At 44.1% G+C, this 256,571-nt stretch overlaps 2 protein-coding genes across 2 annotated transcripts; one reads left to right on the forward strand and one right to left on the reverse strand.

The window, feature by feature from the left end:
• Positions 710 to 107,021, forward strand: SERINC5 (serine incorporator 5). Its single transcript, XM_018053667.1, has 12 exons — positions 710 to 909; positions 51,548 to 51,709; positions 75,201 to 75,379; positions 75,856 to 75,938; positions 77,408 to 77,501; positions 84,865 to 85,076; positions 86,617 to 86,712; positions 89,999 to 90,125; positions 96,342 to 96,408; positions 99,479 to 99,518; positions 100,170 to 100,314; positions 102,549 to 107,021. Exons 1-12 carry the CDS (start codon positions 883 to 885, stop codon positions 102,694 to 102,696), a joined length of 1,380 nt encoding a protein of 459 aa, XP_017909156.1. The 5' UTR covers positions 710 to 882; the 3' UTR covers positions 102,697 to 107,021.
• Positions 166,289 to 220,115, reverse strand: THBS4 (thrombospondin 4). The gene is made up of 22 exons (XM_018053668.1): positions 219,864 to 220,115; positions 210,200 to 210,403; positions 193,899 to 194,146; positions 191,522 to 191,630; positions 191,055 to 191,137; positions 190,639 to 190,690; positions 190,213 to 190,415; positions 188,452 to 188,589; positions 186,144 to 186,212; positions 183,481 to 183,633; positions 180,078 to 180,182; positions 179,393 to 179,500; positions 178,913 to 179,072; positions 177,373 to 177,491; positions 176,438 to 176,490; positions 173,637 to 173,830; positions 172,607 to 172,785; positions 171,053 to 171,101; positions 170,759 to 170,955; positions 169,987 to 170,159; positions 167,075 to 167,214; positions 166,289 to 166,512 (listed from the first exon to the last, which is right to left on the reverse strand). The coding sequence occupies exons 1-22, from the start codon at positions 219,949 to 219,951 to the stop codon at positions 166,451 to 166,453; spliced, it is 2,886 nt and encodes a 961-aa protein (XP_017909157.1). The 5' UTR covers positions 219,952 to 220,115; the 3' UTR covers positions 166,289 to 166,450.

Genomic DNA, 256,571 nt, shown 5'->3' on the forward strand with positions numbered 1-256,571 from the left:
CGGCTCCCCTTGTGTCTCCTACATTGGCAGGTGAACTCTACCTCTGAACCACCTGGGAAGCCAGAGAGGAGGGATGCAAACCAATCCCTGGGCGCGGATGCGGTCTCCTATGGGTGGCGGGGGAGAGACTGGAAAACAGGGAAGCACAGAAAGGGTCCTCCCTGGATCCCTTAAGGTGCCAATGGTAACGTGCCAAGACAGCTAAGTGACCAGGGATTCGTAGCTTGGGCAGAGGGAATCTTACCAAAGTTTGAGAAATTTTATTGGGAGATGAAGAAGATAAAGGGACTTCTGAAACAGGCATCCCGTGCATACCCCAGTTCGGGGCGAGGCCGAGCACAGACTAGCACCCGGCCATCCCTATCGCGCCGGTTCAGTGCAGGGCACTCGGAATCATTCACAAAAGGCTTTATTGGAGTCAGCAACCAGCTCTTCCACCGGAGCCGCGGATTGGGGGCGCTGCTCCCTTCAGGGCCGGGGACCGAGAGTGCCGGGCCAGCCTGTCGGCGGTCGGACTTGGCAGTCCAGCGCAGCACCGGGAAGTGATGACCACTGCCTGCTGCTTGACGCCAGCGGAAGTGCGAGCCGGGGGAGATGGAGTTCGGAGGCGGTGCCCCGGGAAGGGGCGGGAACAGGGAGGGGCCGAGGGCGGTGGCGGCCTGACGGGGCGGGGCCTGGCCCGAGGGGCGGGGCCTGAACGGAGGGGCGGGGTTTGCGGAGGTTGTTTTCACCCAGGCCTAGGTCCCCCAAGCTCAGCTGGGGCTGCGCGGCGTGGAGGTGTGAGCGGTCTGCGGACGGACGCTTGCGGCCGGAGCTAGCCAGGAGCGCCGGAGCGAAGCTGCAAGCGGGCGAGCGCGCGGGTGGTGGTGGTCGGCCGCCGCTATGTCAGCGCGGTGCTGTGCGGGCCAGGTGAGAAGAGGGAGACAGATCGGTGGAAACCTGGCCAGTAGCCCGAGGCACCGCGGGCTTCCCTGGGTGTGCCCCCGCCTCGGCCGCCGAAAGTGGGGCGGGTGACCCCGCGCCGCCTGGGTGAGTGCCCCGGGCCGGAGCCCGGCGCTCAGCCGTCAGGGAAACCCTTTGCTTCGGCGGGCGGACCAGAGGCACACGGGGGGCAGCCCGAGAGGTGACCCCGAGGTCTTCTCGTTGGGCGTTAGGTAGGAACTTGGCTTAGGGCGGGGCAGGCAGGGTTCGGGCGGAAGGTGCCGACTGTTTCTGGAGCGTGTCGCCTACTCTCCAGGGCACGAGTGTGTGGAGCCGAGCTCCGTAGGCCACCGGGCTCTGCCAGCCCCGTGAATCCAGGAGAAGACGTGAGTTTGGGCAACCACTCCTCTACCATGCCCTGAACGAAACTCGGCTCGTTTGGCTCAGGCGTATTGCGCTTGACATCTCCCAGGGCTCCAGAACTCTGGCTCTGTTCATTCGAGAACAGAGAAGCCTGCTTTCCAAACCGCAGGGCTCAGGTCTCGGCGCAGGGAAGTCAGCCCTGCTTGTTGAATTTCCCGACCCAACCCTGGCTGGGCACGAACGCGCCGCCTGGGTAGGAACCTCGAGCGTTCTCATCCCCCTTTCAGCTATGAACTTGCCCGAGCTTGTTTGTAACTCTCGCCTATTAAACTCCCGAGATCTTAAAACACCTGTCCCCGCTTGGGATCGACGTCTCCTACGGGTTGGCAGTACGTCAGGGCAGAATTGGTAGTAGGTGTTAACCTTTAGCGCTGCTTTCATGCCTTCTTGCAGAGTTAGAAGGGAAGAAGTAGGTAAAATCTGCCAGGCGTTGCGCTCCCACCTTCTCAGACATGTTGATTATCGACATTTCTTTACAGAGTTTTAATAGTTCGTTTTTTCCAGTGAGTCTAGCCCCGCTGTCCCTGCTTGCTGGTACATTCAGCCTTGCGATAATCAGGCCAGCCCGTAAGGGATGTAGGGGCTAAACTGTGGGTTTCTGTATAGCCACGGATTAGACTGGTAGATAATCCGACCTCTTTGCAGTGGCCCTGTGAGAAGTTATCGCTTGGGTTTTTGAGGTCTAATACTGTCCTTGGCATGCATTCAAGCTAGTCTTTTCAGAGATGAGGAAATTGAGGTTTTTAACTTGAGGTGGAATGACTTGCCCTCAGTCAGGCGAAGTGACAAGAGGGCACTGGAGACCAAAGTGGACCTCAGAAGGCGGCTTTCAGAATATTCCACATCTTAAGAAGGCTTTGCAGATAGTTCATTGTGGTTGTTTTGAGGGAGTTGCATTTTGAGATGACCCCTCATTATACAGTGATTAGGTTACGATATTTCGAGGCACCTGTCCCCAGTCGCTTGAAAGCCCCTCGAGGCTTTCTGTGGCTCCTAGTGGGTAATTTAGAGCTCGGAAAATTATTGCCAGTACTCAAGTGGGTCTTGTAAAAGAATTATTGGTATGGTTGATCTTTTGGCAGGGTTTTGTGACTTGTTTCTAAAATCCCCTTCTCAGGACTTTGGAAAGAACCAAATACTGGCTGTTCATCACAGGGAAGTTAACTTCTTCTTTCTTGGGACTGCTTGAGGCTTCACTGTGGTGGGTCTCAACGCTGGGAGGCGGGTGATGACTCTATGATTTCATATGAATGAAACTGTCAAGTTTACATTAAAAAAAACACAGCACCGTCAGAAAGTATCTAAGTCTGGAAATCCTTACAACTTTTTTGAGCACATGTGCACTGTTTTGACTTACATCACTTCTGACATCAATTTACGGACCCCACCACCCACCACCCCACACCAGTCAGTTCCCCAACTCCCTGGATATTAACTGGATGTACAACAATACAGTTTAATTCTGACATTACCTGGATGTCAGATATCCCCCAGGCTAGGGGCCTAATCCCACAACACCACCCTCCTCCCTGTCTGGCACCCCGCACATTTCAGCATTCAGCTGTTGGCATTAAGTCTTCTGGGCCTCCCATACCCAAGTAGAAGACCAAATAAATATTCCTGATTATATCACAATATCACAGCACCTACTATGTGCTAAGAGCTGGAGATAGGGCAGTGAGCCAGACAGACATCATCTCTGCCCTCAGTGGTTGGTCCTGCTGGGGCGGGGATGGGGTGGCGTTATATAAACATTGGAGCAATGAAACAATAATATACTGTAACCAGTAAACAATACTGATACTGTAAGAGGTCCTGGTGGGCAAAGCGGCCTCTGTAGGGTTGTTGGGGAAGTCTGTCTGAGAAGATGCCCTTGGAATTGAGACTGATGGAGAGGCACCCATGTGAGGGTCTGGGTAGCGAGCCTTCCAGGGTGTTTGAGGAACAGTGAGGTGTTGGAAGAGTCCAGGAGGCTGGAGTGTCTTAGATGAGGTAAAGAGGCAGGTAGGGCCAGGTGGGGTCAGTCACCGATGGATTTGGGTTTTATTTCTCTTACAGGGAAAGGTTGTTGGGGAATTTTGAGCAGGTGAGAACTGTGGCTTGATTTACACTTAGAAGATCATTTGGGGCGCCATGGAGATTTGAGCGTGTCAGGGACTAGTGTGGAGGTGAGAGCAGTCAGAACCGTTCATTCAGTGAATGCTTTTAAACCGCCTCCTCCTGGGTGTGAGCAGTGTTCTAGGCTCCAGCAGTGAACCAGAATCCTTCCTGGTGGAGCTTGAATCCTGGCAATCTGCTGTTGCTGTAGGCCAAGGAGAGAGTGTACTACCTTATTTTAGGGTGTAGTAGTGCTGACGGTGGGATGGTGTTGGCTTCTGGGCATATTTTAGAGGTAGAGCTGGACTTTTGCATGGGTTAGAAGTGGAATGTGGAAATAAGAGATTCTGTCTGTGACCCAGGCAACTGAATAGATGACAGTGCCTCACTGAGGTGAGGAAGAAGGATATTTGGCAAGAAAAACCCATCGTTTTCTTCTGGCTTCGCTACATTTGAAATGCCTATTAGAAGTTAAATAGAGATGGCCAGTTATCAGTTGGATTTTTAAGTTGGGAGAAGTTTGAAGTTGGAGATAGAAACTCGGGGACCTTAACTGAAACAATGTGTAACCCAGAAAATAGCCTGGGCTTTGGACTCAGGTCTGGGTCTGGATTGGGGAAACTGGGACACTGAGGGCTGGTGTGGCTGTGCATATTGTTGACCCTCAGTTTTCCTCAGCTGTTGAATGGGTATGATAATATCTCCCAGGGTTATTGGGAGGATTACATGCAATAATGTCTCTAGTACAGGATTTGGTACAGAGTCAGGGACCCCCCACATCTTGGTGGCTGTTACCCAGTTGTACCTGGACAGTGTCCAGGTCGTTTTATTTTTGCTTTGACTCTGATACACTTAGAGTTTGCTTGGGCTGTTGGCTTCTAGTCTGTTAGCTGCTCAGTCGTGTGACTGACTCTGTGACTCCATGGACGGTAGCCTGCCAGGCTCCTCTTCCATGGAATTCTCTAGGCAAGAATACTGGAGTGGGTAGCCATGCTCTTTTCCAGGGGACCTTCTTGACCCAGGGATCAAACCCATGTCTCCTGCATTGTAGGCAGATTCTTTACCATCTGAGCCACCAGGGAAACCCCGGTGGATGCTAATGGAAGCAGAAATCACAGGAGGATGGTCACTCTATACCTTCTGGGTACCCAGCACTGTGCTAAGGCCTCTAGGCAGTGAACGAAGTGCATCCTTGCTCTCCTGGAACTTAAAGGCTAGTTGGGGCTGGAACTGTGAGGTAGGCTCACTACTGAAAAATGACAGGACGCCCTTTCAGAGGTGAAATATATAATTGGAAAATCTTGATAACCGCTATTAAGGCAGTTTGAGAGTAAGGCTTGGCAGGTTTTACTCCAGGCAGGTATAAGCATTAATGATAATAGTAACAATAGCTGGAGCTTATTTCATGTCCACAAGTGTGCTGTTTTTACCTACAGTATATCACTCACACTTCGCAGGAACTCTGTGCGGTCGAGGAACGTTCATTTTGGCTTCCTTTTGCAGGTGAGGCAACTGCAAGAGATAAATTAGCTTGACTGATGTTTACATGGTTGTGGAGCCAGGCCTTCAACACTGCTCCACCTGACTTGAGTCGGATTTTTTAACTGGTAGACTGCTATTCCTTATTATTCTAAATACAAATGAATAAATCAGAAACTGCTGCTCATTGTTGTTGCTCATAATGGCCCTAATAGCTCAGTTGGTAAAGAGCTATAATGCTTCCCTGATAGCTCAGTTGATAAAGAATCCGCCTGCAGTGTGGGAGACCCCAGTTCAATTCCTGGGCTGGGAAGATCTGCTGGAGAAGGGATAGGCTACCCACTCCAGTATTCTTAGGCTTCTGTGTGGTTCAGCTGGTTTCTTTAATCTGTCTGCAGTGTGGGAGACCTGGGTTCGATCCCTGGGTTGGGAAGATCCCCTGGAGAAGGGAAAGGCTACCCACTCCAGTATTCTGGCCTGGAGAATTCCACGGACTCAGAGTCCATGGGGTCTCAAAGAGTCAGACACGACTGAGCGACTTTCACTTTCATAGTGACCCTAAGGCCATGTTAAATACATCATTATGCGACCGTCTTGGTAGTTATTGGCAGTTGTCAGGAGTCTGGCGAGGTTTAGCTTCTTTCTCACGGCGGTCCAGGTTATAGACAGTACGTCTCAGACCACATTCTGCGGCTGGCGCAGATAGTTATCGGCAGGCAGGCACAGAACAGGTACACAGCCTGACCTGTGGCTTCTCGAAGTTGCAGCTCTTTGTCCTTCTTGGTGAACCAACATGCAGTTTGCATGTTCACCTGGAGCAGATAACCTTCTAGAAGGAAGAACTTGCCCAGGACTGCCGAAGCATACGACCTCTTGGATAGATCAAACCCACGGTGCCCCTCTCAGGCAGAAGACTCACTTTGTCTTTACAACCAGTTCATATAAGGGCAGAAATGCCAAGGTATTTCCAACCAGATCATATTACTTGATTCCTGAGATTTTCCCCAACAAAAGTCTGTTTCTAACGTCTTTTATGTTAATTGTCAAAAGTCACCCAGAGACTCCCCATTGTCAAAGATAAATAAAACTGGACATTAGTTAAAGCAATGAAAACAGATTTTATTCAGTAATCACTCATTGACAGAAAGAGCCGAGCTGCATTCTGATGTACAGGTGCCTGGGAAAAGGCAGTGGCAACCCACTCCAGTACTCTTGCCTGGAAAGTCCCATGGGTGGAGGAGCCTGGTGGGCTGCAGTCCATGGGGTCACTAAGAGTCAGACGCGACTGAGCGACTTCCTTTCACTTTTCCCTTTCATGCATTGGAGAAGGAAATGGCAACCCACTCCAGTGTTCTTGCCTGGAGAATCCCAGGGACGGTGGAGCCTGGTGGGCTGCCGTCTATGGGGTCGCACAGAGTCAGACACGACTGAAGTGACTTAGCAGCAGCAGCAGGGAGTTTTAAAGGGAGGAGTGAGTGGGGGCCTAAGCAGAGTTAGGGAAGTGAGACGTGTTTGTTCATATGGGTTGGGGGATGAGGCCAGCAGGGTCTCCTAGCTAGCAAGTTAGATTCTCTTCTTCCACCGAGACTGGGAGATAGGCCCTATCTTTCCAGAGGACTTCATTTTAAAGGAAAGGAGTTTAAGTCCTTGAGAAAGACATTCCACACTTGTTAGGAAATGTGTCTGCCTGTTGCTGTCTGCAGGAGCAGAGGAAGGACTCACGGTTGTATGATGCTGTTAAGAAAGGGAGGTCAGGGCTTATCTTGACTGTATAAATTTCTTTTCCCAGCCCTGAACCTTTCTGCACAAGGACTCAGAAGGCAGCTGTGTCATCCCAGGCAATGCAGCCTTAGGCTGCTAGAAGCCCTGATAAAGTTTGCTCAAGTTCTTCATGCAAGAGTTTGGGCAGAGTTGCTGTGCACCCCACTCCAGTACTCTTGCCTGGAAAATCCCATGAACGGAGGAGCCTGGTGGGCTGCAGTCCATCGGGTCACGAAGAGTCAGACACGACTGAGCGACTTCCCTTTCACTTTTCCCTTTCATGCATTGGAGAAGGAAATGGCAACCCACTCCAGTGTTCTTGCCTGGAGAATCCCAGGGACAGGGGAGCCTGGTGGGCTGCCATCTATGGGGTCGCACAGAGTCGGACACAACTGAAGTGACTTAGCAGCAGCAGCAGCAGCAGCAGCTGTGTATCGAGAGTTCTTGCAGTTTTCACCAATTCTCATCATTCCGCTGGTTAACAAAACCTGGGGTCATGGGAGTTAGAGATAACTGAAGTCCCCACAGGAGGTTCTTAGGGGTGGCCTCTGTTAAGTGTTAACTGGAATTGGTCGATCTTCCTTATCAGGGCATCTTTTCACCTCTAGATTGTAGCTTAAAACAGATAAGCACACACACGCAATCAATCCATGAAGACTTCTTTGAAGAGTAAATTACGTATCAGATAAAAGGTACTGATTTCCCTGAGGTGTCTCTCCTTTTTCTCTGTAAAACCCAAATCTCTCATTTAAGGCCAAGCTCAAGAAGCCTTTTCCTCAGAAATGACCTTTCCCTTTCTTTTCGAGATCCTTCAGAACTTGCACCCAAAACCTGTCTGTACCAGAACATGGTCCATCTGACAAACTGGAGTTGTTCTCTGGTTACTGCGTGGGTACACTTCCTCTCTCCTCCTAGACAGAGCATGTACTGTAGATTAGCTGAACCCCTTGTTGTGTGTTTTTGGTTACACAACTCTTTTTCTCTACAGCTCGTTGTTTACAGTGATTGGAAATGTTAGGTCCACATTATATCACGTGTTGCTTCCACACTTGGAAGGGATCCAAGTGCAAAAGTTCATGCTTTTCACGACTGATGCTCTTTTGAACAGTGAGGGGGTATTTATGAAATACATATCCTCACCCAGAGAGAACTGTATTTGATATTTTGACTCAGATTTAACATACAATTTTACTTTGCGGAGTTGGGATTATGTTGTAGGTACTATGTTTGATTCACCTCTTTGCTGAATTACAGGGTGACCAAGGCAGGTTTTTAAATGTACCAGCCACTCATTTGCAGCCACGCTTGTTATGCTTATACCCAGGAAAGAGTGTAGTAGTCCTCTACCTTCAACTTTGGAAATTTTTCCAGAGGAATTAAGTAAATGTAACTATGTGACAGTCAGCTAATAGGCTTATGTATTAATAGGAGTGTGTGTATGTATGGGTGTTCCAATTCCCAAAAGACTAAAAATAATGAAGAAAATCCCAAATTCACCCTTTTTAGAAGCCATTGACGATATGGTGCAACCATTTTCTTCCTCTTTTTAAAAAAATAGTCTTTGTTGAATTTGTTGTCATATTGCTTCTGTTGTGTATGTTTTGTTTTTTTTGGCCACAGCAAGACATGTGGGAATGTTAGCTCCCTGACTAGGGATCGAACCTGCACTCTTTGAACCTTCCAATGCACCTTCCTGCATTGGAAGGTGAAGTCTTAACCACGGGACCGCCAGGAAAGCCCCCTGGTTCAGCCATTTTTAACATCATCTTTAACTTTGGTCTTTTTCTTTACAGCTGCTTATGCAGATACCATCTGTCTAGATGGTGTTTGGATCCCTGTTTTCTTGCTGTGTGAAAGATTCTGTTTTAGTTGCATTAAGTTTGAGTCCTGTGCTTATCACTAGTGTTGGCAGTTTTTTCTATTTATTTTATAAAATGCAGTCCAGATGCAGTAAAATGGCTATATCGTTGCTCTACCTTACTGACAAAGGTGGTGGTTTGACCAAAGTAAACTGTAAGCTCCAGTACTTTGGCCACCTCATGCGAAGAGTTGACTCATTGGAAAAGACTCTGACGCTGGGAGGGATTGGGGGCAGGAGGAGCAGGGGACGACCCAGGATGAGATGGCTGGATGGCATCACTGACTCGATGGACGTGAGTCTGAGTGAACTCCAGGAGTTGGTGACGGACAGGGACGCCTGGCGTGCTGCGATTCATGGGGTCGCAAAGAGTCGGAGACGACTGAGCGACTGAACTGAACTGAAACAGTTACTAATACAGAAAGAGTGGTTTGGAGATGTCTCTGTGTAGTTAGCCAAGTTCAGGTTGTCGGAAAGAAGTCTGCCACTGACCTTAAACAGTAAAGAGAGTGAAGATCACCATTGTAGGTGGAAAGTCAACATGAAAGTTGCTCATTCCGATTTGTTTTCTTGGGCAGCTTTAGAGCTGACCTGGCGAGCTGACAAATGGCTTAGGGCTGAGGCAAGTCTGAGTGGGCTTACTTTGCTGGGATCAGGCCGATCTGTTGGGAGTAGAAGGCAGCCTCCAAATCATCTCTCTGCTAATGAGGTAAAAGGGAAAAACATCTTGCCCAGTGCTTGCTTCCCACCTCTGTTTTCTCTGTCAATATCACCTCTAGATTTCCCAAAGATATTTAGTATCTGCAAGTGTGTTAAATGTGAGACTCAGAAGCGTTTCAGTTTCCCAGGTGTTTTCATATAAATCAACATGTAGAAACCTTAGAAGGGACAGAGCAATAAGGAAGGCATCGTCTACTTGATTTGAGAGCAGGACAAGTGATACGTGGCCTGTTCATCTATGATAATTTGACATTAAAAAGGAAGTCCTTGTACAATGTGGTACGTCTACAGAGGTAGCCATTGGACACAATTCCATTTTATCCTTTGACTCAGCTGCTTTCTGTGGCTTTAATTATAATGGTAATTATAGATAAAGATCTTGTGTTCTTTCCTTGTCCTAAGTCAAGCAGCATTGTAAGTGAATTGTCCTTGCATATTGCTGTTGTTAGTTGGATTTATGGCTGAGATTGGGCGCTGAGAGCAATCAAGGACTCATCTAAAACACCTTGATTGTCCTTAATTCCAAAGTGAACCTTTGCAACCCTTGTTAAAATGAATGTTAAAACATTTCCAGTGGGGACATCCTCTTATTTTCTAGTCAGTGTTTTAAAGATTTTAGAACATAACCTGGAAGTCAGTGCAGTGTGTGTACAGGAGATTCAAATAGTGGATTGTTTTGATTACACAAAACATCTGTTTGAATTTTGAAGGAAACAAGACTTTACTTTTGGCTTTTCTTGTGTAGTTTGCCTTGTGAAATTAAAGTTGAGCTGATGTTTAAGGAAAGCAGCTGTTATGGAAAAACTTAGGGTAGGTTTTTATCACAGAATAAACTTTGAAACAATTTGTGGGTTTGAAGTAAGGTTACAGTGTATAGTGATTAGACAGCATTTTCCCCCTCATGAAAACTGTCTAGTCAAAACAAAAGTAGGAAAAACGCATACACACAACCCCTTAAATCTTATTTATGCAAAGATAACTAGGAAAGATGGAAAATCAGGCTAATGTTTGTTTAAGTATCATTTTTTATAAACTGGCCAACTGCTCTTTGAAACAAAGCCCATGAGGTCTTTATGGGATTTATTTTCCAGTGCTTTGTATCTCGGTAATTTAACCGAGGGCTGAGTCGCCTGATGTTCTGATCCTTAGTGTGTGTGGCTCACCAAAACTGGGGAAGAGTTCATTCTTTTGTGCCTGTCTCCCTGCTCATAGAACTCCTCCAGTGGCGTTCTCAGAAATAATGGCAGTATTTTGTAACCATAGTAATGAGACTGTTCTCTATAATAAGATACTCTGTTATTATGAATTTTCTCCAGCTTTCATAGCATTATTCCTCAGAATCCTAGGACATTGTTGACTTATTTCATTTTCTATTTTTCCGTTCAAATAAAGGCTAACAACCCCTAAAGCTATATGTCAATTGATAAATGTTCATTGGATACTTAGCATAATGTAAATCAGCGGACTGCCATTCATGCTTAGGAGCAACTGGTGAATTGATGCTGGATGAACTTGAGTATAAAATTCCTTCTGCATACCTGATAGAGATTTATGTACCTCACCTTTTTTCCTTTATGCTTGGGAAAGGAAAGGCAGCAAGCAGGGGGTCCCTTGAGGGAGATGAGCCTACCCAGGGGAGCATGTGGAGAGCTGGGTCCCTGAGAATGGGCTCTGGGGGTTCCATGTAGCCCTGTGGTCACACTCACATGTCTGTGTGTATTCTAAACACTTTTCCTAGAAGAGGATCTTTAGCATTTCTCAGCTTCTCAAAATCATCTTCTGACCAGGAAAACCCCAATATAGCCTGAGCTTGGAAAGACCAGCCCTGAAGAGGCTTGGGTACTTCCTCTTTCCAAATTGCAGGACGCTGAAGCTTATTTACTGTAAGTTTTCCAGTAACCTGCCAAAATTTAACGTAGAGGTGACTCCCATCCCTTTGATTTTTCTCTTCTTCCTTCTCCCTCTACTCTTTTTCCCTTGCCTCTCTTTTTTTTTTTTTGCTGTTGTTTGTGTGTTTAATCTACAGGGATTTTATTCTTAGGAAAATTCTAGGGAGGCATGTCTAGTTCTGGATCCAGGTTAGCCTGTTTGTATGGTGATTGATGAGGTAGACGGTGAAATTGGAAATTTTTGGAAGAGACTTTGAAAGGCATCCCTTTTTAATTCCCCATCTGAAGCTTAGAGATCTTTTAAAAATGCCTCTGCCAAGTTACATCTGGTGTGTTTGAACCTCTCCAGTGTTGGGGGGCTCACTACTGTTCCCAGTTTTTAAGTTTTCTGAGCCTTGCTTTCTTTGTTCATCAAATGGGGGAAATTTGTGTGTGTCAGTATTAAACTCTGTCATCTGTAAACTGGTGATGCGGGTGTGTCAGGGTTCAGTGCAGAAAACTGAGACCACTCTGAGTAATTTAAGCAGAAGAGGATTTAATGCAGGTAAATAGCTGTTTAAGAAATAAACGACCTAGAGGAACAAGCGTCAGGGGCCACCCTTTGAACTCTGGGCTTTAAGAGCACACAACTGCAGCAATAATCCAGGAGCTTGGAAGCCCAGGCTGCTCCATCACCACGACTGCCTCAACACCCACACAGATGGTGGCTTCACAGCAGAGCCCCGTGTCTGTCCACTGCAACCGCCTGTCCTGTACTAGAATCTTGCCTGGTGGCAGGCCTTGCAGCAGGGGGTGGCCCCCTGCCATGTTTTCATCTTCCAAATATTTTGAGTGTTGCCAGTTGTCAGGTCCCAAGCAGCAAAGGAGTCTGAGAAATGTTGCATATTCCAGATTTTTCAATACTGGAAGACCCATAGGAGGAGGAGAGAATGGAGACTGAAGGAGATAACTAACCGTGTGGAGCGTAAGCTGGGAAGAACTGGTGTAATAACCCTACCCTCGTGTGTGTGCGGCACTAATCGCATCATGGCTTGACCAAATGACGGCCGCCAGAGTGTTAAGGGGGTTCATTTAGAGGCAGGAAGATGAAACGTGTCATGTAAACTGGTTTTCCTCCCCTAGTCTCTTTGTTGTCTGCTAATTTTCCCATATAGTCAGCTTGTTAATCCTCCTACCAACGTTTAGTCCCAATCATGCCATCCCTTGCTGATTTTTCAACCCCACTGGGGTTAATGTAATGGATTTTCTAAATATAAGTCTTTGGTAGGATTCTGTTAGTGGTTTCTATCAAGGTAACATATTCCAAATAACATTCCTGATATTAGTAATTTGTGTTCTTTTTTCTTTTTAATGCCTCCAAGAGTTTATCAATTTGATCAGTGCTGTAAAAGAAACCTTTTAAATTGTTTGTTTTCTGTTTCGTTGATTTCTGCTCTTTATTTCCCTCTTTTTACTTACTTTCAGCTTAATCTATTATTATTTATTTTAGGTTATTTTATTGACTATTTTAAGATACTTAGATCCTTATTTTAAATCTCTTTTTCCTCTAAAATGAGTATTGAAAGTCATTTTATGTCCCACACATTTTGATATCATTCAATTCAAAATATTTTCTAATTTCCTCTATGATTTCTACTTTGATCTATGAGTTATTTGGAAGTGTGTTGTTATTTTACAAATATTTGAGAATTTTCCGGAAGTATTTTTGCTATTGATTTCTAGTTTACTCCTGTAGGGGGCTTCCCTGATAGCTCAGTTGGTAAAGAGTCCACCTGCAATGCAAGAGACCCTGGTTTGATCCCTAGGTTGGGAACATCCCCTGGAGAAGGGATAGGCTATACCCACTCCAGTATTTTTGGGCTTCCCTTGTGGCTCAGCTGGTAAAGAACCCACTGGCAATGCGGGAGACCTGGGTTCGATCCCTGGGTTGGGAAGATCCTCTGGAGAAGGGAAAGGCTACCCACTCCAGTATTCTGGCCTGGAGAATTCCATGGACTGTATAGTCCATGGGGTTGCAAAGAGTCGGACACGAGCGACTTTCACTTTCTTACTCTTGTGATCAGTGAACATACTCTGTATATATTTTTCTTTTTAATTTCCCACAGTGTGATACTTCTTGGTGAATGTTCTATGTGCTTTTGAAAAGAACTTTTTTTCTACAGTTATTGGACATAGTGTTCAGGTTGGTTGCTAGTGTTGTGCTCATCATCTTTATCTTACTGATAGAGTGGTCTAATTCTGTCAGTTACTGGGAGCAGGATGTTACATTTTTCAAATATGATTATATTTTTGTCTCTTTCTCCCGTTATGTCAGTTTTTGTTTAATATATTTTGAAACTTTTAGGTATATATACACATTTGGGATTGATATATCTCCTTAATGAATTGATCCTCTTGTAAAATGAGTCTTTTTATCTCTGGTAATGCTGTTTATCTTCAAGTCTTTGATGACCGTACTACCCCCGCTCCCTGTTTATATCACATTGTTTTTTTTCTTTAATTTATTTTTTGGGTCATGCTGCATCTTTGCTGCTGCGTGGGCTCTTCTGTAGCTGTGCCAAGCAGGGGCTTCTCTCTAGTTGCAGGCTTCTCTTTTTTTTTTTTTTTGTAGGCTTCTCTTTGCAGTGGCTTCTCGTGTTGTGGAGCTTGGGCTCTAGGCACGCGGACCTCGGTAGTTGCAGCTCCCGGGCCCTAGCGCACAGGCTCAGTATTGCGGCTCCTGTGCTGAGTTGCTTCCGCATCATGTGGGCTCATCGCAGACCAGGGAGGGAGCCTGTATCCCGCACTGGCAGCTCGATTCTTTACCGCTGAGCTTCTAGGGAGGCCCCAAGCCACCCTTTTAGCTCATTTGTGTTCTGTATTTTAAAATCTGTCTCTTATAAACAGATGTAGTTGGGACTTGAATTTTGATCCAGTCTGACAATCTCTACCTTTTAATTGGGTGTTTATATCATTTACATTTATGTAATTATTCATGCTTGAACTTCAGGCTATATATTGGTGGTCATTTCCGTTTCCGCTTCTTTGTTCTTCGTTACCTTTTTAGGGGGAGGTAGGGTGGATGTTAAATTTTTTTCAGTATTCTATTTTCTTTGTAGCCTTGTTATTTTATTATTTTTTAAAGTGTTTTAGGCTGTACCTTACAGGCATGTGAGATCCCTAGCCATGAGATCAAACCTGTGCCCCACTAGGGTGAAAGTGTGGAGTCCTAACCACTGGACCACTCACCAGAGAATTCCCCTTTATTGCCTTTTCCTTAAAATTCTGCAAAGATTATAATATATAATATTTTAAAGGATAAGAGTGGGTCAATTTGCTAGCCACTAATTCAATTTTTTTAGCAAATGATGAATTAACAGTATTTTCTGCTTTATAAAAATAATATATAGTTATCATAGAAAATTTGGGAAATACAGGAAAGTACAAAGAAGAAAATGAGTATCATTTGTCATCCCACAGAGAACAAACCCTGATAGTTTTTTTTTTTTATTTCATTCTAGTATTAAAAAAAAAAGTAAATTAGACTGGGAGTTCCCTGGCTGTCCCGTGGTTAGGGCTCTGCACTCTCACTGTTGACGGTCTGGTTTCCACCCCTGGTTGGGGAACTAAAAAGATACCACAAGCTGCATGGCTAAAAGCTAACTAACTAAATAAAATAGACAAAATAAATTAGACTAGACTATGCTTTGTGTACTGTCTTATATTCTATTTTCAAACATTATGGGCATTTCCATATATGGTAATAATGAGAAAATTTTACATCACATTTAATTGATCATGTTGACATTTATTTCACTAATTATCCTTTAGTAAATGTTTAGTATATTAAAAAAATATTTTTTGTTTTTAGCCCCATACCTCTTACTTTAGGTTAGAGCCGTGAAAGTAGTCCTTCCATCATACAACATGAATATGCATTCCTAAAAGTCACACTCTGCCAAACAGAGCAGTGCAAACCACAGGTCTTGTGGGGAAGATGGGTTGGAGCACAGCAGTGAATGTTTTGTCGGTGACACATTAAGAATTAAAGGAGCCTAGTAAAAATGATATTACAGTTTTACAAATGTTAAATGTTTCAGAGATATATAAATACTATGAAAATTTGGCACCTGATCTTGAAAAAGACCTGAAAGTTGCTTGTGGAAGCAGGTGTTGGAAAAGTTGCAGGTTGTGAATTGTTGTGAAGTGGTGGACGGAGGGTTATCTGAAGCTGGATCGGAAGTTGTAGCACCAGATGTGCTTTGGAGTGACTCATCACACACGTGGAGCGGGGGAGTGTGCGGCTACGGTTTCTGTGCGGCTCAGTTCAGCTGGGCAGTGTTCTGCCTTTGATGCACATTTCTCACAAACGAAATGCACACATCCTGTTATGCTCACGTTGTTCCTTAACATGGCAGGAAAAGAAAAAGTTTTCCTTGACCCTCTTAGGGTCTCTTGGCTGGATCTGAAAATTAAATTAACAAGGACAGATTATTAGGTGAAAGGCGTACACATTTATTTTATATACAAATTTTATGTGACTTGGGAGCCCTCACAGGGCTTCCCTGACAGCTCAGTTGGTAAAGAATCCGCCTGCAATGCCGGAGACCCCAGTTCAATTCCTGGGTCGGGAAGATCCGATAGAGGAGGGATTAGGCTACCCACTCTGGTATTCTTGGGCTTCTCTTGTGGTTCAGCTGGTAAACAATCCACCTGCAATGCAGGAGACCTGGGTTCGATCCCTGGGTTGGGAAGATCCCCTGGAGAAGGGAAAGGCTACCCACTCCAGTATTCTGGCCTGGAGAATTCCATGGACTGTATAGTCCATGGGGTCACAAAGAGTGGGTCATAACTGAGCGACTTTCACTCGGGAGCCTTCATAAGGAAATGAAGGTCTCAAAAATAGTGAGACCTACTTTTATATTAGATTGAACCAGGAGAGGCAGTTGTGGGAAAATGACTCAACTGTGTGGGGAGGTAAAAGGAAGATAAAAATTATTTTAACAAGGTCTCTTTGTAGAGAATTCTCTCCATCTCAACTTCTTGTCCTTGATAAGAATGTCTTCCTCCTGGTGCAGGGAGGGTGCTTCTCATGTAGGAAGTACATTTCCTCCTTTCAGAAAGAAACACGAAGGTCAGAATGCCCTCCTTGCACCTGCTGTTTCTCGTGAATCTTAGCTCAGAATAATCAGTACGCCAAACTGCTTTCTGGGGGAAGATGCTCTGAACTCCTCCCATATTAATCCTGGTAGAACAAATCTATATTTTCAGGGCAAGTATAGCAGAACCAAGTATAAGATGCATAGCGCAGAAGCCCTGGACGTGGCAGATGTCCTTCAGGAAGGCCGACCAATTCACATGCCTGTTAGCAGCCTGAGGGAGGAGCTGGCCCCCCTGTCTCTCTTTGGACCAACTCCCAGAAAACTGGTGCTGGAAGTGGCTGGAAGGGTCTGCTGCTCCTCCTACCCAATTGTGCTCGGATTTCTTGTGCTATCGTAAGCGGACAACTCTAGAGACGGGAACTTCCTCTCTTCGGAAACAGCTCTGCCTCATTTTAGGGAACTCTGGTTGAATTCCTCTTCCTGCCAGTCTCCCCAGGCTGAAATGACCTGTTGGCCCAGATAATGGAGAGTTGCCATAGTTTTGCAGAATAGAAGAGGCAGCATTGAAGGTGGCGATGGGCTCTGGCTCTTGGGGTGTGGAGGACCACAGTTGGGTATATGCAGCTGCTCCTAGTTATGAAAATCCTCACTGTCCACCCAAACATTAAACTGAAAATTGGGACATGCTGACGAAGGGGAATTGTACCTCTGGGTATGAGAAGTTTCAGTCAGAAGCCAAATTACTGGAACTTCTGGCATACCAAAATCATTTTTAATGGTAATGGGCAGGCAGTTTGAGATTAGAACCATCCTGGGGAGTTTTTGGTTGGCAGCAAGCCAGAGAAAGTCTCACTGCTGACTGTGAGATTCTGATTGGAGTAATGCCCATCCCTCCTTTGGGGGGGTTACCGTTCTCAGACACCTTTCAGACCAGGAGAATCTAGTCACTTATACAGTCACCTTCTAGAACTAGATAAATTCTTAAGGGATTAAAGGAGAGACAGGCCCCAGAGCTCAGATCCTCTTCCAGCTGCACACAGCTCTTCAGCGTGCAGCAGTGCCTGCCGCCGTGGCCTTTGCTCAGCCCCTGTGCCTTGTACACAGTGGACATTTGGTAACTGAGGAGAGAGGGGATGGGTGGGTATTGGGCTTTTTCTGCTGTCTTTGCAGAGCAGTTCAATGAAGAGTGCTTCCCTTGTGGCTCAGCTGGTAAAGAATCTGCAATGCGGGAGACCTGGGTTTGATCCCTTGGTTGGGAGGATCCTCTGGAGAAGGGAAAGGCCACCCACTCCAGTATTCTGACCTGGAGAATTCCATGGACTGTATGGTCCATGGGGTCACAAAGAGTGGAACACGACTGAGCGACTTTCACTTTCCAATGACGAGTTCATGGATGTAGATTTTTAAAATTTTGTTTCTTTAGTATTTATTTTTGGCTGTGCTGGGTCTTTGCTGCTGCATGAGCTTTTCTGTAGCTGTGGCGAGCGGGGGCCACTCTCTAGCTGTGGTGCACCGGACCTCTCATTGCGGTGGCTTCTCTGCTGTGGAGTACAGGCTCTAGGGTGCACGGACGGCTGTAGTTACAGCAGGTGGCTCAGTGGTTGTGGCACACAGGCTTAGTTGCTTTGTGGCATGTGGGATCTCCCTGGACCAAGGCTTGAACCCATGACCTCTGCATTGACAGGTGGCTTTACCACTGAGCCACCAGAGGAGCTCATGGATACAGATTTTAAATATAATCTTATAGCTGAAATTTCACTTTTTTCCCCCCTCTGTATTTTGCTGCAGTAAAATCAGTTTAAACCTTTTGTCCCCTCTCTTCTCTTAAACTCCCAAGCAGCCATTTGAATTTTTTTTTTTTTTTCCATGAAGTCCTGCTCTGTGGATCATGTGCTTTAACAGAAAGCAGTTTTAAGAATGCACTTTCTTACTACTTACTAAACCATATAGTTTGTGAAAGTTGCAGGTTGCTGAGTAAGGGGTATTAGGCTATTTAGATTGAGCTGGTTAACCAACAAGGCTCTCTATGCAAATTGTTATGCTCAGCAGTGGCTTCTGGCTGCAGGCTTTGAAAAGCGTGAAGCACTAAATTATTTCCTTATGATGGGATGGGGGGGGGGGCGGTGAGTGGGGAGGAGAGGGATGTGGGTTGTCATGGGATTGTATTTTCTTGGAAGCCAGAGGTCCAGCAGAGCTAAGGCTCTGGCTTCACTTTCCTGCTGTGGCGTGGCAGAAAGGAAGCAGGTTGCAGAGCACTGGAAGCGGCTGTCGTTTCTCCCATCTGCCCTTCATTGTGAGACCAGCCATACTCCCAGATTCTAGATGCCCCGCTTCTCCTCCTCCCAGCACTGTCCTGCCATTCCCCTTTCCCCATCTTTCTAAGACTGAGGGTGATATAAATGCTTGAGTTACTATAAGCAAAATAGGGAGCTCCTCATCAGAAACAGTTATCAATTCTATAAGGCTGTTATTGGAAGGGTTGAAGAAAAAGCTGTAACTAATTGAGTTGTGGCATTTGGGAGGAATGATCTTAACTAGTGGGTCCCTGGGGCAGTGCTCTTTGTATTTTGGGTTGAAGCAGTTCTTTCTCTTGAGGGAGTCCTGAGCTGGTATTTATTAATAGCATGCTTGGTAACATGTAGCGTCTAAGCTAAGCCAGTCAGATGTCAGTAGCACTCAATAGTCTTTGTAAAAACACTGACGCCACCTTTATTAACAACAACCCACCAGGACAGAAGGGTGGGATGGTGCTGCCCAGATAAGAACTACTCAGTGCTTTGGCCTTTTTCATATAGTTTAAAACTGCAGCATGGACTGGAATCCTACTTCCTAGTGCATACAGAGATGGAAAAGGGGTGCAGCAACGTAGATAATTCGACCATCGCACCACCTTGACCCCCATAATATGTGTTCAAAACTTGACATACAGATGGCAGGTTGTATTTTGGGCATAGTTGACTTTAAATATTGCTCAGAAGTGTCATATTAAGGTTGAGTGTTTAAGCTAGTTAGATGAATTGTATGTGATAGGAGAAGGAAAAGCATGCTTTATGGTGAGAGGGTTCATTTAGACATTTTCCCAGCGTGCATTTAGTTGCTTTTTTGTGTGGATAGTCCAGAGGCTGTACAGTTGAGTAGTTAAGAGCCGATTCTGGTGATTGGCAGCCTGAGTCCAAGGAGATAGGAAACTGAGATTATCAGTTTGGTTCCACAACAGTTGGTAAAGGATGTAATTTATTTTTATCTGCCCCCACCCACAGTTTACATATGTAAATGAGGCTTTTCTTGACTAAAATGTACTGAGGTGAATCGAACTAGGAAAAAAAAGTGTGCCACTCATAAAAGTGGGTGCCAAGATTATAGTTACGCTGTCAAATCAGTCTTTGTCAGAGTGCTGCAGCGGGCTGTGGGTTACTAGGAAGTATTGAAAGGGCTGTTTTGGATACAAGAAAATTGTTAGAGGAATGGGAGCTCCAGTACTAAGAATCAGCCATTTCCCATTTGTGCAGTCTCAAGAAAACTCAGCGTTGAAAGATCCACGAAGCACTTAAAGTAAACTTCACAAAGCATTTGACAGCTGACCAATAATTTAAGAATCACTGGGAACAATTTCAGCTCCAAAGTGCTGGGAATTTGCCCTTGGGGACGCTTTATTCCTGTCTAAATTAACAGGTGTTCAAAAAACCTCATAGTTTTATTTTTATTCTTAAAGTGGAGTTGGAGCGGTGCCCAAGCATTTACTTCTCTGCTGAGCAGAAATAGCCAACCTTTTAAAATTATTTGAGATTTCCCTTCTTTCTTTTTTTGGGGGGATGCTTCCTTTATTGTTGTTTTCAGTCTCTCAGTCGTGTCCGAATCTTTGCAACCCCATGGACTGTAGCCCGCCAGGGCTCCTCTGTCCGTGGGATTTCACAGGCAAGAATGCTGGAGTGGGTTGCCATTTCCTCCTCCAGGAGATCTCCCCAAACCAGCGACTGAACCCACATCTCCTGCACTAGCAGGCGGATTCTTGACCGCTGAGCCACCAGGGAAGCTCAACTACTTTCTGATTTGTCTAAAAAATGAGTATATTAGATTATTTTTATTTAAAGAAATTCCTTATAAAAATTAAAATAGTTTTGAGATGTAGTTCACATACCTCATAGCTGAGTTCACATAGCTCATCCATTTAAAATGTTAAAAATTCAGTGTTTTTTAAGTATATTCACAGAGTTTTACAGCCATCACTACAGTCTAATATGAGGACATTTTTATCACCTCTGTGATCATTGGCAGTTGTTCCCAGTTTCTGCTCAGACCTCTTCAGAGCCCTGACAACCACGAATTCACTTGCTGACTCGATCGATTTACCTATCCTGGATGTTGTATGAGAATGGAACTGTGCACTTCTACATGGCTTTCTGTGACGGGCTTCTTCCACTTGTTTTCAAGAGTCACCTGAGTCGTAGCGCGTGTCCATACTTCGTTGCTTTTTGTGCAGTATGCCACATTGTACTCAGCCATTTTTTCAGCTGATAGCTGTTTAGATTGTTTCCACTTTGTGGCTGTTTCAAATAAATAGTTTTCCAAAGAGGTATTCCCACCAGCAATGTATGTGGGTTCTAATTTATCCATGCCCTCACCAACAGTTTTTCCTCTTTTTAAAAAAAATTTGGATTATATCCATTCTAGTGTGTGAAGTGATATCTTATTTGGTTTTGATTTCCCTAATAGCTGAGGATGTTGGGCATCTTTTCAGGTGCTTATTGTCCCTTCGTATTATTCTTTGGAGAAATGTCAATTCAGATCCATTATGTTGCTCAGTCATGTCTGACTGTTTGCAGCCCCACGGACTGTAGCCCGCCAGGCTCCTCCGTCCATGGAATTTTCCAGACGAGAATAGTGCAATGGGATGCCATTAACTTTGCCAGGGGATCGTCCCAACCCAGTGATCGAACTGGGCTCTTTGCTCATTTCTAAACTTTTTTTCAAATTTAATTTTAAGAGTTCTTTTTATATTCTAGATACCAGCTCTGTAAGACATGTGATTTGCATGTGTTCCCTCTCATTCTGTGAGCTGTCTTTCCAGTTTCTCAATGGTATCACTTGCAGCTTAAAAGGTTATGAAGACTTAGTCTTGTGTTTTCTTCTAAGAGTTTCATAGTTTTAGCTCATACGTGTAGGCCTTTGGTCCATTTTTCAAGTTCATTTTTTTGTGTATAACGAAGAGGCCCAACTTTATTCTTTTGCATTTGGATATCCAGTTCTAGCACCATTTATTGAAAATATTGTTTATTTCCAACCTAAGTGTCCATCAACAGATGAAGGGAAAATAAGATGTACAACAACAATACAGATAGACCTTGAGGCATTATGTGAAGTCAGAAGCAGAAAGGCAACTATTGCAAGGTATCACTTACACTTGGAATCTAAATAAAATGTCATACTCACAAAAACAATAGAAAAGTAGTTGCTAGGGGGTGGGGGGAAAAGCAAATGTTGGTTAAAGGGTACAAACTTTCAGCTCTAAGATAAATAAGACCTGAGGATCTAATATTAATATATAACCTGGTAACTGTAGTTGATAACACTCTTATATAACACTATATATAATTGAAATTTGCTAAGAGAGGAGAACTGAAATGTTCTCATACACAAAAAGATAAATATGTGAGGTGATGGATGTGGTAATTACCTAGATGGGTGGAATCCTTTCAATGTATATCATAATGTGCCCTTGAAATATCTTAACAGTTTCGTCAATTTTATCGCAATAAAGCTGAAAAAAAGAAAAGAGTATCTTTTTCCTTCAGTGAATTAACTCAGCCCACTTGGCAGAAATTAATTAACCATAAATGTTAGGGTTTATTTTTAGGCTCTCAATTCTGTTAAGTTTTTGAAATTGACCGTATGTTGGAGGAATTACTCATCTGGGGTTTGGACACAGTGGGACTGTTGATCGGTGGCCTGGAGGTTGCAGTTTGGGGACTGATGACCAGTCATTCTTAGAGAGTTGACTCATTTCTTTGTCATCATGAGATTAAGTATTTACAGAGGTCTAATTGTAAGTTACACAGGGTTGTAGTAGATGTTGTTGGAGGCATGAGAGATGGTTTTGTTTGTACAAATCACAAAGTATAAATACTGTGGCAGTAGAAACTGAAGTCATCCCTATATCACAGTTAAACTGTGCTCTTGAGTCATGGAGTTGTCTGGACTGACTGAAGTACGCTTCGTTGCTGTATGAAGCACTAGCCAGTTCTTCATGTAATATTGTCATTTATTAAGCAATAGCTTAATTGGAAAACAAATTTTGATTGGATTTTCCAAAACAATCATTGTTTTTAAAAGTGCCAGTTCCTCTTTTTTTCTTTTCCATGTTTAGTTTGGTGAGGCAGTTAAGAGTGCTGACTTTAAATCACACCTGCTTTTAGGGCCTGTCCTCACTCTTAATAAGCTATGAACATGGGCAGCTCATTTCCTTGAGCTAAGCTTCTCATTGCTCTGCTGGGGATGGTAAGAAAAGTGTCTCACGGGTTGGGAGAAGTTGTCCACGTGTGAGAGAGGCCGTCCAAGCACTGGGAAGTGAAAGCTGCAGAAACGGGAGCACTTCCCTTTGTTGTTGTTTGTTGTTAGGTAGTTGTGAAACATGCCCTCCCACCCCTCACCAATCCCGTTGAAGGAAACTGAAATGCAAGGGGAAATAATTTTTTGGTCACATGTGAGGTTTGGGTGATGGGACTGAGGATGCTGAAGCTACAAGTTCCTGGAACAAGTTGAGTTGCCAAGAAGAAGAGAACCCTTATGTTCCTTGTCCCCCTGTCCCTTGTGCAGTGGGAAGAGAGCTGGCAGCCAGGTAAATCTCCCTAAGCATCAGCTCCAGGTTTGAGTTGGAGGAAATGAGATGCCAGCTACTTTGCAATAACTAGGTTCAGATCCCAGCCCTTTAAGCCTCTAAGCTTTCTTTTTGAGGGCAAGAATAATGTCGGTACCTACCACTGTTGTTCTAAGTGTTTTACTACATTTTCTGTCCTAAGAAAAGGTGGCAAGAATACACAGAAGAACTGTACAAAAAAGATCTTCACGACCCAGATAATCACGATGGTGTGATCACTCATCTAGAGGCAGACATCCTGGAATGTGAAGTCAGGTGAGCCTTAGAAAGCATCACTACAAACAAAGCTAGTGGAGGTGATGGAATTCCAGTAGAGCTATTTCAAATCCTGAAAGGTGATGCTGTGAAAGTGCTGCACTCAATATGCCAGCAAGTATGGAAAACTCAGCAGTGGCCACCGGACTGGAAAAGGTCCGTTTTCATTCCAATCCCAAAGAAAGGCAATGCCAAAGAATGCTCAAACTACCGCACAATTGCACTCATCTCACACGCTAGTAAAGTAATGCTCAAAATTCTCCAAGCCAGGCTTCAGCAGTACGTGATCCGTGAATTCCAGATGTTCAAGCTGGTTTTAGAAAAGGCAGAGGAACCAGAGATCAAATTGCCAACATCTGCTGGATCATCGAAAAGCAAGAGTTCCAGAAAAACATCTATTTCTGCTTTATTGACTATGCCAAAACCTTTGACTGTGTGGATCACAATAAACTGTGGACAATTCTGAAAGAGATGGGAATACCAGATCACCTGACCTGCTTCTTGAGAAATCTGTATGCAGCTCAGGAAGCAACAGTTAGAACTGGACATGGAACAACAGACTGGTTCCAAATAGGAAAAGGAGTACGTCAAGGCTGTATATTGTCACCCTGCTTATTTAACTTATATGCAGAGTACATCATGAGAAATGCTGGACTGGAGGAAACACAAGCTGGAATCAAGGTTGCTGGGAGAAATATCAATAACCTCAGATATGCAGATGACGCCACCCTTATGGCAGAAAGTGAAGAGGAACTAAAAAGCCTCTTGATGAAAGTGAAAGAGGAGAGTGAAAAAGTTGGCTTAAAGCTCAACATTCAGAAAACGAAGATCATGGCATCTGGTCCCATCACTTTATGGGAAATAGATGGGGAAACAGTGGAAACAGTGTCAGACTTTATTTTTGGGGGCTCCAAAATCACTGCAGATGGTGATTGCAGCCATGAAATTAAAAGACGCTTACTCCTTGGAAGAAAAGTTATGACCAACCTAGCTAGCATATTCAAAAGCAGAGACATTACTTTGCCGACTAAGGTCCGTCTAGTCAAGGCTATGGTTTTTCCAGTAGTCATGTATGGATGTGAGAGTTGAACTGTGAAGAAGGCTGAGCGCTGAAGAATTGATGCTTTTGAACTGTGGTGCTGGAGAAGACTCTTGAGAGTCCCTTGGACTGCAAGGAGATCCAACCAGTCCATTCTGAAGGAGATCAGCCCTGGGATTTGTTTGGAAGGACTGATGCTAAAGCTGCAGCTCCAGTACTTTGTCCACCTCATGCGAAGAGTTGACTCATTGGAAAAGAGTCTGACACTGGGAGGGATTGGGGGCAGGAGAAGAAGGGGACGACCGAGGATGAGATGGCTGGATGGCATCATGGACTTGATGGATGTGAGTCTGAGTGAACTCTGGGAGTTGGTGATGGACAGGGAGGCCTGGCGTGCTGCGATTCATGGGGTCACAAAGAGTCAGATGCGACTGAACTGAACTGATGGTGTTGGAATTACTATTATCTCTCTTTTGTAGATTAAGTGATGGAGGTGCAGAGATGTTAAGTGACCTTGTATTTGATGGAACATTTAGTACAAGCTAATGTTGAATATTTTTATGTGCCAGGAATGTAGGCTGAGGACCTGGGTCTCATGTACTTACAGATATCATTACCGCTTTGATATGGAGTAATAAGTCTGTTTGCATTATTCCAACAGCCAAGAGATTCCTACCTGCATTAGGGAGCAAGTTTCTAACTTTGTTTACTTTTGCCCTTGCCTAGTGTTGACTTAAACTATGAATATTTAATGTGGTGAGTTCAAATTCTTGTTTGTTTATATTGATCACTTTTCAGTTATTTGATAACTTCAAAGGTTATTCAGAAAACTATTTTGTTTTATGCAGTCTCTGAAGAGATGACCCCTAGTAATTAAATTAGAAACAATTTTTTTTTTTCTATGTGAAGTATTGAGGTGATATTTTGAGGGAAAGAGGGTCTTCTGAACTTAAGAAATTTGCTTTAAATCTAAATCTAATTTTTGTTTTCTATCTTTTGCATCTTGTTGTGTGATTCATTTGGAAGAGTTTTTTTTTTTTTTTTTTTTTTTTTTTTTTTTTTTTTTTAGAAAGAGTGGGAGGTATTCTAATGTCAACAGCAGGAAAAATGTGAATCATGGAAAAGTTTAGAAATGGGCATTTTGTGCAGAATCATTGATTGAGAATGCAGGCAACTTAATTTTTTTTTTTACTTAAAGTAATTGTTGAAAGAAGAAGGCTAATGATAAAAGGTTTGGATGGTAGTTAAGATTTTAGGCTTGCTGCAAGTGCCAAATTCAGTTTCATTCTATTTTACGCTTAGTGTCTGTTTTTAAAACTAGAGTCCAAAATAATCGCTAGAAACTTTTAAACATAATCCCTCTCTGTAGAATATCACTGTATCGTGAGTGCATCTCAGCGCCTCTTGATGCCCGCTCCATCTTACAGATGGTACCATAAAGGTTTGGGTTTGAGTGTTAGGACCTGGCTGGTTGAGTTCACATCTCAGCACATCTAGTTGCAGCCAGGAAGCCATCCAGTGGACTCAGGACATGGTGGCTACTAATGGACTCTTCCCACAGTGCTGCTTCATACCACGTGGACTCCTGCAAGGACAGTGAGCATCACAACTTCCCTTGAACTTGATCTGGTTTTTGTTTGGAGTGTTACTGAGATTTTCAGTCATTTGGACAGCCTTGATGTATGCAAAGCAGACAAGATGGGAGCTAACCATTCTAGCCTCACTCCTTTGAACTGTGTCCTGAAAAACTGGGAAAGATTTGATCCCCAGAGCTTAAAGAAGACACCCCTGATCTTCTTTGTGATACTGCATGGCCACGGCAGTTTAAAATGGCAACAGGAGAATCTATCAAGCATTTCGTAGAGACTGAAAGTCTTTTAACTGCTATATATTGTCCTAAAGAAGTAGCCATTACGCCTTGCAAAGGGCACGGCAGGGACTGGAGTAGAGGAGCCAAGGGTAATCAACTGGCTGGCTGTCAACCAGAAAGGTGGCGCTTTATGAAACCCCTTCACTACAGATGCCTTAGATCTGGACAAGTCCTTGAAACAGGAAAAGTCACAATATACCGAGGAAGAATTAGAAAGATATGAGGAAAGAGAAGTGAAGATTACTGATAAACGATGGTTAGAGTTCAAGGACGTGGACCACAGCCTTGTCTAGCTCAGTGAAACTATGAGCCATGCCATGTAGGACCACTCAAGATGGACAGGTCATGGTGGAGAGGTCTGACAGAATGTGGTCCACTGGAGAAGGGAATGGCAAAACACTTCAGTATTCTTGCCTTGAGAACCCCATGAACAGTATGAAAAGGCAAAAAGATAGGATACTGAAAGATGAACTCCCCGGGGGGTAGGTGCCCAATATGATACTGGAGATCAGTGGAGAACTAACTCCAGAAAGAATGAAGAGTTGGAGCCAAAGCAAAAACAACACCCAGTTGTGGATGTGACTGGTGATGGAAGTAAAGTCCAATGCTGTAAAGAGCAGTATTCATAGGAACCTGGAATGTCAGGTCCATGAATCAAGGCAAATTGGAAGTGGTCAAACAGGAGACAGCAAGAGTGAACATCAACATTTTAGGAATCAGTGAATTAAAATGGACTGGAATGGTTGAATTTAATTCAGATGACCTTTATATCTCCTACTGTGGGCAAGAATCCCTTAGAAGAAATGGAGTAGCCATCATAGTCAAGAAGAGAGTCCGAAATGCAGTACTTGGATGCAATCTCAAAAACGACAGAATGATCTCTCTTCGTTTCAAAGACAAACCATTCAGTATCACAGTAATCCAAGTCTATGCCCCAAACAGTAACACTGAAGAAGCTGAAGTTGAATGGTTCTATGAAGATCTACAAGACCTTCTAGAACTAACACCCCAAAAAGATGCCCTTTTCATTATAGGAGACTGGAATGCAAAAGTAGGAAGTCAAGAAATACATGGAGTAACAGGCAAATTTGGCCTTGGAGTACAGAATGAAGCAGGGCAAAGGCTAATAGAGTTTTGCTAATAGAAAACACTGGTCATAGCAAACACCCTCTTTCAACAACACAAGAGAAGACTCTACACATGAATACCACCAGATGGTCAACATTGAAACCAGATTGAGTATATTCTTTGCAGCCAAAGATGGAGAAGCTCTATACAGTCAGCAAAAACAAGACCAGGAGCTGTGGCTCAGATCATGAATTTACTGTCAAATTCAGACTTAAACTGAAGAAAGTAGGGAAAACCACTAGACCATTGAGGTATGACTGAAATCAAATCCCTTATGATTATACAGTGGAAGTGACAAATAGATTCAAGGAATTAGATCTGATAGAGTACCTGAAGAAGTATGGACTGAGGTTCATGACATTGTATATGAGGCAGTGATCAAGACCATCCCCAAGAAAAAGAAGTGCAAAAAGGCAAAATGGTTGTCTGAGGAGACCTTACAAATAGCTGAGAAAAGAAGAGAAGCTAAAGGCAAAGGAGAAAAGAAAAGATACACCTGTTTGAATGCAGAGTTCCAAAGAATACCTAGGGGAGAAAAGAAAGCCTTCCTCAGTGATCAATGCAAAGAAATAGAGGAAAACAAGAATGGGAAAGACTAAATACCTCTTCGAGAAAATTAGAGATACCAAGGGAACATTTCATGCAAAGATGGGCTCAATAAAGGACAGAAATGGTATGGACCTAACAGAAGCAGGAGATGCTACGAAGCAGTGGCAAGAATACACAGAAAAACTGTACAAAAAAGATCTTCATGACTCAGATAATCATGATGGTGTGATCACTCACCTAGAGCCAGACATCTTGGAATGTGAAGTCTAGTGGGCCTTAGAAACCATTACTACCAACAAAGCTAGTGGAGGTGATGGAATTCCAGTTGAGCTGTTTCGAACCCTGAAAGATGATGCTGTGAAAGTGCTGCACTCAATATGCCTGCAAATTTAGAAAACTCAGCAGTGGCCACAGGACTGGAAAAGGTTTCATTCCAATCCTAAAGAAAGGCAATGCCAAAGAATGCTCAAACTACTGTACAATTGCACTCATCTCACACGCTAGCAAATAATTCTTAAAATTCTCCAAGCCAGGCTTCAACAGTACGTGAACCGTGAACTTCCAGATGTTCAAGCTGGTTTTAGAAAAGGCAGAGGAACCAGAGATCAAATTGCCAACATCCGTTGGATCATCGGAAATGCAAGAGAGTTCCAGAAAAACATCTATTTCTGCTTTATTGACTATGCCAAAGCCTTTGACTGTGTGGATCACAACAAACTGTGGGAAATTCTGAAAGAGATGGGAATACCAGACCACCTGACCTGCCTCCTGAGAAATCTGTATGCAAGTCAGGAAGCAACAGTTAGAACTGGACATGGAACAACAGACTGGTTCCAAATAGGAAAAGGAGTACGTACGTCAAGGCTGTATATTGTCACCCTGCTTATTTAACTTATATGCAGAGTACACCATGAGAAACACTGGGCTGGATGAAGCACAAGCTGGAATCAAGATTGCCGAGAGAAATATCAATAACCTCAGATATGCAGATGACACCACTCTTATGACAGAAAGTAAAGAAGAATTAAAGAGCTTCTTGATGAAAGTGAGGGGAGAGTGAAAAAGTTGGCTTAAAACTCAGCGTTCAAAAAACTAAGATCATGTCATCTGGTCTCATCACTTCATGGCAAATAGATGGGGTAACAATGGAAACAGTGACAGACTTTATTTTGGGGGGGCTCCAAAATCACTGCAGGTGGTGACTACAGCCATGGAATTAAAAGATGCTTGCTCCTTGGAAGAAAAGTTATGACCAACCTAGACAGCATATTAAAAGCAGAGACATTACTTTGCCAACAAAGGTCCGTCTAGTCAAGGCTATGGTTTTTCCAGTAGTCATGTATGGATGTGAGAGTTGGACTATAAAAAAAGCTGAGCACCGAAGAATTGATGCTTTTGACTTGTGGTGTTGGAGGAGACTCTTGAGAGTCCCGTGGAATGCAAGGAGACCCAACCATTCCATCCTAAAGGAAATCAGTCTGGAATACTCATTGGAAGGATTGATGCTAAAACTGAAACTCTAATACTTTGGCCACCTGATGTGAAGAACTGACTCATTGGAAAAGACCCTGATGCTGGTAAAGACTGAAGGTGGCAGAAGGGGATCGCAGAAGATGAGATGGTTGGATGACATCACCAACTCAATGGGCATGGATTGGAGTGGACTCTGGGAGTTGGTGATGGACAGAGAGGCCTGGCTTGCTATAGTCCATGGGATCGCAAAGAGTTGGACATGACTGAGTGATTGAACTAAGTAACTAACTCAGCACCTCCTGATGCATGCTCCATCTTTGACGGTGCCATAACGGTTTGGCTTTGAGTGTTAGGACCTGGCTGGTTGGGTTCACATCTCAGCACCTCTTGATGCCCGCTCCAAATTACAATGCTGCCATAAAAGTTTGAGTTTGAGTGTTAGGACCTGGCTGGTTGAGTTCACATCACAGAACCTTTTCCGTCTTAAAGATGGTACCATAAAGGTTTAGGTTTCACTGTTAGGACCTGGCTGGTTGAGTTCACTTCTCAGGACCTTAGGAAAGTTGCCTCACTTCTGCTGACCTCAGTTTTTTCATTTGTGAAAAAGAAAAAAACTGGAATCAACATTCTTTTTAACTTTTTCTGTCACTCATTCAAAGTCAGAATAGCATCTAAATTTTTTTTCTGATCCTTAATGTAGTACATTTTCATGCCAAAAATTTCAGTAGTATTTTCTCATTTGTGAACAGATAGCAAAAATACCATTGAAAATGGGTAAATCATATCAGCACTAGGATTTGAGGATGAAATGACTCTATGTTAGGAATTTAGGACCTCACCTGGCACCTAGAAAATGCACAATACAATTTTCTATTATATTAAAAAAAAATTCATTACTACTGCTGCCACAACTTACAAGAAAAGTAAACAATGCCAAATGCTTTTCAGAATGAAGAAGTGTGTGCCCTTCCCCCAGGCAAATGTCCACGGTAATGCTTCATTTGAAGAGCTGCCCAAACACCCAGTGCATTTTATCAGCAGCCCCCCTACCCTCTTCTGAACCAGGGCCTCAGGACAAGGTGACAGGGTTTGTCAGGATGCTTTTGTTCAGGGACAGGAGGTCTCGATGGCATTGGATAGGACAAAACTCTCCAACATGTGCAACGCCCCCCCATCCCCAACAGAGACGAAACTTCCTGTTACTGTTCTTAAAATACATCTGCACAAGGAACCAAGGCCACACATGAGGGAGCTCATGAATCATGTTTTTCTATCAAAATATCACAGAAATGAAAATATTCTCATACAAGGCCCTCCTCCCCAACCCCACCCTTCACCTTCATATTTTTAATCCATCAGAGCACTGACTGACAGCAAGTAAGACAGAGGAGAATCTAAGGGTGGTTCTCCTGGGAGGGGGGCATTCTTTTTAATGAAAGAAGTCACTCATGTTGGGGGTGATGTGCCCTCTGCCACAGAATGGTACTTGGATGCTGGAGACCGTGGCTGTACTTTCGTGTAACAAGCCTCTGGTATGGTGCTGAGTGAGGGTCGGTGAGGAAGATGCAGATCTCATGGGCCTCAGATCTTGTGTGCATGAAGGTGCTTTAGAGGCCCTCTTGATTTTATGTCTCTGTATGGAGGCAGGTGGAAGAGGCTTCAAAACAGTGTACTCCAAGTCTTCTGGGGATGAGGTGGTGTGAAAACAGTTTTGGAATTCTGATGGGCTTTGCAGTCAGAGGCTGAGGTTTCCTCATCTATAAAATGAGGATCGTGATACATCATATTGAATCGGGATTCCTGGTGGTTCCATGGTTAGAACTCCGCACTGCCACTGCCGGGAGCGCGGGTTCAATTCCTGCTTGGGGAACTAAGATCCCACGTGCCTTGGTACCCTCTCCCTGCAAAAGGTTAAATCAAAAACTGTCTTGAAAACAGCTTAGTATAGTGCCTTGATATAGAGGAAATGTTTAAGAAATTGTTTGTAGCTATTATTTATAATGAGTACCTGATGCAAAGAACTGACTCCTTAGAAAAGACCCTGATGCTGAGAAAGATTGGAGGCAGAAGGAGAAGGGGACAACAGAGGACGAGATGGTTGGATGGCATCACAGACTCCATGGATATGAGTTTGAGCAAGCTCTGGGAGTTGGTGATGGACAGGGAAGCCTGGCGTGCTGCAGTCTATGGGGTTGCAGAGTTGGACATGAGTGAGTGACTGAACTGGGTAGAATGATCTCCCTGGTTGCTTAAGGCACTCCCAGGTTTCTTTCTTTCTTTTTTTAAAGACACTCCCAGCTTTAATTTCCAGTGTTTTAATGGCAGAATAGCATGCAATTCTTTGCATTCTTAACTTGTGGAACTTGCTGCAAAGTTTGATGCTTTGAAGTAGGGCTGGTGCTTTGTTCTGTCGCTGGAGTTCTATTTGCTCTTCTTAGGTACACCTGCATATGTGCAGACACACAGTGTATGTGTAGGTGCTTGTCACACATGCACACAAACCTGCCCTGTGCTTCCGAGGCACTGTTGAGGTGGCAAAGCTGCTGTCTTTATCTTTCTTCTGTTACAAGTCTCCGGTCCTTGCACCTTCAGGGTTTTGCTGCTCACTGCTCTCATCCTTGTGGAGTGCTGTATTAGAAAGAACAAGAATGAGTTCAAGGCTTTATGTTCATCTCTGTAGTGGGAACAAAGCTACACTCCATGTTTGTCACATAGGATGGTTATCAGGATAAATGGGAGGAAGTTTCTGAAGGTATGATTAAAATGTTACACTGATAATTAAGCCTTGTACATTAAATAGAGATGGAGATGGATGACACCCAACTGAGGCAGAAATCCCAGTTCTTCCACCTACTAGGTATACCTTTGTTCTTTGATCAACTTTCCCATCTATAGTAGAGGTTGATGATAACAGGGTTATGATGAACATTAAATTCTGTAGTGTATATGAAGAATCTAGTGAGGTATTGTTTTAGTTGCTAAGTTGTATCTGACTCTGCGACCCCATGGACTGCAGCACGCCCGGCTTAGGTGTATGTTTTGCTTAATAGGTGCCCAATGAATTGTTTTTGTACACACTTGTCAGTAGCTGTTGCTTATGTTAATTTTATTTTTTATGCTTATCTTATCCTATTTTTTCTAGTTTTCCCCAGTTTCTCCCTTGCCTTCTTTGGGAAAACTGGACATTGGCTAAAATGCCTGACAGTCAAGCCCTTCTTGCTGTCTAGTTGGTGAGTGGGACACATTTTATCATCAAAGGTTAAGTGGATTTCTGTTTGTTCCTGGTGGCTCCTCCTTTTCGTTTTTTTTTTTTTTTTTTTTCCTGCCTTGGAATGCTTCAAGTTATTCTGGAAACTGAAGGGTACCAGGAATTTATTCTGTGAGATGAGTTTTAATTTGATCAGAATACTGACTCTCAAAATTGTCCTTGGGATGAGATACTCTCTGTAGAACGTGGAGTTCCTTACTGAGCACTATGAGAAAGTTAGTGATATGAACTAGATATGATTATGTAGCAGAATTTAAGTATTATATATATCCTATAAAATCCCAAGCATTTATTATTGAAAAAGCAAGCTAAATGTCATCTTCTAATGCCTAGCTTTTTATTAATATTTACGATGTGTTCTTTCTGTTTGCCATCTGTCCATACATAATTGAGAGCATGTGGTGAAGGCTTAAGGAAAAATATATGGAATTAAGAAATGAAAATTGAGAAAATGAGGCCATTTTGGGGGAGTATTTTAAAATGTAGGTTTAATTATCATTTGAGTGTGGTGAAGCCCACAGATCAAGAGATGACTGCCATTGCAAAGGCAGTTTGTTATAGGGGTCCCCATGCCATCCTGGGCCACATGGGGAAGCAGCAGGGTCAGGAGACAGAAGGAGTGAGGGAAAGGCATGGGCAGGAGTCTTTATTGTGGCTTCCTTGGGAAGGCAGGGCAGGGTGAGCACGTTTAGGGTTGGCTGGTTTGGGTAATGTCAATGGGCTCTGGGACATAGAGGAGGTGGTGTCTATGTCTGGTATGTGACGCTGGGATGGTCAGGGCAGAGAAATATTACTTCCTGGAGCCTAAGAGCCAGATAGTAGGGGTGACTCAGAATATGACCCTGGGTTGACTAGTTTACATGTGAGAGGTTTACTTATAGAGGATTTATTTGCTATATCTAGGGATTAGCTAGGGGGCTTCCCTGATAGTTCAGTTGATAAAGAATCCGCCTGCAATGCAGGAGACCTGGCTTTGATCCCTGGGTTGGGAAGATCCCCTGGAGGGGGGAAAGGCTACCCACTCCAGTGTTCTGGCCTGGAGAACAGTGAGATTGGGGCCGTTGTAAATAAAGCGATCCTTGAAACTCATTTTATGGTATTTCTTCCCTTCTGATATTTTTGATTTTGCCAAGGTTGTCTTGTTCTATAACCTATCCCCAAGAGAATGAATTTTATACATAAAATAGCAAAGCAAAGCCTATGTGGAAGGTAGCGAATTAAGTGGGCTTTGTACAGAAGATTTCTACTGTTTTATTCTTCACCTATTAAGATTTTGCATACTTTTCTTTTTTAAATCCATCCTAATGTTGAAAATCTGGAAAAACCGGGACAAGGTAAAGAAGACAAACATGATTTAAAATCACAGCTCTGGTTAATATTTTAGTCTGTTTTCTCTGTCTTTTCCCAGAGACATGTCCATGAGCATTTTCTTGTATTAATTATTTAACGGCATCTTTTTCAGGGACTGTATACTTGTCTGTCACAATCCCCTTGTCATACTGGGACAGTGCTTGATCCCCCTGGAGATGTGTGTTCCCCATCTGCCATTCCTGGAGAGTCCTCCTGAGTGGAAACTGAGGAACTTGCTATGAGGGGAGTGGAACGTCTTCCTTAAACACACGGCCGCGTCTGCCTTCTACTTGTTCCATATCCACGGAACAGGAGGCTCTGCCGCTGCAAAAGAGAAGCCCTCCCTGAATTCCTTGAGCTTGGGCACAACTTTGAAGGAGCCATAGATCACCTGGGGAGCTTATTAAATGCAGGTTCTAATTCTGAGAACTGACAGGCTTCCAGTGATCCCCACCCTGCCGCCCCGCACTAGGTACCATGGAGCTCAGGTACTTACGAATTTGCCAGTCATGTTCTGCTCTGGGCCAATCTGGGGGCCTTCCTGCACTTTCTTTGACTATCCCCTGGTCCAGGCTCTTATCCGTGGCCCTCCGCTCACACCACATCCCCACCAGACCTGCTTTTCTCCTCACTCCAGCAGCTCCCCAGGCCTCCCCCTCCCGTGTCCACCACCAAGTCAAGGTCCAGGGAGGTAAGCTAAGGGCTTTGACTTCATTGCCGCCCGCATCCTCCCAGCTTCTTGCGTGGGTGCTCAGGCCTTGTGCTGGCTGATTCCTCTCTCTTCATAGAGGGTGGGGGCTCCCCGCTTCAGAGACTCCATCCCACAGCCCTAGCATGGCCCCAGCCTGCCAACTCCCAAGCTTGGGCCCTTTGAACCAGGCCTTGGATTTCCCTGGGGGAAGGAAGGAGGGGCCAGACAGATCCAGACTCTTCCCTGGAGCCCTCTTCTCTGTCCACTCCACCCAGTTGGCTTGAGAAATGCTAGGTTTGACTGAACAAATAACAGTAATTAAGGCCTGTTTCCTGAACTGCCCACCCCTTGGGCCTGTTTACCTTGCAACCCAATAATAGTTCATTGAGTGTGTGCGTCTGTCTAGCTCTGTGGTCCCTGTGTTTGATTTTGATGCTGAGGTACTGTTCTTCACGTCTAGGCCTGATAGAAGAGCTCTACCTTTGTGGTTTTAAGCAGCAGAGGGAACACCACCCCCAACATGAGTGACTTCTTTCATTAAAAAGAATGCCCCAGGGAGAATCTCCCTTAGATTCCCCTCTGCCGTACTTGCTGGCACAGTCAGTGCTCTGATGGGTGAAAACTATGAAGGTTGAAGGTTGGGATGGGGGAGGAGGGTCTGTATGAGAATATTTTCATTTCTGTGATATTTTGATAGAAAAACATGATTCGTGAGCTCCCTCATGTGTGGCCTTAGTTCCTTGTGCAGATGTATTTTAAGAACAGTAACAGGAAGTAGGAAGTTTCTCAGGTTGGGGGCACAGTCGTGGGGGGAGTTGCACGTGTCGGAGAGTTCTGTGCTATCTGATGCCATCGAGACCTCCCGTCCCTGAACAAAAGCATCCTGACAAACCCTGTCACTTGTCCTGAGGCCCTGGTTCAGAAGAGGGCTGCTGATAAAATGCACTGGGTGTCTGGGCAGCTCTTCAGATGAAGCAGACAGTTAACTGTGGACATTTGCCTGGGGGGCGGGCACACACATATGTGTTCCTTCCCCTTCAAGCTAGAACGGGGGAGGGAGAGAGAAACTTCAAGGAGAGGAGAGCTGAAAAGAAGGCTTTCTGAAGCTTTGAGGGACTGAAGAATGGAGAAATTAACTGAGAAAGTGTTTTCTCAGCTGTAGGAAAACAGTGCAGCTCTTACTTCAGCTCTGAGAAAAGGCTGTGCCCCCAAGGCCCTTTCATGTGGCCCCCAGGCTTCCCACAGAGAGATGACTGAGGGCAGCCCTGTAGGAGGGTCCCTGTGAGAGCCAGCAGCTCCCATGGGCCTCTCTCTCTTCCCTCCCTGCCTCTGAGGGCCATCTGCTTGCAGTTCTGGGTTTTCCAAACCGGAGGCCATTTTCTGACATTACTGTTTTCAGTTTTTTTATTCAGTTAGGTGAAAACAGGTTTGAAATGTTACCTTTTATCAGGCATTTGGGAATCCTGAAGAACAGAATTATATGAAATCCTGACTGCCGGAAAATCTAGGACAGGAGGCATGTGCAAGTTTGTCCCTGCGCAGAGTCACCTCAGCTAGTCTCATCTTCAGAGATAGCCGGCTTGTCACCGCCACGGGTTGGAGGTGTCTTGGGGAGGGAAAGTGGCCAGCAGTTGACTAGGCATGTGGGTTGTGTGGGGGATGTGGGGAGGGACTTGCTTGCTTTTCAGAAGTGAGAAGTGGGCACATCAGGGGGCCTGGACACTTGGCAGCCATAGCCTGTGGCTTCAAGAGCTTCAGCTTTGTGGCCCCCCCCCAGGGTTGACTCATCATAAGCCATGAAATGCCATCACTGTAACTATGCTGTGATGGAAACCTTTCACATTGTATTAGATACTTAGACACTTACTGCCTTCCTGTTAAGAGTCGACAGACCATCATTTACTCAAGGTGCCATGTTTTAGTAGGTTTGCATGTCTGTGAATTGATTGCACTATGGATTCAGAATTGTGGGACCCATGTCTGAGTTATTAGCTCATCCTGCTTCCAGACTGCTGAGTTGTCTCAACCGATGTGTTTTTTGCTGGTCCACTGATGCCCTTCATTAGATCTGTCCTCAGATTTCCTATCAGGAAATTAAAGAGACTGGACTGGATCAGAGGTGCTGTGACATGTCCCAATTTGAGTAGAATTTTGGGGTTGCTAAGTTTGATATAAATCCCCTAGAGCTTCATGAGGGCAGTGACTGTACTACTAGCTCCTAGAATGGTGCCTGGTCACTAAGAAGCACTTGGTAAATATGTGTTGTATCAATATGTAAGAACATTTGTAGTGTTGCATATCCATGTTTTATGCATTGGAGTTGCACATGGGATTTCATTTGGTGAGAAAGGAGTGCATTGCTAACCCCTTGAAACTGCTGGCTCACCTCAGCTCTGAGGTCATGGCCACTGGAATTGTTGAAACGAGGTCATTTCTGTTCTCCTTCCCAGAGCATATTTGGCTCTATGGCCTCCTTCATTGCACTTGGCAGGGTCTGGGGTTGGGCTGGAGAAAAGTACTTCTTAGAAAGGACTTGGCAGATTCTTCACTGCGGCATAATCTCTATGACACAATCAATCAGGCACATTTTGGGTTTTGTGGTTCATTAACTGCTTATTGATAAGCTGTTATGAAGTAGAACAAGCAGGATTTCCCCCCCACCTCTCCTTTTGATGAGAAGACTTGAAACTGACTTTTAAAAATGGTTTAAATCTAATGAGCACTTTCCTTCCCATCATCCTACACATTTCCATTTTGAATTTCAAGGTTTTGTTTTCGTATACCATTTTCCCCCCTAGAACTTGTTTAACTCGTCTTTCTCAGCCCTGTTCTGCTGCAGGTATTTGTGGCTTCAGTGGGTGCAAATGAATGTTCTGATCGCCTCCTTCATTCCTTAGTGGCAATAAAGAGGGTTTGAGGAAAGTGCGTCCATGCACACGAGACTACTTTTTCCCAAGTTGGTGGGATGCTTTCCTGGGCTCAGATCTCAGGAGTTTTTATTTATAAAAGTATTTTCCTTCAACAGGTACAGTTACCATCCACATTAGAGCAGAAAATGAAAATATTATTGTAAATGAGGTATCATAATTTGCTTGCATCCCCCTCCCATCTTTACTTTTTTCCACGCCTCCCTGATGGACTGAGGAGAAGGGGTGTCTCTGAGGAGGAAGGATGTGACTATGGTGATATAGATGATAAGTACAGGTGGCTTTCTTGGGAAGAGGGTGGTACCCTTTGCCAGGCTCTGTGCTAAGAACTTTCCCTGAACTGATTCATTTAATCCTCAAAATAACCCTGTGAAGGAGGTGCTTTTATACCCATTGAACAATGAGGTAATTGAAACGTGGAGAGGTAAAGAATTGGCCAAGAGCCCATAACCAGGCTTGGGTGTGAACCCAGACACCCTGGCCCCACTGAGAAGGGGGAGGGCAGTTGTCTGAGGCATTTCTGATTATCTCCACTTGTGTGTGTTGGGGGGTGGGGTGGTTGCTCGTGGCATGTAGTACATAAAGGCTGAGGATGCTGCTGCTAAACATCCCATAGCTCAAAGGACGCCTCTCCCCACCCCCCACGAAGAATTATGTGGCCCCCAGTGGTGCTGAGTTTGACGAACTCTTCTCTAGATAATCTGTCTCCCAGGAGAGTTTGTTTTCTATTGAACTGCCAGAAAGCAGAGTTTACCTTTTAACTTAAACTTTATAGATCCTCTTCACCAACCTACTAAAATACATCAAGTGTGATGTTCTTTTTAGAAGATACATAAGCGGGGAGTGGTGTCAGGGAATGACTCCAAGAATCCGACTGCTGTCTGAGAGCAGAGAGCTTGATTGGCATTGCTTCGGTGCTGAAAGTAACACTGACCTTGTGAGAAAGAGACTCCCAGCAGTGGGGACGGTTTTGTCCAGATTAATGGTAACCGGAAAGCCAGTGCTGGCTTGGCAGGGGTTGGTTGATGGCCCGTCTTTGGCTGATTCAGTTTGGGTCCCAGCGGCTGTGGGTGTTCAGTGCTCTTGAAGGAAGGACACTGACCCTTGACAGTTTTCATGGGATACTGTTGAAACCGGCACATTCTAGAACGTTGAAACCTGTGTCAGAAACCCCTGTCCCAAATTCCTTTCTGACATGCCTACAGAGTCCTGTCCCTACAGTTATGGAAGAGACGTGAAGTGAAACCCTTGGAGCTTTAAGGAATTCTCTGAACTCAAAAGAGAAAAACTTAAGAATCTGAAATGAAGGGACGCACAAGAGCCAATTTCAGGTTCAGGCAAATAAACAGCTTCGAGTTCAACTCCTTGAATCCTTAGGAGCCATTAATTTTTCCCATTTCACTTTTATTTGCTTCATAGTCTACCAAGCAGAGGTTTATTTATAGCAGTTGAACTAAAAAAATGTTACAAGGGTTAAAGAAATTTTAAGTTGAGGTAAAAAAGTTTACCATCTTAACCATATTTAAAGATACAGCACAGTAGGAATTTTCTACTTTTATGAGTCAGTTATAGCAATAGCTCTCTCTATCTGTTTTCTACCAATTATATAGCTGAAGTAGATCTCATTTACTCACTGGGTGATTCATTTAGCAAATATTTGAATGTTTACCACCCATAAGGTAGAACAGGAGTGTCATTTTGTTTTCTTCCAAAATAGAAACTTGAAGTGTTTTTCTAATTATAAGATATGTGCCTTTAAAACGTATTTAAAAAAAAAGATATGTACTTATGGCACAGAGTTCAGAAAATACGGAAAAGCATAGTCACTCATCATCCTACAACCCTGTTAACTACTGTTGATGCACTGGTGTATCCTTCTAGATTGCTTTTTGTTGATGTTATGGCAGATCTATGTGTTGTTATAATTTTACTCCAAATGCTATCATACTCTGTGTTTTTGTGTTATTAACTATTTTCAGTTAACGCAGTGTGGATATCTTTCCATGGGCTTCCCAGGTGGCTCAGTGGCAAAAAATCCGCCTGCCAGTGCAGAAGATGCAAGAAACATGGGTTTGATCCCTGGGTTGGGAAGATCCCCTGGTATAGGAAATGTCAACCAACTTCAGTATTCTTTCCTGGGTTGGAAAGAGCTTGGCAGGCTGCAGTCCACAGGGTCACAAAGAATTGGACGTGACTAAGCAACCGTGCACATGTGCGCATGCACACACACACACACACACACACCTTTCCATGATGGCAATTTTTTCTGTATAATCAGTGGGTACATTGGATTCAATAATATGAATGTACCATAATTTCAGTGATCAGTACTCCTTCCAGTACAGAAAGGAGCATCCAAGTTTCCTTTCTTTTAAACAAAATGTTATGTTAGTGTAAGTTCATGTGCCCAACACATAGTGAAGCCAGACAAACCAAAACATCAGAGTTTGGAGCAGAGAAAGGTTCATTGCAGGGCCATTCAAGGAGGCGGGTGGTTTGTGCCCAAACTCCCTGAAGAGTTCCAGCAAAGCATTTTTAAGGTGATCAGCTTGTGCACAGTTCTCTGAATGGCTGATGGTGAGGTGACAGGGTGATGTCATAGGGGTTAACATTGTCAAGCTTTAGGCAGTAGTAGGTCTAGGAGCTAGGTGCTCATGGTCATTGAGTAGTTAGTGTCTTCCACTTGGTGGGAGTTTTCACATCTGTAAGACAACTCAGGAATGTCCATTAGATAGTGTTATCTAGGTACTTCAGAGAGGAGCTGAAGCAGAGGGTTTAGAGGACGGTCCCATGGGGCCTATTGCTGCATTTCCAGGAATTAACATTGCACAGGAGGTATGTAGTATTGATATAGTAACCATTAGTTGAGTGAATAAATCACTTGGTTACTTCCATAGGATTAAGGGTAGGGCTTTAAAAATGGGATGGGGCTTCCCTGGTGGCTCAGAGGTTAAAGCGTTTGCCTGCAATGCGAGAGACCTTGGTTCGATCCCTGGGTTGGGAAGATCCCCTGGAGAAGGAAATGGCAACCCACGCCAGTATTCTTGCCTGGAGAATCCCATGGACAGAGGAGCCTGGTGGCTACAGTCCACGGGGTTGCAAAGAGTCGGACACGACTGAGTGACTTTTTTTTTTTTTTTAATGGGATAGGACTTGGTGGTGAAGTGGGGAGCTTGGTGATGGGAGGGGCTGAGCTGCTTGGGCAGGTCTCTAGTAGAGGTCCTCCAGGTCCAGTGAAGCCAGAGGTTACTTGGAGAGAGGAAGGGCACACAAAGGGAGACGGCTTCTTCAGATACTTGTTGAATGCTTTCTGTCCCCCTGAGGACAGGAGACTGGAACAGCTTCCTGACTTGCCCCTTCCTTCCCACACAGCTGGTTCCCCTTCTGTAGGAACCAAGGTTTCAGGCCAGTGTGGTCTGTGGTACATCCTCTTTGTATACCAACAGTGAGGGGAGCAGGTTTGCAAAGAGCCTACAGATTCAAATCCTGACCCTGCCACTTGCCAGTTCTGTAAGTGGGGGCGATATAACAGCTAGTGATAAAAGTTGTTGTACCTTACAAAGGGCACAGCGTTAGCTCTGGTTAGCTAATATTATTATGGATTAAATAAGCTTTACTAGGTTGCCCTACATTCTGTTCCTATCTATCTATTTCTTTGTGGCAGCACTGATTCTTTTTCATTGCTGTGCTGCAACCATCTTGAGTTGCAGCGAATGGTGGCTGCTTTCTAGCGGTGGTGCGCAAGCTTCTCACTGTGCTGGCCTCTCCTGGCTCTGGGCTCACAGGCTGCGGTAGTCACAGCGCAAGCTTCTCACTGTGGTGGCTTCTTGCTCTGGGCTCACATGCCTGGGTAGTCACAGCACAGGCTTCTCACTGTGGTGGCCTCTCCTGGCTCTGGGCTCACAGGCTCCAGTAGTCACAGTACAGGGGTCAGTCATTGTGATGCATGGGCTTGGTTTCCCAGAGGCATGTGGGAACTTCCCAGACCAGGGGTGGAACCTGTGTCCCCTGCATTGACAGGTCGCTTCTTCACCACTCTACCACCAGGTAAGTCCTGCCCTATATTCTTTTGAGTGGGAGAAATCCAATAAGCCCTAAACAAACCAGCTTATTAACATATACATAGTATGTGTTGAGTTTTCTAAAACACGATCATTGTGTGAATTAGCGACTGCCTGCCACCTGTATTTCTTATGCAGTAAGATACTTCCTTATTGAGCAGAGTAGTTGAGTGTTCTGGCTCTAGCTTTCAAGGCACGTCATTCCCCCGCAAAGCTACCGGGAACAGGCAGCACGTGGCACCGTGTTGGCAAGCGTTGCCGTTTACCACTCCCTCTGCCTCCTGGTTGTAGAGAAGGAAAAGGTCTGTGTGAGCTCAATGGGAAGATGTTTCTGAGCATAGAGTGAGGAGAATGAGCTGCAGAAGGCTGATTGTGGAGACCCAAATTTAAATAAATACTGCTGTTGAGGTAGAATCAGTTCTTCCTTACCTATGCTGACTGCTGGTGATTCACAGAAAGTCCTGAAACCTCAAAGGAGAAGGAAGGCAAGCGGGCTGTGACGGGACATGAGGAGTATACTATGTGTCGCCAAAAGACGTGGGGATCAAAATTAAAAGAGAGCACAATTTACTTTTATAAAATATTCTGAACCTACTTTTATGTCTTGAGCATTTTTCTTCTATTTTCTTGGTGTTACATGCCCCCGGCTTGCACGGGAACACCTGGGTTCTGCTTCCAACAGCTTCAACATCTTCCCTTTTTTAGGAACTTGCTACTGCTGCTCCATCCCCTCACTATTTATTAAGGGACAGTATTATAATTATTGTAGTTAACAAAAATCTCTGTGAAGTCTTTTCCTCAGTTCTGCTGGGCTCCTGCATTTCCAAGTGGAAAAGGACTGAATGAAGGTCCATGTCAGATTTGAAGCGTTCTTTCATTTTGAAGATTGAACTCAGTTTAGATGGCACTAAAGCCAACCAGGCTGTCCAGAGCTCTCGTGGAATAAGTCTGAATAAATGCTGGGAGTCCCTGGTTGTCCAGTGGTTAGGGCTCTGGGCTTCCACTGCAGGGGGACATGGGTTCGATCCCTGATTGGAGAACTAAGATATCTAGCAAGCTGTGAGGTGTGCCAAAAGAGAAAAGCGAATGTTTCCCATGTTGCTGAGGGGCTTACACTCCCCCAAACTAAAGCACTGGAACTAAAAATGTGTCCTGAGTTTGGAGTGATTCTTGTAACAAAAGCGTCGTACGCAGCTTGTTTACCTTCCTAAGTGGAAGGAAGGGAACCCGAGGTAATGAGATGCCTGAGCCATGATGATGAACGTGAGTTTTGGCACTGCCTCGGGAGCTGAACATTGCAGACGTGGTATGGAACGCAGTGCTGCAGGGATGCTCATAGAACCCACGGCTACGCGAGGAGCCTTTGACTGCTCCACTTTTCAATTCTTCTCTTTCTGATTGATCTTTCTGCCTTCGTGCTTTGGGCTTATTAACCCAGTGTGCTTGCCTCTTGCAGGTCATTTTCAACATCTGAGAGTTTATGGATGGGAGAGGTCAGGTCACCTGTTGCAGGGATGACCAGACTCTAGCAGGGGTGCCTCCGTGCCTCTGGCACCTGGTGCTCATTGGTGCTTGCATTTCCCCTGTGGAGTGAGACATTCAGCCTTAGAACCCACCTCAGGACTGCCATTGCCAATGAGTTGAGCATGAGATGAAACCTCTTTACCTATCCTCTGCTAGGCTCCTTCAGTGTGCAGATGAGGAAAACCAAGTCCCAGAGCTGCACAGAGTTAGAGTCCAGGCCCTCTGGTCCTCAGACCTGTACTCTTCCACCAGTGGGCTTAGGCAAGCCTGTTGGAATTGTGAAGACCAGACCTGAGGGAGGGAGAGGGGAACTCTTACAAGATACATGTGTGTTTATTTACATGGATTTTATGATTCTGTGACATCTCTTTGGCTTTCTTCCTTATTTCTTGCTATTTCCAATTTGTGGTGGTGTCAGCAGGGAATTCTAGATAATATAGAAATTGTGCTTTTTAATTTAACAAAAGAAGAGCCTGGAAGTTACTACCAGTCCGAACTCATGTTTCACTTCTGTGATCATTTCCTCATGTCCCTGGCATCAGTCCTTAGAAGAACTCTCAACCTGTTGACTTTAAAAAAAAAAAAGATAAAATTGCACAACGTGAGAGTTGTGAGTCAGGTTCTAGTTAGGGCAAGATGAGGACTGCAGCCCGGGAGAGAGCACCTCAGAGAGCTCTGAGAAACTGCTCGAAAGAGGTAGGGGAGAAGGACAGTATGTATGTGATTTTGGTAAAAGGGGAGTACGTACTATCAAGCATGTTTATTTTTAGGAGGTTTCTACTAGTCTTGTGAAGCTTCTGCTAGTCACAAGAAACAGTCATCACCATGAAGGATTATAGTGCTTCTGTGGACATGAGGACATGTAAGAATTCGGCTCATAAAATCAGCTCCTGAGAATATGCAACTCTCTGAAGACCTGTCCTGCCAGTTTTCCCAGCTCAAAGATGCCTCGCTTCTGCTCTCCACCCTGAACTCCTTCAAGGGGGTGTTGAGGTCAGCCGCTGCAGCAGCACAGGACTTAATCCTTGCAGAGGTGAAAGGCAAGCAAGCACCCAGGGCAAGCGACAATTTGTGGTTGACAAGCCCAAGGCCAGTGGGGAGGACAGGGAGGGTGACTGATGTTTATTATTGTGGGGAGTGTGTGTGTGTGTGTGTGTGCGCGCGCGCGCGCGTGCAGGCGTGTGTGTATTCTCTTTAGATAAGAGAGGAAAACTCACACTAAGCGGAAGGCCCAGCTCCAGGTAGCAGCAAGAGGCTGGCTTATCCTTTCATGTGGACTCTGCTCACCCTCCTCTTTGGAAAAAGCACCTTCTATTTAGAAAAGCCTTTACTCTTCATGCTGTGGTTATTTCAAAGGAAGTTAAACATAGGGTGTGAACAGCTCTTTGAAATTTTTTCTTTTTCAGTATATTTGAAGGAGGGGGAGTTCTTCAGAAAGAAAGAAATCACAAGTCAATGCCACGTTGCAAATACTTCTGTATCAATATCTCAAAACACAGTTACTCTTCTTAAATAGTCTATTTTCTTTTTTTTTTAATCACAAGGGCGATACACATACATGGTTAAAAACCCAAACAGGAGAGCAGAACTGTGCGGCATAGCTGTCTTATTTCCCTCCCCACATCGAGGCCCAGCCTCCTAGGCCTACCCTCCGGCTGATTGATGTTAGTGGTCTTTGTATCCGCACACCCCACTTATAGATATGCATTACTATAAAGTATCCGGCTCTACTGACTGTGTTAGTTTACCATCATGACCAAGTACCACAGACCGGGTGGTGTAAGTAAACATCCGACACTTAATTGTTCACAGATCTCAGGGCTAGAAGTCCAGGATCATGGGAGGCTTCTCTCCTTGACTCGCAGATGGCTGACCTCCCCCTGTGGCTTCACATGGTCTTCCTTCTGTGTGTGTCTGTGTCCTAATCTCTTCTTCTTATAAGGACCCCAGTCATACTGGATTAGGGCCCACCCGATGACCTTGTTTAATCTTAACTACCTCTTTCAGGGCCCTCTGTCCAAAGTCACGTGCAGAGATACAGGGGATTAGGACTTCGGCATATGACAGGAGGGATGAGCATAAAGACACAGTTCTGCCCATAACGCTGCCTTCTTCCTTTGTGGAGAGTCCATAATTAATTTATTCAGTCCCTGTGCAGCTGGAGAATAAGACTGTTTTTATGCTTTTAATGAGCAATCTTATACTTAAACCTCTGCCCTTGTGTAATCATACCTGCAGGACGAACTTCTAGAAGAATTGTAAACAGGGTCCTCCCAAAGGATTGTCTTGGGTCCCTCTTGAATGTATACTGATTTCTTGTGGGGAAAGATTGTGTGCAGAAATTCAAGGCCTTCATAATGAGCCCTCTGTGATACCGTGTGGGCGTGAGAGGTTCAGAGTGCAGCATGTGCCGTGTACCCTTGGCCTTGTGGAGAGGGGTTGTGAGCCCTTTCATTTGAGGAGTGTTGCTATTAGGAATTTATCGTATGTTATTCATTTAGCATCTGTTTATTGAGCCATTGATGGGCACTGTTTTGTTCATATGTTGTTTGTTTTTCGATAGATTTATTTTTAAGATATTCGGGGTTCCAGCAAAATGAAGAGGAAGAGACACAGACTTCAAACATAATCCGTGCTTCCTCACCCCACCATCGCTCTCCCATTGTTCACACCCCTTGCTACAGCAGCACATTCACCCCACCAAAGCTCTCCCATTGTTCACACCGCTCGCTACAGCGGCACATTCACCCCACCACAGCTCTCCCATTGTTCACACTGCTTGCTACAGCGGCACAGTCACCCCACCATCACTCTCCCATTGTTCACACCCCTCGCTACAGCGGCACATTCACCCCACCACAGCTCTCCCATTGTTTACACCCCTTGCTACAGCGGCACATTCACCCCACCACAGCTCTCCCACTATTCACCCCCCTACCAGAGTGCTACATTCTTTACACAGCTTTCGCACTATTCACACCCCCAACTAGAGTGGTACCTTCATTACACACACAGCTCTCCCACTACTCACATGCCCCGCCAGAGTGGTACTTCATTACACACACACCGCTCTCCCACTATTCACATCCCCACCAGAATGCTATGTTCATTACACACACAGCTCTTCCATTATTCACACCCCCTGCCATAGTGGTCGGAGAAGGCAATGGCACCCCACTCCAGTACTCTTGCCTGGAAAATCCCATGGATGGAGGAGCCTGGTGGGCTGCAGTCCATGGGGTCGCTAGGAGTCGGACACGACTGAGCGACTTCACTTTCACTTTTCACTTTGATGCACTGGAGAAGGAAATGGCAACCCACTCCAGTGTTCTTGCCTGCAGAATCCCAGGGACGGGGGCGCCTGGTGGGCTGCCGTCTATGGGGTCGCACAGAGTCGGACACGACTGAAGCGACTTAGCAGCAGCCGCAGCAGCCATAGTGGTACGTTCGGTACAACCAGTGATCTGTGTGGACACTTCATTGTCATCTAAAGTCCGCCGTTTACATTAGGGTTCACTCTGGGTGTTGCACATTCTGCCTTTCTTTTTTCTACCTTTTCAGTAGAAAGTTTAAGTCCTTTGGAATCAGGAGTAACAAGACACAGACATTCATCTCCAAGCTGGTGACAGCCCCAGAAGTTAGACTGGCTAGGAATTGATTTCTCCAGTTTTGAAGTTGTAGGTTTGAGGAGTGCCATGTATGCAGGTCAAGAAACAACAGAACTGGACATGGAACAACAGACTGGTTCCAATTGGGAAAGGAGTACGTCAAGGCTGTATATTGTCACCCTGCCTATTTAACTTATATGCAGAGTACATCATGTGAAATGCCAGGCTGGATGAAGCACAAGCTGGAATCAAGAATGCTGGGAGAAATATCAATAACCACAGGTATACAGATGATACCACCCTTAGGCAAAAAGTGAAGAGGAACTAAAGAGCCTCTTGCAGGTTAAAGAGGAGAGTGAAAAAGCTGGCTTAAAATTCAGCATTCAAAAAATGAAGATCATGGCATCTGGTCCCATCACTTCATGGCAATATGATGGGGAAACAATGGAAACAGTGACAGACTTTATTTTCTTGGGCTCCAAGATCACTGCAGATGGTGATTGCAGCCATGAAATTAAAAGACGCTTACTCCTTGGAAGGAAAGTTATGACAAACCTAGACAGTGTATTAAAAAACAAAGACATTACTTTGCCAACAAAGGTCCATCTAGTCAAAGCTATGGTTTTTCCAGTACTCATGTATGGATGTGAGAGTTGGACTATAACGAAAGCTGAGCACCGAAGAATTGATGCTTTTGAACTGTGGTGTTGGAGAAGACTCTTGAGAGTCCCTTGGACTGCAAGGAGATCCAAGCAGTCCATCCTAAAGGAGATCAGTTCTGAATATTCATTGGAAGGACTGATGCTGAAGCTACAATACTTTGGCCACCTGATGCAAAGAATGGACTCATTGGAAAAGACCCTGATGCTGGGAAAGATTGAAGGCAGGGGAGGAAGGGGACAACAGAGGACAAGATGGTTGGATGGCATCACTGACTCAATGGGCATGAGTTTGAGTAAGCTCTGGGAGAAGATGAAAGACAAGGAAGCCTGGAGTGCTGCAGTCCATGGGGTCACAAAGAGTCAGACACGACTGAGTCCATGGGGTCACAAAGAGACACGACTGAGCAACTGAACAACAAATGCCCAGAGCAATAAAGCTGTGAATGTCAGGGAATAAAAGATAAACCCATTTTATAAATTATACTCTTCCAGAAGGACGGGGTAAGTCAGCAGGGCTGTGAGATTTTCCCTGATGCTAATATAACAGTACTTTCATGGATGCTGTTTTGAATTTCCACTTCCATGTCAATGATGGCTTAAGATAATGAGACGTAAGAGACGGGGGTTTGTTCTCTGGGTCGAGAAGATCTCCTGGAGGAGGGCATGGCAACCAACTCTAGTGTTCTTTCCTGGAGAATCTCACGGACAGAGGAGCCCGGCAGGCTACACACAGTCCGTGGGGTTGCAAAGAGTCGGACATGACTGAAGTGACTTAGCATGCACGTAGTACACTTTTACTGTTTGTGATTGGCCTAGTTTTCATTGATAAATAACTTGTAGGCTAGTAGAGCTCTGCTATTTGATTCTAATATTAGGCGTGTGTGTGTATTTATGTGCACACATCTATATCTGCCTATCTATCTATATGTATGTGTGTGTGTGTGGTGGTGGTTTAGTTGCTAAGTCATAGCTGACTCTTTTGTGACCCAATGGACTATAGCCTGCTGGCTGCTCTGTCCATAGGATTTCCCAGGCAAGAATACTGGAGTGGATTGCCATTTCCTCCTTTAGGGGACTGAGGGATCAAACCCGCATCTCCTGCATTGCGGGTGGATTCTTTATCCCTGAGCCACCAGGGAAACTCATATGTATATACACGTAAATACCAAATACAGAGTGAAAGTGAAAAAAAAGGAGAATTTTGTTGATTTAAAAAAATGCACAAAATGAGAGTTGCCATTTAAGTTTTCTTTGGGGGCAAAATGAGGACTGTAGCCTAGGAGACAGCATTTCAGATAGTTCTGAGAACCTGCTCTGAGGAGGTGAGGGGAAGCTAGGATATATAGGAGCTTTGCAACAAAGACATCCCTGGTGGCTCAGAGGTTAAAGCGTCTGCCTGCAATGCAGGAGACCTGGGTTCGATCCCTGGGTCGGGAAGATCCTCTGGAGAGGGAAATGGCAACCCACTCGAGTACTCTTGCCTGGAGAATCCCATGGACGGAGGAGCTTGGTAGGCTGCAGTCTACGGGCTCGCAGAGTCGGACACGACTGAGCGACTTCACTCACTCACTTTGCAACAAAGGGCACGCAGTCTGAATATCAGATTACTGTCCCCAGAAGTTTGGCACTTTGCTATGTGTGGGGAGATGCGAGAGTTGGGTCTCATTGAAATTGTTCCTTTGATATAGATCTCAGCTCTTTGGGGCAAGTTTCTTGTGTTTTCACATCCTGAGTTTCCTCAGAGCTCCTGGCTCACATGGAGACTGCAATTGCGGATGACTGTCACATACTTGTTTACTGATATGGCAGGAAATAGTTTCATTTTCCAACTAAAAAATTAGGTCTATACAATGCTACGTGACTTTAAAAACGATAGGATTAAACCAATATGATTTTCTCTTCATCTTCCATAATCATATTCCTCTGTTACCATCTGTCTTTAAATGATCGATTAGGCTCACATTATGTCTGCATCTGTTCATTTTTCCCTCTGCGGAGACAGTTAAGTGTAAAGGTTGATTCTGCTTTGGGTAAGTGATGTCATGGTATGTATCATCTGCTTCTAAATATTTCTTTTTCCATGTAGGATAAATATTTGATCACATTTGAATTTGAAAGACAGTAAAACTGGTTGTCTAAGACCATGGAGCTTAAAGAGTTAGCAACCAGTGAATGAGGCGGTTGGGAAGGAATTTGAGAGGCAGAGGAGGGAGGCAGGGCTGGGAGAGGAGCCAGCTAGGCCAGTGGGAGGAGAAAAGAGGGAGCTGCGAGGGAGAGAAAAGAAAAATTGGGGCATATGAGTGGAAAGGGATCAGCAAATCAAAGACAGAGACCGTGGGTGAGTGAACTGTGAAGGAAGGTGGCCTGTAAGAACACCATAGAGGCAGCGGAGTTAGGGTTCCGATGTGTGATCTGTTAGCTCAGCCCGGTAGAGGAGCTGATCTTGCAAAGCAGTGGCCCAGCCTTATGAGGCAAGAAGAGTCTTGAGGAAAATGGCTGAGAAAACTGCATATAAGATGGAAAGGGCACATTAGGACATTTCAAGTAATGAAATAGTGCAGAATGACAAAGGGCTTAAACAACAGCGATTTCATGAAGTAGATTAAATAATCTGGGAAATATGTATCTTTCCAAGATCTGTCCTGATGATTACAGCCTGTTGTCATCTTACTCCCGTGATCTCTTCTTACCATAAGTGATATTTATAGTGTAGCCTTCTAACTGATGCTTGTTTTGAAGCCGTGCAAAACTCTGAACTTCCTGCTAAATCGTGATCAAAAGATTACATTGTTAGGTTTTTATATATAGTGTTAAAACACATAGGTTTTGGTGGTCATTTGTAGTTTATGGTAATCTCTTTTGTATTATTCTCTATTTACTAAAGAGCAAATTCCTCCCTAAAACCAGGTATGTCTGATTAGGTTATCCAAGAGACCAGCAGTACATTAAGTATGTTACCACCCGTACTCTAATACATGAGGAGTCTAAGTCTTGAAAAGTAAGGAAACGTGCTTGGGGCTCATAGCTAATAGGTTGCAGAGCCAGGTCCCAAATCCAGGCTGGCTGAATACTTTGAGCTTGTAACAACGCTGTGTTCTCTTGCCCGGTGGTTACTAAAGAATAGTTTCCTTTTAGGGCAGTGAAAATACTCTTAATACTGTAATGATGGATCGATATCATTGGACATTTATCTAAACCCGTAACATACAGGACACCGAGAATGGAGCCTTATGTAAACCACGGACTTGGTGTGATTTTGAGGTGCCAGTGCAAGTTCATCCTTGGTAAAAATTTTTTTTAATGTACCATTCTGGTCAATGATATTGACAGTGGGAGAGACTGTACCTGTGTGGGAAAGGGGGCATACGGGACATCGCTGTGCCTTCCCCTTAATTTTGTTGTAAAACCTAAAACTACTCTTTAAAAAACAAAAAACAAAAAAACTCTTCAAGAAAAAAAAAATTAACGCCAGACCCAAACCTGAAAACTTAGTCCCTGTTTTTATTTAATATTCTCAAGTCAAATTATGTCCAGTTGCATTGACCGATAAAGCCCAGTCCTGCCCACTCATTAGCCTCAGGCCCACCCTTCCTGTGTGAATCTCTGAGAGGCGCCTGTGTCTTTTGTGCTTCCTGTTCGTGGTAATCCGCCCCCTCCTCCGGCCCCCACCCCAGCCCCCACCATACCATGCAGTTCTTTCTTTGGCTATGGATTTTGACACGTCTCTTTCTTGGGCTCAGCTTCTTGGTTTTCCCATCCTTCCCACTTCCCTTAGTTCTTCTAATTCTTGGCTTCTTGTGCTCTTCCCTGATTGTTTTTGTCTGAGTGATCACAGTGCTTCGGGTGAAGGGCGCCTTTTCTGTTTAGCTACTGGACATCTCCTAAGCCTCACCATGTTTATTAAAGACAATGTCAGACCAGTCCTGGCGACAGCTTTGTTCACACACGTCCTGTGGGTGGGAGCTCACCTGCAGAGGTCTGGGCTCAGTAGGTCTATAAAGGAGAGGCTCTGAGAAGACGCTCTGTGTTCCCTTTCTAGCTGGCCTGCTGCTGTGGGAACGCCGGCTGCTCCTACTGCTGTGGCCCCAAGGTCCGCCAGTCCCGGAGCACCCGCTTCATGTACGCGCTCTACTTCATCCTGGTCGTCATCATCTGCTGCGTCATGATGTCCGACACCGTGGCCAACCAGATGAGGGAGCACGTGAGTCAGCCCCGTCCACTCTGCCCATCACCGGCGATGGTTAATCAGGGGGTGTGGGAAGCATTCAGTGTAGAGCATGGGGCCCAGCCACCCGGGGTGGTTTGGGGTTATACCTGCTCTCCCCAAGCCTTGCTGAAGCCTTTTCAATGCTTTCTCTCTAAGCGGGCAAACCCTTCCCCATCTTGATCTTTAGTGGTAGGTCAGATGCCTTCTGATGCTTTTGGTGGAGAAGATTGTGTGTGTTGTCTTAGCTTTGTTGATGGCTGATTAGATGTGTAGTCTTTCCTTGTAGACTTTTGTACTTTTCCCTTGTCCTAAGGATGACTGCCAGTGTCTCCAGCAGCTATTATATAAACACTTAATGTGGCCAGTGTGGTAAAGCCTAGACCATGCCACACATAATGAGGAGTGGGCTAAAGGGCGGGTTTTCCTTTTCTGGACATGTCACTTGTAGGGTGGATATTTCCAAGGGTGAAGGATGGATTTTCTTCCAGTCATTGCCTGGGCAATATCTGCAAGGTATCCCTGGTATGTGATTCTGAGAGAGACACATATAGGACCTTTTTCTGGAGTTTCCTCATAATGGGCCTGATGATGAGGGGTTGAGTTGGGGATTCTGAGGGAGCCCAATAAATAACACCATCCTTCCCTTCTCAGGTTCTGAATAAACTGACAAAAAATACTACAATGTCAGCAGGTAGATACAAACATCACTTTTATCCCCCCCAAAAAAGCTGGTATAAGACAGCATGACTCATATTTGCAAGGAAGTGGGCTTCCTACTACTGAACCCCCAAAATGAGTCAGACTTAACCCACCTGGGGACCCCACCTGAGCCAGGGAACACTTCCTCTACAGGGGCACGTTTGCTGCAGGCGTGTTCTCTGGGGGCAGCTCTCCTCGGAGGGAACGGGAGAGAAGAAGAAAGGCTGACCAGCTAGACCCTATTTGCCCCACAGACTTAGCGCTTAGCACTGCATCTTCCAGGGGCCCAGACCCATCTTCCCTTGCCCAAAGGGGCAAGGTCAGACAGTGCCCTGCTGGAACCACGGAGATGGAGCCACCAGGAGCAACTCCCAAGGAAGTGTTTGTTCCCCCTGACCTTAGGCTGCAAATGCAGACTATTTTAAATGTACTCAAGGACCTCAGGAAAACCATTTTCTTAGAAGTACTTGTTGGAGAAGGCAATGGCACCCCGCTCCAGTACTCTTGCCTGGAAAATCCCACGGACGGAGGAGCCTGGAAAGCTGCGGTCCATGGGGTCGCTGAGGGTCGGACACGACTGAGTGACTTCACTTTCACTTTTCACTTTGATGCATTGGAGAAGGAAATGGCAACCCACTCCAGTGTTCTTACCTGGCGAATCCCAGGGACGGGAGAGCCTGGTGGGCTGCCATCTGTGGGGTTGCACAGAGTCGGACATGACTGAAGTGACTTAGCAGCAGCAGCAGCAGAAGTATTTGTTACAGTCTTACCTAGTAGTTAAGGTAGGCCCTTGGAAGTTTTCTGTAGGGTAAGGCTCTTATTACTGGGGTTGTATGGTCTGGAATATATTAGAACTACTGTCAAAACTTGTGAAATTTAGATTCTTCTCTGATTGCTTTAAACATGGATCTCTGCTCAATAAGGCCCTGCGTTGGGGCCTGTGGGGCCTTCAAACTTGAGAGAAAAGGAGCTTATAACTCAGAAGACTGGCATAAAGTCTCCTGAGGCTTAAAACCAGGTAGAAATTGTGCCATATGAGAGGATGCATGAAGTGCTGTGAAGTTTAACGGCAGGGAGACCAAGGGCTAAGGCTGCTTTGTTTGACTACACCAGGTCTTACTATACCTCAGGTGTGTTTGCCACTCATCTCCTCCACTTACCATGGTTTAATCTTGAATGTTTGTGACAAGAAGTTTGAGAGGAGGAATCTTTGAAAGAGTAGATGTAACTCTTGCTTTGATTACTTCAGCTTTTCAGGTAACTTAATGTTCTCTTTTTAAATGAACAAGCCTTGGCTTAGGGACCCCGCATGTCACTCTGGGAGAAACTGCCACTGTATCCCCATTTGCCCCATAAGCGTCCATGGGACGCTTAAGAAACGTTCAGTCTCTGTAGATTAGGCTTTGGACCTCAGAAACACAATCTCTTTAGAGAGGAACCCATCAGAAATGTTACTGGAGGTAAAGCTAATTTGGGAACAAAGAGATATATTTTAGGATGTGAGTTTAATAATAATAATTTGTAACATTTGATTGCCGTCCAAGTAACCTACCTCATGGAACAGTCCTCAACAACTCCAGCCAATATTTATGGCTTCTGGCTGTTTGCAGAACTTTTAAGAAACAGAAGATTTGGGTTTCTTTAAAAATGGAGGGGAAAAACAGAAGGTGCTGACCGATGTTGCTAGGGAAGGCTTCATGAAAGCAGTGACTCGTGTGATGAGTGTTTCAGTTGCTAATATCTGTTGGGTAATATGCCAGGTTTAATTTTAAGCATTTTACCTGAATCATTTCAGTTCATCACTACTGTACTCAACCTGAGCAATAGGTCCTGCCACTCTCCCTGCTCTACAGATGGAGAAACTGAGGCTCGGAGTCATTTACGTACCTTGCCCAAGGTCTCCATCTCCAAGTGGTGGAGCTGGGATTTGAACCTAGGCTGACTGAGTTCTTAGTGACTAGGCCCTGTAGGGCAAGGCATGTGTGGAAGGACAGGGAGGAGACATGGGCGGGTAAAGTGACTTGCAGGAATTTCAGGGCTAAGGTGAGGCATTTGGCTATGGTCTCATGGCAAATGGGAAGCCGTTATAGATTCTTGAGTAGGAGGCTGTTGTCATAGAAACAGGCTGGGCTACTTAGGGAGGTCGGGGCAGCGGTGGTGTGTGTGCGGAGCAGAGGGCGGAGGAAGGGAGGGGAGGAGGAAAGGGGCAATCCTGACTCCTCACAGAGGCTCTTATAAATGTTTCTGTGCTTGTCCTCTGAATGTACTTATTTGAAAATGGTTTGGCTGGGCTTTCTGCATAGGGAATGAGGCTCCCGTGGGTGAAACCAACCTTTTTCCATCTCTGAGGCCTCACAGGGTTGGCCGGCCAGCTGGTCACAAAGTCAGTTTGTTTCTTGGCCAATGGAATAGAGGCTGACTTCATCCTCAGGCCTTGCTTGAGGGCAGGCGCTGAAAGGTCCCCTTGTGGGGACACACACTGGGCTTTGCCGCAGTCCTTGCCCTCTCTTTGCTAGCCTGTGGAGATGTTGGAGGATGTGAGAGGAAGAGGGGAAAGCACGTATCCTTTCCCCAGTCTGGATGGGAGCGTGTAATTGCCTCCCACCCAGCGGCCCTGCCTTCGTGCGCACCGGCCAGGGCTCTGTCCAGAGCCTCGCAGGCCTCTGGTGTGAGCGTGAAGGGCACAAGGAAGCGCCTTTTCCGTTATTTTCAGTTTTTGCCTTGGCTGCAGAACGAGGCGGGTGTTGAAGTCTGAGCAAGAGGGAGCTGCCAAGAGCTGCTGGGCCAGACTTCGTTCTGCCTCTTCTCACTGTTTCTGCAGACCTGTGGAAGTTTTGTAATCGAATCCTGCTGACCCTCAAAGTCAGATTGCCTGGGGGGTTCTCAGGCCCTTTGCTGGATCCCCAGGTTGGGAAGTCTGTTGTGGGGTCTAGAGCTTCTGCAACAGTGCGAGAACTTCTCGGGTGTAACTGTTCTCCAGTTTGTGGAGGACCCACCCATGGGCTTGTGCACGCGTGCTTAGTCACATCAGTCGTGTCCGACTCTCTGCCACCTCATGGACCACGGCCCGCCAGGCTCCTCTGTCCACGGGATTCTCCAGGCAAGAATACTGGAGTGGGTTGCCATTTCCCTCTCCAGTGATGAAGTATGAAGTGAGTGAAATGAAGTCACTCAGTCGTGTCCCACTCTTTGCGACCCCATGGACTGCAGCCTACCAGGCTCCTCCCTCCATGGGATTTTCCAGGCAAGAGTGCTGGAGTGGAGCCCTTGGTGGAGCTAATGGCGACCTCCTCCACGAGGATGAATGCCACACGCCGCGCCTCCGAGGACTGCTGCTGCTCGTGCCCCGGTCCTGTGGCAGGCCGCTGCTGACCCGAGCCTCCGCAGAAGGCCCTCAGACCCAGGCAGGTCTGGGTCAGTCTCTCGTGGGGTCACTGCTCCTTTCCCTGGGTCCTGGTGTGCACAAGGTTTGGTGTGTGCCCTCCTAGAGTCTCTGGTGGATATGAAGTTTGATTTAAGACGTGATTGTGCCCCTCCTCCTGTCTTGTTGGGGCTTCTCCTTTGTCCTTGGTCGCGGGGTATCTTTTTGGTGGGTTGCCACATTCTCCTGTCAGTGATCGTTCAGCAGCGAGTTGAGATCTTGGTGTTCTCCCAGGAAAAGATGAGCGCACGTCCTCCCATTTCCCCTTAGGAACCTCCTCTTTCTCATGAGCACTCTGATTCTGCTGTGCTGGTTGACCTGGGTGTGATTTCTGTCTTCTCCTGTGAGCATTTTTCCCATCTCAAAACATACCACCTGTTTTATTGCAAGTCATTGTTGTCAGTAGCTGTGTAATTCACTCAGAAATAGTCTTGAGATATGTGATGCCTGTGGGGATTAAAAATCCACTTTAGAACATCGGAGAACAACTACAAAATGGGTGAGAGATGTGAGCCTTCTGCCCGGCACCACCGAATCAAGATGTAACTTCTGTGTGGAGGGATGCTGACCCTGAGGTTTGGGCATCCTGGGAAGCTGTGCGAAGGAGGGCTGTTCTTGTTTCCTGTCGGGTAGGAGCTCTGAAGCCTAAGCCAGTGCTGGAAAAGGGAGGGAAGGGCATATATGGCCGTTGGGGCTGCCTCCCTGTGAGCTGTGTGCCAGGTCCAGGTAGGAAGAGCCCGCAGGCCCCTGCACTGAAGCGTCTCAGATCCGTCTTCTCCAACCCGTGTTCACTTGGTCCCCAGGCTGACTCATTGATGGGGTGGTAGGTGGTGCCTGAGATGGCTGAAGCTTTGTGTCTTACTTTTTTTTCAGAACCAAAACGCATCTTCCATATTTTGGAAGACCGGTGTTTGTGTTGTTGTTGTAGTGTGTGTGGGTTTGCTTGAAATTTAAAATTTGAAGCATCATTCCTTGTATTGAGAGGAGAAGCTACTATGATCTTTGGTTTGGATAGCAGTGATTTTTTTGGTCCCTTCCTTTGTTATAAAAAGTGTTAACGTTTTATAGTCTTAACTTGATCTCTTTTGGAGACATGTTTTCTTTATATACATGACTTTCTGCTGGTGAGTTTAGGTCATTTTCCTCTGAGTAGGAATGTGAAATTGCATCCTCCCTATGATTGGATGAAAAGAGCATTTTGATTCTTTTCAGCACAGGGTGATAATGTAGGCAGAAAAGGAGGGCTGGATGACATCCCAGAGGTGAGGGGCTGCCTCAGGCTGCAGTTCCTCAGTGTCTTAAAAGCAGCTTCTGAATTCCATTCTTTCCCTGAACTTGAGAAAAGCCAGCCCCAGCCCCGCCCATTAGCCAGGGCCACACCCAGGGATTTCAGGTGCCCCTGGAAACCTCCTAGCCTAGGAATTGTTCATTGGTTTACAAGCTCTTCTTGTTTGGCCTGCAGATTTTTTTTTTTTTTAATGTGCGGTTGGCTGCCTTTAGAGGGCCAAGCCTGCTAGCTCACTGTAGGCCCCGTTGCTGGATGCTTACCTCTATCCTTACTTCTTGCTTCCCAAGAAAGGCATTTGGATGTGCATCTCCTGAAACAGCTGAAATTCTGAGTTTATGAGTTTGTGAAAAGGCTTGTATGTATCAGAATGGACCCCAGGCTCGTTGCCCAGCCTGATGAGGAGAGAGGTTGCTGAGTGTGCTCAGTGGTCTGTGCGGATCCGTGCACACAGGCCCAGGCTGGACCCGAGAGGCCCCTTCCTGCCGTGGCTGGTCTGCCCTTGGCTTGCTGGAATCTGGCGTTTTTTTATCCAAGGAGCCATTTAGAAATTGTCCTAGTCACTTTGGTTCAGTGGACTGCTCAATCTCAGGACCAGTGTGGGGTGGAAGTGGGACAGTGATGGGATCTGAATCTGGCCCCCTTTTCAGTTACACTCCCAGGTTACAGTCACCACCTCCCCCACCTTAAACAAATTTCAAGTATATGTTCTAATCACGATTTCTACACTTATTATGAAGTCCAAATTTGCAAGGGAAGGGGAACAGGGATGGATGTTGAGGCTGCCAGCTATGGATTTAGGCCCTTGGAATGGAGGTAGCAGGATGGGCTTAAAGGATTTTTCTCTATTTATTCAGAAAATCTAGTCTCTCTCAACATATCCCCTAGAGGTGATATATAAATTACCTTTGGCCTGTATTTCCCAGTCATTTTCACTGTGCATTAGAAGGAGAAGATGTGTTAATAGGAAATTCATGTATATTAGGTGTATTAGCATAAGATTATTTGGAAGTAGATGGATGAAAATGAAATAAAGAAGTACTATTTATAGCCAGGCTTGTTCCAAGCCACATCCATATCTGGAGATTCCCCCCACCCCGCAGGCAGTGAAGAGGTCACATCCTGGCCTGATCCCTTCCCTGAAGCAGCGCTTTCATTTTTGCCTTTGGTTGTTCACATCCCGACAGTTCAGCTGGTTGAGGCAGGCTTTTCTCAGGACAGGCCCGGGATCCTGACAGGTCATCCTCCCCACCTTTTCCAGGTCCAGTGCTGGCCACATACTTCCCCACAAAGGTCATGAAGTGTTGGGTTTCCAGTCTGCTGTTGGGCAGTCCTGCTTCAGCCCGCCAGGCTTCCTGATGTCTCATTCCAGTTCTCTTATTGAGACTTGGATTGCCCTCCTGTCCCCGGCTTCGCATGTTCACTTCCCTCAGACTTCTTTCTCTAGATAACTATCCCCATGGGTGACCTGAGGATGTTGTTGGAACTTGTATTTCTCCCAGATGGTACTCCATTTTCAAATTCCAGAGTCCCCACAGGCTGTAGAGGAACGCAGAAGCTACTTGCCTCAGAGAAAAACTTGGATTTCAGAATGCTCTCCTGAGCACACCTGTGGTCAGTTCAGTGATGTTTAGCCAGCTATGGTGGTTCCTAGAGTTGACAGAGCTTTGATCCACTATGTTAGAGATGCTGAAATTCAGTAATGAGCTGTTCTACTTTTTATGTTTAGCCTGCATTATTAGGAATATGAAAGCATTAGGGATAGTATTGTTTTGGGGAAAGCCCTCCTGTTCCTGGTCCCTTGCTAGTCACGGGATTAAAAAAAAAACAAAACAAAACAGGAAATAAAATTACTAGTTAAAGAATCTAGTTAAAAAGATAATAGATGGGGGGGAGGAGGGGAGGAGGGGAAGGATGCAGCTTCTATTTATGTCTTCTCCGCAGTGAAGAGACAGCAGATACTATGTGGTGTTACATGCGACGCAGAAAATATTGCCCTCTTTTGACAGTATGATTTGAGTAAAACATTGTTTCACAGTGGCAGAGTCTTCCATTATAATCCTAACCAGACTCCTCTTTTGACAGATGAGAGGGGTGGCCCAGGGCAGTGAGGTGGCTTGTCCAAGGCGTGACACCAGGTAGCGCTGGAGGAGGACCCAGGACTGCTGGGCCCCCGCTGGGGGCGCCTCTCTGGCCTGTTCAGCCTGGTCTGGCTGTTGCTGAGAAGCAGCAGGAGAAGCCTTAGCAAGCACCCTTCCTCACGATTCCCGACCTTCCTTCTGGACTTACGGTGAGGGAGAAGCATCTCCTCTGGAAAACACGGGCCTCGGCAGCTTCCTTAGCTTTCCTTCCCCACCAGCCTCCTTCCCTCGTGAGAACCAGAAGCTGGGCTCCAGGGACGACAGTTAGTCTGAAGTAGAAAATAGGGGCAACCACAGATCTACTGTTTACTTATGCGGTGGCTTTGCCTGTGAAATAGAACCTGCCTTCAAGTCGTGTTTGGTGTGACCATCTTTTCAAAGTAAACAGCAGCAGTGAAAAATACTCTGCTTTGGTCACAAACACCATGTAATTTGTCACAGCACAGAATGACAGGTATTCACGCTCAAGCTGGGAAGTCTGGCTCTTGCTTTGATTTTGGTCTTTACTGGTTGAATGTTAGCAGAACCTTGTACCTGAGACCTTGCAACAGGTGTTGCTGTAGTGTATTCAAGTTATAGGGAGCAGAACTCTATAGTCTCAGCTGGTATTTTCTGTTTTGTGTTAGAACAAGTGTTGACTTAGTACCCCCTGGCCCACCCCCCCCCCCAAAAAAAAATTGCTGACCCAGTTATCTGATTCTGGAGTTTTTTATTTTTATTTTTTTTTAATTCAGCTGAGATAGAATGCTTTTCAGAAGTCCTCCTTCTGAACATCTGCTGAGTTCATTGTACTGCTATTGTTCCTTATATGTGTCCAGCAGATCAGCCAGCGTGTTTCTGAGGTTAAAAGATTGGTCTGGGCCATTGAACTTCAAGTTCTCTGTAGAATGCAGAGGGGGAATTCTTACTGTGGCCTGATCAGAGTTAGCCAGGGGTGTGCTGGCAGTGAGATTCCATCTTTTAAATCTCCTGCGTCCCCTCCACTCTCAGTTGGCTGACTCTGGGGACATGTGTTTCCAAACAATTCTATCTTAGGTCCACATTGCATCCAGACATAACACCACCCAAAGAAGACCATTCCTGTGGCCCCCCATCCGTCGCTTCTTTCGTGGCTCAGGCCCCAGCCTTCAGTACTTAGTGAATGCGGGGAAATGATGGTGGGAAGCAGATTGGTTCTGCAGGCAACGATCTGAACTAATGTGAAACCCCGCTGAGAGCCTTTTTGAGTCTGAACCAAAGACAAAGAGGTTTGACCCTTGTCCAGTAATAATGAGCTCTCCAGGAGCCAGAAAACAAGAAACAATAGTTATTGTCCTTTGTCTGGAAGATCTATTATCCAGAAGCTTTTGGGGAGCATCGGATGTTAGTAGGATCTCCGTTTCAGGACGCACCTCACTGTGGGCGAGGGACAGTGAGATGTGAGAACTGAAATTTTCCTAACCCCGTTTTTCTGTCATCATCAAAAGTGTCTGTTAAGCAACAATCTGCAGAGGCCTTGATGCTGTCTACAGATAAATGGGACAGACATGGTCTTATGGCTGGAAACAGCTCTGCTGTGACAGGGCCAGAGGCACAGACAAATGGCACAACATTAAACAGTAGCCTCAGATTGCGGCGGTGAGCAGCAGACAGACATTTTGTGAATAGTTGAGTCTTGATACTTGATAAGGGTTTAAAAGACTGATCCTGTTACTTGGTTAAACTGTAATCTGAGTTCTTGTTTTAAAAAAAAATCTTTTAAGTCACGTAACTGATTCCTTCCTCCCTCCCTCCCACCCTCCCTTCTTTCCTGCCTGTGTGAGTGCCAAGCAGTATGCCAGGTGCATGGGATGCGGGCGTGAGAACTGGGCCTCCTTATGTACTTTCTGTGTGTGAGGAAGGCGCCCCTAGCATCAGGCCACATGTGCACGTGGTTGTGTTTGAAAGTTAAAAATAGCTGAATTCCATTAGTGATTATCAGAGATGGTGGTGTCAGCTTAGCGCTCCCTTCTGTTGACCTCTGGGGTCACATCAGAACTCAGGAATGTTTTCTCCCTATCCTTATGTGGGGGAACTGGAAGTCCAGTTGAGGTAGGAGGTTTGTAAAAGGGCTTAGAGTGTTTTGCCCTCTAAAGCAGGGTTGAGCTTAATCACAAAGAGGGGTTAGGTATTTGCTGGGAGGGTTGGGGCCGGGGCGGGGGGGGGAGAGCAAGGTTGTGGTTTTTAAATTTCAGTGAGGCTGTTTCTACAGTCTTAAAATTAAGTCTAAAATTATATCTTGCAACACGCCGGCTTTCATCAGTGTGGGTTTTATTTTTGGTTCCACAAGTCGTGTTTGTATAACAGATGTGAGGGTTGTTGTTTTTTTTTTTTTTTTCCTACTATGTGGGCTTCTGACCCACAGAAAAAAAGCGCTGAACTCAAAGACATGTCCTCCACCACCCCTTCCACAAAGCTTTTTTTTTTTTTTTTGTAGACAGACAAATTAAACCCTTAAGCTGTAGCCCTGAAAATAACATATGGCAGATGAACAATTTAATTCACTTAAAGCACCAAGTTCCATTTAGGGGGCAACAGGGCATGCTCTGGAGAAGGCAGGACACTCAGGGGAGGACCGCAGCCGGCTGATCACGGCCAGCTGAGCTGATTGCCGGTCGCTGTTCCTTTGACTGTTGGTCTGTAGAGTAAGTTGTCATTTGCCTTTGAGATGCTAATTTACACTTCAGCAGTTAGCACAGCTCCTCAGCTCTACTTCCTGGTCCTGGGCTGGGCAAACCTTTCCTGTAAAGAGCCAGCTAGTAAACATTTCAGCTATGAAGGCCCTGTGGTCCTTAGCAACTACTCAACTCTGCAGCCGAAACAAAATACCAACAAATGAGCATGGCTGTGTTCCAATAAAACTTTATTTACATAAACAGGAGCTGGCTGGTTCTGACCCACAGGCTTTGCTTTGCTGTGCTGGCCCATGGTTGACCTCAGTGGCCCAGTTGGTGCCCTACGCAGTTGTCCTCCCCTTTCCCTAGAGGGGAAGCCTGAATGGGCTAAACTTTGTGCTGAGGGTCCTGGAGCTCCGATTAAGTTGCAGAAACCAGGCTGTATGAGCCATGTTCTGGGTTGACTAGACAAGAACAGCACAGCAATAAATTTAGTGAGACACATTGAACAGCATGATGTTTTTACTCATGACGGATTTACTCATCCTGGCCTTTTGAGATACATGGTAAATCATTCACAGGTTAATAATAATAATAATAATCAGCCCTTCTTTCTATGTAGCCAATCCAAGCATTTTGGTGATTGGGAGGAAGTAGGGATGGAGAAAATGAGTATGTGGGTACCCCAGTTCTTCTCCTGGGGGCCCCCAATTCCTGGTCCAGTGTAAAATGAGAAGGATGGTGGGCCAGAAACCGAACTGTGTGTGTGGCTGGTCTTAGCCCTAGAATTGGGGAACAAGTGACCAGGGGCTCTCAGAATCTGGAGGGTGTAGGTTTGGTAGTGTTGACCGGAAAAACATGTGCAAACTTTGAGTGTTAGGTTTCATTCAGTGGGAATGTTAGGACTCGAGCCCGGGAGACAGCATCTCAGCCAATCCTGAGAGAGCTGACTCTGAGGAGGCAGGGGAGGACCCAGGCTATGTATAAGTTTGCAGCAAGGAGGCAGGTAGTCTGAATATTGAAAGACTACTCTGTGGCTCAGTTGGTAAAGAATCCGCCTGCAATGCAGGAGACCTGGGTTCCATCCCTGAGTTGGGAAGATCCCCTGGAGAAGGGAAACGCTACCTACTCCAGTATTCTGGCCTGGAGAATTCCGTGGACTGTATAGTCCCTGGGGTCGCAAAGAGTCAGACACAACTGAGCGACTTTCACACTTTTAGGTGGCTCAGTGGATAAATAATCCACCTGCAATACGGAGACTCAGGAGATGGGGCTTCAATTCCTGGGTCAGGAAGATCCCCTGGAGAAGGAAATGACAACCCACTGCAGTATTCTTGCCTGGAGAATCCCATGGATAGAGGAGCCTGGGGGCTAGTCCATGGTTGAGGACTGAAGAGGACTCTTCAGTCGCAAGGAGGACTGAAGGACTGGAGCAAGCACGCACTTAAGAAAAGCCAGATCTGTCACGTGAAGAGATTCAGCCATCTTTTACGTATGGGAAAATGCAAGTCTCTGGGTTTGCTGAAATCATTTCTTTCATATGCCTCTAACAATCTGGGGCCAGACCTGCTTTCTTTATTGTTCACTTCCTACTCCCGTTTACTGTAAGGGGTGTCCGATGAGGCCACCTCTCACATTCCACCGGCTCCTCAGCTCTAACGGGGAGGAAGTAGCGGATGGCTTCCAAACAGCTGGCTTTGTTTCAGGCTCAGATATTTGCATTTGAAAGAGACTTGAGTGTAGAGCGGGGAATATTTCATTTCACAGTAGAGTTCCATCTTTGGGGGAACGTTAGGTTTCTGTGCCCTACCTAGGGCAAAATCATGGATTGTCGTTGTTGTTCAGTTGCTAAGGCGTGTCTAATTCTTTGTGACCCCATGAACTGCAGCACTCCAGGCTTCCCTGTTCTTCACTATCTCCCAGAGTTTGCTCAAACTCATGTCCGTCGAGTCAGGAATACCATCCAACCATCTCATCCTCTGTCGCCCCCTTCTCCTCTTGCCTCCAATCTTTCCCAACATCAGAGTCTTTTCCAGTGAGTAGGCTCTTCACATCAGATGGCCAAAGGATTGGAGCTTCAGCTTCAGCCTCAGTCCTTCCAGTGAATATTCAGGGTCGATTTCCTTTAGGATGGACTAACTAATGTGGATAGTCAAAATTGAACCATGAAAATGCCTGAAATATCCGTAAAGTAGAGCTCACATGGCTAGCATTTCTTTAGAAAGTTAGCTCCTTGTTAGCTTGGATTTTTGTATATATTTCTTTATTCATTTATTTATTTTTGGCTGTGCCGGGTCTTTGGTGCTCTGCTCGGGCTTTCTCCAGTTGCGGAGAGCAAGGGCTACTCTCTCGTTACAGTGCGCGGGCTTCTCATTGCAGTGGCTTTTCTTGCAGAGCGTGGACTCTAGAGTTCTGGCCCAATAGTTGGGGTGCAAGTTGCTCCGTGGCATGTGAGATACTGCCGGACCAAACCTGTGTACCCTGCGCTGGCAGGCGAATTCTTAACCCCTAGACCACCAGGGAAGCCCTAGCTTAGATTTTTAATCTGTTTTATTTGCTGCTTGAATCTCCATAACCTAGAAGCGTACCTGTACATAGTAGATATGAATGAGAATGACCAAGCCCTGTGCTGTGATATCTAGGTATATTTGCATACCATATAGTGTGCATGAAGAATACACCTGTAAACTCCCATTTCATTGGACTTTCAGTGGCTATTTACAGAAAACAGCCATGAGCGTGGTTTGATTTGCATATTCAGATCACCAGGCTCTTCCTGTTCACACATTCAATGGGAATTTAGCTGATTTGGTGCTGCTCACTTAGACCATAAGCACATCTCCCCACTGATAAGCAGTCTGACTAGAAAGCCCTGCCTGTTTAGACACTTGGTCCTTTTCAAAGAAACCCCAGCATCTGAGTGTTCAAGAGAGAACTGTCAGTGGGCTTTGCTCCTCTCAGGGGGCACAGACTCCTCTATCAGACCCTGCATCCTGCGGGAGAGAGTGTGGGTCAGTAACTGTGTCTTCCATCTAAAACAAGTCCGTGCCTCCACAGCTGCAGTCTTATCTCTGGGCTTAGGTATGGATTTGCTGTCTGGACTCAGGGCCCTGGTCCACTCTTTTCCTCTTGATTTTGGGGGGCAGTGCTTACTGAGAAGCTGACCCTGTGGGAGCAGCAGAGGCTTTCCTGGCTCTGAGACGGGGTGGGGGGCTCCGTTGGCTCCTCTGTTCATCTTGTCTGCTCTCCCTGTTACCCACTGCCCTAGAGTTTTCAACCCTCCCTGGGAAGAGTTTGTCAGTGTCTATTAAAATTTAACCACCTTCCTGATCCAGCATTTATCTTCTGGATGTCAGTCCTCCTTAGTGCCTCTACATGTGCAGATACCCACCATACGGGCACTATCAATTATACCTTGTTCCTAAGGGTGAAAACTCAGAGACAGTGTGAATGTCTGCCACTAGGGTCACAGAGACTAAATTACCATGGGTCTGGGCTGTGGACTTCTGTATAGTAGTTTCAGTCAGTTCAGTTGCTCAGTCGTGTCCAACTCTTTGCAACCCCATGAACCGCAGCATGCCGGGCCTCCCTGTCCATCACCAACTCCTGGAGCCATGTCCATTGAGTCAGTGATGCCATCCAACCATCTCATCCTCTGTCGTCCCCTTCTCCTCCTGCCCTCAATCTTTCCCAGCATCAGGGTCTGTTCCAATGAGTCAGCTCTTTGCATGAGGTGGCCAAAGTACTGGAGCTTCAGCTTCAACATCAGTCCTTCCAATGAACACCCAGGGCTGATCTTTAGGATGGACTGGTTGGATCTTCTTAGAGTCCAAGGGACTCTCAAGAGTCTTCTCCAATACCACAGTTCAAAAGCATCAGTTCTTCAGTGCTCAGCAATGGCACCCCACTCCAGTACTCTTGCCTGGAAAATCCCATGGACGGAGGAGCCTGGTAGGCTGCAGTCCATGGGGTCGCTGAGGGTCGGATACGACTGAGCAACCTCACTTTCACTTTTCACTTTCATGCATTGGAGAAGGAAATGGCAACCCACTCCAGTGTTCTTGCCTGGAGAATCCCAGGGATGGTGGAGCCCGGTGGACTGCAGTCTATGGGGTCGCACAGAGTCGGACGCGACTGAAGCGACTTAGCAGCAGCAGCAGCAGCAGCTTTCTTTATGTAGCAGTTTAAAATGTTGCAAATGGATTTATGTGTTGAACATGCAACAATCTGTGGGACATAATGATTGGGGAGTAACAGAGCAAAGGGCCTACAAGGAAGTGTGACGGGTTCCCTCTGGAAGCAGTCAGGTTAGAGTTGGAGTCATCATGGTTAGGGAGATTCAGTTACCTGTATCTGTTGTAATTTACATTTTCCTCGGCAACAAGAATGTAAATATGTGTTGCTTGTATGGATGCTCACTTGCTCAGTTGTATCTGACTCTTTACGACCTCATGGACTATAACCCGCCAAGCTCCTCTGTCAAGGGGATTCTCCAGGCAGGAATACTGGAGTGGGTTGGCATTCTCTTCTCCAGATTGCTTGTATATTGGTAAATAAATATATTTTAGAATGATGCACTTTTAGGTTTGCAGTTAGATTTCTTGAAAGCAGGGGTGAAAGGCCTGTTGGGGTCACTTCCTGCCCAGTATCCAGCCCCCTGGACTGTCTCCTCTCCTCAGCCTTCAGTCTCTGCTCTGGAGAATATTCTGATTACTTCCCCAAATGACTCTTTGTTGCCAAATCCAATGTTACTTCTGGCGTCTCATCAGCTGGTGGTATTTGACACACTTTGCTGGCTCAGCTTCTCTCTGGCTCTGTGTCTTTTCAGTTTCTTTCTTGTTTTTTTTTTTTTTTTTTTTAACCCCTTCTTCCCAGTCCCTGAATGTTTGCATTCCTCAGCTCTCTGGGCTGTTCCCAGCTGTGTCTCCTTCATCCCCCGCTCCTCCACCTGGGTTCCTCTCCTGGTAAATTTATTTATTCCATTGAGTGCCTCCTTTGCCATCTCTTCTGGTCCCTACCAGTCTTCTTCTGTAGTCCTGCTCTCTTGCCATCTGCCCATATTCCTCCGTGATTCTGGAAGCCTATACTTAAGGGAATTACTGCCCCTGCACCCTGAAACCGCCCCTCTCCTGTGCTTCCTATCCACTGCCGGCCCACCATCCAACCCGCCGCCAAACTAGAAATGGGGAATCTTGGTCCTTGGTCCCTCTGCCTTCCCTCATAAGCCGCACCAGTCAGCACATAGGACCTAGGTATTCCGTGGCCCCAAGCCCCACTGCTGTTGCCTCATTGAAGCTTTATATGAGTTTTCGCTGGGATTAACTCTTATCCCTCCTTCAAGGTTAGGAAGTGGAGTGGTTCTTTGTACATTCTGCCTTCATAAATCCTAATTCCCTGAGCAGATTGACGGTAGCTGCCCCCTGTTTCCCTTCTGAGGAAGAGCCCCTCATGTCATCATTATTAGTCAGTTCTCTGCAAGCTGTCTTGTTTCAATTGAAAGCTTATTATTTGAAGTTTGTGATTGGAGTTGTTTTCTAACTATCTAATCATAGTTGTGGCGGTTTGATCCTGAAAGGCTCATGGTGGAGGGGGAGCTGTGAACTCTAGCATCGTCTCTGTCTTGCATGCTTCTGAGATTCTGAGGAGTTACTATTGGTGACATTGAGTTCCTGACTGCAGAGGGGACTGGGTCAAATAAAACCAGGCTCAGTGGAATTTTAGTTCCCCTTATAACTTTTAATGGGCTTCCCAGGTGGCTCAGTGGTAAACAATCTGCCTGCCAATGCAAGAGATGCAAGAGACACAGGTTTGATCCCTGGGTCAAGGAGATCCCCTGGAGTAGGAAATAGCAACCCACTCCAGTATTGTTGCCTGGGAAATCCATGGGCAGAGGAGCCTGGCAGGCTACAGTCCATGAAGGTACAAAGAGTCAGACAGGACTGAGCAACTGAGCACCCACATATGACTTTCAATAATAACACATTGTAAACTTTTCTCTTAAAAATATTTAGAAATCTGAACAAGAGAGATGTGAGTACTGGTGGTTACTCTTTTTTTGTTTGGCTGCGCTGCATTGCACGTGCGATGATCTTGGTTCCCTGACCGCGGATGGAACCTGTGCCTCCTACCTTAGAAGTGCAGCGTCTTAACCACTGGACCACCAGGGAAGTCCCTGGTGGTTACTGTTTTTAAAAATAGCCCCCACAATCCCGAAAGGGCCTCAAAGGTAATAATTTACAGAGAAATGACCCTTGATTGCTAGAAGCCGTCAAGGGGAGGATGGAAGCTGATTTTAGAATTCCCCATTTTGCAACTCCTGTTCATGGGTGGGTAACAGACATGGGTGGGTCCACTGTCATGGAGACTGGAATTTTTCCACAGAGAAAACTAAACTGTCTTTAAAAGTTTACGAATAATTGGAATGTCAGAAAGGGGAGAGAGTCTTGGTTCTGAAGTTTATTTCAAGTAAGATACTAAACAGAACCTGTAAATCTAGTTCTTCTAGGTTCTGTGATAGCTCTCCTGCTCAGCTCTCCCCAAGCTTTCTTTGCAGCTTGGTTTCATTCAGTGTCCTAAAAATTTGATATAATGGAAGGTAAGACTCCATTCTGAAGGAGATCAGCCCTGCGATTTCTTTGGAAGGAATGATGCTAAAGCTGAAACTCCAGTACTCTGGCCACCTCATGCAAAGAGTTGACTCATTGGAAAAGACTTTGATGCTGGGAGGGATTGGGGGCAGGAGGAGAAGGGGACGACCGAGGATGAGATGGCTGGTTGGCAACACTGACTCGATGAACGTGAATCTGAGTGAACTCCGGGAGTTGGTGATGGACAGGGAGGCCTGGCGTGCTGCAATTCATGGGGTTGCAAAGAGTCGGACACGACTGAGCGACTGAACTGAACTGAAGACTCATTAGCTTTGCTAATGTGTCATTTACTCATCTCTCTAAAATAATGTTATGGGGACATGATGCTCCTTTTCCTCTTCATTTCTGTAAGAACCACTCCCAAATTCTATTCTTTATTTCCAAGTTTATATCATGTGGGCTCCTGGCCAACTAGACCTATAGGCCTTTCTAACCCTGCCATTATTTCTTCACATTTATTTGCCCAAGATTCAAATTGTTTTAAGGGCATAGCCAGCATCTCCCCTCAACAGACAAGCCATGGGGATTTTCTAGCAAACATCTCTAGGCTTAATACTTGTGCTGATGTTTTGAAATGTCTTCCCTGATTTGGAAGTTCAGATATATTTTCTTTTGAGTGGTGACTAGGTCTCTGAAAGACAGGTAGTGAGTACTGTTTTTAGAACTCAGTTCTTATACAGGCATACCTTGTTTTGTTGTGCTTTACTTACAAACTGAAGGTTTGTGGGAACCCTGCCTCGAGCAAGTGAATCAGTGTGCCATTTTCTGAACAGCATTTGCTCATTCTGTGTCGCACTTGGATAATTCTTGCAGTATTTCAAACTTTTTCGTTACTGTTTTGCATGTTCAGTGATCTTTGATGTTACTGCCATGACTCACCAAAGGCTTAGACGATTGGTGTTCTTTAGCAATAAAATATTTTTAAATCTTATGTTATTAAATTTTTAAACAATGCTTTTTTAAAAAAAAATCACATAATGCTATTATTGCACACTTAATAGACGGCAGTATAGTGTAAACTTAACTGTTATGTGCCCTGGAAAACCAAAAAATTCATGTGGCTTGCTTTACTGTGCCCTTTGCTTGATTGCGTTGATCTGGAACCAAACCCACAGTATCTCTGAGGTATGCCTATATAGATGTGCCAGGGAAAGGTTCACCTTATTGAAAGTTGCCAGTACAATTGTTCCTTGGTATCCTTTGGGGGTTGGTTCCAGGACCCTCTTGGATGTCAAAATCCACTGATGCTTAAGTCCCTTATATAAAACGGACTTGCGTATAACTTAGGCACATCCTCTTATATCCTTTAAATCATTGCTAGATTGATTTAAAATATCTAATTAAATACTTAATTAAATTGCTTAAAATATCTAATATTATGTAAATAGTTCCAGGTACATGGCAAATTCAAGTTTTGTTTTTTGAAAGTTTCTGGGGAAAAAATTTTTTTTAATTTTTTTTGTGGTTAGTCAAATCCATAGATGCAGAACTGGCAGTTATACAGAAGTTCAACTGTATCTTTCAGTATGAATCCTTTGGTAAAGTGAATAGAGTGTCTACTGAGTTCTAAGATGTTCATCTCCCCTCTTGTTTAAATCAGAATGCATCAGCCAATCAGGGGTTCATGTAATGTGCCTGACTCCCTCCCCTGAAAGTTTTTTTTTTTTTAATAATAACTTTAGAATTAAATACGTTTGCTTAATGGCTACTATGGATCAAGAACTGTGATGAGCCCTTTTTACAAGGATTCACTGATTTAATTCTCAGAGCAGCTTCGTGAGGTGGAAGGCAGTATTATTTCATTGTACAGATAGGGAAACTGAGGCTCAGCTAGCGTGTGTAATTTTCCCAAGTTATTAGTGGAGTTAGGGTTGGAAGTCCGCATGAGCTCTTTATTCTCACTGATACTTTGTGACTTTGAGTTTGGTTGCTCAGTGGTTGGGAGGAAACTCCTTGCCCTCGGGTCTGTACAGAACCAACACAGATGCAGTATCCCTGGATGCCCAGAGCCAGACAGAAGAGGCAACATCCTTAGCAGGCCCGCCCCCTCCAGCCCACAGTGTGGAATCTGTGTGTGATGTATGTTTTCTTTTTCTAAAACTGGGATGGAGCTCGGAACAGCAAATATTTAATCAGAGCAAATTCTCGTTGCTAAATCCTGCCAGCTTGTTCTACTCGGAGGTTCTTTACCCAAAAATATTCACCACATGCTGAAAACTAGATGACTTGAGTCACCCACAGAGCATAAGGCAGGTCTTAGTATTTAGAGCAGGGGGTTGTTTGCCCACTTTTCTTGTGGATGAGATATACAGTGCCACATACTCACCCTTTGATCAGCCTAAGGGCCCCAGGCACAGTAAGTAAGGGTTTGGGGGAGGGGAGTTTGTGGGGGATGATAGGGTGGGTACTCATGCCTGCTGGCAGGAGCATTCTTCTTGAACTGATCTGAGAAGAGAGAATTGGGTGTGGGTAGGGAGGTGGAGAAGAATCTGACTGGGAAAGATGGACTGGGTAAATTAAAGGGATGCTGACTCCCAAATCACTGCAGGTGGTGACTGCAGCCATGAAATTAAAAGACATTTACTCCTTGGATGGAAAGTTATGACCAGCCTAGACAGAATATTAAAAAGCAAAGACATTACTTTGTCAACAAAGGTCTGTCTAGTCAAGGCTGTGGTTTTTCCAGTAGTCGTGTATGGATGTGAGAGTTGGACTATAAAGTGCCGAAGAATTGATGCTTTTGAGCTGTGGTGTTGGAGAAGACTCTTGAGAGTCCCCTGGACTGCAAGGAGATCCAACCAATCCATCCTAAGGGAGATCAGTCCTGGGTGTTCATTGGAAGGGCTGATGTTGAAGCTGAAACTGCAATACTTTGGCCACCTGATGCGAAGGGCTGACTCATCTGAAAAGACCCTGATGCTGGGAAAGATTGAGGGCAGGAGGAGAAGGGGACGACAGAGGATGAGATGGTTGAATGGCATCACCAACTCAATGTACATGAGTTTGGGTAAACTCCAGGAGTTGGTGATGGACAGGGAGGCCTGGCGTGCTGCGGTTCATGGGGTCGCAGAGTCGGACACGACTGAGCGACTGAACTGAATTGACATGCATGTTATAGCAGGAGTGTGGCGGCACTGTGCAAAAGGGATTAGCTTTGCTGATAGGGGGAACAGAGAAGGTAGGGCAAGAGCTGAATGAATATTACAGAGCAGTAAATCCCTTATGAATAAAACAAATAAGGTGGAGGCATGGTGCCTCCTTTTACAAATTTAAAGCAACATTACCTCCTTATAACTTTACTATTGTGTGAGGTGAGTGCAATTGTGCGGTAGTTTGAGCATTCTTTGGCATTACCTTTCTTTGGGACTGGAATGAAAACTGACCTTTTCCAGTCTTGTGGCCACTGCTGAGTTTTCCAAATTTGCTGGCATATTGAGTGCAGCACTTTCACAGCGTCATCTTTCAGGATTTGAAATAGCTCAACTGGAATTCAATCACCTCCACTAGCTTTGTTCATAGTGATGCTTCCTAAGGCCCACTTGATGGACAGGGAGGCCTGGCGTGCTGTGGTTCATGAGGTCACAAAGAGTCGGATATGACTGAGCAACTGAACTGAACCTCCTTATTACCAGTACCACTCATACGGTGCAGCTTTTGTTTCCTGCTACAGGCTCTGAAACATTCACTTGTATGGGGTCCCCCATGACTTCAGTAGATGAAGATTTTAACCCTGTGAATTTGCTCACTCACTATGAAACAGCTGAAAATTCAGACTCCTTCAGAAAGCCCTTGCTAAGGTCTCTCATGACCTGGTGGGGGTGCATCCTGTATCTTAATCACTGTTTTCAAGCAGTTTCCAGACTCACCTTCTCACTGGAATGTTCCAGGGTGCTTCCAACCCTATATGTTAAAAATAAACTCCCAGAGCTCTTTTCAGTTCCTAGGGCTTCCCTGGTGGCTTAGAGGGTAAAGCGTCCGCCTGGAATGAGAAGACCTGGGTTCAATTCCTGAGTCAGGAAGATGCCCTGGAGAAGGGATAGGCTACCCACTCCAGTACTCTTGCCCGGAAAATCAGACAGAGGAGCCTGGGAGTCTGCAGTCCATGGGGTCGCAAAGAGTTGGACACGACTGAGCAACTTCACTTTCCTTTTTCCCTTTAACCCTACTCCCCCTCCACCCTAAATACTTTAAAAAGGCAGATAAGAACCCTCTCCCTATCCTTCAGTCCTGCCAACTATGACTTCTACCCATAGACTTTGTATTTTTTTCTGCTACTAGTTTCCTTTCTTCAACTGTTACCTGGACTGTTAATTCAGTGGCCTTCTAATCCTCCTGCCTCAAACTTGTCCCTATTCTCACATGTTCTTCACTTTGCAGCCAAAGGCATTCCAGCTTAAATAGCTGTTTCCCTTTCCTTACAGTGTGGGAGCCAGTCATCTTGGCGTGGCATATACCCGGCCCTTCTCACCAAGATCATGCCTTCTTTTGAGCTTTATCTCTTGGCAAGGAATACTTTTTTAGTATAAGTATGCCCCATTCCATATTTAGTCTAAGTGTATCCCAAAATATTGTTATATTAAAAATTAGTTGTTATTTATACAACATTTAAATTTAACTAGACAATCTGTGTTTTACCTGGCTTGGTCAAAAAATAATAGTAATATCTCTTTTTGTGGATTTACATTTTGCTGTGATCTAAAAATATTGGCGTTGCAGGAACTTGCTGACCACAAAATGTTTGGTATTTCTTTATGAAATATTTTATAGCTATGCATGAAAGTGGAACTATTATAATGGGATCTCAGTAGCAATGCATTTTTGCCCGAGACACTCATTTAAAAAAAAAATCATATTTGAGATCCAGGTATAGTAATGATTGCAGATCTTTTCTGAGGGAGAGAATCCTCAGGGAGGAAGATGAACTTCAATTACATTTAGTCTTCCTTCTGTTTATGGAAATCTTTTATTTTAAAACTTTTTTAATTTTTATTTTTTGGCTGTGCTAGGTGACTTGTGGGCTCTTAGGTCTCGGATGGAAATTTTAATAACCTCGTTGTTTAGGATCTTTTCTGTAGAATAAACGAAATTATCATGCTTCAGCTTTACCTTTAGTGTTTTGTCCTTTCTCTCCCTGGTTTTAGTTTTTGTTTTGTGAGTAAAGGCTAAATGTGATTTTTCAACTTATTTTCTGTTCTGAAGAGTGTTCACCTTTGATGTTGGTAAGAAGCAGATTTTTCTTTTTTTTTTTAACAGTAAATCTTTATTTTCTGACATTAATAGAAATGTGCTGCTTGTTCTCATAATGTTCTTAATTATTCTGATAATGTAAGTGGGTTTTATATTAAAACCTTCTAATTATACTGGAATAAAAATGGCAACCCACTCCAGTACCCTTGCCTGGAAAATTCCATGGACTGAGGAGCCTGGTGGGCTACAGTCCATGGGGTCGCAAAGAGTTGGACACGACTGAGCGACTTCACCTTCAAACATATTCAAAAGCAGAGACATTACTTTGCCGACTAAGGTCCGTCTAGTCAAGGCTATGGATTTCCCAGTAGTCATGTATGGATGTGAGAGTTGGACTGTGAAGAAGGCTGAGCGCCAAAGAATTGATGCTTTTGAACTGTGGTGCTGGAGAAGACTCTTGAGAGTCCCTTGGACTGCACGGAGATCCAACCAGTCCATTCTGAAGGAGATCAGCCCTGGGATTTCTTTGGAAGGAATGATGCTAAAGCTGAAGCTCCAGTACTCTGGCCATCTCATGCAAAGAGTTGACTCATTGGAAAAGACTCTGATGCTAGGAGGGATTGGGGGCAGGAGGAAAAGGGGACGACCGAGGATGAAATGGCTGGATGGCATCACGGACTCGATGGACGCGAGTCTGAGTGAACTCCGGGAGTTGGTGATGGACAGGGAGGCCTGGCGTGCTGCAATTCATGGGGTCGCAAAGAGTCTGACACGACTGAGCGACTGAACTGAACTGAAACCATTGTTGACATTTATCAGATTAAGATCCATAAATAAAGAACTCCAGTGGATCAATTAAAAATCCTATTAACCACCAATTCACAGAACAATATATTAAATTAAAAAAAAGATGTGAACCTTACTAGTAATGAGGACTATGGACATTGAAACAATTTCATGGTTTTTAACCCTTAAATGTGGTGCTCAGGCTGGGAATGTGAGCAGTCTCAAATATTGCTGGTGGGATATAAATGCAGCCTTTGAAAACAGTGATTTGACTTTGTTGCTTGAAATTTTAAAATGTAGCTACTACCTGACCCATTGATTTCACTGCTAGGTTAGGAGCTTATCCTACATAAATAAAGGCATATGTGCACTTAATCTCTATATTTACACATTTTAAGAAAAAAATACCCGTGTATTATAAGCATAACTTTTAAAACTTCTAATGCTGGATTTCAGAATTCATTAGGGGTAAGTGAAGGGTGAGTGGTACGCTATGAGCGCTATATCTCTCAAAAGGATTCAGAGAAAATTAAGGAAAAGGTCTTTGGAAGAGAGACTTTCTTCTCAGTCTTAATTTCTCTTGGTACATGGTATATTTCACATTGGATTTTGACTTGCAGGCTGAAAGAACCATACCAACTCTTCCTTATGTAGTTTTAACAAAGACTTTCTCTCTTTTTCTTCAGATCCCTTATTTTGAAGATATTTGTAAAGGCATTAAAGCTGGTGACACCTGTGAGAAGCTGGTGGGATATTCTGCAGTATACAGAGTCTGTTTTGGAATGGCCTGTTTCTTCTTCATCTTCTGCCTCCTGACCTTGAATATCAACAACAGTAAAAGCTGTAGAGCCTACATTCACAATGGGTGAGTCTTCACAGGGATCGTTTCTCCTTTCCTTGAACTCAGAGCAGCATTCCAAGGCGTCTTCTACTCGTCACACCCTCTGACTGCTTTTCCTCTACTTGAAATTGTTGACAGTGATTTTAGAGAAGGTGGAAATTACACTTTTCACCACACAGTGGACTAGGAACCGAATTCCTGTTTGTGACACCTGATGCCATAATGAGAAATGCAGTGGAGATAAGAGTTTATTTCTCATACCAAGACCTTCCCCCAGGTCATTTCCACCCTGCAACAAGAGGGTTTGGCAGAATCAGAGGGCAAACATTGAGTCTGTCGAATTATGGGAGGAGGCAGTCTCCAGTCACTTAATTTCTTCCCCTCCATTTGAAGTGAACAGAATCATGGATTGACACACTTACCTTCTAAGAGGTCTTTTGTCCTTCCTTGAATATCATTTGAATACATTTCCTGTTTTGTTTTTTTTTTCCCCCCTCCAGCTTTTGGTTCTTTAAACTTCTGCTGTTGGGGGCCATGTGCTCAGGAGCCTTCTTCATTCCAGATCAGGAGACCTTTCTGAATGGTACGAATGGAGAGTTGGGGGTGTCTATTTATTGTGTTTTCACCCACTTTGTAAAATTGTTCCAAAGCATAGTCCAGGGTGCCTTTGATAGTTTAGGTTACTAACATTCTTGTAGCTTAAAAAAAAAAAAACCTGCCTCACCAGCCCACACTTCATTCACCCTCTCTGCTTCTTGTCTCCCCCTCAACACCCCCCACCCCACCCGCACCTCCCTGGATTGGTGACAGAACCTCTAGTTACTCTGCTGGCTGAAGAATTGAAGTCAAAGGTTATTGGCCTGAAGAGAAAATGAGGCACTTGGAAAACTTGTTTGAAAACTAGTTTAGCATGTCAGCAGCGTGACCTTGTTCTTTCTGCCCTACACATAAACCCAGGGCTTCTTAGCAGCTTTAAATCTGCTGCAGCGATAGTGGGCTAAAAAAGGCTATGTCTAAGATGTAGCTGTGTCTAAGATAGTGGGGTCCTCTAGGCTGTGTCTAAACCTGACTGGTGTGAAACTGTGTAACACTTAACTCTATTCAGTCAGTTATATTCAATTCAATTGTATATCCTTATCGATGGAATCTACCAGAAATATTTAATATGAAGCATTCAATCATAAGTGAAACAAGGGGCCCTTCTTTATTTGAGCTAGGGAGGGGAAAAATAAAGCCTGCATTTCAGAGTTTCAAAGCACTGTTCAGACGCAATGGATTCACTTTCCTAATCAAGATAGTGAAAGTATTCACACTATGAATGAGCATAGTTCCTCAAAGAGCCACATGCCAGGTCCAGCGAGTTTCTTAGGGTCACACTGCTTCTATGCATCCCTTAAGGAAGTTGTATCCAAGTTGTCTTTTAACCTAAAATGCCTGTAACTAGTTTTCTAGTCCCCACAGAGGTCCTTGTATATATTAGAATAATATACTTAGAATGGAGGGGGCCTAACAGTTAGTCCGCTAGCTCAGCTCAGTTGTTTTATAGATAACCCAGAGATGTGAGGTGCTCATCCAAGGTTTGAGCTGCTTTGTGGCTGAGCCAGAGGTAGAACTCCAGTTTGAACCTCATTTCTTTACTGAACCTTGATGGTTCTCTCCCCAGTAAAATTCAAATCTTGGGTGTTTCTGGAAACGTGTGATTTTAAATGGGGGGTTGTTGTTGCTTTTATGAATTAACTACATCTGTTAAGGTATCTAGCATGTATTTATAGCATGGAGGTGAAGCTTGGATGCTGTGGTGCCAGACTGCCTGTGCTCACATCCCAGCCACATCCTTTACTGGCTGTAGGACCTGGTCAGCTTATGTAGACTATGTTTTTATCATCTGTAAAGCGGGTATAATAGTAGTACCCATCTTGTACAGTTGTATGGGAGTTCAGTGTGTTAGCAGTACAGGGAGCCTGAGGTAAGAATTAACCATAGGCATTACTGTCTTGAGTTAGACACTTAGGACCGTAACCTCATCTCTGTTCAAACGGTCTTCTTTTGCAGCCTGGCGCTATGTGGGAGCCGTCGGAGGCTTCCTCTTCATAGTCATCCAGCTCCTCTTGCTTGTGGAGTTTGCGCATAAATGGAACAAGAACTGGTATGTGCCTTTGTGGAAAGCTTCCACATGAACTCACTCTCTGGCTCAGAGGAAGTGCCCAGTGTCGACAGAGGCCCTGCCCTGAGTCGTATTGCCAGGGGTTAGCAGCCTGCTTGCACCAAAACTGGCTTTTGCTGGTTCTCTCCCTTCCCTCTGCTCTCTGAACCTCTTCCTTCACTCCTCTCCCACACTGATTTTCTCTCGTTCCTACCTTTCTTTTTCCTGCATCAGTTCTTTTCACTTTTTTCTCCCTTTTCCCCTACACCCTCTCATTTGGACTCTGAGACTTAGCCACGGGCAACCCCCCTGCTTGCTGAAGCCTCGCAGCCCAGCTGTGTGCTGTGTCAGTGGCTAAAAACATTGAGTGAGCTTTATCTTAGGCCCCCATCCTTGGCAGATTAAAAAAGAAAAAAGTAGTTTGGAGCTGAAAATTCACTTTCAGCAAAGGCTATTCAATGGACTAGTTCTTTCCTCTTTAAAAATAATTTTGTTGCTTCTCAACTGCCTAAGAGAAGAAGGGCCCCTTCATTAGGACCTTTTGTTGTGCTCACTTAGAAAGCCATCCTGACTTTTAAAAATATAGACACTAAGTGCCTTAAAAATAGGATTCACGTCCCAAGATGTGTGGCAAATGCCAGACTATTAGTGGCTCATTTTATTTCTTGCTGAGCTACGTTGAGAAAATGACTAGACAAGGGTCCGGCTTCTTCAGTGCTAAGGCCAAGGTGACTTTGTTACTCTGGGCAAAGTTCTGTCTGACTTAACTGCTCTATCTGACTTTATAAAATATGAATGAAAATAACTGCCTGCTGTATCTAGTAAGGCTCTTGTTATTTTGTAGATTTTGTAGGCATCATGTTATTTTATACTGTTTTGGGGTAGGGGAAATCTGAAAGTTCTATATGAATGTGAATTTTTTTAATTTTGGATAACATAAAATATACTGTCCACATTCTCTCAAAACAATTTTCATTCTGATTATATTCTGCAGCTTGGTAGTTGTTGTTTTGTTTGGGTTTTGTTTGTTTCTTAAAGATCAAATCATGAGATGCATGAATAAAAAGATACTGCTAGTCATTCTATTATTTGGTAAATACTAGAGTATGTACCCAAATGCCAACGTTAAAAATGTTTATAGCACATCAGATCATCTTTCAAGTAGCACTACAGTCATATTTTGGTATTTTTCAAGTCTTAATCACTATGAAAATGCAGATTTCTAGGTCTGAATTGTGCTCATATGTGAATTTTTTAAAAGTGTATTTGTTTTTGGTTGTGCTGGGTCTTCACTGCCGCTCAGGCTCTTCTCTAGTTGCGGCGAGCAGGGGCCACTCTTCATTGTGGTGCCCGGGCTTCTCTTGGGGAGCACGGGCTTTGGTGGTTCTGCGGCATGTGGAATCTTCCGAACCAGGGATTGAACCTGTGTCCCCTGCACGGGCAGATTCTCATCCACTGTGCCACCAGGGAAGTCCAAAATATAAGTTTATTATTGCATGCTGTCCTACATTTTGAGTCATCCTGAAAACCTAGTATGTTTGGGGTTTCTACTAGATCTTGTTTTGAGGATGCAAAGTTTTCCTGAAGATAAGTCTAATGGATGGCTATAGTTTAATGTGGCCCCGTTTTCTCAGTTGTACAGAAGAAATGTGCACAGTAAGTTAGAAATGCATTTTAATTGATTAAATATCACACTTTCCATTGATTCTTAATGTACTTTCACTCTGAATTTTTTATTAGACAAAATATGTCATCCCCAATTTTTTCTAAGATTTTCACAAATTTCAAGTTAGGAACTCGGTAGTAAAATATTAATATCTTTGATGCTGAGGGCCTGACTTGCCCATTAAATAGTATGTTCTCTCGAGAATGCTTGTGCAGCTTTATTCTGACTTTTAATGTTTTGATTGATTCTGAAGCCATTTTCTAGGACTGATTATCGATGCCGAGTTTTAACAGGCATTTTGGAAGTGTTTGATCACTTTAAAACCTTTCCAGAAGCCACCTAATAGGAATGGCTTAAGAGCTTTGCAGCGATTGATGTTGCTGTTGTACTGGCTATGGGGCCAGTATCCCAACAAAATCCCTTTTGTCCGCATACTCGTGGCTTGTTGATCTGCCTAAAATTAAGATTAAGCTAGGAAGTGTACAAATATTGTTATTTTTATGTAAGTTCATTTCATTTAGGTGTTTGTTTTTTATTAGTGGAGATTCTTGCTTTCAAGGTTAGTCTAGAAAATATAATACTTGTATCTCTCTTCAAGGATGAAACAGTCAAAAGTTTTTCTTCCCTTTTCTTTTTTCTCCTTTTGTAAAGATCTTGAGAAAGAGATAATCTCAAAGGCAGCAGGACAGAAAGGCCATGGGCCTGGATACCAGGCAGCAGGTTTTAATGTCCCTGACTATCTGGCTGTTTCACTTGAGGCAAGTGTGCGTCTTCAGTTGCTCAGTCGTGTCTGACTATGATCACAGAGACTATAGCCCGCTAGACTCCCCTGTCCATGGGATTCTCCCGGCAAGAATACTGGCGTAGGTTGCCATTCCCTTTTCCAGGGGATCTTCCTGACCCAGGGATTGAACCCAGGTTTCCCGCATTGCAGGTGGATTCCTTACCATCTTTGAATCTTAAGGCATATGACTTGACTACTGTGACCTCAGTTTTTATACCTGTGAAGTGATGTGTCTTGTTCTTTTGTTAAAAGATAAGCTAGGGCATTTAAAAATGTTTGTTAAAATTGATTCAAATTTAGCACTCTCCAACATCTCATGCCAAGAGTTGACTCATTAGAAAAGACTCTGATGCTGGGAGGGATTGGGGGCAGGAGGAGAAGGGGACGACAGAGGATGAGATGGTTGGATGGCATCACGGACTCGATGGACATGAGTCTGAGTGAACTCCAGGAGATGGTGATGGACAGGGAGGCCTGGCATGCTGCGATTCATGGGGTCGCAAAGAGTCCGACGCAGCTGAACTGAACTGAATCTAGCAAGTAGAAAGGAGCTCTGAGGAGCTGTACAAAATAAAAGGACTTTTATAGGCAAAGGGGAACAGAGACAAGGAAGTTACGTTAGGCAGAAAAGCAATTTAGTTATTGTGAGGTAACTTCCCTATAGGGGATGGCAGGTCCTACCAGTCAGACTACCTAACTAGTTAACTAGACTATCTAATTAGTGCTGAATAGGAGATTTCTGATTGACTGGTTTAGTTTCTGATGGACTGTTTCTGGGAGAGCTGATACTCTGTTGCGTTGGTTTGGTGACATGGGGCTTAGCCTTAGTGACTTCATTTTAAGTCTTTCATCTTGTTTTTTTTAACACTTCCTAGGTCAATTTTTGTGGTTTAAAGTGTCAGTTCTATATCAAAACTGAAATCACAAAAAATAGTATAGTCAGGTGTTTCTAATGACTCATTTTCTAGACTTTCTAGGTTTAAAAATTCACGTTGTTGGCTTTTGTTCTCTGCTAGCCCTCATCCCTGAGCCCAGCCACCTCTTCTAACCTGATAACCTGCTTGCTTCTGTATCTATACACTTCATCCTGCTGCTTGGTCCTTTTCTAATCTTCATCCAAGTGCTCGCATTGAGCATTGATTCAAAATTTTTGGAGTGCCAACTCTACCAGGCACCGAGAGTATAGTCATGGCATTATTTGGCGTGTCTACAGAGGTGGTCTTGGGAGGACCAGCAGAGTCCGGAGCAACAGGTAGCAGCCACTCTGTCCTCATTGTTGCTTCAAGTTGTCCTCTGACAGTTGGCAGTCCTTGCACCGACATTCTTTAAGCACCTGTTGCTTGCCAGGCATTTGAAAGTAGGCAGTGAATGCAACAGTGCCCTGCTCTGTGGAGTGTATATTCTCCTGGAGAGGAGACGGGGTAGCTAATAAGTCTAATCAAGCAAATAAGTGATAGGTTCAATGGTGGAGAGTGTGCTGTGGGTGTGAGAGCTGGGGCAAGCAGGGCAGGGAAAGGGTTTCATTATAAGGCATGAGGGAGATGAAGGAACTTGAGAAGAGCCTGAGCTTCTCAAGAAGCACACAAGAGCTGTGCTGGCTTGTCTAAGGAGCGAGGAGACATCCACTGTGGCTGGACCCCAGAGGTGCGAGGGGAGGGAGCAAGGGATAAAGTCATTCATCAGAGATGGCCCTGGACCAGATCATGAAAGGTTTCTGGGGCCATCATAGCAGATGGCAGGGCACTAGAGGGACAGAATCTAATGCACATTTTAAGTTAAGAAAAGACGAGAGGAGGTTGCAGGTGCAAGTAAGGAGACTAGTGGGAGGTGACCCAGGGGAGGGGTGCCGTAGCTTGATGCTAGATGGTAGCAGCAGTCAGATGCTGATAGAGTCTGAAGTGGGAACCAAGGGCGTTTGCTGCTGGAATTGGCATGATGTTGGGGAGAGGGGAGGGGCAGGGAGTGAAAGACAGTGGTTGAGCAACTACAGTTCTTTATCTACCCCCACCCCTAATGGAATTCCCACATTCTGAAGTTGGGAAGACCATAGGAGAGCAGGTTTGGGGATGGAAGTTTGAATCCTGGCAAGTTAACCTGGACCTCCTAAGGTCCACAAGCCAGTTAGACCTCCAAGTGGAGACACTAACAGGGATAATACGAGGCTGGAGTAGAGGGGAGAGGTTAGGGTTGAAGATTTAACCTTGGGAATCCAAGCAAAATCAACTGTTAAGAAAGTCCTTCTTACACTAATAAAATAGCCCAAAAGACTGGTGAGGACATAGCTGGACCCCCCCACTTACACACTGGTCCGCAGTGTTCACCTTTTTCTTCATAAGCCATTTTCTCTCCCTGTCAACAGGTAGCATTTGACTCTTTGCTTTCTCTGAGTGTCACTTTATCTTCATGTGATTTGTGTGCCTTCTTTATTACAATGACTCCACAGTCATTGGACAGCCTGGCTCGGTGTCAGGAGTGTGACGGTCATTATCATTTTGGCCTTTCCTCTTTGTTTTCTTTCTGGCCGCAGTAACTTCTCCATCATTCAAACATTTCAGCTGGGCTGCTTGAACAGCTTCCAACTCTGAGAAGACATTAAGCAAGTTGCCTGCTCTCGAAGTTTTGTGAGATGTGGTTACAAAGGGCAGTTGACCCCTAAGGCAGATGAGGTGATTCAGACCAACCCCTGTTGTAGTTCTGGCCTCTTCTTTTAGCATCAATAAGCACTCTTCTTTGTTCGGAACAATCTCTATAGGTTGTTAAGCCACCACATACTTCTCCCATCCCTTTAATTATGTTTATATAAAATAATATAATCTTTACACCAGTCTCCTCTTCTAGAGTCTTTATTATAAATCCCATTAAAATTTTTACTCTTTTTCTGGCTGATTTTATTCTTCACTTTATTTATTTTTTTTTTTTAGAGGGGGTGGCTGTGCTCCAAGGCATGTGGGATCTTAGTTCCTCAACCAGGAATCAAACCTAGGCCCCTGGCAGTGAGAGCGCTGAGACCTAACCACTAGACCACCAGGGAATTCCTGCCTTCACTTTTTTTTTAATGTCAGACTCTTCCTTAATCATACCTGGCATTGTTTGGGAGAAGCAGTCCTGGTATAGAGTCGTCTTTTCAGCGCAAAGACAAAAGAGATGAGGTCAGCCAGTCTTTCTCTGGGTGGAGTTCAATTACTTCTCTCTCCCTAAACAGAAGATGGGCATCAGCAGGAGCTGCTGGCAGCACTTGGAGAAAGAGACTGGCACCTCCGGGCTCTGTGTTTCTGGGAAAATTCAGTGAGAACTCCAGCACACAGCCCACTTTATAATACTGCCAGAACTTGTCCTGGGGTAGTTGACATCCAGAATGGGGAAGCTAAAGTCTGTGGATATTCACTTTAGTTACTGAATACACTTGAATCAAAGACTGAAGTTTTTCAGTGTTAAGAAAAAATTCTAAGCTTGAGCCAAGAATTTTTTGCATATTCAGCTGTATCTTCTAGTTTTTAGTTGGTAAAATGATTGTTTGCTGTTGTTCATACACTAAGTCGTGTCCGACTCTTTGTGACCCCATAGACTGCAGCACCCTAGGCTCCTCTGTCCTTCACTATCTCCTGGAGTTTGCTCACATTCATGTGCATTGAGCTGATAATTCTGTCTAACCATCTCATCCTCTGCTGCTCCTTTCTCCTGCCCTCAGTCTTTCTCAGCATCTTGGTCTCTTCCAATGAGTGAAGTGAAGTGAAGTGAAGTCACTCAGTCGTGTCCGACTCTTTGCAACCCCGTGGACTGTAGCCCACCAGGCTCCTCTGTCCATGGGATTCTCTGGGCAAGAATAGTGCAGTGGGTTGCCATTTCCTTCTCCAGGGGATCTTCCCGACCCAGGGAACGAACCCAGGTCTCCTGCATTGCAGACAGACGCTTTAACCTCTGAGCCAGTAGGCCTTTCAACTCACGTGGCCAAAGAGTTGGAACTTCAGCTTTAGTCCTTCCAATGACTGTTCAGAGTTGATTGCCTTCAGAATTCACTGGTTTGATTTCCTTGTGGTCCAAAGGACTCTCAAGAGTCTTCCCTAGCACCATAATTCAAAAGCATCAATTCTTCAGCATTCAACCTTCTTTATGGTCTAACTCTTACATCCATACATGACTGCTGGAAAAACCATAGCTTTGACTATATGGACCTTTGCTGGCAAAGAGATGTCTCTGCTTTTGCATATGCTATCTGGGTTTGCCATAGCTTTCCTTCCAAGGAGCAAGCATTTTTTAATTTCATGTCTGCTGTCACCATCCACAGTGATTTTGGAGGCCAAGAAAATAAAATCTCTTGCTGCTTCCACCTTTTCCCCTTCTATTTGCTGTGAAGTGATGGCACAGGATACCATGGTCTTAGTTTCTTGAATGTTGAGTTTCAAGCCAGCTTTTTCACTCTCTTCTGATCAAGAGTCTCTTTAGTTCCATGTTTTCTGCCATTAGAGCGGTATCATCTGCCTATTTGAGATTGTTGATAGTTCTCCTGGCAGTGTTGATTCCAGCTTGTGATTCATCCATCCTGGCATTTCGTATGATGTGCCTTGCATAGAAGTTAAATAAGCAGGGTAACAATATACAGCCTTGACATACTCCTTTCCCAGTTTGGAACCAGTCTGTTGTTCCATGTCCAGTTTTGACTGTTGCTTCTTGACTTGCATACAGGTTTCTCAGGAGGCAGGTCAGGTGGTCTGGTATTCCCATCTCTTTAAGAACTTCCCAGTTTGTTGTGATCCACAAAAACTGGTAAAATGATAGGTTGTCTGAATAACTCATTACGATGGTCTGGGACCTGACAGCATTAGCTAATAATGCTTGAAGGGTGGTAGATATTGTTGGAGAATCAACTGACCTGTCTTCCCCCCACCCCTTCTTCTCCTCTACTTCTGGAGAAACAGGACTGCAGGCACAGCTACCAACAAGCTGTGGTACGCCTCTCTGTCCCTGGTGACCCTCATCGCGTACTCCATCACCACAGGAGGCTTGATTTGGATGGCAGTGTTTTATACCCAGAAAGATGGCTGCATGGAAAATAAAATTCTCCTGGGAGTAAATGGAGGCCTGTGTCTGCTTATGTCAGTGGTATCCATCTCACCCTCTGTCCGAGATCGTAAGTATGAGATCCGTACTTCCTGTTCATATTATAAATGTCTTTGACTATAATTTTGGAAATTATGGTCAGTTCTTTATTTACCACAGGTGGGTCAGCAGTAGGAAAGGTGGGATTCCAGTGTCCTCTTCCTACCCTGCACTGGGCTGAAGGTGATAGTCAGTCATGCCTTTGTCAAAGATTTGAGTATAATGAAGTCAATAAATAAGAAGATAGATGTTACTATTGTTAAATAATGTACTCTAAGGAGTGTTTCAAAGGAAAATGCCTTTGGTGAATATTTAGCTCTTTCCTATAATCTCTGTAAAATTTGAATGAATGAGAAGGCCCCCAAAGGAGCTGTTTTGGGCTTATCTTTGACTTAAGACCTCTGTGGACCACAAATCAAGGACAGCGTGGTCCAGAATCAGGAAACAGGAAATCCAATCCTGGCTCAGCCATCCACTGGCCCCAGGAGCTGGCCTTTCTCAGATCCAAGTCCTTCCTCAACAAAGCCAATAGAAACCTGTGAGCCTGATCTTGCTCATGGTTGTTTCAAAGCCAAAAGAAAGAAATGACTGAAGTTCATTATTGAAATTGAGATTGTTATTATTCACCCAGTTCCTTTATCTATAAAGAATTTCCTAAGACATTATTAGTATTCAGATCAAAATATTCTTTGGGTTGAATTCTACCTTTTGAAATAGTTACAATTTGGTTTAGTGCCATTAATTGTTAAGGTGGGTCTCATTCCCATGCCAAAGAGCACCACTGGAAAGGGCATATTTTTTACCTTTATTGGTCCTTATAATTTGATAGGTAAAGTTCTGGAGATAAATTTAATCAGAGGGAAGACTGGGTAAAACTAAATCTTTTATGTCTGTGGATGGTTGAAAATTTCACCAAAAAAAAAGGATAAGTCCTTTTTATCGCATCTTGGTTACTCTTAGCCATCTGAACCGTTAAATTTAAATATTATAACATAGAAAGCCTTTTCCCAATAAATGCTGAGTCCCATAGCCACATTCTTTGGCTTGGACCAGTTCTGGTATTCCCAAAGGTTTTCTGTCCATTGACAGATGAGAACTCTTCCCCAGTGGCATGGATTCTGAGTATCTGATGGCTTTGTGAGTATGGAATCCAGGTCCTCCCTGTAAAATCCATCATTTACCCCACTAAGCTAAGTGATCTCACAAATTAACAGTGGTGAATTTTTTCTGGAGACCTTGTGATTTAAGAACTAATGTTACAAACCTCAGGGAGACCAGGCAGTATGTTTCAGTACAGCTGTAGTTATTATCAAAATAAAGTGTTGGGCGAGAACTCAGCAGAACTTGGCATCTCTGAAGTGGCATTTAGGTTCAGTGTGTCACTCCCTCCCCCCAAAGATTTTAGTGTTATATGAGAAATACACTATGTACCTCTTCTTACCTTCATGTGTGGGGCTCCAGGTTTGAGGGATATTATTTGGGGCAGACCTTTTTTTTTTGGTGTTGGGGGAGGGGGGGTGCATATGCTTTCTCACCATTGATTTATAACATGGTCCCTTGTTGTTCTCCAGGACAGCCACACTCTGGAATACTGCAGTCAGGTCTCATCAGCTGCTATGTCACGTATCTCACGTTCTCAGCCCTGTCCAGCAAACCTGCAGAAGTAGGTAAGCTGGACTTGTAGGCAGACTGTGCTTGCAGGGTGAATATTGTCATTTGTGGGGTGAGGACTGTGTCTCCTCAAACTATCGTTTAAGTATCAGAGATGCAGTGCATCAAAGTAGAGAGGTGATCTAGACTTCTTCACTAAATAGTGTCGATGCTCAACATCACTCATTACCAGAGAAATGCAAATCAAAACCACAATGAGGTACCATTTCACGCCAGTCAGAATGGCTGCTATCCAACCGTCTACAAGCAATAAATGCTGGAGATGGTGTGGAGAAAAGGGAACCCTCTTACACTGTTGGTGGGAATGCAAACTAGCACAGCCACTATGGAGAACAGTGTGGAGATTCCTTAAAAAAAATGGAAATAGAATTGCCTTATGACCCAGCAATCCCACTGCTAGGCATACACACCAAGGAAACCAGAACTGAAAGAGACACGTGTACCCCAATGTTCATCGCAGCACTGTTTATAATAGCCAGGACATGGAAGCAACCTAGATGTCCATCAGCAGATGAATGGATAAGAGAGCTGCGGTACATATACACAATGGAGTATTACTCAGCCATTAAAAAGAATACATTTGAATCAGTTCTAATGAGGTGGATGAAACTGGAGCCTATTATAAGTAAGCCAGAAAGAAAAACACCAATACAGTATACTACCACATATATATGGAATTTAGAAAGATGGTAACGATAACCCTGTATGTGAGACAGCAAAAGAGACACAGATGTATAGAACAGTCTTTTGGATTCTGTGAGAGAGGGAGAGGGTGGGATGATTTGGGGGAATGGCTTGGAAACATGTATAATATCATATATGAAATGAATCGCCAGTCCAGGTTCGATGCATGATATAGGATGGTTGCGGCTGGTGCACTGGGATGACCCAGAGGGATGGTACGGGGAGGGAGGTGGGAGGGGGGTTCAGTATAGGGAACACGTGTACACCCGTGGTGGATTCATGTTGATGTATGGCAAAACCAATACAATATTGTAAAGTAATTGGCCTCTAGTTAAAATAAATAAATTTAAATTTAAAAAGAAAAAAAATAAAAGGACTAGAAAATGCAAAAAAAAAAATGTGTCCTCAACATGGGACATGAACCTGGACCTTCCTTCTCCTGGGCTTCCTGCTCTGCAGGAAAGACATGAACTCACGAGGGCTAATGAGTTTGCTTGTAAGCCTAATCTGCATTTTCCTGCTCAGAAATAATCAAATAATCACATTATCAGAAATATTCAAGATATTTCTTTTTGTTCTCTTTATGATTGCTATTGTTTTTAGATGGTTATTAACTTTCAGTGATCATTTCTCTGACTCTGAGTAGAAAGTGTGGGGGAGTGGTTCTGCCACTTCAGTAACTTATATAGAGTGACTTACTGTTCTCTTCCTAGATGTCTTACCTTTAAAATAAGAATTTTAATTATTATTTTAAGAAGATAATTAAGATTCCTCTTTTACAGAGTGGTTTTTAAGACTTCAGTTGAGTACATGTGTATATATGTATATGTACAGTTTCTGGCATGTCAGAGGTACTTTGTAAAGGTTGCCTATTATTTTTATAGAGTAGTTGCAACGGATATTTGAGAACTATCAAAAGACCATTATACGTTGTTACTGTATGAGCCCTTGAGCTTTCCCAGTAAAGGACCATATTTTCTTATTTTGATCTCCAAACTCCTTATATTTCATCATTTTTTTTCACCTTTGTGGTATATAGATATATGTATACTCATATATATGTAAGTATATATAAATGTGTGTATGTTTGGGTATATTTTATCTTATATAAATCAGGTTAAATAAATGTACTCTTTTCTCTAGAGTAGAAAATTGATGTTTTCCTTTTTTAAATTTAGAAAGCAAATGCAAATGTGTTTTTGAAAGTTTTAGCATATACATGTCGTATGTATGGGTCTTGCCTTTATAGCTATTTATAGTACAATGTGAATATAATTGTAGGTCTTTTGTTAAGTATAGTCTATCCTGGATATAAATTTTTTTAAAAAAAGCTCTATAAATTTGACTTCAAGTTTATTTAAATCTAGTCTATTTAAAACTTTTATGAGTATTTGACTGTTTACATATTAATCTCTGGCTTTAACTTAATGGGGTTTTTTGGTTACAGCATTTTTCTTTTCAATGGCAGGTATCACTTAAATACAGAAAAAAAACTTTTAATTTTGGGTGGTAGTACTTAAATAGCAAAGTTCATATTTTGGTCAGGTTTGTAAAGAAAATTTTCAGTGGCCTAAGAATAAAGATTCCTTAAGCCACAGCACGCAGTTAAGTTTACAGTTTCAAGTGGGAGTACAAGTAATGATTTTAGTGCAACTTCAAGCCCATAGAATGTGCATGTTTGTAAAATGGTTTGTAGCCTGTTATTTTATATTTATGTTCCTTATTTGAGGGCAGAGCAAATAGAGCCAGCTTGGGTGTTCAGAATTGAAGACTCTGTTAGATAAAAAGTAAACAACTAATGATGGTAATGTGATAGAAATCTTTGTTATATAGCCTCTACAATTTTATTAGACCCTAGCCATTTGAGAAGTTTCCCAGGTTACAGCCTAAAAGATGTCATGACCGTACTATTACTGACAATAGAGTGACTTCTTATCTGGGTGGAGGCTGTTGGCCAGACAGCAGTTCCTGCGAGTTCCTGCTTGATTGTTGGTTCGTCTCCAAGGATGATAGACATGGAGGATGCTCTCAGTTACCTGCATGCTACCTGCTGCCCAGTCGGCCAATTTATTGTTATCATTTAGTCCCTAAGTTGTATCCGACTCTTTTGTGACCCCGCGGACTGTAGCCCACCAGGCTCCTCTGCCCGTGGAATTCTCCAGGCAAGAGTACTGGAGTGGGCTGCCATTTCCTTCTCCAGGGGATCTTCCCAACCCAGGGATCGAACCCGTGTCTCCTGCATTGGCAAGCAGATTCTTTACCGCTGAGCCATGAGGAAAGACCCATGAGCCAATACTTTGTACTATTGCTCCAGTAGTACTGAAAAAGAACATGACTCTTAGAAATCCCTGGTACTGAAGACCCCTTTAGCACTAAGCTGACACCCAAGGGTCTTATTCTGAGAGGCTGCCTAGGTGGGAGAGGGTGCTTAACAGAGCAGCGATCTAATCTGAGTTAAGTTGGATGGTAGAGGAAACCTTTGCAGTGCTGAGTGTTCACTGTTCTATACTGCATGAATTTTCCCAAAGTGCATGCCTCCCTGAGTTACAGAGGGCTTTTCTAATATGGCAATGATTCCTGTTTTCTTTTCTTCACAAGTTCTGGACGCGCACGGGAAGAACGTCACCATCTGTGTGCCTAACTTCGGTCAGGACCTATACAGGGACAAGACCTTGGTTGCTGGACTGGGTACTGCTATCTTGTGTGTGTGCATCTTGTATTCGTGGTGAGTTTTAGAAGTTACCTGAGGCCATCTTTGCAGACTTTAAAAGTACGAGAGGAAAATTTACATAGGTTTTAGCAGTATGAGGCAGTCAAACAAATACCATCTGAGGAAGAGGGAAAATGAAGCCTGAAGTAAGAAGGTGGTATTACAACATGAAATCTAGCTGTTTGGACTTCATTTTACATAACTTGTATTTCTTTGGGGTAAATAAAATAAATATATACAGTATGTTGTGATCCTTTAAAAAGATGGTTGAGTATTACTTGCTAAAGCCCTTTTGGAGAGTAAGGGAGCACAAAGTGAGGAAGAGACGGTATGTGCCAGAATGTTTTGGCAACTTTCTACTCCAACAGAAAAAACGTTTGTTCTCTTGTTGATGGAAAGAGTACAAAGTACTCCATACACAGACATTTTGTGCTTGGTCCAGGAAAGACAGGAAACATTTCTTTTATGCTAAAACTCACATTGCTTTTTAAGGAGTGAAGTCATTCCTCCAAAAGTAGGTGTGATATGTAAGCAGGCTGTGTTTTAGGTGCTTGGGGTGGGGTTTATTATTTTTAAATCTATATTAAAAAACATACCAGAGGGAGAAGAGTAAAGGGTAGGAATCGTAAGTTTCTTATTCCATTTACATGTTTCCACGCTTCCCTTTGACAGTCATCCTTTCATGTTTAGGTTTTATTCCTGTGTTTTACACTTCGGTATATTTCAGTGTCTAAAAATTTCAACCAGTCACAGGCACGTTACCGTGATCCTTTGGCCAAAACTGAACCATCCTTGGTAGCTTGTATAAGTAGAATGTCTCTCTGTACATGTTGGCATTTTCTCTTACAGCCTCTAACACCCCTTCATGCTGTAGAGAGGGACCAACAGACATGGGCCTTGACAACAGACACAGGCAGGAGAACTGAGTTTTATGAAGCGTGTGTTCACAGCCATGCATCAAGCTTGCAAAGGCATGCACTGTCGACTGTCAGCCTGTCTGAGACATAGTGGCAGCCTCTCCACACTGCAGCAAAAGCGACCGTCACGAATACTTTGTGGCCTTCCATTATTATTAATTCCATACGTGTTCACTGACTCGGGCTCACGTCAATGCATGTTTTCAGGAAAACCATTAAGGCACCCACATTTTAATCCTGATTCTCAGTCCTTCCGTTCCTGAGTTTTTCCTTCCTGAGTCTATTATTTTGGGGCTTTAGGGGAGAAATGTCAGCAACATGGCTAATTTTATGATCTGTCATTCACTTTTTTTCTGTATTGGCATGTAAAAAATATTGGTGATTCCAGCAAGGAGAAAGTAGGTTACTGAACTATAAATGTAGAATATTTTATTTTTAGAATAAAATATAGTTGTATTTACATATGAAGAAAAAGTCCTGGAAAGAGATAAGCCAAGCTTGTAATGGTGCTTGTATTATGTATATAATTTTTTTGTGTTTTTTTTTTCTTTAAAAAAAGTGTTCTTTTTTTTTAACATGAACTATTGCTTCTTTTGTTTGTATTATCAGAAAAAAACTGTAAAGATATTTGATAGACTAAAATCAGATGTTTTTGTGAGTTGCTGAATGCCTAATCCCACATGATTAAAAATATTTGCTCCCTTAGTTAAAACAGGGCTTAGATTTGCTATCAGTGGGAAAGATGCAAAAATACTATTTAATATGGTGATAGAACTGCCACCAGTGGTTTTGGTTTGCGGTGTGTAATTTCCACCCTATACGTCGCTTTTGAAATTTAGCAGCACCTTAGCAGAAGTTGGCAAGGTCTAGTCTGAGATTCCCAAAAGAACTTTTGAAGCTGACAGCTGCTATGTAAAATCCATCTAAATGCCAATAGCACACATTATTGAATGCTGGTATCAATCTGCAGAACCATAGTGCTCGAAGGATGAGGAGACAGAAAACAGCAGCCACACCAAGTGGAGCTGGGGAGTAACAGGCAGCTCTGTGGGTTGATGCAGCACACGGCATGAATATACCTCCTGGTGATGGCAGTTGATTCCTGGGGGTTCAGCACGGTGCTGCACAGCGAGGGGGGCCCTGGGTGACTAGTGCTTGCTCTAATTACCCACCGCAGCTCCAGGAAGAGTGGGCTTTGAGAACGTTATAGCAAGCAGCCTGGAGTTCGAGGGGGCTTTGAGTTCAGCCCCAGGAGGGCCTTGAAAAGGGGAAATGTGGGAGGTGGTACAATTTGGAGGGTTTCAAATCTTGACTTCCTAGACTCAAAAAGGATTAAGAAGTTGGAAGATGTTGCAAAAGGAGGCTGCATTGCCTGGGCGAAAACTGTCATTTGAAGATGATTGCAAGAATGTCCAGATTTCTCGATAGAATCTGTAGGAAGACTAGCTGGTTGTGTGCACTGCAGAGAGAAGAATTCACCCACTTTCTTTCTTTTTTTAAAAAAATTTTATTCTTATTTATTTTTGGTCCTGTTGCTATGAGTGTGCTTTCTCTAGTTGTGGCGAGCGGGAGCTACGCTTTGTTGTGGAGCTGGGACTTCTCATTGCAGTGGCTTCTCCTGTGGCAGAGCACAGGCGCTAGGGTGCACAGGCTTCAATAGTTGTCGCACAGAGGCTCGGTAGTTGTGGCTCACGGGCTTAGTTGTTCCAATGCATGTGGGATCTTCCCCAACCAGGGAGTGAATCTGTGCCCCCTGCATTGGCAGGCAGATTCCCAGCCCTGGACCAGGGAAGTCTGAAATCGCCCTTTTCAACAGAAGTCCAAGACTGCTTGGGACTTCTGTAAGATCTTAGAGGCTCACTGTGCTGTGTTCTTTCCTAACTGGAGTATCCCCTCCCCACCCCCAACCACAGACACCCAAACACACACACTCTCTCTCTAATGCTTCTTTAGGAGGCTCTCATAATGAACTCCAGTTTTGCTTTTCGGCTTTCTGCCCCAAGTCCTGCTTCTGTGGCACTCACTATGAGGATGTTTTAATCCTGGCTGTCTTAGCTTGGAAGTAGGGTTCAGCCAAAACCACACCCCGGCTTTCCAGCTGAGGCGGCCGCTTCCCCTGCACCCAGGCATTATGCTGTAAAGAAACGTCACAGCCTGGACCCCGTCAGGAGTTCCCTGGTGGCTCTCTGTATGGCTATGCCCCTGTGCCCTCGTAGGCTGTCACCTGCCCTGTCCTCCCCTAGCTATTCCTTGAGGCCCTCCTTGGTCTCTAGATTTTGGCTGCAGTTTAGTCTGCTGGCTTTAAATTCACAATCTGTCCAATGAGACAGGATTATGGAGTCCATCAAGTTCAGTCCCCCCATGGAGTGGAATTTCCTGGAGGTCCAGGGGTTAGGACTCTGTGCTTTCACTGCCACGTGCCTGGGTTCGATTCCTTGTTGGGGAACTAAGAATCCACAAGCTGTGCCCTGCCCCCCACCCCACAATAGTCAGTTCCCTCCATGAAAGTACAAGGAAACTGAGATGTGGAGCCTGCTCCTACATGTCTCACCCAGTTACGGAAACCTTTCCTTCCCCCTCCTTTGCTGAAATATTGGGAGAGACATGTTTGTAGTCATTTTTCTTTCCCCTGGGATGACTTGGAGTCAGGTTGTTTTACTTAGGTGGACCCATCAGCTGGGTAACTTACATAATTGCATTATTAGGAGGCATTTGTGCTATAAAATGTTTCTGGCTATTTTAGTTTTAGCTATACTTAAGAGAAAAGAAAATAAGTATTTTTTTCAGCTGTCTAGGAATTTGGGTACAAAATTGGAAAAACTAAGAATCTTTAGTAGTGGTCAAACAACTTGCTAGTTCAAATGGGACATTCACAGCAATATGGCAGACCATTTGGAAATAACTGAAAGGTTAGTAAGATGGCATTGGAGGGACTAGTTTAAGCTGAGAAAAGTTGGCACATCAAGGAGGGTTACCTGTACTGTTGATGTGGGCTGGACCTGCTGCTTTTTTTTTTTTTTTTAAAGAATTGGGGGGTATATTTTTGGGAATGCTGTTACTCCAGAACCTGCCAGCTAGAAATCTTCATGTCTCTGCATCAGGGGTGTGTTGAAGGCCTCTTCCTACACACTCTGGTTTCTCTTGGGAGCTGAGCCTCCAGCTCTGTGTTACACTGGGAAGGAAGTTGAACTTGATCACACCAAGGCTGAGAATAGTCACGTGATCTGTCAAGGGCCCTGTAAGTTGGTCAGGGGCAGAATCTGTGGTCTCCAGCAGGAAAGTCTGGACGTGTTGGCTGGAGATTTTCTGTGACCTAGTGGAGTTTGGCCAGTTCCAAAAGCAGCTGTAGCAGATGTGGAGGGGCATCTTCATTACAAATCTTTCTTCCAGTGTGCAAGGGGTTCAGAGCTCAGCAGAGGTTGGGAGGGCTTGGGGGTAGCGGGGTGTTTATATTTTTTCATTGTCACAGCAATGGAAAGATGCTACTGGCTTTTAGTGAGTGAGGGCTCAGGATAATAATCAAATAAGGTTACTAGACATTTTGTGTCCAGTGAAGCTCTGTCCCAACCAAATGCTGTCAGGCTCCTCCCACCCCCACAGGAAGTACAGGGTTAAAGTCACTCAGGCCTGAGGCCTGGAAGGGAAGAGGTTATGGGTAATCCGGGAATTGTCTTGTGCAGACCAGATGGTTCTAGTAATAGTCAGAGTGCGGACAGTAAGAATTTCCCAGGCTTTTAAAGAGTTTGTAAAAAACAAAAGCAACAGTATTTTCTCAATAATTCTAAGAAGAATGTTTTGTGGATAAAGGCTATGACTGAATAAAGATCTTATAGTTACATTTGCTTATAGAAATCCATATGTATGATGAACTGATTATAAGTATTTTTAGAAGTAAGAACAAAAGCTCCTGCTCTTAGTATCCTCCAATGATGAAAGTGAAGTGACAGAGGTGCCAGGACCAAAAGTTGGCTTTTCTGAAACCATCTTATTCCCGAGAAGCTAGGAAATGGAATATTAAGCCATGCTCCTTTAAAGAATAAACGTCGTCTTTCAGATGAAAATTCCAGATATTGATCTCTTCCTGAAGTGAAGTCCCATGTGCCCCCATGGAAATGACAGACTGTATTAACTCATAACTCATATGCGCAAAACATAGCACCTTGAGCGCAGGAGCCAGGTGTGTGTGTTTCTTGGGCACACAGCCATGGAATTGCTTCTGTCACTCCTCAGACCAGGCTCAAGCCAGGAAGTGGTAGTGGAGTGGGCATCCATTAACATCCATCAGTTCAAAGCAGAAATGAAAGTGATGCTGTTGGACTTCAGTGGACAAAAGAAACAATGATCTTGGATCCCAGAGGACCTTTTTATGAGGGAAGCTTTCTATTGTTTATTTGCATCTTATTGATCGCTTCTCTCCTTGGGAAAGAGGATGAGAATGAGTCCAGAAGACAGTGTTCCCTTTGCGGCTTATTTGGTTGAAATGAGTCTGGAATTCCTGCCTCCCCACTAACAGCTCCCACCGTCCCACCCTCTCCCCTATCCCTGGAGTGGCAGGAGGAACGGGATTGCTGTATGTCTCACCGAGTTCCCAGTGCGTAGAACAGGGCCTGACACGGCACACCTTCAGTAAACATTTGCTAAGTGAATCCGTATAGATGATTCATGTACACTGTATATTTACACATAGAAATGTGCTTAAAATGATCCCCACCCCAGGAAAAAATAAATCTGTAAGCCAGATTTTACAACATTTTACCTCTCTAGGCAGGAGGAAAGTGGCAGGAAGAATTTTTTTAAATGACATTGATAGCTACTCTATACCGAATTTCTAAATAGAAAAGCTTGTCTGTCCAAGGCTGATTATCACAGAAAATTGTGACGACCTTTGCTTTTCATGCCCTTGAGTTTTATCACCATTTCTGGCTTCTTTCATTGCTTTTGATCTCTTCTACGTGAGACTAGTCAAAAGGAGGGGAAATATAAAAGTGAAATATGAAAAGTATGTTGGCATTTGAAGGAGGAGAAGCAAAAAACCAAAGTGAAAACCAAAATAACGGACCAAAAGACAACTTTTTTTTTTTAAGCTTCTGTTTGCATAAAATGGTCTAATGCAATCCATGGAAGAAGATATCGGTTGTTGAGTTGGTCAGCCAGTTTTGGAATAAAGTGGGATATTAAAATAGACAACTTTTATTTACGCAGAACTGTAGGTTAGAGCGAGTCTCCTGGGAGTCCTGGCCAGGCAGCTCTGCCCTCCTTCGACGTGTTATGTGACCTGTTAATATACTCAGCTGACCTTTCTGTTTTGTCTTAGCTTGACATCGACGACAAGGTCAAGTTCCGATGCTCTGCAGGGCCGGTACACAGCTCCCGAGCTGGAAGTAAGTTCATTTCCTTTCCTTGGCCCTGCTTTATCTCGGAAGACCCATTTTCCAGGAAGGCTTTTTATGTCTTTATTTGCATCTTTAGTGGTCTGCATCCCATGATCCCATTTTCTTTACTCAGGAAGGAACACGATTCCTGTACGGAAAAAGAAATGTCCTCAATATATTATAGGATTAAAATAAAAGCTGTTGATTTTTCTCCAACAAATTCAGCCTCTGGTGTGGCATCCGGCCACCCCGCTCCCACCAGAGGCCTGGGTAGCTTGTCAGTCTGCTCTCTGCTTTTTTCCTTTGTCGTAACAGAATGTATGTGGGCTGTTTTAACTTCTGATCCCTTCCCCTAGTGTGTACCTGTATGTGTTCTCCATACATGCCACGACTGTGAGGTCAGACGGTGGCTATTGGAAAGAGAAGGGGAGGGACACACTGTCTGTGCGCACTGCTGGGCACTGTCTATATGTGAGCTTATTCCCTGCAGCAGCTCCAGCAGGTGGGCATTTCATGGGGTGAAGAATAGCAAACGGTGAACAGAGGCCTGTCGGTCAGCAGAATATCTTTTTCTTTCTGATGCAAAAGTCCTTTTCTGAGGCCCTTGGTGGAACATCCACTGAGGTCACAAAAAGTCTAATCAGATGGAAGCAGCCAGAAAGAGACTCCGCCCTGACTCCAGGAATGGAAAGAAGAGGCATTTCCAGGGACGAATAGGACTTGCTGTGTTCTAAGTACTGCATCTGTGATTTCATCTTCAAAGAAACCCAAGGAGGCTTTTATCTCCGTTTTCCATCAGGGTGGGGGACAAACAGAAAAGTAAAGTCCTTTAAACTTGGGATTCGCCAGCATGTAAACCATGTAGTCATGCTCGGGTCGGTGCTGTGTTCCCAGCCACCGTTGCCCAAGATCCAGCTGCTGTCTGCCGGCTCTGCTGCTGACCCTGCCTGGCGTCCGACCCCAGGCTGCCTTTCCCTGCATGGAGGAAGAGCCCTGGGGTCTGTCCAGACATGGGCGCTTTGCTCTGGGGATGGACCTCCCTCCACCTGACCTGGAAAGAGCGAACCGTTATGAGGGGTTGTCAGTCTGCCAGGAGCATTCACCAGTTCTTTCTGTCCCTTGAAGGAGCAAACTGTACTGAGTCTGAATGGGTTGCTGCCTATTCTTCAGAAGAGAATGGCTCTAGAAGGCAGGCAGTCATGCTCACCACTGACTGGGTGACCCCTGCTGAGGCTGGGCCGCTCTGGCTTCAATATCCCTATTGTGTACAGAGTTAAAAGTGCAAAGAACAGCAAGTCTCCGCATTAGATTTAAGAGAATGTTTTTCTTCTCATTCCGAGGAAAGAGCCCCAGTGTTTCCCTCTGAACCGGAGCGCACACAGGATGGAAGTTGGTTTGCCAACTCCTTGCATCACGTTTCACAGGATAGACCTTTGAAAGAGAGAGTCAGTCATTGCTTGTGGCAACTTAAGCTTCAAAAGAACTGGGACCCCAGCATAACATGTCTTGGGCCCCCTGAATGAATTAATGAATCTTAGACTATATCCCTTGATCCAAGATTCTGTCAAGGCCAGTCCCTCTATGACAAGTTTCCTTGACACAGGAAGGAAAAAGGGCTTGGCTTTGAGGTGTATAAATGGGACAAAGGCATGAATTCCCGCGTCCTTGCCCCCAGCTCTCTGTTCTTTATCATAATACTATCAAGCCAAGGAGGCATTGAGGACCCAGCACTTCCTAGACTGTTCTGGTATGTGTTGTGTTTCTTATTCTATTTACCAGAGTCTTTCTGGAATCAATGTAGTAATTTTTCATAAACGCAATTTTTAAAAAAGATTGTTTGTTATCTCGAGTAGGTCAGAAACGTGGTACAACGTTTGGAAGGAGCCACCCCCTGCGTTGCCGTCCCTGGTACCCCTGCTTCCCTTAGGCCGCCAGTTCAGAGTCTGATTCTAGTAGCAATGTGGGTGGGCCTGCTGGCTCCAGATCCCTTAGTTTTCCCCTTTCTGAGTCTGTCGGCTCCACCATCAAGATATCACATGCTGCCTGTTGCCCCTTGTGAAGCACAGACCTGGGAGTTCCCATCCGCCCCAGTTCCTGTCCCAGCTCTGTCACTAAGCTTGTTTCGTGACTTAAGACCAGGTCTTCAACCTGGCTGACCCCAGTTTCCTCACCTAGATGCAGGATAATGATCTCAGCCCCTGGCGCCAAAGATCGAGTGGAGCAGCAAGCACAGCAGAGCACCAGGAGGGAGCTCCCAGAGGGAGGGGACCTTATCTCATTCACTTCATGTTCCAGGCTGAGTTTTCCAGAAGTGGCCACCGGGGCAGAGCCTGACGTGCAGGATATTTATTAGGGAGGCTTCCCTGGGTGGCTCAGAAGACTGTAAAGAATCTGCCTACAGTGCAGGAGACCGGATTCAATCCATGGGCCAGGAAGATCCTCTGGAGAAGGGAATGGCAACCCACTCTAGTATTCTTGCCTGGAGAATCCCCTGGACAGAGGAGCCTGGCGGGTACAGTCCATGGGGGTCAGACATGACTGAGCAACTAACACTTTGACTTTTCAACACATGCGGAAGAGGGAAGGGAAGTTGAAGGGCACTGCAGGCTGGACAGAGCCACTGCTCACCCCACGGGTGCCCGGAGCAGATATGACCCATCAAAGTTGTCCCCCACGGGTTGTGGCTGCACCTTTACACCTCAGCTAGGAGCTCTTATCCTGCGTGGGTTGCCCAGGAAGGGCTTGCTTGAGGGTGGGGCGACTCCCAGCTAGGGCAGAACCTGGAGCTGCCACCCAGAGGCCTGCAGGGGTTGAGCAGGCACTAAAGGGGCACCCTGGAAGGGGCTCTGGGTGGCTCACCTCCATGTCCTCATGTTTCCCATCTCACCAGCCCCCAGACCATCAGGGAAGAACACACACTTAGTAGAACCTTTCGAAGGGATGAAGTGTGCAGTGCTGGATTTGGAGTGTAGTTCAGATGGGGAAAATTTGGCACGCAGATGGCCTTTAGTTCCTAACCGATGTGGAGATGGAAAAGCAGAAAGCAAGCCTCCTGACTTGGTTGGTTTTGCCCTCACAGGTAGCTCGGTGTTGCTTTTGCTTCGGCTCTGGAGGAGAGGGTAAGTGGACAACATTCCGTCTGGGCCTCCGTGATGCCCTGCAGACCTGTACCACTCGTCTGTAGGCGTTTGGGATTTAGGCACAAATAACTTGAGTGGTAAGGGGAATTCCTTTATTCCAGAGCTGGTTTATTGTTTATATACTTTACACATTCTTCCCAAAGGGCCTTTGGAATTTGTGTTGGTATTCTGGCAGATGAGGAAAAGTTAATATTTTTGGCTCATATTTATAAGTTAAATTACACAGTACATTTTTGAGGAGCAAGAAGTACATTTTTTTAAAGGAATGCAAATTTGGAAAATTTCTTTCATTCAGCTTCCTCTTCTTGAATTGGAACATTCCAGGGGCTTGAGAACTGTTGCTCTGCGGTCGCTTTCTTCTGAGTTTATAAGGAGTTTTCTGTGTTTAAGAGCTCTCTTCTATTAAAATAAATGTGCCAGTAGATAACTCATCCTATTACAGAAGGTTCAGGGGTGAGGTGGGAGCTTGGGGCTTACGGCATAGATGAGATCGCCTGAGGGTACAAATGGTGTTTGACAGCTTTCCTACTCAACAGCCTCTGGGTTGGAAATTAGCAAGTTTGGCTTTGTGAAAGTGGTAAGCATCCTTGTGTTCACTCACGGAGCTTGTGCTCACTTTGTGGTTCACAGACGCTGAAGAGAAGCGGAATATGAAAGAGGGCCCACGGGTCATTTATGATGAGAAGAAAAGCACCGTTTACAGCTATGCCTATTTCCACTTCATGTTCTTCTTGGCTTCCCTCTATGTGATGATGACCGTCACCAACTGGTTCAAGTGAGTGGCCCCTCGTCTTAGATGTTTCAGAAGTTAATTTTTTAAAACATCCTATTCTTGACAGCCTGAAAATCAGACCTCTTGAAGTTAATTAGCCTCTTCTCCAAGACCTGCTGTACTCGTCTTCGCAGAAACAGTCCAAGTTCCTGACAGTCTTTTGGCATACTTTTAACCTTGGAAATTGGTGATGCTTACTGCAGCCTTAAGAAAATAGGAGGTTAATAGCATATGGACAGTCTATAGCACATAGTAACAGAAATGGAAAAAGAACTTAGAATTCTTAAGCAACCATCTGGCTTTTAGAAAAGAGATGATACTCTTTTTTTCTACTTTGTCTTTTTTTTTTTAACACCTTCATTACAAAAGTTTGAAACATCTCAAAAAAAAAATAAACCAACTAATATGTAAGTATGAAAAGTAGCATGGGCCCTCCACCCCAACTCCATAACCACTGCTAATCATATGATGTATTTCCTTTCATTTCTTTTCTGTGCATTTGTAAGCCTATATAATTTTTTAAACATAAATGTGATTATGCATATTTTCTCCCTTGAGGGTTGGGTTTTTTTTTGTTTGTTTTTTGTTTTTTTAACTTACATGATGAGTCTGACTTTCCCTGTTACTACATGAAGATTCTTTTCAATTCCTTTTGTATCTTTCTTTGATCCAGAGTTTCTGTTGGATCATAATTTGGTGTACATTAGGATATACCTAAGGTAGACATTAGAATAACTTAGGATAGATATTTGGGCTTCCCTGATAGCTCAGTTGGTGAAGAATCTGCCTGCAATGCAGGAGGCCCCAGTTCGATTCCTAGGTTAGGAAGATCCTCTGGAGAAGGGATAGGCTACCCACTCCAGTATTATTGGGCTTCCCTTGTGGCTTAGCTGGTAAAGAAACTGCCTGCAGTATGGGAGACCTGGGTTTGATCCCTGGGTTGGGAAGATCCCCTGGAGAAGAGAAAGGCTACCCACTCCAGTATTCTGGCCTGGAGAATTTATTTAGACTCATTGTGCAACAAACATATGAGTGGCTCCTCTGGGCCACACTGCTGTGGGTGGCAGGGCCTATACTCTAATGCGGAGGCAGGCAGTTCAGTTCAGTTCAGTTCAGTCACTCAGTCGTGTCCGACTCTTTGCGACCCCATGAATCGCAGCACGCCAGGCCTCCCTGTCCATCACCAACTCCCGGAGTTCACTCAGACTCAGGTCCATCAAGTCAGTGATGCCATCCAGCCATCTCATCCTCTGTTGTCCCCTTCTCCTCCTGCCCTCAATCCCTCCCAGCATCAGAGTCTTTTCCAATGAGTCAACTCTTTGCATGAGGTGGCCAAAGTACTGGAGTTTCAGCTTCAGCATCATTCCCTCCAAAGAAATCCCAGGGCTGATCTCCTTCGGAATGGACTGGTTGGATCTCCTTGCAGTGTGCCAGGGAATTCCTGGAACATTTTGGCTTGGGAAGCTTAAAAAAGGTTGGAGGCAGAAAATAACAGATATCAAGGCTGTGTTAAAACTGGAGCCCTCTCTCGCTCCTGGTAGGTGGGTATAGGCACTTTGAAAAATAGTTCCTCAAAATGTTGAACAGAGTTGTTATATGATCCCGCAGTCGTACTCCTAATTATATACTCAAGAGGAGAAAAAAACACGTCCACGCAAAAGCTTATACACAAATGTTCATGGCAGCATCGTTCATAATAGCTAAGTGGAAGCAACCAAATGTCCATCAGCTGACCAACGGATAAACAAAAGGCGCTAGATCCACTCAATGGAATATTCCTCCACAACAGAAAGGGATAAAGTATTGTTACATACTACAGCATGGAGACACCCCAAAAGAAATATACTGAGAAAAGCCAGTCATAAGAGGCCACTTGATTCCATGCCTGGTGACATGTCCAGAACTGGCAAAGCCATACAGACAGAAAGTGGTGAAGTCATGCCAGGGGCCAAGTGGAGGAGGAAGTGGGAGGACAGCTAAAGGGTGCAGGGTTTCTTTCTAGGGTGATGAGAATGCCCTAGGATTGACTGTGGTGGTGGTTACACAAGTCTATGAATATAATAAAAATCGTGTGCTGTAAGTGGGTGTGAATTATATTAATTGAGTTGCTAGGGAAAAAAGAAAGGCTGGGGTGGGGTGGTGGTGGAATCAGGGAGGGACACACTTGGTGGGAAGAGCCCTTTTCACCACCTGTTCTCTCCCTGCTCTGACCACAGCCGGGTCTCTTGTTTCCACAGCTATGAAAGTGCCAACATCGAGACCTTCTTCAGCGGGAGCTGGTCCATCTTTTGGGTCAAGATGGCTTCCTGCTGGATATGTGTTCTGCTGTACCTGGGTACGCTCATTGCTCCCCTCTGTCGACCCTCTCCGCAGTACTCCGTGTGAGGATCTGAGCAATCTCCTTGGTTCTGCAGAAGAAAGTGATGCCCTTGAACAAATATGCCAGGAGTCAAGCAGTGACTGGTACTTTGTGACAAGCTGGCATTCCCCTGGCTGGCTTCACTGGGTCTGAAAAACCTTCAGGGGAAAAAAAGAAATCACTTGATTCGCTTTTTGTAATTCTGAAATTCAAAAAGAAGCTACCAGTTTGCCCCTAAAGAATTGAAAATTTCACCTAAGTTGATGCTGAGTGTTTATAGATTTTGTATGTGTTTTACACCTAAATATTGGGATAGTGGTCAGGCTAGTATTTCCCTTCAGTGTATTTTTACCAAAGCAGAGTTTGGGGAATGACATCGTTTCACTGGGATAAAAGCTTACTTTGTGTGGCCTATTACCTATCCCTGAAAGAGACATGACAAAATCTGGAGCCCTTTGCCCCCAGTAGAAGGTAGACCCCTCAGAAGGCTCCACACCTCAGCCTGCAGAGCTCCTGCTCACCGTCCTGGTATTTATTGGCTCCAAGAGGAAGCATCTGCTTTTCATTCCACCCCTGTGCTATCTCCACCCAGCCCCGACACATTTCCCTTTGAAGTTGTGATGCTGGGAATCACAGGCTTCACTCTGCCCTTGCCCTTCCCAGAGGTGCCCTCATCCCTTCGGTTCAGCATCTACCTTACAATGTGAAAAAGCACAATTTGCCATCACCACCCATGTGATTCCCCCCCACCAGATTGTCACCGCCTGATCTGAGTTCCTGCCTTAGTGACTTGCTTTGTAACTCAGGTCAGGCGGTGATGGAGTAATTTGACCCTTACTCGTGGTGGTGTTCACGTGATGATAGAACAGTGTTCGTGTTGTTTTCTTTGCTATAGTTCTTGTTTGTGGGTTGATAGTCATGATACTTTAGGACCTTACTTGGGAAGTTGCTTCTTGATGGAAGCCTGCTGCACCCCTCTTTCCATTACTGAAGTCAACCAGTTTCTCTTCCACGCGAGGCCTTTGAAATTGTAAAAGCAAAAGGGCTTTTGTTTTCCAGCTCTGTAATGTGACCACACCGTTAATGTCCCTTATGATTTTAGGGGTAGATTTGCTAAGGTGAGAATCATAGGCAGCACCTCAAACAGGGCTGACCAGGTAAGGCCTCCAATTATACAAGTTGTAGAAGTGACCAGATATACTTAGAAAAAGAGGTGGGTGGGATGGGGAGTTATTTAATTAAGCCATGAGCAAAAGCCACAGAAATTTCCAAAGTACATACTCCTAAGGTGGCACTTAAGAGAGACTTGACTCTAGGCAGCTGTGCAAGAAGATCTCCATTTTCAGTGTTGATGCTCTCGTCCAGGGAGGAGTTTACACAGTGTAATGTCCACCGGAGACCCCAGTGGAAACACAATGGGGACCCGCCTTTTAGTATTTCATGCAGGATGGAAAGAATCCTCTCGGCACGTCGGGTCCCCCGTAAGCTGGGCTCCAGGGTGCCAAATGCTGACCTGGGAAATTAGTCCCACCCTTCATTTCCACTCACCCCTTTGCCCTCCTCTCAAGCAAATGGGGGAGTTGGGTGGACGCAAGGGGCATCCAGTGGCTGAATTCCTCCAGAAACTTGCCTTAGTTACAGTGTTGGAGATTCAACTTTTTAAAGGCACTCATTGTGTGTGTGGAGAGCCTTGTTTTGTACACTTAATCAAGTTATTCCCCCTCGCCCCCGCCCAGATCAGGAGCTCTTCAAACTTGGTCCGGAGGTCTTCTGTAGGCACAAAATGAGAGGTTGCCATGTGTGGCCCGCAGGGAAGCCTGTGGGGGTGGGAGCTCTGTGGTCAGACAGGTGGCGGCAGTGGGTGGTGTGTGTCACTGCACCCTGGCAGGGGCCACAGCAGTGGCTGGTGAGTGACAGGCTCTGGGTAAGCGAGACTGGCTTTACAGAGATCAAGAGGACAGGCAGGTCAAGAGCTGGGGTGGTTTTGTTGTGTTTTTTTCCTGCTAGGGTCTAGCATCCAACTCTGTGACTTTCGAGCTGGCCCTTCCCGTGCAGAAACTAGCTCAAGGAGACACAGAGGAAAGGACATCGCCAGTGGCCAGGCTTCCTTCCTGAGCCCCTCTCCCCCGCAGCCAACCCACATTTTCCAGCTGCTTAAGACTTGGTTGGTGCCTGATAATGTTCCTTTCTGAAGGTCAGTCTGACACAAGAAGAGTTACAGTCACTCTGATTTTTATTCTCAACTGAACATTTAAGCAGTTTTATTCGAATGATCAAGAGAGATGTGGACGTTCTCTGAGGACTAAGGGTGTATAAATAAGATGTTGACTTTAATGATTATTAATTGTAGTAAACAGTACTCAGGTGATAAGTCAACATTCATGGGTTCAAAGAGTCTACATTTTTGTGCTATTATGTTTTAAGAAACTGGAAACACAGTGCCAATTGCTTTGAGTTGCTGTTAAGGATGATGTTCATTTGATAAATTCACTGATAATCTTTTCAAAATAATAGACTTTGCTTCCTACAACTTTTTATACGTGGTTTAAAAAGTGCATTCTCAGAAGCTGCTGGTCAGATTCCTTTAGCGATGAGAGCTGAAGATTTTTTAAAACTGTGTGCCAGCTTCCTCGGTGCTGTTCGTCCAATGTGGAAATTTTTTCACTTCTCATTTTCATGAGTAGATACACATAAATAGAGGAAGGGATTCTTCTGGGAGTGTTGCTGTTTGTGTCTGGGTGTGTAACCTGACTGAAGACCAGAAACTTGCTCATCAGAGGCTTTTAGAAACCCTACTTGGTCCTTACTGGGTTGATTTTTTTTTTTTTTTTTTTAATGCTGGTTAGTTGGTTTCGTTTTTGTCCTCACAGTTTCTTGGGAAATGGCTTGAAAGAATTGTTTGCCAGAAGTCCTTGGAGCTCTTTTGTAGAGTAGATGGGCTGTGTACATGTGGGCCAATGAAGGTTGGGGTCCCTGGGGCTTTGGGATTCTGGTGGCCAGCGAGGGCACTCCCACACCCCTTTGTTTATTTCCAGTTGCTCAGAGATGCCTTCACTATGGTTGACCTCTGTGCAGTGCTAATTCCCCCCACATTGTCTCTTTCTGCCTTTTTAAGATTATTTGCTTATTTATAATAATTTTGGCCAGAAATTTACTACCGTTGGTGCTTCCTGTTACCCCACAAAGGGAATTCCAGAACCTGTATGCATTTACGCTGCCTAGGCCTTTTTCTCCTTTGATTGTCTTTCTAAAGAGCATCTCATTTTGGTGTATATTCATGTCCTACTCGTCTTGAAAATGAAAGGAGGTTTTAGATATAACTAAGAAGGATGTGATCTTGGGCCAGTATCCCACATGTCCAGAGAGCACCCTGGGCTCTCCTTCATTGAGGACGGCGCCAATACCCCTGGGTTCATGACGTTCTCTGTAGGATATTCTCCTTAATTTACTAAATCCCTCTGGCTTCGTTCTTAACTGTGTTTCCTGCCATCCTTAATATATTTGTAAAGCCTCAGACATTTTAATCCAGTTTTGTATTTTAGGCAGAGATGTGCTAATATACTCGCTTAGCAGGATACAGGTCTTTTGAATTAATGCTAACCATTCTAAAGATTTCTCTCTCTTTTTTCCCTTCCTCAGTAAATCATTTACAGAAGTGTTCATTTTGAGAGGATGAAGTATTTGGCTTTTACCAAAGAGGTGTTCTTTTTTTAAAAAGCAAAATCCTTTCAGCAAAAACTTAACTTGGGGAATGGTGGGTTAAGAATGCATTTGTCCACATCCACTTCTGTAGGTTGATCATGTTTATGTGAGTAAAATGTTGGAAAGAACTCTTTAAGGTAATCCTTTGTGGTGAAGGATCCTGGGAAATTCTCTCAGGTAAAGCAAGCTTGCAGCAGATGGGTAATATATGTCTTGAGAGCTATTTATAAGAAATTTAAGGATTGTTTTGTTTTCCTTTATTAAAGATTTAAGGTTATTTTACTTTGAAAAAAAAAAACTACAGAAGTTTTATAGTCATAACTTTGTTACTTTTTTAAAAAAAACTTGTCTGAAATAATTAGATGTAGCCAAATTATGTGGTTATGTTTTGCTGTTAGAATTTGAAAATGTAGTATGTGTGGTATTCTACTGTTTGAAATTTATAATGGTCTCATATGTTTGAGTTTTGGTAACTTTTAAAACTAGTAATTTTTTTGTTTTAAGTCACAAAGGCACCTATGGATTTATAACTGGGGTTTTTTTGAGTGCTAATTTTTCTCTGAAGCAGCCGAAGTTGACCAGTCTTTTCCTAGGTAGAAAACTCAAAACTTGTTAACTCTGTACTTTAATAAAATTAAAAATTGAAAACTATGTGTTTTTTTTTCTTCTTCTTGCTATTGAATATATTTATAAATAAAGTCTGCCAGGTACCATCTTCCAAAGATGTCTTCAAATGTTAATTTAATCTCTCTCAAATTTCATAGAGTCAGTTCTGCTTCTAGAAGATACAAAGTAAAACCCAAGTTTTTTGCCTTCTTCCTTGCTGAAAGCCTCTACAGCCTGCTTTCTTCTTCTTATTATTATTATTTTTAATTTACTTTGCTGTGAAGGGTCTTTGCTGTGGTGCTCAGAATCTTTAGTCATAGCATGCAGCCCTTAGTTGCTGGACCAAGGAACAAAGCTGGGCCTCCTGCACTGGAGCATGCTGTGTGACAATACTCATATTTTGGCAGAAGCCCTCTTATCTAACTAACTGAGATTAGGAGACACTGAAGAGTCTTAGAAATCTTCGGTTTGGCCAGAGGATTTGGCACTTCCTTAAATCTTTGAGATCTTAATAAGAGGCTTTATCTTGGCCTTGAAGCTACATTTTTACTTGTGGCATCTTAGAAATGATAAGTAGTTAATAAAACAGTGTGGTTGGAAAGATATTTCATTGAGTGGGTTTCAGTGTGGTGTTAAATGAAATAAATTGTTCAATGTGATCCAAATCCTGCATGTATGAACTCTTAAAAAAAAAAAAATTCTGGCACTTGTTAAAACAGTAAGACTTAGGAATTTCCTGGTGGCCTAGTGGTTAGGACTCAGCATGTTCACTGTGCGGGAGCAGGTGGGGAGGTGGGGGGACTTGGGCAGTGAGGGCCGAGAAATCAACTCAGTACAAGGATAAGTGGGGTTGACAGCCAACAAGCAGAGGGATGAGGTGATTGGATTGTTGGATGGTATCACCAACTCATTAGACATGAGTTTGAGCGAGCTCCGGGAGACAGTGAGGGACAGGGAAGCCTGGCATGCTGCAGTCCGTGGGGTTTCAAAGAGTTGGACACGACTGAGGGACTGAAAACAAGAGCAGAGGGAGGGGATCCAGTAGATGGAAAATTACCAGAGGAGTCCTCGGGTAGAGACATTGTTTCTCAAGGTAGACGGGCCAAGTGTAAGCAGACAGGGTAGGGGGCCCCCCGAGAAAGAACCAGGCATAACTTTAGCAACAGAAGCCGTTTTAGGCCTGAGCTATTTTGTGATCTAAGCCTGGCCACAGTGCCTGCCCTTGCAGAGGGCTAGGTCTCAGTAGTAAATGATATTAAAGGAACGAAAGAAGGTAAGAGCTAGTAACTACCAAGACAAGCAGATAACCTAACTTCATCAGAGACAACATGTCAGTTATAAAGACTCCCAGTTCTGTTTCAAAAGTCAGGAATAATCCAAAGCACGCTCTTGAGCTGTTTTGCAGAATTCAACTCCACAGGAGTCCTCAGCCATCAGATTAACTGGGACCTAAGATATGATGGGCTTCCCAGGTGGCACAGTGGTAAAGAATCTGCCTGCCAATGCAGGAGACACAGAAGAAGCACGTTTGCTCCCTGGGATGAGAAGATCCCCTGGAGTAGGAAATGGCCACCCACTCCAATATTCTTTGCCTGGAAAAGTCCGTGGACAGAGGAGCCTAGTGGGCTGCAGTCCATGGGGTCTCAAAGAGTTGGACACGTCTGTAAACAGGATACACACAAGGGATGATGATTTTTTCTGATCCTCATGACTCCGATCAACTACAGCCTGGACTCTGTCAATTGTTGCCCCAATTCTATGCCATATTCTCCTCTGCTCACACCCCTTCGTGAATACACATGTCCCCTTAGCTTAAAACTTACCAAGTTTTTTTTGTTCAGGGAGACACTGCTTTGGGAAAGATCCCTGGTGTTTTCCTTACTTGCTGCAAGTGATAATAAATCCTTCCTTCTCTCAGTCTTGGGCTTATTTGTATCTTTTGGCTGTGAAACCCACCAAGAGGCAAACCCAGTTCCTGGGTAATGAAAGGACTTTACACCAAAGATGGGGGGAATGAAGAACTTCAGATATCAAGGGTGGGGAGTCTTGCTGAGCCAAGGTTGTGCTGCCCTGGCAAGGACAGAATGGATGTGGAAGGCTAAGGTTGAGGTCTGGTCAAGAAGAGAGCTCAGAGGAGCCTGGTTTGGTCAAGGAGACCGACTTGGTCAGAACACGCACGTTGTGCTCGCGTGCTCGGAGAAAATGCACCCAAAGGGTATGCCTGTTGTTTTGTCCCCACCCTCCGTTTCCTTCATATTTGGGGAACTGTTTGCATGGTGGTAGCAGGAACAGCTATTTTCTTTCCATATAATTGTCATAGCTACAGTTAGTTGATTCAGGATTCGACTTTTCATTTAAGTTGGGTGATCAGCCTCTCTGGAAGTTTGGACTTGAAGTGAGGAGTTGGGAAGCTTAAACGATGTTGTTAGTGTCTGGTTTAGGTGTTATGGACACAGGGAGAAAGCCAATTTGTGAAGATCTGGGATTAAAATGGATGTGCAGAGGGGCAAGTATGAAAGAGGGGAAGGGTGGGGCAGAGAGAATGGGCTTCTGGGTTTTCAGGGTGTTCTTAATGTTCCCCACTCGAATCCCGTTCTGGCTCCTCTGTTTGAAACAGCAACGAGAGCAATTGTTCATTGAGCACTTTATGTATGCCTTGTAAAATTCTCATAATGACCCTATGGAAATTACTGTTCTAACTTTCATTTTAAATTTGGGGGGGAAAGGCAAACTCTTCTTAAAATCCTTCCTGCAGTTTTTTCTTTTTTTTTTCTTTTACAGAGGTGGCCAAATCTTAGCTCTTCCCACCCATCGTTCCCATCTCCTTTTCTTTATCATTTTCCATCCCTCAAGGTTTTCCCTTTTAGGTCAGTTTTTGCTTTTAATACACAGAACTTCCTCTTGGTTTCTGTGTTTGCATAGGTATATCAGTAAGGAATTGCCTCTGAGTTATAACAGAGTGAACCTCAGTGTCTTAAACACATGGGATTTTAGTTCAGCATCCCAAGGATGTCAGGCCAAAGGTTACTGTGAATTTCTGGCTCTTTTGTGAACTCCAGGGGTTACTTTGCAGATTTATCTTATTTACACTCCAAGCAGAAGAGAAAAGTACATTGCATATTTCAGCACAGGAAGCATAAAGTTCTGAAATATCTTGTTATTGCCAGAAAACAGGAAGAATTTTGAAGACCCTCTGATGACAAGCTAAATTATGTCCAATAATAACTATTACCTAGAAATAAGTCTTGTAATCATTGTATGTTTATGTGTATTTTTCTGCCTTTTAAGGGGAGAAAGTGAGTGAAAAGACTCTTGAGTTAGAATTATAATATTAATAAAAATTCAAAAGATACAGGTAATTAAAGTGAATGTTTAAAAGCTTAAATTACCAAGTTTATAAGGTTAAACTTTTTAGGTTTCCTGTGTTTTAAGTGTTTAGAAAGTTTTGTCTATGCTAATGTGAGTCATCTTTGTTGGATTTTTGAAAGGTTTGAGAAAATCAAATGTATTAAAATTAAATTGTACTTTGAAATTTCTAAATTTTTAAAAAATATGATGAATGTTTTATCACATTTTTAAGCCAAAGTATCACATTTATAAACCAAATCTATTTATCACATTGATAGGCCAAAGAGATGTTAATAAAAAACAAACATAAAATTAATCAATTTGCAAATAAAATGACATGAGTTTAAAAGGTTTTAAATTATTTTAAAATATATATAATTTAATATATGAAATGGAAGTTAAAACATTTCAGTACATAAAAGTTGTCTTCAAACAAGGAAAGTTTAGATTCTTTGGGTGTGTCAGTCACTATAGGCTAAGATATGCTGTGGTAACAAGTCTAAAAATCTCAGTGTTTACAGTGACCAAAGTTCAGTTCTCACTCACAATGCATTTCAATTATCGGATGTCTGCAGCTCTGCTCCAAGTTTTCTTCATTCTGAGAGCCAGACTGATATAGCAGCCCCTATTTGGGACATTGCTGATGAAGGTGGCTGAATTTGCCGCTCCAAAATATGCTACTTTGGAAAAAGGCAATTGAGAATATATAAGAAAAGTTCTTTGCCCTTCCCTATTTGTCTGAAAGCAGAACATAAATTTAGAAAAGCATCCCTCCTCCCCCCTCTACCCGGACGGACAAGCATTAATCCCTGGAGACGACTTTGGACCCTTATCCATGGAGAAGACATTGACTTAAATCTGCATAATAAACCTTTCTCTAATTTGCCATGCTTTTCCTGGTCACCTTTTCATCCTTGGCTTTTCCTGGTCACCTCTTCATCCTTGGCTTGCCCTATACCTTTTCTTTGCCTTTAGCTAAAGATGGTATTTAAATCTGAGTTCTAAGCTACTTTTGAGAGTTACTAATTTTTCCTGTATATTTCCCATGTATACATGATGTATAAAATAAAGGGTAGCAAAACATTCCACCCCAAAATATGCCACTTGGATGTATCAATTATTTTGAGCTATAGCAAGTAAGGAGCAAAGCAGGGAGAGGCTTTCTCTGAATGCCCCTTGCCTGCTTATAGACAGATCCTCCAAAAAGGACTCAATAGTCATAGACCCTGTTGACTAAAAAGATGCATGATGTGAGTGTTTTGAGTTAAGTGTTTTGGGGGGCAAAATGAGGATTTCTGCCCAGGAAACAATACCTCAGATAGCGCTGAGAAACTGCTCCAGAGAAGTAGTGGGGCAAGTGGAGTGAAGTCAAAGTCGCTCAGTCGTGTCCAACTCTTTGCGACCCCATGGACTCTACAGTCCATGGACTTCTCCAGGGCAGAAGACTGAAGTGGGTAGCCTTCCCCTTCTCCAGGGGATCTTCCCAGTGCAGGGACTGAACTCAGGTCTCCCGTATTACCAGCTGAGCCACAAGGGAAGCCCAGCCCATATATAGTTAAGAAGCATATCTGTGAAAAACTTTCAGGGTCAATATAAGTGATTTTGGTGAACGAGGAAGTCACACAATCATGAACTTATCTTATAGATTTTCTGCTAGTCACAAGGAGCTGATGTCACTATGAAGGGATTTAGTGCTTTTCTAGATTTGAGGATTGGGATCTTGAAATCAGTTCCTGAAAACATCTAACTATCCAAAGTCCTCTTCCACCAGTTTTCCTGGAGCATAAAGCACCTCACTCTTCACCCTGAACTCCCTCGGGGAGTGTTGAAGGTCAGCAGCAGCGCAGGGTTCAGTCTCCAAAGAGGCAGATGGCAGGTGCCCTTGGCAAGTGCCCATTTGTAGTTGACAGTCCCTTCCCTGGAGACTGTCATCAACCAAAGGAGAGTAGAAGTTGCCCCCACACCCAGATTTCAACATAAACCCCCATCTGTTCTTCAAAGGGTCCGTTTATTTATCTTTCTTAAAAATCATTTACTCTTCCCTAAGATGCCTATGTCCCCTTTCTCCTTTCCCTATTAAGGTGGTATGCACGTGAATTGTAAGCCACTTTGGGGAGCCAGTTTTCCCTTGAGTATCTTTCATGTATATGTGAGGTATGCATGTTAATAAATGTGTCTATTTTTCTTTCGTTAATGTGTTATATTACAGAGGTCTCAGCTTAGAAGAATGGAGGGAGAGTTTTTGGGTTTTTTTCCCTCATATACATTGGGCTCAAGAAAGACCACTGGCAGAATCACAAAGTGACTCCCAAAGCTTCTTCCTTGAGGTGGTATACATCGCATTTGTTATCACTGCATTAATCAGAGCACATCCTATGGCCACCCTTGAGGTCAACAAGTGGGGGGAAATATAATCTTGCCACAAGGAGAGGTGTCTCAAGTCACATAGTCAAGGCTGGTGCAATGAGGCAGGCAATTGTTACCCTCCCCCAGAGTGGGGAAGCTGATATTTTGAACAATAATACAACCTACTATAATGGGGAATAAGATTTTTAAAAATTCTTACAATGTACTTTTTTCCCTTGTTATACATGAGGTCAATGTGTCTTAACTTACAGATGTGATCATTCCTGGGTATTGGAATTAGGGTGATTTTTAATTTTCTCCTTCGAAAACTTCTATAGTGAATGTGTTTCTTTTGAGATTAAAATTTCAATTGAGAAATTTTTATTAAAAATTACTTTTGAATGTAAACAAAAAAAAATTTAAGGCAAAAATTTATTTCATAACCAGATTGTGTGTTAGTTGCTCAGTCGTGCCCGACTCTTTGCGACCCCATGGACTGCAATCCACCAGGTTCCTCTGTCCATGAGATTTTCCAGGCAAGGATACTGGAGTGGGTTGCCATTTCCTTCTCCAGGGGATCTTCCCAACCCAGGGATCGAACCCGGGTCTCCTGCACTGCAGGCAGATACTTTACCAACTGAGCTACAAGGGAAGCCCATAACCAGATTAAAATTTACAAATTTTATTTGAACAAAAAAGGCAGTTATCCACATAACTAATCTGTTATGTTTAATAAGGAAGGGTGATATGTCCAAAACTTTTAATATCTCACAACATAGAAGGAAAAAATAAGTTGTATAGCTTGTGTTTTAGGTATCTCTCTATCCAATCTGTCAGTTTAGAGTGTGGTTATGAAATGGAATGTGTTTGTTAAATAAATACCTCAGTACATGATGAATGTTGGTTAGTTGGCTAGGGAAAGCATAGTCTCATGATGACTTAGAGGCATTTTGTATTACAAGATACATTCTTTTATGGTTATCTGGCTGATGTCATGAAATTCTGACTTTTGCCACCAGGGAAGATGATATTTCTCCTTGGCAGGAAACTTAAATACTTAGTACAGTTTGGCTTTCATTACATGTTATCACAGTGAAACTTTCCTGCTTAATTGGCTCTCCTTTGCATCTGATTTTACAGTCGGTACTGGTCTTACTGATGAACTAGCTTTTTGTAATCCAAATTGGATTTCTGCCTAATTGGTTGTTTCTGTCCCAATTCTACATAGTGGTTGAGACAAAATCAGATTTTCAGTTCTCCCCCCTACCCCACCACTTTGGTTTTTCAGTATATTTAAATGAATTTTCATAATGATAATCCTAAAATGTTCTTCTCTTCTTTGTCTCTTGGAGACAAGAAAGCTCGCAAGATCACTTTGATAGGTGACTGACTCATAAGCTTCTCCTTGCTCAGATATAATCTCTGAACTGAGCAAGCTTTAGATGAGGCTTGCAAGAAGGCTCATGATTCAGCCTGTGATCCCGCCAATAAACGGTGACAGAATCAATTTATTTCAGTCTTTCTTCCATTCTTTCAAGTAATAACTTGATATCTCCATATCTTCCTCCCACCACTCAACCCACAGCATGGCCTTTTTTGATCCATTTGGTAACATCTCTTGAATCAACTTGCTCTTCTCTATCTCCAGGCCTTTTTAGTTCACCTTAGAACCCCAAGATTAGTAAAATGAACTTGCCCAACTGGCGCTCTCAATTTTCAGATATGTCCAGTTCTTTACTAGCGTCGGTGACCTTTCAAGAATGTAAATCTAGTAATCTAGGTCACTCCTGTGTAAGGAGCCCTAGGCTTCATCATATATTTATGGCTTTCAAGTCCCAGAAACCTGGCCTCTGCCCCCTATCTCATCTACCTCCCAGGGCTCTCACCCTAATACTTCTTGTGTCAACTTTGCAATACTTTTCAGTCCTTTGGTATCCCTAAATGTCCCTCCTGGATCGTGAATTTGATTCTGCCGGGAGCATTCCTCCATCCTTCATTTCTACCAGCCTCCCTAAATTTCAAGCTTCCTTTCAGATACCTGTTCTTTAAGGACACACTTCTTAAAACAGCTTCCCGCTCAGCCCCACTCCTGTTCAGCTTTGGGTTATCGAATGAGCATAATACTTTTCACAGTGTTGTAATTTTCCAGTTTTGTGGTGGCATCCTCTTCTCCGTGAGGGCAGAGATGATGAGTTTTTTCACCACGGTATACCTAACACCTAGGATAATGCTAGGATGTGCAATTGCTGTTTGTTAAATGGATGGATGGATGGATGAATGTCTTCCCAGGGAAAATCAGTAACTAGACCATGCTGGTTAGTGATACTGGGAGGCACAGAATCTAGCACCTCACAACTACCATCTCCCTGTGCCAGGAATGAAGGGAACCCCTTTCAGGTTGTCTGCCCTTGTCCATTTACTTTGCAGACTGTCCCAGCCCTCCCTCCTCTTCAAAGGGTTATAGGGATGGACTCCTGGTCGCCGTGGTCATAACCAAGGCTGCCCACAGCCATCACCAACTGGGTTCGGGGTTGGGGACTATTCTAGGATGAATTATTTTATCCTAGAATATAGAATTGTAATAGTTGGTGAATTATTCTAAGATAGACCCTGTGTCCTTTCCCCTGGAGACTAGACAGAGATCAGGAGAAGAAAAAAGAAGGGGAAAGGGGAATTATCTCTGAAAATAACTCCCCCTTGTCTAGACAAGCACCATTTGACATAGGCCCTGTTCATGGGCCTATAACCTTAGCCAGATAACCTTAGCGACCCCATAGTTTCTGCCCTGCGGACCAGAAAACCAGAGATTTCTGTTGGGAACAAGATAAGGTAGAGAAAACTCTCTGAGATAAGAGGCAAGATCGTGAGAGAGCTCTGGTAACTCTTCCAGACTCTGGTCTTAGGAACTTCACGTGGCCCAGATACTGTCTTGACTCTGAGTTTCCATGAAACACTCCTGTAGCCTAATAAGAAATTTTCCTTTTATTATTGGTATTAGTGTGGATAACTTAACATTACTAAAAACAGGATGTCACTTTATGTCTTAGGGCCCTAAATCTGCTTGAACAATGAGTACAGAAATGAAGACTAGCTAAAGGAGAGCAAGCGAAAGCTCTCCCGATCTTGCAGGGGCATCAGCCACCATCACAGGTGCTTGGCAGACTCAAAGGCAGGCAGAGGAGTAGAAGAGCTTGATAGTGGAGGATTATGTTCTGATTGGAAGTTGCTGCCATGAAGAAACTTGTTTTCAAGCTAACAGGCTAACTAGATGCAGGCATCCCTTGTGGTTGGTATGGGTGGAGATTTCGTTTTCTCTACTTAGTCCTAAATTGGAAGTGGGGGCAACAATTAGGAAAGCTATCAGTTATTAATCAAATTCTGGCCATTTTGAGTCAATCACTACAAAGGTTGTTGTTTGGATTCCTGGGCTGGTTGCTTCATGTTGTGGGTCATAGTTCTTTTATTTTGTGTGTTTTTGGTTGTCGGTTGTTTTTTTTTTAACTGTACTGCACAGCCTGTAGGATTTTAGTTGCCTGACCCAAAAGGGATTGAATCCAGGACCCCGACAGTGAGAGTGCCAAGTCCTAACTGGACTGCCAGGAAATTCCCCAGCATTCTGTTTCCATATATATAATCTGGCCATTGTCCATTTATTTCAGTATCTCATGATGATACTTGTATGTATCTGCCTCCTTTACTTTTAAAAAAATAGTAAAAGAAGCTTCTTCAGTTCATCTTGGTCGAGGGCATAATGTATGTGGGAACATGTTCTGCTTTGGGAAAGTGTTTTAGCATAAGAGACACAGAAATAAGTATATGCATCCGGCTGGGGGTTCCAGGAGATGTGATCAGAAGAAGCCACCTTCCTGGAGAACAGTGGGAAATGCCAGATCCTCCACATTCATCAGGCTTGGAAATCTGCCGGGAGGTTAAAGTCAGCACAGTGGCTTTGGAATCACTTTGCCAAACTTTGTTTTCTTTGATAACATTGCCACATCTAAGGCTTGGATTTGAGGGCTGGTGAAATGGGAAGTGGATCGTCTGCTCATATAGCTGCAACTAACACCCAGACTGTTCCATGTTCCCCTCAGATTCCAAGTGGCATAGGGCTCCCTTGGAGACACGGAACGATGTCTCCACAAAAAGAATGCTTGGGTATCACCTAACCTGCTTTCTACCACCTCCTCGTAGAATTCTTTAAAATAAAAAATTCTAGGTGAGGAAACAGATTTAGAAAATGTATTGGTTTTCTGTGGCAGCTGTAACGAATTATCACAAACTTAGTGGTTTAAGCAACACAATTGAATTTGTTCACAGTTCTGGAGGTTGTAAGTCTGGGTGGGCTCGGTGAGGTTTTTTTCCTCAGGATATCACAGGGCCAGAAAGTAAGCATTGGCTAGCTGGAGCTCGTCTGTGCAACCCCTGGGAAGAATCTGCTTCCAAAGTCTTTCAAGTTATTGGCAGAAGTCAGTTCTGTGTGGCTGTAGGTCTGAGGTTCTGATTTCCTCCCTGGCTACTAGCCAGGGGCCACCCTCGGTCCCTTCTCAAATGGCCCTCCATCTCCAGAGCAACAAGAGCATATGGAGCCTTCTCACGCTCCAGTTTCTCTGACTCCCCCTTCTGAGCTTTAAAAGACTCACATGACTGGATCTGGTCCACCCAGATAATCTCCTCATGTTAAGGCCAATTGGCTTGGAGCTTTAGTTTTATCTGAAGAATTCCTTCACAGAAATCTGAAGATTAGTGTTTAATTGAATGAATAACCAGAGGACAGGACTCCCAGAGAGGCCATCTTAAGATTTGCTTACTACATGTTTTATATTACAAAGAAATTCTGAGCAGAGATAGACTTTTGAACCAATTCTAGGTAATGTGTAATTATTATGTAAAGGTGCAGCAAAAAGATGAACATTTTTCTGACCATCTTAAATTCCTGAAGGTATAGGGACTTAAGTCTCATTTGCCAAAAAAAAAAAAAAAAATCCAAGGCAGATATTCTGATTGGTAGGTGGCCTTCCTCTACCCAGTGATTCAGAGACCCCCAGGTTCCATCCATCTTGTAGCTCCTGCTGCTGCTGCTGCTAAGTTGCTTCAGTCGTGTCCGACTCTGTGCGACCCCATAGATGGCAGCCCACCAGGCTCCTCCGTCCCTGGGATTCTCCAGGCAAGAACACTGGAGTGGGTTGCCATGTCCTTCTCCAATGCATGAAAGTGAAGAGTAAAAGTGAAGTCGCTCAGTCGTGTGTGACTCTTAGCGACCCCATGGACTGCAGCCTGTCAGGCTCCTCCACCCATGGGATTTTCCAGGCAAGAGTACTGGAGTGGATTGCCATTGCCTTCTGTGTGCTGGCACCTTATATAATTCTCATTTAATTAAAACCACAGCCCTGAGAGGTATATTGGTCTGCTCAACAGAACTGGAAACTGACAGCCAGAGATAGAATTTCCCCACAGTTCCACAGCTGTTATGTGAAGGACCTAAGCTAGGATCTGTATCCTCCTTGACTCCCAAACTCTGTCTCCAGTTTGACATATTAGTTCTTCTATACAGTGTTTGGAGATTAAGCTCTTGTTTAGGGATGGGTTGCTTGAATTATAATTTGATTATCATGGCTGGTTTTTCTCCAAGTGAATCAGAGTTACCTCAGTGGGTTGTTTGAAATCATTAGTTTCTAATCCCACCCACTAAAGTTTCATTCAGCCAGTCTGGGAGTGGGAGGGGAAGCAGAAATCTGCATTAAAGTGAGCTGCTTGGGTTATTCAGATGTGTTGAAATGTTTGTAATATGCCAGCGCAGCCTACCCTTGTGGGATAGGGAACATGAGGAGGTGAATTCCCGCTTGTGGTCTGGTAAAGGGCCCCTCACTAGTATTTCGAGTTCTGATCTGTTTATGAAATTCTGGGGCTTCTCCAGAGTATCTTTCCCTGCCCCACTCCAAGGAATGAGGTCACTGGGAGGGATTTTTTTTTTAATGGTAACAATACGGCTGAGTGAGGCCAATTGCATGCCTGTCTAATTATTCTATTCTCTGCCCGAAGCCCACCCATCTGAGCCCTGCAATGCTCAGATTGGGGTCACTGTTGGACTCCTCGAACAGCCTCCTTCAGATGCGTAGAATTTGAACCCAACTTCCTATCATCTGTGAAATCTCTTGTCATTGGTGGTGTTCCTTGTCTGCGTAGCTTGTTAAGCCGATTTCTCACCCTGTCTTTTTTGAGGATGAAATGCTTGCAAGCTTGTATTAGAAGGACCTGAGAAGGAAGAAAAGCAAGATGCTGCCTGCTGTTGGGAGCTTGCAGCCTAGTAATGGTAGGATAAACCTACCATTAAAGAGAGGAGTACTGTTTACAGAAGGAGGTAACATATTAGCTTTTTAATTCTTACAAACAACCCCGAGGAACTGGCAAAAACTGAGGCTCAGTTTTTGTTAAGTAAATTAGTTAAGATGACTCAACCAACTAGTGGTGGTGAAGCTGGTATTTGAATCCAGGTCAATTTGATTCTAAAGCACATGTTCTTAGTTACTTTGAGCAGTAGATTGAAGGAATATGTCCATACCCTAATCCCCCAGAACCTGTGAATGTGACCTCTGAAATAATGAAGGTACAGATCTTGAGATGAAGAGATCATCCTGGACTATCCAGGTGGGTAACAAGTGTCCTTATAAGGGACACACAGAGGAGAAACATACTTAAGAGACGTGACAGCTAGGCAGAGATCACAGTGGTGATACAGCTATAAGCAAAGGAATGCTAATAGTCACCAGAAGCTGGAAGATGTAAGGAATGTTTTGTCCCCTAGAGTGTGGAGGGCCCTGCAACAACTTGGTTTCAGATTTCTGTACTCCAAAACTGCAAGAAAATAAATTTCTGTGTTCTAAGCCACTGGTTTGTGGCTGGCTTTTGTTTTTAACAGCAGTCACAGGGCACTAATACACTCGATTTAATTTCATCAAAATCCTCAGGGAACATATAAGTCAAGGATGAATTATGTTGTGTGCTGAGAGATTAAAAAATGTTTGAAAATCAGAGCAAGAGATCACTGAACTTGGGGACCAGTTGGCCCCATGTAACTATCTGTTAGTACCCCTCCCTGTATCAGGCTTCCATCATCATCACCTTCATCATTTCTGTTACTGTTGACTGCTTAATATGCACTGGGCACCAGACTAAGTGCTTTTCCTGCGTCACCTCCGTTAAAACTCCCGTCGGTTCTAAGAGGTAAGTACTAGTATTGGCCTATTTTTCAGATGAGAAGCTTGAGGTTCAGAAAGGTAATTTCCCACCTGCGGTTGTACAGTGAATAAGTGCCAGTGGGAGGCGGGGGCTCAGGTCTGTCTTGCTCCTGAGTCTCAGCTTAAGCTGTTTCCTACCCCATCTTCCCTTCTAGTAAATTCTTACACATGCTTAGTCATTGTGATTAAGGGCTCCCTCATTTTGGGAGGCCGGGGCCAGAAGGGTGGCCTGAGCGTGGTCTCTGTGAGCCCGAGTCCTCTAGTGTCTGGCGTGCCTCTCCAGGCCACAGCAGGCGTGACTCTGCAGATGTTTGTTAATGATGGGACAGGATGACAGCTGAGCCTGGGCCGCCTCACAGCCACTGGAGAAGCATGTGACATCCTCTCAGAGGCAAGTCACCGGTTTCTGCGTTGTGTTTTGGGCTGCTACACAGGGTGTGAGAGAAAGCGGGTGAGCACCTTCTCTCGCCCCTGCCTCACCCACGGGGAATGGAGGTGTGGCGTGTAGATACCCGTGAAGAGAATGGGAAATCTGGGCTGAAGCTCCCTCTGGGCTGGTGGTGATCTGGACTGACTGACCCCGTCCCACTCTCTGTTCAGCTAGAGGAAGAGGACCCGAGGCTAGATTTTCATTTCTGTTTCTTTTTTAGAGGCTGTCAATGTTATGGATTAAGACCCAGGTAAACTATCTGCAGTGCAAGAGAGAATGGAAAATCCTTGGCCCTGATTCTGACAGAAAGCCTGGTTTTAGAATTTGAGAAGGTGATCGGATCTAGTTTGCTTTTCTCCAAGTAGGGGAGAGACAAGACAGAATGCCAAGCTGAGGGGCTAAAGGTAAGACATCTGGTTTTGCATTTTGTTGCAGCCAGGAGGTGTGCTTTTTGCTCTGTCCCCACTCCCTGCCTCCTTCCGCAGCATGGGGTTCCATGAGGCCAGCCCGTTGATTTCTTTTACATGTGTATGGAATTGACATCTTCTATCCCTTCCAGTGTGGAATTAACTTTGTGAATAATCTGTGAAGCAGCCCAGTCAAAAAGATTTCCTTCATTTATAGGAGTTTTTCTGTTTGTCAGCAGAGGTAGGAACCCCATTGAAGATTTGTTAAAGAGCCATAGACGAGTTCTAGACGGCCCTACTTGCAGAGGGTAAGTGCACATGACTTCTATATATATATATTGTAATACTGTTTCCTAGTCGTCAGAGATTCAAGTGGGATTGAAATTTTATTTACCAAGTTTAAGCATACTGATACATTGAAAGAAGTAAATGTAAGACAAGAAAAATACATTGACTTTTATGCAGTAAACATAAACTCAGGAAAGTTCCATTTATTCAACAAAATTTTGTTGCACCCCTTCAGTTCAGTTCAGTCGCTCAGGCGTGTCCGACTCTTTGCGACCCCATGAATCGCAGCACGCCAGGCCTCCCTGTCCATCACCATCTCCCGGACTTCACTCAGACTCAAGTCCATTGAGTCCGTGATGCCATCCAGCCATCTCATCCTGGGTCGTCCCCTTCTCCTCCTGCCCCCAATCCCTCCCAGCATCAGAGTCTTTTCCAATGAGTCAACTCTTCGCATGAGGTGGCCAAAGTACAGGAGCTTCAGCTTTAGCATCATTCCTTCCAAAGAAATCCCAGGGTTGATCTCCTTCAGAATGGACTGGTTGGATCTCCTTGCAGTCCAAGTTGCACCCCTACTCTTTATCAAATTCTAGGAATATGGAAAAGAATGAGTTTGCCTTCAACTTGCTCCATCTGTTTGGGGAAACCATGGTGCAGCCGTTAAAAATCATACTTTCTGGTGAGATTACTTAATGGTTTCTCCAAAGTGGAGAAAAGTTAATAAAAGAATGATAGTAATAAAAGTGAGGAAGCCAGAAAGTAGCTGGATTTACTACATGATATGCTATAGCCAATATTATTTTGAACTAAATTCCAAGAGAACAGTGCAATAAGAGAAGTGATATGAAATGTCTATGAAAATATGGTGGAATAAGCCCAGGAAGGATGGATAGTGTTCCAGTGGGTCCTTCTCTAAGTAAAAACAGAGCACAGATGTTAAATTGTCAAAGTGGGATGGGAAGCCTTTATCAAGTAATAGTCAATAGAAAGTTAAAAATCAGTCTTGGTGATTTATTCAGTGCCACCTCTTGCCATCTTGTTTTTTTTTTTTTTTTTTTTTTGCTGGCTTGGTACAAGGCACAGGGTTATGGGGTGTGAGGAAGGCTTTCAATATGGCTTGGATAGTAAAGAGTGGAATTCTCTCAACTTCCTTATCAGTGTTTTGCTGTTTTGATGTGCTAGATGACTCAATTGTATTCAACTCGTTGTGACCCCGTGGCCTGCAGCATGCCAAGCTCCTCTGTCTATGGGGATTCTCCAGGCAAGAATACTGGAGTGGGTTGCCACACCCTTCTCCAGGGGATCTTCCCCACCCAGGAATCGAACCTGAGTCTCTTGGGTCTCCTGCAATAGCAAGCAGGTTCTTCACCACTAGAGTCACCTGGGAAGCTGTTTCAATATTAAAAACCAAACTGCTTCTGTTGGCAGCAGCCTGCTTAGTCTTGTGGTGGGGAGGAGGGCTCCGATGAGCCTAGCACCTTGGAAGGAAGCCTAGCCACTGGCGGCAGTCACTCAGGATGGGGGCCTGCAATTGGTTTTGCCAGGCTGGCCACCAGGCTGCTGCTTTCCCAGGGCTTCCTGAGCCAGGCCACAGGTGATCATGCCAGTTGGGGCCTGGAAAGTCTCCGAGTGCTCAGAGGACTCCAACACTGTGGTCGTGAATAGGAGAGTGGGCTTGTTGGGAAAGAAGCTAGCCCATCTGTGTTCCGGGTCTGCTGTGGGGAGACCTGGGTCATGGGAGAGGTTTCCCCAGGGTACTCCATACTTCCACAGGAGCTGGTTAGGGAAGTGGGACCCAGGAAGCGCTGCTAGGAGTTGTGAGTGGCCATGAGCAAGCTGCTGGAGGGAATGGTTGGCGTGCTCTTGCTTGCGGGTTGGTGGAAACCTCGGCCACAACACTTCACTGGCCTTGGGGTGTGATCATGGATGGCAGTGGGGATGGGTGCGGGTGGGGGAGATGGGGAGTAAGCCATGGAGCCCATCTGGGTAGGAGAAAGCAGGCGCTGCTCCATGAACCAGATGCTCGGGGGTTGCCATCATTTTGAAATTGATGAATTGGACATCAGTTCAGTCACTCAGTCATGTCCAACTCTTTGCAACCTAATGGACTGCAGCACGCCAGGCTTCCCTGTCCAACACCAACTCCCGGAGCTTGCTTAAACTCATGTCCATCAAGTCGGTGATGTCTCCAACCATCTCATCCTCTGTCATCCCCTTCTCCTCCTGCCTTCAATCTTTCCCAGAATCAGGGTCTTTCCAGTGAGTCAGTTCTTCACATCAGGTGGCCAAAGTATTGGAGTTTCAGCTTCAGCGTCAGTCCTTCCAATGAATATTCAGGACTGATTTCCTTTAGGATGGACTGGTTTGATCTCCTTGCAGTCCAAGGGACTCTCAAGAGTCTTCTCCAACACCACAGTTCAAAAGCATCAGTTCTTCAGCGTTCAGCTTTCTTTATGGTCCAACTCTCATATCCATACATGACTACTGGAAAAACCACAGCTTTGATTAGACAGACCTTTGTTGGCAAAGTAATGTCTCTGCTTTTTAATATGCTGTCTAGGTTGGTCATAGCTTTTCTTCCAAGGAGCAAGTGTCTTTTAATTTCATGACTGCAGTCACCATCTGCAGTGATTTTGGAGCCCCCCAAAATAAAATCTGTCAGTGTTTCCATTGTTTCCCCATCTATTTGCCATGAAGTGATGGGACCAGATGCCATGACCTTAGTTCAGAAAGTAAACCTGATGCATTTATGGGAGATGGAGCCACTTTCTTGCTCTGGATAGGATCACCTCCACGGGAGAATGTTACATTTTTTTCTTAAAGGCGAAATGTTCGTAAGTTTTACCTCTTTACTTTGTATTTACTTTTAAAGTTGCACTTGTTCACCTATCAGTATTATGAAATCTGATGTTTGGGATACTTTTTCTATAATAAAACATTCTCTTTTGAAAAAAGAATCATACTTTCAAAAAATTTGGGGAGCCTAATGTGTAACTCTATACTGATGACACTTAAGCACATAAAAAATTGGAAGGACATTTTTCAAAATGTTAAAATGGATTGTTTTTGAATTATGGAATTGCAGGATTATTCCTCCTATTTTTCCACGTTTTCTAGATTTTCTAAAGCAAGTTGCACAATTTTGATAATTAGAGAGAGAAAGATGTCATTTAAAAAATGATTGCACCTGATTAGCTGCAGCCCATGCTCTCTGTTGCCAGCTGATCCTCTGCCTTTGGCAAGAGATGAATTTCATGAGCCTGCAAGCCCTGCCAGGAAAAGTGCAATTACCCAGAACGAAGCCACCCTGGGGCCTGGCCAGCCCCCGCTGGAGGGAGGGACGATGCAGAGAAGCCCATCTGGAGAGGGGCTGCATTGTATCTCAGGGACACCCCAAAACTTAGCTGTGCCCACCTATAGATTCCTAGGCAGCATTCTAACTTAAAGGTGAATTGCTGGACTGCCAGACGGTTAAACGCTGCCTTGACTGGGGGGCTGTGTGCCCGCCTTGAAGTGCAAGGAAACATGGCTGGGCAGAAGCTCAGATGAGTCTGCACCTGCCTCAGGGCTGCCAGAGAGCATCACGCTTCCCTCCTAACAAGGATCAAGCTGCCTGATTGGAAGTGCAAGCTTCCGACAGAATGTGTTGGAGACTAGGATTCCCTCCTGCCGTGTAGTCTAGCGCTGTTCCACTCCGACCAGTGACATCTGCAAGACCAAGGGGAAAGGCAGGAGCTCGGGGTCTTGGGCAGATTTGCTGAATCAGACTCTGCGTTCGAAGAAATCCCCAGGTGACTGCAGAGCACAGCTGCCTTTGCATAGCTCTGCCACAGTTACTTCTCAGGTGGGTAAGCCTCAGCTGGTCTGCAGGGGGAGAGGATCGGGGCAGGAAGAGGGTGTCCTGAGGGTTCTGAGGAGCCCATGGGAAGCCTCGCCTTCCATCAGGTGGGCTGAAAGCAGAAGCAGCTTCAGAGGCCAGGCCCAGACTGCTGGAGAGATCCCTGATAAGTGTCTGCTTATGTGATTTAGGGCAAAGCAGGCTGGGCAAGAGCCCGTTCCAGGGCAACCTTCTCTAGGAATGTGTGGGGCTTACTGGATAATCTCTCCCTGTCTCTCGTGGGGTCTCTGGAGCCTGGTAGGAAGCAGAGGCATTATTTTCATTTTCCAGATGGTTTTGGGGGGATGGGGAGGAGGCAAGCTGGGATGCTGCCAGCTACTGAGAAAGCTAGAGCTCTTGGTGTAATGGGGCCAGCTGGCTCTTGGGCCACATAGGAAGGCTGTGTCCAGACACACCATCCTTCCAGATCTTCAGACACTGGCCGTTGGGCTGCTAGAATCTCTCAGGGGCCGCTGAGAGTTACAGAGACTCCTGGGCCACTTTCATTTTTTTGAGGGGTGGTGTGGTAGTTTCCAATACATTAAAAGTACTGGGGAAAAAAGCTTAAATGCTATAGTATTTTAAGAAGAATTTACATTTTAAAACTTAATATTTAAAAACACAGACAACGTGAATATGGATTTAACACTGTATTAGTTTGCAAGGGCTGCCATAGCAAAGTACTATAAAGTTGGTGGCTTAAACAGCAGAAATTGTCTCCCAGTTTGGAGGCTGGAAGTTTAGGGTCGAGCTGTCTAAAGGGCTGCCTTCTTGGAGGCCTCTCTGTTCGGTTTGTAGCTGGCCATCTGCTCCCTGTGTTATTGTCACATGGTCCCCTCTGTGTTTGTGTCCATTTGTTCTTCTTAAAATGTTTATTTACTTGAACTCACCGGGTCTTGGTTGCCGCACAGGGATCTTTGATCTTGGCTGTGGTGTGCAGCATCTTTAGTTCAGCGTGTGAACTCTTAGCTGCAGCAGGCAGGATCTAGCTCCCCGGCCAGGCTTTGAATGCAGCTCCCCTGCCTTGAGAATGTGTAGTCTCAGCCACTGGACCACCAGGGAAGTCCCCAGCTGTTCGTTTCTTACAAGGACACCCATCATACTGGGTTAGGGCCCACCCTAGTGGCCTCATTTTCTTTACTTCTTTAAGAACCCTATTTCAAAATACATTATATCCTGAAGCCCTGGGGGTTCAGAATTTTTGGAGGATACAAGTCAGCTTGTAACAAACATTTGGAAATAACATCAAAAAGCTAGAATAAAGCCCTTTCATGACTGTAAGACCCAGGCCCCATGGCCCTCCTTCCCCAACCCTGTCTTGTATCCTACCCATAAGCCAGCTAAGTAGGCAGCCTAAGGCATCTGATGTTTCCTGTGTTTGTTGTATGTGGGGGTGGACACAGGGAGAAAAGTTCTCTCCCCAACTCTGCGCCGCCCCCCTCCCCCCCCCCCCCCCGCAACCCCCGCCTCCCGCCCCCCGCCACACACACACACTCTTCGCCTACTCTGGTTGCTTTCTGCCCTCTAAACCAGTCTCGACTTCTGTCCTCATGTGGATCCCAGAAGTTTTCCCATTTTGGTGGGGAAATCTGAGGGCTGGGCTTCAGCCCGTGCCCATGACTGTGGCCAGGATTCTGCTGCTCCCATGCTCAGGAAGTGCGTAAACAGAGCCCGCCCAACACACTATCTTCTGGCCCTGAAGATGTTCCACATACTGAAAGTGGTTTCCTGGGGCATTATTCAGTAATCCCAAAATGCCCATCTGGGCCAGGAGACCTGATCTTCAGACGGGCACATGTTCCAAGTCTTTTAAGTCCTGTCTGAAGCCACCTGTTATAGGTTGAACTCTGTCCCCTAAAGACATATTGGAGTCCTAACCTCAAGTATATCACAATGTGACCTTATTAGAGATAAGAGTCTTTACAAAGGTAATCAAATTAAAATGAAGTTATAAGGGTGGGCCCTAATCCAATATAACTGGTGTCCTTATAAAAAGGGGAAATTTGGATACAGGTATGCAGAGAGGGAAGCTGGCCATCAATATGCTGAGGAGAGAGGCCTGGGACAGATCCTTCCCTCTTGGCGCTCAGATGGATTCTTGATTTCCAAGATGGATTCCCCAGAACTAGGAGACATCGATTGTTGTGTAAGCAGCCAGTTGACAGTTCTTTGTTACAGGGGTCCTAGTAAACTGATTTACTATCTGTGGTAACTCCTACCCGCCACCTCTTCTCTCCTTATTTGCTCAGCGCTCTTTCCATACAGACTTGACTTGTGCTAGGCCTTGTTCCATCCCTGCCAATGGTGCCCTGCTGAATTATGTGACAGTCTTGAATCTCTTCAATGGCCCTGAGCTTCCAGAGGGCAAAGACCAAGATTATGTTCCTTTAAAAAATCCCACTGACCCTTGCCCAGTGCTGGCCAGAACACCAATAGAGCCATGTTGATCTAAAGCACCTTCTTCCCTCTTTACTACTGCCACAGACTTTCTGGCATGGTTAGATTGAGAGGCTGAGCCTAATGATGGTGAATGATGGAATTCCAACTGAGCTATTTCAAATCTTAAAAGATGATGCTGTTAAAGTGCTGCACTCAATATGCCAGCAAATTTGGAAAAGTCAGCAGTGGCCACAGGACTGGAAAAGTTCAGTTTTCATTTCAATCTCAAAGAAAGGCAATAGCAAAGAATGTTCAAACTACTGCACAGTTGCACTCATCTTACACATTAGCAAAGTAATGCTCAAAAATCTCCAAGCCAGGCTTCAACAGTACAGGAACTGAGAACTTCCAGATATGAAAGCTGGATTTAGAAAAGGCAGAGGAACCAGAGATCAAATTGCCAACATCCGCTGGATCATTGAAAAAGCAAGAAAGTTCCAGAAAAACATCTACTTCTGCTTTATTGACTACACTAAAGCCTTTGACTGTGTGGATCACAACAAACTGTGGAAAATTCTTCAAGAGATGGGAATACCAGACTACATACAACAATACCAGTACCTGCCTCCTGAGAAATCTGTATGCAGGGCAAGAAGCAACAGTGAGAACCAGACATAGAACAACAGACTGGTTCCAAACTGAGAAAGGAGTACATCAAGGCTGTATACTGTCACCCTGCTTATTTAACTTATATGCAGAGTACATCATGAGAAACGCTGGGATGGATGAAGCACAAGCTGGAATCAAGTTTGCCGGGAGAAATATCAGTTACCTCAGATATGCAGATGACACCACCCTTATGGCAGAAAGTGAAGAGGCACTAAAGAGCCTCTCAGTGAAAGTGAAAGAGGAGAGTGAAAAAGCTAGCTTAAAACTCAACATTCAAAAAACTAAGATTATGGCATCCAGTCCCATCACTTTATGGCAAATAGAGGAGGAAACAATGGAAACAGTGACAGACTACTTTCTTGGGCTCCAAAATCACTGCAGATGGTGACTGAAGCCATGAAATTAAAAGACACTTGCTCCTTGGAAGAAAAGCTATGACCAACCTAGACAGCATATTAAAAAGCAGAGACATTAATTTGCCAACAAAGGTCCGTCTAGTCAAAGCTATGGTTTTTCCAGTAGTCATGTATGGATGTGAGAGCTGGCCCATAAAGAAAGCCGATCACTGAAGAATTGATGCTTTTGAACTGTGTTATTGGAGAAGACGCTTGAGAGTCCCTTGGACTACAAGATCCAATCAGTCCATCCTAAAGGAAATCAGTCCTGAATATCCATTGAAGGAGTGATGCTGAAGCTCCAATATTTCAGCCACCTGATGCAAAGAACTGACAGGTTGGAAAAGACCCCGATTCTGCGAAAGATTGAAGGCAGGAGGAGAAGGGGACAACAGAGGATGAGATGGTTGGATGGCATCACCGACTCAATGGACATGAGTTTGAGCAAGCTCAGGGAGCTGGTGATGGACAGGGAAGCCTGGCGTGCTGCAGTCCATGGGGTCGCAAAGAGTCGGACACCACTGAGGGACTGAACAACATGCAGTCCTTCTGAGTGGGCCTGGGCACAGTGCTGCATCTGTTCAGGCTGAGGGTTCTTGTGACTTGGTCTCTCTGCCCTTCCAGTCTGATTCTGAGAACAAGCCCTGTTGGGAATGGAGTGTGTCACCCTGAGCTTGAAAGGACATCCAGGAAGCCCTGGGCTCTGGAGGAGACCTCTGTGGATGTGAAGTGGGGTGGGGGAAAGGGGAGGCCTGGTTGGGTTCCTGAGCCTTTGCTGCCCCCTCCTGGAAGCCACATCTAGGTCCCGGAGAGTAAGCTGTCCCAGAAACCCAGCTCTCCTCCAGCATCCACGCCACCCTCCATCTCCAGGCAGGCCCTTCTCGGAGTGTATATGGTTTGAACTTTGACAGTGACATCCTCAAAGCCTGGAGTACCAGCTTCTGCTCTGTCCTGAGCGGCAGCCATCGCAGCTATGTGTTGCGTTGGAGGGAGCTGAGGAGCCAGGAGCCTGGGAGGAAGACACTCAGGGCCCCGAGAGAGCAAGAGGAGCAAGGATGCAGATGGGAGTGGCTGCTTTGGAGGCAGGGAGGGGCTGAGAGTTGTGATCCCAGTGGAGGGAGTCTGCTCTGAGGATCCTGGTTGGATTTGACTTAACCCAGGCCTGGCCCCCTGGCTGGTGACTAAAGCGTTCTGGGGATCCAGGGTGGGAACTGGTTACACTGACCTGAAGGGAAGGAGAGGTAGTATAGAGAAGGGACCCCTGAATTATTAATAAGCTCTGAAGAGTGAACAGAGAAACTCACAAGGAGGTGCAGGCCTCAAAGCCGCTCACAGCCCCTCCTGGCCCGCATGTGAGGGCACAGCCTGGGGCTGGGGAGACGCTGGCTGGGCTTAGTCACTGAGGATGGGCTCCAGGGAGGCGCCATGGGCCGAGGGCATTTTAAAGAATAGGCCAGATCAGGAGATCGGCAGGAGAACACATTTAAAATATTAACTCCCGTATTTCCCCCTACCGCTGCCTCCTTCCTTCCCTGCATGCCAGCGCCCGCACCCCATACTTGAACTTTCAGCAGCCATCCTCCGGCCCCTTGGTCCCACGTGAGGAATGTAACAGAGGAAAGCGCCACTGGCTCTCGGGTTCTAAAAGCCTGAAGCCGCTCCTGAGTGGACAGGACTCTGGATGCAGCCAAAACATTTGAGACCCGGTGGGTTTGGTGAGAGGATTTCACCAAGGTGTGAGGAAAGGTTATCTCGGGGCGGGGGCGGGGGCGGGGGAGGAAGAAGGAAAGCCGTGACAGCACAGAAGTGGGGGTTCCGACGGAGGGGGGGACGTCCTGTGAACTAGAAAGAGGCCTGGGGCGCCCCAAAGCGGAAGTGAGCTGTGTGGTGTGGCTCAGCACAAGAGACGCCTTGGCCCTCAGAGCGTCCCGTCGCAGCGTGGTTCAGAGGCACGTTCCTGCCTGAGACGGCCGTGACGGCGGCAGTGGAGCTTCAGCCCTAGGAGGAACGCGACCTTGAAAGGAGGGCTCGTGTTGCAGAGGCTGTGGGCGGAGGGAGCAAGTGATGTCTCAGTGGGCGAGTGGGCGGCTGCACTCCCTGCCTCACTGGGTGCCTTCACAGGGCCGGTGTGGTCGGTGGCATTGCAGAGCTCCCTTCCTCTTCCTGAGCCATTCTCCCGTCCCCCGCTTAGTCAGTCAAGCACCAACCTAATACAGCGGGGAGGCGACTCGGCCAGTGGAGTTAAGGTAACCAACCAGCTGACTTAAAGACATCAGCCTGGATTACCCAGGTGGGCCCAATGGAGTCAAGCAGAAGTGGAAGGCAGAGCCCATGAGAGAGAAGCAGCGGACGCCAAGTCAGAGATGGAGGATTTGCTGTCTCTTTGCTTGTGCAAAAGAGCCCTGGGGCAAGGCTCAGAGAGAGAGACCTTTAGGAGCTAGAGGTGACCCTGGTGGACAGCCAGCAAGGCAGTGGGGAACTCAGTCCCTTGACTGAGTTGGGCCAAAAACCTGATGTGTTTGGAAGACAATTCTTCCCTAAGATCTCCGATAATAGTGTCGCTTGGCCGACACCTGACTTTAGGCCCAGGAAACCCGTGTTGGACTTCTGACCCACCCAAACCATGAGTTAATATATTTGCGTTGTTTTAAGCCACAAAGCTAGCGGCAGTTTGTTCTATCAGCAATAGGACATGTTTGGATGGTGAGCCTGCAGTTGAGCAGGGCGCAGAGTGAGTGACAGCATGCGACCACGCCCACACACGCAGGCAACCAGACTCGCTGAGGACCCCGCCCCTCAGAGCTTAGGGGAACTGACGAAATCCCAGGTTCAAGAGGCGGGTAAATTCCAAGTGGAGATTGCATTTCTGCCACATTGGTGGGATGGGGGTGAAAACATTAAATTCAGTGATAGGAAAAATGTGTGTGTTCTGCACACCTGTGGCCTGAAGAGTTTGATGGAGTTAGAATACATGTTTCCTGAGTGAGAGAGCGTCTTTGTCCAGGTCAGCATTTTCAAGGAAAGGAGCCAGGAAGAGAGAGGCAGGTCTGCAGCCCACCCACAGCCTGTGCCCACGGAACCTTGCAGGGGCCCAGACAAGAACATCAGCGTGCTCTTTGAATGGCTGGGCTCATGCTGGTGAAGCGCTGGGGCCTGCCGCTGCTTGGGAGGAAGCGCCAGCTGGCTGAGGGTTCTCAAAACTGCCCAAGTTTCTGCCTTGTCTGGCTTCTCAGCTGGGAAGCAGCAGGTGTTCCTGGCCCCTTGTCTGAGCAAATCTGTCAGGAAGCTCTGCAAGCAAGAATACTGCAGTGGGTTGCCATTTCCTTTTCTGATGCATCCTCCCAGCCCAGAGATTGAACCAGCGTCTCTTGCATTGGCAGGTGGATTCTCTACCACTGAGCCAACTTCCAGTTAAAAAACAAGTCATGGGGGTGTACGTACAGCACAGTAACTGTAGTATTTTCTTTTTTTCCTCTAGTTTAATTGAGATATAATTGACATACAGCACTATATAAGTTTGGGCTTCCCAGGTCCTAATGGTAAAGAACCTGCCTGCCAACGCAAGAGACTTAAGAGATGTGGGCTCAATCCCTGGGTCAGGAGGATCCCCTGGAGGAGGGCATGGCAACCCATTCCAGTATTCTTGCCTGGAGAATTCCATGGACAGAAGAGCGTGATGGGCTACAATCCATTGGGTCACAGAGAGTCAGACACGACTGAAGCGACTTAGCACACACACAGACTATATAAATTTAAGGTGTACAGCGTGATTGGACCTGCATACGTCAAGAAATGATTACCAGGGTAAGTTTAGTGAAACATCCATCATCTTACACAGACGCAGAATTGAAGACCTAGAGAAAATTTTCTTCTTGTGATTGACAACTGAAGATTTACTCTCTTAAGAACCTTCCTATGTAACATGTTGTCGTTCAGTCTCCAAGTTGTGTTTGACTATTTTGTGACCCCGTGGACTACAGCCCGCCAGGCTTATCTGTCCATAGGATTTCTCAGGTAAGAATACTGGAGTGGGTTGCCATTTCCTTCTCCAGGGGATCTTCCTGACCCAGGGATTGAACCCGCGCCTCCTGCATTGGCAGGCAGATTCTTTACCAGGGAGCCACCTGGAAGCCCTCCTATGTAACACACATCAGTGTCAATTATATTTTATCATGTGGTACATTTTATCCCTAGTACTTACTTACTTTATAACTGGAAGTTTGTACCTTTTAACCACCTTCATCCAATTCTCCCCTCCATTCTCCACCTCCCCAACCCCACCTCTAACCACAAATCTGATCTCTGTTTCCTATGAGTTCATTTGTGTGTGTGTGTGTCTGAAGTATAATTGACCTACAATAATACTATGTTAGTTCCTATTATACAACATAGTGATTTGATATTTCTTTAGGTTTCAAACTGCATCACTTTAAGTCTAAGTACTGTATGTTATCGTGCAAAGATATTACATAATTATTGACTATATTACCCACCATACTATACATTTCATTCCTGTGTTGCATCCACTCTGAAACCAGAAGTTCATTCCTGTTCATTTCTTTACCTATTTCTTTTCTGCCCCTCACCTCCAGCCCAGCAACCACCTGCGTGGCCTCTGTATCTTTGATTCTGTTCCTGTTTTGTTACATTTGCTTTTAGTATAGATATTCCATATATAAGTGAAATCATACAATATTTGTCTTTCTTTGTTTGACTTATTTCACTTAGCATAATATCTTCTAGGTCCAGCCATGTTGTCACAAATGGCAAGATTTAATTTTTAATGGCTGGGTGATATTCCTATATATATATATACACACACTACATCTTCTTTATGCATTCACTTATCAGTAGGCACTTAGGTTGCTCCCATACTTGGTTATTATAAATAAGGCTGCATTGAACATATGGGTGCATATAGTTTTTTCTAATTAGTGTTTTTGTTTTCTTTGGATAAATCCCCAGGAGTGGAATTGCTGGATCATGTGGTAGTCCTATTTTTAACTTTTTGAGCAATCTCCATACTGGTTTCCATAGTGGCTGCACCAATTTACTTTTTCACCAACAGTGTATGAAGTTCCTTTTTCTCCACTTTTCTTGGCCAACACTTGTTATTTGTTGTCTTTTTTAAATAATAGCCATTTTGACAAATGTGAGATGATATCACATTGTGGTTTTGATTTGCATTTCCCTGATGATTAGTGATGGTGAGCATCTTTTCATGTGCCTATTGGCCGTCTGTGTGTCTTGGGAAAGGTCTGCTTAGATTGCCTGCCCATGTTTTAAATTGGATTTATTTCTTGCATTGAGTTGTATGAGTGCTTTTTATATTTTGGATATTAACCCTTTGTTGTATATATCACTTGCAAATTTCTTCTCCCATTCAGTAGGTGGCTTTTTCATTTTGTTAATAGTTTGGTTTTCTGTGCAAAAGTTTGTTAGTTTGATGTAGTCTCATTTGCTTATTTTTGTTTTTGTTTCCCTTTCTTGAAGAGAGACATCCAAAAAGCTATTACTAAGACTGCTGTCAAAAAATATTTTTTCTATGTTTTCTTCTTGAAGTTTTATTGTTTCACATCTTATTTTCAAGTCCTTTAGCTGATTCTGAATTAATTTTTGTGCATAGTGTGAGAGAGTAGTCTAGTGTGATTCTTTTGCATGTAGCTGTCCAGTTTTCCCAACATCATTTACTGAAGAGCTGTCTCCTCCCCATTTTATGTTCTTGTCTCCTTTATTGTCAATTAATTTGGCTCATATCTGGATTCTACATTCTGTCGATTCATTGATCTATAATGTTTTTCGCCAGTGCTTACTGTTTGGATGACTTTGGGCTTCTCCAGTGGCTCAGTGGTAAAGAATCCTGCAAATGCAGGAGACATGGTTTTGATCCTTGGGTCGAGAAGATCCCCCGGAGAAGGAAATGGCAACCGACTGTAGTAGTCTTGCCTGGGAAATCTGGTGGACAGAGGAGCATATCAGGCTACAGTTCATGGGGTTGTAAGAGTCGGACACCACTTAGCAACTAAACAATGACTGTTTGGATGACTGAGGCTTTGTAATGTAGCTTGAAATCAGGGAGTGTGGTGACTTCAGCTCTGTTCTTCTTTCTCAACATTATTTTGGCTATTTGGGGGGTCTTTTGTATTTCCATACAAATTTTAGAATTATTTGCTCTAGTTTCATGAAAAATGCCATTGATATTTTGATAGGGATTGTACTGAATCTGTAGATCGCCTTGAGTAGTATGCTCATTTTAACAATATTAGTTGTTGCAAACCATGAGCATGGCATATCTTTCCATCGGTTTGTATGGCCTTCAGTTTCTTCTATCAATATCTTATAGTTTTGAGTATAGGTCTTTTACCTCCTTAGTTAGAATTATTTACGTTTTAACGTCTATTTGACTGCCTTGTCTCAGTTGTGGCATGAGGGACCTTTGTTGCATCACATGGAATCTTTTGTTACAGGACACACTCTTTAGTTGTGGTGCAAGAGCTCAGTAGTTGCGGTGCACAGACTTAGTTGCTCCAAGGCATGTGGGATCTTAGTCCTCCAAGCAGGGCTTGAATCCAAGTCCCATGCATTGCAAGGTGGATTCTTAACTATTGGACCACCAGGGAAGTCCCCGTTCTTTCTGATGTAATTTTAAATGGGATTGTTTTCTCAGTTCTTCTTTCTGATAGTTAGGTGTTAGTGTATAGAAATGAAACAGGTTTCTGTACATTAATTTTGTATCCTGTGAGCTTACTGACTTCATTGATCAGTTTATTGCTGGTATTTTCAGCATTTTCTACGTGTAGTATCATAGGTCATCTGTAAACAGTGATGGTTTTACTTCTTCTTTTCCAATTTGGATGTCTTTGATACTTATCTGATTGCTGTGGCTAGGACTTTGAATACTAAGAATGGTATTGGAATGTTGAATGAAAGTGGTGAGATTAGGCATTCTTGTCCTGTTCCTGATCTCACAAGAAATACTTTCAGATTTTCACTGTTGAGTATGACATTAGCTGTGGGTTTATCATATTTGGCCTTTGTTATGTTGAGGTATGTTCCTTTTGAACCTACTTTGTTGAAAGTTTTAATCATAAATGGATGTTGAATCTTATCAAAATCTTTTTTTGCATATGTTATAGGATTACATGATTTTTTTCTTCAGTTTGTTAATGTGGTATGTTGCATTGACTGATTTGTAGATTTTGAACCATTCTTGTATCCCTGGGATAAATCTCACTTGATCGTGGTGTTTGATCCTTTTAATGCATGGTTGGATTTTGTTGAGGATTTTTGCATCTATGTTTTTCAGTGATGTTGTCCTATAATTTTCTTTATTTGTGAATTATTTGTTGGTTTTGGTATCAGGGTGATGCTGGCCTTGTAGAATGAATTGGGGAGCATTCCTTCCTCTGTAATTTTTTGAAATAGTTTGAGAAGTATAGGTGTTGACTCTTTTCTAAATGTTTGGTAGAATTCACCCATGAAGCCATCTGATCCTGGACTTTTGCTTGCTGGGAATTTTTTTTTTCTTTCTTTTACAGATTCAGTTTCATTACTGATAATTTGTTTATTTGTGTTTTCTATTTCTTCCTGGTTCAGTCTTAGAACATTATACATTTCTAGGCATTTATTAATTTCTCCTAAGTTGTCCATTTTATTGGTGTGTAATTAATTGTTCATGGTAATCTCTTATGGTCCTCTATATGTCTATGGTATTTGTTATAATTTCTTTTTTTATCTGATGTTATTGATTTGAGCTCTCTTTTTTCCTTGATGAGTCTAGCTAAATTATCTTAAAAATCTTTTAAAGATAACTGTTAGTTTCATGTGTTTTATCTGTTTCTGCTCTGATCTTTATGATTTATTTTCTTTTACTAACTTTGGGCTTTGTTTGTTCTTCTTTTTCTAGTTCCTTTAGGTGTAAGGTTAGATTGTTCATTTGAGATTTTTCTTGCTTTCTGAGATAGGCTTGTTTTGCTATAAGCTTCCTTCTTAGAACTGTCTTGCTATATTCCATAGCTTTTGGATTGCTGTATTTCCATTTGTCCCCAGATATTTATCAATTTCTTTTTTGGTTTCTTCAGTAACCTGTTAAATGTTTAGCAGTATATTGATTAGCTTCCATTTGTTTATGCTTTGTACAGTTTTTTTCTTATAGCTGATTTCTAGTCTCATAGCATTGTGCTTGTAAAAGATACTTGATATGATTTCTATTTTCTTAAATTTACTGAGACTTGTTTTGTAGCCTAGTATGTGAAATATCCTGGAGAGTGTTTCCTGACTATAGTTAATAACAGTGTATTGCACATTGAAAGAGTAAATCTTAAAATTTAGAGAGTAAATCTTAAAATTTCTTATGACAAGAAGAAAATGTTTGTCTCTGTGTGTGGTGATGGAGGTAAGTAGACTTTGTATGGTGATCATTTTTCAATGTGTACCAATATCAATTGAAGTATTATGCTGTACAACGGAAGCTGACATGATGTTATATGTCAGTTAGAAAAAAAAAAAGTGTCTGGAAAAAGCTCATGGCACTCCTGTGGGTGACCAGGGATGCTAAGGGCTTGCTGAGATATATGCTCCTGGTACATGGCTCTGCTCAGGCTCTGGGCTATTTAATGAGCCACCTTACATTCTTTTTGGAGTCCTGAGTAAGGCAGGGTATCTGCTTCTCTGGGAGCCCTGGGAAGGCTTTCAGGAGAAGCTTATCAGGTACTATGGTATATGGGTAAGGGGAGAAACTCCACGATCAGGTGAGTTTGGTCCAAATCCTGACTTTCCTTCTTATTAGATGGGTAAACTTGCTTCTTAACCTCTCTGGGTAGTTCTTTCCTTATTTCTAAAATAGGGATATTAAGAGTATTTTTTCTTTTTTTGCTTTGTTGTAAGTCTCTAATGAGATAACCTATATGAAGCAACTGTTAAGTAAGACACACACAGGTAATCTTCCTGTGGTGATACACAAAAGGTCAAGACTAGGAGATCTCACATCTGCCAAGACTCTGAAGCGTTCTATCAGGAGTTAGGGAAGAATGTTTGTTTACTAGGAATCAGTGTGTTTTCCTGTGTAGTGATGTTTGTAATTTTTGGCTATCCATTATCTAAACCTCACTTCCTAATAGCACCTATTACTTTCTCTCTTGGAGACCATACTCTTGGATATGGTTGTGGTGGAGGCAGTGTGCTTTTGCTAAAGAACTCAAAGGGGCCAGATCCTCCCCTCCCTGCCCAGCTGTGGGTAGAGTCCTTGCCTTTGATTTGGCGAGTTAAACCCCCTGTCCCAGAAACTGTCTGTCTCTCTTTCTGGACTCCTCTTAGGTAGATACAGAGCCTTCAGATTAATCAGCTTTTCTCTCCCATTTTCTATACTATTCCCTTTAGTGGCTAATTCTTCTATTTTATCTTCCAGAGTTTCTGTTGAATTTATTGCTTTAGCTATTTTAATTCTAACTCCCAAGAGTTCTTGTCTGTTTTCTGATTGTCCCTTTCCCTCCCTAAAGATAGCATTCTGTCCTTGTTTCATGGATGTATATTGTCCTAGTCTGGCAGTTCAGGCAGCTCTAACAAAAACCCAATGACTGGATGGCTTATGGCACACAGAAATTTGCTGCCCACACTTCTGAGGGCTGGGAAGCCCTAGATCAGCTCGGATGCCTTCTGGTGACGGCCCTCTTCCTGGTTCATACCAGCACCTTTCTGCTGTCTCCTCACATGGTAGAAGAGGCACTGATCTTGTTGATGAAGCCTCCACTCTCATAAAGATCTTCCAAAGGCCCAGTCCCCAATACAGTCATCTTTGGAGGTTAAGATTTCAACATACAAATTTAGAAAGGACATAAATACAAATATTAGGACCATAGTACATATCTTCTCATATTTCAAGGATGGTATTATTTATAGATTTTTTTTTTCTTTCCAAAGTGTTTCTCTGATCCCTTTATGGCCTCTTTCTCACCCTGCTTGAGCTGATTTTATTCTCATTGTTTGGTCTCTCACCTTTTAGAGTGAGACACTATAAAGCTGATTAAAAGCTCCCTGGGCATTCCAGCCCTATCACTCCATAATTAACAATAATCCTAATATTCTTTCTCTGTTGCATGTTTTTTGTCTGCATTTTATTATAATGCTTTCCGTTGTCTGATATGTTCCATTATGTAATGACTATACTTACAATTATCCCATTGTTTTACTGGGCATTAAGTTTTTCCTTTTTTCTCTTTTTGCTTTTAGAAATAAGTTTGCTACATTTTTGGGGGCCCCAAAATCACTGCAGATGGTGACTGCAGTCATTAAATTAAAAGACACTTGCTCCTTGGAAGAAAAGTTATGACTAGCCTAGACAGCATATTGAAAAGCAGAGACATTACTTTGCCAACAAAGGTCCGTCTAGTCAAAGCTATGGTTTTTCCAGTGGTCATGTATGGATGTGAGAGCTGGACTATAAAGAAAGCTGAGTGCCGAAGAATTGATGCTTTTGAACTGTAGTGTTGGAGAAGACTCTTGAGCATCCCTTGGACAGCAAGGAGATTGAACCAGTCAATGCTAAAGAAAATCAGTCCTGAATATTCATTGGAAGGACTGATGCTGAAGCTGAAACTCCAATACTTTGGCCACCTGATGTGAAGAACTGACTCATTTGAAAAGATCCTGATGCTGGGAAAGATTGAAGGCAGGAGAAGGGGACAACAAAGGATGAGATGGTTGGAGGGCATCACCGACTCCATGGATATGAGTTTGAGCAAGCTCTGGGAGTTGGTGATGGACAGGGAAGCCTGGTGTGCTGCAGTCCATGGGGTCACAAAGAGTCGGATGTGACCAAGCGACTGAACTGACTACACACGGCTTTTATTTCCCCATGAGGCATTGTCTTGAAATAGGTTCTGGGAGTTGAATTGTCAGGTCGTAATTTGTGGGCACTTTCATCACTCCTTTCTGTGTGTTGCCAAATTTCTTTCTGGAGGTAGTGAACACAGGTCTAACGTCAGCAGCAACAAATAAGTACAACCCTCAAGCACATGATTTTTAAGTCTTTCTTTATTGTACCTTGTTTTCAAAGTACAAAATAGCACTCACTATTGTTTAAATTAGTCTTTCTTTGGTTGCCGGGAGGTGAGGGGTGGGGGTTAAAGAGTCTTTCATATGGAACTGGGCAAATTTAGCCTGGAGAAACATGAGGAGGCCCACTGGATATAGAAAAGCTCCTCAGATGATACAGATAGCTTTCAGATAGATACAAATGCAAAATATTCAGTGGGTTCTTAACCCAAGTGCCACGGGCTGAGGTGGGTTGACTCCCTGACATTATATGTAAAGTGTTGTATCCATATGCACTTCAGCAAAGGGAGTGGGGAGGGCCCTTGGCTTTCATCACAAGGCCCTGATGCTGCTGCTAAGTCGCTTCAGTCGTATCCGACTCAGTGTGACCCCATAGATGGCAGCCCACCAGGTTCCTCCGTCCATGGGATTTTCCAGGCAAGAGTACTGGAGTGGGGTGCCATTGCCTTCTCCATCACAAGGCCCTAAAAAGGCTTAGTTGTTTGGTGGGAGATTTCTACCCTGAGTGAACAAAAGGCAATACAGGAAGACTCTACAGTGAGACTTCCTTGGTCTGAAATCTTGTTCTGCCAACTGCTAGCTCTGTGATTGTGGGCAAGCTATTAACTTCTCTGTTCTGGAAAGTGGGAAGGATAACAGTAGCAGCTATTTCATAGGGTTGCTGTGGTGATTAAACGAGTTCACACGGGTAAAGCACTTTTATATAAAGATTCATTATGGCTGTGCTGGGTCTTTGTTGCTGGGCATGGACTTTCTCTAGTTGCACTGAATGGGGGCCACTCTTCATTTCAGTGGCTTCTCTCATTGGGATGGCTTCTCTTGTTGGGGCGCACAGGCCCTAGGGTGCATGGGTTTAGGTTGCCTTGTGGCACGTGGGATCTTCCTGGAGCAGGGATCAAATCTGGGTCGCTTGCATTGGCAGCTGGATTCTTAACACTGGACCACCAGGGAAGTCCCAGTAAAGCACTTTTAGTAGTGCCTGGTATATAGTAAATATATAGTAAATGTCTATTACTCAAAACCATTAGACTCTTCCAGCAAAAGGACAGTCTACTTCATGTAGCCCTATCAAGTCAAAAGCTTGTAGGTAGTGAGTTCCCTGTCACTTGAGGTACTCATGAAATAGCTAGAAGACAATGGTCAGGGAGGCTCTTGGGAGGACCCCTGAATTGAGAGGCACTCTCAGTTTCTGGGAATTAAAATTCCCCTCTGGGCAGGTGGCAGGGCAAGACCAGCAGGCCCCCAGCAGGAGTGACAGCTGCGCTTGCTAAAATGGAAATGTACTTATGAACACTTTGGCTGTTTCAAGAGCATGTCCCTGGCACACAGTTTTGAAGATGCAGAAGAATAGTTTGGAAAAACCAAGTGCAGTTTCTGCACCGTCGTGTGTGGAGAGAGTAGGGGTGGGGGAAGCATCCTTGGTGCCCAGAGAGATGATATATTGGGGGTACGGTGTTGTGTAGCAGAGGCTGCCCACTTTCAATTGCTTCTCTGATTACCAGATATTTGATGAGATATTTATTCTCCAAGGTCTGTGCACTGGATATGATGATGGCTGGAGGGTGGGTTAAACAGATGAATGAGATCCAGTACCACCATGCCCTCCTTGTTCTGGTTTCCTTTAATTTGCTGATCTCTGGGCTATTCGTGGAGGACAGTAGAGCACAGCTAAGTGGCTGAGGTGCATGGATGTCTTTGGGAGGACTGATCCAGGGGGAAGTTGGGCATTTCTACATATGAATGTGTGTGCATGCTCACAAGCACTGGGGATCCATTCGAGCCTCAGATTCGCTAACTCTGGATCAAATAAAATCTGAATGGGATAGTGTGGAGGAGGTTTACTTTTACTTCTGGTTGGTTTATCCAGAAGCAGATGCTGAGCTAAGGATTTGAGTATCCTTCTTTATTTGGAGATGAAGGAACCCCAGGTAGGGGAATGGAGAGTGAGTTGGGGTGGGAAGGTGACTACTGTTGAGGCAACTGAGGCTTCATCGTGTGGGGTGGCAGAGAATCCACACCTCAGGGGCATCCCCCCAAGGAAAAGGACTGGTTGGAGCTTATTCCTGGGGCTCTTAATTCCCCTGCACTCCCAGGCTACCACATGGGTAGAAAAAGTGGTCTTAACACCAGAGAACGCTCTGAAACAACAAGCTGCATGTGCTGGCAGTTTGACATGGTTGAGTGAGGGATCCTAAGAGAAGTGGGTGCTAAACATACCTGCTTCAGTGTGTTTCAGTCAAAATATAAGTTCTCCTGATGTCAGCAAGGCCAAGAGTGTTTTGGGAAGCAAGATGGATCCCAGGGAGCTTCTTCTGAAGCCTGAGGTTGACCAGGACCTCTGTACAGTTGACTTGGAACAACATGGGGTTGCAAATGCAGACCCTCTCGCACGATGGGAAATCCAGTATTACTTTACAGTCGACCTTATGTATTGTGTGGTTCTTATCTGTGCATCCAACCAACCACAGATTGTGTAGTACTGTAGTACATATTTATAAAAAAAGAATACATGTGTAAGTGGACGTGCACAGTTTAAACACGTGTTTTTCAAGGGTCAGCTGTGTAGAAGTGCTGGTTTTGTATGCTTCATAAAGGCAGCTGGCTAAGGTGGCACAGGGGGGAGCTCAAGTCTGGACCAGTCTGGGTCCTCCTTAACATGCACCATGTGGGTCAGAGGCCCTCCCGGTGCCTCAGGGTCAAACTCCAAGGCTAGATGAAGGCATGGAGTCTGCTGAGGGTGGAGAAGAAAAGCTGGAGCCTTCAAAGTCCCAGGACGTGCCCGCCTTCCACTGCTAGGTCTTTGCCATCAAAACAGGAGGTGGAGAGGCCTCCCAGGAGACCCCTGGAATTTTGTGACATAGATCCTATTCACACGTTCTGTTGGAGTGCTCTAGAAGAGAGCAACTGTTCATACTTGAGATCTGGTGTAGCTGGGGTGGTTCTCACAGCAGGAGGAGAAGTCTGAGCCTGTAGGTATTCACACATAGGAACTAATTCCAGCTCTGGTTCTCATTAGCCATAAGACCCAAATCAGCAATGACTGGGCCTCAGTTTCTCCAACTGTAAAATGAGGTTGAAAAAGATGGTCCGGTCCCCAATGACCATTCAGATATAAAATCTGGTAATTTATAGTTTTGGATATATAAGTTTATAAACACTTGCCCATCCTGAGTATCTTCTGAATTAAGGAGAATTAAATTCAATGGGAATAACAGAAAAGCCTTAAACAAATTAAAAAATTCTCATTTTCAAAAAGCCCAGATGTAGAAATTTTAGGGCCAGTGTTTGACTTCACAATGTCAATTCTATCTTGTTCTCTGCTATGACACTTCCATTCCCAAGGTTTTCTCCTCAGTTGAAGATGGCTTCTAGAGCTTTGGCTGTGACATCCACATTCCAGAGTAGGAGGGAGAAAAGGATAAAGAGGGAACATCAGCTGTCTTTAAAAGAAGATTCCCAGGTCTACCATAATTCTTTGCTTACATGCCATTAGCCAAAATTTGGTCATATGACCACACCCAAGTATAAGGAAATCTGGGAGTAGTCTTATTCTGGGCATCGATGTTCGGGATAAAATCGTGGACTCTGTGCCTAGAAAAGAAAGAGCAGATACTGAGAGTTGTAGTCTAAACCTTAAATTTCTCTGGATGCAGAAACTAGTCAAATAAGCCATACCATTTAGTCTCTGCCCCTTGCCATGTGTGTTTAATCTTAGTGGTCTCCATTTGAGTCTGCTCCAGGTCTACAGGCAATTTGTGTGAGTGTGTGTGTGTGTGTGTGTGTGTGTGTGTGTGTGTGTATGTTTTTAATATTTGTTCAGTTGTTTAACTGTGCCCAGTCTTAGCTGCAGCATGCAGGATCTTTAGTTGTGGCGTGTGGTATCTAGTTCCCTGATCAGGATTAGAGCTTGGACACCTACAAGGGGAGCATGGAATCTTAACCACCTGGGAAGTCTCCAGCTTTTACCTTTGGGTCTCCCTCTCTTGTTATTTCCTCACAAATGAGGCAGATCTAGCACTTCCTTAAATCTGTGTACTTTGCAAAGCCCCGCAGCCTCCTTCAGCTGCTGGTGAGGGGTAACTGATGTTCCAGGGTGCTCATGAGCACCCCTCATTCAGTGACTTGCTAGAGGACTCACAGGACTCAACATGTAGTTGACTTATAGTGATAATTTATCCCAGCAAAGGATACAAAGCAGAATCAGCAAAGGAAAAAGGTGCATGGGCCAACATCTTGAGGAAACCAGCTGCGAGCTTCCAAGATTCCTCTCCCAGCAGAGTCACAGGAGATGTGTTTAATTCCTTCCAGCAAGTGGTTGCCACACCACATGTGTAATGTCCACCAGGGAAACTCAGTGATTCCGTACCCAGATTTTCACTTGGGGCTGGGCATGTAAGCACACCCTGCCTAGCTTGTACCAAACTTCCAGATGGCCAGAGGAAAGCAGGTGTTCAGCATAAGCCAGGTTGGACAGTATGGGTACACTTATCAGTTCTGAAATGGGGCTGCCCTCCCCAAACCCAAGCTCACAGGTGCCAGCCAGTGGCTAACTTGGCCAGCAAGCTTTCTTTCTTTCTTTCTTTCTTTTAATATTTATTTATTTATTTTGCTGCACTGGATCTTGGTTGTGGCAGGCAAACTCTTTGTTGTGGCATGGGGGATCTAGTTCCCTGACTAGGGATTGAACCTGGGTCCCCTGCATTGAGAGCAGAGTCTTAACCACTGGACCACCCGAGAAGTCCCAGCAAGCTTTCTTTTTTTTAAGGAGTAGTCTAATATTATGTGAGAGTTGAACTAGAAAGAAAACTGAGCACCGAAGAATTGATGCTTTTGAACTGTGGTGTTGGAGAAGACTCTTGAGAGCCCCTTGGACTGCAAGGAGATCCAACCAGTCCATCCTAAAGGAGATCAGTCCCGGGTATTCATTGGAAGGACTGATGCTGAAGCTGAAACTCCAATACTTTGGCCACCCACTTTGACTTATTTGAAAAGACCCTGATGCTGGGAAAGATTGGGGGCAGGAGGAGAAGGGGACAACAGAGGATGAGATGGTTGGATGGCATCACCAGCTCAATGGACAGGAGTTTGGGTAGACTCCAGGAGTTGGTGATGGACAGGGAGGCCTGGTGTGCTGCGGTTCATGGGGTCACAAAGAGTCAGACTCGACTGAGCAGCTGAACTGAACTGACACCTAAAAATATAATTCACTGTATTAACAGAGTAAAGCAGAATAACCAAATAGTCCTTGTGCTAGATGTAGAAAAAACAGTTTTATCATTCACATCAATTCATGTCAAAACTGCAAGCAGGCGTTTAGGATAGCAATCCCAGGCCTGCTCTGTTAACTCCTTTCTGCACCATTGATGAATATTTTCCATAACTATACGATAATTTCAGGTTATGGAGCCAATGACACTGGGTTTGAATATTCCCTCTGCCATTTATAAAGTAGGTATCTGTTTACCAAGTCCCTTTACCATTCTGTGCCTTGGTTTCTTCAGTTACAAAAAGGAATCCTCTGCCTGCCCCAAACTTTCCCTCCCCCTTCTCCTCCCTTGCGGGTTGTTGTCCGGATTAGAGGTCCTGTGTACAAGGTGTCTGGAATGCTCTCTAAGTCAAGCTGCTACTGTTATCCTTAGTCTTTTTCCTTCCTGTCTTTGTTGGGGCGTGATATTTCGGTCTGATGCCTGGGGCAGACAGCAGTGTGGTGGAGCTGAGTGAAGGTGAAGGTGAGGTACAAGTAGGGGGCCTTTTCTTTGTCCTGGGGCAAGTGGGGCCCACTCCCCACCTGCCCTTTCTCTGCTTTCTGTCTGAAGGGGCTGGCATGAGCACTCTGCATCAGTGGACCCCCTGGCACATCGGCTCTGGCCAAGTCAGAGTATTTGGGGTGGGAGAGGAGATGGAGGGTGGGCTGCTTATCTCCTTGGCTCCCATGTGGAGTTGTGCAGGATGGCTGTGCCCTTCTACCCAAGGTCCTGTTGGCTGGCAGTCACTGTGACCTACCCTTTCTGGAAGTGGTGACCACTCTTTCCACTTGCTCTGTCAAGGGTCGTGGGAACAGCACCCCTCTCTTGCTTTGGGGGTGGAGGGGGGCAGGAAGCAGAGGAAGGAATGGGATACTCTCTTTCGGTTTCCTGGCCACTATCTTCTTTGAAATAGCTCTTTTATTAATTTCTTCTCAATTATGAATTTGAGCACCTTCTGTGTCTTGTGGAGCAGTGCTGGGACAAGGAGTTAGGACCCCTGGATTAGAGTCCAGGCCAAGCCATTCAGTAGCTATGGGACTGGGAAGGGTTCAGTCGGAGGGCTGTAGTCTGACCCTCCTCTATAATCCCAGCCAGCCTCGCAGACTGCCGTGGACATCGCAAGCCGAGGGTCTCAGACTGGGTCACCTTTAGGGGCCAGGCAGGAGCCTAATGAGTGAAGAGGGCTGAACAGGGTCCAGGGGTGCCTGGAGGACATGGCCGTCGCCGAGGTTCCTGGGCAGGGATGTAGATGGTGTGGCCAGAGCTTTTGAACTTTTTGAGGGAAGCGGGAAATATGAATTTTTCTGTAAACTCTTCCATGTTTTTTTCTTTTAATTTTTATTTTTACTTTATTTTACTTTACAATACTGTATTGGTTTTGCCATACATTGACATGAATCCACCACGGGTATACATGCGTTCCCAAACATGAGCCCCCCTCCCACCTCCTTCCCCATAACATCTCTCTGGGTCATCCCCGTGCACCAGCCCCAAGCATGCTGTATCCTGTGTCGGACATAGACTGGCGATTCGATTCTTACATGATAGTAAACATGTTTCAATGCCATTCTCCTAAATCATCCCACCCTCTCCCTCTCCCTCTCCCTCTGAGTCCAAAAGTTCGCTATACACATCTGTGTCTTTTTTGCTATCTTGCATACAGGGTCGTCATTGCCATCTTTCTAAATTCCATATATATGTGTTAGTATACTGTATTGGTGTTTTTCTTTCTGGCTTACTTCACTCTGTATAATCGGCTCCAGTTTCATCCATCTCATCAGAACTGATTCAAATGTATTCTTTTTAACGGCTCAGTAATACTCCATTGTGTATATGTACCACAGATTTCTTATCCATTCATCTGCTGAAGGACATCTAGGTTGCTTCCATGTCCTGGCTATTATAAACAGTGCTGCGATGAACATTGGGGTACATGTGTCTCTTTCAATTCTGGTTTCCTCGGTGTGTATGCCCAGCAGTGGGATTGCTGGGTCATAAGGCAGTTCTATTTGCAATTTTTTAAGGAATCTCCACACTGTTCTCCATAGTGGCTGTATTAGTTTGCATTCCCACCAACAGTGTAGGAGGGTTCCCTTTTCTCCACACCCTCTCCAGCATTTATTGCTTGCAGATTTTTGGATCACAGCCATTCTGACTGGTGTGAAGTGGTACCTCATTGTGGTTTTGATTTGCATTTCTCTAATAATGAGTGATGTTGAGCATCTTTTCATGTGTTTGTTAGCCATCTGTATGTCTTCTTTGGAGAAATGTCTATTTAGTTCTTTGGCCCATTTTTTGATTGGGTCGTTTATTTTTCTGGAATTGAGCTGCATAAGTTGCTTGTATATTTTTGAGATTAGTTGTTTGTCAGTTGCTTCATTTGCTATTATTTTCTCCCATTCAGAAGGCTGTCTTTTCACCTTGCTTGTATTTCCTTTGTTGTGCAGAAGCTTTTAATTTTAATTAGATCCCATTTGTTTATTTTTGGTTTTATTTCCAGAATTCTGGGGGGTGGATCATAGAGGATCCTGCTGTGATTTATGTCGGAGAGTGTTTTGCCTATGTTCTCCTCTAGGAGTTTTATAGTTTCTGGTCTTACATTTAGATCTTTAATCCATTTTGAGTTTATTTTTGTGTGCGGTGTTAGAAAGTGATCTAGTTTCATCCTTTTACAAGTGGTTGACCAGTTTTCCCAGCACCACTTGTTAAAGAGATTGTCTTTACTCCATTGTATATTCTTGCCTCCTTTGTCAAAGATAAGGTGTCCATATGTGTGTGGATTTGTCTCTGGGCTTTCTATTTTGTTCCATTGATCTATATTTCTGTCTTTGTGCCAGTACCATACTGTCTTGATGACTGTGGCTTTGTAGTAGAGCCTGAAGTCAGGCAAGTTGATTCCTCCAGTTCCATTCTTCTTTCTCAAGATTGCTTTGGCTATTCGAGGTTTTTTGTATTTCCATACAAATCTTGAAATTATTTGTTGTAGTTCTGTGAAAAATATTGCTGGTAGCTTGATAGGGATTGCATTGAATTTGTAGATTGCTTTGGGTAGTATACTCATTTTCACTATATTGATTCTTTCGATCCATGAACATGGTATATTTCTCATCTATTAGTGTCCTCTTTGATTTCTTTCATCAGTGTTTTATGTTTTCTATATATAGGTCTTTAGTTTCTTTAGGTAGATATATTCCTAAGTATTTTATTCTTTTCGTTGCAATGGTGATGGAATTGTTTCCTTAATTCTTTCTATTTCTTTTTTTTTAATTTTTATTTTTACTTTATTTTACTTTACAATACTGTATTGGTTTTGCCATACATTGACATGAATCCACACGGGTGTACATGCGTTCCAAACATGAACCCCCCTCCCACCTCTTCCCCATAACATCTCTCTGGGTCATCCCCTGCACCAGCCCAAGCAAGCTGTATCCTGTGTCGGACATAGACTGGCGATTCGATTCTTACATGATAGTAACATGTTAATGCCATTCTCCAAATCATCCCACCCTCTCCCCTCTCCCTCTGAGTCCAAAGTCGTATACACATCTGTGTCTTTTTTCCTGTCTTGCATACAGGGTCGTCATTGCCATCTTTCTAAATTCCATATATATGTGTTAGTATACTGTATTGGTGTTTTTCTTTCTGGCTTACTTCACTCTGTATAATCGGCTCCAGTTTCATCCATCTCATCAGAACTGATTCAAATGAATTCTTTTAACGGCTGAGTAATACTCCATTGTGTATATGTACCACAGTTTCTTATCCATTCATCTGCTGATGGACATCTAGGTTGTTTCCATGTCCTGGCTATTATAAACAGTGCTGCGATGAACATTGGGGTACATGTGTCTCTTTCAATTCTGGTTTCCTCGGTGTGTATGCCCAGCAGTGGGATTGCTGGGTCATAAGGCAGTTCTATTTGCAATTTTTTAAGGAATCTCCACACTGTTCTCCATAGTGGCTGTATTAGTTTGCATTCCACCAACAGTGTAGGAGGGTTCCCTTTTCTCCACACCCTCTCCAGCATTTATTGCTTGCAGATTTTTGGATCACAGCCATTCTGACTGGTGTGAAGTGGTACCTCATTGTGGTTTTGATTTTGCATTTCTCTAATAATGAGTGATGTTGAGCATCTTTTCATGTGTTTGTTAGCCATCTGTATGTCTTCTTTGGAGAAATGTCCTATTTAGTTCTTTGGCCCATTTTTTGATTGGGTCGTTTATTTTTCTGGAATTGGAGCTGCATAAGTTGCTTGTATATTTTTGAGATTAGTTGTTTGTCAGTTGCTTCATTTGCTATTATTTTCTCCCATTCAGAAGGCTGTCTTTTCACCTTGCTTATATTTTCCTTTGTTGTGCAGAAGCTTTTAATTTTAATTAGATTCCCATTTGTTTATTTTTGGCTTTTATTTCCAGAATTCTGGGAGGTGGATCATAGAGGATCCTGCTGTGATTTATGTCGGAGAGTGTTTTGCCTATGTTCTCCTCTAGGAGTTTTATAGTTTCTGGTCTTACATTTAGATCTTTAATCCATTTTGAGTTTATTTTTGTGTGCGGGTGTTAGAAAGTGATCTAGTTTCATTCCTTTTACAAGTGGTTGACCAGTTTTCCCAGCACCACTTGTTAAAGAGATTGTCTTTACTCCATTGTATATTCTTGCCTCCTTTGTCAAAGATAAGGTGTCCATATGTGTGTGGATTTGTCTCTGGGCTTTTCTATTTTGTTCCATTGATCTATATTTCTGTCTTTGTGCCAGTACCATACTGTCTTGATGACTGTGGCTTTGTAGTAGAGCCTGAAGTCAGGCAAGTTGATTCCTCCAGTTCCATTCTTCTTTCTCAAGATTGCTTTGGCTATTCGAGGTTTTTTGTATTTCCATACAAATCTTGAAATTATTTGTTGTAGTTCTGTGAAAAATATTGCTGGTAGCTTGATAGGGATTGCATTGAATTTGTAGATTGCTTTGGGTAGTATACTCATTTTCACTATATTGATTCTTTCGATCCATGAACATGGTATATTTCTCCATCTATTAGTGTCCTCTTTGATTTCTTTCATCAGTGTTTTATAGTTTTCTATATATAGGTCTTTAGTTTCTTTAGGTAGATATATTCCTAAGTATTTTATTCTTTTCGTTGCAATGGTGAATGGAATTGTTTCCTTAATTTCTTTTTCTACTTTCTCATTATTAGTGTATAGGAATGCAAGGGATTTCTGAATGTTGATTTTATATCCTGCAACTTTACTATATTCATTGATTAGCTCTAGTAATTTTCTGGTGGCGTCTTTAGGGTTTTCTATGTAGAGGATCATGTCATCTGCAAACAGTGAAAGTTTTACTTCTTCTTTTCCAATTTGGATTCCTTTTATTTCTTTTTCTGCTCTGATTGCTGTGGCCAAAACTTCCAGAACTATGTTGAATAGTAGCAGTGAAAGTGGGCACCCTTGTCTTGTTCCTGACTTTAGGGGAAATGCTTTCAATTTTTCACCATTGAGGATAATGTTTGCTGTGGGTTTGTCATATATAGCTTTTATTATGTTGAGGTATGTTCCTTCTATTCCTGCTTTCTGGAGAGTTTTTATCATAAATGGATGTTGAATTTTGTCAAAGGCCTTCTCTGCATCTATTGAGATAATCATATGGCTTTTATTTTTCAATTTGTTAATGTGGTGAATTACATTGATTGATTTGTGGATATTGAAGAATCCTTGCATCCCTGGGATAAAGCCCACTTGGTCATGGTGTATTATCTTTTTAATGTGTTGTTGGATTCTGATTGCTAGAATTTTGTTGAGGATTTTTGCATCCATGTTCATCAGTGATATTGGCCTGTAGTTTTCTTTTTTTGTAGTATCTTTGTCAGGTTTTGGTATTAGGGTGATGGTGGCCTCATAGAATGAGTTTGGAAGTTTACCTTCCTCTGCAATTTTCTGGAAGAGTTTGAGTAGGATAGGTGTTAGCTCTTCTCAAAATTTTTGGTAGAATTCAGCTGTGAAGCTATCTGGACCTGGGCTTTTGTTTGCTGGAAGATTTCTGATTACAGTTTCAATTTCTGTGCTTGTGATGGGTCTGTTAAGATTTTCTATTTCTTCCTGGTTCAGTTTTGGAAAATTGTACTTTTCTAAGAATTTGTCCATTTCTTCCACGTTGTCCATTTTATTGGCATATAATTGCTGATAGTAGTCTCTTATGATCCTTTGTATTTCTGTGTTGTCTGTTGTGATCTCTCCATTTTCATTTCTAATTTTATTGATTTGATTTTTCTCTCTTTGCTTCTTGATGAGTCTGGCTAATGGTTTGTCAATTTTATTTATCCTTTCAAAGAACCAGCTTTTGGCTTTGTTGATTTTTGCTATGGTCTCTTGTTTCTTTTGCATTTATTTCTGCCCTAATTTTTAAGATTTCTTTCCTTCTACTAACTCTGGGGTTCTCCAATTCTTCCTTTTCTAGTTGCTTTAGGTGTAGAGTTAGGTTATTTATTTGAGTTTTTTCTTGTTTCTTAAGGTATGCCTGTATTGCTATGAACTTTCCTCTTAGCACTGCTTTTATAGTGTCCCATAGGTTTTGGGTTGTTGTGTTTTCATTTTCATTAGTTTCTATGCATATTTTGATTTCTTTTTTGATTTCTTCTGTGATTTGTTGGTTATTCAGAAGTGTGTTGTTCAACCTCCATATGTTGGAATTTTTAATAGTTTTTCTCCTGTAATTGAGATCGAATCTTAATGCATTACGGTCAGAAAAGATGCTTGGAATGACTTCGATTTTTTTGAATTTATCAAGTTTAGATTTATGGCCCAGGATGTGATCTATCCTAGAGAAGGTTCCATGAGCACTTGAGAAAAAGGTGAAATTCATTGTTTTGGGGTGAAATGTCCTATAGATATCAATTAGGTCTAACTGGTCTAATGTAAAGTTTGCGTTTCTTTGTTAATTTTCTGTTTAGTTGATCTGTCCATAGGTGTGAGTGGGGTATTAAAGTCTCCTGCTATTATTGTGTTATTGTTGATTTCCCCTTTCATACTTGTTAGCATTCGTTTTACATATTGTGGTGCTCCTATATTGGGTGCATATGTATTTATAATTGTTATATCTTCTTCTTGGATTGATCCTTTGATCATTATGTAGTGGCCTTCTTTGTCTCTTTTCACAGCCTTTGTTTTAAAGTCTATTTTATCGGTATTGCCGATATGAGTATTGCCACTCCTGCTTTCTTTTGGTCTCTATTTGCGTGAAATATCTTTTTCCAGCCCTTCACTTTCAGTCTGTATGTGTCCCTTGTTTTGAGGTGGGTCTCTTGTAAGCAGCATATAGAGGGGTCTTGTTTTTGTATCCATTCGGCCAGTCTTTGCCTTTTGGTTGGGGCATTCAACCCATTTATGTTTAAGGTAATTATTGATAAGTATGATCCTGTTACCATTTACTTTATTGTTTTGGGATTGGGTTTATACACCCTTTTTGTGTTTCCTGTCTAGAGAATATCCTTTAGAATTTGTTGGAGAGCTGGTTTGGTGGTGCTGAATTCTCTCAGCTTTTGCTTTTCTGTAAAGCTTTTGATTTCTCCTTCTTATTTGAATGAGATCCTTGCTGGGTACAGTAATCTGGGCTGTAGGTTATTTTCTTTCATCACTTTAAGTATGTCTTGCCATTCCCTCCTGGCCTGAAGAGTTTCTATTGAAAGATCAGCTGTTATCCTTATGGGAATCCCCTTGTGTGTTATTTGTTGTTTTTCCCTTGCTGCTTTTAATATTTGTTCTTTGTGTTTGATCTTTGTTAATTTGATTAATATGTGTCTTGGGGTGTTTCGCCTTGGGTTTATCCTATTTGGAACTCTCTGTGTTTCTTGGACTTGGGTGATTATTTCCTTCCCCATTTTAGGGAAGTTTTCAACTATTATCTCCTCAAGGATTTTCTCATGGTCTTTCTTTTTGTCTTCTTCTTCTGGGACTCCTATAATTCGAATGTTGGAGCGTTTCATATTGTCCTGGAGGTCTCTGAGATTGTCCTCATTTCTTTTAATTCGTTTTTCTTTTTTCCTCTCTGATTCATTTATTTCTACCATTCTATCTTCTATTTCACTAATCCTATCTTCTGCCTCCATTATTCTATTTGTTGCCTCCAGAGTGTTTCTGATCTCATTTATTGTGTTATTCATTATATATTGACTCTTTTCTATTTCTTCTAGGTCCTTGTTAAACCTTTCTTGCATCTTCTCAATCCTTGTCTCTAGGCTATTTATCTGTGATTCCATTTTGATTTCAAGATTTTGGATCATTTTCACTATCAATATTCAGAATTCTTTCTCAGGTAGATTCCCTACCTCTTCCTCTTTTGTTTGGTTTGGTGGACAACTCTCCTGTTCCTTTACCTGCTGAGTATTCCTCTGTCTCTTCATCTTGGTTATATTGCTGCGTTTGGTGTGGCCTTTTTATATTCTGGTAATTTGTGGAGTTCTCTTTATTATGGAGCTTCCTCACTGTGGGTGGGGTTGTATCAGTGGCTTGTCAAGGTTTCCTGGTTAGGGAGGCTTGTGTTGGAGTTCTGGTGGGTGGAGCTGGGTTTCTTCTCTCTGGAGTGCAGTGGAGTGACCAGTAATGGGTTATGAGACGTCAAAGGTTTTGGAGTAACTTTGAGCTGCCTGTATATTGAAGCTCAGGGGTGTGTTCCTGTGTTGCTGGAGAATTTGCATGGTATGTCTTGTTCTGGAACTTGTTGGCCCTTGGGTGGAGCTTGGTTTCGGTGTAGGTATGGAGGCATTTGATGAGATCCTATCGCTTAATGTTCCCTCAATTCAGGAGTTCTCTGATGTTTTCAGGTTTTGGACTTAAGCCTCCTGCTTCTGGTTTTCAGTTTTATTTTACAGTAGCCTCTAGACTTCTCCATCTATACAGCACCGATGATAAAACATCTAGGTTAAAGATGAAAAGTTTCTCCACATTGAGGGACACCCAGAGAAGTTCACTGAGTTACAAGGAGAAGAGACGAGGGAGGGGGTAGTTAGAGGTGACTGGAATGAGATGCGGTGAGATCAAAAGAGGAGAGAGCAAGCTAGCCAGTAGTCACTTCCTTATGTGCGCTCCATAGTCTGGACCGCTCAGAGGTATTTACGGAGTTATGCAGGGAAGATGAGAGGTAGGAAGTAGACAGAGGTGGCCAGGAGGATAAGAGAGAGGAATGAGAAGGAGAGAGACAAATCCTGCCAGTAGCCAGTTCCTTAGGTGTTCTCCACCGTCTGGAACACACAGAGATTCACAGAGTTGGATAGAGAAGAGATGGGGGAGGAAAGAGACAGAGGCCACCTGGTGGAGAAAAAGGAGAGTCCAAAGGAGGAGAGAGTGGTCAAGCCAGTAATCTCACTCTCAGGTAAAATTGGGTAGTGAATTTTAAATGTACAAAATTGACAACAAAAACCAAAAAGCAAAGATTAAAAATCTAGAGTAGAGGTTGGATTTTCACAAATACAATATTAAAGAGAAGAAGCAGAAGGAAAAAGGAAAAAAGAAAAAAAAAGCCACAAGAATTATTAAAAAAAAACACCAACAACAACCACCCAAAGACTATATATGGTGTTTGCCTTAAAAAAAAAAAAAAAAAAGTCTTTTTTTTTGAAAAGTAAAAAAATAGAGTCTTTTTTTTGAAAAGTAATGGTTATAGAAATAAAAATTAGAGGAGAAATAGAAGACTTAACAATTTAAAAAAAAGTTAGAAAAAAAAAGGAATGATTGTAAAAATAGTAAAAATATATCTGGCCCTTCTCTGTTGTGGGCAGTGTGGGGTCACTTCCAAGACGGTTCCCTCTGTTTAACTTCTTCTGTTTGCTGGTTTTTTAGGCTCACTAGTTCAGTCACGCTATGGGGAGGGGGGATGCTGCAAACAAATAGCACTGTTGTGTGCACACAGTGTCTCAGCCCCGCTGGACCTGTCCCCTCTCACAGCGCACAAACCGCTCTGGCTCTACGATGCTCAGCCGGGAACCATCTGAGGCTGGCCCTAGGCTGTGTGCACTTCCCGGGTTTAAGCTGTTCAGGTTCAGTGCTCAGGTAGCCCTCAGAGGCGCAGATTCTGTTGGGACTGCGCTTTGTGCCCTTCCCAGGTCCGAGTAGCTCAGGAGTTTGGCGAGCGCGGTTGCTGCGACTTGTCGCCTTTTCTGCCTCTGCTGCTCAGTTTTCTGGGTGGACCGCTGGCGCCCCTTGTGGGGCAGATGATGACTGTCCAGCACCCCTAGAAGTCTTAGCAAAGAAGCCTGCTTGCAGTTTGGTAAGTAAAGTCTCTTCGGGTCTGCAATTGCCCCTTTCCAGCCCTTACGGCTCTGGCTGCCTGTCCCCGGCGGGGGGATGGTCTGCAGCCGGCTTTTCCCGTTCCGTCCTTTGTTCTGTGCTCGGTCCTGGCGGTGTCTTATGTTCGAGCTTTTTGCATGGTAGCTATCCCACAGTCTGGTTTGCTAGCCCAAGTTAGATCGTTCTGGTTGCGCGTGGGGCATTCCTGCCCAGTTCTTACAAAGCTCTGTAGCCTGCGCCTCCCGCGCTTCCCTGCCCTGCCCCCACTTGCTAGTGGCGGATGCAGGCGTCTGTGCTGCTTTTCCGCTGGGGGAGTTACTGTTGGGTTTGTAATCTGTTGGTTTTAATTATTTATTTATTTTTCCTTCCTGTTATGTTGCCCTGTGTGTTTCCAAGGCTCGCCACAGACTCATCAGGGAGAGTGTTTCCTGGTATTTGGAAACCTCTGTTCTTAAAATTTCCTTCCTGGGACGGGCTTCCCTTCCCGGGACGGAGCTCCCTCCCTACCTCCTTTGTCTCCTTTTTCGTCTTTTATATTTTTTCCTACCTGTTTTTGAAGACAATGGTCTGTTTTTCTGGTTGCCTGATGTCCTCTGCCAGCCTTCAGAAGTTGTTTTGTGGATTTTGCTCAGCATTGAAATGTTCTTTTGAGGAATTTGTGAGGGAGAAAGTGGTCTTCCCGTCCTATTCCTCCACCATCTTCTTCCACCAATCACCTCTTCCATGTTTTAAATATTTGCTCAGGTTAACAAAACCAACAACCAACCAAACAACAGTGTAAACACTGCAGGCTGAATAGTTATTTACTCCATTTCTGTCAAGCCACCTGTCCTGGCTTGGGACACTGCCTTCTGCTCCCTGGAAAATTCTTCCTGGGAGAATTTAGGACATTTAGGACAAGGCTCTCTTGACCCAGCTAAGAACTCTCAAGATTGAGTAAATATGGGTTCTTCCAATAGCCAAATATGTTATAGATTGTCTAAGAGCAAGGGAATCTAGAGATTGGCTTTAAGGTTTATCTAATCCTAAAAGAAATTGTTTTTGCAATCACGATCAGTACTAGAATGAAAATGGTTTTCACTCATACAGAGGCCTGGACTGAAGCCAGCTGGATTTGTGCACTTTTTTTGTAGCCCTCATAGTGCCTGGCACGTGGTAATTGCTCACTGGGTGTTTGGTGAATGAATGAGTAAGTGAATAAATGTATCATGAACAGATGGAGAACGGCTCTTTGCTTGACTCACAGAAAGCTGTGCTGTGAACTTAGGTTGAGGGACGTAGAAAAAGGCTTCTCCAGGCAATTCCTGAAAGAAACCAAAGATAATGAGGCTTCAGTGTTCATTCAGAGCCTAATTGCAAAGATTCAAATTTAGGTTGTTTTGTGTCTGGTGCTTGTTTTTTGTTGAGTTGCATGTTTTGGTAAATGAGAATTCTTAGGCACTAAACTATTCACAGTTAACATAGTGCTATGGGTAGAGCTCTATTTATAAGTTTTTAATAAATTACAGTGGTTATTATCTTACTCTTTTGTTGTTGCTGTTGTTATTTTACTTTTAATGAACTTTAGGAGATGTCTCTTATTAATAGGTTAAATAAAAAGAGCAGGGTTTTTTTTTTTTTTTTTTTTTTTCCGAATTTTTAGAGGATTTCTGCCACCTCGTGGATTCTTTGGAGAAAGACAGGAATTTGAAGCAGAGAGCTACTGGATTTGATGTCGTAGGCTTTCCAATTCAGCAAACACTTTAGGAGGTGGTAGGGAGAGTATGGAGAGGAATATCCCACAGTCCTCATTCTGGACTGAGAGTCCAGGAGCTCTCAGTAGCCACGGGGTGAGAAGGGACTTTTGAGATGTTCTCAAACCCTGATCCTCAGAATTGTGGTGGGAGAGGGGTGGGAATGGTATGGCCTGTGAAGATAACTCATTGCTGTGCTAAGTCGCTCAGTTGTGTCTGACTCTCCGCGGCCTTATGGACTGAAGCCTGCCAGGCTCCTCTGTCCATGGGATCCTCCAGGCAAGAATACTGGAGCGGGTTCCCATGCCCTCCTCCAGAGGATCTTCCTGACCTCGGGATTGAACCCGCATCTCTTACGTCTCCTGCATGAACATGCACGTTCTTTACCACTGGTGACACCATACATGAATGGAGAAATTTTCAATGAGAATTTTTGTTCTATAAATTTTAGGTATCTGCTACGGTTTACTCCTAGTCAATACTATAAAATAAGCATTAAATGAGGTTTCCCTCTGGTCCAGTGGTTAAGACACTGTGCTTGCAATGCAGGGGTTGCAGGTTCTATCCCTAGTTGGGGAACTAAGATCCCACATGCCATGAGATAAGGCCAAAAATAAAATAAAATTAGAAAAGAAAAGCATTGATGAACAAATATTTAGATAAAAACCTGAAACGTGGCAACAGTGGTTCACACTTAGTTGGACAAGTCTTTTTTTTATGGACACATGCTCCCAACAGTGATTCCTGTTGTATTTTATTGTTTATCAATTTGATAGTACTTAACAAGTTAAACTTCATGGGGAAAAACTTGTGTGCTAGTTCACGGCTTGGATCAAGCACTGAAATGAATCCCTTTCTCAGAGTATCTTGAGGTGAAGCTGTCACTTATGTGACAGCCAGCCACCCACCTGGAGCACTCGGCTCAGGAGCTCTTTTGTGAAATTTCTAAGGTGAAGGATGTGGCCTGGTCTAAACCTAGGCATCTTATAACTTTAAGAAAAAATTTAATTAGTAGGAGCTCAATCATTCAAGACTGATTTGTAGTGGCTTAAGAAACTAAGTTGGGGTTAAAATCAAGGCTGGTTGTTTTGTTTCTATTTTAATTGCTCTCATTTATATCCTTTAATCATCTATGCTTCTCTTAGACAATATTCTGCTGAACCCATTTAAACTGCTCATTGGTTTGTTTGACACTTGAAATTTGTATTCTATTCCTTCTTATAGAAGCAATACGTGTGCAGCAGTGTAATTTTAATTAGTACATATGCTTCGCAGGTTCCCCATTTCGGCATGTGGCTGTGCGTTTGCCTGCTTCTGCCTCTGGTGAGTGGAGTTGGATGGACAGGGTCACCAGGAGCACCTTCTGGAGTTGGGAGTACAGGTCGTCGAGGTGGTCCTGCTCGCCCTGTGGCCCACCTCTCTCCTCTGAGTGCAAATAGCTTTGGCCCTGCCCTTCAAGTCCTTCCTTCCTTGACGCTTCTTCTGTCTGCTCCTCTCTGTTGGGACTGAGCAGATGCCCCTGCTCTCACTCTGTCCCTCTGCCCTCTCACCCAGCCGACCTCCAATATCAATTCTTCCTCGGGCTCCTTCCTCAGCCCTGCCCCCTATGCAGGATCCCTGGGCTTACATGGCTCCAGAATGTGAGACTTGGGGCTTTCTCTTTGGTGGTCACCCGCTCCACCATTGCCCTTTAGGTACTGGATGTGCCTGTGGGGATCTGGTCCTCCACAGGACCAGATGGGGGCGCTATTTTTTGGCGGCTGCAGTCATGCTCCTTACAATAGGCTTGTCTGCCCCTGGGCTTCCCTGATGATTCAGCTGGTTAAGAATCTGCCTGCAATGCAGGAGATCTGGGTTCAATCCCTGGTTTGGGAAGATCCCTTGGTGAAGGGAATGGCTACCCACTCCAGTATTCTTGCCTGGGGAATTCCATGAACAGAGGAATCTGGCGGGCTACAGTCCATGGGGTCACAAGGAGTTGGATACAACTGAGAGACTAACACTTTTACATACTTTCACTGTCCCTGGCTTGGCTACCCGGAGGCCTCACCTCTGATCTCAGGGTGTGGGCTAAGTATCCAGTCCTCGGTCACAACAAGTGCCCCATCAGAGGCTCCTCCTCATGGGAGTGGGCAGACCCCACCTCCCCAGAGACTACCTCCCCATACCCCACTATGCTTCTGCTTGACTAACCTTGGGGAATCCCTTTTTCTTTTCCTAGCCACCCTGCTCTGTCCCTAGAGCAACTTGTTTCATTCCTTAAGTCAGACTTTTCCAAGCAGTATCACTGGAGGCTATTTTGTTTTTTCAGGTGTGCCCCAGACATCCGAAGGTGATCGTACCCTTTAGATCGCCAACATTTGAGGTCATTCAGAATGTGGCGGGGGTAGCATTTGACCTACCTCCTGCTCATATTTCTCTTTCCCTCAGTCCTTTTGTTCAGTAAGAGGGTGGATCCTGAGCTTATTATCTCAGAGGGGCTGTGGAGGATGGCCTGGTGATGCCCCTTCTGTGTGGTGATGGCACCAGAGCCAGGGAGAGCTGCACCAAGGTAGTGACAGTCCCCTCTGTAGAAATGGGCTGTGCTCTGGAACACTTGTCAGTGACTTACTGGCATTGAGGATGCATTTCCCAGACTCCTCCAAAATTTAAGAAAAAATCTAAGTGTTGTTATTGGGCTGTTTTTGTTGGTCTTGTTTTTTCCTTATAAGGGAAGCCTTTGTACACAGAAAACACAATTTATGGCTTCTTTAGGTTCTTGCAACAATGAAAAAGAATCTGGTCTAGAGGTGAGGAGACTTAAGAACTAGATCATTTATACATGAATCTAGGGGAGTGGGATGGATATAAAACACCCCTGTCTGGAGAGCATACGCTTGGGGTCCCTAATAACACTGGGACTATAGGAGGGCTCAACTTCCCCTGCAGGATCATGAAAAACATCTCCTTCAGGCAATTCCCTGGCTTTCAGTGCTGAGGGCCTGGGTTCAATCCCCGGTCAGGGAACTAAGATCCTGCAAGCCTTGTGGTGTGGCCACACCCCATCCCCAAACCTACACAGCACCCCCCAAAACCAAGCAGATAACCCCCACCCCCCAAAAAATGAAGAATAAAAATCCACTTCAGTGTCCAGAGCTCCAAATCTTCAGCTAATAAACCACCTCAGCCCACTGAGTTCACCCCAAGTTTCTTGAAACAGTATAGTTTCATTAGTGTGTTGTTAGGGAATGTTTCACAGTAGGATTGCTGTGTGCTGTTTCCTATCTTTCTTGAGCCCTCTGTTCCTTATCAGTTCCTGTCAGGAGCGAGAGGAGTGGCAAGGCACTCCTAGGACTGAGATCATAGAGATGGGATGCTTGCATAGGATTTCCTTCATTAGCCTTTCCATATGGTGAAAGGGATTATCTACGACCTTCTTTTAATATGGATTGCCTTTTGGCCTTATGGCCTCTTAGTTCAGTTCAGTTCAGTTGTTCAGTCGTGTCCGACTCTTTGCGACCCCGTGAATCACAGCACGCCAGGCCTCCCTGTCCATCACCAACTCCCGGAGTTCACTCAGACTCACGTCCATCAAATCAGTGATGCCATCCAGCCATCTCATCCTCTGTCGTCCCCTTCTCCTCCTGCCCCCAATCCCTCCCAGCATCAGAGTCTTTTCCAATGAGTCAACTCTTCGCATGAGGTGGCCAAAGTACTGGAGTTTCAGCTTTAGCCATCATTCCTTCCAAAGAAAATTTTACTCCTTGTTTCCTTGGTAACTTGTAAAGTCTGGTCTTTTGATCTTTATCTGAAGAAGCTACCTTGTAATACAGTATATATACTCACAAAGAATTCAATAAAGCACCTTTGTTCCACCAGAGACTTGAGTCCCTGTGTCCTTCTTTCTCTCTCTCTCTCTTATCTCTATTTCTGGCTGATTCCCTGGAGCGCGAAGGCCAGCTGTGTAACCCAGGACATATTAGCCTCTTTCCTTCTTTCACTTTATTGTTGACTCCGGACCACCAGGTTCCGGTCCATTAAAGGACCCCAACAGTGTGTAAGGATCTTTTATTCCTGAGAAATCTTAAAATTAAATACAGAATTGCTGAACCCATCGTCTTAATATTTTTGTGTGGTGTTTTGGAATTATCTTTGACTATGTGGAATCAAGATTGCCAGGAGAAATATCAATAACCTCAGATATGCAGATGACACCACCCTTATGGCAGAAAGTGAAGAACTAAAGAGCCTTTTGATGAAAGTGAAAGAGGAGAGTGAAAAAGTTGGCTTAAAGCTCAACATTCAGAAAACGAAGATCATGGCATCTGGTCCCATCACTTCATGGCAAATAGATGGGGAAACAGTGGAAACAGTGGCTGGCTTTTTTGGAGGGGCTCCAAAATCACTGCAGATGGTGACTGCAGCCATGAAATTAAAAGACACTTACTCCTTAGAAGGAAAGTTATGACCAACCTAGATAGCATATTCAAAATCAGAGACATTACTTTGCCAACAAAGGCCTGTCAAGGCTATGGTTTTTCCAGTAGTCATGTATGGATGTAAGAGTTGGACTATAAAGAAAGCTGAGTGCAGAAAAATTGATGGTTTTGAACTGTGGTGTTGGAGAAGACTCTTGAGAGTCCCTTGGACTACGAGAAGATCCAGCCAGTCCATCCTAAGGGAGAATAGTCCTAAGGGAGATCAGGGTGTTCATTGGAAGGACTGATGTTGAAGCTGAAACTCCAATACTTTGGCCACCTGATGCAAAGGGCTGACTCATTTGAAAACACCCTGATGCTGGGAAAGATTGAGGGCAGGAGGAGAAGGGGATGACAGAGGATGAGATGGTTGGATGGCATTACTGACTCAATGGACAGGAGTTTGGGTAGACTCTGGGAGTTGGTGATGGACAGGGACGCCTGGTATGCTGCAGTTCATGGTGTCACAAAGAGTTGGACATGACTGAGCAACTGAACTGAACTGAACTGATGTGGTATTTAAAGTACTTGAAATATTTAAGATAATTTGGTATATTACAAAATCTAATAAATTGAACTTGTGACTACAACGAAGAATGTATAATTGAGTGTTTGATTTTAGCCTTGTAATTTTAAGCCAGAAAGTATAGAAGAATTTGGTTGAATATATAAATAGTCAGGTGTTAAGAGAACTTATGGTACACAATATTCATGTAATATTTATGAGTTAATTAGGTAGGTTTTGTCAGACAAATGACAAAAAAATTTATAATTAAAATTGTAAGCATTGTAGATTTATAGTATATTAAAAATGTAGTATTATAGATTATGAATAATATAAAATTTATAAATGCAATTTTAAATGCTTAAGGAAATTTAATTAAGTTTGCAGATAGGACTAAACAATCAAGCTTAAAGGTGACTGAGGACTAAGAGGACTTGCTATGGAGGACTAAGTAGATTTGAATATTTATAGAGTATAGAAGAGTAGTAAATTTTTTTTTAAACCAAAGTATAGCTGATTTACAATGTGGTGTTAGTTTCAGGTGTACAGCCCAGTGGCTCAGTTACACGTGTATTCCTTTTCAGATTCTTTTCTCTTCTAGGTTATTATAGAATAAGACCTACTGTATAGCACAGTAGGTCCTTGTTGGTCATCCATTTTATACACAGTAGTGTATGTTAATTCAGTCTCCTAATTTATCTCTCCTCTCTCTTTCCCCAAGTAGTAAGATTTTTAAGCTGAACTTAGAAGTTTAAGATTTTGCAATTTGCATCTTGAATTAATTCTAAGATACAGGAGTAATAACGTGGGGGGGAAGAGGGAGGAGCTTCCGTTCTTTCTTGGGTGGAGAAGGAACGTGCTCCCCTCCCTCTCTGCCCCTGCCCCCAAACCTGGGGCTGTCTCATGATGCTCTCCGTGCCCTTCCTCTGCCCCAGGAAGTCTCCCCACTCCAGTGGGAGTCTGCCTGTGCACAGCCTTTTTCCCACAGTGGCTCACCTCTTCTCTCTCCCAGGCATACCTCCCATGTCGCAGGACCTTTGATCTCAGTGAGAAGTCAGGGGGTGGACAAGCAGTGGAATGAATTTATCCTCACTGGTGAGTGAGTGAGTGATAGCTGCTCAGACTCCTAGGGTTGTTAATGAAATTCAGAGGAGGACCTTACTAAATGGAACTCTAATAGGAATTTGAGTCACTCCACTACCTACTGAACTATCAGGGAAGCCTAAAGTTGAGTATAAACATTCAAAAGTCCCAGGTTGCGACTTGTGGAAGAGGCACCTGCTAGTCTGTTCCTATGGTTTGTATCTGGCATTTGACTAACTTTTCTTAAGGGCTTCCTGATTTTCACAACTTTCGCACTTCTTTGCTGTTTTAAATTGAATCTGTTTGACATGTAACGTGTGAATTTAAGGTGCACAATGTGTTAATTTGATACATTTGTATGTTGTAATTGCTGTTACAGTGGAATTTGACACCTCTATCATATTATGTAATTATCATTTCTTTTTAGCAGTTGGGATAATTAAGTTTTAGTCTCAGTTGGTTTGACGATTGGAGTACAATATTTTCATGTATATTTACCATACCATGCATTGGATCTCTATGACTTATTTACTTCTCACTGCAAATTTGTATCCTTAAACAATAGCAGTCTTATCCCCTCACTCCCCATCCACTGATAACTACCATTTTCCTCTGTTTTTCAAAAGTTTAACTTTTTTAGATTGACATCTAAGTGATATCACAGTATTCGTCTTTCTGTGTCTGATTTTGCATGATGTTCAAAGTCCATCCATGTTGTTACTAATGGCAGGAGATCCTTTCTTGTGCCCGAATAATATTCCATTGTCTATATACCACATCTTTTTTTATCCATTCATCCACTGGACATTTAAGTTCTTTCCATATCTTGGCTATTGTGAATAACGCTGCAATAAACATGGGAGTGCATATATTGCTTTGACATACTATTTTCCTTCCTCTTGATATATACTGAGAACTGGAATTGGTGACTCTTATGGTAGATCTATTATTAATTTTTTGAGGAAACTCCATACTGTTTTCCATAGTCACTGGACCAATTTACATTCAAACAGTATATGAGGGTTCTCTTTTCACCACATCCTGGCCAGCATCTCTTGTCTTTTTGGTGATAGCCAGTCTAATAGGTGGGATGAATCTCACTGTGGTTTTGATTTGCATTTCTCTCGTGCTTGCTGATGTTGAACATCTTTTCATGTATCTGTTGGCCATTTTGATGTCTTTTTGGAAAACCGTCAATTTAGTTCTCTTCTCATTTAAAAATGTGATTGTTTTCATGGTTATTGAGTTGTATGGTTTTTCAATATATGTATTTTTGGATATTAATCCCTAACCAATATACAGTTTACAAAAATTTCCCCCATTCTCCCAAAGGTTGTCTTTTTCATTTTGTTAATTGTTTCTTTTCTGGTGCAGAACTTTTGAATTTGATATAGTCCCATGTGTTGATTTTTGCTTTTGTTGTTTGTGCTTTCAGTATCATACTCCAAAAAAAGTTGTTGCCAAGATCAAAGAGCTTCTTTCCTAAGGTTTCTTTTAGGAGCACTTCTCTACTTCTTAAACAAGAAGTTTTCTGAACATTTCAAGCTTTCTACACCAGCTTCCAATGAGGGAAGAATGACCAGGGGTAAGTAAGAGTACCCAGTCATGTGTTGATAAATGCTTGGCAGTCAGCAATCTGGAGATCTAATTTGTAGCATTTGCTAATTTCTGTGGTGTAAATACTATGATGGCTAATTTCAGATTTTCAACAGATTTAACAGCTGGCTCACAACATTCCCAAGACTAGCTCTCAAGAACTGGCATGCTCTGGTTTAAACACACCACTGGGGCTACCTGTTTTACTTTGCCCTCTAATTGGCAGGAAGACAAAAGTTACATACACAATGTAATAGGCTTCTGAGGTATGGAATTATGTTTTAAATGTCCTGTGAGCCCACGGTACTGTCATGTTCATAGACACAAAAGTGTTGATTATCTAGAGATATTCCTATGGACTACTGCTTTTAGGGAGGAATGCCCAGCAGGGAGGCTGCCTCCTCGTCCTGCCTGCCTTAGGGGGGAAGTATAGGGGAAATACAGGAGCACAGGACAGATCGAATAAGTACACCAGCGTCATTGAAAGTTAGATCAAGATACCATAAGACTTCAGCTCAAAGTAACATCCATATCTGATCAACTAACATATTTTCCTCTTACAAATGAGTGTATTAATATTTCAAGGTAGAGGGTTTGGCATGCAATTCAGTGATTAGTGTGAAATACCCCAAGAGTCTTTGGCCTTCATCACATATCGCCTGGTAAAGTGCCAAGGCCTCCAGAGAAAGGGCACTAAAATGTTATGGTATAAAATAGCTTTTATACCTATAAAGGTATACTCTATACCATAGAGTGGGTGGAGGACCAGGAGGGCCAGAGGGCTCCTGAAGGCCTTAAGGGCTCAGGAAATAATCTTTCCGTGAGACACAAAAAGCAAGGAAAAGAGGGGAGGATTGAGAGATGACATTCTCCAACCATACAGATTTGCTTCTCCTTCCCGGGCTCTTTTGAATTGGGATCGGTCTGTAGATGCGTCACAATAGCAGCGCGGCCCCGAGACCCTGGGAGGCGGCTCCTGTAGCAGGGTCTGCCTGCGCGATTAGACAGTGTCAGCAAGCCGGGGGTTGGTGGAAGACCCTGATCGAAGACCCTCGTCCTGACCTTTGAAGCAACCTACCCCTGGAGGCTTTGCACGTGAGGTGGACCGAAATCCTCCACGTCTGGTATCGGTCATGCATATGCCACTGTAGTTTCTACCGAAACCATAATAAAATGATGGCGACAGTGTTTATCCCTTACTTATGATGTAAGGTATTTCCAGGAATTCTGGACTAGGAGAATATATCGCTGCCCAGCAATATTCCTTGAAACAGAAATCTAAGGGAATTTATTTTAAAAACTTGCCTGGATCATTTGCCTTACAAATGCAATGGGAGAGGAAGTAACGCGAAAGTCAGGCAAGTTTCTGTCCTGAACACACAGTGAGGCTGCTGATACCACCATAGATAGTGTATGTTGTGAGCAGCTTTCTGAGTTGTAGGAGGGCTCATATCCATATCCATTATTGTCCTTATCACTTAAGAGTCAGCCATCTAGCAAAAAATGGACTGGAAATCTCCATACCAGGTATTCAGAGTATAAGGATTGTGCTAAGACGTGGTCCTTTAATTCTCAGTTAGCTGACATTCCACTAGGGGGAGCCAAATATATAAAAAAGCACAATTGAAAGTGCTGGTAGAGGTCTGGGTGGAAGGCCTGTTGGGTGGAGAGGGTTTAAGAAAAGAACTGGACAAACTTGCCCCAGGATCAGTCAGGAAAAGTCTTCATAGGAAAAGTGTCCCTGAGCAGTGTTTCTGAGGTTCCTTACCCCAAATAAGGAGGCTGCTGAGGTGAGCATGGAACTGTCAGGCTTCTCTGTGAAAGAAACAGAAGGTGAGACCTTTGGCCTGAGCCTTCTGACTGATGTACACAGTCAACCTCACGACTGAGGAAGAAAGATCCCCTGGCGACTGTCTGTGGATTTTCCACAGAGAACAGCAGAGTCCCCGTCAAAGCCTGAGCCACGTGGAATGATGTCTGGGTAACATGGTTTTTAGAAATCATCTCTTCTTTATTGCCACATTCATATAAGAAGTTTGGTATATCTGGGTGGGCAAAAAGAAAGCCACACTGTATACAAAGAAAGTTGTAGGAAGTTAAAAAACATATGACTTTAGTGTTTGGAAAAGCAGTTACGGATTGCGTCCTCTGTTTATTTATCCAGGCGATCAAAATTCTGGGTCTGAAATTCTTGGAAGTCCTCTGGGATGGTGTCTGCAAAGGAGGACAGGCACCAGGGCATTAGGAAGGCTCCCTCCAGCCCTAGTGCATCTCGAGCTGGGAAGCGTCCTGTAGGGGTCGCTGTCAGCCCGCCCAACAAGCCCCCAAAGAAGCACTCCCCCGCTACCCCCCAACCCCGCAGCCATTTTCTACCTCAGGCAGCTTTGCGAACTGTTGGCTTAAAGCCCAGGAGCGTCATTCACAGGCCAAAAGAAAATGAGCAGGCAGAATGGGTTTTGAGTTTATGATTGTGCTTGAGCTATATGAAAATGAAGGCTGCCTCTCAATTAAATCTGCCTCCATCTCTCACAGAACCCTATGTCCCAAGCCAAGCAGTTTAATAGTTTAATTTTCTAGCGTTCCATCTCCTCATCTATCAAATAGGAAACGTGAGATCTGCCTTTTGCTTGGATCACGGAGGAACCCTCAGATTTCAGGGATATGTGGCATGACTTTCGGCTTCTGGGAGAGATGTGTGCTATACAATAAGGTGGCATTGTTTGATTTTTTTTTTTTTTTTGTAGTAATACTATTCAGTAACAAGAATGTACATTACCATTGCAGCGATATTTGAGGTTGGACCAAATGATGTTTTCCTGGGAGAAGCAGAACACGCCGAGCCGGCCTCCACGCATGGTGGTGTCTATGGTGACCCCAGAATCAGCCACCAACTCAGAGCCTTCATAAAATCGCACCCTGTGGACACAGCCGGAGTGGGTTTCAAACCAAGGTCAGGGGGAGCCACCCATCAGGAGGCAGGGGGTCCCACTTCTTGGCCACCCACGTCTTTGCTCTGTTTCATCTTCCACTTTCCTCAGACCTGGGTTGTGCTTCCAGCTACTCTTTTTCCCTTTCCCTGCTAGACTGGGAGAGCCATGAGGTCAGGGACGACCTGTCCACATCTGCCCTTCTTCTGTCCCTCGAAAGGCCTAGATGAGGTTGGGCACCGAGTCCAACTCAACGGGTCCTCACTGATGAGTCAGAAAGCACAATACGACCCAGGACCAAGAGGCTTTGTGACTTCACTGTGCAGTGAGTTACCCTGTCCAGACATCATGCTTAAAAACCACTGCCCTTCCCTAGGTCTGACTGATATCATTCAGTTGGTGGGATCCAGGAGCAGTGATTTTCCTCAGGAGGGACAGCATTCCCTAAGCAGGATTTTAGAAATGGGGGGGGGGGCACTTTGGGCTGTCACCATGGCATTTAGTGGCAGAAGGCAGGGATGTTGGGTGGCTTACAAGGCTCTGGAGAGAACAATGGAAACCTGTCCTGCATCCAGACACCTTTGGGGTGCTCCTCCAGACCCTTGGGTAGGAACAGACCCTTGGCCTGTTTCTAGTTATCTGGGCTTAAAACCCAACTCAGTTGTGAATATCAAGTATTTTTGCACTAATATCAACTGATTTTTTTCCAGGGTAAACTGATAAACTGTTGAGTACATCTGACTCTCAAACAACGTAGGTTTGCATGGGCCCACTAATATGTGGATTTTTTCCCCCCATAAATACTATTTCGCTACATGATCTGCAGGTAGTTGAATCTGCAGATATGAACCACAGATACAGAAGGCCAACCGTGGGACTTGAGCATCTGTGGATTTTTGTCCATTGCAGGTCTGGGAACCACCTCCCAAATTGTTCGAGTCAACTGTACTTCATTGTCTTGTTTAAAAATTAAGCTGTTCACTATTCATCTTATTGGAGTATGGTTGATTTACAATGTTGTCTTACTTTCTGCTGCACAGCAAGGTAGGTCAGTTATACACATATCCACTCTTTTTAGATTCTTTTCCCATAAAGGACATTACAGAGTACTGAGTTCCCTGTGCTACACGGTAGGTCCTTATTATCTGTTTTATAAATAGTAGTGTGCATATGTCAGTTCTAACCCCCCAATCTATCCTCCCCACCCCCCCCCCCCCGGTAACCATAACATTGTTTTCTTCATCTACTGCTTCTGTTTTGTAAAAAAAGTTCACTTGTACCCTTTTATTAGATTCCACACATAAGAGGTATCATACGATATTTGTCCTTCTGTGTAGCTGTTCATTATTTTAGAAATTCACAACACTGCTGGCAATACCACATTGCGGCCACAACACACGAGCTGTAGCAGGACATCACCTCTGCAGTGATTCTAGGTACACGGGCCAGCAGCAACCTCACTGTGTGTTCTGCTACGGTTGTGCCCAAGCGCTTACACGATTTTGTTATAAATCTTATTTCTCCATTAGGGATCAGATTGATCCTTAACATCATGCAGGTAATATTTTCTATGACTTCATTTGGGATGCAAGAGGTAGCATTTCAAAATATTTGTTATAAAAAAAGGGGCATGCAGCTCAATAGGGCTGAGAATATGACAACCTCCCTCTAGACAGACATCACATTTGGTGTAAAGTCTCAAAGAAAGACAAAGTATGAACTAGCTTTCATGATTTCCGTTTTCCCACTTGGCAGCTTTCCTGCCCCGGTCAGGAAAATGCAATCAGCACCCCTTCCTAAAGAAGTGCTGCATAAACTGGTGTGGATCTGTAAGTCTGAGGAATGAGAAAGTGAGTACATTGCTGCTGCTGCTGCTGCTAAGTCGCTTCAGTCGTGTCTGACTCTGTGCGACCCCATAGACGGCAGCCCACCAGGTTCCCCTGTCCCTGGGATTCTCCAGGCAAGAATACCGGAGTGGGTTGCCATTTCCTTCTCCAAAGTACATTGACTACATGTCAAAGATGTGGTTCTAAGACGTTCTAGCTTCTGAGAAATAGGTGTTTGTTTTTTTAAACAGTCCTACAGGGCAGTTCCAAGGGCTTCCCTTGTGACTCAGACGGTAAAGAATTCGCCTGCAATGTGGGAGACCCACGTTTGATCCCTGGGTGGGGAAGATTCACTGGGGGAGGGCATGGCAACCCACTCCAGTATTCTTGCCTGGAAAATCCCATGAACAGAGGAGTCCAGTGGGCTACAGTCCATGGGGTTGCAAAGAGTCGGACTTGACTGAGCAACTAACACTTTCACAGGGACATAAGGCAGAACATGGGCTCACAAGAGGGTCAGTTCATGCCGAGGGTAGAATGTGTCATTGCTCTGTCAGGTGCAGGGGAGACCAAGATAAAATGAGACATTGGTGCTGCTCTCATGGAGTTTCTCAGACCAGGAGGGACTCACTGCAGCATGAAATGTTGAGGTGAGTGATGATACATGGTCCAGAGGGACCACACAGGAGGGCAGATGAGAGAGTCAGTCTCGCCTCACACAGGTCAGAGGGGCAGACTGTTCTGGTGCCCAGGCCTCCCCCACAGAAGGTCCTCCTACCCCCCCGTGTGGCCCTACCATCCAGGTGGTCAGTCTGAGCGGGGTATCCTCCTCCTGCCTCTTTCCTGGGAGCCTGAGGTCCTCGCTCGCCCCCAGGAGCTGTCTGCTCAGGGAAGCGAAGGCTCGGAGACGTGGGAGGAGGGGCCGCAGCGCCTACCTGATGTAGCCCACCTGGGGCCGGTGCTGCAGGAACCAGCGGTAGGACACCTTGTCCTTCCAGCCCACGTTCCTGGAGTCCTTCCAGAGCAGCCTGACCTGGTCACTGGTGTCCCCCGTGTGCCACAGCGAGTTGCGGAGATGCTCCCCTGGACCCGTCTTGGACTTCACGGCCTGGACGATGACATGAGCAAGGTCTTAGATGCACAGACTGCACTTCCTGCATCCCGTATCCCTGGGGTAGTGATGGGGTCAGGATTCACAGGTGCAACCCGGCCGCCTTGAATCTGGACACAAGGCGTAAACTCTTCAATGCCATTTCTGCTGTGGTCATCCCCAGCCTTCAGTGATCAGCACTGGCCGGCATTCCACTAACTTGGTCCATGCTTTCCCTGCTGTCAGACCCACTGCTCCCCACATTTGGCCAAGGAGGGCTCTGAGCTCTGCCTTTCCTCCTAGCAGGAGTGACGGACGTAGATTCCCAGCCCTCCTGTACGAAGTTGGCCACCCCGAGGAAACACATTAGTCAGTTTCCAAGGGGAGTGTGCCCGAAGATGTACCCCTAAATCTTCCCCACCTCTGGGGTCAGACATTCTCACCCAGAGGGGAGCATGCAGCTCATACAGAGAAGCGAAGGCATGGCCCCCTGGATGGATTCAAGAGTTCCCAGATTTGAGCGCAAATGCATCGATTTCTTAATGAATAAATGCCATATGGGAGAACACAGAATTTAAGAGGAGGGTGAAGGGCCCAGAAGAAAGGGAGACGAGTGCCTTGAGCTGGATGCCAGGTTCCGCGACAGCTCGGAACGGGGTGGCCTGCCAGTATGTCTGCTCTGTCTGCTTCCACATGACCACGTAGAAGCTGGAGCTGTCCTGGTAACCGAAGATGAAGCCGGCGTAGTCATCGTCCGTCTGAGTGTTGACGTGGAAGGTCCCTTCAAAGTCAACTCCGTTAAAAGCCGTGTACCCTGTAAAGATCAGAGCAGATGAGAAAAACAGGCAAGCCACGTGGGTAGCTGGAAAGAGTGAATTCCACACAAGGCTTGACTGAGGCCCTGGACATACCCACTGCCAGGCCAGGATCGCTGTTCATGGTCTGCACAATCTCCATGCCCTGCAGAGAGAAATGCAGGAGTTAAGATTAACCTCAGAGGGGATGGAATAAGCTCGAGGAAGCTCAGATTCTCAGGCATCACTGGTGAGGAGTCAGTGATGTCTGAGCTCCATGTAAAGATTTCATTATCTGAAGAACTGCCCTACCTTGTTATGTGCTCAAAGAAAGCATACACTTTTCAACAAAACAAAACCTCAGTGCTGAGTAGAAACAGTTTTGCTAAAACTGTCACTTGAGTTGATTTAGTAGACTCTTAATTAGAGAACATATGCTTTAAATTTTTTTTAAATTTTTAATTGGAAAATAATTGCTTTACAATACTGTGCTGGTTTTTGCCATGTTGCTGTTGTTCAGTCACTAAGTCGTGGCCGACTCTTTGCAACCCCATGGACTGTAGCCCGCCACCCTCCTCTGTCCCTGAGATCTCCCAGGCAAGAATGCTGGAGTGGTTGCCATTTCCTTCTCCAGGTTTCTGCCATACAACATGAATCAGCTGTAAGTATACCTAGGTCCCCTCCCTCTTGAACCTGCCTCCCACCCCTCTGGGCTGCCGGAACAGGGGTTGAGCTGTGTTACACAGCATTGTCCCCCTAGCCATCTATTTTGCATATGGTAATACACATGTCTCAGTGCTGCTCTCCCAGTTTGTCCCACCTTCTCCCTCCCTCGCTGTGTCCATAAGTCTGTTCTCTGTCTTTGTCTCTACTCCTGCCCTGCAAATAGGTTCACCAGTAACCATTTTTCTAGCCACAAAAAGGAGCAAATTTGAGTCCGTTGAACTGAGGTGGATGAACCTAGAGCCTGTTACACAGAGTGAAGTAAGTCCGAAAGAGAAAAACGAATGTCGTATATTAATGCATACATATGCTTTTAATGAATGTGGCCTGCTGGGTGATGCTGGAAAATCTACTAAGCCTCTCTGTGCCTGCCTTCTTTAGTTCCACAAGGAGGCGAACACACAGAGGCACCTCCTGCAGAGACTGGGAGCATGGGTCTAGGGAGACTGCCCAGGCCCCAGATTCAGCAGTCTCAGATGCTTACCTGCCATGCTACCCTGAGGAGTCACTCAAGCTTCGTAAGACTCAAGCTCAACATCTGTAAAATGAGGCTACTTAACGTGCTCCATCAACAGGACTGTTGTGGGGAATAAATGTGACATGGGCGAGCGCCTGGCTCACAGTCGGCACCCTGCAAAGAACCCACTTCTCTCAGAAGGGCCTGGGCTGGAGGGAGGAATTGGGAGACTGGGATTGATGCCTACACACGAGTGATACTGTGTCTGAAACGGATACCTAGTGAGAACCTACTCAGGGAACTCAGCTCAGACCTGAATGGGAAGGAGGGCCAAAGGGAGGCGATATGTGTATGTCTGGGTGATCCACTCTGCTGTACAGCAGAAACTAATACAACATTATAAAGCAATTATACTCCAATAAAAATCAGTTTTTTAAAAAAGCCTGTGTTGAGAGGCAAAGCTGAGCCATCGCCAGCTCCATGACACTCACCTGGTTCAGGACCACCCAGTTGGGGTCGATCTGGGCATCCCCTTCAGGGTCCAGGACCACGGTCTGATAGGCTCTGAAGTCAGTCAGGGTGACCTCTGCGTTCTCTGGGCACACGTCTATCCGATCGATGACCTGGTCCTGGTCGAAGTCTGCCTCACAGATGTCTCCCACTCCATCACCTGAGGGAATGGAGGAGGGGAGCTGGGCAATGCCCACCACCCCCATGCCACCCCCTCTGTGACAGGAGCCAGAGAGAGCCCAGCGCCAGGGCTAGGTCTTCAGTCTGCGTGGAGAGAGAAGTCCTGGAGCCAGCTGTGCCTGAGCCGGCCCCGGGGTCCTTGTGGTGGGTGGGTGAACCCCACTGCAGGCGGTCAGAAGGCCTTCCCAGCGGCAGCGTGAGGGTAACTGTTCAAAGCTGACCTGACAAGAAACCCTGGGTGTCCTCTAGGACTGCATCTCACTGACGGGTGGATCTTAAGTCTGACCTTATGTAAGCAAATGTCTGCAGTACTTTCTGGACTATGACACATAAAAAGCAGGGACCCCATGGCCACCAGACACTCTCTCAGAATAACTTACAGTGACCCTTAGGCTGAATCTAGCCCAAACTGTCCTTTGTCCAGCTAACAGGGTGGTATTAGTATCAAGATTTGAATTTGCGTATGCGGCATGGGTACGCTTACCACCATGCTCACAACTCTGCCATCTCATTTCTGGCCCTGTGCATACCTCTTCCCTGCAGGCATCGGAGCCTGTGAACCCCACCCCCGCCTGTGCTGCCCTGGCCTCCTCTCCCTCCTGCTCCCGCTGGGACTCTGGTGAAAGGGGTGGGCAAGCCCCAAGCGCGTGGTTGCTTCCCTGCCCCGTGTGGTCTCAGCCCAGGGCTGTGCCTGCCTCTGACAGCTGGAGACACGTGGCTCCCAGGGCCCCCCTGTCCACACAAGCTGTGGCTGCTCAGAGGAGCTGGGCCCCGACAGAGGTGGGCCGCCGTGAGCCTGGCTGAGGGCAGCCCTGGGCTGAGCCCGCTTACTGTTGCTGTCCTCCTGGGCAGGGTTGGGGACCAGCCGGCAGTTGTCCGGGCCAGGGGGTACCAAGTCTGGGATGCCGTCGTTGTCGTCGTCATCGTCACACTCATCACCAATCCCATCCTTGTCAGTGTCCAGCTGGGCACTGTTGATGACGGTGGGGCAGTTGTCTGTGCTGTCCTGGTGCCCATCTCCGTCGCTGTGGGAAAAGGGAAGGAGGGGCTATTTCACAGCTCAGCAGGGGACACGAGGAGGCCAGTTCTTAGGAGGGAGAGTTTGGGTTTGGGGTCTTAACCAGGCTTGGTCTTTTTTTAAGCTTCCCTGGTGGCTCAGACAGTAAAGAATCTGCCTGCAATGCAAGAAGCCCAGGTTTGCTCCCTGGGTTGGGAAGATCCCCTGGAGGGCATGGCAACCCACTCCAGTGTTCTTGCCTGGAGAATTCCATGGACAGAGGAGCCTGGCGGGCTGCAGTCCTTGGGGTCGCAGAGTCAGACATGACTGAGCAACTTTCACAGGTCCTCAGATAAGGCTGCCTTATGGGCCTCAGAGACCAATTCCTACTTCCCCAACCTATTGAAACAAGTAGATCTTTTCTGTTCAAAATAAGGGTCAATTTCTGTGATTCTGTGACCAGATGCCCCTTTCAGTCCCTGGCACGACTACGATCCCCGCAGAGACTCTGGGAGCAGAAGGGGGGGGAGGCAGGGGCGCCAAAGTGCTGGCTGAGAGCCCTGGCTCGGCCGTGCACGTGGCCCCAACACAACACGTGGCGCTCCGTGGCTCAGCATCCCCCTCCGTACCATGCGGACAGTAACAGCCCACCTCGCAGGCTTGAAGACTGAAGGCTGATTAGAATAGTGCACATTACATTTTTATACATGAAAAACCACTTCCAGGGGCCTGGCCCTTGGGAGGCCCTATGGTGTTTCCTTTCCTAATGCTTTTCACCATGCCTGGCCAGTAGACCCGAGAAGCATCAGCTGTGAACACACAAGAAGTGGACTTCCACATACTTCTCAGTCTCTGAGTCTCACTTTCTTTCCAGGCCTGACGGCCACCAGGGCAAGAGTGTGCCCTGTCCCCAGGCTTCCCTGAGTGGACAGTGGCCTCCTATGGCTACTCGGGATTAGAGCAGATATTCCTTTCACCAGTTCTACCCATGGCCCATCCTGGGCCAGCAACTACCCCCACGATGGCATGGGAAAAGGAGGCCAGGGACCAGTGCATGCCCTTCAGGCCATGCTTCCCAGATGGGACCCAGGGAAAGTGAGGTCGGCTCCAACAGCAGGGTTCCTGGGCCTGTGGCAGGGCTGTTTTCCAAAACATAAGCCTGAGCTATTGCCATCAGCAGCCATGCCATATATCCCTGAACGTTTTTATGCAAAACCAAGCAGTTTCTGTCCTCAAGTCTGTGGGAATTAAAATGTAGCAAATGAGTCATTTATTTTAGGCAACTTCTAGAGGCTGGTGGGACAGGATATTTTAGAAAGCGCTCAGATGGCAATCGGAGTGCAGAATGACCTGCAACAGGGAACATTCGTGATGCTCATCACCGAGGGAAGTTGTCAGGGTACCAGTCCCACCTTCCACTCAACAACAGAGATATCCTGTGTCAGCTTGTCACGGACTCGCCTCTCCTCATGCTGCGGGAACAATAATACCTCACTTACCATTTTCTGCAGGTCACCCAGAGGCCAGTACTGCGCCAGGAGCTTTACCCACATTATCTTTCATTTGCACCATCACTTTTAAGATGCATGCAATTATCTCTACTTTGCAGATGAAGAAATGAGACTCCGACTGAGAAGTATGATGAAGTTCACTTAGCCAGCATGTACTCTGCAGCAAGGACATGGAGCACGTGGATGGAGATGGGGCTTGACAGGATCTATCCTTGAGCAAGGCTGGGCTTCAGAGCTGCTGGCTGTAGGGCAGCCTCTGAGGAGAGGTTGAGGAGGGAAGCTACCTTGTTCCTTTTGCCTTTCAGACCCCTTTCCCTCTCTCATCCCTGTCCTGCTGCCCCTGTGATTCCCTATGGAGATGACAGGGTCCATCGGACTGCAGGTGCCTCTAGCAGAGCTGCCCATGTCTACATTTTTGATGTTGTTATAGCATCTGATACAGCTCTTTGTCCTAACATAGGCCTCCATCCGTGTGGGACTAGCAGGGCTGACAGCATTCATTTGCACAGAACGATTCCACCCAAGAAAAGAAAACTGAATGAAAAATTTCCAGAGACAATGAAATCACAAAGATCTCTCAGCAAACTGGCAGCTCTCTATTTGGGGGCTGATGGTGAAGCTTCCCTGAGCTGAAAGAATATATAAGAGCAAAAGAGCTAATATCCATGTAACAGAAACTGTGATATGTACTTTCCATAAAATTAGCTCAACCTCCACAATCATCCCAAGAGCTACATTCCATTTTTAGCCCCATTTTACAGATGAGGAAATGGAGGCACAGAGAGATGGGCAGCTGATGTGTACGGTTGGCTGATGTGTGAGTGGAGAACTGGGATTTACATCCAGGTGTGTCGCTCCAGAGCCCATCTCTAACAAGGAACGCCACACAGCCTCTCCTGTGATGGAGCCTCAGTTGCTTGATTGCCTCGTGACCCCTCCTGATACAGTCAACTCCTCCATCCACAGAGGTGCAGCGACCCTGACCAGAGAGAGAGCTATTGTTCCTCTAGCAACTCAATCTACCCAGAGAGCCCCCAAAGCACAGTAGCAGCAGAAAGCTCTGAGAGAGAACACTCCCTCTGGACTTTTCATCTGGTCCTATGCAGTTGGGAGACGTGCCATACCTGTCCTGATTGGTGTCACAGGAGTCCCCAACCAGATCATTATCCACGTCAGACTGCAAAGGGAACAGAATGTGTTATTTATCCCTAGGCCTGCACAGAACGTTCCGGAGAAGGCAGACCTGGCCCATCATCACTGGATCTCAGGAATTATTTCTTTGAAATTGGGGTGGTGCAAACTGCAAAAGGACAACACCATATTGGTGTAGGCACAATGCTGAATTTTCAAAAAAGTCTTCCAAAATATCAAGCTCCAAGGACGGGCTGCCTACACACCAGATGGGCTGACTGGAGAAGGGCGGCCGGGGCAGTGTGGGGGCAGGTGCAGACGCGGCCCTCCAGCTCGGGTCGGAAGGGGGCCAACCACAGACACGAGGATGAGGCAGGCAGGTTCTGCTTTGCTTCTGCATTTTGGAGTGGAGCCAGAATGGGAGTGAGTCAGAGGGCAACAATGACGACCCCTTCCCAGGGCTTTCAAAATACGTGACACATCACACCCAAGGATCCAGACAGGAAGGAGGAGAGAGAAGAGAAACTGCACATCACTGATCAAACCTTATCTGAAATGTCCATACACAGGGGTTTGGGGATGAAAGGGACATGAGGCTCCCCATGGTTAATTTCCATTACATTTTCCTTTCAGCAGAAAAAAAAAAAAAAAAAAAACTTGTCCTGGGCATCCTTAGATTCCTATGACTGACCTCAGAGGGACTCTACAGCCTGTGAGGTGAGTCAGAGGGCCCCAGATGTCCTGCAGCGTCCTTCCCATCACCTCCAGTCCTACGTATACAACATTATCACCTCTGCTGATAGGAGGAAGGCAGCAGCAGCGAACGGGGCTGGTGGGCTCTGCTGGGTTCTTCCAGACGCTGGTCTTAATGTGCATCTTTGCATGGGGCGCTCAGCCTGGGGTTCGGCTTCCTCTGGGTCCTACTAACCTGGTTCGGGTTGCTGACCTCAGGACAGCTGTCACAGGCATCCCCTACACCGTCACCGTCTCTGTCTTCTTGGTCACTATTGGGAACTTTCTGGCAGTTGTCCAAGATGTTTTTTATTCCTGCAAGAGAGGAATGCTTCCCTGAGTCAGGCGAATGTCACAGAAAGGTCTGGAGCATAGACTTTCAGGAACTGTAGCGATCAGGCCAGCACGCGGGGAGTGGCATCTGCTGAGGCCATCCTTGGGGAGCACCAGCCCTTCCAGCAGCTATCTGCTGTGTGTGCATGCTCAGTCATGTCCCACTCTCTGTGACCCCTGGACTGTAGCCCCGCCAGGCTCCTCTGTCCATGGGATTTTCCAGGCAAGAACACTGGAGTGGGTAGCCATTCCCTTCCCCAGGGGTGCAGTTATCTTGAGGTAACATCAAAGGATGAATTCTGGGAGGCTCAAAAACGAACAGTGACTTGAGACATTTATCCAGCAAGTTAGAATCTGTCCAAGGTGTTGAGGGCTATCACTGTGTCCAGATGAGGCATCAAGAAGGCCAACCCCGGGGAGGGAGGAGCTCATGGGTCTGTTACTACCAGGGCCCCAGGGCTTGGGTGGTGGTGGGCTGGAGCCAGGCCCTTCACACCATTTCTCCCCAGCTTCCTGTTCAATTGTGTCATCTCCTCTTGGTACCTTGGAACCAGGGATGGTGGGAGTGGTACTTACATCCTGGAAATGCAAATGCTGCAACTCAGGGCCTTTTCTGTTCATTTTGCTGAGCTGATTTACCAGCTGTCCGGCTTATAGAAGGTAAGGTTGCATTTTAGAGAGGTGTGGATTTTCTGGAGTAGGGTGTTGGTGGGTATGGTGTATTTCTAAAAGGATATTCCTTCAAGGTCCTGTAATGTGATATGTTTTTCAGAAATGATCAGATCCAGCCTATACTTTGATGACAGTCATCTCTGTTCTATGGGAGCTATACAGAAACAAATGTCCTTCTTATGGCCTGCAGAGCTCTAGAATTGTTCTCCAGGGTGCTACTTACACAGACCAAAGTATGAGGCCCTTCAGTGGACCCTGGAGCTGGCTGATGCAGCCACCTGCCTGATGGCCCTTTCCACTCTGTGGGAAAAGACCTGATTCTCTGCATGAGGAGCCTGAGCTGGGGCTGCAGCGCTTGCCCCTGCTCTGCCCCTCTCCCTCAATCTTCCACTTCTAGGGCTCTTAGCTTGAGAAGGATGGTGGGAGGGAGGAAGCTGCAGTCTGAGAAGATAGATGTCCTCCAAAGACACAGCCTTGACAAGACACTGCTTGAAGGGATTCCTACAGCTTCTGGCAATGATGTCAAGTTCCTGGAGCATGAAGGTTATTAAACATGGGAGAAATAAGTAGACAAAAATAAGTGGACCTGGGGTCCCCCAGGCTCAAGCCATGTAGAACCCCCCAGAGCAGGAAGGCCTTCAGAATCAGCAATTCTATTCCTGCTCCTAAGAGAGAACAAGGAGAAAAGCACAGATAGGTCCCAAGGAAAAGGCAACGCGAGGCAAACCCACCGTCCCCATCCATGTCGTCATCACAGGCGTCTCCTCTCCCGTCCCCATCAGTGTCTTTCTGGTCATTATTCAGCACGTTCCGGCAGTTATCACAGGCATCCCCGAAGATGTCTTTGTCACTGTTCCTCTGGTCCACGTTGTGGGTCAGGACACAGTTATCCTAAAGGATCCCAAGACCAACATTTAATGAGACTCGCTATGTGCCTGGTCCTGTGGTGGATGCCAGTCAACCTCCTGCCACCCCACCCCCCCTGCCGCTAGCATGAGATATCAGACCTCCGGGGGTCACAGCTCCTCAGAGCTCCTTTTGTATGTTAAACATTTCAGGATTTTAGAATAAGAAGTTATAGTGCTGTGGAAACACAGGCGTGGAAATGGACCTTTGGGATGATTCATATAAACAGTGAACTTCACGGACTTTCCTCCACCGTCTCTGGCACGTGGCCACTTCCAGGCCCTCCTAGCAAAGCAGGTGCCTACCTGCTCATTCAGGATCCCGTCTCCATCAGCATCCTCATCACAGGCATCTCCAATGCCATCCCTGTCTGCATCTTCTTGGCCAGAATTTGGTACATACTTGCAGTTGTCCTAAGTTGGAGAAACACAGCTCAGGGGGACATCTACGTTTGTCTTTTTTTCAGCTTAACTGAGGTATTTTAACGGACAAAATTGTAAGACATTTAAAATGTATAATGTGATAATTTGATACATGTGTATATTGTGAAGTGATGCCTCCACTGATTTCATTAACATATCTATCACCTTACATATTTATCCCCATCTTTATTTTGCTGAGAACATGTAAGCTCTACCCTTAGCAAATTTCAAGCATACAATACAGTTGTTAACTACATTAGATCCACAGATCTTATTCACCTCAGAATGGATAGTTTGTACCCTTTTACCAACTTCTCCCCATTTCCCCACCCCATCTCCATCTAAATCAACAACTATTTCTGACCTCAACACACTGCACCTATCTGACTTTTGTCAATGGCTGTTTTGCTACATTTGAGACTCGGCTACTTTAAAAATACAATTCTGAATGGAACCCACAGAACCTCTCCCCCGTATAAGATGTGGCTCTGGAAAGCCACAGAGCACGTGTGCATATGTGCTTGCGTGTGTATGTTTGCGTGTGTTTTCTCCTGCTCGTCCCCCTCACCTTTTTGCAGTTTCTGGCCGAGCATGGCAGTTCCTCATCAGGGTAACTGTCAATGTCCACATCCTTTCCACAGATGTAGCCGTCACCAGCCCAGCCGACCCCACACTGTGAAGAGAAAGCCTGTCAAAAGCCCAGGCACTGAGCCTGGTTGGGAGGATGGGGCTTACAAGGGCCTCTGCTCCCGTACACAGGCCCAGAGGGAGGGCCCGGAGCCAGGAGGCTTTGTTGGTAGGACTTTAAAACTATTAAGCTGTGTTTTGAATATTATAGTCTAATGGTTCAAAATTCAAAAGGCAGAGTGAAAGCTCCTTCCTGCTCCTGGGCTCAGGAATCCAGGCAATCCACTCTTCTGAATACTTTCAGAGACATGCTGGGCAGAGACCAGCAAACACAAATTCTTTTCCTTTTTTTTTGATCCTTTAGCACAACTGGTAGCACACATGTATACTACTCTGCACCTTGAGTTTTAAAAATTAACATGACATCTCGGGACTCCATATCACTGCGTGTAGATTTGTGTCATTCTTTTTAATGGGCACAGATGTATTATACATCAGTTGGAATACATGTGCCTTAATTAATTCAACTAGTCCCCTACTGGTGGGCGTCAAGTTGTTAAAACCTTTCTCTATTGCAAACAATGCTGCCACAAAGAATTCTAGTACATTTGTCTTTCTGCACATTTGACAAATTCTAGTACATCTGACCTTCTGGTTTCTTAGTGTGAAATTCCTGGTTCAAGTGTATTTATTTATATTAATATTTGTAATTTGGGATTTTTGTCAAAACATTCTCCAGGGGAAATAAATGCACACATGGGGAGAGAGGCCATTGAGGCACTTTGCTTATCATCTTGGCGCCGTACCTCTGTATCTAATGGTCTTCTAGATCAATTTCCACCACACAGGGAACCTTCCAAGGTGCTTAACCTCTATTCATATCCCCTAACAGGAGAAGACTCTTGAGAGTCCCTTGGACTACAAGGAGATCCAACCAGTCCATTCTGAAGGAGATCAGCCCTGGGATTTCTTTGGAAGGAATGATGCTAAAGCTGAAACTCCAGTACTTTGGCCACCTCATGCAAAGAGTCGACTCATTGGCAAAGACTCTGATGCTGGGAGGGATTGGGGGCAGGAGGAGAAGGGGATGACCAAGGATGAGATGGCTGGATGGCATCACTGATTCGATGGACATGAGCCTGAGTGAACTCTGGGAGTTGGTGATGGACAGGGAGGCCTGGCGTGCTGCAATTCATGGGGTCGTAAAGAGCTGGACACGACTGAGTGACTGAATTAAACTGAACTGAACAGGAGAAGGTTCCCACAGGTGCGTTGCTGGGACTGTGCATTCTCTATTTTTCTGAAAAAGTCTACCCAAGTTGCCTGCCACCACCAGCTGCTGAGGGCAAGCCTTCATTGCTAGTAGAATAGGCATTAAAGTAACAGTTATTCCAGACCAGACTCTATAGGCATTTTCTCCAGTCCTTACAGTGATGGTACAAGGTCATCATTACCCAATTTTACAAAAGAGTCAACTTAGAGCAGCGAAGTCCCTTGCCCAAGGTCTCAGGGCTGGGACTTGAACTCAAGACTGTCCCAGTTCAATGTCTTCTGCCATATGTATTTGGGTAACATGAGTTCTCCCCCTCATATCCATATCCTAGTGGGCCCGGTTAAAGAATGAATGATAAACCTAAGAGAAAGGCAATCCTTCCATAAGGGTGTCCGGGGTATGAGGTGGTCCCTGAAGCTCAGCCCAGGAGCAGGATAGGTACCTGAAGGAACAGGCAGAACAGAAGGGACAAGGGACAAAGCGGCCTGGAAAAGTAACAAGGAGCCAGTGAGGTGGGGGAGGGAGGAGGGGTAAGAGTCTGGGGAACAGCGTCAGGGCCAAGGGAAAAGAAACTTGACACGAGTTAACGTTACATTTCCTGCCCTCATTAATCAAAATAAGGTGATTTAAGACTTCCTAGGCTGCAGCCTGTCTGCTCTCAATCACGTACACCCCTCTTCCGCAACCAGAGACACGGAAGGCAGGGTTCCAAAGACACCCCTCCCATAACTACCCTTATTTCCGCTCAGTTGTTTCAGCAGGGCCTTTAGAAGGCCTGGAAAGCACACCCATGGGGGCATCGTCCTTGACTCATTTTAATGAAGAAAAAAATTTCCTCTAGGAACAAATACGTTTTTAATGAGCCATTTTCTGACAGATTAAATTATTTTAGTAGTCACTCCAAGTGTATTAATCCTTCACCATCTGTCGCTGGGCCTTATTACGAATTCAAAAACACATTAAGAGCCCCATCACCCACCATCCCAGGGGAGTCGTTAATTTGTTCACAAAAGATGAGGATTTAAACACAGATATATGCTTGCCTCTCAATGGGAATAAACAAGCCCCACTGATAGGAATTAAAGAAATTGTTGGGTTTTTTTCTCCCCCTTCAACCCAGGTCATTCCCTTGTCAGTACCTTGTACAAATTACTTGTACCACTGGAGAGAGGGGATGGTATTACAGTTATTTCTTTAACTTGGTTTTGAGTCTCCTCATTCTTCCTATTTGAAAGCCATATGCTCACAGTAGAAAATTTTGAGAACAAAAAGGTAAAGAAGTCCGAGGTATGAAGAAGGGAGAAGTCTCCCAGAATCCATCCTGCTGCTTAGGCTGACTGCTACACCAGACTCTAAGGGGCCTGCCTCCCCAGGGAGGAAGCAGGATGTGAACAGCTGAAGACGGATTATTTAGCCATGTCTAGAAGCCCCCCAGTCCCCAGCACTCCGGGGCTGGGGGTTTGGGGACGGATGGCAGTAACAAGCTCCATTCCTCACCAAGGGCCCACTCCACACCTGAGTGGTGGGAGACCCTCGCGAGGCTGAAGTGCCCTGCCCTCCCCTCCCCAGGCGGTTCCCGGGCCGGGAGCTGCATGGGAAGGAGAGTGCTCAGGAGCTCCTCTTGAGCCTGGCGGAGGCAGGCACAGAGAACAGCTGGTGCTGTGGAAGGTGGAGGGTTTACTCAGGGCAGTTCATCTCCCGGAGTGTCAGGCCAGACTTGGAAACTGGATGTCCTTGGGGCGAGGACAATGAGGAAGGGCAGTGTGCTCATGTAAACCAGCAGCTTATCGAGAGACTAGTCGAGGGAAGCCATCTCCCCCCGGTCCTGGGGCTCACCTCCTGGGCCTCCCACAGAGGGTGTATGGGAGCTGGGGCTCCACCACCAACCTGCCCAGGAAGACGGTGTTGACCCACGGTCAAGAGAGAGCAAAGGTGGCTGATGGTTAGGTGACTTCAGATTGCTCCCCACAAACTTCAGCTGCCTCTGTTACAGCCAATCCTTCGTTTATTTTGATGGAATTGCTTTCGTTTTTGAGTACTTTTACTCTGAAGCAAGCAGCAGATTACTTACCACACACGTCACATCCCCCTGCCTCTCTTCGATGCACTGGGCGTTCACACTGCAAGGGTTCAGTTCTGGATCTCTGCAGTTTCTTTCCATTTTGCATCCCCTCATCTGATCACCGATGTACCCTGGTTTGCAAGGCCCACAGCGATAAGATCCCTGCAAGGAGCAGAGCGAGACGATGTTCAGACCTGGGAGCAAAGGGCCTATGGTGGTGTCTATTTGTCCATGGACTTGATGATGCCAGGATGAAGTGAGCCCCATGCCTGCCTCTGTAATGTGTGTGTCTTATAACATTGTGTGAATATTGAGGGAGACACCAGCAGACTGGAAGCCACAGCCGGCCACAGAGACATGAGAGAACAGAACCAAAGGCAGAAGGCTGGCTGGGGAGCTGCTTGGTCTTGCCAGCTCCACTGTGGAGGACAAGGAAGAAAGGGGTGAAAACCTGAATGAAGCCCTGGGAGGTGGAGAGAGAGAATTTACTGTGTTTGGACAAAGGGTATGGTTTGGTTAAAAGGCAAGTTAGAAAAAAAATGTTTATTATTATTATTATTTTTTTTAATCAAGCGATGGACAGAGAACTGTTGGTGGCCTAGCACTGAGGATTTTTTATGAGGTGGGCTGGTGTGGAAGAAGCCTGGCAAATGAGCTGTCAGGTCCATTGGGATAGCACTTCCAAGGCAAGCCTGACTTTTTTTTTAAAGACAGCTTTACCGAGATAGAATTTACATACCATGAAAGACACCCATGTAAAGTATACAATTCAATGATTTTAATCACAACTCCTTAATCACTAAGCACAAAAGATGCTCTCCAGTGATTTTTTAAAAATATTTATTTGTTTGGCTGTGTGGGGTCTTAGCTGTGGCATACACGATCTTCAGCTGCACCACGTGGGAGCTGGCTCTCTCACCAGATATAGCACCCAGGCCCTCTGCATTGGGAACAGGGAGTCTTAGCCACTGGACCACCAGGGAAGGTCCTTTTTTTTTTTTTTTTTCCTGCACCGCAGGGCTTGTGGGACCTTAGTTCCCTAACCAGGGATTGAACCCGGGCCCTGGAAGAGACCTACCCACTGGACTGCCAGGAAATTCCCTCCAGTGATATTTCTTGGTCTGTTAGCCTCACTGGACCACAGCCTTTGGTCAGTTCTCTGCTTTTCTTTGCTCCTCTGCTCGCCTTCCTTTGCCTACTTGTTCATTTTTGAGGTTCTCTAGAGTTCTACTTTCTAGACAATTCCACTGCCTACTTTTCTCCTCCCAGGGTGGCTTTAGTTATTATCTTCATGTCAGTGTCTCCCAGATCTATCTCTGCAGACTAGCTCTCTCCTGGTAAAAAGCTAAGAAGCAGTAAGTCCCAGTATATTAGCAGGCAGTGTCAGGAATAAAAACGGTTCTGCAGGCAAACTGGACATCTTATGAGATGTGTGGTCTTTGCCTAATTATTTAACTTTACTGGGCCTCAGCTCCTTCAGCTGTGAAATGGGAATAATGATAGTGCCTACTGACAGATTGTTGTAAGGATTAAAGTAAATGGCAATATTTATAAAGTGCTTTGACATATAAGGAAACTAGGAACCTAGAGATTAAAAATCTTTCCCAGGAACATACAGTGAGTGAGAAGCAGTGATGTTGTTTAGTTGTGCAGTCCTGTCCGACTCTTTGCGACCCCATGGACTGTAGCCCACCAGGCTCCTCGGTCCATGGGATTTCTGAGGCAAGAGTATGTGGAGTGGGTTGCTATTTCCTTCTCCAGGGGATCTTCTGTCCCAGGGATTGAACCCATATCTCCTTCATTGGCAGGTGGATTTTTTTTACTGCTGAACCACCAGGGAAGCAAGAGGCAGCGGTAGCTGGAGCCACTAGTTCTTTCCTGACAGTCTATTCTGATATATCTATCATCCTGAAAAAGTCAACAGAACTTCCAGAAATAAAACCCTTTTCCAAAGAGTTAAATTTAGACCCCTAAGTGTTAAACAGTTTAATTTAATACAAATGACTTTTGAGAAGTTCTGTGAAAACAATGAATACCATTTGGGAACTGTCACCAGTAAAATGCCTATTCTGGAATACTCAACTATTAATACAAAACTAAGAAGCTCTTCCTATTTAACAAATATAAGAATGATAATATTTTATTAAATAAACATTCATCCGAAAGCCCAACACTGCAACTTTGAGAGATGGTAAAGAACAAGTTTGGCATTCTGAAAATGATTATTTTGGACACGCTACTCTTGCTTGCAAGATCTTAGTTCCTGGACCAGGGACTGAACCTGCGTCCTCAACATTGAAAGCACAGAGTCCTAACCACTGGACTGTCAGGGAATTCCATCATAAAGTTATTCTTATATAAAAAATTACTTATCCATTACTCTTACAGTAAAAACTCTTTCAGCACAAAACTTTTTATTTTGTGGCTATGCTGCACAGCATGTGGGATCTTAGTTCCTCAACCATGGACTGAACCCGTAACCCCTGCATTGAAAGTGTCAAGCCTTAACCACTGGACTACCAGGGAAGCCCCTCAGCACAAATTTTTATCCTCATTTGCAAATCAAATCTATTATGCCCATATGTTCTCTACTGCCTTGGGGTTATGATTTACAGACACACACTTGTTTTAATAACTGGGCTTCAGTAACAAGAGCCATGAAACATACTTACCAAAGTGTTAATACAGATAGAATTGAGAACACACGCTCCGTTTCGACACTCATCAACATCAGCGCAGACCTAGCGTGGAAGAGTTGAAAGAGGCGCACTGTTTAAGTAGACAGGCAAATACATTTTGCTTTGTTTTGACATCTTTGGTTGAAGCAACGACATGGACTCTCAGAGTGGCTGGTCATCAGAGCACCGTTTCGGCCATCTCCCTGTGTTTGCATTGGTCTGGGCTCAACCTAATTCCAAGTGATAGTTGACTCCTTGGTATTTAAAGTTGTTCAGAATCTTAACATGACTAGCCTACTCCACAACTTCAGGAAGGTTCTGCTTTATTCTGCCTGGGACTCATGCACTTCTTCTTCTCAAGGATTCCTATCTTTACTCAGTTCTGAAAAATCCTTAGTTCCCATCTGCTCCTGTTCCTTCTATTCCTTCTTTGTAACTACACTTAAAGAAATATTAGACTTTCCTAATCTCTTTTGACCCTTAACCTCTCATCCCTGTTTTCCATATTTTTCTTTCTCTGTGCTATATTCCAGATGATTTCCTTAGACACACCTTCTAGACAATAAACGCCCTGCTAGCTGTTTTGCTCATCTATTTTATTTTTGATGTCAGTTATTATGTTTTTCACTGAATAAATTTTACTTGGTTATTTTTTAAAACCTGATTATATATATATTTTTCCAACATTTCCCTATCCCTTAACTATGGCATCTATTTTTTCCTTTTCTCCTTCTGAACTCACTTTATATTTGTCATGTCTCCTCAGGGTAGCTTCTTTATATAAATTACATTTTTGTTTATGAGTATATCCTTAGTGGCCTTGCTTTTGCGTGAGGGTGTCCCACGGGCCCTGAGTTTTGGAGTCTCTTCATAAAGTGATATCAGCCAGGGCCCTGGGGATTTTACTTCTCTAAGGCTATAGTTTTTATGTCAATTTTGGGGCTTGTTTCTGCATGCTATGTCTAACACAGATTCAGAGCTCACAACTTTATGTTGTACAAGCTCAGAGCTTTGATTTGCTGTGGGGAACCATGATTTGCTGTCAACCATGTCCCAAAACTGACATCGAGCTTCCTGTTGATTTGCAGGGGGATGGCTAGGGAAGTTTTTTCATCTCCTTGTAATGAGGACGGTAGCTCTTTGAGGCTTCTGGCTTTCTTCAGAGGTATTAGGTCTTTCCAGAAGTATCTGCTATACCCACATAGTGCATGAACCCCAGTTTCCCACTTGGAGGGCCTATACCCATCTTCCACCTCCCATGAGCTGCTGCGGCGTCAGCTTCCATCTACAGCTCTGATTCCGAGTTCCCACTTTGTTTCTAGAACCTGCACATTTCCTTGTATTTCTTTTGATATTGGTCATGCATTAAAATTTGTTGTTAAATGTTAGCGAGTTGGCTCCCTTCGACTTGAGTTCCTTCTACCATACTGGAAATCCTCTGGAAGGGCTCCTTCCTAGCTTACATAAGGCACCTTCTATTTCTTCTTGTCTGTTTCCCTTGGCTTAGCCTTGACGATTCTGTCTTTACAGAAGAGGAAGTAAAGCTTTAGGTCATTACTCTAATGACTTCTTGCCATCCCTGTGTGTCTAGCTTGGCTCCTTTTTCCAGCCTAAAAATGATGCCCTCTAGAATTCTTTGATAGGCAGCTAGGAAATAATGAACCTCTGTCCTCTTCAAAGCGAATAATTTCCCTAAGGTAGTAAAATATATTTATAGACCAACCATTTTTAAGGGCTGAATACATCAGAAAGAATTTCACAGTCAGTCAGTTAAATAATGACCAGGATGTAGTAGAACATCGAGAAATAAATGGAGACTGTCACAAACTGCTCAAGAGCTTTATGGCAATTTACAGCTGACATAAGAAGAAAGGGGGTTTCCCCCAGGGGATTACTTCTACTCTTGAAATCCTCTCATCTCTAAAACAGCTTCTGATCAGCAACAATGACTCTATAGACATGACCTAATTTTTCAAAGCTTTTATTTGTTTCCCCAGTTCTTAAGTTATTGTGTCACTAATCGTTCAAATGGCTACCAAGAAAATAAGCCCAGATCCAGCCACACATCCGGTCTCAATGCCCTCACTGCTTTTCTAAAGATACTCGATGATCCCAGTTGACTAGTTTGCTCCTCACCAGCCTTGATGGACACGTATATTCAGAAATGAGTTGGAAAAACCTGCTAACGTGCCCATAGTGCCTAAGGACATTCCACACACCCTTGTGGAATGGAAAGAGACAGGAACCAACCAAAGGTTTCCTGTTGGCGATTAAAGAGCAAAAGACCACCACTTCAGCCCACCTGCTTGTTTGTCTTGGCGAAATTGATCCCAACGCCCTGCAGCAGGGGCCCCGTGAAGCCCACCGGGCAGGCATCACATCTGAAGCCAGGAGCCAGGTTTACACAGCGCACGCCAGGATAGCAGGGGTGGTATTTGCACTAGAGAGAAACAAAAATTCAGTCTGTGGCCACAGGGAGAACACACGCTCAAATATCTGTTCATCTCTTTGCACAAACTTATGGAATCACTTAACTATCCATTTTGGGGGGGCTGAAATGATCAAAGGCAATAAAGGCTTCCAATTTCATAGTGACTCATAGAATCTCTGACCCACACAGCCTGGAGGTTACCTTGCTGTGAGCTTCGCTATAATATAGAATGAAGCACAGCCGAGTGGAAAGGGCCCTAATGTTAACCAGTCCACCTTCCAGGGCAAACTCCCTGATATTGTAAACTTGGAATTTAAAAATGTCTGGGAGAGAACGGTGCTCCTGGACCACTTGTCAGGTGGCCACGGAGTCCAAAGGCATTATTAAAGCAACTGCTCAAAGAAAAAGACCCTAAGAAGATCAAGGCAGGGCAGCTTGGTCTTCAGTAAGACATGGTTCATCAGGGGCTGTTCCTGACTTTGGACCCCATCGAGCCCATGGCTGCTGCACGGCTCTCACAGTCTAGGAGATTCATTCTTCTCTTTTTTTTAAAGTCACTTCAACTAATGTAAAAAACATGACCACTTCCTGCCCTTTCAAAAGAAGGAAAATTCCAGTTCACAGATAAGAACCACATGCAGTTCTGGGAAACATGTGCAGATGCTCTTCCAAAGGAGGGATGACTAGAGATCGTCTTGATTGCTTACTACCTGGGGTGGTAATCGGCTACCACAAGTCTGTAGGATGCATGTAAGCTAAGCTCCTTCCAGGCTTCCTCTGGCCTGAAAGTGTGAAAGTGTTAGTTGCTCAGTTGTGACTGACTCTTTGCAACCCCATGGACTATAATCTGCCGGGCTCCTCTGTCCATGGGGTTCTCCAGGCAAGAATACTGGAGTGGGTGGCCATTCCCTTGCCCAGGGGATCTTCCTGACCGGGGGATTGAATCCCGGTCTCCTGCATTGCCGGTAGATTCTTTACCATCTGATGGAAAGACAAAGGCAGATGCTGGGGGCAGCCTTGCCACCCACTATGAACACTGCCTTCCTCGAGACTGGACCAGTGATTGGATAACTATTGTCTTGAAACAGTCTCTGTCAGAGGCTTTGGCAGTTGGCCAAACAGCCTGTATTTGCCCTATATGTCTTTCTGGCTCGGTCTCTGGGCACATTTGGTTACTCAGAGATTATGGGGCCTCCTCAAAAGATCTTGTTGGTTTGAGATTCCTCTCACTCCTGGAAGCCTTAAGAAATCAGTTGCAACCCCTAAAATATACCCTGATGCAGATCGTTCCCTTTCCACATTCATACGTGTACAATAAAATCACAGTAGTGCCAGAGACTGCTTATGAGAATCAGCGGTAGAGTCGAAGGCTGAAATCTCAGCATTGCAGCAACAGGGACCGCCGCGGCGGGAAGCCCAGACAGGAGGTACAATGAAGGCGGCCACAACCGTAGGTCGCACCTCCGCCTCCCCACCACCCATGGGTCTCTGAAGATTCCCGAGGGAGTCGTTTTTATGTGGCCTGGAGGTCAACCCAAGTCAGCCCTCGGTTATCGACCTGGCCTCTCTTCCCATAAGCCGTAGGCTGTATGCGATACCGAGGGAGGCCCCTCTGTCTGGCTGACTGTTCACCTCATCGACGTCGGAACAGGCGATCCCATTTCCTGTGTAGCCCTCGGGGCAGGGTCCGCATTGAAAGCCGTCTCTGGTGTCGGTGCATCGCACGCCGCGGAAACACGGGTTGGAATCACAGCGGCGCACTGGGGGTGTTGGGGATGCCGCGGGCACCACGGGTATCAGGGTGTTGGGGGTGGGAGACTGAAAGCTCAGAGGACCTAGACAAAAACCATCATCCACAGGTTTCCAAACCACCAAGAAAATAGAGCTGATACAGGATGTGGTTCAGCTTCCCGGTGAGTTTCTTTTCCCTTCCCTCCACCTCGGTGCCAAACCTCCACAGACCGCAGCCTGCGGAGCCCCCCCACCCACCGAGGCCCTTCGCAGTCCGCACTTGCTGGTCCAACTCAGAAGCGTGCCAGTTACTAGAAAAGCACTTACCGCAAGCCTGGCATTCGGCTATGGTGTTTCGCAAAAATGTTGTTTCCTTGACCTTTAGAAATGGGAAGGGGAAAAAAAAAAAAGATGGAAAAGGAGTACCTGATGTATAATCCAGGAATGAAAGAATCCGTGAGTGGCCAACTATGAAACAGAGCCTAAAGGAATGTTAACACGGCCCTGGGTGGCTCCCATTCGGCCTGGAGCCCCATTCTGCCTGGAGCCCAGCTATGTTTACCATCCGACGGCCCCCTAGTTTCAGAGCCCTTCCAGCAGAGCCCCAGGGCGGCAGGCTGCATGGGGCCACCTGAGGTCTGGCTCTAGGCCCTTCCCTGACTCTGCAGGCCTGCAGCGCTATCAGCTCCAACAGACAGCGTCTCTGTTACAGGGCTTTTCTGATGGTCCATCCAGCTTGTTACCTGCTGTCTCAGAAGATCCTTCACCTCTCCCAGTAGTTGGTTTAGTTGTGACATCTGCCCCAAGAACTGCCGATTAAAGTCTCCTGTAGGAACAGCGGAAGGAAAGGAGCGTCAGAAAGTGACAGCTATTTCTACAGTGACTCAAAAACAAATGATTTCCCAGAGAATTATCATGATGAAAAACTCAGGGTATGAGAATCTAACATGGGGTAAAATTCATCTAATTCGCCTAAAAAATAATGATAATGATGCCACAGCTCTAGTTAGTCCAAATTCTTATGAGTTATACAAACACAAGTGCGACGAAGATACCTCTTGCCCTGCACTTTGGCACAAAAGCCTGATTTCTGTAGACACATCCTATAGGACTGCCCTGCTGACAGCCCACCCTGCAGGGATAGGACCCAGCCCATCACAGGCCTGGGGGTTTATTGATGGAGGTGAGCAAATGGCCTGAGAACACACACCTGTGTTTGTGGTGGCCAGTGGCTCACTCTGCTGCAGGAAGCAGTCTTGCAGGCTGGCCACCTGGATCAGCGAGCCTCTCACCACCAGTTTCAGCTCTTCCAAAGAGTCCTGGAAGAAATTGGATTCATACCACACATTGGTGGTGCCATTCAAAAGCCAGTGGGCATGCAGACTCACACAATTTTCATAACACAGTAGGCCTGAATACTTGGACTCTGACATCTTACATAATTTTGTGGGTTTGCATTTTTTCCTGAAGCTCGCGAGCCCTGCCCTTCTGACTGAAGCAAATATGGAAGCAGCCAGCAGCTTAGGAGAGTGCTGGCATCCAGTGTGGTCTTGATGAGAGTTCATCAAGGCGACTTGGAGAAAAGAAAAGGCCCTTTTCCTTCACGGTAAACAAGTTCTTTTGTGGTAGGAGCCTCTTAAGAATTGTCTGTTTATGGAGTTTAGACTGCAATGAATAAGACATTGATCCCAATTTTAAACCCTATTATTTTTAGGATGTCTTGGCTCCAGGTTTTAGCAAAGTCTCTGGTTTCCTTGTATTATGAGAAAGAATACACAGTATATTCTATGATGTATATTGTTGTACATTTTCATGTATTTTCATATTACTGGATGATAACAGTCATTCATTGTTGGTCATCAAGTTACTATTCTCACCCCTTAATTTTGTAGCTTTTACTTGTACCCATTATTTTATACACAGATGATAGAAAACGTTTATGTTAACTGCTGATGTAAGGTCTTCATCCTTATTTTAGACATGAGTGTGCTGAGGATTTTCAGAGGCACTCTGCTTTTCAATTTAGTTAAGATGTGTGCAACACGTTTTATGTAACAGATATTGTGTTGGAACCAGACCATAAGCTCTATGGAGGCCATGACTATTTTGCCAGCTATGAGATACCTAATGCCTAGAATGTGCATATTGACTGACTGACTGAGTAAATGAGAAGATGAATATGAAGACAGAGCATTGTGGTCCTTGCTGACAATCTAAGGAAGTAGAATTTGGGGGGGAAAAAAATCCAAAAAATTCCATCCACTTCTGATGACCTTTGCTTTTAGAAATTGACTTATTTGGTGGTGGATAGTAATTGCTGAAATAGAGACATAATTTCTGACTGTCATTCTATCTGGGCTACTTTGGGGATTCAGAAATAAAATTTAGCATATCTTTCCATTAATTTTTTTCTCTTTCTATAAATCTATACTATATATATATACTATATATATATATCTTTTCTCTCTCCAAACCTAGATTTTAGTCTTGAAATTTCTGCTTGAAAATGCTCTCCATATTTTAAGCACAAATTCTAGTATCTGATTCACAGTTTTTATATCAGTATCTAAAGTTTCTCAGCATTCCTAGTTATAACCGAAATTGCTGTTTATAACCTGCTTCTTTGTACAAAGGGCTCAGAACACCTTGGTACTGGGTTGGCCAAAAAGCTCGTTCAGATTTTTCCCATAACATTGTGCAGAAAAACGCAAATCAACTTTTTGGCCAACACAATACAAGCATATATAAATTAAAGCACATATAATGAAGTAACGAAACAGAAATGGAAAATTGTGATTGTGATAAATAAGACAACAACAATATGGGCCACAGTGGGTGAACATGGTTATTGATTTTAGTATGGACTTCCATATCAGATGAAATTCAGGAACTATGACCAGTTATAGTAATAATTAGAAAAGGCAAAGAATACTAATTATTTATAGGAAATGGAGTATTTCCTATAAATAACAAAATTATATTTTGTTTTTTAAAAAAATTATAGAAGAAATATAGGTGGCAATTTCTACAGTAGGTGCAATGATGTACTGTAAAAAATACCATCAACGTGGCATAAAACAGAAGACAGAAGTGATGTGATATGTAAGGCCTCATGGAAGTAAGTTGGCAGTAAGGTTCTTCTTGTTAGAGATGCTCTAGTAAGACCTATGGAAGAATGTTGTTCCTGGTGCTTGGCAAGTTCCAATCATTCTTTTTTACTTCTATTAAAAAATTATAATTTTATGAAAGATTAAAAATAGATCATCTTACTGCCCTAAGATAGTTTAAAAGTTTTTGCTATTCCTTTTCTACTTTATAATTATATGCCCAAAGTCTCCACTTATCTAAAGGAGTAGCTCTGAATTTTGACTTCACATTAGAATCAGTATTTTTAAAACCACTGATGCCGAGGCACCACCTCCACAGACTGATTTGTCTGGAGTGTGGGCCATCTAGCAGTTGGTTTTTAAGTGCAGTAAGTGATTCTAATATGCAGTCAGAATTAGACCCATTCTTGACCTCAGCCCACTCGTCTGCATTCTCAGAAACCATCTTTCCACTTTGGAAAATGGTCTGTGGGTTCTTACGTGTGCCTTCCTCTGGAAAGTCCTCAGTTCCACAGCCTCGGGACTCTGGGCGAGGCCGGAAAAGGCTCTGGGGAGGTTGTGGATGGAGTCCACGCGGGTGCAGTCCAGGAACAGCTCCACGGAGCCAGCCCCCCGGTGGAGGTTGGTCAGTCTCAGCAGCAGCCTGTGCCTCCTGCCGTCAGCCAGCTGCAGGTTGTTGAAAACCACCAGGTGAATCCTCCCGTCGTTCTTCAGGTAACGGAGGACGGCTGGAACCAAGCACGGACCAGTGAATGACGAGAGGGCTGACTCTGTGCCGAACAGCCTCCAGGTGACAGTGACAAGGCCAGGTCATCGGAAAGACGCAAGCGAGTCAGAACCATAAATGTTCAATATTTTGTATGCACTGGCCACCCACTGTTGCTGGGATGTTTTGTGCTCATGAAAAGAGATGGTAAGTAGTAAGTGTGAAAACAAACAATATAATTTCAGTTCATGATGAGTACACTGAACAAGCAGGACACATTGAAAGTCAACTCACATCCAAGTAAGCTCCTCAGGGCATGAATTCATTAATTCACCAATGTTTCCCGAGCACTACTATGGGGCTGGGTGCTGCCCCTGGTTGTTTTAAACACTTATATTCTATTCATTGCAACCCTATGAAACTGGAATTGACCAGAGGTGAGGAAAGTGAAGCTCAGATAAGCGAAGTAACTTGCTCAAGGATATAGTAAGTGACGGGACTAGAATTTAAAGCCGAGTGTGGTTTATTCCATGGCTCAAGAATGCTAGGCTTGGATGGGGTTTTGTAAGCAGATGTTGAATCAGGTGTAATCTGTTGTATTATCCCTCAGTAAAACCTATTTTCAAATTTTAACAATGCTCAGTTAGAAAACCAAAGGTATCCATGGATGCAAAAGAAAGACTCCATGGGAGAGCCACTGCCTTACATAAAAAGATATTCTCAGTATTATGTGGAGTGAAAAAAAGTTACGGGTCAGTATAGGTTCGCTCCAAAACAAACAAACAAAAAAAAAACTATGTATGTATGTACATATAGTATACACACAGAGAAAATTAGAAGAAAATATTTGTATGGTCATTTCTGGTGCTTGGTGATATGTGTTTCTTTTTTCTTCATTTTCATTGTCTGATCTTTCTATGCAAGAAACTTATGCATTACTTATATAATTCAAAAAAGTTAAAAAAAAGAATTCCACATGTAAACCCAGAGTGTGCTACAATCAATGTGTATGATTCACAGTAAGCAACTGGGACCATCTCTCTTCGGGTGCCTCTTCTGTGAAGTGTAAATGCCAACTCGGTGCTGCCCAGACAGGAAAACCTGTTTATGCTGCAGTACTGCAGAGAAAATAATCACCACTATGAAATTTAAGGGTGTTTTTGAAGACTTCCTCCAAATCCATTCGACTTTCTAGGTCGATTTCCCCACCCTTCTAGACTAGATTTGCTTTTCCATTTGACCATGGCTGGAGGCGGGAGCAGTTGGCATCTGGGTCCGTGGTATAGAGAGAAACCAGGAGGAGTCAGGAGATCTTCCCTCGTGCCCATGGGACCACCACCACTTGCTTACTGAGAGAGAAGGATTGGTGAGACCTGGCAGGACAGACTGCCTAGAAGCCCTTTCTATGACTATAGGACAACACTATGCTTCCTGAAGCAAAGTATTGGTAAGACTTAAATGTGGAATGAGGAGAAAGAAAATAAGACGTGGGTAGACATTCTTGCATGGAGAATCCCAGGGACAGAGGAGCCTGGTGGGCTGCCGTCTATGGGGTCACACAGAGTTGGACACGACTGAAACAACTTAGCATGCATGCATTGGAGAAGGAAATGGCACCCCACTCCAGTACTCTTGCCTGGAGAATCCCATGGATGGAGGAGCCTGGTGGGCTGCAGTCCATGGGGTCACTAAGAGTCAGACACAGCCGAGCGACTTCACTTTCCCTTTTCCTTTCATGCATTGGAGAAAGAAATGGCAACCCACTCCAGTATTCTTGCCTGGAGAATCCCAGGGACAGAGGAGCCTGGTGGGCTTCCATCTACAGGGTCGCACAGAGTCGGACACGACTGATGCGACTTAGCAGCAGCAGCAGCAGACATTTTTGAGGTATTTTAAATACAGGATATAACAGTATTTTTACCCCCTTTTAAAAATATTGTTGAGAATTTATAATAGTAACGGCATGGCTTGAAATTTGAGGCATAAAATACACAGAAGAGGGGGGAAATTGAGCCCAAACTTATGCACTAATTCAATATTTTAAAACCTCCATTCCTTTACTTTTGAAATAGTTTTGTAAATCCCCAGCATTTTTACAGGCCAATGAAAACACTACTCAGACCACCAGACCTCAACCCAGTCACAGACACATACACACACTCAGGATCTCCTTATTTTCCTTTCGGCCACAACCTCTGTTCCTCATATTAACAGTTTAAGAGGATACATAGAGTAGCTTAAAACAAATACTCGTGGTTTTTCTCCCCCAGCTGAGATTTCTGGTGGAATTCAAAGGAGACATATTTTAGTGGACCTCTTGCCTGCTTTTAGCAGGCCTTCCAGGCCATGTGGGTCATGATTTATTTTCATAACTGAATCGTTAAGTTTAGTTTTATAAATACTACCTAATGGAGTAATTTCCACCTAACAGGTGCTCATTAAATGTTGTGAATATGAAGTTTCAATGAATAATTAGATGACTGCATTGAAAGCTTTTCACATATAAATTGAAAAGTTTAGCGAGTGGCAATTTAACATCTACTGCAGACAGCCGAACCTGCTATTGTGATCACGCTGTCATTTAAGGGCGTTCCACACTTCTGCCTTGCTTTGCATTGCACTGCAACACTGAAATAGGTTCCTCCCGCTCCCAGGTCTTGCGACAAGAGCAACAGGGGAGGAAAAAAAGGAAAAGAATTATGGAAACTTCCATCTTTGCAAGGTCTGTTAGCAGAAAAATTATCAAAGGCTTTGACATTTACTACTGTTCACACTTGATCCAATAATTCTCATTTTGCTTATGGCTTTCATTTTTCTTTTTTATTGCAAGTTCCTTACTTCAGTGCTTCTATACTTATTTTAGCTTCAGAGCAGTAACATTACCCAGAGGGTCGGCAGGCACCTGCTCAGAAAACACATTTCCCCACCAGTCATACTGAGCCTAGAGGCAGACTCAACAAGCCAGGAGTCCGCGGCCTAGGACACTCCCTGAGCTTCTTCAGAAGCAGCACCATCAGAAGGGAGAGAACAGACCCAGCTCCCATATTCTCTGTCTGTCCCCCTCACCAGTGCTCAGCTCACCCAATCTTAGCCCCCTCCTCACCACATAGGGGAGCAGAACAGAGGGGAGAATACTAGTCACCCAGCAGGACATCACTTCACCTCCAGAAGGAATGAAAAGTCAGGCCCGGCAGCTGGAAGGAGCAGTCTTCTTTAGGCTCCATCCCACCCCTGCCCCTCAGCACCCCAGGGAGCACTGCACTCAGGAAAACAGCCGTCACTGGGGACAGCTCTGCTTCTTCAGCTAAGGCACATTCTGTTCTGCTTGTTTCTCATGGAAACAAGTTCGCCTGGTGATTTCAACCTGCTTCTCTCTCAGGATGAGCACCAAGAACCCATCTGATTAGAACGAAAGGCTGCAGGTCTTCAAACACATTTCTGTCTCTATGCTGTTCCATCTCTGGGTTTCTCTGCCAGATTCCTGACTCATCTTCCTGCTCAGGGTCTTTTCCTGTGCAGGTTTTCTGGACGGACAGCTTGAGATGCCTACACGACTGTTCTGATCAAACGATTGCCTTCTCAGTGCAATACACAAGCGAGCCAATGGAATCCTTCACTAGCTCCCTAGTGGTTCCCAATTAATGTGTAACTTATCCCAGGACTGACCTAACCTTCTAGCCACCTTCCGTTCTGCTGATCACTGCCAAGCTAGACAACCTGTTTTAACAACTGGTTTTCACGCCTCTCTAGCTTTCTCCAGCCTCTCTCATCCTTTTCTTTCTGTGCTGAGTGTTCTCTTCTCCATCCCTCTCCTTCCTGCTCCATCACTGCTACAAATCGAAAGCCAAGATCCAGCTCAAATGCACCTGACTCCCTCTAGTATTCCATCTTCCTCATGACTGGTAGTTATCTGCCTCATTCCTATTCCCTTTGGAGAAGGCAATGGCACCCCACTCCGGTACTCTTGCCTGGAAAATCCCACGGACAGAGGAGCCTGGTAGGCTGCAGTCCATGGGATCGCGAAGAGTCGGACACAACTGAGTGACTTCACTTTCACTTTTCACTTTCATGCACTGGAGAAGGAAATGGCAACCCACTGCAGTGTTCTTGCCTGGAGAATCCCAGGGACGGGGGAGCCTGCTGGGCTGCCGTCTATGGGGTCGCACAGAGTCGGACACGACTGAAGCGACTCAGCAGCAGCAGCATATTCCCTTAGCACTTGCTCAGTGCTTTGCTAGGTGTACTTTTCCAGCCAAAACTCAGATGCTTTAATGCCTGTGTTACCCTGGGCCTGGAGAGTCCAGTTTTAAAACTATTAAAAGGAGTTAATAAAAGTTGTCTTTCCTACTTCACTTTCTGTTCAGTGGTGGTCAAATAAGAAAATGCAAAACTATAAGCTGCTATACACATGTAGGTACTGGTATATTTGTTTATTTCTTATCTTCTCTACTAGAGCATAAGATCTTGGGACAAGGAGTCTTTTTCTTACTAATTTTCCCATACACCACAGCATCTGAGAACAGCAAATACAACTGTTTGTTGAATGAAAAATAGATAAAATAGAGTATTCTTGTGTTTACTCTGACTTTTTAAAACCCACAGTCTTTCAAAGAAAGAGCAGTTTCTACTGGTTTACTTATATAAATCCTTCCCTTCTAAACTTAGTGTCTGCGTGTACTTGAGAATCTGGAGCCTGATTTTATGGCTACATTTCCATGTCTGGGTACTAGCCTGATAGAGGAACCACATAACCTAGCCTGATTAAATGCCATCGCAGTGACTGGTAGGAGATGAAGCAGCAAGCGCAAGCAATGAAGATGTGAAATATTGCTATCAACTTGAGAAAGAATTTTCAAAAGGTGCTTTTTGAAAAGTGGGTGGACAGGGTAGTCAAAAATATTATGATGTGTTGAATGTCAAGGCTATGAAGCAGGACGCCAGCTTTAAAGAACTGGAAATGATAATATTTTGTCTGCTTGGGCTAAGGAGTTCAGAGTGACGTGGCCTGCCCAGGCAGCAAACTCGGCAAGGTAGTCTGGGGCCTTCTGCTTTGCTTGGCAAATGGCTTTGCTCTTTGGCACTTTTAAAGATATGATGAAAGCCGCTGCTGTCAACCTTTCCTCTTCTTCTTAAATAATTGTATATTAAAAGAGCCTTCTTGCCATTAATGTCTCTTGTGATGGATGTTCTTGTTTGCCTTGACTCATTTGTCTTTATGCCCTATACGCTGGATCTTTGTAACTTTAGTGCTTTGGAAATACATATAAAAGGAAACCCATCAAATTGCTTTTCCTGAAAGTACTGTGGGTGACTCCCAGGTGTGATAAATGCAGTATGTGTGTTTGGAAATTTTTTTCATAGCAGTTTCAACCAATGTAAAGTTTACAGAATACACACGGAGCAAAGAAACCATCCAGCGAACGGAAGCGCAGCAAGTATAATGAACTTCTGCAGAGGGCTCTATGCTTGGATAAGTTATGAGGCATCACTACACAACTACCCGGTAGGGGAGAAAGTTGTAAGTGTGCACAGACTCCCAAGGTCACCTTAGAGGAGACAGTTGGGAGTGTGCACAGAATCCCAAGGTCACCTTAGAGGAGAAAATTACAAAGCAATTTTGATGCCCATGGAACTCTCTCTAGCCTTAGCAGAGGCACAGAATATTAGCATTATAAGTCATCCAGCTTAATATCTCACTCCACAAATCCCTTCAATAAAAAATGTAGCCTCTACCAGCACATTTCCAGTAACAAAGAACTCATTACTTTGCAGAAAAACCCATTTCACTTTTGGAGTACTCCCCAAGATTTTCCTAATTCAGAGCCAATATCTGTTTCCTCTGCCTTCCACCAGTGTGGCCTAATTTTACTCTTCAGGACTATAGACAGATTTAATCATATCCCCAATCGAAGTGATATTCTTCAAATATTTTTAAGGCAACTTTCATCTCTCTCATGTCTTCTGTTTGGCTCCTTGATTTCTCCAGTTCCTTTACCTTTTTGACTTGTGATGTGGTATTAAAAAAAAAAAACAAAAAAACAAAAAAAACAGAGCTCAGAAAGGTGCCAGTTTAGTGACTCTCTTCAAAGTAATCTCTGACTTGACAATGTCCCTATGAAATGTGCTCACAACCAGACAGAGTATGCTAGATGTGGCTGGATAATTAAGAATCCAGGTTCCACAAATCTGGTCACATGTACATATTAATGTACAGTTAATAGAGGAAAACAATAGAATGGGAAAAACCAGAGATCTCTTCAAGAAAATTAGTTTTACCAAGGGAATACTTCATGTAAAGATAGCCACAATAAAGGACAGAAATTGTATGGACCAAATAGAAGCAGAAGATATTAAAAAGAGGTGGCAAGAATACACAGAAGATCTATACAAAAAATATCTTCATGACCCAGATAACCACGATGGTGTGATCACTCACCTAGAGCCAGACATCCTGGAATGTGAAGTCAAGTGGGCTTTAGGAAGCATCACTACGAACAAAGCTGGTGGAGGTGATGCAATTCCAGTTGAGCTATTTCAAATTCTAAAAGATGATGCTGTGAAAGTGCTGCATTCAACATGCCAGCAAATTTGGAAAACTCAGCAGTGGCCACAGGACTGGAAAAGGTCAATTTTCATTCCAATCCCAAAGAAAGGCAATGCCAAAGAAAGTTCAAACTACTGCACAATTGTACGCATCTCACACACTAGCAAAGTAATGCTCAAAATTCTCCAAGCCAGGCTTCAACAGTATGTGAACCGTGAACTTCCAGATGTTCAAGCTGGATTTAGAAAAGGCAGAGGAACCACTCTATTATACAGAGTGAAGTAAGCCAGAAAGTACGTCAGAAAGAAAAACACCATACTAATGCATATATATGGAATTTAGAAAGATGGTAACGATAACCCTGTATGCGAGAGCAATAGAGACACAGATGTATAGAATAGTCTTTTGGACTCTGTGGGAGAGGGTGAGGGTGGAATGATTTGGGAGAATGGCATTGAAACACGTATAATATCATATGTGAAACAAATTGCCAAATAAATAAATAAATATATTATTCTCAAAAAACAAACAAACAAACAAATTGCCAACATCCATTGGATCATTGAAAAAGCAAGAGAGTTCCAGAAAAACATCAACTTCTGCTTTATTTACTATGCCAAAGCCTTTGACTGTGTGGATCACAACAAACTGTGGAAAATTCTGAGAGAGATGGGAATACCAGACCACCTTATCTGCCTCCTGAGAAATCTGTACGCAGGTCAAGAAGCAACAGTTAGAACTGTACATGGAACAACAGACTTATTCCAAATTGGGAAAGAAGTACATCAAGGTTATATATTGTCACCCTACTTATTTAACTTGTATGCAGAGTATATCATGCCAAATGCCAGGCTGGATGAAGCACAAGCTGTAATCAAGATTGCCGGGAGAAATATCAATAACCTCAGATATGCAGATGACACCACCCATACAGCAGAAAGTGAAGAAGAACTAAAGAGCCTCTTGATGAAAGTGAAAGAGGAGAGTGAAAAAGCTGGCTTAACGCTCAACATTCAGAAAACTAAGATGTCACCTGGTCCTATCACTTCATGGCAAATGGATGGGGAAACAATGGAAACAGTGAGAGACTTTGTTTGCTTGGGCTCCAAAATCACTGCAGATGGTGACTGCAGCCATGAAATTAAAAGATGCCTGCTCCTCGGAAGAAAAGCTATGACAAACCTAGACGGCATATTAAAAAGGAGAGACATTACTTTGCCAACGAAGGTCCGTCTAGTCAAAGCTGTGGTTTTTCCAGTAGTCATGTATGGATGTGAGAGTTGGAGTATAAAGAAAGCTGACTGCTGAAGAATTGATATTTTTAAATTGTGGTGTTGGAGAAGACTCTTAAGAGTCCCTTGGAAGGCAGGGAGATCAAACCAGCCCATCCTAAAGGAAATCAGTCCTGAATATTCATTGGAAGGCCTGATGCTGAAGCTGAAACTCCGATAATTTGGCCACCTGATGCAAAGAACTGCTGCTGCTGCTGCTGCTAAGTTGCTTCAGTCGTGTCCGACTCTGTGCGACCCCATAGATGGCAGCCCATCAGGCTCCCCCGTCCCTGGGATTCTCCAGGCAAGCACACTGGAGTGGGTTGCCATTTCCTTCTCCAATGCATGAAAGTAAAGAGTGAAAGTGAAGTCACTCAGTCGTGTCCGACTTTTAGTGACCCCATGGACTGCAGCCTACCAGGCTCCTCCGTCCATGGGATTCTTCAGGCAAGAGTACTGGAGTAGGGTGCCACTGCCTTCTCCGGATGCAAGGAACTGACCAATTGGAAAAGATCCTGATGCTGGGAAAGATTGAAGGCAGGAGAAGAAGGGGATGACAGAGGATGAGATGGTTGGATGGCATCACCAACGTGATGGACATGAGTTTGAGCAAGCTCCAGAAGTTGGTGACAGACAGGGAGGACTGGTGTGCTATAGTCCATGGGGTTGCAAAGAGTTGGATATGACTGAGTGACTGAACTGAACTGACTGAACTGAAAATTTAAGAAACTTTTTTAAAAAGTTGCATCACCCTATCTGTTCATTCATTCAGCAAACATTTTTGAGCAACTAGTAAGTGCCAGGCACTGAGCTCAAAACTGGGTGGTTCTTAACACTGTTGATTAGAATGCTTAGGGTGTTGTTGTTGTTGAGTCTCTCAGTCATGTCTGACTCTTTGCGACCCCATGGACTGCAGCATGCCAGGCTTCTGTGTCCTTCACTATCTCCCGGAGTTTGTTCAAACTCATGTGCCATTGGTGATGCCATCCAACCATCTCATCCTCTGTCTCTGTCTTCTCCTCCTGCCTTCAATCTCCTAGCATCAGGGTTTTTTCCAATGAGATGGCTCTTTGCATCAGGTAGCCAAAGTATTGGGGTTTCAGCTTCAGCATCAGTCCTTCCAGTGACTATTCAGGACTGATTTCCTGTCCAACTCTCCATCCATACATGACTACTGGAGAAATCATAGCTTTGACTAGATGGACCTTTGCAGCAATGTGATGTCTCTGCGTCTTAATATGCTGTCTAGGTTTGTCATAGTCTTTCTTCCAAGGAGCAAGCATTTTTTAATTTCATGGCTGCAGTCACCATCTGCAGTGATTTTGGAGCCCAAGAAAATAAAAGTCTCTCACTGTTTCCATTGTTTCCCCATCTATTTGCCATGAAGTATGGGACTAGATACCATGATCTTAGTTTTGGGGTCCCCCTCAGCCTGTGTATCTGCAATTTCCTTTTCACTACCAGAGAAAGGATTTACATTTCTTATTGTTAAATTTCCTCTGACTGTGGCTTGTTGCGTTACCTTGGAAATCTTGATGGTGGCATCCTATATGTTCAACAGTCTTTTCCAGTTCTATGCCAGCTGCAAACATTATAGAATATTGTCTGTGTTTTCACCCAAGTCAACGATTCACTAAAAAGTTCAATGCCGAAGACAAAGCCTTGTCAGAAAACACTACATACTTTGCTGCAAGGCAGCTTACCAACCCCCAGTAGTACTATTTATCTAGCTCATTCTCTTTTTTACATTATTCAGAAAGGTATAGTAAGTGACTTCATAAAATTGATTTAAAAGTTTAGGACTTAGTTTTAGTAAATCTATCTGCCTTCAAATAACTCTAGCTTTCTTTCCCAGGAAATCCCCAAAGGTATGACTAATAATACAACCCTCTGGGAGTTTGTCTGAAAGTTCATGAAAATTCTTTGCACTTTCTGCATATGGACACTTTAAAACTAAGCTCATTCAATGGTGCCTAGTAAGAATGTAGTGAAAGTTAACAGGGAAAATGAGCACTGGGCCTTCAGTACAGCCTTGCTTTGCTGTGATGGCTCCATAAATAACTAGTATTATAAGTGTCTCATTTTTCCCCTTCAGTATTTGGTTCAGAATTCTAACTATTTTTTTGGCTGTACAACGTGGTTTCCAAGATGTTAGTTCCCTGGCCACGGACTAAACCTGGGCCCTTGGTAGGGAATGCTCAGACTCCTAAGCACTGGACTGACAAGGAATTCCAGAATTCTAACTTTTTAAACTCTTTCATCTCTTTCAAATTGTATCTCTCATTAGCCTGCAAGCTTCAGAACAACCACTCTGAACTATCTGACTTCTCCTATCGCAGGCTAAGGAGCTTGGCTGGCTCTGTCCAGTCATCACCACTAGTTCTTGGAGTTCCCTTCCCTTCCACAGCACCAACTGTTTTTCTGTAGCTGTCAAATTTAGGCTGAAGAAGCAGTCTTCATGCTTTTTCTGAGAGGTGAGGCTTTCGCTAAGGAAAGCCAAGAGTTCACCAATTCATCAGTTTTGGAAGACAGTTTCTTAAATAGTAGAGAGATGTCTCTGTCTGTCTATCTATCTATCTAATATAGGAATCTGAAATTTTTATTGAGCTTCACAGCCTAAAAAAGTTATTATACTTTATATAGGTCAGTTTCTCCAATCACCCTGAAAGGTAGCTATTATCACTCTCACTTTAAAGATAGTAAATTGAGGTTAAGAGCGATTCAGAGATGTTTTCATGGTGACACAGTTGTTAAGACTTTTAACTGTGACTCAAACTCAGGATACTACCTACAAAGTTGTCTCCATGCCAGATTCAAGAAAATCAATCATATTCTCTACCTACCCCCAGTGGTTTCTACAGAATGCTCATTTCTATCAAGATTGTCTCACCTGTGTTACTAATAATCTGATAGATCATTTCCATCAGAAACACTACCTGCATTTCTTTTCAATCTTCATCCAAACGGTCTTCAACACTCATTCACTCAAAAGCGATTCTGAGCCAGACCTACTAAGTGACAGAGCAGGAAGACTGCTTCTAGAGTTTTCCACAACCGGGAATGGTTTTCTTAGCAAAGCTACTCTTCTCAGGCTCCGTTTATTCCACTCAGTCTCTTCATGAGACGCTTCCATGTACAGGGCACTGTGCTATGTGCTGCAGCAGACAAATGGGAGTTAAGGGACGTTCAGTCCCTGCCTTAAGGGGGCTGATAACCAGCTGGAGAAAAGGCATATAAGTCACTCAAATCCAATGCAAATTAAGAGTCGTGGAGGTGCGAAGTTATAAGGAAAGATGTTGGGAGGAATTTGAGATGCACCTTGCATGTGGAAAATTTCAGTATCTGGAGATGGTGCAGGGCAGGCAATGGGGGCAGCAGAGGGCAAGAGCAAAAGGACAGAAAAGGAGAGAGAGCGTGCGTGGGTCCAGGGAGCCGTAGTTAAATCCATCCCATGGAAGCATGGGCTGCATGGATGACTGGAAGGACGGATAAACTGGAAAGGCTGGTTGGGAGTCAGGCAGCAGAAAGCCTTGAAGGCCCAGCAGGGATGTGTGTATCTTACTCAGTTTGGGATGGGAAGTCACTCTAGGTCTCCGGGGTCAGATATAACTAGACCCAAGTTATGCCTTGTGAACAGTAATGAGGCAGCTATGATAAGATGACTTGGAGAGTGAGAAACAGAGAGTGCAGTTCAGTTGCTTAGTTGGGTCCGACTCTTTGTGACCCCTTGAACTGTACCATGCCAGGCTTCCCTGTTTATCACCAACTCCCGAAGCTTACTCAAACTCATGTCCATTGAATCGGTGATGCCATCCACCCCTCTCATCCTCTGTGGTCCCCTTCTCCTCCTGCCTTCAATCTTTCCCAGCATCGGGGTCTTATCCAGTGACTCAGTTCTTTGCATCAGGTGGCCAAAGTATTGGAGTTTCAGCTTCAGCATCAGTCCTTCCAATGAAATTTCCTTTAGAAATCAGACTGGTTTGATCTCCTTGCCGTCCAAGGGAGTCTCAAGAGTCTTCTTCAACACCACAGTTCAAAAACATCAGTTCTTTGGTGCTCAGCTTTCTTTATGGTCCAACTCTCACATCCATACATGACTACTGGAGAAATCATAGCTTTGACTAGATGGACCTTTGTCAGCAATGTGATGTCTCTGCTTCTTCATCTGCTGTCTAAGTTTGTCATGCTTTTTCTTCCAAGCAGCAAGCATCTTTTAATTTCATGGCTGCAGTCACCATCTGCAGTGATTTTTGCAGCCTAAGAAACAGAGTCACAGAGAAACAGAGAGCCCAGTGGCAAACTCCCTTCTTTGCAGCTCTCATAGGAAACGCCTGAGTTTCACATAGGAGCTCATCTAGGGCCCAGATGACCAAACCTTGCTCTTTGATACCGTGCAGTCGCCCTCTTCCAAACCATAACTTTGTGTCTTATTTCCTATTCCAATGTTTTTAGTCACAAGAGATATATCTTGACTTCTTCTGTTTCACTACTCTCCATGAAGATCAGCTGAGCCGAGTCAGCTGAATGATGACTGGGGTTCACCTTCCAGGACGGTGATTCTTCCCCACCCTCCACAGATCACAGCAGGGGTGCACGGTCACCCGAAGGGTCAGGCCACCAAAGATGTCCTCCTGCCCTTTGTGATCTCTTGCTCGCCTGGTCCCTGCTTCACCTACTCCCTACTCACATGACTGTGCTTACCCCTTGCCCCAGCTAGTGACGGTTCTAATCCTTAGGCCGGGACAACTCCACCAGCGGGTTTACTAATTTATTACTCTAACAGGGAAGAGTCAATTCTGACTCCTGTTGGATCTGTTTCTTTGACTTTAACCTTTGCTTTCTGTTGCTTTTGTTATTATAATCATAGATAACGGCCTGCCTCAGGGAACACGGTCCCTCTGCCCGAAAGTTAAAGTGGCTGTGTTCAGCTCACAGGGAGACAATCTGACTCTGCCCATCTGTGCATGGCTGCAGAAAAGAAGTTAACACATGCTCTCCTGTTCTGCAAAATAAGTGGCCTTTTTACTTTACTTCCTCACCTCCTCTCCCACTCTGTTCCATAAAACAAACTGGCATCCAGACCCTGAAAAGATGATTTTTTGGAGACACTCCTCTGCCATCCTCTCAGTCTGCCAGCTTTCTGAATAAAGTCATGTTCCTTGCCTCGACACCTGTCTCACGATTCACCGGCCTGTCATGTGGTGAGCAGAGTGAACTTGGACTCAGTAACACACATCTGCGTTTAATTAATCTGAGGTCATTAATCTGAGGGGGCTGTGAGAGATGCGTCCCAGCTGCTGGTTTCCCTGGTAACTGACAGTCAATCTGATGTCAGTTACCCCTACAAATGGTAGCCTCCCTATCCGCCTGAATGGCCAAGATTGCTGCCATGTCCTGCCTGCTGTCTGCCAGATACAGTGGGATGTCTCTCCAGGACCTTTTGCTGCAGACTTGTAAGAGCCCCTTTCCAGTAAACCAATGATGTGTGGGCTCTTTGTTTACTCTTGAGGTTGGACAACAAGACGTACAGGTGTCCAGGATGCAACCCAACACCACCTCTGAACACCTCCACAGAGAGTTACAACCACACACCACATCTTTTTCTTGGACCTGATGGACCCACTGACTTATCTTTCTTGTTCCAGTCAGAACACACTGCTGCTCCTTCCGAGACCTTTCAGTGATGGCAAATCTCTGCATTTTTTCCTACTGCTCCAGGGAAACTTGAATGTCAAATTCTTCAACTCTCACAACTCTAATTCTGATATAAATTCCTCTTCGTTTTCTGAGAGTTGTCATAGGACTCCTTTAAAAACAAATTTTTTTTTCTAAGAGCTATTTATCTTTTCTAGTAGGCTGGCAGGCGGAGAGGTATTCACAATCATTTCCTCTTTTTTCTCCTTTAACATAGAAATCAGCTGGTGTTAACAGTTGACTCACTGCTGCTGCTGCCGCTAAGTCGCTTCAGTCGTGTCCAACTCTGTGTGACCCCATAGATGGCAGCCCACCAGCCTCTACCGTCCCTGGGATTCTCCAGGCAAGAACACTGCAGTGGGTTGCCATTTCCTTCTCCAATGCATCAAAGTGAAAAGTGAAAGGGAAGTCACTCAGTCATGTTTAGCGACCCCATGGACTACAGCCTTCCAGGCTCCTCTGGTTGACTCACTGATGACTCTTCAAAGTAAAAACATCTACCTGCCCCAGCATTCCCCCAGCCTCTACAGAGCAAATAGAAAGAAATCAGTGCAGGCGGAGGGGGGAGTTTCTTTCTGTTTTTCCACTATGGCAGATTTAGAAGTAGAGTGAGATTCAGCGAGAGTGAAAACCTAGAGGCAGAGCTCTTCACTCTACCGAGGGCCTTTTAGCCGCCAAGCTGAGTGAGCTAAAAGAAAAACCTTCCAGAGCATTTAAAATAGCTTAGGTAGCTTCTTAAAAGAGAAGCTCCTCCTCTAAAGAGCAGGGTGGTTTTTATATATCTTAAACTGAGTAGAGAAGACGAGCTGTTCCTTCAGTAGATCTGAGGCAAAATGAGGTTTTCAGAACCACGGTAGAGAGATGGGGGAAATGACCTCCCAGCATGGCTTCAGGTGGGGCAGAGGGAGCAGGAACGAACCACCGGCTAAATCATGAACCAGGTCCCCAGCTCCTTCCATGACCTGAAACCGCACCTCAGCCCCTGAGAGGCCACGAGGAACAGAGAAAGCAGACTGGACAGTGAGGTGGGGGTGGGAGGAGGGAAGGAGGGTATTGGAGACTGACATGAAGGGAGCCACTAAAACCCCACTCCTTTTTGCTTTTAACTCTATTGTCCTATGAACGCTAAGAATTAGGGGTTTCTTTCAGTTCCTAACACCTGCAGCTGTAAGTGTTCAATCACAATTAGAGTCTGAGAGAGTCTGAAGTGCTCGAAGGATCTCCTCTGTAAAGCAAATTGAAATAAAAAAATCTCTGCAGGAAGGATCAATCCTCCTCCTTTTTTTATTAAAAACATCAGGCAGCACAGACACGTATCTGTCACATTCCTCAATAAGCAGGAACAGGTGCTATCCCCAGGGCACGGGTGGAAGAGGAGGAGATGAAAAAATAGTGACCTTTTTCTTTGGGAGTCATTTCTTAGCATACCGTAGTAACTCACTTTGACAGTGAAACATTTGACAGCAGGGGGGACAAGCAAATGACAGATCTGTGTAAACTGGCACAAAACAGGTAGAAAAGAGAGCTGTTCATTTAATTCCACCTGAGAGATACTGTCTCCATCAAGTCCAGGCGCTGCGTGCAGAGCTAGGAGTTAAGTCTGCCACACGCCTCTGCTGCTGCTGCTGCTAAGTCGCTTCAGTCGTGTCCGACTCTGTGCGACCCCACAGACGGCAGCCCACCAGGCTCCCCCGTCCCTGGGACTCTCCAGGCAAGAACACTGGAGTGGGTTGCCATTTCCTTCTCCAATGCATGAAAGTGAAAAGTGAAAGGGAAGTCGCTCAGTCGTGTTCGACTCTTAGCGACCCCATGGATGCAGCCCACCAGGCTCCTCCAGCCACACGCCTCTACGGGAGCACAAAGAATGGGGTGGGTGGCTATTACAGGCTGAGCACTTGTGTTCCCCTCAAATTCATGTGTTAAAGCCCTGGTCCTCAGAGTGACGGTATGGGAAGTGGACCTCTGGGTGGGAATTTGGTTTAGGTGAGGTCATGAGGGCAGGGCCCTCCTGATGGCATCAGTGTCCTTATAAGAAAAGGAAGACAGAGTTTTCCCTTTCTCTCTCCACCAGTACACACCGAGGAAAGGCCATATGAGGCCACAGTGAGAAGGTGGCCACTTACAAGTCAGCACTCAGGCTCTCAGCAGGCACCCAATCTGCTGGCAGCTTGACCTTGGACTTACCAGTCTCTGGTACCATGGGAAATTAAAGTCACAAACTTTATGGAGTTTATGGTATGTGTTACAGCAGATCAAACTAATACAGTGGCTTAATTGTGCTGGGTCCTGTCCCTTCAGGAACTGGATCCAGAATAACATGAGGATGGGGCAATGTCAAAGTGCATTTTGGCCATAAGCAAGTCTTCCTTCTTTCTCCCGATATCAACTCACCCTCCCTATACAGGTAAATGTATAAGTCGAAGAATTTGGTATTGAAAGCTGAAATGAATGGTGGATGGAACCACCTGAAGGAAAGAAGACAACCCCCTCCCCTGCCCCCCGCCCACCAAATCCTGGAAGAGGCAGAGAGGATTTTTAAGAAAATGATTTCTACAAACTTGCTTACCTTTATTTAAACGTCCCATGACAGTAAATTCAAAATATTTGCTGTGGTCAGCTGAAGAGTAAAGGCCGAAGATGGTGGCCGAGCTTTTCGACTGCAGCTTGAAGGTGGAGATCACGTAGAGCTCGTTCAAAGTGGGGTCTGTCAGGATCGGCTGCAGAACACTTGGGTTCAGCCTCTGGCTGGCGGATGGGAGAAGGTCAAAGACTGGGGAGAATGGGAGAACAAGGACAATCAGTGAAAGGGTTAACTGACAGACAAATGTGAGTTTTGTTGTTTTGTTTTTGAGGGGGGACAATTTTCACAGTGAGCTATGAAGTAACCTGATATTATAACCATTTTTCCACATTGTCAAACTTGCCAGCTGTCTCTTATCGCTCTACGGTGACTGGATATTTGAACTAGAAGAAATATAGCACAATATTCATCACCAAGTTAGAGACCCCAAGAGAAGACAAAATTTGCAAACCCATTTTGCCTGAAGAAGTGACTCTGAAAATGCCCACCAGGAAAAGCACTAAATGTTTAGCATGTGAGGGATCGGGAAAGAACATGGGCTTCCCAGGTGGGGGTAGTGGTAAAGAACCCACCTGCCAATGCAGGAGACATAAGAAATGATGCGGGTTTGATCCTTGGATGGGGAAGATCCCCTGGAGGAGGGCATGACAGCCCACTCCAGTATTCTTGCCTGGAGAATCCCATGGACAGAGGAGGCTGGCGGGCTATAGTCCAGGGGGTCACAGAGAATTGGACACGACTGAGCAACCTGAGCATGCACGCATGCATACAGGTAAGAGCATCCAAGTCATTGCTTTTCCTATGTCCCCTAGCAGTGAATTTCTGCCTTGGGATCCCTCATGTGCCTCCTGGATCAAATCCAACTGTCTCTTCCTGGTCAGTAATAAATGACATGGGGAGGCCATAGAAAGAAAGCATGGACGTCGTGGGAGATGCCGTGTCAACAAAACAATTTGCTGCCTTTGTGGGACCTATGTGTGCCCTCGTGCACTTTCAGTTCTCCAATATGTCTCTGCTAAGAAGTTGTGAGTGTGACAATGTGGGAACAAAACAGTACAACGAGCTTTCTATTTCTTGACTGTATAGCGTGACAGAGTTGGTCTACAAAATCTAGAATCTAAATTTATATTGTGCAAGTCACTTTTGATACAAGCCAGCTGCACTTTTAAACTTTATGAAAGCTATAAAAAAGTGTGTCCAGTTAATTTCAAAGTTTGCAAAGGCCAAATCTGGGTAACTCTCACTAGACTGTTACCTAGCGTTTCTTTTGGTTTATGCAAAATTGTTTGAACAATTCCACAGCCTGCAAGAACTTCAGGCTCCAGAGCTATTTTCTGGATATAATAAGCTGGTTACTAAAGATGGTCATAGTATCCGTAATTTATAGAGTTCTTACAAATCAATGAAATAAGCTTCCTAACAGAAAAAAAAAAATGGGCACATAACATGAAAAAACAATTAACAGAAAAAGTATTACAAGGGCAAATAAGTACACAAATAATGTGTTCACGTGCTTAACTAATGATGAAGGAATTGCTAGCTTAAACATCAAGGTAGGGCTTCCCTGGTGATCCAGTTAAGAGTATACCTGCCAATGCAGGGGACACTGGTCTGATCCCTGCTCTGAGAAGATCCCACATGCTGCAAGGCAACTAAGTGTGTGTGTATGTGTGTGTGTGTGTGCCACAACTACTGAGCCAGTGCTCTAGAGCTCACAAGGCACAACTCATGAGCCCACACACCGCAACTACTGAAGCCTATGTGCCAAGAGCCTGTGCTCCTCAAAAGAGAAGCCACCGCAATGAGAAGCCTGCACAGAGCAGGGAAGTGAGCCCCTGCTCACTGCAACCAGAGAAAGCCCTTGCACAGCAGTGAAGACGCAACGCTGCTGCTGCTGCTAAGTCGCTTCAGTCGTGTCCGACTCTGTGCGACCCCAGAGACGGCAGCCCACCAGGCTCCCCCATCCCTGGGATTCTCCAGGCAAGAACACTGGAGTGGGCTGCCATTTCCTTCTCCAATGCATGAAAGTGAAAAGTGAAAGTGAAGTCGCTCAGCCATGTCCAACTCTTAGCGACCCCATGGACTGTGGCCTACCAGGCTCCTCCATCCATGGGATTCTCCAGGCAAGAGTACCGGAGTGGGGTGCCATTGCCTTCTCTGAGTGACAGCAGCTTGGGCTAAATGTATTCACTGCTTTTGTTCTAGCCAGGAAACAAGACAGGTGAACAAGGCCCAGGTTAGGGGATAGACATTGTCTCCCAAGTCTATGCTGCTGCTGCTGCTGCTACTAAGTCGCTTCACTCGTGTCCAACTCTGTGCAACCCCACAGATGGCAGCCCACCAGGCTCCCCCATCACTGGGATTCTCCAAGCAAGAACAATGGAGCGGGTTGCCATTTCCTTCTCCAATGCATGAAAGTGAAAAGTGAAAGTGAAGTCGCTCAGTTGTGTCAGACTCTTAAATAAATAAACATTAAAAAAACACATTAAGGTATTATTTTCCTCATCAAATTGAAAAAACAATAAATACAACAATACCCAACTGTTGGTGAGAATTCGGGGAACTGGGTACTCATATACCGGTGGGTAAAGATTTACACTAAAATAAACACTTTGAAGCCAGTTTAAAAAACAGTATCAAAGACCCCAAGACACACATGCTCTTTGCTTTAGTGACTCTACTAAAGAAATTTATCTTAAGAAAATAATGGATAACACAGTAATGTATTTAGGTACAAGGAGATTCACCACCAGTATTAATTCTAAAGCTTCTATATAGGAAGGCGTTGTGTGAAAATCTAATTGGAAGAGGTGGGATACCTGGATCTTTGCTGGCATAGCATTTCACCTCTCTTTACCAGAGATGGTAGGGTTTGACAGAGACTACAGGGGTTCAGCCATCCCAAACCATCCTGTGGCACTGCAAATGTTCAATAAATTATTTACAATTTCAGAACACTGGACATAATCAAGTGTCCTATGCTAGAGCCCCAGCTAAATATATTTTATGCTGCGCTTAGTCTCATCCAATTCTTTGTGACCCTATGGACTGTAGCCAGACAGACTCCTCTGTCCATGAGGACTCTCCAGGCTAAAATACTGGAGTGGGTTGTCATGCCCTCCTCCAGGGGATCTTCCCAACCCAGGGATAGAACCTAGGTCTCCTGCGGTTTCTTAATTGCAGGCACATTCTTTACCATCTGAGCCACCAGGGAAGCCCAAGAATACTGGAGTGGGTAGCCTATCCCTTTTCCAGGCGATCTCCCCAACTCAGGAATTGAACTGGGGTCTCCTGCATTGCAGGTGGATTCTTTACCAGCTAAGCTACTCAGGAAATTTTGGTCCATCCAAAAACAGTAATACTATCAAAAAGGGTAATGCAGCTGAATACTTACATATGGAAAGATGCTCATGATATATTATGGGGAGAAAGATTATCACAGTAATCCAAGTCTATGCCCTGACCAGTAATGCTGAAGAAGCTGAAATTGAACAGTTCTATGAAGACCTACAAGACCTTCTAGAACTAATACCCCAAAAAGATGTCCTTTACATTATAGGGACTGGAATGCAAAAGTAGTAAGTCAAGAAATACCTGGAATAACAGGCAAATTTGGCTTTGGAGTACAGAATGAAGCAGGACAAAGGTTAATAAGAGTTTTGCCAAGAGAACACACTGATTATAGCAAACACTCTCTTCCAACAACACAAGAGAAGACTCTACACATGGAAATCACCAGATGGTCAACACTGAAATCAGATTGATCATATTTTTTGCAGGCAAAGATGGAGAAGCTCTATACAGTCAGCAAAAACAAGACTGGGAGCTGACTGTGGCTCAGATCATGAACTCCTTATTGCCAAATTCAGACTGAAATTGAAGAAAGTAGGGAAAACCACTAGACCATTCAGGTATGACCTAAATCAAATCCCTTACAATTATACAGTGGATGTGAGAAATAGATTCGAGGGATTAGATCTGATAGACAGAGTGCCTGATGAACTATGGTTGGAGTTCGTGACATTGTACAGGAGACAGGGATCAAGAAGAAAAAGAAATGCAAAAAGGCAAAATGGCTGTCTGAGGAGGTCTTACAAATAGTTGTGAAGAGAAGTAAAAGGCAAAGGAGAAAAGGAAAGATATACCCACCTGAATGCAGAGTTCCAAAGAATAGCAAGGAGAGATAAGAAAGCCTTCCTCAGTGACCAATGCAAAGAAATAGAGGAAAATAATAGAATGGGGAAAACTAGAGATCACTTCAAGAAAATTAGAGATACCAAGGGAACATTTCATGCAAAGATGGGCACAATAAAGGACAGAAATGGTATGGACCTGACAGAAGCAGAAGGTATTAAGAAGAGGTGACAAGAATACACAGAAGAACTGTACAAAAAAGATCTTCACGACCCAGATAATCATGACAGTGTGACCGCTCACCTAGAGCCAGACATCCTGGAATGTGAAGTCAAGTGGGCCTTAGGAAGCATTGCTACAAACAAAGCTAGTGGAGGTGATGGAATTCCAGTTGGGCTGTTTCAAATCCTAAAAGATGATGCTGTGAAAGTGCTATACTCAACATGCCAGCAAATTTGGAAAACTCAGCAGTGACCACAGGACTGGAAAAGGTCAGTTTTCATTCCAACCCCAAAGAAAGGCAATGCCAAAGAATGCTCAAACTACCGCACAATTGTACTCATCTCACATGCTAGCAAAGTAATGCTCAAAATTCTCCAAGTCAGGATTCAACAGTACATGAACTGTGACCTTCCAGATGTTTTAGCTGGATTTAGAAAAGGCAGAGGAACCAGAGATCAAATTGCCAACATCTGCTGGATCATGGAAAAAGCAAGAGAGTTTCAGAAAAGCATCTACTTCTGCTTTATTGACTATGCCAAAGCCTTTGACTGTGTGGATCACAACAAACTGTGGAAAATTCTGAGAGAGATGGGAATACCAGACCACCTTACCTGCCTCCTGAGAAATCTGTATGCAGTTCAGGAAGCAACAGTTAGAACTGTACATGGAACAACAGACTGGTTCAAAATTGGGAAAGGAGTATGTCAAGGCTGCATATTGTCACCCTGCTTATTTAACTTATATGCAGAGTACATCACGAGAAAATGTTGGGCTGGATGAAGCACAAGCTATAATCAAGATTGCCAGGAGAAATATCAATAACCTCAGATATGCAGATGACACCACCCTTATGGCAGAAAGTGAAGAAGAACTAAAAAGCCTCTTGATGAAAGTGAAAGAGGAGAGTGAGAAAGTTGGCTTAAAATTCAACATTCAGAAAACTAAGATCATGGCATCTGGTCCCATCACTTCATGGCAAATAGATGAGGAAACAATGGAAACAGTGTCATACTTTCTTTTCTTGGGCTCCAAAATCACTGCAGATGGTGACTGCATCCATGAAATTAAAAGATGCTTGCTCCTTGGAAGAAAAGTTATGACTAGCCTCGACAGCAGATTAAAAAGGAGAAACATTACTTTGCCAACAAAGGTCTGTCTAGTCAAAGCTATGGTTTTTCCAGTAGTCATGTATGGATGTGAGAGTTGGACTTTTAAGAAAGCTGAGGGCCGAAGAATTGATAAGGCTCTTGAGAGTCCCTTGGAAGGCAGGGAGATCAAACCAGTCCATCCTAAAGGAAATCATTCCAGAATATTCATTGGAAGGACTGATGTTGAAGCTGAAACTCCAATACTTTGGCCACCTGATGCAAAGAACTGACTCATTTGAAAAGACCCTGATGCCAGGAAAGATTGAAGGTGGAAGGAGAAGGGGACGACAGAGGATGGCATGGTTGGAGGCATCACTGACTCGATGGACATGAGTTGAGTAAACTGTGGGATTTGGTGATGGACAGGGAGGCCTGGTGTGCTGCAGTCCATGGGGTCACAAAGAGCAACTAAACTGAACTGAACTACAAAAAGAATTGAAAACCAATATGACAAGATGCTAACATGAATAGCACCTATCTCTCATTTGCATGATTATATTTACATTTTAAACTTCCTTTTCTTTTGTTTACCCAATTTTCTATTTGTTCTTTTTTTTTTACAATGAAGTTGTATTGCTTTTGTAAGAAAAAATAGTTATAAAAGAAACAGGTAAAAAGCCTGGTTACTTAGAAATGTCTACTCTTTTTATAAGATGATCTGTCTTCAGATTGGATCTGTATTCTTTCTTTCATGTATACCGAGAACCTTTCACAATAATGAAATTAACACTAGCAATGTTGGAAAGCAGATTATCTATTATGTTCTTTCCTGTGTCCCACATTCCCCAAACGTGAGGATTGCTGCCCAGGGTACTTCAAGAAAGGGTGGAGAGTTTTTAAATTTACAGAGAACTGGAAAATTTATATTTTCACCAGTAAAAGAGAAGGGAAATAAGACAACATATTTAAAAGTTCCCTTTAGGACAAGACATCTTCAGGAAAGAGACGTGTGTTTCAAGGATGGGAACAGCATGCAGAACTAAACTCTTGGTATTCCTGATTCTTGCTTTGACCATGATTACATCACAATTCACCTCAAACTAAATTAATCACATTTCAACCTGTATGGTTCTTCCAATCTACTGACTTCTCTCTCAAGAGGCAGAGTTGGGATTAGTTAGTAATGAGCTTGGAGAGCATTCTGAAAAGGAAATGAGACACTACAAGTTTCTATTAATGTTATTACACTTCAGTAATAGTTCAATCTTCTAGTAGTGTACAGGTGAAATTATTGCTACCAATGAGCCCAACCACCAAATCATGAAAATCAAATACTTACTAATACAAATAGCAAGACAGCTCAAAGGAAAAAGGAGAGAGCAAATTTTTCAGCTGAGCTGATAATTGTAAGACTAATCAATTCAATAAAGGCATCTATCAGAAATTTGACTTAATCAGATCATCTACAGCAATTAAATTAACCAGATCATGTAGGCATAGCCTGATTTCAAGTCTCCACAAAACAAGCAGCTATGTCTCAGGAAAAGCAAAATCCATACCTGCACATCATGAAGTTGTGTGTTCAAATGTCAAAAATTCGAGTAACGCAAAATATTAGACCCATGAATTCAAACCTGTTAAATAATGTCTGCAATAAGAAAGTTTCTGAACTGTGCTAAAAAGCTTCCTTCTGACACCAAAAGCAAAGGTAACAAAGAAAAGTAAACAAGGGAGCCTACGTCAAACTAAAAGGCTTCTACACAGCAAAGGAAACCAGTGAAATGAAAAGGCAACCTATGGAGTGGGAGAAAAAATCCGCACATCACATCTCTGCTGTAAGGGGTTAATATCCAAATCATATAATGAATTCATACAACTCAACAGAAGAGACACGCAAAACAACCAAGAACTACAACCAAACATGTTTAAAATTGGGCAGAAAATCCAAATAAACTTTTCCCCAAAGAAGACAGACAGCCAGCGTATACATGAACAGATGCCCAACATCACTAGTAACCAGAGAAATGCAAATCAAAACCACAATGACACATTACCTTACACCTGCTAGAATGGCTATTATTTAAAAGACAAGAAACAGCAAGTGTTGGTGAGAATGTGGGGAAAAGGGAACCCTGTACATCACTGGTGGGAATGCAAGGTGGTGCAGTCACTATGGAAAACAGTATGAAGGGTTCTCAAAAAATTAAAAATAGAACTACCATATGATCCAGCAATTTCACCCCTGGGTATTTATCCAAAGAAAACAAAACCATTAACTCTAAAAGATACGTGGAGTTATTCATCACAGCACTATCTATAATAGTCAAGATATGAAAACAACCAGTGTCTATCAGTGGATGAATGGATAAAGAAAATGACATATATAAAGGTGTAGACACACATATATGATAGAATATTATCCAGTCATTAAAAAGGAATGAAATCTTGCCATTTATAACAACATGGATGGACTTCATGGGCATTATGCTAAGTGTAATGGGGATAAAATCAGGTATGATCTCATATGCAAAATCTTAAAAACAAACAAGAAGAATCTCATAGAATACAGAGAACAGACTAATGGTTGCCAGAAGTGGGAGTGGTGGTTATGGGGGTGAAACAGATGAAGAGGGCCAAAAGGTACAAACTTCTAGTTATAAAATAAGCTGTGGGGATATAACATAGAGCCTGGTGACTACAGTCAATAGTGCTGTATTGCATATTTGAGAGTTGCTAAGAGAGTAGATCTTAAAGTCTTCATCACAAGGGAAAAAAATTGCAGCCATGTGTGGCGACAGATACTAAATAGACTTGTGGTGAAGGTTTTGCAATGCATACAATGATCAAATCGCTATGTTGTACACCTGAAACTAATATAACATTATATGCCAATTATACATTAATTTTTTAAAAAAAGTGTCCTTTCTTACCTTCCCAGAAGCAAGGTTGCAATGAATAAACTGCAGGTTTTTAAACATTTCAACTCAAACTAAAAGCAGTCCAGTACCCCCTGACAATAAATTCTGGTAGCCTGGTCTAGAATCAGAATGAGTTGTTAGGCGAAATGCAAAGTTTAAACGGGTAATTACTGAAGTGGGAGGGGAAGGGACCAGGATAAGCAATCTTGACTCTGGCTTTCTAGAAAAAGCAATTTTTACTTCAAGTTTTATTTCCTTAGCTCTAAGGAAATTAACCCCAGGCATCAATTTCAAACAGATGAAGGCGATCGCTGGCTAGCCAATTAGAGCCCTACGATCTTTTCTTGGTTAAATAACTTCTTCCTTTCGGTCTTCCCAAAATTCTGTTTAAGCTTAAGTGCTTTCTGCACAACGGTTCTTTTCACAAAGAAGTTTGAAGACTGATTATCCAAGTGCTTTTCAAATTATTTATCGAATTTTTAACCTCTGTAGAGAAAAGACCCATTTCTTAGCTTTCCTGTTCAATTTACCTCCAGAATCAAGTGAAGTGAAGTGAAGTGAAGTGAAGTCGCTCAGTCGTGTCCGACTCTTTGCGACCCCGTGGACTGTAGCCCACCAGGCTCCTCCGTCCATAGGATTCTCCAGGCAAGAATACTGGAGTGGGTTGCCAGTTCCTTCTCCGGGGCGGGTGGGGGGGTCTTCTAGACCCAGGGATCGAACCCAGGTCTCCCGCATTGCAGGTAGAAGCTTTAATCTCTGAGCCATCAGGGCACAGATCAAGCCAGTTCCCAAAGCTCAGAAAAAGGTCAGCGGCAAGGCAACAGAGTAATACTGCGCCTTTCTTGGGTATGTGGCCTCAGACTAGGCTAACATCGAAGGCTTTAGGATGTCATCGCCGAGGGGAGGGCGGCCCACAGAGCCGCAGGGCACAAAATCCAGATTTCACCGTACTCCAGACAGGACGTGTTCGAGGTCTAGGGCCGCGCTACAAGCTTGGTAGTGAACCCCACCTCTTTGCCTAGATTGAACATAAATTTTACACCCCCAAACTATTGTATAGGGACTTGATCTCACCGCCAGTAAATCGAATCCCCGAAAATTCTAATCTCTAATGACCGCTTCCAAGCACAATACGCTTTCCCTCGGGCCCCAGAGGCGCAGTGAGGTGCCCAGAGGGACCCAGGAGCCCAGGGCGGAGCAGCGCGCGGGGCGGGTCCCTCCGTTCGCCCGCGCGGAGCTGCGGGACGGCGGGCTCGGTGGCCCGGAGCCCGGCTCGCACCCACTTACCCTGCGGGGCGGCCTGGGCGCCGGCCCCCAGCCAGGGCTGCAGGGCCAGGTGCAGCAGGAGGAAGGCGGCTCCGCGCGGGGCCAGCATGTTGGCGCGGCGCGCTCCCCGCGGGCGCGCGGGAGTCTCGGCAGCGGGGGCCCCGCCTGGGCGTGCGGGCGGCGCGCGGCCCCCGGTCGGGCTTCCCGCGGGCGGCGCAGGTGAGGCGAGCGCGGCGGCGTCCGGGCAGCCGTCGGGGGCGGCGCTCGGGTCCTGGCGCGGCGGAGCGGGGTGCGCTGGAGGCCGGGCTGGGCGCTTTATGGTCCGGCCGGCGGGGCGGGGAAGGGCCGAGGCCGGGGCGGCCCCCTTGGCCAGGATCCCCTTTGGCCGGGAAGTGTGGGGGTGGCCGGAGCGGCGGAGGGAAAGGCGTGAGCCTGGGGACTGGGGACGCGAGGGCCCCCTCCGCCCGACTCGGGTCTGGGGAGGTGGGCGTGGTCGCCGACCCCGGACGGACCGGGAAGTTAGGAGGATGGGGAGGGCGGGGATGGGGCTGGGAGGAAAGTGAGGACACGCAAGACAGAGAGGAGAAGAGAGGGGAAAGGACGCAGAGAACGACACTGACCCGCTAGCTTTGGGCACCGTCCGTCCCCCACCTCTCCTTTTCTGAACGGAACATTGTTTGGACAAGCTTTTAACGCCCGTCTTGGGCTCTGCGGGAACTTCTGCCTCCCAAGGTGGTCCGGTGAACAATTCGTTTCTTTTATTTCTTCAAGCTTGTCTTGAATACTTCAGATGATGAATATTTTCCCCATCAGGCTTTGGGATGTGAACAGTGAATGTTTCAAAGTTTTGAGTTTTTAATGGAAATAAAACACATCTCAAGGACTCCATCCAGACAGAACCGTTTATAGGATGGTAGAGTTTTATGGAGAATTTATTTTCCAAACACTTGTCTGCCCACTTCTGTTTCACCCTCCCGAAAGATCCCAAGTGACAGTTTAAAGCTATGGGAGTAGGACCTAAAAGAGAGGGAAGCAACATGAGGAATTAGTCTTCCTTCTAGCAAAGCCCCCTAAAAATAATGTGGATTAACTAGAGGAAAAAATATTTCAGAACAATGGTAAACTTTCCCCTCATAAACAATCTTGACTAATGGAGAAAATCCAGCAATGTATTTATATCCCTTTAAGTCTCAAAGAATTCCATTTCAAAGTTTAAGAATAAGCCACAAACTGCCACAAGCTGGAAGATTAACTCATCTTCTTATTCGCAAACTGTGCTAGAATAACCCGTTATGATTCCACTTACAGCCAATGACCTGGAAGTTTGTGAGCCATATTCAGAGTTCCTTTGTATTATATATATTCGAGGTCTGCCATATTCTGGTTCGGGCTTCATTTAATGCCATGTTACACTAAAGTTTCTGTATGGAGTGTGTCACCATATGTCTACATATGAGAGAGCACTGAAGAGACAAAGGCACATGTTTCCAGCAGTGTGACTAGACACTGTTACTGCTAAGTCACTTCAGTCATGTCCGACTCTGTGCGGCCCCATAGACAGCTGCCCACCAGGCTTCCTGTCCCTGAGATTCTCCAGGCAAGAATACTGGAGTGGGTTGCCATTTCCTTCTCCAATGCATGAAAGTGAAAAGTGAAAGTGAAGTCCTCAGTCGTGTCCGACTCTTAGCCACCCCATGGACTAGAGCCTACCAGGCTCCTCCGCCATGGGATTTTCCAGGCAAGAGTACTGGACTGGGTTGCCATTGCCTTCTCACTATACACTAGTGAGATGGATTAGACTTGGGATTCCCAGGTAGCCCTAGTGGTGAAGAATCCATCTGCCAATGCAGGGGATGGCGTCGATCCCTGGGTCAGGAAGATCCCCTGGAGAAGGAAGTGGCAACCCACTCCAGTATTCTTGCCTGGGAAATCTCATGGACAGAGGAGCCTGGCGGGCTACAGTCCATGGGGTCACAAAGAATCAGACACGACTGAGCATGCGTGCAGAGTCTTCAAGTCTCCAGACAGTGTCCTCAGCAGTGGCCTGGGACAGAGGGGGCTCCAGACTCCCAACTTTTACTTTAAGCCCAACAGCTTTGCTTGTATATGTTTTATATAATGGACTTCAGAGTAAGTAGGACTAAGCTGGAAGTTATTTGAAGGCAGATACCATATTTTTCCCTGGTGGCTCAGATGGTTAAGCGTCTGTCTACAATGCGGGAGACCTGGGTTCAATCCCTGGGTCAGGAAGATCCCCTGGAGAAGGAAATGGCGATCCACTCCAGTACTATTGCCTGGAAAATCCCATGGACAGAGGAGCCTGGTAGGCTACATGTAGTCCATGGGGTCGCAAAGAGTCGGACACGACTAAGCGACTTCACTTCACTTCACCATATTTTTAAATCATCTTTGTTTAGTCCTCTTTCCCAGGCCTCCCCAAATCCCAGGAGATTCCCAGAAAAAACAGCTTGCACAGGTAGGCACACAATAAATTTTGGTTGAAACTGGATGACTACTAAGTGTAATTGAGCAACAAAAGAATCAAATGACTTTCTGCTAGCCTGATAGAACTTACAATTTAATTTTGTTTTTAAAGATACTGCAATTTTATGAGGCTATTCTTTGGGGAATCACAGTCAGCTTTTTCTTTATGTCGTCGAAATCAGGAGGAAATTTAATTTCCATAAAAATCTATTAAATTGGCTGTGAAATATATGGTAGAGGAGGGAAAAGACTTGATTGGTGTCTTTTCTGTGCCACTTTATTAAACTATCTGTTGTTATACTTACCACACTGAATTTTGATTTATCTTAATAATGTGCTAATTTATTTAATTACCTCCAAGTAACAAGCTGTAAACTCTTTAGTAGTATCTCATTTAATTTTTTATAGTCCCAATTTCAAGAACAGTTCTGGCACTTGATAGTGAGTAGCTCATTGAACTGACTTTCTTTCTCTTAGTACTGTAAAGTAGGGTAAGAGGTTATGATATGTTAGTAATCTATTTGTACTGTAGATTGCAAAAATGGCCCCAATGCTTCACTCTTTTTCTCCCTACAGCTTTTGTTTTCTTGCTGTAGCCCTGGGCTTAGATTTGTAGCTCTTTTGGTCAATACAAATGTAGCAAAACTCCTACAAACAGAAGTTTAAAACATGCCTGTAACTGGACTGACTGACTATTTCTACTTCTGCCTTTGCCTTGATAGTGTGGCTGCACTAGCTTGTTGGAGGTTGAAACATGGAGCAGAGCTGAGTTACAAGTCATCCTAGACAAAGCCAGCTGAGCTCCACTTACAGCTGACTTATGCAGATGAGTACGTTCTGGCAAGATCAGCAGATCTGTCTTGTTGATTCCAGCCTTGAGAACAACTTTTTTTTTTTTTTTTTGGCATGCCATTAAGATTTTGTTGTTGTTCAGTTTCTAAGTTGTGTCCGACTCTCTGCAACCCCTTGGACTGTTGTTAGGCTTCCCTGTTCTTCAGTATCTCCCGGAGTTTGCTCAAACTCATGTTCATTGAGTTGGTAATGCTATCCAACCATCTCATCCTCTATCGCCCCCTTCTCCTTTTGCCTTCAGTCTTTCCCAGAATTAGGGTCTTTTGCAATGAGTTAGCTCTTCAAATCAGGTGGCCAAAGTATTGGAGCTTCAGCATTAGTCCTTCTAATGAATATTCATAGTAGGACTGACTGGTTTGATATTTCTGTCCAAGGGACTCTGAAAAGTCTTCTCCAACACCACAGTTCAAAAGCATCAATTCTTCAGTGCTCAGTTTTCTTTATAGTCCAACTCTCACATCCATACATGACTACTGGAAAAACCATAGCTTTGACTATAAAGACCTTGGTCGGCTGAGTGATGTCTCTGCTTCTTAATACACCACCTAGGTTTGTCATAGCTTTCCTTCTAAGGAGCAAACGTCTTTTAATTCCATGACCACAGTCATCGTCTGCAATGATTTTGGAGCCCAAGAAAATAAAATCTGTCTCTGTTTTTATTTTTTTCCCCTCCTATTTGCCATTAAGTGATGGGACAGGATGCCATGATCTTACTTTTATGAATGTTGAGTTTTAAGCCCACTTTTTCACTCTCCTCGTTAACCCTTATCAAGAGGCTATTTAGTTCCTCTTCACTTTCTGCCATAAGGGTGGTATCATCTGCATATCTGAGATTGTTGATTTTTCTCTGGGCAATCTTGATTCCAGCCTGTGATTCATCCAGCCTGGCATTTCACATGATATATTCTACTTACACGTAAAATAAACAGAGTGACAATTTACAGCCTTGTCTTACTCCTTTCCCAGTTTTGAACCAGTCTGTTGTTTCATATCCAATTCTAACTGTTGCTTCTTGACCTGCATACAGGTTTCTCATGAGACAGGTAAGAAGTTCTGATATTCTCATCTCTTTCAGAATTTCCATAGTTTGCTGTGATCCACACCGTCAAGGCTTTAGAATAGTCAATGAATCAGAAGTAATGTTTTTCTGGAATTTCCTTGCTTTCTCTATGACCCAACAAATGTTTGCAATTTGTCACTGGTTCCTCTGCCTTTTCTAAACCTAGCTTGTACATCTGGAAGTACTCAGTTCACATACTGCTGAAGCCTAGTCTGAAGGATTTTGAGTATAACCTTGCTAGCATGTGAAATGAGCACAATTGTACAGTAGTTTGAACATTCTTTGGCATTGCCCTTCTTTGGGATTAGAATAAAAACTGACATTTTCCAGTCCTATGGCCACTCCTGAGTTTTCCAAATTTGCTGACATACCAAGTGCAGCACTGTAACAGCCTCATCTTTTAGGATTTCAAACAGAATAGCTAATAAGATTTGGGGGTTGTTTATTATGTAACATTATTATAACATTACAATTTTATTGTAGCAACTGATAAGACTAGGCTTCCTTCCATTTCTGACTATTGTATCATAGAGTTAGACAGAACTCTATGACATATTATGACTCTAATAACATAGAGCTCTTGCTCCATTTTTGATGTTTGCTGACAGATTTCAGACTTCAGCATTCTCCTTCTTTTTGGTTCCGTCTCTGAGCAAACTGATGAGAAAGTCTGGGTGCTGTGCAAGCCCTAGATTATGCATGGGAACCCCGTCCTGGCCCACCCCTTGACCATAATGCAAATCCAGAGCCAGCCTCCTTTCCCCGCTCTCACAAGCCATCTGCAGACAGCTCGGGGGCCACCCTGCTCTCCCCAGAAAGCATCCATGCATGAGTCATGAACCTTTTCAAAGCTTCTCACAGCTGGGCATGGGGATACCCATCTTGCTTCTGCTCCTGTTCTTCAGGAAGAGAAGTTACTCATATTACACATTGTTATTTGACACAGCTAAATGGAAGCTTTATAACATATTTGTTCACTGATACTTGAATAAAGTTATGACTAATAATGTCAAGTTTACCACTTGAATTCTTGAAGGGAATAGAAATGGAAGATAATTGTTAACCTTTAAAGATGGTTTGAGGGTCTTCACTGGTGGTCCAGTGGTTAAGAATCTGCCTGCCAATGCAGAGGATAAGAGTTCAGTCCCTGGTCCAGGAAGATTCAGCATGTTGCAGAGCAGCTAAGCCCTTGTGGCACCACTAATTAGCCAGTGCTCTAGAGCCCAGGCTCCAAAGAGAGGCCGCCACAGTGAGAAGCCTGCGCACAGCATCGAACACCCAGCACAGCCAAAAATAGATAAATAAATCTGAAAAAAAAAGATGGTCTGAAGGGAGTATGGTTTATACTCTAACGTGTGATGACATTTATGCTGCAGTTCTGGAAAATGTAGACTTGGGGCTCTTATTTAGTTTAATATTAATAACAAAGGAAGGTTCTTGATTAAGTAACAGGAAAATAGCTTCTCTAGAAACTAGTTCACATGAGTAAGGGGCCAGTAAATGAAGCAAGGGCCTTTTGATTGGTATACAATTTCAAGTAAAAAACTTTGTAGAACTCAAAAAAGATATGTTGTCTTAGCAATTAGGGTCTGTTAGTGAAGCAAGAAAACAGTTTATTTTCAATCTCTATAAAGGTCTAAGTAGACTATTAAAATCATCATTAAGCTTCTTTAACATCCTGTACTAAATACTGTGGAAATTTTCGTTAGAAAAATAGCCAGAAATGCAACTCTGAGGACATTTATTACTAATAACTATGTTTACCCAACTTGAAGTCCAGAGTTTTGACAATTAGCATTTGTTAAAGTAACTGCTCTGCTTCATTAAACAATACGTTAATCCATCAAAATGGTGGTTCCGGCCAAATCTAGTGATAAAAATGATTATTGTGCCAGGGAGGTCCCAACTTAGTGCCGGAAGACTAAATGTGTTTGCTGAGAAAATAAGACACGAAATGCGATGAAACAATAGGCCGTAAAGCAACCTCGTAAAATATGCTAGAATTCTGTCCATTTGAATGTGTTTGGAATTAGGGAGGATTTGATTTGGATTGAAATTCATCAATGTGGGCAAAAAGATTTGTAAGCAAGTGAATAGTATTACTTGAATTCCTGGGGGCGTGTTTAACCTTACTAAAGGAACTAACACCTGAAGGATTTTATTGATAAACTGTCAACAGGAAGACTGGCACTGCTAGTTACAAATGCAGCCTAACAGGTTCAGAAAGGAGCTGGACCATATATATACATATATATCTTTTCCAACTCTAAATTCTAAAATTATGTGGGTGTTGCTATCCAACGTTAGAAAGAATATTTGCCTATCAATCATGAAATCTTAGAGTTTTTTCTCATTAATATAGTTACCCAAGAAATAATTATACGTATTCATTATTTCACTCAACAACTGTTTCTTGATCGTCTTCTTGAATGTGCCCAGCACTGTGTTAGACAACGGCTATACAAATATAAATGAAATACAGTTTTTGTTCTCCAACTCATTGTCAGCTCATTTATATACAGTTGATATAAATAATACAATGAAGGCTATAACAGACATGTAACCTAAGAAATAAGGAAAGGCTGAGCAGAAAGCAACTTTCAGTTAGAGCTAGAAAAGATTTCCTAGAGGTGCTGACTTTTCATTGGGATGAAAAGTCATCCTTTTTGAAGGATGAAGAGGCATTCCCATGTCACAAAATAAGGGAAGAATATTGCAAGCAGAGGGGATGCATGTTATATGCGAGACCACGGAGAGAGATATCAAAATGATGTTTGAGGCTCTGACCTGGGCCACTTGGCAGACTGTAGTGCCATTCACTGAGGCAGGAGGGGTGATGATGGTTTGGCTTGGCCATGTTGAGGTTAAGGCACCTTTAAGACATTCAGTATCCATCAGACACTTAGTTTCATGGGTCTGTAACTTAGGGGAAAGGTTGACAGGTATGGGCATCAATTTCTAGGCAGCAATTAAAGCTGTAGATGATTACCTAAGATGAAGAAGCATGTGTAAGATGAGGAAAGAACATTGAGGAACATTAATATTCAGAACCAGTAGAGAAGGAGAAGGCGGTGAAAAAGACAGGAAGATGTAGAAGGAACTGGGGAAACGTGGTGTCAGGGAGGCATGGTGAATAGTATAAATACCTTGGAGAGGTCAAGCAAGATAAGAACTGAAAACTGTGCTTGGGCTTATCAACATGGAAGTCAGTGACAACTCTTGTTGAAAGCATTTGATGGAATAGTGTGGGTGAAAGAAAACCAGTGTTCTGCCATTTGAGGAGTGAGGATGACTGAAAAGGAAGTAGGGAATAAGGGTAATGATAAAATAAGATAACTTCCAGGAAGCCTGCCTGTGACATGGAAGGTGGAGATAAAGCAGTAATTATTAGGAGAAATAGGAACACGTTTTGATGTAGATGGGACAGAGCTGCCAGGGAGGGGCTTGTTATGTGGTTTTTCTTAATCAGGAGGCATTAAGAGTATAAGTAGTATCATGTGGTGGTCTATTAAATTTGGCATTTCCTGTTTTCTTAGAACAGTTTTTCATTTTCTGTGTTACAACAGCTGCTTCGCAAGAATGAAGGCTGTCTGTGTTAACACAGGGGTTCATAACCTCCTATACCATGAAGTCCAGAGAGGGGGACCTGCAGGGGTGGTTCTGTGAATTAACACTTATGCTTCTGCATCAGCTCTTGAACTTCCCTTCTGGTTACTGCAGCTCCCAATGTCATGTCTTTACATGGCATCATCCAAAAGCAGGAAGCAAGGGGAGAGGAAGGCTTCTGCTCTTGTGTCTGTCTCAATCTCCACCCTTGCTCTTTCCAGTGAGGAAAGCCCTTCCCCGGAAGCACCCACACAGGCCTCTTTCTCCTCCAGTCTTATTGTTCAGGAGTGGGCCACAGACATACCTGTGTCTTGTATGCCAGGAAGGATAGGAAAGGGACAACAGGTATCTTCAGCCTCCACTGTGGGAGTGGGCTCGACCAGGAAGGAAGAGCGCGGGGTGGTGGGTTACTGATCAGGCCAACATGGTCACCACAGGCCCCACTCTATCAGTGCCCCCTGCAAGGCTGGGTACACCTACAAGTGGCAAATGACCCTTATTCTCTTTTGAGGGTCATAGTTCACATTGGTGAAGCTAGAAGAGAAATGATAAACTGGTAAACCAGAATAGGAGGGAGGGGGTGGGGAAAATAATGAGCTTAGGGAAAAGAGGATAGGCAGAAAGAGACAAAGGACTTCAGTCTCAATGGGTTTCGTGTGAAGAAGAAAAGTTATGACCAACCTAGATAGCATATCAAAAGCAGAGACATTACTTTGCCGACTAAGGTCCGTCTAGTCAAGGCTATGGTTTTTTCAGTGGTCATGTACGGATGTGAGAGTTGGACTGTGAAGAAGGCTGAGTGCTGAAGAATTGATGCTTTTGAACTGTGGTGTTGGAGAAGACTCTTGAGAGTCCCTTGGACTGCAAGGAGATCCAACCAGTCCATTCTAAAGGAGATCAACCCTGGGATTTCTTTGGAAGGAATGATGCTAAAGCTGAAACTGCAGTACTGTGGCCACCTCATGGGAAGAGTTGACTCATTGGAAAAGACTCTGATGCTGGGAGGGATTGGGGGCAGGAGGAGAAGGGGACGACAGAGGATGAGATAGCTGGATGGCATCACGGAGTCAATGGACGTGAGTCTGAGTGAACTCTGGGAGTTGGTGATGGACAGGGAGGCCTGGCGAGCTGCGGTTCATGGTGTCACACAGAGTCGGACGTGACTGCACGCCTGAACTGAACTGAACTGAATACTCAATGTATAAAAAGTTCTAGACCAGGGATTGGCGAACCGTGACCCACAGGCCGATCTGGCTCACCACCTGTTTCTGTAGGGTTGACAAGCTAAGGGGAGTTTTGACATTTTCTAAGGGATTTGGTCACTGACTTAAAAACCTAATGAAAATCTGCTTCCTTTTATGGATCCAGAGAAGTCTGCACTGCAAACACATTTTATTATGCCACTTGAGCATTAAATTTCATGGGTAGATAATATGTATTTCATCACACATGTCAGTTAAAAATGAGATTCTGACTTGCATAATCCTAAGAAAGAGATTGCTTTCTGGGGTTCTGGCAAGTCCTTTCACAAAAGTAATCTTGAGTATGGATGTAATTGCTACTGATGTTGATGATTTTGGCTGCTGTGTTTAAAAACCAACCAGCGGGGAAGGAAAGTAGACATGATAAATCCAATAAAGGACAAGCTTCAGCAGAAAACCCAGAAGTGAACAAAGGTAGCAGAGAACTTGGGGGAGGAAGGAGAGTGAAGGGGGCAGGAAAGGTGAGGGGGCAACCTGGGGTCTCTCAGGAACAAGCTCGTTGTGTCTAGAGGGGTTGAGTGCTGGTTCCTTTTAAAGGACCTGTCAAAGAGTCTCATGCTCCATTTGATATCTTCATTTTTCTTATTATACACGGCCCCCCCCCCGCCGCCCCCCCCCGCCCCCCGCCCACTCTCTCTCTCCTGAGAATGAAAGAGCTCCTTTTCCAGTGCCCTCTGGGTGGAACTTGCTGTTATGGTGCAGCTCCCTGAAGTCACCTGTGGGAGCAAGGACCTTGGTGTTAGTCCTCTGAGGACTACTGTCCCTCTTATCTTGGTCACAGCAGCAATCTTTCAACACTATCTGCAGATTTGATAAGGGCTTCCCTGGTGGCTCAGTGGCAAAGAAATGCCTGCCAATGTAGGAGACACAGGTTCAATTTCTGGGTGGGGAAGGTCCCCTGAAGGAGGAAATGGCAACCTGCTCCAGTATTCTTGCCTGGACAATCCCATGGATTTTCTGGCAGGCTACAGTCTGTGGGGTTTCAAAGAGTCAGACATTGACTGAGCGACTGAGCACAGCACAGCACAGGCAACTCAAAATCAAGGCCTGCAGGCTTTCCCTAGCACACTTGAACAGGGGTTTTTTTCTGTAACATTACGACTAATTTTTTCATCTTCATTTGCACAACACATCTTACTTGCACGTATGTACTTATATGCATATTCGTGCATATATATATTCCTATATTATGCATAAGTACACACACACCATCTTTTCTCTTTTCTGTGGAAGAGTCTTACTAATCCACATAATAATAATAGTAATCAGCTTGATCTCATTTGGATACAGAGCTCTGTCTTATATTTGATCTCATTTAAGCTTCACAACTGGTGGCTCAGGCAGGAAAGAATCTGCCTTCAAGACAGGAGACCCAGGTTTGATCCCTGGGATGGGAGGCTTCCCTGGAGAAGGGAATGGCCACCCACTCCAGTATTCTTGCCTGGCAAATCCTATGGAAAGAGAAGCCTGGCAGGTTACAGTCTGTGGGGCTGCAAAGAGTCAGATATGACGAGTGACTTTCAATCTTCACGATACTGAAGTGAAATAGATAAAATGGTTATAATTCCCACTATATAGGCTAGGCCTAAGGTCAGGGAGGTTGAACAACCTACCCAAGGGGAATGACAGGGCTTGGACTCAAACTCCGGTCTATGACTCGGGCCCAGCGCCCTTCTGCTCTGCCACACTTCCTCAGAGAATCTGTGCAGAAACCCCTGCTTCCTGGATAGTCTAATGAATTTCTTGTTGTTAATTTATTTCCTTTTAATATACTATGTAAAACCCAAACCTCAGTTTCCCAGGATTTGCTTTTTCTTTCTCTACCATTTTTTAAGACCGTACTGGCTGGAAGGATAGCCATGTCTGATCTGGAGTGGTGGCACGTGGACCCATGCCTGAGTTTGAAATCCTGCTCATCACTTCCTAGGTGTGGCCTTGGGGAAGTTCCATAAGCTTTTGCTGTGGGTGAGGGTAGCATCTCTGATTCCTTGCTGGGAAGTGGGCATGACACTTACCTTGTGAGTTGTATGAGAACCAGCTCCAGGAAGGTGTCCAACATGTTGTGACTTTATAAAAGCAGTGGTGGTTTATTCCAAGGTTGAGGCTCTGACTTCAGGGATCTGAAGCTGATTCCCAGGATGTGTGAATTGGAAACATTTCTGAGAAGGGCTGGTGGAAATTAGCAGGGGATAGTATCCTGATCGGGAATGTACCAGGCTCCGTGGCCATATTGGCTTTGATCCTGACTCCATACTGTGTGCCCTCAGGAAGGCATCTGATGGCCCTGTTCCTTAGACAGAAGTGTCATTCGTAAGACGGAGGTGTTAATGGTACCCTTGGTACCGTGAGCATAGATGCCAGCAGCACTTTTAGGTGAGAGAATAAATAAACACACATAACCTAGTGCCTGGCACAAAGTTGTTTCATTATTACTTTCATTTTTGCAGGGATAAAGTTCAGGTATTTCCATTTTGAATTGAGTTTTGTTAATCTATTATTAACAAGAGCCTAAATGGGAGGAAATGGGAAAGCAGCAGGTTGCCTTGACAATCTTTAAACAAGTGGAGCATATTCTCTTAGAGACAGTACCCAACCCTCTTGTAAAAAGAAGGGAAGGACAGCAGGACTTACAGGAAATTTTATTATAATTACTCTGACTTCAAATAGAAGTAATGCTTTTGCTGCCTTTCTTACCTTGGGCAAAAACTGAAATCAGAATCAAGGGGAGAGGCTGTGCTATTGTTATATATGAAATGCTGTAATCTAACTTCTGTTTGTTTCCTGGGTAACTCTGTGTGTATGCAGGTACAGCTAGATATGTTGGCCAACATAGAAATCAGAAAACCAGAGGGTTTGGGGGGCTGTAAAGTCTAAGGAAAGCCCTGGATAAAAATATCCTCCATCAACACTTGTGATCGACACTGGGGAATTATTTTTCTGTCTTAATCAGGGACTGTGGGACATTGTGGAATGTTAGGATTCTGAGATTTGCTCATTGCTGAGTAGATGTTTGTTGACTTTTCCTTTATGTCTTTATTTTTCTCTAATAAATATTCCGTTCAGTTGAGGCCGGTGTTCATCTAACTGAGGAAGTTGATACTAACCTACTCAGCTATCTAGGGGAAAGGTTTGCCCTGCTCTTAAATGGAGCCTTGTGTTGACAGAAGCATGACATCCTTACAGAGCGGCTTGGTCCAGAGCAGCCCAAGTCCACTACAGTAAAAAAAGAAAATGAGAGAGAGGTGGACTTTGTAGTCTGATCCTACAGGCAGATAAATAAAGCATGAAAAAAGGGATGGATCACACGTGTCAACAGGGCTATTTCCGCTGTTGTTAGGAAAGGAATTTATGACACTGAGAAGGTGTTCTCTCAAGATCTAGCCTCTCTTTATGTCTATATATTTTTAAAAGTCTGTGTTGAATTTGTCACAGTATTGCTTCTATATTATGTTTTTGTTTTTTGGCCACGAGGCATGTGGCATCTTACTTAGCTCCCCAACCAGGGATCACACCCACACCCCCCATACTGGAAGGTGAAGTCTTATCCACTGGACCACTAGTGAAGTCCCTATGTACATTTATGGGACATAAGGTTGATTATGATTTAACAATGACTTGAATAAATGACCTTCATAAATCAGGAGAAAAGACTGGCTCGATAGGGTACGTTTTGAGACAACTATATTTTTACCTGGGTAGCTGGAAGGTAAATATACTGGATTTATGTATTGAGGCCAAGGGCTTTTTAATAATGAGATGATATGAAATATTTTTTGAAACTTGCTTGTGGTTATAACTGCTATTTAAATCGCTATAAGAATTGGAAGAAAAATGGCTGTGATTGAACTTTTGTCTAAAAAGTTGTCCTGCACGCTGCAACTGTTGAGCCCATGTGTCACAACTAGACAGAAGCACGCACACCGCAACAAAAAGACCTCATGCACCACAGCTAAGATCCGATGCAGCCAAAAAAAAACAGAAATGTTGTCACTTGAAGACTTCTGTTTCTGGTAGTCTGATAGAAGAAGATGCCCAGAATAATCCTCCCTGTATCAATAAAAACATTAACATTTCAGATTAGAAAATATTTTTAAAATTAGATAAACTGCTGCACTCTAATACAGTAATTCCTAGAGGCCAAATGCAAACTGGGAGCCTGAATCCTGAAAGGTCGATGAGCACTGGAGTCAGCTTTTACACTGAGAATAGCTGATAAACTTTGGGATAGTAAACTTCTGTTTTATCAACTTCACAGGTTGAAGGGATTAAAAAAAAAAAAAAAAAAAAAAAGCCCAAGGCCCTCCTAGGGTGAAGAGACTACTAGGAAGACACCCTCCCCATATAAAGCTGAGACCCGAAGGAGTCACACCCTCAGCATTAGAAATAAAACCTCTGTTCAGAAGGGGAGAACAGGAATCTGGCCTGTCTTGATCTTAGCTCTTGTGTTGGGGATGAAATATCTCCCCTGAGAATTTGTACCCACAGCTATCCTGCATGTGTTTTTTTTAGTTTGCTTTTGCTTTTTCCCATAAAATTTTTTAAAATTAATGTTTTAAAACCTACAGAGAAGTCAAGGGAAAAGTACAATGAACAGTTCTAGAGTCACTAATTTCTCTATACTTCTGCTAATACCTATACCTACACATATACATGTGTGTATATGCACATGTGGGCTTTCCTGGTGGCCCAGGGGTAAAGAATCCACCTGCCAAGCAGGAGACATGGATTCAATCCCTGGGTCAGGAAGATCCCCTGGAGAAGGAAATGGTAACCCACTCTAGTATTCTTGCCTGGGAAACCCCATGGACAGAGGAGCCTGCAGGCTACAATCCACGGGGTGGCAAAGAGTCAGACATGACTGAGCGACTCAACCACTGCTGCTGCTGCTGCTGCTGCTAAGTCACTTCAGTCGTGTCCGACTCTGTGCGACCCCAGAGACGGCAGCCCACCAGGCTCCCCCGTCCCTGGGATTCTCCAGGCAAGCACACTGGAGTGGGTTGCCATTTCCTTCTCCAATGCATGAAAGTGAAAAGTGAAAGTGAAGTCGCTCAGTCGTGTCCAACTCTTAGTGACCCCATGGACTGCAGCCCACCAGGCTCCTCCATCCATGGGATTTTCCAGGCACGAGTACTGGAGTGGGGTGCCATTGCCTTCTCCAGACTCAACCACTACCACTATCCTATAGATGTTTTAACTCTTCCTTCCTGTTTTGATTACCTAACATTTGTTTTTGTTTTTTCTGATCCTGGTTTTCATCTTGTGTTCTTGTCTTAAATTCTCTGGACAAATCAGGTAGGGATAAATAAATATATAATTGAATGGGTCAATAAGTAAAAATAAAATGATTGGAACAAACAAAAAATTGAAATCTGGAAAGGGTAACTACTGGGTTGACCAGAAAGTTCACTTGGGTGTTTCCATAAAACCCAAATGAAATTTTTTGGCCAACCCAATGTTTTAATTGCTGTTTAGTCTTTTTCGTTAGTGGCAGCACAAAAGAGTGGTATGAATTAGTCTAGCTCTGTCTGAATCAATTCATCCAATGTTGGAATTCCAAGCAGTTTGTCTATGCTTGGGGTTTTAATAGCTACTAGTGGTGCAAACCACTAACAAGACAAGCAAAATCTATTATGAGAAAAAGAAAATAGAATTTAGTACTGAGCAACTTTTAGAGCTGATGGTATTTTAAATATGAAAATATATGTATATATATTTCATCATTTATGAACATACTTTTTGTCTCTAAAGAAGAAATTGTAATGGAGGAAGAAGCTGCCCTCCTTTGATATAATGAAGCTGATTATGGCTGTTGAATTTGTTATAAGAGTTCATCTCATTTGATTCATCTTATGCTAAAAATAACCTTCTTTCTCAGAGCAATCCCACTCAAAAAAATCTGTGGAGACATTCAAAAGAACACAGAAAATAAAAATGAAATGAAATAAAACAAAACGACATTTTAAGACTACAGTGTGGGTGTTATATGGGAGGAGGCCAACAATGGGGTGACCCTGGGAATTAGGCTATGAGAAGAAATAGCCTTTTGCCAGCAGAACACACACAATGGGTAAACCCAGTATGCAGCCACAGCCTATAGAGTACTGAGACTTGACTTTAACCTGTCCTGATGAAAAACTTGAACACAGTTAAGGAAAGACTGGGGCAGTCAGGAAGGGAATTGGTCAGACACTGAAGTCTGGAGGTGGGTGGTATGGGAAGAGTCAGTGAGGCAAAAGCTGGCGGTGGACACGTGAGTTGTCCTGGCCCCAGACAAAACCCCTCTGGTCCAAGTGGCCGACAGGCCACATGGTGGAAAAGGACGCATCAGGTAATTATAGGCTGACCCCATTAAACCTCACCCTTGTTGCTTGCCAAGCAAATTTCTGTTAAATTGGCTTCTTTGCAGTTTGTCTTAGAATGTGCCTGCCAGGCTGAGGCCAATGTCAATGTCTCAGAAAAGACACCTTGCCTTTTAATGAAAACAAGGGTAGTCTGCTTATTATCCTCCAGCCTCCCTCCCACACTGACAAGAGGAGCATTTCTCTTAGGACTGAATCCCCAGCCTGGATCCTTGGTGCTTTCACCATGGGAAGGAACGTGCCTGCTGGAAGCCAGTCTCCCCTCTGACACCTGCTGTCCCTAGGGACCTTCTCCATGAACGTTGGCAGTCAGCCATCCTTTCAGCATCACGTACACATGATCATTAGAGGTTCCTGATCAGAAGAGGGGATGCTCCAGAAGGGTTAGGTTCATCTCTTCCAGTATAGCTCACAGAGGTTCTGGCTAACTCTTCCCACCTACCATCCCAAGGTGGGTGGGCATTAGCCCTTTAGAACGTACCCTCCTATGTCCCCAAAGACCTTTACAGAATGTCTCTCACTCATGACCAGTTCACGCAAGCCCCAGAATGATGCACCTGATACCTGGGTCACATAGGAGAAGTCCGTTTCTGAGATCGTCAACTCCTACTTAACCTTTGCTGCCACCAACTTAGTACTAAAGAAACGAAAACTTTCCCCATCCCCTAATTTAGTCCTTATTTTAATGCCAAGAAAAGTATGATAGGGTAACACCTTTTTCCTTGCTTCATCTTTTCTCATCTAAGTTTGGATACTGTTCTAAGGTTGAGTACTGAATGTTAATTATTTTAAAGGATGTAAGTTTTCCATTATAAGATTACTTACAGGAATGGTAACATTTCCAAGTTCTTGGGCGTTACACATTTCCATGGGGATGGAGTGTTCTGGAGAACTTGGCTTTATCTGTACGTGGTAGAGACATAACACTATCCCAGGAAGGGCCTCTGTTATCAAGTACAAGCCTCTTCTCTCCCTTCTGTATGTGGATAGGCTGGGGTTCAAGCAGGCTCACTTATCTCTGCAGAGAGAGTCGGCAGCAGACTAGGAGGAGCAGCCAGTGCTCCAGGCTCCTGGCGCAGGGCTCTCTCCACGTCTCATCAGAATACAGTGCTTTAAATGAAGCCCTCCATTTGACCCTTATGGGGATGCCAGGCAATAGAGGTGTATTCCATAGCTTCCTGCCTCAGTCTGGCTCCACTCAGAGTCTGTTCTCTACTTCCCCCACACCCTAAATTTCTGTACATTGGGATATAAACCCACACATGCTCACAAATAAATACGAGCCACTACTCCATGGTATCAATCATTTTCTTCCTCTTTTCCCCCAGCCTTTGACAACATCATACCCTAGGGCTCCAGCAGCCTCTTGATCTCAATCAGCCTAAGACTGCTGCAGCTTCCAAGGGCCGAGCTGCATCCACAGAGCACCATTCAGCCTCTGGAGTTACTTCCACATCTGCTGGGGACCACTGTCATATCTGCTGGAGATCACTGTTACATCTCTTGGGAACCGTATTCAGGTCCACAAGACATGCCTGTCACATCAGCTGGGGACCACAGTCCTGTCTGCTGGAAACCACTGTTGCGCCTGCTGAGTACCATCATCACTGGATATGCTCACCTCTCAGCTGTTCTCGTCCCTCTTTTACCTCTCTTTCTGCCTCTGTGCTTTGTGGGTAGCTTCCTCCATGTAATAGTTTTTGGTCTGTAAGAGTCAACAAGCTGAACAAACTTAGGCAATGATTCCTCTTCCCTCCTGTAATGTTTCCCCAATGTCCATTCTCCCCTTCTTCCTTTTAGTCCAAGCATAAGACTTAGTCAAGCCTAAGACTCAGCTAAAGGCTGTATCTCTCAGCCTCTTTTGCAGCTGGGGTGGTGGTTCTAGACATTCTAGATAAAGTGATGAAAGTAGAAGGGGTTTGTACAACTTCTGGGCCACGTCCTGTTATGGATGCTGGCTACACTGCCATCTGCCATTGGGGTTTGTTGGCTGACATCCCTCTTTGAGAATTAGCTCCACTGAAAAGAGCTGTCTCACCCAGGGTCATGCCCTCTTCCTATTGATGGAGCAACTCACATCAAGAACTGGTCAAGGCATATAAACGTGATCCCAAGGCGTGTAGCCTGCCAGGCTCCTCTGTCCATGAAACTGTCCAGGCAAGAATGCTGGAGTGGGTTGCCATTCCCTTCTCCAGAGTATCTTCCAGACCCAGGGATCAAACCAGGGTCTCCTACATTGCAGGCAGATTCTTCAGATTCTTTACCATCTGTGCCACCAGGGAAGCCCCATAAAGGCATAACTCTCCATCCCAACTCTGAAGGGCCATCTCTGCTTCACAGTTAACTATCAGGTTAGTTGAAGTCAAGCAACTAACTGGTTGTGATTGTCCTGAAGTCTACCTTCTGTCTCTGCACAATTCTGCTTTTCTTCTCTCCCCGCACAGAGGTTAATGTCAAGAGAACTCCCTAACAGGAAACTCCTTTGCTCTGATCCCCATCTCAGATTTCCTAGGAAACCCACCCTCTTTAAAAGAAAGTTATTATCTCAGCCTACTTTTCTGTAGGTGGGAACACAGAGAGGGTGGTGATGAGCAAGCGTTGACCATATGAATGAGGCAAATGCCTTACCAGGTGGCGGAGCAACAAGATAGAAAGTACATGGGCCCCTGGATGATGTCATGGTCATGCTCCCCGCAAACGCTGGACCACTGACCATCTGCATCCTTCTGGTCTGTTATGTGAGAGAATAATCAGTTTTGGTCTTCTTTGAGTCATTCTGTTGTTGGGTCTCTGGGCTTCCCTGGTGGCTCAGATGGTAAAGAATCTGCCCGCAATGCAGGAGACCTGGGTTCAATTTCTGGGTCGGGAAGATCCCCTGATGAAGGAAATGACTACCCAGTCCAGTATTTTTGCCTGGAAAATTCCATGGGCAAAGGAGCCTGGTGGGCTACAGTCCAGTCCATGGGGTCACAAAGAGTTGGGCATGTCTGAGTGACTAAAACACACACACACACACACACACACACACACACACACACACACACATTACTGGATCGCTATGTTAGAGCAGTTTAGTCTATACCTTAGGAGTTGAAGAAGTGTGATCAACTCTAATTAGATAATTTAAGACCATGTAGACCACAGTAAGAATTCAGAAATTTATCTTAGGGGCAATGGCTTTTGTTGCATCCTTAGGCATTGTGTATATTGTTTGTCTAAGAAAAAATTCTGGAACTGAGCTGCTTCACTCTTAGAGTAGAATTGCCTTGACATATGTTTTTAAAATAGTAACATTAACAGGACTATTTGCCTAAATTGAGTTAGAATGAGTCAATAATTAGAAATTTTTTTGCATTATCCTTACAAAATACAAATTTGTAGATTTCAAATTAATAAAGGCAGAAAAAGAAGTTGATGTATTCTCTTTGGCATTTTGTTTGAATCACTGTTCTTTTGAGTCTCTCTTTACTGGAAGTAGATTTTATTTTTTTTTCCCCTCCAATCTGGCAATCCTGCAGAACTTGAGTGGAAAATAGGATTATGCTGAAAATTCCTTGCAGGAAGGAATGATTAGTGGCCCTATATAACTAAAAAACAGTAAATTGGAGCCACAAAGACTTGAAAGGTCAAGTCTTTAAAAACTTCTCTATAATATGTGTAACCACACTACCTTCTTGGTTTAGACAGCAAACTAAATTCATATGTTTTCTTGGGGGAAACAGAAGCAACAACATTGTAGCAAAATTCCCCATTGAATTGTTTTCTGAAAATCAAATAGCAAACAGCTTCCCCAATCTAGTTTGCAACACATCTCTTGGCAATTTGTTGTTTTTGGACACATAGACATGATTATTCAGCTAGGTGGTCTGGGTTGGAATTTCAGTTATTGCTATCCAAATAAAACGCTTCTTTTCCAGAAATCAGAGGACTGTACTAACTGTTCTCTCAGAGCCTGGATGAAGACTACGTTGGGAACCTGAGCCTTCTTTTGAGTACTTTCTACTGTCTTTTTCTCTCAAAGAGGACACAGAAGCATCTCTAACAGAGCCCCAGTTGTAAACAATCCCACATCTACCTGCTCAACCATCTCTCATCAGTCTTCCACTGGTATCTCTCCCAAGATGCTTTAAAATGATAACCACATAAAATATAGCTTTCCTCTTCTTTCTTCAAGACCAGGACAGACTAGTTTCCTCCCAAGGTATACTTACTTATAAATAAACTTCTTTCCTCAGAACAGTGGTCCTGAACCAGGGACGATTTTGTCCTCTTACCCCACTCCCTGGTGGACATATGGCAATGTATTGGAACACTGGTTGTCACAGCTGGGGGATGCAACCTGAATCCAGTGAATAGAGGCCAGGAGTGCAGCTAATTGTCCTGCAATGCCCAGGAGAGCCCCCAAGACAAAGAATTATCCAGCACAAAACGTCAGTAGGGCTGGGCTGAGAAATCCTACCTAAATAAGATTTGAAATTGTATTTATCTCCGCAAGTAACTAGATATCATATACTCTGAATTTTACTTGGGAGCAGTATTTGCAAACAAGACTTGCCCCTTAGATTATAGTTGCTGGATTTAGCAAATGAAAATACAGGAAGCTGGGGACTTCCCGGGTGGTCCAGTAGTTAGGAATCCACCTGCCAATACAGGGGACAAGGGTTCCGTCTCTGGTCTGGGACGATTCCATGTGCTGCAGAGCAACTAAGCCCGTGGGCACCACCTACGAAGCCCACACTCGGCAGCAAGAGAAGCCGCGGCAGTGAGAAGCCCGTGCCCCGCAAGGAGAGAGTGGCCCCTGCTCTCTGCAGCCAGAGAAAGCCCGAGCGGCAAGGAAGACCTATCACAGCCCTAAGTAAATAAATAAAAATTCTAAAAAGTACAGGAAGCTGAGTTAAATTTGAAGTTTTTACTTATATGAAAAAAATATCCATTATTCATGTGAAATTTAACTGAGCGTCTTGTATTTTATCTGGCAACCTTATCTCAGATAGAAGTATTTGCCTTACTTTTCACTGGTAGATTCACTTTCATATTTTAAACCATTGATTTTAGTTAAAAGATGCTCACTGTTTTAAAAAACGTCTTTAGGTTAATATGGTATGTAAACAAATTAATTATCTTTCCAAAAAACTACATGATGATGAATGCAGCTTGAGAGAATCTTTAGTTTCTTTTCTGAAAATTGTGTCAATCTGATTTTTGTTAAATTGCTGTGATGTGATAATAAACTTCCTAATGTTCTTATGCTTTGCTAGGAATGGTCCAGATTGATTCTGGATCTGGGCTCACTCTCTTCTAAGATACTTCCCCAAATATACAAATCAGGCTCTTTCACTTTCTTTTCCTGCCAAACCATCTATTACATACTTTACTCTCAAAATAAAACTAAGTGGTTATCATTTGAGAAGAATATGAATAATTAATATTGATAATCTCAGACAAAATCCAACACACCAGCCACATCACCCAGAAGAAAAGTGACTCTAAGGACTAAAACATTAATGGTTTTCTTTCATAAAAATATATGTGTGTATGAACCCAGGGCTGGGGTTACAAGGCCTGCATTCTGGCTGAGATTCTGCCACTGGCTTCTCTGGGCCTTTCATCCAGAGATGCTCACCCCTCTATACCAGGCTCTCTCTTTACAAAGTTTAAGATGCTTTGTGACTTAGGTATAGAAAAATATATGAGAAATGACTTAATTTTATCACATAACTGTCACATCTACTAAATGCAATGTTAAAAAATAGTTAATTATTTAATAATAATTAGAAAACCAGAGAGGACTTCCCTGAAAAAACCAGATAATCGCAACTGTACTAATTAAATTAACATTTAACTATACTTCTTTATATTACACATGGAATTGCAAGCTGCTAAACTTTAAAAAATCCATAATCTATTACCTTTTGCCAATATAGGAAGAGCTGGAGAAATATTACAGTAAAAATGAAGACATTTACAGTGTTTTCTGTATAGTAGCACTGAAGCACTAAAATAGTCCCAAAAAGAGCTAAGAAAAAGAACAAGCAAAAACTATCTTGTTTCAACATATACTGACTGTGTAAAATAGGTAAGTAATGAGAACCTACTGTATAGCTCAAGGAGCCCTCTACTCAATTTCTGCGGTGACCTAAACGGGAAGAAAATCCAAGAAAGGGGATATACGTACACGTATAGCTGATGCACTTTGCAGTACAGTAGAAACTATCGTAAAATAGAAAAATACTGTAAAGCAACTACACTCCAATAAAAGTTAAAAAACCATACATGTATTTTGAATGCAACTGTTGCACATGATCTTGGTTTAATTACTGTCATTTCTGAGCTCTCAATATTCTAATATTTAAAATTGGTTTTTATTTTTTTCATTCACCACAGTTGCAGAATGCTAAAAGTTGCCATTTTGCCCCAGTGGAGGTAAACGCTTCCTTCATCTTCAGTCTATCTGTCCATCTTCAGGTTTTTCTGAATTTCTAAATCAAATCCACAAACCACAGAGAAGGGAAGACTCTAGGAGCTGAGAAGCAAGAGGGGTCCCACTCGATGTCCTCGAAGGCCCAGCTTGCAGGACGGGTCTGGCAGGACCTCGGGGCTGTGTCTCAGGAAGGAAGGCCCAGAGACGCTGGGTCACCGGGAGGCACAGGGTCCTGGTTTCCCCAGGCCAGTCGAGTGCAGTGCTGATCTCACGTACAGAATGAACAGTGTCATTCACACGTCGTAGTCATCATTCTAAAATGGATAATCTAAATTTTTTCTATTTTCTCCTCTTTGGGAAAAAAATAAACATTGAAGGCAACCCTGAATGACACTTTCAGTTCCAGCTCAGTTATTGCTGCTCAGGTTCCTTGTGAAAGTGACCTGCCATGGGGAGAAAATCAGGAAACTGAACTGGGCGGTTTTCAAAGTCCTTCTAGCTCTAAGCTGTACTTCCCTCTACCTTCATCTCTGTGGCCCTGATTCATTTATGCTACTCTAGGAGAGCCCCAAGTGAGTGACCCACCCCGTAATTCCTATCACATACTTATTTCCATGTGCTCGGTTGCACTTTTAACTTTTAAAGAAACAGACTTGTAGAGGAATGCTTAAAACCCACAGTATAGGAAGAGCTTCTCCAGATTCTCTCCCCAGTCTGTTTCTGATGATAAATACCAGATGCTTTGGAGGAAGACGAACTATAGAGACAACTTGCATGTAAACTACGCAGTCATGGCGAGACAGGGTCTGGAAGGGAAATGGGGTTTCATTTTGAACTTGGCCATGGCGTCTGCTTCTGCCCCCAAAGGGGAGCAGTTTTGAGTTGCTGTAGGTTCACTCATATATGTGTGTTCGTTGTTTCTCTTCTCTTTGTGAGGGAACTGCATTAGCTCTTTTCTTCTTCCCTTTTCCTCTTGGAAGTTCAGCTGTAGTATCTGGTTTGTAGAGATCAGAACTGCCACGGGCAGTTGCTTGAGCCTCTTGTGTGGTGAGAAGGGGTTGGAGAGCTTACTCAGTCAGGGCAAATCACTAGTAAACAGCAGGGTGTGACCACTAACCTAACCCTTCAGCAAGCTCTCTAGGTTCAAAACCACCCTTCTCCTCTCTTTTGAGTTCCCCTTACTTATTCCTCTTCTTGGTCTAATCCCCTTGCTCCCTGATCCCTTTCTTGCTCCCTCTCCCCTTTCCCTAAATATTTCCTGAATCTCCAATTTGTTCTTTAAAAGTTTATGAAATGCTTTGACATAGAAACAAATATAAGGGATAATATAACGAATATTTGTTTCTACTGCTCAGCTAAGTTTGTTACTACAAATTATTACAGCCAGTTCTCTCTCTCTCTTCTGATATATCCACCCTCCATTCTCTGTCCCAGGAGTTAAACATAATGCTGAACTTGCTACTCATTTATCTATAACAGATTATAATATGGAACTTAAAAAAACTTGCTCTTACTGGAAACATTCTTTGATCTTGTGATAAGAATCAGGGCATTTAAAACTAATACATATATAGGGACTTGTCTGGCGCTCCAGTGGTTGAGAATCCACCTTCCAATGCAGGGGACATGGGTTTGACCGCTAGCTGGGGAACTAAGATCCCACACGTACTGATACTACTGAGCCTGCACATCACAGTGAAAATCCCTGCACCACAACTAAGACCCAGTGCAGCAAGATAAACAAAGTATATTTTAAAAAACCCGTATATATAGAATGGATAAGGGAAAAAATAGGAAAAAGTGTGTGTGTGTGTGTGTATATATACACACACATCAAACGAGTCAATCTTAAAGGAAATCAACCCTGAATATTCATTGGAAGGACTGATGCTGAAGCTCCAATACTTGGGCCACCTGATACGAACAGCCGACTCATTGGAAAAGACCCTGATACTGGGAAAGATTAAAGGCAGCAAGAGAAGGGGACAAAAGAGGATAAAATGGATGGATGGCATCACTGACTCAAGAGACAGGAGTTTGAGCAAGTTCCAGGAGATGGTGAAGACAGGGAAGCCTAGCGTGCTACAGTCCATGGGGTCACAAAGAGTCGGACATGACTGAGCGACTGAACAATAATGTATACATTATATATAACATATATTTATGAATATACATACATTCTTATATGTCCATATGGACATCACCAGATGGTCAATACCAAAATCAGACTGATTATATTCTTTGCAGTGGAAGATGGAGAAGTCTTACATAGCAAAAACAAGACCATGAGGTGACTGTGGCTCAGATCATGAACTCCTTTTGCAAAATTCAGACTCAAATTGAAGAAAGTAGGGAGAACCAATAGATCATTCAGGTATGAGCTAAATCAAATCCCTTAGGATTATACAGTAGAAGTGACAAACAGATTCAAGGGATTAGATCTGATAAGAGTGCCTGAAGAACTATAGACAGAGTTTCATGACACTCTACAGGAGGCAGAGATCAAGACCATCCCCCAGAAAAAGAAGTGCAAAAAGGCAAAATGGTTGTCTGAGGAGGCCTTACAAATAGCTGAGAAAAGAAGAGAAGCAAAAGGCAAAGGAGAAGGGGAAAGATAGACCCACCTGAATGCAGAGGTTCAAAGAACAGCAAGGAGAGAGAAGAAAGCCTTCATAAGTGAACAGTGCAAAGAAATAGAGGAAAACAATAGAATAGGAAAGACTAGATCTCTCTTCAAGGAAATTAGAGATACCAAGGGAACATTTCATGCAAACATGGGCTCAATAAAGGACAGAAATGGTATGGACCTAACAGAAGCAGAAGATATTAAGAAGAGGTGGCAAGAATACACAGAAGAACTGTACAAAAAAGATTTGATGATGGCATGATCACTCACCTAGAGCCAGATATCCCGCAGTTATGAAGTCAAATGGGCCTTAGGAAGCATCACTACAAACAAAGCTAGAGGAGGTGATGCAATTCCAGTTGAGCTCTTTCAAATCCTGAAAGATGATGCTGTGAAAGCGCTGCACTCAATATGCCAGCACATTTGGAAAAATCAGCAGTGGCCACAGAACTGGAAAAGGTCAGTTTTCATTCCAATCCCAAAGAAAGGCAATGCCAAAGAATGTTCAAACTACCACACAATTGCACTCATCTCACACACTAGCAAAGTAATGCTCAAAATCCTCCAAGCTAGGTTTCAACAGTACATGAACTGGGAACTTCCAGATGTTCAGCTGGATTTAGAAAAAGCAGAGGAACCAGAGATCAAAATGCCAACATCTGTTGGATCACAGAAAAAGCAAGAGAATTCTAGAAAAACATCTACTTCTGCTATATTGACTATGCTAAAGCCTTTGACTGTGTGGATCACAACAAACTGGAAAATTCTTAAAGAGATGGGAATACCAGACCACTTTACCTACCTCCTGCAAAACCTGTATGCAGGTCAAGAAGCAACAATTAGAACCAGACATGGAAAAACAGACTGTCAAAATTGGGAAAGGAGTGCATCAGGGCTATATATTGTCATCTTGTTTATTTAACTTATATGCAGAGTACATCATGTGAAATGCCAGGCTGGATGAATCACAAGCTGGAATCAAGACTGCCAGGAGAAATATCAATAACCGCAGATATGCAGATGACGCCACCCTTATGGCAGAAAGTGAAGAACTAAAGGGCCTCTTGATGAAAGTGAAAGAGGAGCGTGAAAAAGCTGGCTGAAAACTCAACAGTCAGAAAACTAAGATCAAGGCATCTGGTCCCATCACTCAATGGCATATAGATGGGGAAACAGTGGAAACAGTGACAGATCTTATTTTCTTGAGCTCCAAAATCATTGCAGACAGTGACTGCAGCCATGAAATTAAAAGACGCTTGCTCCTTGGAAGAAAAGCTCTGACAAACCTAGACAGTGTATTAGAAAGCAGAGACATTACTTTGCCGACAAAGGTCCATCTAGTCAAAGCTGTGGGTTTTCCAGTAATCATGTAGGGATGTGAGAAGAAGGCTGAGTGTTGAGGAACTGACGCTTTTGAATCGTGGTTGTTGGAGAAGACTGTTCAGAGTCCTTGGATGGCAAGATCAAACCAGTCAATCCTAAAGGAAATCAGTCCTGAACATTCATTGGAAGGACTGATGCTGAAGTTGAGACTCTAATACTTTGGCCACTTGATACAAAGAGCCAACTCACTGAGAAGACTCTGATACTGGGAAATATTGAGGGCAGGAGGAGAAGGGGACAACAGAGGATGAGATGGTTGGATGGCATCACCGACTCAATGGACATGAGTTTGAGCAGGCTAGGGAGATAGTGAAAGACAGAAAAGCCTGGCGTGCTGTCGTCCATGGGGTCGCAAAGAGTCAGACACACGACCAAGCAACAGAACAACAACACATATATTCATCAGTGTATACGTATAACTGAATCACTTAATAGTACAGCAGAAACCAATACAACATTGTAAATCAACATACTTTGATAAAATGAATTGAAAAAAGAATCAGGGCATTTAATTAAATTTTAAAAGAGAAAAATGGAATTAAGTTTTTCAGGAGAATGTTCATTGAAATAACAGTTCCTCCAGCCACCTCCTGCTGCAGGGGCATGCACTAGTTAAAGTCCCCAGTACCATCAGCACAGCCGTGTTCAGGAGTCTTTTTTTTTTGAATCTCTGTAATTTTAATACTCTTTTGTTTAGTTCTCAGTCTTTGCTTTTTTTTTTTTTTTCTCTTTCGGAATTTCCCCAACTGTCCAAATGTTTCTCTCCTGTCTCGTTATGGGATTCAACCCAGTGACATTTACTGCTTAGACAATTTATTCTTGAATATAAAATTTTCTCTCTGCTTTGCCCTGAACGAATATACTTGACTTTCTTGGCACCTTTCTATTTAAGTCATTTGGTGAAAAAGAATGAAGGCCATTCCCATTAGGACGGAGCAGGAGGTCACTGAGAGGGGTGCTTCTGGCCCTCTGGAGGCGGGGTGACTACTAAACATGGCAGAGGTCCTGGTCCTTGGGCCCCTGTTCCTTTTTGGAAAATGCTAATGGTTTAGGGGCAGCAGAGTCATCCTTAGCACCTGGGCCTTCCTGACATCCACTGAGGGGATGTCCGTCCCTGATGCCAGCACTGAGAGAGGCCTCTGCTCCCAGCAGGCCCAGCAGAAGTGCCTGGGTAGAGGTGCCCTTACTGTCAAGTTCTGGTCTCAGATCCAGATTCACCTCTGTCTTGGGCAGCTACTGAAGGCAGTGGCTGGATGCCCAAAGAGGAGAGTCATGGCTATGGGGTACCCACCAAGGGTAAGCCCAGAATTAGATGCTATCTTAATGCTAATTATAATTAACAAAAGAGAGTGCATGGTATGGTATAAAATATGAGGGTAAAAGATATCTAACCAATAGACTCAAAATACAAACAATATTGGAAGTAGGGTTGTATAACACGGGCTTTTCCCAAGTAATGCTATTTAACTGTTTTCCATTTTTTTTCTCTCATTCTTACAATATGATTTATTTTCATCTTTGGCTAACAGTTAATTTCAAGAATGTCTATGAAGTAAATATGGCTTAGTATAAAAAGCTCAGGCTTTGGAGACAAACAACTGGGTAAAACCCCTCACGTAATCACTTTTCAGGACAAGATATTTACCCTTGGTTCCTCCGAGTCTGAATTCCTTAGCATGACTACATAGACCTCTGACTATGCCTGTAGTCTTAATTCTCATTATCATCTACTGCTCACTTTATCCTCCTAAAATGTTGGGTTACATGTCCCCAGATCACAGCATACTCTTTCTTTCCTCCCTGTCTTTACTGGAATCATTATCTCTGCTAGGAACTACTCCCTGGCCATGAGGGTGTCTGCCTGACCCTGCTTCATCTTCAAGGGCTTTGCAGATGGTGAGTGATTCCCTCCCATGCAATTTCATAATACCCTGAACTTATCCCTGTTAGCACGAAGCCCACGAATGGGTATTACATGTTTATCTCCTCCAATATAAGCCATTCAGAAATAAGAATCACGTCTTATTTATCTTGGTATCATTGGTAACAGCCTTAAGTAAACTCAATAAATATTTGCTGGATTAGAAGGGATATATCTGTGAAATGAGTATAATACCAACCCTAGGATTATTGTAAGGGGAAATATTAAAATGCTGACTGCTAATTCTGTTACTCAGCTTTCTTCCAATGTATTTCTAAAACACAGAAACAAACATATCATACATGCAAATAAAATATATATTGACAGTCACTTCTAGATGTCATTTTTATACTCACAGTTTTCATGGAAAAGTATGTGCAACAGAGTTACAACTATATTTGCTAATTTTAAGATACCACTGGCTTATGAAATCCAAATAGCAGGAAGGTGCTTATGGACCAGAGGAACAGTTTAATTGAGTCAACTGGTCTCTCTTAATTTATATAAACTGTTGGTCATATCTGTGAGTAGACATTATCTTGAAGAAGAATAAATGCAAAAATACGTTGGCTTTCAAACAGATCCACATACACGGTGAATACATCTATACTTAAGAAGATCAGGGAGAAGAGCATTTTTCTTCAAAATGGAAGATCATTGGGGATATTTCTTTTGCTTGAGGAGGTTTCTTCAACAAATCCTGCCATGTGATGCTTCCTTCATCCATCTCACAGACACACAGACACACACACACACACACACACACACACACACAAGTTCTTGGTGAGCCACCCCTGGATATTGATACTGAGCCATTGTTACACACTGGAAGATACACCCAAGAGAAACCCTTCTGCACTTGCCTTACTCACTCTCATTACCTTGTAGGTTTTCAGTGTTTAGTTAGCCTTAGAAGCGACTTAGCAGCAGCAGCAGCAGCAGATGAGAGTTCAAGGTCACTTAATTACCTCCTCCAACAAAGAGGAGGAAAGGCACAGAAACTGTGTTTATTCACACAATAGTCTTATTCTCCCATCCTTATAATGGGAATCAGAGGTACAGGGTGGAAGGCTGCGGTGGCAGTAACAGAAGACATGAATGTTTAGAAGCCAGAGAATAGATAGGCCTTGTAGAGGCAGTGGTCAGCAAAAGGAGGGAGTTTCCGGAACCGGGGATAGGATGCAATTGACAGATAGAACACAAAAAGCAGAGGAATCACTATAAGGACAGATAGACATTGTGACAAAAAGCCAAGTGTAAGACTGAGATGTTAGAAAAACTGAAGGGTCAGTAAAAACTCTGCTCCTTTAACATAGTCTGTGTCCCCCTCTCCCCTTTAAGGGAGCTCCCATCAGCCTTGTGCATCTATTATCCACCTGCTGGATGCTCTGGGGGATATATTAATAAGACTTAGCTTTTGCATTTGAGGGCTTCCCTGATGGCTCAGACAATAAGAAAATCTGCCTGCAGTGCCAGAGACCCAGGTTTGATTCCTGGGTCAGGAAGATTCCCTGGAGAAGGAAATGGCTCCCCACTCCAGTATTCTTGCCTGGAGAATTCCATGGGTAGAGGAGCCTGGGTGGGCTACAGTCTATGGGGTCATAAAGAGTTGGACATGACTGAGCCACTAACACTTTCACACTTACATATGAGGTAGAAAACCAGGACAGAACTTCATGTGTGGGAAACATGCGGTGTGAAGAGATATGTTGTACAAAATTAATAATATTAACAAGTATTCATAGACAAAGACATTTGCCAAGCAGTCAACACATATTCCATTCTCTTGTATGCATTTTGGCTTGATTTTAGTTACCTTATTTTACTAGGGTAACATCAACATCTAGCTTGATGTTGCCTTAGTAACCTTGATGTGTATAAGAAGCAAGTTCAAGAGCTGTGAAAAATACAAAGTGCAAAACTGTCCTGTGACACCATTTCAAACGCACTGGACCCTGTCATTATTGGACTCTTCCTAACTCACACCCATTACTTAAAATACACACTAAGTAAAATATATGCTTAGTCTGCAAAGCATATATTAACATTAAATCACTGATGTGAGTAATGGCTGACATTTCAAGAAGAGATTTCAATAAAGTGAGGTATCAGACCAGAAAAAATATGTGTCATTTACACAACTGATATGATTGTGCACGTAGATATTATTTATGGATATGGAATATTTTTAAATGCTGCTTGCTTAAGACAATTTGTGTATAAAGCAAAGAACCCCTGAGGAATGAATCCCTACTGATCCAAATGGCAGGACTTCACAAGACAGAGCTTAGTTGTTCTTCACCATGAAGGGTAGATTATTAATCTGGGAAAGTTAATACAGCTCCCCAAAACTTAACGATATCATGGAACGACTTAAGTTTTGGAAATAACTAAAATTATTTTACATATTCTTTTTTAAATATTTCATAGAATGGTACTTTTTAACTTTTTATTTATTATCATTAAAAAATGAGGCAAATGAGACATTGTGAAAGTCACTCAGTTTTGTCTCTTTGTGACCCCATGGATGCAACTGAAGCAACTTAGCAAGCATGCATAGTATACGTAGATGTATCAGAGTTGCTAATCCCAGACAGCCCGAGTTGTCAGTTCTGGTCAGGGCTTCCCAGGTGGTGATAGCAGTAAAGGACCTGCCTGCCAATGCAGGAGACATAAGAGATGCAGGTTTGATCCCTGGGTCGGGAAGATCCCCTGGAGGAGGGCATGGCAATCCACTCTAGTATTCTTGCCTGGAGAATCCCATGCACAGAGGAGCCTGGTGGGCTACAGTCCATAGGGTCACAAAGAGTCAGACACGACTGAAGTGGCTGAGCACAGCACAGCGTCTCTGTGGAACACAACTTCATCAGTCACAGTACAGTGCAAAGAGCAGTTCTTTTTGCCTTTAGTCAGATAAACTCATTTCCAAAGCTGCTTAGATGAGGACAGCCCTCCATCCCCTTCAGTTCTGTTGTTCCAAACATTTGTAAGAAAGATTCTTTTGTCAGTCTATATCTCATGGTGGGATCTTCTGATCCCCTAAATAATTTTTAAAATTTCATATATTAAGTGTCACTTTTTGTGCTGTGAAATTCTATGGATTTAAACTACTGGATCATGTTATATACCCACCATTAATGTGGATTTAAACTAATGGATCATGGTATACACCCACCATTAAAGTATCATACAGAATGGTTTCATCTCCCTGAATAATCCCCAGTGCTTCATCCATTCAACCTTTTTATCCCTCCATCTAAACTCCTGGTGACCATCAATCTTTCCACTGTATCTTTAGTTCTGCCTCTTCCAGAATGTCATGTAATTGGAATCATGTAATTTTTCAGATTCACTTTTTTCATTTAGCGGTATGCATTCTAAGTTCATCCATGTCTTTCAGGGTTTTGACAGGTCATTTATTTTTATAGCTGAATAATATTCCAGTGTATGGATATCTCACAGTTTATTTATCTACCCAGCTATTGAAGGACATTGGTTCCTCCCAGTTTTGGGTGATTATAAATAAAGCTACTATAAACATTCCTGCGCAGATTTTTGTGTGGACGCAGGTTTTCAAATCAGCTGAATATATACTTAGGGGTACAAATGCCAGATTGTATGATATATTAGTTTCCTAGGTCTGCTTAACAAATTACCATTAAATTAGGTAGCTTAAAACAACATAAACTTATTCTCTCACAGTTTGGAGTTTAGAAATGAAGTGAAAATTGAGTGTCAATGGGGCCAAGTTCCCCCTGAAGACTCTATGGGAGAAAACTTTCTTGCTTCTTCCTAGATTCTTATGGGTGCCAGAAATCCTTGGTGTTCCTCGGCCTGTTGACACATCACTCCAACCTCTGCCAGTCCTTGCACAACCAGCTTCCCTCTCTGTGGGTCTGTGTCTCTGTGCCTCTGTGTCTCCATCTTATAAGAACATCAGTTATTGGATTTGGGGTCCATCCTAATTCAGTATGTGTGCGTGCTAAGTTGCTCAGTTGTGTCTCTTTGCAACCCTATGGACCATAGTCCCCCAGGCTCCTCTGTCCATGGGATTCTCCAAGGAAGAATACTGGAATGTGTTGCCATTTCCTCTTCCTGATTCAGGGATTGAACCCACGTTTCTTATGTCTCCTGCATTGGCAGGCTGGTTCTTTACCACTAGAGGCACCTGGGAAGCCCCTAATTCTGTATGATCTCATCTTAACTTGTCTACATCCGCAAACCCTCTATTTCCAAATAAGGTCACATCACAGGTACTAGGGGTTAAGACTTCAACATAATTTGGGGGAAGTGGAAAAATTCAACCCACAATATATGGTAAGAGAGTCTTTAGTTTTGGGAGAAGCTGCCTTGCAAAGTTTTGCTTTCCTACCAGCAATGAATAAGCGTTTCTGTTGTTCCACAGCCTTGCAAAACATTTGGGATCATCAGCTTTCTGGGTTTTAGCCATTCTGGTAGGTGTATAGTGATATCTCCTTATATTAATTTGCAATTCCCTAATGACAAATGCGGAGAAGGCAATGGCACCCCACTCTAGTACTCTTGCCTGGAAAATCCCATGGATGGAGGAGCCTGGTGGGCTGCAGTCCATGGGGTCACTAAGAGTAGGATACAACTGAGCAAATTCACTTTCACTTTTCACATTTCACTTCATGCATTGGAGAAGGAAATGGCAACCCACTCCAGTGTTCTTGCCTGGAGAATCCCAGGGATGGGGGAGCCTGGTGGGCTCCTGGGGTCACACAGAGTTGGACACGACTGAAGCGACTTAGCAATGACAAATGATGTTGAGCATCTTTTTATATGTTTATTTTCATCTGTCTATTCTCTTCGATGAGATATCTGTCAACATCTTTTCCCCATTTTTAAATTGGATTGTTTGTTCTCTTGTTGAGTTTCAACAGTTCTTTGTGTATTTTGGATACAAATCCATTAACAGATAGGTGTTTTGTAAATATTTTATCTATTCATTCACCTAACAGGATATTTTATATTTTTATTATTAAATTTCATGTATTTTTTCCTTTGAGACTTCCTCTTTGACTCACTGATTATTTATGAGTGTGTTATTTAACTGAGTTTGGAGATTTTATTGTTGTCCTTTTATTTCTTATTTCCAGCTTGATTCTAGTATGGTCAAAAAATACTTCCTGTATGAGTTCATCAATTTTTGTTGTTGTTGATGATTGCTTTATGACTTAGGATATGGTCTACCTTGCTGAGTATTCTGAATGTTCCATGGGCTCTTGGAAAGAATGTGTGTTCTGTGGTTGATTGGTGTGTTCTGTAAGTATGAATTAAAGCCTGTGTTTAATTCATGAGATGTTTGCTTATTTTCTGTCCAGTAGTTCTATCAGTTGCTGAGGAGGGAGTGGTATCTATAATTCTGGGTTTGTCTATTTATTCTTTCATGTCCATCAGTTTTTCCTCATGTGTTTTGAAGCATTGCTGTTTGGTGCACACACTTAGGATTGGTGTGGCTTCTTGGTGGGCTGGCCCATTTGTTGTTATACAATATCTGTCTTGTCTCTAGCAGTTTTCTTTCCTCTGGAGCCTACTTTATTTGATATTAGTATGCCAACTCTTACTTTTTCGTGTGATCAATATTTGCATGGTATCACTTTCTCCATCCTTCTCTGTCCAAGCTACCTATGCCATCATGTTTGAAGTTCCTTGTAGACATTATTTATCTGGGTTGTGTGTGTGTGTGTGTGTTTAAATTTTTATTGGCATATAGTTGATTTATATTGTTGTATTAGTTTCTGCTCTACAGCAAAGTGAATCAGTTATACACATATATCCACTCTCTTTTAGATTCTTTTCCTATATAGGTCATTACAGGGTACTGAGGAAGAGTTCCTTGTGCTATATGGTAGGTCCTTATTATGGGTTGTGATTTTTTAATTCACTCTTCCAATCTCTGTCTTTTAATTGGTGTATTTAGACCATTTACATTTAGAATAATAATTGATTTTGTGAGTTCAAGTCTGTCATTTTATTATTTGTTTTCCGTTAATTCCTTGCTAATCATTCTTCTGTTGCTCACACATGCTCTTGTTTTCTTTTTTTTTTTTCGGTGGAGGGGGTTACTTAAACATTTCTTAGAATACTATTTTGATTTCTTTAATGTTTTTTGAGTATATCACTTTGTATTATTTTCTTATTGGTTGCTCTAGGTATTACAATATATATATATATATAACTTATCACAGTCTACTGGTATATGATGTTTTATCACTTTGAGTGAAGAACAGAAACCTTATTTCCTTTTAGGACCCTCATTTTTTAAATATGATTCCTCTGTTTAAACATAATTGATCACTATGTCACATAATACTATTTTTGTTTCACTTAATTTTTAGTCATGTATGGATGTGAGAGTTGGACTATAAAGAAAGCTGAGCACCAAAGAATTGATGCTTTTGAACTGTGGAGAAGATTCTTGAGAGTCCCTTGGACTGCAAGGATATCCAACCAGTCCATCCTAAAGGAGATCAGTCCTGAGTGTTCATTGGAAGGAAGCTGATGCTGAAGCTGAAACTCCAATATTTTTGGCCACCTGATGTGAAGAACTGATTCATTTGAAAAGACCCTGATGTTGGGAAAGATTGAAGGTGGGAGGAGAAGGGGACGACAGGATGGGATGGTTGGATGGCATCACTGATGCTATGGACATGAGTTTGAATAAACTCTGGGAGTTGGTGATGGACAGGGAGGCCCAGCGTGCTGTAGACCATGGGGTGGCAAAAGTCAGACACAACTGAGTGACTGCACTGAACCTGTTTATTGCACTTCACAGACACTGCTTTTAAAAAACTGAAGGTTTGTGGCAATCCTATATTGACACTATTTTCCCAACAGCTTTTGCTTATTTTGTGTCTCTGTTTCACATTTTGGTAATTCTCAAAATATTTCAAACTTTTGCATTATTATATTTGTTATAGTGATAGTAACAGTGATCTTTACAGTAAAGATCACTGAAGGTTCAGATGATGGTTAGCATTTTTAGCTATAAAGTCTTTTAAATTAAGTGCTATAAAGGTTTTTTTTTAAGCCATAATGCTATTGTACAGCCTAAACAGACTATAGTATAGTGTAAACATAACTTTTATATTCACTGGGAAGCTAAATGTGATTCACTTTGTTGTGATATTTGCTTTATTGTGGTGATCTGGAAATGAACCCGCAATATCTCCAAGGTATGCCTGGTCAAAATACAACAGGTCCCCTGCATGGGAAGTGCAAAATGAATCCCTTTCAATACATATCACTCTCTAATAGCCTTGATGCCAAATAAATAAATGAACCTGCTTCCCATTTACATTTCTAGGCAATAAAGTATCATTAGAGGAAGTCACATAATTGTACTCACTTAGCTAGGCTCCAGGATGGCTGAGCCCCACTCCTGAAGGTTTAGATTCCATTTTCTTTCAATTCCAAGGGGAATTCCTAGCATCCCTTTTTCTATTATCCTCAGGACCAAGCTTTAAAAGGTACTAAAACCCAGGTCTCCACACAGGATTTCTAACAGATAGAATTGGTAAAATGTAAATTGATCCTGTAACATTCTCCAGCTAACTTCATTTCTATAAAAAGTTGAATAAATATTTAAAGAATATCTCCTTGAAAGGGCATCTGATTATTAGCCTGCCCACGGCTTTCACTTGATTTGTCTCCTTTATAGTAATTTAAATTTGACCTTTGCCACTGTCAGCAATGCTTCTATTCACCTCTTGCTAACTCCCTGGTATATCCTCTAAATTGCTTTCTCTCTCTCTTTAGAGCCTCAGTCTCTTTCCATCATGCTCTTTTGACTTGTTTTCTAATGTAACAGGGAAATTTGAAGGTAATTGATTTGCGCTCACTCAGCACCTCCTACTCGCCTTGAAACTTCCTCCAGTGTCAGAAAGAAAGCATGTCTCTTCATTTTCAGCGCTAGCGCCACTGCTCAAGCTCCTGATCTCTGCCTCTCCACACTTACAATAATTCCTAGGAGCCCATTCATCTTCTGGCTGCCATCTTCAGGCTTTTGCTCAGCAGTAGCCAGCTTTGTCTTCATCTGTACATAGATTCACCCTGTCATCTCCTACAAGAACTGTACCTTGAGTCTTCTGCTCCCGTCCTATTCCTTTCCTTCCTTTATCTGGTCATATCTTGTACATTCAGATATTTTCTATATACTTTATCTGATATATTCCTTGGGATATTGTACCTGCCTCTATTCCTAATACCATTTTCTTCAGTAATCACTTGCAATTTGATTTATAACAACCTATTCAATGAGAAATGCTCAGTGCCAGGATGCAATGTGACTCTTGTCTGATAATATCCTGCAGCATTTCCTCCCTTTATTTTCTCACACCACTTAAATTTATATAATACAGTGTATGAGTTCACAAAACCTTTCCTCCTATCACGTTCGTAAAACAATAGAATTCCACTTCCCATCCATGACTATGTGAATCCATTAATATTGTATTAAGACTTAGTCTTCTTTTTCACTTCCTCAGAACTACATATTCCCATACCTTCCAATACCACTAATTCTGGTTCTCAAGTTAATCAACCCTCTTCCCGATCAGTCTCTAGCTTATTATCAAATCCCACATCCATTAGCTGTCTTAGAGGCTCTGCCATTGTCATCCCCCTCTCCAAGCCTTGATTCATGCAGCATAGCCCATACGCAGTGCTGTTCTCTGTGTCAATTTAAACCCAGCGTACTCATCCTTCAAGGTCACCCAAGGTCACCCAAGGC

The sequence above is a fragment of the Capra hircus genome, chromosome 10 (genome assembly GCF_001704415.2).
Source record: "Capra hircus breed San Clemente chromosome 10, ASM170441v1, whole genome shotgun sequence".
Taxonomy (NCBI): Eukaryota; Metazoa; Chordata; class Mammalia; order Artiodactyla; family Bovidae; genus Capra; species Capra hircus.

Excerpts from the sequence above, each read along its gene's own strand:
- SERINC5 (XM_018053667.1), top strand. The coding sequence starts at position 883 with ATGTCAGCGCGGTGCTGTGCGGGCCAG. Across the intron at positions 51,710-75,200 it reads CCAACCAGATGAGGGAGCAC|ATCCCTTATTTTGAAGATAT; the intron begins GTGAGTCAGCCC and ends CTTTTTCTTCAG. Across the intron at positions 96,409-99,478 it reads ACACAGCTCCCGAGCTGGAA|GTAGCTCGGTGTTGCTTTTG; the intron begins GTAAGTTCATTT and ends TTGCCCTCACAG.
- THBS4 (XM_018053668.1), bottom strand. The coding sequence starts at position 219,951 with ATGCTGGCCCCGCGCGGAGCCGCCTTCCTCCTGCTGCACCTGGCCCTG. Across the intron at positions 180,183-183,480 it reads AGGGGGATGTGACGTGTGTG|TGTGGGGTCGGCTGGGCTGG; the intron begins GTAAGTAATCTG and ends TTCTCTTCACAG. Across the intron at positions 170,956-171,052 it reads CGATCCTGGCCTGGCAGTGG|GGTACACGGCTTTTAACGGA; the intron begins GTATGTCCAGGG and ends TGATCTTTACAG.